The following is a 256,112-nucleotide window of genomic DNA, read 5'->3' as shown; positions in this document are numbered from 1 at the left end:
GATGTGTGACTGCAGGTGTGCACCTGTGCCTTGCTGGGAGTCTGCAGACCCTCACCCACTCCGGTCCCTCTCCCAGCAGCCCCTTTGTGTCACAAGTGGCCTCTCCACACCGTCGCCCTACCCCGAGAGAGGCCGCAAAGGGTCCCCGGCTCGTCTCGTGTAAAGCCGAGAGGTTAAAGTGCCGGCTCCGGATAATAAAGGGCCGCACACGTGGGACCCCACATTCGGCGTCCGTGTCAGCACACCCCCTCTTCTGTCTGGGGGGAGCCGGCTCATAAACAGAGCGGGAACACGGGGTGAGAATATGGAAAGAAACAAGGGGAGGGGGAGGGAGGGAGGTCCGGGGAGAGGGGCGCGCGCTTTAGGGCCAGTGCTCCGTGGAGTGTGAAATTGCAGCCCGTGGTGCTCCATATTGTACCAGAAGCTCTTCCAAAAACCTCATCCGCCGGCGTGAGCAGAGGGGCTCCCAGCTCCCCCTGCCCGAGGCCGGGCTGTCTGGGGATCAGTGTTTATAAATTATTTTACGTCCTCGAGCACTCTGTCTGCGAGGGGACGCACACAAAGCACGGTACAGGCCAGGCCGCCTGCCACGACTTTATCAAATATACTTTGTTGCGAAATGTGGTTAAAGCGCCGACATGGACAGAAAGCGCTATACAGAGATAAGCGCTGTATATCTGCGTTTTCTCCTGTCAGTCCCAGCTCCCCAACTGCCCCCACTCTCCACCCGATCTTTTTAAAGCAGGTCCAACCACACGTGCCAAAAGTACCACTAACCACGCGTGGCGGGAAGTCTCCAAGTTAGGTCCGACCTGAAAAGCTTCCTTAGCGAAGTCAAAAAGTGTCCTCTTCTCTCTCTCAATCAACTGCGATCATAAAATCACATCCCCGAGGCAGGCCCCTTTTTCTATATATATAAAAAATGACAGCTCCCATACAAAACACGAGTCAATGTCATCGCAATGCAGGAAACCTCAACAGGACAATATAGATAAGACACCATAAGGCGAATGGGAAAACATATGAGGGGCAAACAAAATAAAAACACACAGTAAGATCGAGTGCGAAACCTTCATGAGGCAATGTTAAAGAAGGTGAAAAGAAAGAAATAATCTAAAGTGATTCGTCAGCTAAAACACCTCTAATAACAACAAACGCAGTTAGAACAATAATAACAAATATCGTAATAATATAATAATCATAATAACAATACTAATATTCATAATAACAATAATAATAAGCATAATAACAATACTATTAAGCATAATGGTGATCGAAATAATAATTTCTCCAGCAAATACAACTTGCTATAAAGGCCTTCGACACAGTGGCAGACATCAAAGTTGTCCTGACAATTGTGCATCTGCCTCTCTGTCACAGACACTGCCCTGTGGGATAAAGTGAGACCCCCCCCCCCAACACACACACACACACACACACACACACACACACACACACACACACACACACACACACACCCTCCAGCCCACCTGGACCCGAAACCCACCTCGCTAAAGACCAGACGAGTCCCTTTCTATCACATATTTCATTTTGCAAAGGAAAGGCCCTGATAATGCTTCCTTTAGTCAAAACTTGCTGAAGAGACCCTGTGCAAAAGCACTATTTCTCTCTCAAGGGGGAATAGAAGGCGCTATAAAAACCAACGCAACCCGGAAGTCTCCAATAAAGGCACAGCCTCTGAATATTGCATTTGATTGGCTGAAGATCCCCCATCCCGGTAACAAAGCAACGGTGAGTGGTGGTGAGCCCGATGATCACGCATCAAGAGTAAGCAGCCCCTCGCTCACGCATCAAGAGTGAGCAGCAGACAGGCAGGGGGGATCCTGCCGGCTCAGCGCCTCACCACAAGGTATTGAGAGGCCGGGCACCAAGCGCTTGCATTCCCACATTGTGTCGAGCTGCACAGGCCCACCCGGGGACATGAGTTCTTTGTGCGTGAATAGGTTGTAGTTTTTAACCAATGTGCTGTTAAAAAAGACCCCCAAAGTGGGCCGCGTTGTCGATTGGTTCACGGGTCACCGGGAGACAAACTGACAAAGCAATCAGCCCAGAGGCCCGAGGCGGAGGCGTTCCGAGCAGACACAAACAGAGCACGTGCGTCTCCGCGGACGAAACTGACAGCGCAGGATCAAATGCAGGACAACAACATGCAATGATGTATACAAAAAAAGAGAGGGAAAAAAAGAGAAAGAAAACGAGTGTGGATAAAAGGGTGTGGCGAAAAAAGAATAATAAAGAGTAATTGCAATCTCAAAAAATACTTGCATTAAAGTACAAATTAAAAACATAGAAATAGTTGACCTGGTTTGCAAGAGGGCAGACCTATGTAGTCTTGTGCCTGGTGTGCACATCTCGTCTGTGATGGGCCAGGGTGCCCCTGGCATAACCCCTTTCGCACCTCCTGGGCAGCCGGCACTAATGGGGGCCAAAGGAGGGCGAATACATAAAGTCAATTTAGGTGAGGGGCGCGCACGGAAATGTAGGGAAACCCAGGCCGAGATCCGTATCTGAGGCGTCCAGGGAAAGGGAAAAATAGTTTAACTCCCCCCCCTCACAACTCACACATTTCCGCGGTGGGGGTCAGCCCTTTTTGAAGTGCAAATTTTAGAAGGAGGGGCCGCAGCGTCTCCTGTGAAGGGAGGAAAGGTTAATTTAAGAGTCGGCCGTTGGCCCGGGAAGGGGTGCAGTGGTCCCTGACGGGAAAGAATCAGAAAAAAAAAGTCTCACGGGTACCGGTAAGGTAAAGAGAAGAGACTCCCTTAAAGGCCCAGCATTTCATTTCTGACGCACTCACTGTGACTTCCAAAACAACAAAACAAAGCCAGCTCACAACGGGTATATCATGTGCCTCTTGAATATATATATATATATATATATATATATATATATATATATATATATATATATATATATATATATATATACACACACACACACATACTCACACACTTATATACACACTCACGTATATGTGCATTAATATACATTATAGATATATGTATATATAAGAATTATGCTTTAAATTCATATATGTGATTATGTATGGGCCTACGCGCAAATATATATAAACACACATGTTTCTATATACAGACATGGATACTACTTCAGCAGGAACACGTGCACAATGTGTCACTCCTCTTTGTAAATACACACACACACACACACATACAAATGAGTCATGCATCTTTGTGTGTGGCTGTGTACATTCGAAAATATGCACTTACATACGCAAGTATGCGCGCGCGCACACTCACTCACATGTATCTAAAGAAATGCTTTTTATTGCTAATCACACAGACACAGTAAGTCAGAGATTAAAAAGTGTGAAAGGCGAAAGAGGGCAGGGAGATGTGTACGTTTAAACGGAGGCACCCAGACACACAACACAATTGCACATATTGAACGTATCAGTTACTGTATAATATAAAATATAAGGACTGACTTCTGAACATATATATTTCTGATCTGGGGATCCTGACGGGGTGGTCCCCAGTGTCTCCCTTACAGGTTTTAGGATTCAGGCAGCCCGTTACTTTCGAGGAAACCGAGGCAGTTTTTGCCACGGTTGTGGGGAGGCGCGTCATTTCAGTAAAAAAAAATTTTGGTATGGGCGAGCTTCTTTCAAAAACTTCCAAGTTGGAGGCATGGGGTTGGATTCGGGGACCTCTCGCGCCTGACACAACCGAGGCTTTGTTTCAGACAACATGATAAACTGACATGTTTGTCAAGCGGAAATCACCCCCCTCCCCCAACCCACCCGATCTTTCTGCCAACAAGGCGCTTTATCAGCGCAAATTAAAAGCGGTTTCTTTTTAACATATAATCACGAGTTGAAAGGCCCGAAGGCTACCCTTGTCGCAGATAAGAGGCGTCAAAGGGTTAATGGCCCCGTGCGGAGCCCACTCTCTCACTTACAGGGCAGCCTTTCAAGAAGTAATTTGAAATAAACTCGGCACCCACTGTGCTAAAACTGCCGAATAGACGCGCAAAGCCCCTGCCCCCGATGAAAAGGTGGGTATGATTTTGAAATATTCTTTACTTTGCCTTCTCATAACTTATCATCGCGACGACCCCCGGGAACCCAATCTAGGCGCCCCCGGGACTTACACAGAAATGTTCTAAAACGGGCACATAAAGTGTTAAACCCACATCAGGGGGGCGCCGACTCCTTTCACTGGAAATACCCCCTCCCCAGGTGGTTGGATAAACGTAGCTTTCCTGATTAATCGCTTCTTTTTTTTTTTTTAGTAAACAATGCTTTAACGCAAACCGCTATCCAAACTTCTTTCATTCGCTACATTTATTATCGCGGGACGTTTTTGGGTGAGGTGAGTGGGTTAAAAATTGAGGCAGGCACAACTCGAAATGTTGGGGGGTATTTAAATAACCTATTTGCGAGCAAAGCGATGTGTCCACTACAAACGAGTGGCTATTTATATCTGAAGCTGCCTTTATCTGGTGTGACCCGTAACTTGAGAGCTATTTTGTGACCAACTAATTTGAGAGTCGACACTTTGTCATTTCGCGTTTTCTGACTAGGTTTTTTTCCGGGATATTCCGACTGGGTACCCCACAGCTTCTCTTCTGTGTGGTTTGACCTTTTCACGTCGATTGGAGGGGTCCACGTCTAAAAAAAAAAACATTTTTATTTTTATTTTATTTTTGGGGAGATGTTAACTGTAAATTGTTTTGCGTTCCCTGAACATTTACAAATGAGGTAGGATTTTAAAGCATTCTTCCTATTTTCCGACAACTGCACACCTTTTCACCAACTTGATCCTAAAACCGCCCCATTATTATTATTATAGAAGTTCTGAATAAATTAAGAACTTATTAAAACACCTGCATAGTATATGTAACTCCCTGGCAGTGGCCATAGAACTGCCTAGAACTTAACTTTCCAGATCTCCAACCTACGCTGTTGTGAAAGTGAGGGTATAAAAAAAAACCTTACGAAAATAGTGTCCCATTTTTATTCCTGCTTTTCCGCTTAATAGTTCAATATGCGTGTTTGGGGGCAGCCAAACAGAAACCAAGTGCAGAGCGGATGTTTCGCCACATGAAGAATTTCAATTTCCATTTACAAAGGGGCGGGTCAGACTCCCCTGCCTTTCACAGGGAGAGAACCGAGAGCCGGTATCTTAAAAATTAATGGCAGAGAACCGAGATGGCGGAGCGCTCACATTTTAAATGCTTTATGAACAAAATGCTCCATTTTAAACCAGTGCGGCGCTATTATACAGTCGGGTCCGTTTTATGGTGTTTGCACCTTACGGTTTTGTGTGTCTCTGTTAAGGAGGCAGCTTTTGTAACTGGGCTCGGCGGACTGGCGGTGCAGAAATGGAACTGGGGTAGCACGTGAGTTTTAGGGGTACATGCTGGGCCCACGGACCGATCGCCTTGTTAATACCAAAGCGATGATCGATGCTCCTATCAATATATAACTTCACTTAATGAGGGCTGCCGGGTGTAACCATTAACCGCTGTCTCCCTTAATTTAATCCTCCCCTTCTCTGAGCGCAGTTTCTTGCAGAGTTGGTATACTCTGCCAACCCTCTTCGTATACTCTCTCAGCAGCTCCTGCATTTGCCAGGATTGCTCATTATTAGATGCAAAAGTCCGGTGATTGCAGAAACTTTCACCCCCCTAGCGAGGCAGTGCATCCGGTGTAGATCTAAACCAAATGAAACCAGACACCGCCATCTAGCGGGCGTTGATGCGAAATGCAGGCTGATTGAAAACTTGCACCTGATCTCCCAGTGTTTTCCTGCAGGAAACGCTTGCGGCCTCCTGCTCACGTGTCACCGACCGGGGCGAGAGGGGGCACCGCACAGTGGGACCTCAGACGCCGCTAAGCATCTTACACTCGTCAACAGATGTCAGAAGAGAACTTGGGGAAGGAAGTACATCAGTCACGGCATCTTTGTGGCATACACCTGAGCGCCAGGATTGGGAGCGGATAGATAGGATGGAGCGGCCTAGCGCCCACCTCTCCACTCCACGCCTTAACCTGAAAGTATAAGTGCATTAGCCCTTAATCCTATGGAGTGGGAGGACTCTAAAGAAATATAGACAAGGCGCTGCGCCACATGGGGTGAGCAAGACTGAAAGAGGATGTGAGGACTAGGTGCCTCGTGTCGCACATTTGACCTTATGGGGGGAAGGGTTTGGGGACTGGGGACTCAGAGCCATCTGAAACACCCCTGTACCTAAGGAGGGAAGAGGCCTGGGAGGGGGGGGGGGGTATAGTGTGTCCCATGTCAAGCACGTGAACCCGAGGAGTGAGCTGGAGTCAAAACAGGTGGGGGTGGGGGGGCGGCACAACCCCCCGCTGTGTGCCTGAACTGAAAGAGGGTTCAAAATAGGATAGCACGGGACCTGCCTCACTCACCTGAATTGGAGTGTTGTGAGGGCTCAAAAAGAGTGGCCTACCCGTCATCTTCCTGCACATGAGTGGGGTCCTGTCGGCGGGTCTCACAGCCCACTGTGACACATGCGATCCTGAAGGGGTCTCGGTCCCTGTCAGATGTCCACCTTATTATATATGGGAAAGTATTTGAAAGGGAGTGAGTAGTGCCCTGTGTAGCACATCCGAACACGAGGTAATAAGTGCTAGGGCATTGGCGCGTGCTGGCGCATACAGGGCTTATTTAACAACCCCTTGCGCCGCAGGTGCGTCACTTTTAATAAGAGAAATAGTGACGCACCTGCGGCGCAAGGGGCTTGTAAATAACCCTCCCACAGTCTGCTGTTACGCCTCTGACACGCATGGCGTGAATCTATATATAGGGCGTTTCCACGTCAGACCCCACGTCAATTACCCGAGGCATAGGGGTAGAATACAAAGAGGTGACAAAGGACCTGGCCTGTTTATACCACTAAACAAACAGTGTGAAGGGGTATTGCGCCTCTTCTACACGCACAGACCCCGCCTAGGACAGTATGCCACCATTCAGGGCCAGTGCATTAGACCCACGCTATTACCAGGGCCAGACATAGCCAACGTAGGCGAATCCGCCATCCCTAAGGCAGATTTACAAGCCCCTTGCGCCATTTTTGCGTCACTTTTTCCGTGGTAAAAATACCGCAAAAGTGGGGCAAGGGGCTTGTAAATCTGCCCCGTCGTGAATGTATAGGGAGTTCCAAAATACACCCCATATAAGAGAAACTCCAGGAACTGAGCCCGGCGCCTGTAGTGCATACCTTCAAGTGGGGCGGGAGGTGGAAGTGACAGGGCGTCTATTGAGTGGTCTCCACCCCGCCGGGGCCTGGGGAGCAGCCTCCGCCCCCTGCTTACTCAAAGGTGAGAGTGCCTTTCCATTTTACAACCTGGCGCGATTGTCTGCCCGGTGCTTGTAAAGAGAGGACCAGTCTCGGGGAAGGTGTGAAATTCCGGCCTGCAATTAAGGTGCGCCCCTCCCAGGGCAGGTACCTTTTATGACCGGGGTCCCTGGTTCCAGCCAGTCTGACATACTATGGAGCAGGAAGGGACCCCGCGAACACAGTTTTTTTTGCTCAAAATGGAGATGGTGCGGACAGAAACCAGGTGTGCGCCTCTGTTTGGGTCAATGGTATCCTCATCCTTTTAAATGTTGGGGGCAGATTTACAAGCTCCTTGCGCCACTTTTGCGTCACTTTCCCATGTTAAAAGTGACGTAAAAGTGGCGCAAGGGGCTTGTAAATCTGCCCCTGGAAGTGCACCTGCCATATGCAGTTTATTACTCTCGTCGAGTGTGGCCGGGCAATAACCCACGAGAGCGGATGCAGCAGCGGTTCAAACAGAGGCGATAAATAGCTTATTATATATGGAGCAGCAGTGCTCATGCCGTGCACTCCTCTATTGTATGGACGTTATAAACAAACGTATATAACCAGGACCGGAGCTCAATGTGAAGTAAGGTGCAATCTCATAAACATACTAGGAAGTATAGAAACTATGGGGCAGATTTACAAGCCCCTTGCGCCAATTTTGAGTCACTTTTACCATGTTAAAAGTGCGCAAATGTGGCGCAAGGGGCTTGTAAATCTGCCCCTATGCACGCATGGGTTTAGTTATCAATTATATTCTGTGGTAACATGCTGTAGCAATAAATAATCGAATGTGCGTTTGGCAATGTTCTTAAAATACTTTTATCCAGTCACAGAATAATAAGTGTTATTGTGTCCTTCACTTGCATAATTATATAAGGATGTGTGTGGCCCAATAAGACATGTTATTTAGAGTAACTGTTCTAATAAACACACATTTATTACTACAGTGCAAAGGTCAACATCTATGTTATTGCTAATGTGTAGGAATCTTGACATGGCTGTTTCCTGCCTCACTTACCACATGTTATAGTGACTTTAATAAGGGTAAAGACATTTGCTAATAATGATGACACCTCCTGTGTGATTTTTTCCCCTCAGAGCACAACTTTAACCCCTTGCATTCTAGCTTAATTGTAAATGCCACATTCCACAACTAATAAAAATGAAAAATGCTCTGGCATCATCCATATATGAAGATGTGCGCTGTGTCATATAGTATCCGTCGCCAATGGTGAGGGCGGGGCTTTAGGACACACTCAGGGCTCCGCCTCTTGTGAATCATGGCCCTGTCTTGCGCAGAACAAGGGTAATAAATACCATATTGCATAGTGCCCACCATGATATGATATGATATATGATACAAGTGTGTATGTGTGTATATATATATATATATATGTGTGTGTGTGTGTGTGTGTGTGTGTGTATATATATATATATATATATATATATATATATGCACTATTGTATCATACCATAAAATGATATATGATACAAGTGTGTATGTGTATAGATTGTGTGTATATATATATATATATATATATATATATATATATATATATATATATATATATATATATATATATATATATATTGCGTTGATCGTCATCAATTCAACAGAAATTCTCTGCAGGATCCAACAATGACGAGGAGTCGACCCAAAAAGTGCTGGTGCAACAGAGTTTATTTAGTTAAAGCCAGCGCTGCCGCCATGACGCGTTTCGCCTTAGAGAAGGCTTGATCTATATACACATACACACACACACACATGCACATACACACTTGTATCATATATCATTTTATGGTATGATATAATAATGTATATATATATATATATATATATATATATATATATATATATATATATATATATATATATATATATATATATATATATATATATATATATATATATATATATATATATACACACACATATTGATACAAGTGTGTATGTGCATGTGTGTGTATATATATATATATATATATATATACTAGCAGCCCGTCCCGACCTTGTCCAGGAGCAATCAGGCTTCAGGGCCCCCACCTGCCCCGGCCCCCGCCCGACCGACATTGTTCCTGGGTCCCCCTGAGTAGCAGCCCGTCCCAACCTTGGCTTCAGGGGCCCCGCCTGCCCCGACATTGTCCGTGGGTCCCCCGGAGCCTTACTTCATCCGCCGCACCTCCCCACGCTCCTGAGTTCCCTGGTCCGCAGCTCCTCTCCGCTCCTCCCAGCCTGTCCGCCGCTCCTCTCCGCCTGTCAGCCGCTCCTCCCCGCACTCATGTCCGCCGCTCCTCCTCGCGCTCCTGGATGCCGCTCCTCACCGCGCTCCTGATGTCAGAACGCACGTCGCGGCCGGCACTACTTCCATGGGACTACATTTTTTTTCTCGCAAATTTTTTATTTAACTTATATTTTTTTAATTTATATAGCCTATGTCCATCTGCGCACCCTGACAATGTATCGGGTGTGTGGATTGGCGCTGTGGGTCCCGAGTTTACCCGCCTCAAAGGTTCAAAGTTCTTCCTTTTTAATAGTAGTATAGATATACACACACACACATGCACATACACACTTGTATATATATATGTATATATATTTATATATATTCATATATATATACACACACATATTGTATCATATCAAATGTATATAGTGTGTGTGTGTGTGTATACAAACAGACACACTAAACACGCAGGAAGTGTGTGGCCTCGGGCCCTCTTTCTAAATACACCTAATAGAGCCATGGTGAAATTGGACAGAAATGCCCATTTTAGCAGCACTCCAAGAAACACAACAACAGCAAAATAAAGCATCAATTGAAGTGCCAGAGTGATTTATGGGATGTGGGAAATATTTCATAAAGCTCGGTGGTGTGTTCCGTTCACCCAACTTACGGCGGGGGGGGGGGGGATGTCTCTCTTCAGCGGGTGACACAAACCCTGTGGGATTCATAGTGTGGGATTCATAGGCCGAGGAACGCGCGCACGGCGGATAGACACCGCCATTAATAGACAATCAATGGAAATGTGACCAGATGGGATTGGAGCTGCTTTAAAAGGCCGCACGTGTGTGCGTTTGGTAGGCGTGTTGTTTGTGTGTTTGGGCGGTGGGCTCTGTGGCTTTGCTTTGTATGCCTGCTTAAGGAGTGTTTTGGTTTTATATGTGTTGTGCTTATGTGAGGTTAGTGGCTGGTTTTATGTGTGGGTAAGGGAGAGGTAGATATCTTGAGGTCCAGGTCAGCTCACATTTGGAAACACCACAGCAATCCCCCGCAACAACACACTGCCAGAGAACCCCACCACAACCCCTTGGGTGAAGGGGGGGTGGGGGGGGGGGTACAAGGAGCAATCCTAGAGGTGTGTGTGCCCTGTGGCGAGCTGACCTCACCCCAGGCCCCCACATACAATCCCCCGCACCATCACACTGCCAGAGAACCCCACCACAACACCTTTGGTGAAGGGGGGGGGGGGTACAAGGAGCACTCCTAGAGGTGCGTGTGCCCTGTGGCGAGCTGACCTCACCCCAGGCCCCCACATACAATCCCCCGCACCAACACACTGCCAGAGAGCCCCACCACAACACCTTGGGTGAAGGGGGGTGGGGGGGGGGGGGGTACAAGGAGCAATCCTAGAGGTGTGTGTGCCCTGTGGCGAGCTGACCTCACCCCAGGCCCCCACATACAATCCCCCGCACCAACACACTGCCAGAGAGCCCCACCACAACACCTTGGGTGAAGGGGGGGGGGGTACAAGGAGCAATCCTAGAGGTGTGTGTGCCCTGTGGCCAGCTGACCTCACCCCAGGCCCCCACTTACAAGCCCTCACAAGATGGCGACAATTATGCCATGTTTGCAGACATCCCAGCATTCTAGCGGACTCAACTGTGAGAGTGTGTGTGTGTGTGTGTGTGGGGGGGGGGGGGGGGGGTATGGTCCTGATAGTGCATTCTTTTTATATTCACCATCTGAAGGAGAGATGTTTGATGAGGAGAAGTATAGCCTGAGATAGTCTGAGAAATATTAACATATTTCTGTTCTAACGGGGAAGAGTGCTTAGGCGCCGACCTAGCATAGTATCGAGATAATGCACGTCCTATAGAATTTAAAGGGGGTATCTAAAGCGTGTACGTGCGTGTTCGGGCATTGGGGAGTAATGTGTATTTTTCACAAACGCTACACGTAAATAGTATATGTGCCCTCGCCCAGTGTTATAGGAAATGAGGGACTGGGTGTAAGGTTGCGCGAGGACACACATGTATTCCCCCGCTAGGCCTTCCAGGTTCAAACATAAGGGAACATACTTTTATATCACTTGCATTTCTATTATAAGTGCACGAAAATGGCGAACACAACTATACTCGATAGAAGCTGAAATGACAGAGGAGCGTTATTTTCAGCACGAATTATAATCATACGCTTTTTAGTTTACACCTCCACGGGCGCTCCTTAAAACACGGAATAAAACAGCAACAGCAGTTCTCTGCTGACGTCTGGCGCGAGCAGGGCCAACTCAGCTTTTCATTTTTCTGAGGTCGATAAGCGGGATGGCTTTAATGCGTAATTAAGAGTCATTTCTAGCGCTCAAGCTACAGGAACTGAAGCGCTAGGTACACACAAAAAATGATATTGACTGTTTCATAATCATATAAACAAGAATATATATATATATATATATATATATATATATATATATATATATATATATATATATATATATATATATATATATATATATATATATATATATATATATATATATATATAAGAATAAAATACATTGGTAGGGGACATAGAAGTTCTTAGGACGTCATACTTTCCGAAGCATTCGGGGGCACCAATCGCTACACTGCTAAAGCAGCAGGGTCGAAGGGGTGTCCGAGAGGGCCCCGCGCACCGGACACCCCCGGGCCACACGTGAAAGTGCATCATTGGCGGATGAAGTGCGAAGCTGCCCGGAGCTGAACGCTCGCTGCTCGCATCCTCCGGCGCTTATCTTATCTGCTAGTTTCCTTTCCTCAGTAGTTTTAATCCCGAAAGCCCCCCCCCCCCCCCCCGCGCTGGAGTGACAGGGCAGGCAGGCACCTCCTGCAAGGCCCCCTCCCTGGACGAATCACGGAGTGTTCGCTTCTATTGCCTTTGTCTGACAAGTCATCCATCTCCCGGGCCGCGGAGGGGAGGGGGGCTGCTGGTGGAGGGGGGGTCGGCCGCTTTTAGAGAGACACACGCGGGCAGAGGAGGCTCCACTCTCTTGCCAAGCCTCCTGGCAGACACATCCCACCGGCTGCAGCGGCGCCTCCCAGTGACACAGGCTGCTGCCGCCGCCGCTGCCTGCATCCCTGCATCCGTACGCCTGCTCTGCGCACTCTGGGAGGGAGTCCAGCCACACTCACCGCCTCCACCCCCGGCTCTCCCTCACCCCACCGCCCGGAAGCAGCTGCTGCGCTGACAGGGGCACCGAGCAGAAGTGGACGGCGGCCTCTGCGCACCTGACTCTGGTGCCAGCCATGAAGGGGCCCCAGGTCTGACCAGTGACCACCGCGAGGTGCAGCCATGCCCAGAGGGGCCACCTGCTGCCCACCCAGAAGCCCCCCACCCTGCTGAGCGGACAGAGAGGACCCGGCGCATCTCCGAGGACCCCTGGCTCCCACCCAGGACCGCAGGACCCGTTGCTCCCGGCGCAGGACCCGCACACCCCTCCAGGATCCCGGCTCACGTCTCAGCGCGCCCTGCGCACCCACCAGGACCCCGGGCTCCAGCCCTTCTCCCGGGACCCTGAGTCTGTCTCCAGGACCCCTGCACTCCGCACAGGACCCCGCGACTCTCAGCACAGGACTCCAGCGGGACCCCCGACAGCCAGCTCTCCGCGCAACTCGCGCCTCTTTTGGGAAAGTTCATCCTCCGGCTCCCGGGACCGGGCAGAGGGAGGCGCCGCTGCCCGCGGGAGCCCCCCGTTTCCGGACTCTTGAAGTTCTCTCCCGGAGCCGAAACGGCGACTACAGCCGAGTACGTCCCCTTCCTCTGCTTCCCCATGGACATGCACTGCAAGGCGGACCCCTTCTCGGCCATGCACCGTGAGTACCGCCGGAGCCCGGCTTCAGTGCGCGCTCCCTGCGCCCCCCCCCCCCCCCCACACCAACTTTGCGTCTTTCCACCCCTGTCCTACATTCTCTTTTTTCTTTCCCCTTGCCTTTTTAATCTCACAAGCCCTTCTACTTGCTTGCGTTTTTTTTGTCTCGCTATCTCTTGGCCTCATGATCCCTATGCGCGCGCCCCATCATGCACCTTAGACTTTTATTAGCATCTCGCCATATTTGTCCATCTGCACCCCCTTCACTTTTGTTTCCTCGTCTTTCTTTGTTTTGTCTGTGTTCTCGTATTTTTTATTTTGAACCGTGTATAGAGTGTCTTTTTCTCGTCTTCTCTGCATGTCTTCAATTTTCTTTCGCCCGGTATTATTGTCTCTTGTTTTTCCCTCACCCGCTCTTCCCTGATCAAATACGCTACGTTTATATTCCTTCATCGTTTGATTTTGTTTACGCCCACGTTTTCAGTTTCTTTATTTTTCCGCTACCACTTTCGTTGCCTTTCAATTCTGTCGACCCATTACTATTATTTTCCCATACTTTTATTTTCCCCTCACCTTTGCTTGCCTCCTTTGCATTTTATTCTTTCGTCATCACTTTAGTAGCCTGTCATCTCATTTTTGATTACCTCCACACAATTTTACTCCCTCAATCTTATTGTTTTATCACCTTCTCTTGACTCCTTCACGTATTTATTATTCACAATTTTACTCCCGAGCTTTTACTGCGTCTTTTCCTTGTCTGTTATCACTCGATTTGTTTGACCTTTCCATGCCACTTTACTCGCTCTATTTTTTTATTATTTCCTTAATATTGCCTTTCATCTTACTGTTTATTATTCACGCTTTCATTGCTTTACTCTCTTCCATTATTTGTCCTCCTTGTCTTCTGACCGTATCTTCGCCATTAAGCTTGCCTAGCCCTTTGTCTTCCTCTCCGCACATTTTCACCTTCTTCTCTTCGGTGCTTTGTTTTCACCATTCTTTACTCCCATCCTCCCCCTTTTAAACTCCTCTATTTTTCTTCCTCGTTCCAAATTTCCTCACTGTGTCGTCGATGTTTCTTCTTTCATACTTCTCATGCATTCCTTCGGGCCACGGGACAAGCACCCTTTACACTAAGTGTGGCCCCCAACTAACCCCAGTCACTGCATACAGGAGTGTCACACACACATTTATCTGTGGTCCGAGATGTCCCTCTCTTGACCAAGCACCTCCTGGGCATAAACGGGGACTCCCCCCTCACAGGCACCTTCTGCAAACAATAATAGGATAAAACACAACTGCACACTCTGAGGAGACTCAACACCAGACACCTTCAAACAGCACTATTCACTGGCCTTAAACACACACTTACAAACATATACATTTATATACACGTGTATATACGCCTATGTCAGGCTAGATCAATGGATTTATATATAGATATATATATATATATATATATATATATATATATATATATATATATAGATAGAGAGAGAGAGAGAGAGAGAGAGAGAGAGAGAGAGAGAGAGAGATAGATAGATAGATAGTCTCCCTTCCAGACCCATTATTTGTTTTATCGAAATTAATCGCAGAATAAAGAAACAGTCAGGAACATGTTGGGCTCTGTAGTCAAAGAGAAATAATGCAACATTCTCTCTCTCTCTCTCTCTCTCTCTCTCTATATATATATATATATATATATATAATATATATATTTATATATATATATATGTGTGTGTGTGTATATATATATATATGCATGTATGTATAAATATATATATTCGCTGGCATTGAGAAGCTCATAATATATATATGTATATATGTATTTGATATATATATATATAGCTATACATAGAGATATGTATAGATTCTCTCTTAGAGTTTATTGTTTGGGAGCAAAATACAAATCTCTGATATTATTCAGCCTGTGAATACAAGGGTAGTGAAAAACGCGTAAACCTCAAGTCATTCACACCGGCGCATTAATAATGTATTGTACCGTGTAAACTTCGCTGGCGACGGGGTGAACGCTGCACGTACACCTGCTGAAACCGGACACAGCCGCTATAAAAGCACACCTTGCAGCAACGCAGCGGCGTGGTTTCACTGATAATGTTTACTCATATATATATATATATATATATCTTTTAAACAAAGCTTATATCCGATTCTAAAGTGAGAAGCGCGCGGACACGTGTGCACCCACGCCACCTATTATTTAAAGCCGTGCTCTTGCCCAATGGCGGGCCGTCCGCAGCACCTACAGGGTCTATTTTAATACCGGATAAAAAGAAAAGAAAGGAGACCGATCTGAGCCAGGACAGAGTCCAAATGGACAATATTTTCATTTCAAACTGCCACCACCCTGTGGGACGTTAGTGAGCGCCTCCTCAGTGCTGTGCAGGGGTGTAGTACCTGCAATATTGTCCCAGTAGAACGCCCCCCCCCCCCCCCCCACACACACACAACCCCCAAGTAGTAATATCCGGCTAAATTTTGGAAACGAGTGAAACCATTTGCGCAAAAGCTCCTCGAGTGGGAACGGTGCCTTGGCTTTGGCGCCGACTCTTCGGTCGCTTGAGCCCGAGGACGGGCCTGTGGTTCAGGCAGAGGAAGCCCCCTCACGCACAGCACGCACCAGACACGCACAGCTCACACACAGAGACTCACCAGGCCAACACACACACAGACGCGCACACTGCACGCACACAGACGCCACAACACACACACACACAGACGCGCACCAGGCGCGCACAGCGCGGTGAAAGTTGCGCAAAGGGACAGTTGCCCGTGCGCACACAAGGGCAGAAGGGGGGGACATGCACGGGGACGAGGCGGGCACAAAACATGAAAGAGAAGCCACCGGGCCACACACTTTTAATTATTAATTTTTTAATCTTTGCCGCATCTGTTGCCTTTTAATAATATGTAATGTGAGTTATCAAAGGCGCCCCTGCATTATTTAGCACGCGGGCGCTGGGAAAATTGCTGGCCGGTAACTTTATATCTGACATGTGCAGGGGCTGCTTGTACACACGCGCAGGCGAAACACACTCTGACCCCCCCCCCCCCCCCCCCCTACGCGGGGCGGCTCAAAATATCACCTGAACACTGCGAAGGGTAGACCCACTCCACCTGACTCACCGTGCCCCCCTCACCAGAAAGTTCATACTGTCTGCCGGTGGGTACGGGGATCATACCCCCCCCCTCCCTTATTAATAGGCTCTCCCCACTCTTAGCACCACGGGGTGATGGGGGGCGCACCGTCTCCACCCTACTTCTTTTTAATGACCTTACACCGTGGTATTGCAGGGGATTAGAACCTGCAAACGGAATGCACGTGAATGGACCCCCCCCCCCCCCAAAAAGAGCTGAAACCTGCCCCGTTCCGCACCCACAGTGACGTGGAAGCGGGGAGACCCCGACGCCAGCCATGCAGGGGGGCCTCGTGTGTGTGTTGGGGGGAGGGGGGTACACACTGCCTGCTGTTGCAGCCTAAAAGGGGAGATGCCCTAACAGCATTGTCTAAGCTCATGTGTTCCCCCCCTGCAGTGCACCCACGCACCCAATCACAGCCCCCCCCCCCCCCCCCCCCCCCCCAGTCCTGGGAGGGCAGAGTTCGGCCGCCCCGCCAGAGGCCCGAGGGTGCACGTGGGTTCGATGTTTTGGGCTCTGCCAGGGAGGGGGGGGTGCGTCTGCGAGCAAAGATCTCGGATCGATGCGAGGGCGATGCGAGTTTCCTCGAGTCCAGAGCCAATAAGTCAGTGTCAGGGGAGAGGGGGGAGCACAGAGGTGCGGGCAGGTCCACTCTCAGCACACAGGGCAAGATCTCTATCCAGCAGGCCTGCAGGAGGGGACCGCAGCGGCACACACATAGGCAGGCAGGGTAGATAGATAGATAGATAGATAGATAGATAGATAGATAGATAGATAGATAGATAGATAGATAGATAGATAGATAGATAGATAGATAGATAGATAGATAGACAGACCCTTTTTTCCTGCATATTTTATTTTAAATAGGCAAAGTGACTCACAATCCCTGAGGACCCAGCTTCACATACAGTGGATTTATGTGAGCATACATGCTTGTACGGGGATATATATATGTGTTAAGGTGACTGCATACATTAATTTATATGCAATTCTAATTGTATAGTATCTGCTAAAGATTATTTATGGAAACCCTCACCACAGTTCAGTGTGAGGTATATTGTATACTCTTACCCACTCACATATGCACGCACACACACATAATGTATATAGATATAATCCATATTTCTTTATTCAATCGTATGTTTGTCTGAAATGGTCAGCTCTTTGTAGGGAGACATATACATTATAAAGAACTCCCTAATATAGACTGTAATAACGAACTAACGATCTCTTCAGACTTGTATTTATATGCATTTTACTGCAGAGACAGCCAGCCTTTTTTTTTGGGAGGGGGGGGGGTTGAGCGCGACATCAGTGCGCCTATGTACATCATATAGCGACAATGCAAACAGAGTCCTCTTCATCTCCCTACCTAAAACACACACACAGGCACACACATTATGGGTTCAGAGAGACCGCTATACGTTTATGGTATGGGTGTGTACATTCACAGCGTGCAGGCCCGTGTTCCCACTGGCACAGGAGTCACATTGATAATGTGCGCTCAAGAGACTGCAGATAAAACCAACGAAAGTGAAAAATACAATATTTTTTCTTGGAACCCCCAAAAAGCGGTGAGGCCGGGCAGGTGCTCCTGTAAATAAGCCATGCTAGTGGGTTAGAAGAGTGCGCAGTAATCGAAGCGCTACGTTTCTCGGTCCCTGCCACAGTCGCAAACACTCAGAGAGAGGGGGATACACAGCCATTCTCTCTCAGGGCGCACTGCCTTCTGGTGTTCTCTCATTTCACACACTGTATTTATAATCTATATATCAATGTATGTCTTTTCTTTCTTTCTTTCTTTCTTCCTTCCTTTCTTTCTTTCTTCCTTTCTTTCTTTCTTTCTTTCTTTCTTTCGTTCTTTCTTTCGTTCTTTCTTTCTTTCTTTCTTTCGTTCTTTCTTTCGTTCTTTCTTTCTTTCTTTCTTTCTTTCTTTCTTTCTTTCGTTCTTTCTTTCTTTCTTTCTTTCTTTTCTTTCTTTCTTTCTTTCTTTCTTTCTTTCTTTCTTTCTTTCTTTCTTTCTTTCTTTCTTTCCTCTCCTTTGTCCGCGGTGCGCATCCCTCGCGCTAGCGTCCTCCCCACATTTGCTAAAGCGCCTGGCGCTCTCCGTCTTCGACTAAACACCCCTTCCCCCGGTGTCTCCGCCGCCCCCTCCCCTTCCCTCTCCCCAGCAGGCCACGGGGGAGTGAACCAGCTCGGAGGGGTGTTCGTGAACGGGCGGCCCCTCCCGGACGTGGTGCGGCAGAGGATAGTGGAGCTGGCGCACCAGGGGGTGCGGCCCTGTGACATCTCCCGGCAGCTGAGGGTCAGCCATGGTTGTGTCAGCAAGATCCTGGGCAGGTAAGGACCGGCGGGGGCGGGGCGCGGGGAGGGACCCTCCGGTGGCATCCATCCCATACTATAAGATACTGGCATTCCCATGCAATGACCTTTCACCCGTCCGCCGGGCCGATCCACCAGCAGGGGGTGAAGGCTGCGTTTGGAATATTCCACGATTTAAAATAATAATAATAGTAATAGTAATATGTATTGCTATGGAGGGCACATTTGGGGATGCTTTCTGTTTACAGAGTGTCCTTTGCAGCTAAGAAATGCACCACACAGAAAAAAAAATACAATGTATGTGTATATCTGATATTTTGGGAGGAGGGCAGCTAAGTGCCTTGCATTTTAGTACAGGTGTGATTTGAATTGCCAAGTTCTTTCACGACAATTGGACATTATTGCAATCCGAGAAGCCAAACACCCCACACCCTTCAAGTGCAAACACTTGTTCTGCCTCCAGGAATTTCCAGACTGCTGAATAACCATTTCATATTTTAGTTAATGGAGGGGGCAGTGGGAAGTGTTTTCATATATATTGTCCGAAATCACATTTTCACCCCCCCCCCCCCCCCCCCATTCCCAGCTAAATAAAAAAAAGTAACAAAGTAACGATCCCATGTATTTTCCTGTTCTTGAAATATTAAAAACAACCTGGCCATATTAAAATGTTGCACTAAAAGCGTCGAAAAGCATTGTTGTGAGACCCTTTGTGCCTCGAAGCCTCGAAAAGTTGTATGATAGCGCTTGGGTTCCTCTGTAGGATGGAAGAGAGAATGTGTGTCTAGGGTCCTCATTTTAATTTAACATTTAACCCCTGATGTGCTTTTGAGAAGCTTTACCGCGTGTTATGTCATAGGGCACGTGTATAGCGCCTACGCCGCCTCAATGCGCTGCTGTACAAAAAACACTTCAAAGAGAGGGGCAGGCATGCTTCCCAATGAGGCTGCCAGCTTACCCTGGATGCTATAAACAAAGAGGGCGTTCGATTAAACCACTGCTCCAGCACGATTAATCTACATTTTTTCAGCGCCATTAAATCTGATTTTCCAGCACTAATCGTGAAACCCCTGATACAGTGGAGGCGGTTTTAATAAAAAACAAGTAAAAAAAAAAACAGGAAACCACACTAGAGGATTAAGAAGTTCCTCACAAAATATATATTTAAATGTATGTGGCTGGAGAAAAATGTAAATAATTAAAGGGGTATGATCTTTTGAGTCAAATTATGCAAGTACAAATGCTACAGGACAGTTTCCTCTGCTCCTGGCTCCCTTTCTAGTGTCGCCTTTAATCGCTCAAACTCATTTGGCGCTGCATAGGCATTTGAATCTGGTGAAACCCGCATTTATCAAAAATAATATGCATTTGCTTTTTAAATGCATACGATAAGTAAGGATCGCGTGTAATCGCCTATCCTTGAATTATTAATAATGACCTGGCGATAATAAAGTGTCACAATAAAAGTGGTGAAAAGCATTACTGTGAGACCCTTTGTGCCTCGAAACGTTATTCGATAGGCGCTTGACTGCCTATGCTTACTTGGCAAAACAAAAACAAAACAAAGATGGAAAAGGGGCTTATATTTAAAAACACGTTATCAATTGTGTTCTGATATAATACAGGGAGCGATTTGATAAAGCACAGGGTGGCTTGGTGTGATAAATAGAATATCAATTATGGATGTCATTTCACAATTGGAACACACGCATATTATTGAAATGAGCCCAGTCGCAATGCACAGGTCTCATACGTCTATGTACTGAAATATTTTCCAAGTACTAATTCAAGAGCTTATTTTATTGCATGAGCTTAAAATAGTATAGAGTGCATTGCATGCGTGTTACTTCAATGAGACGGTCAAACAAAATGTGTACATGCTATATTGCCTCCTATAACACCCTTTACCTTCACCCCTTCCATTCAACTGTAAAAAGTCTCTTCCGCGTTTTCCACAGGAAATGACGCACCTCCCTATCTTCAAATGATCCCTACGAACAATTGTCACGCTCTCCCACTAAAGCACTCCCATTTGTATGCAAGTTAAATATTTATTAAATAAGAAATCTCATTTTCTATGGCTGTTAAAACGTAAAGCGCACTAACAACCATTTGGTGGGCGGAGAAGCACTAGATACAATAAATACATCATAATCATGAGGATTGTACCTTTTTGGGAATGTGGTGTTCCAAGGGTGCAGTGGCCACCAAATATGGATTGTTGACTTGCATTATTACTCTGCGAGGAGTATGTTTTGGTGCCTGGAGAGTTTTCTTTAGATGAGCTATAAAATTGTTTCTAAGGAGGGTTAGGTTTTTTTTTTTGTCCAGTTGAAGAATCTCCCTACTCTTTGTTCTAACGACGTAATCGACGTAAAAAATAAGATTTCCAAATGCCAGGGGCTCCACAAATCATGAATCCGCGCCAGAGCTCTTCATTAATCATTCATTCATTTCTCCTATTTGGCCTGACAGGTACTACGAGACGGGCAGCATCAAGCCCGGGGTGATCGGGGGCTCCAAGCCCAAAGTGGCCACCCCCAAAGTGGTGGACAAGATCGCCGAGTACAAGAGGCAGAACCCCACCATGTTCGCCTGGGAGATCCGGGACCGGCTGCTGGCAGAGGGCATCTGCGACAACGACACGGTGCCCAGCGTGTCCTCCATAAACAGGTAACGCCGTGCCAGCCTCGCCCACCCACCTCTACTGGCATAGCGTGGCGCCCTGGCATCCCGTGTGGTGGCCGACCCTGCTGTTTGTAGCTGAAATACCCATTGATCCGCAAGGCATACTGTTTATTTCATCAGCCCACACAGGATTGTGCCCTCCATTAATCATAGATAGATAGATAGATAGATAGATAGATAGATAGATAGATAGATAGATAGATAGATAGATAGATAGATAGATAGATAGATAGATAGATAGATAGATAGATAGATAGATAGATAGAATGAATGCTGTTTCATTACATCTATTGCGGCAGTGTAGCTGGGAAATATGAAAGTATTTGAGAGATTTTAAATTATAACTCATAGCCGAGATACATATTGTTCGTCTATTTGTACACATTGGGTATTTTGGATATGTGTTATGTAGTTCTTTCTACCTATAGGATATATAGAGTGGCAGAGGGAAACCCTGATTGGTTTAAAAGGTGCCTTTGTGTGACTTGTGCATTGTGCAGGGACGTGGACCATTGGTAAAGGTTTCTTGCATGAATATTGGCATGGAAATAAGACGTTTAATTGCTGAGTTATTGCGCATTACGCTCGTTAGTGCCTGGTGCGTATATCACGCCGTGCGCAGCGCCCTCTGGCACGTGATGTTTGTTGTTCCAATATCTTCCAGTGGTGCCTTTTACATACATGCTCAAATTGACCCAAAGGCAGGTCAGATCAGGTCGAAAAGCGTCACTTTTGTACTTTAGGATTCATTTAGAGAGGTAGAAATCAGTGTCCGAATTCATTTTATTTTAAAAGGAAAATGCTGTATATTCACAGGCAAGTCGTTCTTTTATGTATTTATTTAAAATGTACGTTAACAGGTATAAACGCAAAAGGGTTACACATAAAACATATAAGACTTCGAAATTATCCTTGATTTTTAGAACGGAAAAGTTCGACTTTCGACTTTCCTTTGTTCCACGCATAAGACAAGTGCACCTCTGTCCCTCAGCTGAATAACAAACAGCGTGTCCCAAAATTGAGGCACTTGGAACAAACTGCTCCTAAATGGTTTTTCCTCCACAAAGAAGTTTCAGTTCCTGCCGGTTAGTCATAAGTATTTTTTTTTTTTTTTTTTTTTTTGTAAACCTGTACAGTGACTAGTTAAATATTTACAGCTTGTGTAGCAAAGTGAGATGCAGCAGCCTAGAGTTCGGCCCAGCGCCCAGACGCATTGCATCTATGCGCACACAAACAATGGCAGGCACACAGCATGTGACCAAAAGAGGAACAGGCATACCAACAACATGAATAACACGAGACACACAGAGACACTCACTGATGAAAAGGCCAATTCTAGCCCCCGCACCACACACACACACAATATGAAGGGAAAGACCATCCATCCATCCATCCATCCATCCATCCATCCATCCATCCATCCATCCATCCATCCATCCATCCATCCCATACTATTGTAAACTCTTAAGGTGTCCCTATAAATGAAACCCTCTTCCTCACCGAGCAGCGTGTGTGCCACTTAAAGCGTCCTTATACATGAAATCCCTTCCCCGCCTGGCTGCGGGCGTGCCACGAAGACGCGCGTGGCTGGTCGAGGCGCTGGCTGTGCACGCGCACGCTCTCCATGTCTGAGCGGCCATGGCCTGCTCCCAAGCCATGCTGGAAGCAGCAGGTGCAATTATCTGCCCGAATGTACCTTGGCCGCCTCACGTCCCCCAGACGGGGCGCGCTGTGAAATACTGCAGCCACCGCCGGAAATCACCCCGGTGTGTGTCGTCGCCGCGAAACAGCTTATTAAGTTATGAGTAGGGCAACATAACACTGATGGGCTCATTATACACCTGCCCCAGAGCCAGCGCAGGTGCCTCGGCGAGGCGCTCGTATATTCAGGAAGCGGGCCTCTAGGCGCTTTGTGAGAGGAAGGCGCTGCAGAAGAGAGCGCGCTGGGGAGATGGGCCTTGGTAGGCAGCGCGGGAGTGCTAAGGACAGTCGACCGCTTGAGGGCGCACTCTAAAAAGATAATAATAGCCCCTGAGGGCCCGCCCCGACCCCCACACCCCGGAACTAGTACTCGGCTGAGAGGCTGCACCAGCAAACCCGTGGCCCTCTATGAAGATAGAGGTCATTCGAAGAGACAGGCAATCCAGCTAAAGACAGGCAAGCACTTTGCCTGCAGGAGCCACACCGCCTCTTGGGAAGTGACACGTGCCCCCCTGAGCAAGCAACACCAATTGAGGTGATGTGAGGTGTCCCTCTGAAGGGGCAGGGCTTCCTGGGGAGACGGGCACGCCCATCTCCCGTGGGTTAGCGAGGGGGCGAGGAGGGGGGGGGGGGGGGGTTACTATGCCAGTCTGTGGAGACAAGGCCCCATGGCTGGTGCAGGAGCACCAGGGCCCGACTTCCGGAGGTATGAAGACAGCCCCTGAGGTGACAGGGCCGCCCTCGGAGACTCTACCTCCCCTCCCCCCAGGCAGCAGACAATTCGCAGGCGAGTGGACACATAGAGAAAATATGTACCCCCACCGTGGAGGTAAACCCTCCCCTCCCGCTCAGAGGGGAATAAGCAGTACAGAGGTAAGGAAACGGCGTCTCCTGGCAGGGGGCGGGCATACATGCAAATGGGCCGTATTCAGGCAGGAAACTCCTGATTTTAAGGCAAAAATTGCTTTATTTTGGCTGTATCCCACCTAAAATTGCCTCTCCTTCAATAAAAGTCAATGGAAGAAACACATATTCCAGCTTATGTTTTTTAAAATCTCCCACTTTTCCCTTCTAAAATGTTGGCATGTATGGGGGACCCTCTGAGGAAAAATGTCTGTCATCCACAGGCTATGGGGGGAGGGGTGGGGGGGGGGGGGGGGGGGGGGGGGTTGGAAGAGGGTTTTCCACGGGGTAGAACCCAATGCAGAGGCAGCCATCTCTGGGAGCGGGGAATCATACATGGTCACACACTCACTTTTTCCAAAAACAACCTAAAACCTTGTCACATAGCTCTTTTATATGAAAGAGTAACCATGTTTGCAAACATGACAAATAAAACTGAACCTCTAGCGGAAAATGAAACACTTAAAAAACTTTTTAGATATTTGTGGCAAACAGATGTTAGAACAGTTCAATGCAAGTCAGTTAAAAAAACAAACGCTGCTGTAGCTCGGAATGTGTCCAAAAATGCAGAAAGATTCTAGATTTTCTCTATCTGAGAGAGTGTAACAAAATAAACATATTTTCTCTGCTTGCCATTGTAAGCTATTAAAATAGAGCAGAAGAAAGGAAAGCAATGTTTTGTTTTTGTTGCTTTAAACAGCTGCTACAATTATGCTTCATGACCTGACTGTCAGTCACCTTCGCTGCTGGCTGTGGCAGCAAGCATTGTGACATCAGAATTTGACTGTGATAACTAATAATAGTCAAGTTCAGACATCTTTTCTCTGTAATCTGCAAATGGGTGTGCCACAAGTTGCTGACTATAAAAAAAATCAAAGCCTGACGTTTAGACAGGAATTACAGAAGTCCATGTATTATGTATACTATCTCTGCAACAGGCACCAAATCTAGGGCTACTTATCTACAGCACAAACAATTCTCAGCACACAAACTCAACCCACTAGAGTTTGATCATCATTTGTGTGCAGAATTTTGCTGTGGCGCCTAAAACACACAGGGATTTACTTTGAAGCACTTCATCGTGGATCCAAACCGCTAAGAAAGCTGCAGCCAACGTTCTAAATTAACTGGCAACAGAAGTGATGAAATTTAGCACTAAGGCATTACGCATCTTTTTAAAATGGACCTGCAGTAATTAGTATCATTTATCAGCAGGTGTGCCCCAGCCAAGCTCTTCACAGGGTGCCATAAGGGGAGCTGAGTATAGGAGTTCATTGATATTCAATTAAGGGCATTATTCTACTTTGATTAACCCGCAGCATCCATTAGAATGTGCAGTTTTGTTGTTATTTAGACTTTTTAGTGGTAGGTGTGCTTTTTGCAAGGTTGAAACTTTAATAGTGGATTATGATTCTAAAATAAGCTTGCATTATCTATCTATCTATCTATCTATCTATCTATCTATCTATCTATCTATCTATCTATCTATCTATCTATCTATTAGTATTTTTATATTGGACAGTGGTCAGGGCATATAGAAGGGAAGACTAAACTGTGATAAGTTGTGAGTAGATAAGTAAAGGAAGGCACCATGACCCAGGACAGGGAGAGAGGGCATGGAGCTGGCTGTGCAAGTTCTCACCTTTGAACACTGAAAATAAAGGCCACTATTTGAGGAATAAGGTATGAATGTCCAATAAAAATTTTTAATGGGTGAGATGTATTAATTGCAGAATGTTTCTCAAATGTTTTTTTAAATCTTTCTGTGATTTCCTGTCCCCGTATGTCTCTGTTATTTTGGAGAAAAATCACGTTTTATATTGCCTTTCGCTTTTAGTCCTTATTCTACTGATTCCATAGTTTTGTCAAACTCTTTTGGCCAAAAGAATTGGCCGTATCGTATATTTTTAGAAAACATTTCTTTAAAAATTCATTAAAGTTCATTTACTCACAGTGTACGCACCACCTTGCGCTACACAAAGTCAGGGCGCTGAAAACAGTCACATTGTATTACAGATGAACATTAACCAATTAAATAGGAAAATTAATTAGCCACACCCCCAAGAGAGTAACATTTAGGTACAATGCAGATCACTCAAGGGAAAGTGGTATATGCCACCCTGGTATTGAAGGCCGTAAGTTATTAACGCACACACTGCTTTTCTAAAGAATGATACTGGTTGGATTTTCTGGTTAATTTTCTTGAAAGTAAATTTACTTTGAATCAATTGGGCGAAAAATAAGCAAAACCAACAAATACTTTTTATTTAATAAATAAAAAATATGTGAACATCTACATATATTCTACAATCTTATATGTACCTTATGTGTAATTAAATAAATAATTGAATGCTTATATTTTCATGATGAGTATAGACTTGGGAAGTGGATGGTATCAGTGAAGCAATCCACAAAATTAAATTAAACATAAGTGATATTCTGTGAGGTGATCTGATTACGTTCATTATGTGTATAGAGAATTCCATATTGATGCACAAATATTGTCGATTGTTAATAGCCAGTCTTGCTTTTACCTAGAGAGACGAAAAAGTGAAAGTTGCCCCACAATGTGTAATATGATTGGATTTTTAGACGTGCAATGATCCGGTTGACTTTTTGATGCCAAGATAATGCCAACTTTTTTTAAGTGATTGATCATTCAAAATTCCTAGTTTATCAAATCCCCACACTAAGCAATTCAAACTTTTGCAGCATGGCCGCCTTCCCTTCCATAGAAGCACGTTCCCCGGACACTTTCTTTAAGTGTCAGGTGAATTGCATAGCTTCAAAGTCAACTGGCTTCTTTTAGCGATTTAAGCCTATGTTGCGTCATAGTGGAATCGCCGCTCCTGTTGATGTAGACTGGTGGCAACTGTGAACATCTGGGTTGACCTTTAATATCCAATTATTGGGGTTTGGAACCCCAGATTGGCAGTCAAACCCGGTGTATAATGTAGTATGTGGTGCAAAAGCATAAATGAATCATTGAAATGAGGTCTAGGCTTTGAACCTTGACAAAAATCTGACATTGTTACAAGAACAATCAGTAACAGATTACCAGCTCTAAAACTGAATCTGATGCATCACATAAATTCATAATGCCTGGTCACCACTGCAATATTGGTGTATTTGTCATGTTATTTATGGTATTCTAGTACAGCATTTAGAGAAAGATATAAGACTTCCTTAGATTAAGGTAGATGAGAAATAGGACTTCAGTGAGAGCGCAGTTTACAGAAACAGCTTTTCAGGATTTTTTTTCTAAATTTCAATGTGTATGATATTCTTAATTCCGTGGAGGAATTAGGTGGCATATTATCAAGAACGGTGTTTAAAATGATCGCCGCTTTAGCGACGGGAAACTGCAGCTAAAGCGGCGATAATGGGCTTGATAATATGCCCTTGGAAATTCCCATAGAAGCTCATGTTCACACCAAAACATGGGCTTCTATGGGAATTCACAAGGCTATATTAACAAGCCCATTATCGCCTCTTTAGCGGCAGTTTCCCTCCGCTAAAGCTGCGATAATTTTAACAACATTATTGATAATATGCCCCTAGATTTCCACAGTGAATTTTCGCAGACTTAACTTAATATCAGATTAAAGCGAAAATCCTGCCGTATCACTATCACAGAGGCTTACAACCACTTGATCATTTGTTTTAACAAATGTAAGAATGTATTTTTAAAGTCACATTTAGCCTTTCTGCTATGTTTATGCATTGACGCACTCCTCAAGGATCAACCTGTCCTTACATTTTTGGGTGCCAATGAATATACATGGCTCTGTTCCCTTTTTACTAAAATGATAATTGACTCTGTCAGTGGGAGCTTCCGCAGTTGGCTTCCCTTCAGTTGCACACTTGCAGAAACCCCAGAATTCTAAGAGTTAATGTTTGCTCTGTTTGGTGCCAGGGATTTAGTGGGCAAGTTTTACCAGCATAGATGGGGCTGGCACATCTTGGCCTAGGCCTTGGACCCAGTTCAATGATATGTGGCAAATGTGTAAAGAGATCATAAGATAACTCCATGTCACTGTTTGGTGCCAATGGTGTAGGGATACGTTTTACCAGCGTAGATGTCGGTGGCACATCTTGGTGTAGGCTAGGGACCCTGTTTTATGATATGGGAGAAATGTAAAGAGATCATGAGATAACTTTATGTCACACACTCACTGTGCTTACTGGTTGGTTCAGTGTTCAAGAGTCTTGCTCCCAGGTGAAGGGAATGCGGCAGCGGCGTCCGCATTGGACATTTGGAATGTTAAGATGAAACCCATGTTAATGTTGCACAGATGTCGCAAAAAGGTAGGGAGCGTGCATCTTAGTTCAACTCTCGGTGCAGGTGTTCTCTGTAGAAATCACACTATCGCAATACCAGAAAGTAGCCCTGCATTGGTGATTGGACAGTTTCATGAATGTGAAGAAGGACCAGAATCTGAACTAAACTTTCTTCAAGAAATGGTGATACCCCCCTCTTGTTAACCTGAAGCAGAGGGGAGAAACAGCAGTGGATCGCGGTGTCCATTGCTGAGCAGCTTCCTTCACATGCTTGAGAGATGCATACGAAAGCTCATGTTACAGTATGTGTATAATATCGATGATAGAAATTAAAGAGTTTTACTAAAATAGAAAAGGTGGGATGTTGTCTACATAGCAAGATGAGTTTTTACCAGTAGTGCTAGATGAACATCTTTCAACCGAGAACGTACAGTTGGTACTGCAAGAGCCGGGAAAACCGGAAGTGTGGAGAACGTGATCAATCAATCAGTCTGGATTTGGAAAGCACAGCTAATCACCCGTGAGGGTATCCAGGCACTAAGTGGGCTGCTGCAGAGGCTTCGTCGAACATCCAGGTCTTGAGTTTTTTTCTGAATTTCTGTAGAGAGGATGAGGTTGGTAGGTGAAGAGGGAGGCCGTTCTAGGCTTTCACCTTGAGGTAGTAAAAGTAGCATCCTCCACTGTTGCCGCGGTGGATGCAGAGGGTGTGGGTAAGGCAGAGGGAAGTGAAGCGCAGGTGTCTGGAGGGATGGTGGAAGTTCAGCTGTTGGTTGATGTGTGCTGGTACCTGGTTGTAGAGAGTTTTGATGGGTGGAACAGTATCTTGAACTGGCCTCTCTTTTGAATGGGAAGCCAGTGGACCTTCCTGAGGTGGGGGGTGATGTGGGACCACTTGGGGAGGTCTGGGACGAGTCTGGCTGTTGCGTTCTGTAACGTCTGCAGTCCCTTGAGGAAGTGTGAGGTCATTCCTGCATAGAGTGCATTGCCGTAGTCCAGTTGGCTGGTGCGCACGGACTGTGTGATGGTGTGTCTGGTGTCGATGGAAGCCATCTGAAAATCTTGCAGAGCATGCAGAGGGTGAGCAAACAGGCAGATGAGAATATGTTGATTTGTTTTTTCACGGTGAGCTTGCTATCCAGAATGATGCTGAGGTTGCAGACATGGTCAGTCGCTGTTGGTGTGGGTCCTAGTTTGGAGGGCCACCAGGCGTCATTCCACGGAGAGGTGTTTCCAAAGATCAGCCCTTGGGTCTTGCATGTGTTGAGCTTTAGGTGGCTAGTCCTGATCTGTTCGGTGATGTTCATTATTCATCTGCAGAAGTTTGTCAGCGCTTGAGCTGTACATCGCAGTGAAAGCACAACATTCCCTAGTTTTGGAAGGGAAGGGAACAACTCCTTATCCATCCTAAACATACTGCAGGCTAAGGTGGCCCCTGCTAATGAAATAGAGGTTTAGCCAATGAGAGGAAGTTAATGGTGCCCAAATTACAGTGGGTATGGATATTTCCAAGGTAAGGAACAGTGGGCCCTTACAAGCATAAATGTAACATCAGCAGAATATAATGATGCAGGCGGTCTAGAATCTACTTGCTCAGAATATAGGTGGCTTTGTGACTTGTGCTGCCACGAGTAATGCATGAATGCCTCTGCTTCTGTTTAAGAATGAGCTCTATCACCTAGAACCTAAATAATGTATTCAAATAACCTACCGTCCCCCCTGCTCTTTGCTAGCGAATACTTCTTGGATTTTTTGAAAGAGAGAGCTAACTCAAGAGTGTAGTTGGGGTGAGCAAAGGACTGCCAGCCATGATTGAACAAGATATATATTGATTCCAGGTTTTGGCAAGGTACATGTGAGCCTGAAGGTTGAGCGGGTGTGTGTCAGCAGGACTCAACAAGATGATGGACTCTTGATGATTCAAGAGGGTCCACACTCACTCTGCTATTTCATTTATGTTTCCATTTCGCTCTTGCTTCTTTGGCGGTAATTTCCACCACAAGCCTGGGTTCTGACCATCTTGGAAGTCTTCTGCTTTGGGCCTGCACCCTGCAGTAACCACAGTTGACCCGGCATGAGAGCTTTTAGACAGTAGGTGGTGATGGCACTAACCCAGAAATATCAAGGCAATGAGGCAGTCAGTTGAAACTGAAAAAATAAAGGCAGTGACAGTCGCTAATGACCACACAACTCACTCAAGTTGCTGTGACATCACCCACCTTAAGGTCTGCAGATCCTACCTGCTCTCCAGTCTGCCATCCCTTTACTTACTAAAAGGTTACGTTAGTGTCCATTCAAATCTCCCATAGGCCTTATTGCCTCGTTATGATCAGGTGACCAGAGATCTGAACTGAAAGTAAGACGACAAGAGAGCAAGATTTGAGCTTTTAGCCCGAGGCAGGAGTCTGCAAATTATGATCTCCCTGGTTCCACTTAAACTACAAATAATTTGGTACTTCTTCAAAATGCGAAGTGCTTATGAGGATTCACTAACACGGCAAATTTGAGCAGGTCATTTTGGACAGTGTTTATGAGACTGTACCCTATGCACCTCCCATCAGCAATGTCTTTGTTCATTTTTTTCTGTCTTTAAAACGTAGTTGAGGTGTAGGAAAACTGACCATTTTAATCAAGGGTTATCATTGACTTTGATCGAGAGAAATTGAAGAGGTGTAGGAAAACTGACCATTTTAATCAAGGCTTATCAATTACTTTGATCGAGAGAAATTGACCACTTTTCTTGTATTCTATTACGTCATCATTCACAGACTCCTTCATTACTTCATTTGATCCCAATGACATTATCGAAATCTGTAGTTATAGAGCAGGCCTGTGAAAGGGCGCCCACTGTCACAAGTGGCACTTTGGCGTCCAATGCTATATAAGTTTGTGATTTCACTCCTGTACCTTGCTTGAAGGCAAACATTTGGCCAGAAGTGGCTACCACACGTGCCACTATCTACCCTCTTCACTTCATTTGATAGAAGAAGGCCTTTCTATCAGCCAGGATCATACCTGCACCCTCACAATTACCTCAAGTCAAATGATGCATCTAAAGTGAGGTAAAGATGTATTATTGGGGCACCATTTCAGAAGCATTATGTACGAACAGATAACATTGATTCATAGTAGCACTGCACAATTTGGCTAGTCATCGGACCAGAGAATGTTTTGGAATTCGTAATGTAATTTATTTCCAACATTTTATGCTACTTGGACATGGAACACATTTCCTGAGCCATTTTATGATGCAGCATCGAACTGCTTTGGAAATTGCCTCTTTAGTCTGAAGAGCACTAGTTGCATTACATATGTGTTGTGCAACACTACGCTTCCCTTCCACTAGCCCAACAGGCTGCTGACAAACCCTATCATTAATATTTCTGGGTCCAGTCAGGTCTGCATCGCATCAGGCATACCCTTCCGACAGATACCTGGATGCTCCCAGTTGGATGTTCGGTCAGTGTGCAATGACACAGCAGTGCAACTTCGAGCGGCCAGATATTACTGCACAAGGATATTTTTGTGCCCAGGTAGGCAGACACTGGTCGATACACTCGACCATCATCAGGTGATTACAGAGCCTCACATAAGAGGTAATGGGTTGGTTCTGCAAGACAATTCCTCAATACATTGGAATCTGGATTTCTGACTATAAAACGAAAGGCAACATTGCAAGGTTAATGCCCTTTCCCTCGTACCACGACTTTGTCCACCTGCATAAAGCCGGCTTATAAGAATCACAAGTTTTGGTCTTGCAAACTTTGTTGACAATATTTACTGGTCGAACATATTGATCAAGTAGTAAAGTAGAATGAAACTGCCTTTATAATTACAGTAATGTCTATTCATTGGTTACTGCAAGTGTGATGGTTGTAAAATCCAGTAAGAATTAAAAAAAATAAGATGAAAAGTCATTTTCCTAGATCCTTAAGTAATTTCCCCCATCAACTTTCAGTCATTTTTATGCCCTAAGAAAAGTACGACGGAAAAATATATTACTGCACTATTTGAAAATTATATGGACAATATCAGAAAGTATTATATGTATGTGTTCTGCTTGTATTGCATAAGGGCAAATTGCTACGTGGTAATAAAAAGTTTAAATAACAATCCTGAGATATGTGGTGGCTTAGCAGTTCAGCAGTAGGGAGCGCGCAATTGCCTGGGTAATTTAAAAACGTGCATGCATAGTCAGAAAATTGCAACACGTCTGCTGGAATAAAAAAGCAGCAGAGTCTGCTGTGGGAAACAGCATGCATGAAGCGAGGCCCACTTTCACACAAAGGTTAGCAATGCACCATTGTGCGATGCAGCAGAAATGCATAGTGTGAGCGTGCAGCAAGGCCCAGAGTTTCCTCTAGGAAATTGCTCTATATATGGTATTTCAGAAACCCGTTGGTCTCCCTGAAAACTGCTTTGCCGTAGGGTACTGTTGAGGCGAAACGTCGTGCTATCCACAAACAGAGGTAGCCAAATGTGAGTAATATGACAAAAAACTTTCTTCACGCTTTCTTTTAGGTTTCTCCTTTTTGTCACGCGGAAACTGGAAAAGATTTTTAAGTAACCAAACTGAAAAAGTCTCCCATGCACACCCTAGTGCTGTCAGTCACTGTCTATGCCATGCATATATTAACTTAAAGGCTCCCTGTTTTCCATTTGTATAGATTTTCACAAATAATTAATTTTTAAAAACAGACAGATACAGAAAATTGGGCCTATTTTTAGTGACTTTCCATGCTGTAATACACGAATTCCAGTCCAGTAGCTGGGCAAATTGACAGAATAAGTTAAAGAACAGGATACGATTTCCTTATATATCTGCATATCTTAACATATGTCTGTGCTATACTGGCGAGTGTCATGTGAGTAACACTCACATGTTATCATGTGAGCGTGTTGTTTAATATATTTGGCTGGTTAATGTGCTAAAAGCCAGCAGGTATCTAAGTATGATTGCACATTTATCCGTTACGTAATTGTGGACATATACAAGATACAATTTTATTTATTCACAAAACACAAAAATTGGGATAAAACCAAAAAGATGATAAAAAAATTAATTTGGATAAATTCCGACAGAAATGTTAAAAATAAAATGCCAAAAATCAGGAGCCCTAATTTAATTTAAAGGGCTTCTAAATTAATAAACCACAGAAAAATCTGTCGAAAGGTTCACTGAAGTCCATAATGCCCAGGTTAAATCTGATCTCCATTAATAGTAAATATATATTTTTAATGCAGTAACTATACCCTCCTACAAACTTCCACAGACTTAGCCAGTGAGCATCTGAAAAAGCAATCTGATAAAACTTCCTTTCCCTTGCAGCGGCGAGTGATCATGTTTTCACAAAGCACCTTTCCTCATGAGGTGATCATGACTAATAAGGCCAGGGTGAAGGTGTCCTCTCTAATTCAATGTAGTTTGACATTCCTGTGGTTTACAATCCCGGAAGAGGTTCATATGAGTCATATCATGGAGAAAGTAGTAGTGAGCGACTGCGGCATCAGCTTGAAAGTTTCCACGTTCTAAAGTTTCTCGCTGCCCAGATTAACTTCTCCTATGACACAGCCATGCAGAACAACCATGTTTTTGATACTTGTTAGAAGAGAAAAAGTGTCTGTGCTTGATCCCATTTCTGGTGGGAGATCTATAAAGCTGGATCACGTATGGATTACAGTAATTTGTAAGGCAGTCCATTCCTTTTCTTGTTTTTTTATTAAATATAAACTTATTATGCAGAGACTGACATGAGCAAAGCAACACGTTTTTTTGTTTTGTTTTATCTGATGGATTGTTTCCATAGCAAGGGTCATTAGTAGATTAGAATAATGTATTTACCAAATTACATGCTGAGTTCTTATCTCCTTACAAAAGAGCACATCTCAACTGACAGGCAACCCACCACCACAGTGTCCCCCGTCTAGCCTCCCCCAACAGCACCTCAGTAGGCAAGTGGCACGCATCGCCATCACCCAGGGCCGGCTTTAGCGCTGATGGCCCCCAGTGCGGCAATCACTTTTGGCACGCCCTTTGTCCCATGACCGCCTCCTCGGATTCTCTCCGTACCACCTGCAAGAGTGACCCTCATCTCTCCTCCCATGAGATATTGCTAAAAACAGCGCCGTATCTTGTATATGCCCCCCACAACAGGTCAGCGCCCAGTGCGGCCGCACCAGTTGCACTGCCCTAAAGCCGGCCCTGCCATCACCATCCCTACACCCACATCACTCTTCCTATGTTAAGTTCTCACCTTTCATTTAAACTTTGAGGCCTACTTGAATTGCCATCGAAATGATTTGGACAGAAGGGATAATCTTTTGGGGGTTTAGCTGGTAAATTATTTTTATTTATTTGTTTTAATATTTAATTAAAAATGAATGAATAATGCTTGTTGGAGGCAGCATTTTCCACTCATTTTTCATCATAAAGAGACAGTTTTCCATCTGTGACCAGCCACATTTTCGCTTAAAACGATGGTTGGGCCCAAGTATTTTATACACATTTTTATTCAAAAGGGGCCTTTCTGCCCTGCCTCCTGTTTCAATCACCAACATGATTGCAACATTCCCATCGGTACTATATTTGTTTTAGGATGGAGAAGTGTGATGGAACACACTGAATAGACAGGGGGCTGTCGCATACTGACATAAATGTGGTAATCCTTGGCACATTTTATATGTTTTGTAAGGGATTACCTCATTTGCAATACCCGCAAGTTCAAGTCACTTGCAACCGGCATCTGTGATTTGTTGCACTGTATGAAAATCCAAAATCAATAAATAGTTCAAGGGCGAAAAACCAATGACTCAATAAATTTGTTTTTCCATTCATTTGCAAGACAATATAACCCCTTTTCCACCTACCCAGTGACGTAGTAGGATGTGAAATACAAACATGAAGGAGACAACATGAGTGACTCAGCCTTTCCTGATTATTGTTTTCTTTTACTTTTCGTTCTCGGAGGGTCAGTTACTGCCCCCCACCGGCCCCCCCAAAAAAAACGCTAAATATGAAAGCCAAGTAAATCCAATGATGAAGGAGCCTTCGGGTCCTTTTAGCTAATTTGATTGAGACAGAAATTAACTGCCAGACGAACACATAAATACAGATATAAAGATACAACAACTCTCTACCATAACCAAAACTATACGGAATAATCACATTCACTTTGACGAGACATACATCCATATGGTGCACAGGTAACCTCCTGACTGCTCCTTTGATCACCCCCCCTGACTCCATTTATGAACATCCCCTCCGTGAAAGATGGAGTAGCCAGGGTGGTCTCTCCCTCCGGAATCCTATCCACAGTGCAGCAACAATAAGTCCCCATACAGAGGTAGATTCAGATCTGAGAGCCAACACAGGCCCATCTGTGCGTATGAAAACCAATCAATAAGGCCGTAACCAGATCCACTGTCGCTGGGAAACTGACAGTAACATAGTTCAATGGGGAAAGCATTCACTTTGGGAGCAGTTTCTGGCGGGGGAGAGAGAGTATGTGTGTGTGTGTGTGTGTATGACTGTGTGTATATGTATGTGTGTGTGTGTGCACCTGTTCATTGGTAGTGTATTACTTTGTTGATTATTCTATCTTTAAAACGCAAACACTCCCACAAACTTGAGATATGGAGTTTGTACGCTCTATTCATTCCAGACAGTTGATCCCTTGGGGCGAGGAAGCAGTGTTATTTCCCAGTCCTCCCACAGGGGGCTCAGCTTCACTACAACTCATTGACCCCAAACTATTCTTGGCACACTCACGTCTCCACACCGGAGGCTTCCCTCTAAAAAAAGCATTATCGCACCTCAGATGAAAGGAGCAGCTACTAAGCCAGTAGTCTTGCCAGGTCGGCTGCCATTTATCTCCCCCATGACTCTAGCCGCCATCTTTAGGCATCTCCTTTGCACATTACTGGCACCTGAAAGGACCGAGAGAGTGAGGTGTGGAGACAGAAGTTGAATGTATTAGTAGCCAAACAGGAACATCCTCCATCATTTTGCTTCTGATCAAATGAGGCAATAACTTGAGCAAAACCTAATACAATGGCGTTGAGTGTGAATGACTTGCACATGTGCAAAGGCGAAGGAACTTCCGCAAACCACTTTCAATGTCAGGATCATAGGATATGGGGTAGTAGGCGCTATATAAATGCAATTACAATACAATACAATATATTGTTCAATGGCTTTTTTGATGAAGGCAAGATGGCTCTCACAATTGAGCACCCATCAGATTATCTCTAAGTGGGAGGAGAACAGTCGAATGACCTACGATTACACTGCCTGGCATTACATGGAAAGGCTGTTTGATTGGCTAGGAGTCAGAAAATGGGTGGAGACTAGTTGTTGGTTGATATGTGGTGATAAATTCTGTACGCGACTTTACATTTAAGCATGGTATAAATATAATAATGCTGAAATTTCACAACATTTTTGCATTAGGCAATTTTGTGTAAATTGATGGTCACAAGAGACAGGCTTGCGCAGAAAACGTCTTGCCGAGAAAATAATTCTGCTCCAATCAGTCTTCTGGTATCATGTAAGATATGTTGATCACTGAAGGTGCACACTTACAACAAGAAAAATACGCTTGAGATATTGACAAATCACATTTCCCTGGGAAGGTGGCAATTCGCAATTTCATGATTAGAGTCACATTTCACAAAAAAGTTATGCAACTGTGTACATCCTACTTTTTACTGCCTTCCCCAGAGCTATGAAACAAACCAGTTCAGCAGAGGGGCCTAGCAGGGTCAAATCCAATCGAGCCCCACTTGGAGTGTGGTGGCTGGAGTATTAATGAACTTTGCACAGTAACCAGGGGCTGTTCTTGCGTTGAGCTGCCATCAGCATTACGTTTTAATGAGCTGTTTGCAAAGCACCGAGCGACTGCCTCGCAAGAGGCAAGCCGTACACACACAAAAAAACTAAATAAAAAAAAAAACTTCATTTCATGCACCGTGGTCACTTAAAAAAGGGCAATTTGTTCAGGTTACAGCATATGTATGTGATAAATGTTAACTGTGCATTAATCGCATTAAAGAGGCGCCTATAAACTTTTCATTTCTAATTAAATTCAGGCCGGTGGTTCTCAGAAACCCCGGCGCACTATGGGCCTTTGTTTATGTGGAAAATTAAAATGCAAATACAATGGAATTTATTTCCATTACTGGGGAGATGTGCTGGGGTTCTCGTTTTAACAGCCTGCAATTATTTTAAATCAAGGCCTGTTTTTTGACACCAGAATCCCAGGGGTGGAGCTACTACTCCCAGTTTGAGGTCAAGCGCCTGATTTTAAATTTACCTTCCTATGACCCCCTGCTTACCGCTGCGCACACCCGGAAGCAAATGTCCAGAGGCACCGGAATGGTTAACTTATGATGTAACGTTCTATTGTTGACCCGTGAGGAATGAGGTCGTGATTACGCACTACGTTAACGGGCAGCGGCACGCGCAGCTAAAGCGGAAGAGCACGAATACCCATTACCAGTCTGTAGCTACCTTCAAGAAACGCCTGACGAAAACATTTAAAAAGATAGCAGCCGGCTAACACGCTGCGACAATAATAATAAGAGAAAAATGGGTAATTATAATAATGATGTGTGCGTTTTTTATGTCGCCTCTCGTGAGCGCTGGGGAAAGAACATATCTACTGTTTGTCTCAAGCAGTTTCCAGACATCAAGCGTCAACGTAATGACTTTGCAGAGATTTTCCTGTCAATATGATACCAATTTGACACTGTGCAATGGCCCGTGGTGCAGGGACGAAAGTGCATGTACATTGAGGGGCTCCCAGGTACAAGCTGGCGCGCGGATTCAGTCACCAGATTATCTGCTGCGACGTGCCCACAGGCCCCTTGTTTAGGGTCCGGAGGGAAAGTGGCACGAGAACCTTGGTCAATCATTGATTAATTGGGTGTGAGGAGGAACAACATCCACACATCCTTTGAGAAGGCCTACCACTGTCATATCGCATGCAGATGCTGCTATATTTCGTTTGTAATATCTCATGACGACACATTGCATCCTCTACATCGACTTAATCACTTAATTGCAGGGTTAGTCTAAGTAGGCAGACGTGGAGGTAGGAATAGTAATTATACCCTCATCTTTCTGTGGTAGATGCGCTATTATTATCGTTCTATATTATCCACCTCACTTTGGTGCCATACAACCCATTTTGCACATCTGGATACAGTCTGAGATGCAAGTCACTAGGTGTCACTGTTGCGGCAGAATTCATCGATGCTTAGATCTTTTTCAGGGTACTCCACATTGTCAAACCCATATAAGAAAATCCTAATTAATCTAAAATCGTTGTTTTGCTTTTTTGGGACTAACTATAAAATAATAAAACGTGACATATATGGTAAACCACATGAGCCCCCAATTAAAGTTTCAACCATAATGGCAGAATTTTGACAAGCCGTAACTTTAGCCCCCTCTGGACCTATCTGCAATATTCTGTCCACAATATTTGTTTGGACCACACTGATTCGATGCAAACGCTGGCCAAGAGTAGATCGGTGTTATGGGGAGAGCCTGTGAGTGCGAGTTCCCCTTCAAACCACCACACCACAAATACATTTTTGGCACTAGCTAGTCCAAAGCTGTTCAGTAAAATGTCCCCACATTTTAAAGACATTATGTGCCTGTCTTTATCTGAGATCATTTGCTTAGATGGCCAACTCCCGTTCAGTTTTTTCAAAATATTTAGCAAAAATGAACTACATAGATCAACTATTCGAAAAACAAGCTGTAAGCACTATTCGCTTAAATCAAAAGATGGCATCAAGTGTCTATAACAGAAAATGAAGGAAAAAGTATTGTATTGTAATTGCATTTTTATAGCGCTTGCTACCCCAGCCGAGGTGTCGAATCGCTTTTTCGGCGAGCAGCACGCTACTCCGGAACCCATAAAGGATTAGTATGAAAGTAATTTGAGTGGTGGCTAAGTTAGTCAGTTATTTGGATTCAGAAGGATAGGGAAGGGATAGAAGAGGGAAAAAGGGGTGCAATTATATAGCACTTGATACCCCTGATGGGGTATTGAATCACTTTTTTCGGCGATTAGTTGGCTACTCTGGAACCCTTAAAGGATTAGTGGTGAATTAGTAGAGTGAAATATGAAAGTAATTTGAGTGGTGGATATTAGTCAGTTATTTGGATTGAGAAGAATAGCGGAGGGATAGATTGAAGCAAACTGATGAAAGCGTGTACTGGCGGAGGTAAAGATTATGGAGCAGTCAAGTTCCACAGTTCCCTGTTAGGGAATACTACCAGCAGATCACAAGAAGTAATCCGTTAACTCGGAAACCGGAAGACAGAGTACTAACTCATGAGTGACGGACAGCCCATGAATGAGGCGAAAGCCAATGATACTTGGCTGTAGGAGCTCACCTGTCTTCTAAAATATTAGAACACAGGTCACTCCTATTCGCTTCTATTCCCTCTAGGAAATGGAGCTATAAATGTCTTTTTTTCTCTTTGGTTCCTAACCACACACCCACACATGCTCCAGATTACACTCTTATCTGCGCGTGATCACCCACCTATTAACTTGCACGTCATGTCCTACAGCTGATCATGAGTCATGCAACATCATCTTCACTGAAGCATACATCTGGGAGTCTGCCATCCTGCTCACAGTGACGCACAGAACGAATTAGTCTATTTTATACTCTATTGTGCACAGGCATACTCAGAAAGAGGCCAATCAAGAGTGATACCACACAGCACAGCATATGAAACAGATTCCTGGGCAATAACACAAATATAGCTCCTAGATGCACACTGACAGATGGAGGTGTTGTCCAGTCATGTCTCGATACATCTATACACACACATCAGAAGCAGTCCCTAATCACCCACATTTATAGAAATTGATAATAGATAACAACCGGGATTGGCTCATCCCCTTCCATCCCCAACAGAGATCTGGTGGATGCAGAAAGGGTGACGGGCTTTCCGGCAAAGGTAAGTATAAGGCAACAAGCTGGAAACCTTCCAGCATGTTAGGAAGACTAGATACACGGACACTGACGACCTGTCCCCACCATTTACAACTTTTGGTGGTGGAAATTCTATCATCTGTCTTCATTGGTGGAATTGGTCACCAGATCCACATTCGAGATTCCTTTACACATGATGGATTGATTGACAGTGTTCTATAAGTCTTTTGGTTTCAGATTTTCCTCTGCTGCCTTGGTGCAGTGGTGTGGAGAACTGCCGCCCTTTATCTCCAGAGTTGTACCGGCTCTCTGTAATTGCTTAATTTGCACTGGTGGTTGCAGCGAAGTGGCGGGTACCTGCACTATATTTTGGAGACTGAAATTTATTTTTCTTTCATCAGACTTTGACCCATGGCAATAGCCAGAAAGGCAGAACATTGAGAAAGAAGGAACAAAGAGAAAGGCAGGAAAACAGCGGCAAAAGGAGAAAGTGGAGATGAAAAATAACTAGTAGGGTGTGGAAGAAAGTGCAGTGAGTTGGAATAAAGACAAGGCACCCTTGGTACTCAGTACCCCCAGCATTTAGCCGCGCAGGTGGGGCGTTTATAGGAGAAACTTTGAGATCCATGCATTTCTTTCTTTATTACAAATTAAATACTGTTGGCAGCCATCTATGTAAATTGTATGGCATGTTTTTATTATTTGTATGCATGGCAAGCTTGACTGACACACAAGTGCTCTAGGAAGACTATTGTACCTTTCTGCGCTCTTCTGGACCTTCTCATTGTGTGGATTCTTGCTGGTCGGGTGTCTTTTTATCTGGTGTAGAACAGCTGGTCTAGTTATGTTCCATGCTTGGGTTTTTTCGGAAATTCTTGTTTTAATGGCCCACAGGCACTGGCTTTGAGACATAGCAATCCACAAAACATTATCACATGCTTTGGTCAGAGGCCTCCAAAGTCATCTGTGGCGTCCCCCAAGGATCATCCCTGAGCCCCACCCTCTTCAACGTCTACATGAGCCCCCTCGCGGCCATCGTACGCAAACACCACCTCAGCATCATCTCCTACGCCGACGACACCCAGCTGATCCTCTCCCTGACCAACGACCCCGCCGCCGCCAGAGCCAACCTGCACGAAGGGATGAAAGAGGTAGCCGAGTGGATGACGACCAGCCGCCTGAAACTGAACTCGGACAAGACGGAGGTCCTCATCCTGGGCTCTTCACCCTCCGCCTGGGACGACTCCTGGTGGCCTCCCGCCCTGGGCACCGCACCCAAACCGACAGACCATGCACGAAACCTGGGCTTCATCCTGGACTCCTCCCTCTCCATGACCAGGCAAGTCAACAGCGTCTCCTCGGCGTGCTTCAACATCCTACGCATGCTACGGAAGATCTTCTGGTGGATCCCCACAGAGACCAGGAAGACCGTCACCCAGGCCCTCGTCACCAGCCGACTGGACTACGGCAACGCCCTCTACGCCGGGACCACCGCCAAGCTCCAGAAGAGACTCCAGCGGATCCAAAACGCCTCAGCCAGACTCATCCTCGACATCCCACGATCCAGCCACATCTCCGGACATCTGAGAGACCTTCACTGGCTCCCCATCAACAAGAGAATCACCTTCCGCCTCCTCACCCACGCACACAAAGCCCTACACGACCAAGGCCCGAGCTACCTCAACAGCCGAGTCAACTTCTACGCTCCCAAACGACACCTCCGATCAGCCAACCACGCCCTCGCCGCCGTCCCCCGCATCCGAAGAGCGACTACAGGAGGAAGGTCCTTCTCCTACCTGGCCGCCAAGACCTGGAACTCCCTCCCGTCCGACCTGCGCCTGACCCAAGACCACATCTCCTTCAGGAAGAAGCTGAAGACCTGGCTGTTCGAGCAGTAGCGGCACCCCCCCTCCCCAGCGCCTTGAGACCCTACGGGTATGTAGCGCGCTTTATAAGTGTCACTGATTGATTGATTGATTGATTGATTGCTTCCCCAAACAGCTCATCCAGGTGCGGCTGGGGAATGCTTTCAGCATTTGGACCTTTTGTCCCTTGTTGATTTCTTTCTGGACCCTGAGAGTAGGGGAAACTTACTGCTACTCTTTTCATGCATGTGCTTTAGTCCTTGATAGCCTTAATTGTTTGTTTTCGGGCCTGTTCTCAGTCACTGTTAATTGGCATGCAGCGTCGTTGCTTTGTTGTAAAGATTATTAAAGAAAGGAGGTAGATTAGGGTGTCCTAGTGTCAAAAGTCTTGTGAAGTCACTGGAATCAGGCAGAGTGCAAAACGATTTCCACCACAAATGTTAGATTGGTGAAAGGAGACCTCTTTTCTTCCATCCCTACAGCATTAGCAAGCATACATTTAAGCACAAAATAACGCAGATGCTCAAATCACAAATACAGCGCGCTAACAATCCACAGAGCATATGTTGACATGAACTACTAATGCAATCGCTAACATCCCGAAATACAAAACAATCACTGAGGAAAAAAAACTCACAGCCAAACGATAAATCACACACAACAATGCTGGCGCATAAAGACGAGTCATGAGACTCTCAATGCAGCGCACAGTGCACTGAAAGAAAATATAAATATATAGGAAGTACAAAACTATGAAACATAAAGACCATGCTGATTGTACTGAAACGTTTCTAATATGACTTGACCTGAGAATGCTTCCAGCATAAAATGGCGGATGAAAATAACAGGACGGTGCATTTTTATGTAGGGCTTCATACTATCGTTTAGCATGCTTATAAGTCTTCTGAATTGCCATAGTTCATAGAGTGAAGCAGGATTTAGACACTAGGAATAGACATAGGACTTGTAGTTCCAAAGACGACAACTTAACCACAGAGAAGCAGTTCTTCCATGTACTGCTCCATCATGTCTGCCATGTTTGTACCCTGCATGGAGTTGTTGAAGTTCCGTGCTGAGGGCTGACCAGGGAACCCACTCTTGCACTATGGGCCTTTGTTTGTAGGCACAGAAGAAATGCCAAGGCCACTCTTGCTGGGTGCTGAGTGAGTATCGATCTCTCCTGCGTGCGATTTTAATATTTCTTCAGGGACTCGCCGGCTACACCACAAGTCATTAATTCACCCGCTCCAATTGCTTATTCAATAGCACAAACATGGCTCCTGAATTAGGCCCTAGAATTTATGTGACTCGTGTGAGGCAAGAGGTCAAACTATTGTTATGGAGCAAAGTGAAAAGTAAAAATAAATTATTGATACTTTTTTGGAAAGCGTGGGGGGAGGGGCAGCGAGAAGGAAGAGGGTTAGAGGTTTTTTTTTGTCGCCATGCCCCAAGGATAGGGAATGAAAAGACTTGAAGACAAGCTGAAATTTGTGAAATCAATGTGTTTTACAGTGTGTTTTAACATTGAATAAATCGTCTTTTCCTGCCTGTTTATCACAAGCATGCGCACTCAAAGCCTTGCAACTTCTTATTTTTGTGGGAGAACTCCTTCCTGGGGCGTAGAAGCAGCTTCCTTGAAGTAAACTTAGTGAGCAAACCACTCTTGTCCCCAGTATTTGTAAAAGCTCACCTCTTGGTCGTCATAGTTTGGAAGAGAAGAGTAACTTAGCAAACTGAGGAAGATATTAATGTATATTCACCAGTGCTATATATACTACAGAGCGTGTAGGGGGTGATATATGGGAGACCTTAAACAAATCAGCAGCATAAATGCCACAGAGGAATGGGACAAGAGATGTGAGAGCAAAGCTTTAAGTGTGCCGGGTCCTGCTGGTGATGAACATCAGCAGTTCTAAAGAGCAGGTTCTGAGACGGGTCTCTATCGGGTTCTCCATTTTTGCCCTCACTCTTAGTGTAAAAAATTAATAAAGCTAACCTCTGCAGCAGTGCCACCCTTCACTGCCTTTGATGTAACTTCAAAGAGACTTATTGAAGTTCTTTCACAGTCTCATCATTTCAGAACTGAAGCATTTTAAATATTATATACAACAAAACCATAGTTGTTGCTTATTTATCTTATCCAGCTAACAATCATTGCCAAAGCCAATAGTCCTGGTGCCTTGTAGGTGTAATGTTACTTGTACTATATATCTAGATGCAATAACAGAAGCAGCAAAATACCAGTCATGCGGCACACTATTCTAAGGACAGATTTTTAGCTTATGTGTTTTTAAGCCACACACTTAATTACATCGAGCACGCCCCTTTGAGATACCCACCCAGTTTTTTCATCCCACTTAAAGCCCTGTGTGCAAGAGAGCGTTAAAACGCATCATGGATGTAAAGAGAGCATATGACAGAGAAGGGTGGTAAGGAATCAACATTAAATATCAAATGACTATTAATGCCACAGAGGGCGGATGGAGAGGAGAGAGAATTTGAAATACCCCAGGTCTGTAAATATCACAGAGAATGGGGAGGTTAATATGAGCGAGACATTAACATATATCACGAGTATAAATATCAGAGGATGGAGATGAAAGATATGAAAGAAACATTAAAATACCTGAGAACTACAAATGATGCAGAGTAGAAATAGCGGAGATGTGAGAAATACACGAAGAGACATCTGGGCTATAGCTGACATGGAGGAAGGAACGGGGGGGGGGGTGTACAAAAAGACAATCAAAATCCTCAGGATTATAACCACCACAGAGGAAAAAGGGCGAGAGCAAATATGAGTGAGACACATTAAGATACATCAGGGCTATAAATACTGCACAGGAGGAGGGCATGAGACACATTGATATGCAAAAGGGAATAAATACAGCAGAAGGAGAGAAAAGGGATATGAGATAGACATGTAAATACATCAGAACTATAGAATCTGCAGAGGAGAAAGAGTAGATATGAGAGAGATATTAAATACTTTGGGTTATACCTATCGCAGAAGACAAAGAGGGGGATAAATGCCGATGAGGATGGAGGTGAATAATGTGAAAAATTTGCCTAAGAAGAGTGCCTGTCAGGTTTAGCAAAGGTCAGCCTGGCTGACACTCTTATTGCTCAGGTCAGGCATCTAGGAGCCAGACATGGGCTAAATGCGCAGGCTCCTGGATGCATGAGCTGAAGTTTGCCGAGCTGAGCATTTCTCCTCCCTATGGGTGTGGCCCCTTCAACCCGGCAAAGGTGCCTCAAGGCCCTCCCCCTCGTGAGAAGGGGAAGCGTTACTGATTGCATCAGGCTTGGGCACTTCAGATTTAAGCCCTGAAGTGCCCATGGCAGTGTGTCAATCAATGGTACCTCATCACAGAATGGGGTGGGGATCAGCAAGTCTCACAGACCCTATCCCACTTGGTGACAAGTGAGGGACTGTTGCCTCCCCTCATTAACTGACCGAGGGGCAACCGATGAGAGAAGGCAGCAGTCTCAACCCTTTAGGGACCTCCAAAGCTTTCCTCCACGGGGGCTGCAGGGCAGGTAAGTAAGTTTAATGTTTTCAAATGTTTGGTGCATGGATGTATGCAAGGCCTGACTGGCCGTAGCGGGCACCAGGCATTTCCCCGGTGGGCCATCAGGGTTGGGGGTTGGTTTTGGGCCCATGGGGGCCGATTTTGTTACAGGACCGTTTTTGCAGCATAGCTCCAATATCGACCGCTGTAATGAAATCGTCCAAAACCGTCCGTGGCAAACAGCTTGGCTGCACCCCCAAGCCACCAGTGGGGCTGGCCGAGCACTTTGCCAGGCCGGTTTGGGTTCCCAGTCCGGCCCTGGATGCATGTATGTATAAATGTATGATTTTGTTGTGAGTGAGTGTTGTGAATGGGTGTCTGTGTATGCGCCTGTAAATGCATAAGTGCATCCCCACCATAATCCCTGCCAATTTTACCAGCTGCCTCTGAATAGGGTTGGGAAAGAAGTGACACGAGCAAGACATTTATATACTTCAGTGAGAACGGTATTATGAGATAGAGGTTATAAAGTAGACAATGGAGAACAGAGAGAGTAGAGAAATGAGCAGGGTGACCACATCCCTCTAGGTCATTACAGACACTGCTGCCAGTCCAGGACTTTGTGTCAAAACCTAATGCATGCTAGACGTTCTAGTCTTGTTTCACTCCCTGCAAAGGGATGAGACCCATACATCTGAAATCAATGAAAACTTAAGACTGGAAACAGTGTTTATCATGAACTGGAGTCAGACGGTCATCCGAGACATAAGAGAGACACTAAAAGACATCAGCAATGTAGTAAAGAGGGAGATCCTGATTATTCTGAAAGGCAATTAAAATTAATTCGTTTTTATATAACATCGCCAAGAGTATAACACACACTGTGTGCAGGAAAAAAGCAATGTAAGAAACGTTCAAACAACAAAGAGCACACGGTGGATTTGCTATGTTTGATCCGCACATCTATAAACACATATTCCCCTTAGTATATAAGTATAGTATATTAGACACACTCTATTGGAGTGCTACTCTAGTATCGTGCGTATCCACCTGGAAGCAACAGTCCAAGATCTCCTACTCACTCAGGGCGAGACGGAATATCGTTCACAAATTATGAAAAGTACCAGCGCACATCCCTTCTAGTTACTATTCTCCAAATAGCATTTAGCCATTACACCTCAGAAGACAGATAATTTCCCAAACTCCTCATAGTCCTCAAAAAGACATGTACAATGTTCATTATTATTCCAAGTCCATTTATTTATAATTCCTTTCTTTTGCCACACCGTCACAGCCGACGCGCGTTTCGCCCTCCGCAGGCTTTTTCAAGGCAAAAAGATTATATGGTGAGCAGAAAAATTTTTCAATCAACAAGATATCGTATAGCCTGAATGGGAATTGATCCTTTAAGACTTTTGTATTGTACATCGGGAGTAAGGCTTGTGAAGTATGAAGTCAAATCTTCCGTTCTTTGGTAAGTAACAAGTTAATGCATATTTGATGGAGCCATGATAAGTCCCATCGCCATAGCGTGTTCTCATGTTGTTCGTATGGAGTCCCGTTTCGTTAGGTTTGGCCAAACCTAACGGATCAATTCCCATTCAGGCTATACGATATCTTGTTGATTGAAAAATTTTTCTGCTCACCATATAATCTTTTTGCCTTGAAAAAGCCCGCGGAGGGCGAAACGCACGTCGGCTGTGACGGTGTGGCAAAAGAAAGGAATTATAAATAAATGGACTTGGAATAATAATGAACATTGTACATGTCTTTTTGAGGACTATGAGGAGTTTGGGAAATTATCTGTCTTCTGAGGTGTAATGGCTAAATGCTATTTGGAGAATAGTAACTAGAAGGGATGTGCGCTGGTACTTTTCATAAAATGTAAGAAACGTGTACATAATTCAGGCACAGGGGCAAAACTAGAGACAGTCCAGCAATAAAATAGAACAGGAGAGAGCAGAAGGAAAACGAAATGGGCATTAGTGCTAAAAAAGGAAAGTGGACACTTTGAGAGAGACATTTGAATACTCCGGCGGTATGAAATTCCATAGGGAAGAGAGAGTGGTATTTACAGTGCGATTTACAATGCAGAGGAGAAAGCAAAATGATGGGAAGTTTAAAATGGCAACAGAGAGCGGAAGTTGCACCATTGTTGGCGATCATTTCATCAACCAATGAAGGAAGAAAAGTTGGCCACCTACCACGATTAGAACCAACGAGCTGATGTGCAGGGAACTTTGCAACCGGGGAGTTAACTCCCAAGTAATATATAGGGGCCATGGGTTTTGATTACAAGTCGGACAGAATGGTATCCTTGGTTGGGATACCACAAAGGCTAATTATAACCGACTTGGGGTTCCCACACCTGTATTTCCTGGGTGCGGGATCATTGCCAGATGGAAAATCCATGTGGAAAAGCGCTTTTGGCTTGGACTTCAGAAGAAGTCAATCTGGAAACCTGGCGCCTACCCTTCCCCCTCATACATCACAACGGACCATGTGATGCTCCCCATGCCAGGCAACATCCTGCCCTACCACTTATCCTTCTGACCACAAATTGCCAGGCACTGCTCCTTCCCTGCCCCCATATACCAAGTGGCAAATATAAGAATTATTTTGTGAGAACAAGGGGATACTGTCTAGAATTTCACCTGGTAAAACAGGATCAAGATGGTTCTTCGCAGCTCTCATAACAAACTGGTTCAGGCGTGGAAGCACCAGACAGAATCGTTAATTTTGGCCTGCAGTATCTCCACATCCATATCCACCTAACTCCTGATCTGGGGCATAGTAGAGCAGGATTGGGCATATGCAGCAGTATTTATACGCAGTGCAGTCTGTGGTACAATTAAAGCCATTGCTCCACTAGATTAGGATAATGCCAGCATCTGGCAGCCCAACATCTGGGATATTAATGTTCAGAGCCTCTGCTGGTGGGGTCCAATGATCACTGAACAGCTGCCATTCACGAGATTGCTCATCTGTAGGATGACTTCCAGTCACAGTACTGAGGCAGGGGCTGGAAGAGATACTGTGTACAGGCTGGCAGTACAAGCACTTCTTAGCTTAGGTGGCATATGTCACATACCCCTGGCACTTCTGGGAAGAGCTGCTGTAAATATCTGGAGGTACACTGTCCCTTCTTTCAAGGCATTTCAGGGTTCTGCACCTTCACATCTCAGCAGGGCACCTGTCTCGAGGATCAGTACTGGTATTTCTCAGCAGGGGTCTTTTATTTTAAAGGGACAGTACTGGTCCCAGGGCATCTGTATTTTAATGGACAATCCGTGCACATCTCTGAACAGAGCTCTAGTATTTTAAATGGACAGGGCCAGTACTTCGCTGCAGGATTCCATGGGAGTGACGCAGGCCCCTTACAGCACCTTTGGCGCAGAGGAGGGGGGCTCAACTCTCCAGGGGCCCCCAATCTTTCACGGGGGCCCTATAAAGTTCATGGTCAATGTATATCTGTGAGATATGTGAGACTGGGGGCCCCTCATGAAATTCTGTGGGGGTGGCATCATTTTACGTTACTCCACTGCAGGAGTAATGTATTTTAATGGGACAGTTTCTCAGCGGATTGATGAACATTGAGACTTTCTCTTGTTTTTGTATTGGTCTTTAGCAATGCGGATCCTATTATTATATTATCTATAATTTTTTGAGTATTCTGGAGCTTTATCTATTTATCATGAATAATTGAAATGTTCTTATACTGTACTATTTTTTAATGCTTTGATGATGGAATAATATTTTCGATCCATCAAATAAACTTTGAACTTTAGGACAGTATGGGGAGTTCTCAACAGGACATTTGTGCTTTTAATGGGCAGTACTGACATTTCTCAACTGGGTTTTCTGCTTTATAATGACATTGTACTGTCACGTCTCACCTAGAATCCTGTATTAATGGCCCGAAACTGTACTTCTCCGGAGGGTTGCTGTATTTTCATGGATTTTCTTGAATTTTCCACCTATAAATCTTTTTATTTTGATAAAAAACCCTCACCCACTCTTATAGTGGCATGCTTCATCATCGGGTTCATCTTGGCGCCTAAAAGTCAGGATGGGTTCAACCATATTTCAGAGAGCACTTTTGGTATTGTAGTGACCGGGGTAAGCTATATATAATAAAAATGTCTCATCCACACCAAGGTATCCCTTTACTTATGGTGCGGATGGGCACAAAATCAAATCAATATTGAGGGAAATGAAGGGTATAATGGTCCTACGACCCTCGCTCTTTCAACTTGCTCCTACCCCAAATATGTGGCCAAAAAGGTCCAGGGCTTTCATCAGGGCGGGTTCTATAAGCTGTCACTGCCCCAGTGATGACCTGTAAATCTCTTTTCACTGCAGCATGCAATCCTGATTAGCATGAGAGGAGAGTGATTTACTGGTCTGATCGATGTGTGGTACCAGATCGAGTGGTGTATGGTACCCTTGTGGGTATATTGTCATACCCCCCACGGGTGGAGGGAGGTTTGTCCCTCTAGTCACATAGTCATCAAGGGTCCCAAAACTGCCTATATACCTGTTCAGTAGCGCACTCGCCCAGCTTTCTGAACAGATTTCTTTTTCCTAAAGCAGATGGATGTCTGTGGGATGCACGTTAGTCTTGTTTAGGCAGAGAGATACCCTTATTTGCTGCTGGCTCACGTTTTAGAAAAGGGTCCCCCTCCCATCTGGTCGGCGGATGTATGTCGTTACTACGCATGCTTTTACAACGCATGTCTTTACCACGCAACTTTTACAACGCAAGTCGTTACAATGACTTGCGTTGCGGGGCGCTGGATAGTGAATAGTTTAATTTACTATTCCAACTCCAGTCCCCGTGGATAGTAGGGAAGGTTTTGAATAGTAAATTAAACCATTCCCTATCCTACAGCGCCCCCCAGCGCAAGTCGTTGTAACGACTTGCGCTGTAAAAGTTGCGTGGTAAAGGTATAGTGCGTGGTAAAAGTTGCGTTGTAAACGCTGTTCCCCCTGGTTGGCAGGTCCTCTCCTCAGGGTCTCCAATACTGTTGATTAAATAAATATTTAGACCTCAACTTGAAAGTTCCACAATGCAGAGTCCTGTTGGATACATAGCCAATACTGGATAAATGTAGCCTTCAAGACGTGGGCCAGTTGACAGCTGTGTTTAAGCATAGCATGAAAAACAAGTCATATTTAACATTGCTGCTACACCATATCAGTTAGAAGCAAAGTTCTGAAGCTTATGTTGTTGCCCTGACGCATTCTCAATATATTCGTTCCCAATCTATTTGCAACATTGCCAACATCTTCCTCCTCAAAATCCGGATTATAAGTGTGAAAATAATAGTGAACGTGATGCCTTCCCTTCGCCCTACCATTTGACTGCTTTGCTTGGTGAAAACACCATTGACCCACCATCAAGTCATTTTACTGGCATGTACAACTACCAAAATACGACCCTTAAGCACAACAAGGTCACCCCAGCACCAAACATTGTCCATAGCAAAGCGCTTCGACTCACCACCATCTTAAGAACCTCAAAGAAACCCACCCACATCTTTTTAGATCCCCCCAGTTTAGTTGTATGAAATAAATCGAATGAAAGCCACCATTGCCCTCCAACACATCCCTACTTTTCCGGCTTTTTGTAGTTTTAGCTCCCGAAGACCCCCACCCCCATTCGTTTGGTCATTTCTTAGTACCAGTCCTCTCCTTTGGATCACGAGAATATGCATTGAACAGAGGCGAATCAGAGCACAGACTCTTGCGCCTTCTAGGTTCTTGACTGTACTACTATCTGGATAAGTGGGAATTCCATGTGTGACCTGCACATCACATGCTGAACTCAGGAACTGTCAACGCATACTTTCATGCTTCGGTGATAAGCAAGCCTATATCGTTGAGTTGAGTATAACGAACACCTAGGGGCATATTTATGAGTGAGGTTGTGTCACGCTTGCACTACGCAATGTGATGCATGCATGATGAAAGCCCAAAATCTGACTTATTGAAGTTATCCAAAGCCACGGTACGTGGCCGTGAGTGGCTTGATAAATCCAGCGATTTACCAGGGTGGCGTTTCATTGGTGTTGCATGAGTGTTCTCATGTAACATTCTTGGATTTTGACGCATTCCTAGATTTACCAAAAGTGGCAGACCAGGGAATATGCAAAATGCTAAACCTTCCCAGGTGAGGCGTAACAAGGAGTATTTCTCCTCGTTACTTCCTCTTTCTGTGCGTTGCGTTCTGCAGCACACATAGAAAGAGGAAAATGCCTCAGCGTGGACAAGAGAGGAAGAGAAGAAAGATAGGAAATCAGCGACAAAGGAGAAAACAAGAATGAAAAATAACCTGTAACAGTGTTAGAAAGAGATATGATATGTTATGCGGTGAAAGAAAGAGGTGTGAGGTGGCAGGCTGGAGGTGCAGCTACCCCGCCATTTGGCAGCATCAGCAGCGGACTCCTAACAGAAACTCTATTCCCCTCAATTTATATGTTTACAGTTAAGCTCTGGGTGCATTGTGGCCCATCTGGGGTGCATAATCCTGAAGGCCTCTTGTGTTCGACTCCACAGAGCAAAACTATTAATCATACAGATAAAGAGCTGCGAAATACTCATGTCTTTTTCCATAGCTCTATTAAATTTATCACAAGAAGAGTCATTCTTTCTGAAGTTCTGGAATTCCCCGACTGTATGAGAGCTCTGATCTTTGAATTTCGATCAGAGAGATGAAAGTCGTTGGCCGGGTAGTGAGATAGCAGCTCAGTGCAGCCTGTCCCGCTTCCGGTCAGGCCCAGCCCCGGGGTGTACGGTTCCATCCGACGCTTAACCTCTCGCACGGTGTCACTGGGCTAAGCGGAGTCTAGTAGTGACGCGGCACTTGCGCTCAGAACCCTGGCACTATAGCTTTTCTGTCACAAATTATTTATTGCTTTCTCTTAACATCTCTTTGTCTGCACCACCTGCAGACCTTGCGGTCACGTGCGGCTGGGTGGAATCGATAATCTAACACAGGCCACGTGACACTTCGGGGCTAGGTCTAAGGAGACTGCAAATTAGAATGGACAGGAGGAGGGAAAAAAGGAGATGATGAAAGTGTGACACTGACGCGAGAGACGGAGAGATACAGCAAACTAGGGAAGGGAAGCAAATCTGCCAAAAACAGACAAAATAATCGAAAAAAATCAGGCCTGGCAAAGAAACGTATGTGCCTGTAAAATTTGTGAAATCGAAGGAGTTTATACAATGTGAATTTCATAACTTTTTGAGACGTTAATGGGGCAAACATTTTCACCATTTTTGGCCCGCAAAGAGCGGGTTGCTCATAAAATATTTAGCACAAGATATTTCGTTTTTTAACTGGTATTGTATGTGATTTGAATCCCGAAGTATGTTCTCGTGTACAGATTTCACGTGAGATGTGTGCAAGTAAATGTGCTGAAATGCAATTTCTTTGGGAAACCTTCATCAAAGATGGCAAACAGGTTTTGAAGAGGCTTTGACTTCGTTTGGTGGGGTCAGGGGCGGAGATATCAATAGTGCAAAAGTGCAGTGGCAGTGCACCAAGGGCCAGGGGTGTCAGGCAGTGGTGGCTCCTCGAGGGGGGGCTGCGGGGCGGTGGGGTGGGGCGGGGTGGGGAAGGGGCAGGGTGTGGGGTAGTAAACTCCAGCATACGGCCGAACAAAGTTCAGAAAATAAATAAAACGAATTACATTGTGCACTCTGCAACACCAAATGGCGATGCAGCTTTATTAATTTATTTACTGAACTCCGTTTGGCCATATGTCAGCGTTTACTACACCCCACCCTGCCTCACCACCCTGCAGCACTCCCTCGAGGAGCCGCCACTGGTGTCAGGTGCCCTCTGGGCCCTAGTTATGACTGTAATGTATGCATAAATGTACCACTTGTTCTAGCTAGTCAGAGGATAGAAAGGAGTACAACCCTTGTACTATCAATCATTCCTCCTGTGTAGGCACCAACAACAGCTACATCTGCAGGCAGGGATGAACAGGCCATAACGGGCATCAGACGTTTTCCCAGGAGGTTGGAAGGGTGGGGGCCAGTTTTGCAGTGGTAGGGCAGGTTTTGCAGCGGTGCTGCAATATCGGCCCCAGTAACAAAACCAGCAGTGCTTCACACTTGCGCCATCCTCCCGCCCACCCAGGGCTGGTCCGACAAAATATCCAGGGCTGCTTTGAGTTCCTAGTCCGGGCCTGTCTGCAGGCTAAGAACAGAGGCAAGATGGCTCTCTTTCTGAAGGGTCTGACACTGATTCCCGCATAACAGGCATAACCCTTCTGCTGGCCAATTGAGCTCTTTTTCTAGATAAATATTGCACCCATCAAATTCCAGGTAATTCACAGACTGCAAGAAACAGCCATAGGCCTTTTGCTCCCTGGCTAGAATGCTTCATGCTAAAAAATGCTTTTGAGCTGCTAGTAGCTCTCCAGCTTCTTAGAAGTAGCTCTCCTGTGTGCAGCCTACCCTACTAAAGTAGAAACATTTGCTTGGCTGAATTAATGAACATATCCCAAAATAGAAAATTTCAAGATAAAATGGGTGTATTTTCAGAACTCTTAGGATGATGTTTGGAAATAAATGGGTGAATATCCAAACTATACATGAAGCTTATATTTGAGTGATAAATCATGCTGAGCCGGGGAGAAGTATTACTAACATTATTAACTGGATGCCAGGAGCAGTGCATCTATGGCTGTTATTTATTACCCACGAAGAGGCAATCCATATTGACAAAACATTTTTACACCACTGCTGGCAACCCTGCTTGATGAACTGAATTATCTGACTATATTCTTAAGTATTGTTGAATAAAACTGCTCGTCCGACTGGACTGTGGATTCATATAGTAACCTATTGTGGCCTATATTGTATTTCCGTTTTTCATTCTTCAGTCTGCTAAGGACCATTGTTCCTCTTATTATGATGAACTGAGGGGATCACTGCTCATAATCTTGCAAAGGGTGGACGCTAAGGTAATACTGTCTGGCTACATGACTGATAATAGTAGCTCAGGGTTTTTTTCATTGAATAAGTAGATCTTTCTACAGAAAAAAGGTTGAAGACCCCTGTGCTAAACATATTATATCCTGTTTGACCATTTAGGTTTAGCTAAGGATTCCTATGGCTATGCCGCTGCTTTTCAAACCTGTAATTATATACGGTCTTAAGTGCTGATTTTTTTAAACCATATATATAGCTTTAGCTTTTTCTTCTTCCATCAGGCATTTTCGTGTGTTTTTATTTTTATCACTTACACATGGCACAGCATCTTCGTTTAATTTTTGTGACATGTCCTCACTGGCTGAGAAGCAGCCATTTTGTCAGAATCTTATTAGTTTGCAAGAATTATGTACAGTGTTGCTATCACTAGTGGAAATTAGGTTATGGTAGAGAATAGTGATTTGTGCTGGAGATATCCTGCCATCAGAGGGAACTAGAACTGTGAAAGCATGATCGTTGGATTGGATGGCTAGATTAGGTCTCCGACCATTAAGCTTTGCTGATGGCTCCATGTCACCACCAACATCCTGTTCCAGTTCAGTTTTTCTTTTATGAACTATTATGATCTAGAACTTTAGCACAATTAAACTGCTTTAGGTGACCCCGAACTACAAGAAAAACTAGAGTTGTTAAATTTAATCCCAGGAATGGCTCATAATGTGTCTAATGACAAGGGGTCATCTGGTAAATGAATCCTCTGTTGCTGAATAGAGAAGACAGGTGTATGTGGCAGCAGCTTTAGCACCGCAGGCCAGGGTCGAGGCTCCCAGAGCAGCTACATGAGTACTAGGTATTGGTAAAATAGTAATTACATTAGCAGAATTCTTGAATTTCATGTTAAATGTAATTCACAACATTTATGAAAAATGTGTATTACACTATTTAATGTAACTATTTTTATTACGTGTGGATCTTGTATAAAGAATCTGCAACAAACCAGTGAAAAACTGAATCGCACAGAAAACGTCACACCAAGAGACAGTCTCCTGCTGGTGTCTCGTATGATTTTTTAATGCTAGTTTCCATCACTTATAAAAAAAAGTCATAAGAGATACCGGCAAATCACATTCCCGCCTTTCAGAGCAATTTTGAATAATTTTATGACATTTTCATGGAATTTTACAACATTTTGATAAACAAATTCGGCAGTTGCACTCACACCTACAACATTAGCCAGCTCAAACTCTACCCTCTCCACCCATGCTTAAATAAGCTTTTTGCTTTTATCTGCGAGGTGTAGGATGAATACATTAAACTACTTGTGAAAAACAACTCTTACAACTGAATGGTCCCAAGATATGATCTTGAAGGAAGGTGCAGGAGTACGAAGAACTCAGAAAAAATCTATTTGTAGTGAACCTGACAAGCACAGAAAACAAGGCAGCCAGGCAGCAAGGCTATCTTCAACTAAAAGGGAAGTGGAGACAATGATTCACATCCTGTTGTACTGCTGAATTGGTATCAATGTCTACAAAAGGTTGTCTCATAGACCTTTATGAAAACTCACCTCCATATGGTTGAACACCTTTAAACCACCATCTTGGCAGCCCTGCACATACACGCTTGTTAAAGTGGACACCACGGCACTGGCCGAGCCCCGTTGGAGCTACTCAGGCAATGTGTGTATTGGCAGTCTCAGTTTTCTGTCTTTTACTTCACATGTTTGTGGGAGAAACATTATACTTTCTGGCAATGGCTTCATCCAAAGATGTGGAGCGAGACATTGGAGTAGGGGGGGAGAAAACAGGGAAATTTGGAAGGATATTCCTGGGTAAGCAGCAAAAAATGTTTTTGTGCTTTAAACTTGAAGCCTCTAAGTGTCTGCCAAGGGTCAGCAGTTTGACAAAACACAAAGCCAAGCCATTGTTAGGGAAGCCTAGGTTGTCATGGTGATATTATAACTTGACGGTGAATCATTGACGTGGTGAATGTACAATTGCGCTGAGAGAATTCCATAAGTTCACTGTGCCCTTCAAAAAATGCCAGTAAGAGGCGCGGTAGTTTTAAGGAGATCATGCTTTTTCTGGAAGGTAGCGGTGAAGGTGCTAGAATTACCAGACATGAATTCATGCTGCCCGTGCAGTCAGACTTGTAGTAGAGAACGGGTTCTGTTAAAGATTAGAAAGGTGCTATTAGAAGATGCTTAGTGTTAGAAGGTGGGTGCCTCACATTTTCGATCTACTAATGTATGAATGTGGTCCTAATCTCAAACTTCTCATATATAAATCAGGTGCCTCTTCTGGATCTACACATATAAATTAGATTTTTCTTCTGGATCTACTCTTATGTATAGATCTACTCTGAAGTATAAATGAGGTTCTTCTCAAATCATGGCCAAGTTTCTACCTTTAATTCTGATCCAGAACAATCAGCTTTCCCTGTGATGTTTGTATATCGGTGTTAAGCTACTAAATTCCCCTAAACTTTCCCTTTTGCTTCAGGTTGTTTTCTTCTTGTTTTCATCATTCCTTCCAATTTGCTTGTCTATACCACGCAATTTGAATAGTAGACGTATGGTGTTTGGATCTTTGGCTCTAGTGAGAACTTTAGTACGTATCACACAGTGAACTTCAACATAACCACACAAAAAAAGACAAAAGTTGCAATATAAGAAAAATGCTAAATTGGTTCATGGATTCTCCGGAAGGCAACCAAGTTCACATTTTCTTAAGCTTACTTACATGAGCAGACAAGCTTAATATTGTCTGCATAATAAAGTGACCACAGAAAAAGCATGCCTACTTGAGCACACCGTTAGCTCCTTCCTCTGTAGCTGTGTTTACGACGTTTTGGGCTTTTAGGTCCAAGAGTTCAAAATAAATGCAGATAAAGATGCAAACTCAGGTTTCTCCCCAGTCTCTTGTGTGTTTGCACAGGCATAGAGGACATTAATGCTCTTTATAGTTCATTGACCAAATCTAGGAAGAAGTGAAACTCACAGTTGCTTGATAGATTAGGGCTCAAAAGACAAGAAAACCCAAGACAATCAAAATCACTCCAAACTCTCGATTTGAAGTGTTTTTGATTCATTTGATTGATAAATTCCCATACCTGCCCAACTTGCAAGTCTCATTGAACCTGGCTTCTAGGACGTGTGCGTCAACTAGAAAATTCTACATTGACTGGCAACAGTGTAGACCAGCAGGACAGGTGAACAGTTTCCAAAAGCTTCTCCAAAATGGAAACTTCAGGTCTCTTCTGTAATGAGGGTAATGATCTTCCTAGAAAATATTAGGAGGGGACATCATTCAGATGAGATGTTTTTCCTGTACATTTACTCTTAACCTTCAGAGGCCTGATGCACTTGAAGAAAGGAGGGTTGTGATCAGGAATGGATATGAAGCTTTTCCATCAAATAAGGTCATATGAAAGATATGATAGACTGACGGATGGATAATTGTAGAAATATACATTTAGAAAGACAGACAGATGGGTGGATATTTATAGAAATATACATTTAGAAGACAGATGGATAGATAGATAGATAGATAGATAGATAGATAGATAGATAGATAGATAGATAGATAGATAGATAGATAGATAGATAGATAGATAGATAGATAGATAGATAGATAGATAGATAGATAGATAGCTTGTTGGGTACAGTCTTTAGATTCCATACCCACCACAATGGCTTATTGTCTTGAATTTACCAAACTCTTCCAGGAAATCATACAGCAGAACTCTAATGCTAATCTCAAAACATTAACACCTTCAGCGCGGCGCGAATTTTCGCGCTGTGCTGAAGGTTCCAAAAAACGGGCGTGGTCGCGACGGATCGGTTCCGTCATAAGCACAGCCCAACCGGCGCTCATGACGGAACCGCTCCGTCATGAGCATCGAAGGGGTTAATAATAGGAGATTCCTCTACTGGCAAACATACCTTGTGTCCAAACCAGGGAACCTGTAAAATGCATTTGTGAGGTGTGAGTACAAACTATTTGAAGTTTTAACCTGTTCTTCTCATTCCTTTTGTAGGATCATCAGAACGAAAGTTCAGCAGCCCTTCCACCCAACGCCCGATGGGAGCGGCACCCCAGTCAGCGCGCCTGGCCACACCATTGGTAAGGAGCACACAAAAAGTAAGATTTGGCAGAGTTCGGCATGAAAGGCGGCTTGTTTGCACTTTTAAATGTGCTAGCCATGCAGCAGAACAGTGAGCCCTGCAGCAGAACAGCGGTCGCCATATTTGTCCATGTGACACTTTTGACATGGGGAATGTAGCTATATAGCTAATAGTTTACATCTCAGAATAAACTATAGGGTACGGAATTTCATGCACGAGGCAACTGTGTAAGTGTGCTCTACACTTTACACATGTTAACCTATTAACTGGCTAAAGAAAGCGCTTCTATGGCTGCTGTGCTTGTCTGTGACTTGCGAGGTCATGGCTCTTAACCTGCATATGACCTGTGCACAGAGGAGGCCGTTGGGCATAGGGGACACTGCTCTCACAGGTACAGTGAGCCCTGCTACTGCACCCTGGCGCCAAAGAGTGTTCCTGATCCTTTTAGTCTAACCACAAGGTAATAAGAAGGGGTTTCTTGGGGTGGTCATGTGACAGGAAGTTGAAACAGGCTACATTCAACCAAAAAGGAAGTACACCGATGTAGTGCCCCTCCCACTCTGTGTGTGCTTAGCCGACTACAAAAGACACACAAAACAGTAGTTCTGTCTACAGTTTGTGCTTTTTTTTTAATAATAAATTTGTATTAGGGCTTACAATGGGTGCAACAAAACACAAGTATGCAACATGTTTCAAACTCACAAACATCAAATAGACTCTACGAGCACAAAGCAGATGAAACAAACAGTACAGCGGTTATGGTAGCTGAACATGTGTGCATTCTGCCCAAAGCACATGGTACAAATAGGGCAGTGTTTACAGTCTCTGCAACAGCATGTCTGTCCAGCCAGATGAAACAACCGTTGGAAAAGCCAATATGGCTGGACTTGGCAAACAAGTAAATGTTTTAGTTTTTTTCAAACATGCCATATATATATATATATGAGTTCCGGCCATCTAAGCTCTGGCACTGGTGTCCATTCCTTTTATGGAAGATGAGCACACGAGATCATGAAAAATGCTGTCACTCATACTGGAAGACAGCCAATAGCTGAAGTGGGCTGAACCATTGCCCAGTGCTGAATGTTGCGGGTGGCTGAACCAAGATGTGAATGACTGTTGAACAGAACAGTGAACGTAGATGGATGACAGATGGCTTCTGTATGTATGTATGTATTTTCACAACAAAGCAAATGGTACAATTGCTGGCTTTACGGCCGATTATGTGTCTGGCAGACTAAGAACAGTATTTACAGTCTGTGCTCTTCCTACTGTATGCTCGAGTCCAAAGGTGCCCCTGAAAAAACAAAAACAAAGATAGGCTTACTGTTTTTGACGGTTCTTATTATAATAAGGTTAGGGTAGAGAAAGCACCATATTTGGTAAAGCAAATGAGGAGTAAGTTGTCTTTCTAACTGTGGAATGGACTATAGGAGATGGGATGTATCGCTGGAAGAGCTGCGTAGGGAGGAGGTAATGTAATATTCCATTGTATATTAATATTGTACAGTGCTTTATTCTACTGTAGTGGCCGCAAAGCTCTGTTCTCAATAGTCACGAGAGCCAGACTCCCCCCTCAAAAATGTCTGTGGATACTTTATAAAATAGGTCTGACCATACTAGGAAAACCCAGTAATTGGCTTCGTGCTGTGATCTTTTACGCAGTAGATCAGCGGCTATGTTTTGCAGTAGTAGGGCTTCTTAAACAAAGCGCCCTGGGCATCAAACTCAGTGTAACATGCACAGCACTGTTTATTGCACTCAGGCAACAAGTCCCTTTTAATTTGGTCTAGCAAATTTACACTGCTAATCTCGGGTGGGGGGGGGAGGCACAATGTAGGAGACTTAATTGAAAAAAGTAATTGTTGCTGTAGTGATTTAAAAAAACGATGCAGATGCCACTGGGCCCTTCCAGCATTGGGTCTTTCTTCCCCAGGCTAGGAGGGTGCATGTGAGTTTTTACACCCTATAATATCATGTTGCACCCCCAGGGAACAGCCATTGTCTTCATCAAACAAGCTACATTCTTTTTTTGTAGGAAGTATCTCCTCTTGAACTTTTTTTTATTTTCTCACTGTTGCGCGGTTATGTTTTCCTTAGTGGTTGGTGGTGGTTTATCGGTCTAGTCAATTTGTCAATGTCTTGATCTCGCATTAAATTGTTGTGATGGGTAGGAGAGTGTAGTTTGACAGATCTGTTGCTCTTTTTCTCTCACTCTCTGCATGACCTTCTCCTTCACTCTCTTTTTCTCATTGTGTCACCCTCACTCTTTGTTGCATTCTCACTCTCTGCTCCTCATTCATTCAGCCTTTGCTGTCTGTCTCTATGCTTCTCAAACCTCCTTATGTATCTCTCTCCCACTCCCGATCTCTTTCAATATCTCTTCCTCTCTTTCTCTTGATCTTGTTCCTCTTACACCCTTCTGTCTTTCTCTCACTGTCTCTTTCGAGGAGGCAGAGAGTTTCATGACTTTGTACCCCTAAAACTATTGGCATTCATGATGGAGATGAGCACGTGCCACTTATATTTGTAGCTAGATGCAGGTTTCATTCAACAAACAGTACAGATGACTAGTTACTAGAACATTCGGAGTGTGTTTAGGAAGTCTTTGAAATTTCAGCCCACCACAAAAGATGCCTGGACCTCCAGCAGGGGAGGTATGGGAATTATGGAAGTGGTGGGGCGCCTAGAAGTGCAAAAACACTATACAGCCCTCTGCCTCGGGCCTTGTCAACCCCAGGGCCAGGCATTCAGATCCCACCCTCCCACACACACACCTAAACAAGCACTCAGGAATACAAGCAGACATACATAAACACATAGTTGCAGGCATGCACACAAAGACAGTCACACAGGTATACACATGCACTCCCTGGCACACAGTCAGGCTTTTAAACACGACAACATATCTGTGGCAGGCACATGATTTTCGACTCCCTAGTCCTTCTGCAGCACACCAGAGGCCACAAGCTTCCACCCGATCAGAAGCTGGAATAGTGCTGAAAGTACTGAGGTAGGCCTTTTTTGTCTATTCCAACCTCTTATAGGGCAAAAGGTCATGTGATTGACAAGCCCTGAAGCTTCATTATCTGACAGGCTCCACTGCGTGGCACTAGTGCAGTATGTCGAATATGTACTGTGTCTGTGTGATGCCGTGCTGTAGCAGCCCCCACCTGACACATAAGCAACACAGACATTTCAGCCCTCTTCTGCAGGCAAGATAGTATTACAGCGTTTATATGCAAACACACGATCAGAGAGATGGGTTGCTTTCGAGTAAAAGCTGTAGGATGCCAAGCAGAAGTGGCAGAGTGGGCAGGGCGTTGACGCCCTGGCACCCCTCGGGGCAGCCGCTACTGACCGCCAGCATAAAAAAGCAAGTCATCAATAGTAGATAGATGTCTCTGATTGACTGTGGTAAAAGGCTATTGTTTGTTTTCACTTAAAGTTGATAGAAGCATTACCTGAATGGAATGGAATGATTCATGTTCAGCAATTGTTATAAAGGTTGCAGACGTATTACCCGGACTGGCTGCTATGGTTCATGTTCAGCAATAGTTATAAATGTTACAGAAGTATTACTGGAATTACATACTATGTCTAACATTGAGCAACTTCAGCAACACATAAAAAGGGCACAGAAAGCATTACTTGAATAGGATGCTATGTTTTTGGTTTCAACAACAGTTATAAAGGTACTAAAGTATTACCTGACTAGGACACTATGTTTCTCATGCATCAATGGTAATAAAATTCAAATAAGTATTACCTGAATAGGATGTAATCTTTCACATTCAGCAATGGTTTTCAAATGATTAATCCAACGTGCTCAGTACCCTGATACCTTTGAAGCAAGATAGGTGCCTCATAAGTACTGATTGAAGACATTGGGGAATCTGATGAATTATCCATTTTCAATCACTGTGAGCATTTAAAAAACATTGTTTCATATAAAGTAATGGAATTAGGATATACTTTTTATTTATTTAACACCTTTATGTAGCGAATCAGCCTCAAAAGGAGAATTAAAGCACCTTCCAAGAAACTTAATGGAGTAGATCACAAACATCACCTTTCTTAAGGATATTGCAATGCTTTTGATAGCAGTTCCTGAAATTTGTTAAGAAACAGGAAATTGATAGAGATTAGGAGGACACAAAATGTGTAGTTTATTCTAAAATGGAGGAGAGCAAATTCATTCAGATAGTGGAGAAGGAGGTGCATTCTGGGTCTTTTTGTGATGTCAGAAGGGTGAATTTATTTTTAGTTCAAGAGGGAAAGAGATCCAAGCAAAGGTCGCAGCTCCAGAGAAGACTCTCTGTGCAAGAGAGGTTTTGAGTTTAGTTACTGTGAGCTGCAGGTATTTTTGAATTCTGAGTCCTGTTTTGTCACTTCAAATAGGGAAGAGATTGGCTAAGTTATGTCGGTTTGTTCAATTGTGACAGTGCAAAATGGTAGCTTGCTCGTTGCTGGTGAGGGTAGTATTGAAGATCTCTCAGAACTGGCATGATCTGACAGAATTTTCTTGACAGTACAGCCAAACGAGGATTGTGTCATTTTATTGTAATGTGATTTAGTAATGCCACTAAAGTTTACAAACCTCTGATTCTTCATCCTTCATATGTGTGGCTTACTGCTCGTCACCAGCCCCTTTGTTATGTTTTGGCCAAGAGAAGAATATATCTCTAGATTAATTTCGAAAATGCAATATCAGGAGGTCTTTAGCAATATCTACAAACTAAAGAAATGGTGAAGTTGCAGCTTTAACTAATCAGCCCACGTGGACAATTGGGCGGAGCCACAGACATCACGTGATCTCAGGAACTACTTCATTGCATCATACATGATCTCATGCTTGGTGTTGCAAGTTGCATCATTCATGACATCATTGATGACGTCACCACGGATATATTTTATCATAGAGCCACCAATATTGCCACAGTCCTCCAAACATAAACTATGGCATCAAGGATCTGCAAACCGCATTGGTCGGTCTATGATATATTTGATAGATTAACTGCCAGATAGATTAACCTCATCCGTGTGGTGCAGAATTACCGCCAGTGCTGAGCCCTAATGAAAATGGGTGCGGTCATGACGGAACGGTTCCGTCATGAGCACAGCTCGACCAATGCTCATGACGGAACCGTTCCGTCATGAGCATCGAAGGGGTTAACTAATGTAAAAGATTCATATTGCAGATCCGTCCACTTGCAGCCACATTGTGGGTAGGTTTGTCCAGTCTGGTAAACACGGACTGAACTGCTTTCTTTGTCTGTGTCGTAACTGGTGACACAACATTCTTAAAAAAAAAAAGAACCCCCCCATGCTTAATGCACAGTCCACAATAATGACCATACATATAAAGTGATTGGATAGTTATAGGTGATTTCATGAATGTCACTTTTAAAGTCACAGTTGAAGATCAGTGTGGTAAATGGGGCACAATGTAACGATGGTGCACTTTTCATAACATGATCTCTTGCAAGTTAACATCCTGTGCAGACTACGGTACAGACTTCTTGTTAACTCACTCATAGATCTACAGGAGTGTAGTGCACGCGGGAAGGCCGCTGGGCCTGAGTAGATGCACTGTCAGTATCCTCATGTACGGTACGGGGTGGAACCATCCTACGGTGGGATAACCTGAGTAATGCAATGTTCAGGGAGGCGTACTGCCGCTAGTGGTATGCTGCTCACCTCATGGCCATCTTTTTTTTTCCCTTTTTCATTTTGTCCAGTTCCCAACACAGCGTCCCCTCCCGTATCCAGCGCCGCCAACGATCCAGTGGGCTCCTACTCCATTAACGGTATCCTGGGCATCCCGCGATCCAACGGCGAGAAGAGGAAACGCGATGAAGGTAGGGCAGAAGAGCGAACCTCACCCTTCCTTTTTTTTTATCCTTTGTCACCTGTGAACAGGCTCTGATTTCAGGCTCCGGCATTCCAGCTGCTCTGAGGCCAGATCATTTTTAGCAGCAAGGGCTGGTTCCACGCACCATACTGCTGCCTGGGAGGTTCTTCTTCCCGAGTCTTTAATGACAGTGTCCTGTTTCCAGACACCTGATCAGGGGGCAGGGCCGGGGCACCCACCGGTGGAGCTAACTTAACACTGTTCTCTGCTGGAACGAACTGTAACCAAACTCAGAGGCAGCCTGTGCCCTAGAACTGAACTGTGGGCAAGCTAGGTTATCCCTACAAGTGCGTGAGAGCTCTGGCGATATTCTGTTTTATTTGCATAAAAGTGATGTCTCAACAGAGACTGTGTTGAGCGTAAGCAGAAAATGGCCCTAAAGCAGGCATATTCTCATCGAACCCCTTTCCTGCTAGTATTTCACATTGCTTTGGGTTTTCCTTCACATTCTGTTTCACACAAGATAGCAGAAGGTCAATGTCATAATATTTTGTGTGCTTTTGTGAATATGTGCATAGTTTTGTAAAAAGCTCACTATCTTCCATTAGCTCCCAGGAGGTGTGAAACATAGATATATGAACCTGAGGCCGTGCTAGACTTTCAGTATAGCATGGTGTCTATGTAAATGACAGCCTTTCAGATGCATTGCATTTAAAGTTTTCTAATCTGAATATCCTAAATATAAAGCATGGATCCTATCCTACATGACTTACATGTGCCCTTATCAGGCTAAATGTCCCTTGTTTAGCAGTTAATGTTTTCAGTTTAGGATTAATTCACTACAAAACGATTCAAAGACGTGAGAGGCATAGGGTTAGCATAGGATTAACGATAAACCGAGCCGTGCTATACATAAATGCCAAATCCAGCTGGTGAAATAGAAAACGGACACATGATTCTGCCAGTGCCACCCAGACGCCCATGAGGCCCAGCTTTTGGAGAGCTTTGTTTCTATGATAAATTGTTTCGATACAAAGCTTCAGCGGGATGGGGTGGGGTTGAGCGGGAGGCAGGGTGCTCCCAGGCAATTTATATTTTATACTGTACATTTAAAAGGGTGGTTATAGACTATTGGCTTAGTCACTATAACATGAAATTGTTTGGATTCAAAAGTAGCCAACCAGTTGATGGCTTAGAGAAAAAGACACAACAATTCTATTTTGTGTGCTTTCCGTCATTGTTCTCTGTACTTAAATATATCTGTGCTTTGCTCTTTGGGGCATTTTCACAGCATTATGTCTTTCCACACTTTTTTTTCATTTGACTCTCTTTTTGGATATTTGCCTTGCTCTTCTTTCTCAAGTACTCTGCTTCTGAGGGTTTTTCCATTCTTTTCGTAGGTTGGTCTTTGACATGAACTGGCTTTTTTTTCTAGCTTTCGGTAGGACAGTTTATTTTGCTTTTTTTCTTGAATTTGCCACATTTTCCTTGTGCCGCACTTGACATTTTCATTGGATTGTCTTTCACTACTGTGCTTTCACTGTCCTTTTTTCAGTTTTATTTTAGGACTGTAATTTTTAGAGTTTTCATTGACTTGCCATTTTGTTCTACAATATTGCAGGGGTTTATTTTTCTTTGACTATATCTTGTTTGGGTCTTTTCTCAGGAATGTCAGTCTTTTTTAGGGCAATGTCGTTTTCAATGCTACTCTTCATTCCTTATTAAGTATTTTAATTGACCTGTGTGTTTTTCTATCTTTTGATTGGATTATTTTATGTTGGTCTTTTCCCTAAGCCATCAAATGTTCTCTCCTTTCCCTGAACTATCTAATTTTTTGTCCTTTGATAGAATTATATCTTTTTTGTCTTTTACACAAATTATTTTCACCCTTTGCACCATGGTATTTTGATTAGACATTTTGTTTACTATGTAATTCTTGGAATCTCTTTAACATCTTTTTCTCAGACTTTGTTTTGTATTGTCCTTTAAGTTTTTTCATATTATTGTCTTTCTGCATTCTCAGTGGGCAGTTTTTTTCTGTCTTTCGCCTTGACTGCCATTTTTCAAGGTTTTTGATCGCTACTTTTTACTTGAACTGGCTTTTCTGCTCTTTTCTTGAAATGCAATTTTCTGCTATTTTCCTTGTACTGCCTCTATATAGGTCTGTTTCCTTCATTGTCATTTATGGCCGTCGTATTGGTCTACTGGGCCAGTTTTTTTATGATCTTTAACATGGGCTCTCTGTTTTGTAGTTTAACCCTAGGATTATTAAGCTTTTTCTTGAACTTTCACTTCTCAGACTTTTTTATTGCTTTTTGTTTTTTCATCACCCTGTTGTTTCAGTGTTTTTATTTATCTTTCCTGTCTATGTGTTCCTTAGACTACCTTCTGTTCTGCTTGAACTCTTGCGTTGTATCTTATTCCCGGCCATACTTTAATAAAGAATCACCTTTTCTGTTTTTTTTATTTTCCTCTTTTTTTATTTTTCTCTTTTTCACTTACCCCTTTTGTCTTTTATTTTTGAGGTGTAGTATATCTCGCATTCATTTTCTGTATTTTCCGCGCACTGCAAATTCTGTAATGTTCAACGATTTCCTTTTTTTCCGTTATATTTTTTTATTATCTTTTTTGGTCTTTTACTTGAACTTTCTGTCTTGACGGCTTTTCCTCGTGCTGTCTTTTTTACTGCCTCACACTGCCCTTTCCCTGCTGAACATTCAATTCCCCTTCACTAGCTCTCTATACACCCTCTGCGATTTCTCTTTCAGTGTCATCTTTGCTGCTGCTGCTGTTGCTTGCATTAGACAGTAGGAGCAGCAGGGATGATTAAGAAGAGGGGAGATAATTATGTGTCAAGATGATGTAGCCAAACTCCCTGGTCGGTGAAGGCAGCCAGAGTGATGCACAGTACGGCTACGGCAGTGGACAATGGGGTCTTATCCTGCAGGGCTACACAGGGTGCAAAAGCAGAATTCTCTCCCTGTGAGCCTTTGTTTCTCCTGTGATGCGGAAGGCTCAGCATGCTATTTTTAATGATTGCCTGCATCTTGACATGGCCTACCAAGCCCCTGGCATATATACATTTTACATTTATTTCAAGGGAGAGGGACCAGGAGCACAGGGTGGAGAGTAAATCGAAAAGGTTATACTGCAAAGGTGTACCTTGACTTTTTGGTCAATTGCCTGCCTTTTTGTGATATAAAGGGAACAATTCACAGTGCATTGAAACGTTACCATATAAAGCTGGGCGGAGAGTACAAGATGGCTGCCATAATCACGGGAACAGAAGATTAGGCAATACAACACATTGTATGGCTTTGCTTAGCCACCACGAGAAGACACATGCCTAGGCTTTTTCTTCCTGCATGTAAAACAATGCACTCTCTAACTCCATTTTGTTTAAGGAATTGATTATAACCAGAATGACACTTCCTGATTGTACACAGAGATGAAAATACCCCCTCCCCTCTCTACTCCTGGAAATCACCATCTTTGTCATTTTGATGATGCCAGGAAGAGGAGAATCCCCACTGCAGCCATTTCAGTGCATATAAAAATATCAGGCTGCTGCTGATGCTGACATTTCCTGTGCACTGCATATGATGTGGATAAAGCGCTCACTGGTGCATTCCCGTTCTGGTGAAACCTTTACCTCAAACTCATGCCCTCGTATTTTTCTTAATGATTGATGGTTACCAAGTTGATAAATCCACCCTGATGGGAGTCTTTTATGGTGAATTTTTTACCACGCTTTTTGTTTTCTTTTGTCGTTTTGATCACATAGTTCTTTGGGTGCTTTTCTCAACTTTCTTGACAATTACTTTCTCTCCCATCCGGTATCCCTTCACCTCTTCTCATTTATGTCACAGTGTATGAGTGCTTATTAACAATACTGATACCAAGATGACCCCCCGCTTCTCCTAGTGCTATCTTTTTAGGTTTCACCTGCACAGCCCTTGCACTGTGCCTGAGAAATCTATTGTTTTTAATATTAATTAAATCCCACCTCCTCTCTTTCCTGATTTCTCAATGGTTCCTGTGCGTGCCACTTACCTTTCCTCCATTTCTGATGGCTGTAGCAGATTTTACTGCATTTACCAATGCTTGTTCCTCATGTGCTTCTCTTATCAGTTTCCCACCACTGAAATATTGTTAACATCCGTTGTGGTGGAACTATATTTTCATAACGTTTTTACTCTTGCAGCATATTTATATAACAATTTATCACCTGGAGAGATTAAGTGATTTGCAAAGAATCACAGGATGTTGCGTGCCGCCCCGAGACTTGAACCGGGATCTCAAGCTCTCGAGTCAACAGCTCTGGCCTCTGCACCACATCCTCTCCTTTCTCGTGTTATCTGTCAGGGAGCTTGATCCTTCTCTCAGATAATAATTGATGAAAACAGCTCTTTAATCATTTCCATAGGCGAAACCGATGCATTACCAATGCTTGTTTTCAGGTGTCGCCATAAAGACCCAATTTTCTCTCTGTCTTCTGGACCCTCTGCCAATCCCTTTCTCCCATTCTCTCCCAATCACAGCAAACAGAGTCTTGCAGCACATGTCCATAAGAGGAGCTCCTATAAACTCAATAGTAGCTATTTCATACACACAGTGAGCATGAAAGTATGAGAAAGCCCTGAAAACCCTGCAAGAATCTGCGTTTTCCAACTGCAGATTGTATACAAAATGCCTGGAACAGACACATTAAGTCACAGTCGATAGCGCTGCTTCCTCGTATTGTTGAACACAAAAATAACCTTCATAATATGATTAGGATAACCTTATGATCCATACTTCATGTCAAGTCAATAATAAATCCACAGGGGAGATGCTACAAAGCACTCAAACAGTTAAATAACAGAAGTTTCCACTATCTCCCTTTGGAGAACTACCCACGTCCTGTTCGGATTCCTCCAGCATGCAGAACAAAAGGTACGTTCCACCTCACAGCAACAGTGTGTGGAGTGGAGCCCTAGGTTAACTGCAGGCAAGACCATTTTCAGCCAGGATGTCTTTCTTTTGCTAGCAGCAGATTCTAGTGCGTTTGTAGTACACAGAGGATGTAATGCTATTTCAGCAGTGTTTACCTTTGGTAAAGACTATATGAGCAGAAATATTCTTCTTGATGTTCCCAGAACACATCTTCTGTTAATCTCTCAGCTACTGCTCTGCTTCTGTGAGCCATGTGCCCAGCCTGTCATGTTTGACAATCACCCCCTGGGTTTGATCTCAACAATGAGTTCTCTAAGAAGGTGTAGCCGGGTCAGCATAATTGTTGTTACACTCCCTGAAATGTGCTCAAGAGTCCTTGCCGATCTCAAACTGTTTAGCTATCTGTCAGTGAAGCGAGGAAGAGTCCTCTGCCCTCTGCCAATCTCAATCCGCCTCACAGTGTGAGCCGAGTGACATGAGGGAGGAAAGAGACGGTGGAGGTATAGAGAAGACCGAAATGGAAACAGGAAAGTGGTTGGACAGAATGAGAGTACCCATCGGGGAAGAGAGGGAATATGGTTTAACATTAGCCAAAGATGAATATATCAGACAATATGATTTATGATGTCTTTTTGGAAGTCAATACCGAGGTATTAGAACATTGGAACGTTGGGAGCTCCTTTGAAAGGAGTGGTCCGGGCTTCTAATGGTTGGTAGAAGCCAGAATCTCCAACATTCCATTGTTTCACATTGTTCACAGCAACAGCTGCCTCTTGGAGTCCGAGGGGATGTTAACCCCCTTGGACTACGAGAGGCGTTTGTTTTTACTAATTAGAACATTCTGCCCTCTATGGGTGGAATGCTCTAATAGCCTTAGAGCCCTCCATAGCAGGCTCTACAAGCCATTAAAGGCCCACTCCCTTGTTAAAGGCCAAAGCCTTTGGCTCTGGCTTTTATCACTGGAGCGGGTCTTTGGCCGGTAGAGCCCACCAAGTCGCGCTCTAAGGGTATATTACACCATTTGAAACAAGTATAGGGTTTTCATATCTAAATTATGGTCACCTAAAATGTTGCTCACTCTGGCATTGATCTGATGATTGATACCGCAGTACCCATCTGAATGAAGGCTTGCCCATATCCCACACTGGAAGCAGTGTGTTGGTGTGAATTTTCTTCCGGTCGGCATTGGTGCTTTCATTATTTGACATTATTGCCTCTTAGAGTGTCTACTAGTTCCCAATTCATGATTTGTGGGATAAAGGTAATCGGCATTAGAGCTAAAATGGTGATTGAGTTGTTAAACCTAGCCTGTGCCAAATATAGGATGTTGCCCTTATAGCAGGGTGGATCCTATTTGTGCCTTAACCATGTCTATCCCTGCAGGGCTTGTATTCTAAAACTATTATCTGGCAGTTGCCAAATGTATCTAGAAATGTTCTTATCTATCACCAATGTCTGTCTGTCTGTCTCTCGCTCTCTCTCTCTCTATTGCGCTCTCTCTCGCTGACACTCTCTCACTCTTAGGGATGCTTCATAAAGAATATACATTTGACATGCCTCTCTGAAATGTATCAAGCCTAGTGGCAGTGTAGATAACTATGGCATATGGAGACCTTGTTCCCCACTTAAGAGCAGCGTGCCGTCTTGGATTAACTCATTCTGTTTTTCTATGCATCTGTTTCCTTATTGAGAGAACTTAAAGGCACGCTGTTTGCCAGCATTAAAGTCAGTAGAAACCATCATTGGCAAAGCCAGTAGGTCTTTTGTTGGCTTCCAGTCTTTTGGCTGTGTCACCGCTTGTTTTGTTTTATCATGGAGTTTGCCCAAAATGTATTACTGGAGAAGCTGCTGGTCCCTCACGAATCTAAAACAAACATTGGCTAAAAGAAAAAATATCTTTTGGTTTAAAAAAAGCACACATATTGCCATAGTACACCATGGCACTGAAGAAAACTACTTTGTGTGTGGATGTGTTCCTTGTGAAACAGCAGAATGCTGTCTCTAACAGGGAAGATAGCCAATGGGGGAAGTGGCCTGACACATCGCCCCATGCTGTATGCTGTAGTGGGTAGAAGAACAATGTGAATTATACACAGATCAATGGATGAAGAGGACCGGCTAGAAAGAGGTGTAACTAAGACTATTGAGCATATAATTTTAGTAAAATCAAAAGGTCTTTACAAACAGCAGACCTAAAAATTGCCATTTTCATGTACATGTAAGGATAGATGTTTAATTAAAAGGTAAACGCATACCCACAATGTTATTGCTGAGGTTTGATTCTGCCTTCTACCATGTCGTCAGTAGAATTTTTGAACTCAAAATGAGAAATACATTCTCTAGAGAAAGCAATGAACACAGTTTGTGTACTTATCATAATTATTGCCATAGCTAGTCTCACACACATAACACAGACTGGGAGGTACCCCCTTCATAAAACTGACATGCTCTGTTACTTGGAAAATGGAACATTTTCTAAAGAACACATCCCCTGTGAGTGGCATCATCTAGAAGGTCTCGAAAGAACGGAGAATTGGGCTAGAAAGACTTTTTGGCAGGCTGCTGTTCTCTTAGAATTTTCACCATTACCTAGGACGTAGTGCATGGACTGACTCCCTGGTACTAAATGGAGCCACTTTCTCTTCCAATAATGACACTCACGAAGAACAAGAGAAAGAAAGGCAGAACATTGAGAAATACAGTGAGAAAAGAATGATTCCAAATCTGCAAGAGATAGATAAACAGATTGGAAGTGAAGGATGTTGAAGAAAGAGGCTTGAGTTGGAATCAACACTAGGCAGCCTTGGTATTCAGAACCCACGTTCTGCAGCACCTCGTCCCACTACTTGGCCCGGCTTTTTATGATTTTTCACAAATTAAGCACTGGGATCAGTGCTATAAATGGGCAGCTACCTTCTGGTACTGAATACCTGCACTTCTTTAATTTGAAAGGGAGAGTGCCTGCACTTCTCAACACTAATACAGTGCATTCAGTGGTAGAGTACTGGTACTATTCAGGAGCAAATACACACTTTTCTAGTCGGTGAGTGTACCAGTAGTCTATATTTCCATTTAATGCACCAATTAGGATGAACTGGGCCCTCCTAAACTTATCTCTTTTGACAAGTGATACCTCTCTTATGAGACATGATGCCTCCTTTAGGGGCAAGCTGCACCGCTGTAAGTAAATAGGGTAAAAAAGCAAGAAATACCAGGTCTATATGTCTCCCTGCCTGTTCCTCGTGCCTGCAGCGTCTGCCTCTACAAAAGAATGAGGGCACATCAGTTTTGTAGTTCTCAGATCTGTGGCACTGAGACTGTCCTCGGCTGTGCCGTTAATGTTTATCTCTGCTAGTGTCATAGCCATCGCTTGGACTACCCCAGGCACTTTTGGTCTAGGTTTCTAAGAGAGTGGTGTCACAGTAGTCGTTGCTTCTCTCCCCGAAATGCCAGGCCTCAAGTCTCATGTGATTTCTTTGCTTGCTGCGTGTTCCCCTTGCGATGTTTTGTGTCAGCATGTGCCTGGTGCTCTCGTTCCCTGTGACATAGTGGCTGTCCCTTCATGTTACTGCTTGGGAAAACTCAGACTGTTTCTCACTATTTTTGCATCACACGTTTTAATATTGAACGTGCTGGACATAAATGTCTTTTGATTATCAAAGCAGGCAGAAATGGCTTAAGTTTTTTGGGTGTTCCGGGCAAAATAGCAGTTCCCCATTGGAGCGCTCCCTATCACCTGAACATACAGGTGTTTTCATGCCTTCTCTTGTAATTTCTTGCCACCTAGTGTTGGTGCACTAGGGATATTGCCTTACCAAGCAGGCTTCTGTGGCAGGTACTGCTTGTACACAGCGTAGGAGTCTTCATTGCTTTAGTCTTGTACTGAAACACAGGTGTGCCCGTGCTCACACATAGATATCCACTAACACACTTCTGAGACCTACATACACATACATATCTTTAAAATAGCCCTGGAGGCAAAAGGCATTCAGGGAATATACTACGTCTACATGTCACAGTGCGACACATGTTGCATGGTTTATGAGGATTGTTGCAGTTAAGATTGGGGAACTGGGTAGGATGTGAAAAGTTAGTGGGTTAACTCTGTGGCTGGTCTGCCTTTGAAATCTGTGAGTAACCTGCGAGTTGACGGTTTGGTTCATCGACGGACAAAATTCATGTGTTGGACCTCTTGTTTACTCAGTTTCTTGCACAAGTGGTTCTGTCCAGCGTAGGGAATCGTTCTTTTCAGTGCTTTTCAAAACGTATACTGTGAGTAAACTAGTCCCACCCACCTCCTACTGTTCGCCCTGAAGTCCATCTCACATGGTCCCTTTTATATTTTATAAGAGCTATCAAACTGGCCCTTTTCAATCTAGAGTAAGCTGAACCTAGAGACGGTGCAAGCAAGCAGTGCTGCCAGCATGTGTCGAACCGGATAAAATGCCTGTCTCCGGGCCAAGGCGCTCATCTCTGGTGCACTGGGCCCCGAGTCCACTGAATGAATGCGTTTTTGTTTACGCCCAATTGAACAGCTACCATTGAGTGTCTGAACGTATCACTCTCAGGAGTCTGTCTCTGTGGTACGAACAGCATCCCTCCCCCTGGCACTTGCAGGGACAATCTGTCTCTCACATGTTTCGAAGCGTCCTTCTCTCCTGTCCCGCTCTTGTCTTCTGACATTACTGAGCCGGCGCCTGCTCAGTTACTGCTCAACAATCTACCTTGTCTCCGTTTTTTATGTTCATGGAAGGCGCTTCTCAAAACAGGCAGATGCCCTCAGCAGAAGCCTCGGTCTCTAATGAACCCCCAAACAGAGGCAGTTTCATCTACAGGACTTATTGTATGGCAAGCTCTGAGTTCTGAAAGGAGATTTGAAATGAGAGTTGGTCTGGGGAAGAGTCAGTCACATGACACTCTGCCCAATGCCACTGCTCAGCCTCCCATTCAGAGGCCTTAAACTGTTGCCGAACCATCCTGTCCCTCTACTACAGGGTGATTTGCATCAAAGAGGGCAAAGAACAAATGTAAATGCCGAGAAGTGAACCAATGTTCTCATCAAAACTCAAAAAATAAAAATAAGAAAATGCTGAGCAACGACACCTGTCGTAATCCTTAATCACTGGGTGTGGTACACCCTTTGCGTTTTATAGTCTCTTTGTATTTGTTTGTAAACATGAAAATCTATTTTGAAAGTCATTTTCTGGAAAGAATTAAAAGGGAAGTGGGAGGGCCGGATAAGGCAGAAATGGAGAAAATAAGGGTTTTCGTCTGTATGTGCTGTAGGCCAGGCGCAGCCCAGGGGAAGCTCGTGGCAAGGTGAAAGAAAATTGCATATTCAATCTCCATTCGGGAACTTCACGGCAGCGGACCCGCCTCCTGCCTGCCTGAAAACAATGAGGGCCTCTTTCCCTTCTGGTACTGCTGTCCCGAGTATCAGGGCTAACTTTAACTTCAGGGTCATTAATTCGGATGATTACTGAAGCCAAGATGGATGCCATCCGCCCGCTTCCGGCCTCGTTACCCCGCCCCTCCCTCGACCCTTCCCCTCCCGCCCACCAAGGCACTTATCTTCGCCGGGAAGTACACGGTGTAGGTGTAGGGACGGAGGCGCTGATGGGATGGGAGATTTTATGAGATCATGTGTCACCTGATTCGGAACCAAATTGTTTTCGAAACGGTGGAGGGTGGAGAGGAGCGTGCCTGGGAGGGGGCCGGAGGGGTGCCGGTGGCGGCCATTATTACCTTCCCACAGGATGTTGTATGTGTTTTTAAAATGGAAAGTAACGTCCTAGACTTGGCAGGCCGCATTATGCAGGAGACGGGGTATGGGAGGTGATGCGTGCATATATGTATACAGTGGTAGTGTGGGCGGGGGCGGCAGAGGGGGTGAGGGAGATGGTGTGTGTGTGTGGAGGGGGGGTATCTTATCACTGCTTCTTCAGCAGACTAGCCGGAGTGTCGTCCTGTTAGGTGACATTTGAATTTACAATTCCGCTGAGAAAAGCTATTAATTCACAAATTAACATTTCTCTCTCTCCCTCTCGCTCTCTCTCCTCTCTCTCTCTGTGTATCTCACATGGATGTTCAAGCAATTGAAAAGACAAAGGAAATAGCCCCAAGGAACAGACTTTACTGCTAGTCTGTCTGTGCAGAGATTGCTACCACTGCTTCCAGATATATAAACCAATTACCTGAGCGGCTCTGTGCATGGCAGCCAGCTATTACCTCTCTTTGTATGCTCGACTCCATTGCTGGATTACACTGTGTGTCTTGTTAATATAAACTAGCCTCATGCTGTCCTCCAATGGACGCAGAGCTTTCCCGTCTCTCGGCCAAGACGTTGCTGCTGGAAGATGGGGCAGGGTCTTCTGCGATAAAGAATTGCCTGCGGCAATAGGGTTTTAGTAAGAGCGATGTGCTCTCGGTCCTTGGCTATTGGCTAGTGCCTCTTGTAGAGTACATCAAGGAGTAATGGTACCTCGGAATGTAAAAATAGTGTTTCAGTAGGAGCTACAGAGATGCAACCCCAAGGCGGACGCGTCTGAGTTGCTGCTCTACCGCAGTTATTTGATGGTACGGTACCTCAATACCGAGGCCTAAATACTGTTTTGGAAAATATAACACCTTCAGAGAAAATAATATTTGAAAATTTACGCTCGGGGAAGTGATGTTTCTGCAAAAGTATTTAGGTCACAATATTTATGGCAGACAATATTTTTGTTATTGCTAGTCTGACATACAATCCATTTGAAGTGACCTACAGGACAAATCAATGGTATATCGTTTTCTCAGTATACTTAATGTATATATCAAGGGTTGTCCAATTCAAAACACATTAACCGTCCAATCTTTGCTCCATTCACTTTCAAAGGATTCTCAACCAAGAAGTTAGTTTGCTATTTGTGTATTTCTTGCATTCCAAAGCAACCGGCCAATAAAGATACTCGTTGACCCAAATGAGGGCTATTGTCGAGATACACTAGTGGAGTGGTGGGACAGAAACCGAGACTCAAAATAAGGGGGCAGCGATGTAACGGTGTAAAGAGGAAAGCTTCTCTAGAAGGAGAGGTTCTGGATGAGGCAGCACTAGAAGCTGATCCAGAGGGGACTCAATATGGAGCTGGTGCATAGGGTGACCTAACATACAGCCTGATTTCTTTAAAGCAAAACTCTTATTTACAGATGTTATTGCTAAGCTTGTGGGGAGTTTCCACCCCACCACCCATGACGTGAAGATGACTTAACCCCACCCATTTGTGGGGTTTAAATCTCTTCCTCACACCTAAATCATATCTAGGCCTGGCAGTAGTTTTCACAACCTACGGAGCTTTCATAGATTAAGAGGATGTACCATTGTATTTATTGATGCACATTATTAAGTAGGGTTACCTCACTTATGCCCACCTGCAAGGATATCAGCATTCTGATTGCAGTGAGCATTTGTAGCTGAAATAAGACGAACTTTGCTTTGAGAAGCAGGTGTTTCCAGTCATTAGCCAGCTCAATTGTGATCATTTGGTTGACTTTGGAAACAGGAAAGGCTGAGTTGTCCTACCAACCAAAGAGCCAGGGGCCTTCCGGTTCTCACAGACAGCTGCAGTAGTTGCTCGAGGCACCAAGCTATCTTACTGTAAAAACATCTCTCAGAATCCAGCGTTCCCTTCATCTCTTCCTCTTTAGGGCAATATCAAACATGGGAATGAGGCTGCCATTGCTGCTTGTTTTAATCAAGAGCAATCCTCACCTACGTTGCCTGAGTGCAGCTTCCCTCCCTATACTCCCTCACCACTCTTCCTTGCTTGCTGTTCATCTAAAGGCTCGCTGAACCTCAAGCACAGGTGAGTGATCTTCGCGCCGCCCGCGCACTTGAAAAAGACTGAACGTATCAGCGGAGGAGCCAGCAGCCCTGCCAGTAACTCAAGCCGCTCTGACCGCTCGGTGAACCCCTACCTGGGGACCTTGGCAGTGGAAATCCCAACCTTTTCCAAGAGGCAGATTGACAGCAGCTCATTTTCAATCTATTGGAGACCATTGCAAAAGCCAGACAGAGCGTCACACTCTGTCACAGCCTTTTCTCCATCCTGTTCTGTCCAACTTTGTCGGCAGAATGGCTAGGAGTGTTCGAAATTTGCGTAATTAGATTCTACACAATTTCGTGGAATTCTGCAAAAATGACATCAAGTCCAAAGGCAGCATTTAGCACTCTTATTTTAGCGCAAAATGTGTCCTCGCTTTCATTTTGGATGTAAAACGTGTTTCATGCTAAAAAATAGTCCAAAAACCTGCAAATGCCATGAACAGCAGCCACTTGCGCGCTAGTCCTTGACATTGTTCCTGTGCTCTTTCGCAAAATCTTGCCACAAACAAGGAGTAATTTCAACACTTGGCGTAATGGTATAAATTTGAATAACAAGTTTATGGCAAATTACACAAGTATCCGAAATAAAGGCCTGTGGCGAGTAATCTGTGGGTCATTTTCAACAGTCCAGTAGGACTCATTTAGCTTGTCATCCTCCTTGGACTCTCGTTCAGCTTGTCATCCTCCTGAGGTCAACTCAGAGCAAGGAGTACTATTGAGGTGGGCATTAAAAATACCTGCTTTCTTTTTAACCATCAAGAGATAATGTAATTTTTTTTTGCTATGGAATATATATGATTGTGACAGAACTCTGCACTATGAGTTAATGCCAAGGCTCATCTCTATCCAGGTTTACTACTTCGTGCTACTGTAGTAAGTCATGAACAAAATGATACGGCACATTGAAAAATAGATGATGCTATTTCATGTGTGACACTCAAGAATGAACATACTTGAGAGCACACTTCATTATAAAGATACAGTATTGTAAGTGCAAGTTCCCGTAGCATTTCAGAATTTGCATAGCAGCAGCTTCTGCACGTGCCTTCATTCTGAGGTGAAACCATTTAATAAGTAGCAGTAGTTGGTTTTTGCATGGATATAGCTTCATAAGACTAAGTACCTTTCTTACTGAAAGTTTTAAATAAAAAGATGGATTCCTTTGTTGCTCTTTGTCAGTTATATTGAAAATTCCCCAGTATTTTTCTGGTTAAAAAAAGTATCTGGCCGACCTCTCTCATTGACTATCCCATCACAAGGCTAGTGACAGAGAACAAGCAAGTCACAAAGAGAGCCCTCTTTGATGAACGCAGTCCCGGGATCTTGCATTAAAGTAAATGCGCTTGATGAAGTTTCTGTCCTCCCACGAGTAGGCTGGACAGGTGCCACCAGCCTTCATGCGCCTGCCAAGCGACCTCCAGGAAACAAAGCCAGCAAAAGATACGCGCGGGCATGTACTGGCCTGACCAGATATATTCGTGTCAGGCGGGAGGTACCGTGTGACTTTCGGGTTGGTCACGTGTTGAGCGAGGCGTGCGGTTTCCGTAGTGAGACTTTGGCCCTGCCAGGGTCTAGTTTCGGTGGCGTGCACATTGCATGGAGAGGAGCAGTAGTTGTTTCTGATGCTTATCTAGGCAAGACTGGTGACGTCTATAGAAAGAAAGGATTGGTAGAGGATTGAGATGTGTTAGAAGGTAGGCGAAGGCTTTCTTTTGAGGCATAAACGATATATTCAGCAAAACGAGGGCATGTTGAGAGCTTGTCACTCATGTTGCATCCACGGTGTCACCTCTGGTGTCTGCGCGGCTTATCTTATTTGGGGACAGGCTGTTGTAAACGTCAATTTTCGATTGGTTAGTGGTGCTCCGTGGACTAACACAAAGATTATAGAAACTTTCATTGCTAATCGGTTGGCTTGAAACCAGCCATAGTAGTGGTTGTACAAGCTTATTTTTATGGTAATGTTGTGCTCTGTGTAAGATTTGTATTTTATGTTAGTCAAATCCTGACTGGGTAGCAGTCAGTTTTTTTATGGATCACATTGAGCCCCTGGTTTGTCACTATTTCTGGCAGTCTCAGCAGAGAGGTGCAGGACTCACTCTATTCGTGGAGAGCATCCAACTTCCCTCATTGCCCTCTTAAAGTAACACTTAACACCAAAATGGAGTCACCAGGTCTGGCTGCAATGCTGGTATGTCTGTGTTTGTTGAAACCCTATGCATTCTACGAATAAAAATGGAATGATTAATTTGCAAGTACACAATACACCTGACCCGTAGTCATGAATGTGGTATTCACAACATCTGACCCATCTGCCGAGGGTCTCATTGAGTGAGCTCATGTTTCCTCTGTGGCGGTATTCTTTTGCGGGGTCTTCGCTGGTTGCCAGGGAATGCACCAGATCGTGAAGCTGAGCCACTAATTCATGCACAGCACTTCTCCTTAATATCTGACCTGCCGGATTTCAGGCTACCGTCCCTATCCTTGCTCTCCTCCACTGTCTTCGCTTGTGGAAATTGGGGGTTCTACCTGGTGGCACCTCAATTTTTGAACCAGCTTATTGTTGATCAATGGGAAATTTGCCCACTGTCCTCAGAAAAAAACAATGTTGGCTATTTGCTAATTTCTACTTGCTCATTGCACTGATGTGAGTTTTTTTTGTCGCAAGCCCACATATTGTTTAGTCTGTGGAGTGCTGGCTGTAAGTGATAAATACAATGGTACAGTTGTCAACTTCACTGCGATATGTGTTAAGTAACTGTAGTTCACAGAGGTATGGTACCCTACAAGATATGAAGGAAACACTGAGTCTTGAAACTTACAAACCTGGACCATGATCGCAGATAATGGTTGAAAGGCATGACATACGGTACACCTGTCCTTTGCAGACTCTGGTCAGACAGATACTGATGGCCTCAAGTTATACCTTGAGCTCCCCAATGGTATTGTTCACCTGTGTCTTTGCCATGCTGTTTGACTTCCTATTTTTTATTTGTCTGTGAATTAGGGGGTTTATTCACTTAAAATGCAGAGTACCTTAGAATAGCAATGCTGTATAAATTTGGGCGTGAGTTGTATAGTGTTACATATTGTTGGCAATTCTGAAAAGTTGCATGCATACATTCCTTTCACGATTTTATTGTCAAATTATTGCCATTACAAGACCTACTTCTGTTCATTGTCCTCCAAGGGCATAATCTGGGATCTTAGGTTTAGCGAAAACCTGCAAATGTATATTTCCCCATTTTTCTACAATAAAGTGAGGTATATCTCCTATGAAAAAGAACATTTTTTCTTCTTTGCTAGAGACGTTTTTTGATGCAGTTTTGCAAACGCTACTTTGTCATGCTTTCCCTCCTTGCTCGCATGAAACGCCAGTGCACTATACCGTACACTCACTGTGTTTATCAGAGGTGAACACGTGTTGATTGTTCCTCAACAATATTGAATATTAAATAGTGTTCTGCATTTATATTGAGTGTAGGATGTCAAGTACTTTTATAAAGTATAAAGAAGAAAGTATAGATTTATGATTCTGAGTTCCACATTTATGTACCTTGACAATATTTATGCATTCAAGATAGGTTGATGTAGAAATAAGAATAATAAAACTACACTTGGATACTTCCCTTGACAATATAGTGGTAGTCAATATCCGGCACTCAATACGGTTGCATGATGATATTTTTTCCCTCAATATTATGCCATACATTCTGTTGTCGGGCTCATTTTCATTCCTACACTTACTCAGGGTGTACTATTTCTATGTAACCGTACCCATTTTTCTCCAAGACTGGAGGTATACACTGATAGTAAGAAATCATGGGAACAAGTCTGATGATGTGTTTAGTGAGTGCAAGGTATCACCACCTAGAACCGAATGACACATGTTGTCTTGATCGTCCTTTCATAGAGATTTGTATGATACATCTGACGGTCATCACTCCATATCCACGAGGGAGTGCAGACTCCGCCTTTTTATTCGTAAAGAATTTGGTAATGCAAGCAGGCTTGCTGTTTCTCTGACTCCAGACATTACACTTCTGGGTTATATTCTTACTAAAATAGCTTTTTGTGTGAGCAATCAATCCTTATTTTGACCATAAACCCAAAGATTTACACTTCGTGTATTAGTCTTGACCATGGGTGTCCTTCATAGTTACAAAAGGCCATATCCATTCCAGATTTTCATATCCACGCATGATACATTAACATATAATGAACCTTCATAGCAATAATGCTTGAACAGTTTTGATTGTGAGGGTGCAGGGGAGTGACCTCAGTTCGATAATTGGCACCCCATTCACAAAAGCATTTATAGGTTTTAGAAATAGTACTACAGGAAAAGATTTTACATATTCTTTCTTGCCTTTATGAATGTGCCCTGAAACGCCTAATTCCCTAATTACTAATGTGCAAAGACAGCACACTGCTTTATATGTGTACTAATTGTATATGAATATGACCTGAATATTACCATTATATTTACAGTTTAGGTGTTTTGTAGTCAAAATCACAAAGGTATTTAGGGTTATGTAAAAGAGTATTATAGTAGTGCCCCTTTTCATATTCTTACATACCTTTGTTAACTAGTCTCACTGGGTTGTGAAAAATTGAAATTATACTTCAATAGCAAATATATTTTATGATGGATTTCTCTTTAGTGAAAGGAGGGGAGTATTGCAAGGTCCAATAGTATACTTTTCAGAACATGATAACAAACATAGAGCTACAATGTGGAGTGTAGGGTATTGTCCTGAAATTTGCACTTGAATTAATAATCAAACCTGTGTGAAACTACTGCACTTTTTCTCTGTACATAGTTTGTCTATATTTATAGGTGGAAGTGCGGCCATATTCTGTGCTTTTCAGCTAAGATTTGTGTTAATATAGAGTTATTCCTCATTCCAAGATGTAGAATTTAAAATAAGTAGGTAATACCACACCTGGCAAATAGCTCTCAATAGTTTTATTTAATGGGTGCGATCTTACCTCCTTAAACATTGTTATGTTGCTGTTACTTTTACAAATATTTAAAAAGATGAGTTCGTAAACAAAGCAAATGTTTTTATTTATATGAGTGCTATGAGACATTGCCATCCCACAACCTTCTTTCATTCTTCCCCGTTTCCAAGCGAGTGTGCCTCTACCAAAATGACTACACTTTCGAATAAGAGAAGTGGACAATATGTTAAAGGCATTATTAGCAGCTAGTCAGAAGGTCAGTTGTTAAAAAGAAGCCATCTTACATTTGCCATTCTATTTTTGAAAAAGCAATACATGCTACAGACACAAACACCTAAAGACCTCTTTATTGTTAATTCTGAAAGTGTAATCAGGCAGGCATAAAAAAGGTGTCCGCAGCACCTCCGCACCCCTAGTTCCAGCACCACTGATAAATGGAGCTTATTAGCAGCCATGTTGGTTTTGTTACCCCCCTCTGTTGGCTTTGTGAAGTTGCTCAGATATTAACTCTCTTTGTATGATTCACCCCCCTTCCCTTCCCCCCAACCGACTACAAAACCAGGACCCAATGTCTGTTATATGTGGAGAGGGAGTTTCTTACCTCTGTTTAATCAAAGAGCTAGAGACAGAGTGCGGAAAGATAAATTGGACTAAGTGTCAGAATGCCGAGGAGAGAGATATCATGAAACAAAAATTGTGTGTCCTAAATATCGAGAACCAAAATAATGTAGAAGAAGGTAAATATAGTTAAGTATACATTTACTACTCTTATCTTCACATCCATGTACCTTGAAGATCATATAATGCCATGGTACTATGTGGGATTTGCTATAGGAATGATATACTTATAAATTATTTCCTTCAGGGTATTTATGTACTAAGCATTTTTGGCACATTATTTTTGTATGATGATATTTCGTCCCCAATATTTTGCCTGTGTACCAGTGAGAGGTAAAGAGGGAGGTAGAGAATGAGGGGAAGGTATAGATAAAAAGTGGGGAGAGAGGGAGGGAACAAGAGAGACAGTGAGAAGAGGCGAAAAAGAAAGGGATGGAGAATACCAGAGGAAGAGGGAAAATAGAGGTAGAAAGAGACAGGGTTAGAAATAGAGACGCGGACAGAGACAGACAGGTCACAACATAGGAATTATGTCAGGGAGATTTAACTCAGAATGGCGTTGCAGAGGAGGGGCCCTGGACCCGTAACGAGGCGCGTGACTCGCCTCCTGAAGATGCTAGCACGTTGCTGCAGGCGCCTGTGGTCTCACAGGCTCTCCAGACAAGGATGCGTGGCATGTCAGGCTCTCAGAATGAAGTGCTGATATAAAAAAAAAAGTCTGGCGGTGTCAGCTCTCGCCGTTGTTCGACAGTGTAAAATTAAATTAATAAAGCCCCCAACACTGAAAAACATAACAGGAAATTAATGGCCTTTACTGTCGCTCCTGATGCAGTCATTTGCAACCCTGCTTTCCGCACCAGGGACTTCATAAATGCAAGCAGTTTCTCTAAACAAGCATAGTTAGAGGCGCATGCTATGTAATTTTTCGCCTTGCTGGTGTCCTTTGGGCTAACAAAGCCGACGTTTGGTATTGGCGCGCGCAGTGTGAGGCGGGGAGAGGAGACTTTCATGGAGCTGCAGAAAACTGCATCACAACACCACAGCAGCCCCTCTGGGTTGTCTGTATGCCCTCAAAGCTCAAAAGTGGTGTAATTTCCCCCTTCCACCAGTCAGATCCCTCATCCCCCATATGTGTATGAAGGAAGTGTCTTCCAGATAAGACTTCAACACACTTGAATTCAAGGAGTGTGAGATAAACTCTGCTGTTCTGATATGCTGTGATATTTAAATGTGATCCTTATGCCTCCTGCCAACCACCCATCCCATGTCAATTGTAAACCATAGGATACGGCAGGAGTTTTCCTGTCTATACTGGAAAAGGAGCTAAAGTGTAGCAGCGTGCATGTGTGTGTATACATATCTGAGCGTGCATATATGTGTGTTTCTGTGTGTGCATAGGTGTCTTGATTCAAATGCTGTGCATTATTTCACAGTCTAGTGGTTGGGTCCGGATTTGTTCTTTGTAGTTTCTCGTCTCTTTTTTTTTCCGCATCGGCCACAATTTGGGGCTAAAGATTTGGAGTCTTCTGGCAACCACAACTCACGACATGGACCACTTGTTCTTTGTAATTTGTGGCAACCTGCATTGATCAGGCGTATCACACCCAGTCTCAACCATCACCTAAGGAATCCACAGCTCATCCCATTACTTCTGGCCTTCTAATGGTGCAAGGCCTACCGCCCAAAAATTCTTGTCTGACACAGTTGCATAGTCACTGAGTAGCTTGAGAAATGTTCCAGTACATCCAAGTATGTAGTAAATCTGATAACCACATTCTACTTTATTCCCTGTGGATCAATGCAAAAACGTAAAATGCTTAACCACTCTTGTTTTGTTGACCTTTCCATATTTCGGTGGTTGTACCCTTCCTTTCGTACCGCATTGTTTTGCTTCGACTTAACTCCATGCCACCTCTTTGTAAGGTGGCATTGTTTCCAGGCGAATGTGTCACTTGCTTATCCTGAAATACATCACTTCATTTGTCCTACTTTAGAGAATTTTAGTTTACATTTGTGTTCGGCATTGTTACCTCACTAAAACAAACACCATTACATTTATGTTTGCTGTTTTTCCTTATACTAATTTAACACCTTAGCTGCGTGTAAACATTTCTCCCCAGTGCTGCACTGTCCATTAGAACTAGTGCTGAATGGACGTTCAATGGTCGTGCGCAGCACTGGGGAGGTAGCGCTGCTGACGACCATTGGCCGTCAGCAGCGCTTAAGGGGTTAAGAAAATTGACTCTGACAGGGTTCTCTTTAAACTTTTTGCTAGATCCCTTTGCCTGTCTCATGAAGACACCATATGATTTCCCACCTTGGACCTTCCATGTATGTCAACATTAATGACTCCTCTTGAAGGACCCATCTTTTTCTGATGCACCCTGTAGCATAATGTGGTCTGCCCTGAAAGTAACAAAACTACTGCTTAAGAAAAACCCATAAACAAATAAGAATGCACAAATGTATTGCCAACTTTGCCTAATCATCAATTAGTGAATGATTAACCATAGGGCTAGTTGTTAGAAACCTTTGTGATTCCCACTGCAATCAGCATGGTAAATTGTGTCCCTTTACATTGGACTGTAAGGTCAGTGACACACCAAATCTGCAAAGCCCAAGCAAAAAAGATATTAGTTAATTGAGAATACCCTCAGCAACAGGCCCAGAGATTGCCAAGTGCCATTACCACTTAGCCACAACATAGTCCCTACTTTCAAACACATTCTTTAACATATAGAGCGTTACAAGTGGAGTTTAGTACACCTATAACAGCAATGATACTTTATACTCATACATGCAGTATACCTGGGCGGTTATCACCTACTTATACTGCATGCCAAAAATATTGCATCCAGTTAATTGACCTACCCACTAGGCCACAAGGTAAGTGCAACGAATGAGATGTGCTGTTAATAATATTAATGATAAACTTGCCTTGATGATGTAGTGGTAGGCAATGTAGCAGATGAAGTATTATTGTAGGTCGATATTATCAACCTTGATATAGTGTCAGACAGCCAATTGTATATGCTAAATTAAAGGCAATCACTCAATAGATTGTATTAAACATGCACGCTAAGGCTTCAGTAACTGTGCATTAGCTTTCCTCATAAATGTTCAGTGTGCAGTAATGGACAGTCAGTAAATATGTAGGGACTGTATGTAAGGCGAGTGATTGCCCTCAAGCACGTGGAAGTCAGCCTGCCTGATCTTCTGATCCTCGATTGGCGTTGAAACCATTTTTGTGTTTTTTTTGTAATTGACATTTTCATCATAAGTATACATTTCTAAGTTGTGATCCATTTATATCATCTCAAAAATGTATAAACTAGTATATTAGCACTTGAAGATCAGGCATATCTAATAGCATAGTCTTCTACTTGTTTATTTCAGGTCTTTTATATAGCGTCAGACATGTCGCCTTGCGGACGCTTCAGCATTGGGTTGGTGAGTTCATTTTGGTGTGTTAGACAGGGTTCTGGGTAGTGATTGTATCATGATGTGGTAGGGTAGACGGTACACCCACTTGTGCCCACAGTAGAGGTTGTATTATCATGTTTCTCCACATTCTGATCCCAGGGTAATGGAGGTGTCAGTAAGTAAGGGAGGGATTGCGGCCTGGGCAGTGTACATTAAGGACTGATAAAGTCCAGCCAAGTTGCGGGGTGGCCCACAAGTCATTGTTACTTGGTTACTGTTGCACAACTGTGCCCCCAAATATTGAAGGGTTATTGGGAGGGTCGTTTTTCAACTGTTTTATGAGGAGCAGCAGATTTGGCCTTCCTCTCAAGAATGGGTTTATGCCTTTTGAGATCCTTGAATTCAAAAGTCTGAGGGACATTCAGTATGTGCTCTTATCACTTTAACTTTCGTCGTTGAAGTGTCTGTGTGATGGTCAACCATAGGTAAGGCCACTGGAATTATATGGCAGCGGAGGAGCAAATTATGCACCAGGGTTGACTAAATCATGCAACAAAAAAAGTCATAATATGCGACCTAGTGCAGCACATTGTGTGATAGTATTGCTTCATAATTTTGCTAGGGTTTTTTTAATGCATTACCGCTGGGGATAGGTTTCAACTCATTAGTACCAGTTTAACCTCCAAATACAGTAATATGTAACTGAAAGATGTCCAGTCAACCTTTGTATAGAGCCTTTCACTGCACGCCACATGGGTCATATCGATTTTAGTAACTTTTGATCTATTTGAGTCTGTAGATTATGCAGCAGATTATAGATTATATGGCAAATGCGGCAAATCCATAATTATGCAGAAAACTCAGCTGCAGTAGAATCATGTAATTCCAGTGGCCCTGACCATAGGTTCGCTGTTGGTACATTGCAAAGATATGGCATAAGCTGACACTGGGCACACTTTTATTGAACTGAAAATGTCTATTTTGATTTTAGTTTGACCCAGGAATCCGTTTGGAGCCATGGACATGTTTTAAAATTGGGTTTTGGGTGCTCATGTTTCATCACATTCAAATCTAGTTGGGTTGTTTTGTACCTGGTGCAGTTTGTTAGTTACTTTTTGGCAATAACCATTTAGGCAGCGTAGTAATAGACCCAGCATTTTGGTAGCTCCACTTTGGTTGATTTGTAGGGGTTTTCGGATTGGTTGGTTTATAGATGTCCTAGAACATTTCCACGAATTGGAAGTTGTGGCAGAGGTCAGGTCTTTGTTAAAGGTTACTGCAAGTTTTTACATTCCTACTGATGTAGTCTTGTGGGTTGTTGGGTACACATTAGGTGTTACTCTGTCCTCCATGCCTCCCAATGCCATAGACTCTGGTGTATATAATGGTCTGCCACAGCATAAATGTTACATTATAAAATCATTTACACTATATTTACCTGACAAATAATAGTTCAACTTTATAATCAATGTATTGCATATTATAATACGTTATAACAGCTGTCGATTTAATTTGCTATCATTCACCCATTATTACTTTTGAGGTTAGTTAAATAAAACATCCTTAATTCGAATTCCCCAGACTGTTATTTTGCTTATTTGCACACGTGTGAATTACCCACCATCAAAATGGCTAGTCTGATTGATCGAATAAACAAATTTCCCCCCAGTCCCAGGCTTTAGTGATAAAAGGTTGATTGAAGCATTTCCATACATCTGGTAACAGACGAATGCAGAAAAATATTTCAGCCCAGTGAGCAGTGTTTAAATTGAGCTGGTGGTTGCCGCTGCTGGGACCAGCACTTAATTGTCAACGCTGGCACTTATGACAGTCAACCACATGGTGGTGGTGTTTGTCTAATATAGAGCTCATCATAACAATAATTTTTTATTCATTAAATATACATTTAAAATTAATACTACCTGCAGCCCAAGCCATTTTATAGCTTTGGGGACCTGGAATGGTCTAAAACGTCACACTTGTAGGGGTATATTTTTACCTATTGTGCTGGTACTGTCACTAGCAGTGATGGTAGGGACAATAGGTGGTGCAAGCTGCAGTGGTCTCTTGACGAGGGCCCTGGTGCTTATTTATGTGCAAATTAAGCACTGCCAGTGAACATTGAATAACAGCACCATTCGCGGTGACTAGCATACCAAGGGTAGTGGAGGTGACATCACACACATGTCAACCCTCCAATGACGTCATAGATTATTTCACCTGTCCCACCATCAGCCCTCCAACAAGTGCATGTATACTTTTGATGGGCTTGCAAAGGGGAAATTAATAGAAAGCAGAGATATTAGACAGGAATCACAACGCCTTGTTTACTTTTGATCCCTGCCTCAGACCTGAGACAAGGAGTAGCCAGAGTAGTGCCAGGGATGCCATATTCAAGGAAGCGTAGAACTGCAGCCCCCTCTAACCTTAGTAAACATTCATGGACAGCCCCACCCATTGCTGCTATGACAAGATGCCCGTTCTGTACAGAAGGGGTCTAGCAGATAGTGAGTGAGTGTTGAAAAGTTTGTAAGAATATTAACCCGTTAAACGCAGCGCAAAATGCGCCGCGGTGCGGCCGTTACATTGCGTGGGCGGGGCCGTGTCTGCCAACGGACGTGTGCAGCACTACGGAGGTAGTGCTCTCGATGGCCGTTGGCCGACAGAGGCACATAACGGGTTAAAAAATGCCCGATAGTAAAGACAGTCTTAAAAAAATCGATCACTTTTAACTGCAGAAAATGAGACTGAGCTCTCACACTTTTTACTCCCCATTGTGAATGGATTACAGGTCATAGTAGGTGTTGCAACAGGAGTGTCCAATGTAGGCCCGAGAGTACCAGATCCATAACACATTTTAAGGAAAATCACAACTATGTAAATTAGATCTATTTGAATGAATTGTCTGTATATTTATGTCATAGGCATATCCCAAAAATCTGGCATAGAGCTGCCCCTCTTAGATCTATGTTGGACATCCCAACCTTAAAAAGTTTTGGGACACTCAGATCCTGTGTGTTGAAGACACATAAGGAAATGTTTACTCTGATGCTGGACATCACATGTCGATTAAATGTGACACGTAGATTGGCGCTTCCAGCCTAAACCGAAGAGCATTTGATTCAGAGTAGCATTGAAGGGAAAAAAATGAAAGGGTGCTTTAAGCCAGTATTTTTTTAAAAACATTTATTTATATCACATTATTGCCACTCACAAGGCTACCTGCCCCATCTCATCCAGGCTAATGTTAGTCTTACAGGCATATAACATAACATGTGTATTTGTAAAGCGCACGTTCACCCAGAAGGGTATCTTGGCACTGAATAAAAGATGTTTATCGACCTCAGACGGATGAAAGGCAGACTGGACCCACCATGATTTGAACCTGGGGCCATGAAGATAAACACAGGCCACTAGAATGGATGCATTAGTCCACTAAGCCACCAGACCCAGCTAAATGTGTTTCCACCCCAAGATATTCTCCCTGATTGAACCAGAGCCTGATTCATACCCATGGCCAACCAAGTCCGCCTCGCTAGTAATACTTTTGTTTCATGGCTCTATATCTGCACAGATCTGCCTCAGGACCTGACTTCACATGCTCTTTCCTAACCTTCTCTCATGAATTGTCCTTCTCAAACTAACTCACCCACTATCTCCTAGTGCCACCCAGGGACACACCTCCATTTAGTTTTATTTGACTTGTCAATACCTTCTAATAACCTATGTGTCAAGAGCAGGAATGCAGTGCTTAACCTATCTCCACAGGTAATTCATGCATGAGGCTTTACATGCATTCAAGTCATTAACTACATAATACTGCTGATTTACAACTTGTTTGTAAACATCAGTAGCAAGTCATGGTGTACCCTTTGAACTGAACATGTTATTTCCAGGTATATTAAAGTCTCTCAAAACCAAAATTCATTAAACATCTAATTAGACTTTTGATACCTTTTTTTAAATAGTTTATTCTTTTTGTTTTTCTTCCCAAACACAACTAGTCTTTTGCAATTCATTTTGATAGCGCTCGCCAGGCAACTTAAGAGCTATGTCTGTTTCTAGAGGTGTTCCAATTAGAGCTCCTATCCCCTCCTTTCTCCCCCGACTCGAGCTCAGGGCTGGAGTCGGGGTACCACACGGGTGGACGGCGTCCCCCACTGTTTTTACCAGGTGGACGCCGTCCCCCCTACCAAACTGCTCGACTTCACTCTTTGCCCTCTCTGGGACGAGATCGGAGCTCACAGGACGCTGCACAGGCGCTGGCTTCGTAGATGCAATAGCATCTAAAGGGGTGAGCGAGGGGAGGCAGTGAGCCCGATGGTGCAAGCCACCTTTCGTGACGTCACCTCCTGTCGTGACGTCACTTCCAGTGACAGCATCCCCGCACTTCTTTTTTTAGGACTTGTGCCCTGCGTAAGCTACAGTAGCATTAAACCGGAACACTAAGCAAACCATCTGTTGTTGGCTACATAGGCGCAAACTTCCGAAATGCCCCGAACGCTGAAATAAAAAATGTAACCATAATGTGGGCTAATCATGAGTTGGTGTTAAGAATATTTCAGGGATCAGGATTAATAGCGTCCGTAGTACCTCAAGCATAGGGGGTTTGACCTAAAAATGTTGCCTGCTTTCAGAAGACAAATGCCCGAGTGACGTTCTAGCTGCAAGTGGGAATATCATGCAGAAATTGAATGGAAGCATCGATTCCTAAATGTTATTCCCCATTCCTAATGCAAAATGCAGGAAGGCCTGCTGCAGGCGTAGGAGCATCATTGGCTAATGGTAATATCAATCAGTAGCACCCTGCTTCCTGTACTGGTCCTCTCTTGATCGGCTACTATGCGTCACTGTAAATATGTAAGCCCGCTTTTGAAGTTCACTTACTCATGTTGGCTGTAGACTTATTCCTCATTGACATTTGGTGTACACATACCTAAGTTAGAGCGGGTCTCTGAGGAAGAAGCCCTAGCAAGTGTGCAATTGCCCCAGTGTAAGCAAGCATAATGGCTCCCTAGCGCTAACTTGGCTGGTATATGAGCTGTGGCTTCTCACATATATGAACCCTGGTGCTACTGCACCTGCTGCACTAATGTTAACTACACCCCAGTGCAGCTGGTCTTTCGTTTGGTGCGGCCATCCTAGCGATTCAGAATTTGGACCGGTCTTCCAACTAGCTGCCGTGCCAGACAGTATATGACCGCGTCTCACACAAGCTCACGGCCAAAGCTCGCTGAGGTGGAGTTCTTCTGAAGAAAGGCTGGCTCCATCTTCTGCAGTCTCCCCTGCTCCTCTGGTCTTGGAAGGGTGCTACATTGAATTAGTTCCTATGCTTGACCAGTTTCCATTGAGTTCATTGTGCATCTTGCATGAGGTTAGTGAGGGGAGTGAACATTCAGCAAAACTGTTATTCTCACAAACGAAGTACGATCCCGCAAGAGTGGTCAGATCCTCGAGATCGCAGAAGCTCCCAGCTTGGGTGAATCCTCAATCTTGAAAATAGAATGCATAGAAAGTAAATAAATAGAGAAAAATACATTCAATTAAAGAAAACATGCTGCTTAATCAGAACATAAAGCAATTAAATGGTTTATTCAGTGTAAATGTATTTATCTACTCTAACAAGTATCCGATTAAGTAGAGACAAAGACACCCCAAACACAACAAAGCACACATGCACATAAGCTCAAGGGCATACTTCTTTTCCCTTTCCTCAAAGTTGTATGTAGCGCGAACTTGACCCGAAATCAGGTATCAGAGCGCTTTGCATGAGCACCAGTTGCGTTACATGCGGGCACATTAATTTTTGTTAGGCACGGGGAGATTAAGGGACTTGCCCAGAATCACAGGATGTTGAGCGTCGGTGCCGAGACTCAAACCCGGTTCTCCAGATTTGAAGTTGATTGCCCTAACTGTTAGGCCATATCTTCTTCCCAATACTTAGTGTTAATCACTTGCCCGAGCACATACCCCATAGCAGGACACAAGCAAACGCACAGCCTTAGGTTTTAAGACTTACTGGGATTGGTGAGGATGATATCTGCATTGTGGGAAGGGGAGGAGCTTCCCACTGAGCTGCTCTTTGTTTCTTTTGTGCACAAAAGGTACACACATAACTACGTTTAAACAAAACCCGCTAAGTGCCACCACAATCCATTTGCCCCCATGTTTTGTGTATAACCTCGGTATATGTATTCACTCCTAATTTTGGCAGTTTATCATCAGAACTTTTCAGGGCAACTTTAATTCTGGTACACGGTTAGGGTGGGCGTGGCCTATGACAGATACAATGCCACAAATCCGATCTACCTCATTTGAGTAACTTTAGTGAGTGGACCACTACCGATATACAGAACCCGACAGCTGAGACTTGCACCATCGTGTGATGTATTGTATATATCTTCCCTATGATGAACCCAGCCCTGGCGTGGATGGGGAAGAGGGAAAGGGTATCCCTGCCACAAGTGCTCCATTTTTAATTAGAGTCCGAAGGCCCACATTTTTTCTTCCTAGTTCTGCTAAATTCCAAGGTTGCTTAATACTGAAGTTACCTAGTCTTGAATCCAAATCAATCTTTTTTCGTTCACGAGCCCTAAGCTTCCTCTTTCTTTAGCTCACTCTTGCAGGGTCTTTCATCCCTTCTTTCTCGCTATCCCACTGTTTCCCTATCTTTCTCTACTTTCTTCCTTCTCCCTTTTCAGCCTTAAAATCTCTCGCTCTGGGCCAGAGGATGAGGAGGAACGATGATGAAAAATAAGTCAAGTTTCTTAGAACTTCATGCAGTACCCACCACCTGCAACCACCAGCACAAATTATGCGCTGCAGATTGTATGTGCCTGTGATCCCCATTGTTCAACATATCTCCCAAGACCTGTGACTCTCAGCAACTCCAGGATCCAACTTACAGCAACAGAATATTACAGTGCTGTAAAGGAAAATATGTATTTTACCACGGCCAAAAGGAGAACATACAACACGTCATCATTTCACTTCCTAAATGAGGCTTTGTCTGTTCTTAGAGAGGCTCCAAAGAGTCTAGAGGTGTTGAAGGGAGTCAATAGCCAAAGAAGTCTGCTTTTTACAATTTATGATTCATATGCCATAGGATCAGGCGGAGGTGGGAGTGAAAGTCGCAGACTAGTCTTCCCCCGGGATCTTTCGCGCTGGGAGGGCCAGGCTGGGGGTTAAGGGGTGTGGTTTGGGGGTGGGTATAAGAATGCATGGGAGGAAGGCAACTTCCTCTTCCTGCATTCTGGCATCGTCGGGTGGGAGAGTTTAAAAAGGCCACCCACCCTCCCTACAGTTATTAGGGTTCTGGGGTAGGGTTGGCAGAGCGTGCCAGTTTAGGGCGGGCTGCAGAGTTAACGGTACTTGAGAGGGGTGGGGGAGTCACTAGCGGGCACACCCATCCCTCGTGGGGGGGGGGGGGGGGAGAGTGAATGACGAAGGGGGACTGGAGGCATGAGTGTAATGCCAGGTGCTACCGGGGAGGATGCTAAGCGAGATCTGAAGAAATGGATGAAGAATGGAATGGGTCATGGAAAGGAAGGTGAGTCTGGAGTGTATGGAGGTGGAGATGATGTTGGCGGGGGGTTGTTGTTGTTAATGTTATTTGGTTGTTGATTATGTTGTGCAGCCTGGTCCTAACAAATGGCCTTTTACGCTTAAAGTCATGAGTGTGGCCTGTTTATTGTGCGATAGATTCATATACGTTGCAGCTGCCTTTTTGTTGCAGTGCAAGAGGAAATTAGATAAACCCTGCCTTTTGAAAGAGACGCGTGGCTGCTGTGTTGATCAAAATGCCATGTTACTGTATTGATAATGGGTATTATGATTATTCCTGGTGTCTGTGTTGTGTGTGGGTATTCGTCTGGCTGCTCGCCTGCTCGCTCGCTTGCTGCTGTGAATGACAAACGCTGGGCTATTGATCGCTTTCTGAACTCGGCCCAGCTGATAGAAGGTAATTAATGACTCCATTTGCCTCAGTACCGAGGAGAACAATTGAGTTTGAAACTGCAACAACTGGCAGTGCTATGAAAGGCCCCCGAGGGGCTGTCCAGGAAAAATGCCTGACAGGACAAAGCTGCCTTGAGACATACAAACATCTGATAGGGAAACAAGAAAAACGGTTAAAAAATAAATTATGTCTTCAACTGAAAATATTTTGTATGGAAAAGAAATGTGGCATGGGATCAGAGGCTGTGTAATCTGTGCAGGTGACGTAGTTGCTCAATACCTAATGGGAAATAACAAAGAGCAAAATACAAGTTTCTTTTCATACACATATAAAGCACATTCATAAAATACAATCACATTCTTTATTTAAACGTAAGATACTGACAGATTTATAGAGTTTCATGACCACATGCCCCAGTTTCTTGCAAACGTTTGGAAATTATTTTAAAAACAGACCCAACTCCTCCACATCTGATAGCTGATGTTATGGGTTTTATATTTTAGTCAAGTGTAGGTTTGACAATGTATTCCCTCTTTATTGAAGGGCAAGCATTTCTAATGAGTTGGCCGGTTTCAGTCTTAACTATTGCAAGCCTTAAAGTTTAATGCCATCAAATAAGAATGTGAGAGACAGTTGTCACCAGTGACAAACCGTTTTTTGGCCTGAATGCAGATAACTAGTGATGGAAATCTGTACCTCGGGCATATTCCTCTATTTAGCGCCCTCGTTACCCCTTGTGCTTCTTTAGTCAGACACTCCATCGTCACCATATAACTGAATCCCCGACAAACTTTGAGGATTAGTTTGATAGTAACTTAAAAAAAAACAATCCTAACTAGACATGGACATTGCAAATAATAGATGTGGCAGAGGAGCATTGGAATTGCCAGACATGACAATGATTTATTACAGGCTACATTGGAAAGTCTTAACTTCCCTGTTAAAGAATCATACACAGTTCTTTTTTATCATTTGTATTCGTTTTTTTGAGGAAAACCATAAAAGTACATCACATAAATATAATAATCATAAAATCCTTAAGATCAATACCATAACTTGAAACATACATTTTTACTTCGAGTTTCACTCTCGACCGTCATTTTTGTCACTAAAGTGCATGTGCACTAGTATTTAAACAAAAGTCCAGATTGTAGGTAGACCAGATGGAACAGTGTGTGCCTCTAGGTACCCTCTAGGTGAAACATAAAAGGCATACATCTTTTTGGTTTAACTCATGTTTCCCTCTGATGCAAATTAGAAAATCAGCTAAGACTGCCTATTTCATATGACTCTAGACACCCACGGTGGGATGTAAAAGGTATACAAATTTTACATATACACATTTTACATTTACATTACATTTTAAAATTCAGTTAGAAGGAACAAGTACAGTGCAATTCACTGAAGTAAAATAGTCTGATTCATGGCCTAGCGACTTGTTCCCCAGTTTTGCTTCTCACCCACCAAGTATACAACAGATACACATACAAGGCAAACACTATCCAGTCCATGCTATCGCACTTAAGGATTCTAATAGTATCCTTTAGGTGTTTTATCGATAAAATACATCAGACCAGTATTAGCCATGTTTTACTATTAGCAATGTACTTGATGCAGAAAAATATTAAAAAAATAAGTTTTTTAGAAATAACCAAACATGTAGAGTAGATTGGAGAAATATTACATTTTGTCCATTTACTACGACTCATTTAGCGGTACACAGTTCTTTTATAGACCCAAACTGTTTATAAGATGTCATGTTTATTCACTCCTTTTGCAATGAAATGCACACTTACCAGGTTATTTCTGCTCCCAAGTAATTCCTCTGTCACAAAGTTGGGACAAATTGGTTCTCTCTCCCTCTTACCTGCAGAGCATTTTAGAGTGCAACAATAATGGAAGTAAAAACATTCAATCTGCACCTGGCTTTTAGCTTCCATTTCATTGTATTATCTCAAATGGTGCTTACAGCTTGCTTTGTATGAAGTTACAAAGGTTTTAGTTGAACCTTTCAAAAAGTCTACAGAAAATGTAGTGCAAGTTGCAAAGTGTTTCGCTTTTTCACGTCTGTGGAAACCATGTCTGCTGGACATATCATCTTTTGACACCTACAAAATAGTTCTACATAAGATATATTTTGCAGTAAACAGTTCTACTAGGAGCAAATTTGATAATTTATCTGGATGTTTCTACGGTTGATGCTTTCTATCAAGCCACTGGCGTTTCCAAATGTTTTGTGCCCTCTATTTCATGTTTACAAATGCATATTAATGGAAATATGACAATTTAGAATATGCAAATGAAAAGGCCTGGTTCTCATGGTATCATTGTAAACAGGGAACTAAGGCACACATATGGCTTAGTGGTTAACCGCATGCGCGCTAGCGGGTTTTCCCGCTGCGCGCTGAAATGTAAAAATCGCGGGTAACGTGACAAAGCCAGCTCGTCATGCGCGCTGCGCAGGTAACGCCCATGATGAGCTGGCTTTGTCATCCGCATCGAAGCGGCAAACATAAGTGTTTGACTAAAAATATTACTAACTCAAGTAATCATTTGAACAGCATTATTTCAGAAATATTTTTGTTGACGTGTATGCCCTTAAAAAAGATTATTCCCTTACCAAGCAAGAAGGGTGCCACAGAGTTCCACCTTCATATCTGACTCTACATTTAAAATATATGAAGATATTTATGCTATGCCAGTGAAAATTAATGTCGAAAAATAACATATTATTTGGAGCAAGTGTACCAATAAACACTTTCTTGCTCATTTGTTATAGTGCAAAGGGCAACGTCTGTGTTATTACCACAGAACAGTTTAATTGAGTTGAATGAAACACCTGAGGTCGTACATACTTAGTCATTGTCATTCTATCTCACTTATACAGAGCTGATCTAAGTATAACTTGCACCCCTCTGAAGCTCTGCTTATGACCTCACCTATAACTCTACTGATGACATGTGAAATCTATGGCGGTACATTATACTTAGGTCATTTATGTATAACTGGTGAATTCATTGTATTTTTGGTTTTAAAATATTTTTTTTTTATTATTAGAAGACCTCTGTATAACTCCACTTTAACCTTTGTTTTTCCAGTGAATTTCTAAGGATTTAAGTTAACATCTTACTAACTTACTTATAACTCACTTTAACCTTTGTATTTTTCTGAGACTATACTGTAAATGCCATGCCAGTGAAAATAAATGTGCCCCAATAAAAACATGTTATTTGGGAGAAGTGCACTACACTGCAAAATCCATTTTACAATTGCTTTGCAGAGGAAAGGAGGTGAACTCATAATCTCAAGGCCAAGTTAACGAAATTCTTTTCTCACTGTATCAATTTAACCCCCTTATGCTCTTACTAAATACCTCTTTTTGTAAGATGTTCATATTCAATAACAACATGGCCTAATCCACAAATGCAGATCTGCTGAGTGTAATGCTGTATATTGTTGTTTATTGTCGCTTTCACATACGTATTCGTAATAAACAGAATAGTATACTCCACATCTGCATACATCTATATTTGTGTGCACCTCCATATTTGTCTGTGTGTGTCTGTATAGGTATATTTTTGTATGTTAAAAACACTGACCTACAGGCCTGTGCATGGGTATTTATATATGTGTTTAGATATATATTTAAAACACAGACGTGTATGTGTGTTTGCCTGTGTGTCTATGTTAATATTGGCCAGTAAGAATGCAAACAAATGTATATATGTCTCTGATGCCATATATTACGTTCTCTGTATTTGAACAAACCTTTTATCCTTTGGTACAACCTTCTATGCATTATCCCCTTATTCCGGCTGATTCCTTTAACACATATCCTCCCACCCCTCCCCCACCGCTCCCCGCTTCCTCCCACCTGCCTCACTCGCCCCTACCTCGCTGGTCTCTCTCTATCTCATTCCCTGTGACTCTTTAAGCCTGGGCTCATCACCAGGTCCTGAGCTGACACAAAAAAATAAATAAATAAAAAGGTCATCGTGCAGAGCATAGCAGCAATAACCCCTAAAATAGTACTATCAGTGAAACATGATTGATCAATTGAATTCCATGGTGGCTGAAAAATGTGGGATTAAGTAGTGTATTATACGCACAATGAGTTGAGGCATGATGTTCATTCCAAGTTCATTTCGCCGGCCCTCTGCCACCAGATCAGGCAATCAATAGGGGCAGCACATATCATATATCACCGCTCCCTGGGCCGGGGAGAGCGCGCCATAATCTCCCGCAAATTTAGACTGACAGATTTGTCGAGATCTGAAGGGCCCCGGAATAAATGAAGGGACAGAGGCACGCGGTGACTTAAGAAGCCTACACTTTAAGCTGACATACAGCTGCGGTGCGCCTGCTCCCAGGTGCACACCCAGGCGTGCGCGTGGGCGCCAACAAAGGCACTTGCACATCTACACACACGTGTGTAACCATCATGACACACAGTCTTTCACACCCACACACAGACAAATACAAGAGCTCTTATAAAGGCACACTCACATCTACAAACACGCGTGCACTTATCATGACACACAGTCATTCACACCGGAATGCACATGCACACAGATATACTTATGGGCACCAATAAAAGCAAACCCACACACAACAGCACACACACACACATACTATCATCATGTCTCAGTCATTCACACCCACATTCAAACGCACGCCTACATATTAAAAAAAAAAAGGGCGGCAGCAAGCGACCCTATGACACAGTCATTCACACATGCATAGGATCACGTACACATACATATACACAATCACAGACATATGCTTATATGCAGGTGTAGGCATGCACCTTCATGAAATACTCATTCATACAGACACACATATACACATATACTCAGATGGTCACAGGAATACAGACCCAGACATATTATCATTTTATATGCACCTACAGTCAAGCACAAATTGACACAACTACATCTAAACGCATACAAATAACCAGTAAATACATATAGAAACACATAAACATGCTTGTACTGACAAAAAGATGTTCAAAAACAAGTCTGACACATAAGTACATAGAGCTACTTAGGCCAACACATGTACAAACTCATATAGATGCAGTTGAAAACACAAGTGCACACGAACAGACATGTAGAACTCTTCCAGAAATACACACATAGATATCTAGGCATAAGAACCTACAGATACACAAATACGTATATTCGAGATAAGAGCAAACATACTTACACACATATGCATTCATTTACACAAAATGCTTTCCTACCGTCGCCTAAACGTACTGAATGCACATTAGTAAATATTACACATATATGTGTGTACCTTGCATATAAAAAACATAACCATACATGCACAATGATGGCAACAACTCTGCAAAAGTATCAATATTCCGTCAGGCACCTCATAGAACAACTAACCCAACATCTGAAAAAGTGTACTGAAAATGCATCTCCAGTGAATCGCATACTGCAGGAAAACACAACAAAGCCCGCAACCGCGCAATGTCCTCAAACACATATGGCTAGAGCCCACAAAGCAAAAAACACTTACATGTCCTACGTAGCCACAAAAACCAAACACGCAGAACTATGTCTTCGAGAACACTACAAGGTCTATATACAAACACATCACATGCAAACTCCATAAAAATGGCCATGTGAGTTTATATGCAAAAATAATCGCTGAGCTAGTGCTCCCTCCACAAACAAAGGGAAGTCATATTTTTCTGTCCGTGTTATTACTTAAAGGGATGCACAAATGTTGTAGCTGCCCATGACATCTAGTCAATCCTACTTTTTTTTAAACTAAGTACACTAAGCCTTCTGATGCTTACAATGTCCTTCTTCCCTCTGTAAGGGTTTGTATGTGTCCAGAATGTAAAAAGATGTTTCCTAAAGTCCTTGAACTGGTTCAAGGTGTCACGTATGAAATGACAACCCCTCTGCCAGTTATGATATGGGTGATTCTAAGTCCAACGCAAAATGGCAACCTCCTTTAGAGTATAGAATGTATAGAATTTCTTTTTTTTTAAACTTTCCAGATAATCACCACGTTGCTGTGTCTTGTGACGCAATGTGCTAGCCAACTTGAAAGTACAGAAACAATATTTCCTATACTTTTAGCAAGGCTAGGAACCACTACTGCCTTTGACATTAGTGGTGCCGTATAAAAGCATCTAGCATTGGAAAAAGCAATTCCAGCGGATAAAATGCATTGGCAAAACGCGACCTATTGGTAATGGCAATGTTTGCTTGTTGTTTGGAAGCACTAGAATTTCATCTCTAACCAGAATCTTCCCTCCACATCTCCGTCTGCAAGACCTCCATCTTACCCAAATCCTAGTTGGGTTGTCACACAGTGGTGATGTTTTGCTTTTTAGTTTATTTTTACAATGAAATAAGAAGGGCAGATTTCCCAATATAAACACAGGTAACATAAATCACAAATCCCTATGATCGTGTATTTGCAAATTACAAATAAAAAACTTAAATAAGGTACTTGTTTTATTAAATGCAGATACAGATATTTGGTGAAGGGTGAATAGCTTTCTTTGAATTGATCACAGTGGGTAAGGTACTCCATACCACGCCTAGCACCTTCAGCCAGCCCGACTGTGTTTTACCTTCAGCTCTTTGCATAATGGGGAGTGTAGGGTCTTATTGTCATCAGCTTTCTTTGTCTGTCTCTGACAAGGCTAAGCAAGCCTCCTAAGAAAGAATTCTGCATGGATATTGCAAACTTCAGACCACCCCAGAATCCAACAAAGTTATTCCTTATCATTTCATCCCACTTTCACCTTCATTCTCCCGGTACAAACCACTTGTGCTTTTTTGGAGGGGGTTAGCAGGAGCAGAGGGAAAACAACAATAGCACCAAGTTGTCAAGGGCAACGCTTTTACCACCTTTTTCGATGTAGTTTAACAGTGCAGCTGTCTGCAAGTTGCAATGTTGCCAATTCTGTAACATATACATACAGTGGACTTTTGCTGCTTTCGTGAGAGTTATTGCCCTTTCACCTCATGTTATTGGTTGTTTGGTGTATCATTGCATTGCAACGCGAGAAGAACTATTTTATTTCTCAAAAGCACACGGATTCATCATACATTAAGCTATTTATCTCATAGATATATTATATATAGAAAGCATTCTTTATTACAAAAGCCTTTTTTTTAACCGCATCGCTGCGGCGGCTTTTCCCGCTGTGTGCAGCGTTTTAAAAAAACCTGCGTTACATGACGAGCTCAGCACGTCATCAGCATACGAGCGCCGTAGCTGATGACGAGCTGAGCTCGTCATCAGCATCGAAGGGGTTAAACAAAAATAGACATGATTCAAACTGCTAGCCAGGCCTATGCCTTTACAATTGCTTGCTGTAGAGAGGAGCTGGGAAATCGGTCGTCTCTTTTTTGCTGTCAGATTCTGTATTTTTATGTGATGCTCTGGGCTGGAAATATAAAAAAGAATAAAAAAAGATACAAATGTTGCGCACTCCCTCAGGAAAGTGAAAGAGAGGAATGTTTTTTGTGCTGTGGGAAGGGAAAGTATTGGGTGGCTTATGAAATAAATCAATAGAAGATATTTTGTATTATCTTATGAATGATACGGCACCTTGCTATAATGCAGTATTGATTATGTCATATAGCACAGTCACCTTCGGAATGATTTATGAGCTGAGGTGTACTCTCTAAGCAGCTCATTCAATGCAGAGAGGCAGGGGCTTTGTTGGCAAATGGTTTCAGTGGATTTAGTGGGCTGTAGCCTACAGGAGGTGGTTTCCACAATTAGGGAATGCAGAGAAGTATCAAGCGGTGAGGATGACAGCCTACGTGAAAAACAGGTCAAAGGTTATAAATTCTAATCCTTTCAAGCCTATATGATTACATTTGAGATAGAGTCGGAGGGAACGCCCCATTAAATCATTTCCAGTCTTTTTGATTGTAGATGCAAAACTACTGTTTATCTTCAAGGGCTTAATACTGGCCTGCATATTATCTATTGGGGAAATTAGTTTGTTTTGGTCCACACTGTTTATTTCTAACTGTGAAAAACAGGAATTGGGTCTTTTAGGTCTGACAACAAATTCACACTGAAGGTGTGTGTGGCAATTGCGGTGCTATCCTCATTGGCACAGCATGGTTACCACCAGAATTTGTTTTTAGGGTTATTGTCAGTGTACTATTACAATGCACCCACCAGTACTGTCGGTATCAAAAAAAGATTTGAAAAGTTGAGTCCCCACCCTGTCTATAGCTTGTTTCGTGGTCCTGTGGATTACTGCATACATTACGGGGAAGGGATCTGTGCTTAATTCTATTGGCCATAGGTTCAAGCCCTAGCATGTCCTCTTAACTATTTCATCCTTCTGAGTTCAATAAAACTAGAAAGAGTACCAGTTAGTTGAGAAACAACCAACATCTGTGATCCTCTCCAAGTGGCGAGGTGAGCATGCCTGCCACAAATAAACCTTTTGCTTTTTTCCCCAGTCTTCAATTTATCATACCACGATGCATAAAGGGGGCAACAGCAGCACATTGAAGATGATCAAGTGGTGGGGGAGATTATTTGGACTTCAGAAAGGAATCCCAGCCCATACGTGTTCCTTTGCGGTGGACATGGTGGTTGCTGGATTCTCATTGATTGCATATTGGCTTTTCTGGTGAAACAGTTTTACCTATTGGTGCGCACTACAAGTGAAATGCCAAGACCAAAGTGCTGTAAGTGCCTGACACTTAAATAGAGTCATCAGAAAGCCACAACAGAACATACGTGCCAATTTACACAGTGCCGCTCTGTGATGCACGGTTTTGGCACTCATCACACAACCAGATCACATATCACCACAGAACCACTATCACATGGTGAACTGTGAAATGAGCAGGAAACCATTGCAAATTTCAGGCTTCCAGCTCTTATATGGTGCCACTGCAGTGCAAAAATCCATTCAGGCTTTTAAAAGTTCACCGAGACATTGTAGGCAACTCAATAAGACTTCTTTTTTGCTGTGGTGATGGTGCTGATACACAGTACGAGCAGCATGAAAGCCTACCATCCCTCCACACAAAAATGTTGATTATTTACTAGGCGAGAATTAGTCATTTTGTATCTGTGCGCAAATATTATTTTGTATCTATTTCATTTATATTGCACAACAATTTTGAGGAACAAGCAAGGCTTCTCGGTGCCCAATAACAGAATAATAAATATATGAGAAGCTGCCTATCGTATTAGACAGAGAGGTACATATAGAAATAACGAAGGCAAACAACTGACTGGTGCATTTAAGAAGTGCTTTCTTCATTGGCTCATGAAACTTTTGCGATGATACATATTGTGCTGATTCCAAACAGGTTCTCCTGCTGCATCTAGATGATTCCCTCTAACTTTGTTTTGTAGCCACTTAGTAATGGCCAGTTTGGGTTCTACAGAAGAGTGATTTGTAAGGTAGTTAGGCACATGACCATAGATGGGCTTCCAGTTAATGTTGGGCGTTATACGTCCCCTGAAACTTTAAACCTGTGGGTGATCACGTTCCTTCAAACCTCCTGACTGCCCTTTCTCTATCTCTTACATGATGAATACCTGAATGGCAAGTTCAGATGGAGTCCACGGGCAGTAAGCTTCTGGCTTCTTTTTGCAGACATGCTGGTGGACATCTTCTGCTATGATATACTTAGTTGAAGACAATAGTACCTAAAACACTTGCACAACCATCTGTCTAGATGGTTCAGTTTCATATGCAAGGGAGTATTGAGTATTTTTATAGAATGGGTGAGGGTTATATGAAGTACATACTTCACATAGTTTAATGTGAGACTGAAGGTCCAGGTTTGTGACAGCGGGTTTTCATTTAACTAACTATTCAATAGTAGATGACCTGGGTGAAACAACTTATTGACTAGTTCTAGACTTTTGGTGCTCAAATACAATATTTGTATCCATCCTAAAATCATCCCTGACCTGAGTCTTATGAATAAGCTGAAAACATTCAAACAGCCAGTGTGGTTTGTGTATCCAGATGTGCATGAAATAGCTGCCTCTGTGACATCCTTAGGTCACTCCTAGCTTCCAGACAAACAAGTGCTCAAAGTCTAGTTGATGGAGTAGCTTTGACGAGAGAGCTTCATCCTACCTTAATGGCCCTTTGTCTTGGGACTGACACCTGACGTCTTACGGTAGCTGCTGAACAGACTTTTATCATCAAAGAAGACCTCAGCTGGCTGGGGTTGAGATGAAGAACAAGACATTCCTTTCTTGGACTACCTGTACCAATGTCTAACCATAACAGATGTCCAAGTAAATAAATAGGGTGTTGCATTTTTAAACTCTGGTAAATCTAAGTCTCCTTCTCACTCGATCACTCCTACATCACTTGTGCACTTTCTAGCAATTACAAACAGACTCATTCTGCTCACTCATAAAATCATGCTTCACATTACTTTTACATTACATCACCCCGAAAACAAGGTCTAGGAGTCCCAGGAGTGTGCCAATCCCACAAAATATTGACACTCTGATGTTCAGCAAATCCATACTCCTGACCTTAATTTCCATTACACAATTTGTATACCACCTGTTTTCTTCATCCTTCACAAACAATATTTTCTTGCTTTACACACTCAAAACAATGGAGTTTAAAATCACCATAGAGTCTTCTTCAATTTATTTTTCACAAGACCTCATAATGCCACACTCATCTGTCCTACCTAGTTTCAACTAATCTTTTCCAACAGATGTTCATTATTAAGGCAGATTTTCGGTCTAAAGCTATATTGCTTGGACTCTAACCACATGCTGGATCTCAGCACCGGCTTTGGGACCAATCCGCATGGTTGCTTCAGTGGATATTTGATATCACTCTAAAACATGGGTTTTATTTGGTATTTTTTCACAGGCATCATAACACAGTGTGGTTCCTTGTTCATCCAGACCCTTCATTTGAATTTACAACCAGAACACGTTCATGAGTTCAACAGAACTGGGTAACACAAAAATCGTGACCCTGTTTTGTTTCTGTATGTATTTGTAGATGGATCCGACGGGACAGGCCCAAATGGAGACTCCCCGAGCAGTGTGGAGAGTTTACGGAAGCACCTCCGTGCCGACACCTTCACCCAGCAACAACTGGACGCTTTAGACCGAGTTTTTGAGCGCCCGTCTTATCCTGACGTCTTCCAAACCTCAGAGCACATCAAATCTGAACAGGTAAGATCTGTTGAAAAATTAAACTGAATGAAGGCTGAAGTTCATCAGAGACTAGAGGAATTGTGGGAAAATGCTCAAGGCAAATGCTAGCCATAGTCACTGATGTTAGCTCACTGTCAGCCTTGTGCTCCTTCCCAATCTTCTCAGTGAGTTAAATAAATGAAAAATGTATGGTTTTAAGAGGCATCTCAGAGTGCATCTCCACATGCATGAGGAATACAAACTCAGCACAGTTTCCATAGCTCAGATTAGCTGAAGATCACTGAGCGAGCATGGGGGTTCCTGTTGGCTAGTGGGAATGGAAGATGTGCATGAAACTGCATCTCTTACTCACTTGGGCCAATAGTGCTAGCTGAGTTCAAACTCTCAGGTTATGGAAGGACTAAGAATAAAGCCCAGCTCACCCATTCAGTCAGCAGAGTGTCCCTCTCTGGCTTTCACATAACCTCTGGCCCATCTCCCATTTCACCTCCATTAAGGGTCCCTATACATGTGTGGATCAGGTTTTTGTGCCTGATGTGATGAATGTGTCCACCACCTTTGCTGGGTGGTGGTGGTGTGCCTCGATAATGTACTCTCTGAGCAAATATTTCACTGGTCGACTTCCGGGCCTACAACTTATGCTTGTCTTATTTTGGCCTGCCTTCCAAGACGTTTTTCTACTGGAAAAAAAGCTGCTTCTTTGTATGCCATCTGTGCTTTATGTATTTAATTAGCTCTACAAGAGAGAATGGATGCTTCCCATTTGCCCTCGAGTGGCCCTCTTCCAGTTGACACCATCTTAGTTGATGCTAGTCAATAATTGGATGTGAATCCGTAAATTCTAGCGATCTCCGAGCACAGGCATCATTTTTAGCTGCCCCCATGCACCACAGCCCATGACCCCCATTGAAGCTAAACACAGTTCCCACTTTATCACCTCCTGCCACAGCCTGTCTCCTTTTAAGGGCTACACAACGAAGTGACGCACCACCAGGTCCTACAAATTCCCGTCGATTCCAGGCGGGCTCTCCGATTGTCCACTTCAGACTGATAGTAGTAACAGTGAATGAATTTCCAATCCGGTCAGTCAAACACAGAAAAACATAATTTATACAATCCTCAATGTTGTGACTTATTCCTCACAGATGCTCCAATGTTCTTCACTCTGCTTGTCTGGCGTTGCCCAGGTTCAGCCCCAAACCCAATCTCAAAAGATGTCTTGGGTTGCCCAGCCTTGGCTTTTCCAGAATCTACAAAATCCAGTCCTCCTATGCAACTTCCTGTCTTTGAAGGCTGTTTGTCTCAATAAAAGGCAAAATAAAAACCACTCGAATCTCCCCCAAAGCATAAAACACCAGAGCTAGCCTCTGAGTAGTGTTCCTTCTCTCCCTGAGTCCCAGGGTTTATTACAATGGATAACCTTTATTTACTTTCATTAGACTATTAAACGCCAGCACACTCATTTTTCCCCCTGAAACTCCGAGCAGGGCCCATAAAGCAAACCCGCAGTCTAATTGAGTTCATTTTAATTTCTCTCCGATCACAGCAAATTACTCCGGTGATAAATCAGGGGGCAGCCTCACCCCCAGAAGAAGGCCTAATTTGCAGCTAATTACAAAACTGATTTCTACAGCAAGATCAATACGAAAAGGAATTGGAAATGACTAGGCAATCGGGCCCAGCTGAGGAGGTGGGGGTTAGAAGGGGGGCGTGGGCTGAAAAAAACGGACCCAGAAAGAGCAGAAAATCAGTTTTAATTTAATGTAATATTAATCAGACCCACTTTTCCTTTTTTCTTGGTCTTCGCCGGTTTATTACGCCCTTTGAAAAAGCAGCTGTGAAGGGCCCACGGTCTGGGTCTGAAAAACGCCATAATAAAAAGGCAATTTGCGGCATGGTTTCGGGGACGGGACCCCCTTTCAGATGCAATGACTCTCCCCTCCCACCCGTCTGCTGGCCAGGCGGCCTGGCCCCCTCCCCAATTTCATACCCCAATGCACACAGAAGTAGCAGAAGAAAGACTGATGTTTGGAGTGGGGAGGAGGGGGGTGGATTGAAGTGTGTGTGTGTGGGGGGGGGTCCGTGCTTTGTTATGACTGGAAGGATATTTCGCCATACCACTCTGAGATTTGGGAAGAGCTGTCCAATGCTTTCCTAACCACGCAGCCCTCAAATAAGAACGCACTCCAGTCTGTTTAATTTACCAAATTATGCTCATAACCTTTTTCACACCAGAGAAACACCTTGACGGTGGAGGTTGCGAACCAGAAAGAAGGCTGGCCACCCATTCACTTCTGTGTTTTTTTCAATCCTCGAGCTGTCAGTTTCTAACTCAGCCCTTTAACCCGGAAAACATCACAAGGGCGATTTCCTAGGCAGTGATTCAGGCCCTGTGAAGCAAGCCCTGCCACTTCCTGGAGCGACCATGAAGGCGAAGGGCTGCGTCACAGGGTCAGCGCATGGATTTTATGCAACCCACAGCAAAGACATGGAGAGATTTCCCAACAGACCCATGCTTCTCGCTGCCTTTGGTTTGGCTGACACTGCCCCAACTCTAGCAGCTTCTCGTAAACATAGCCCTGATGCAAAATCACCTGACCTAGCTTGCAATGCAGAGCTATTGTTCCAACACTGATTTCTCAAAGGGGCATCCATATCCCTCTGAGGAATAGCGTTTGACCCACAATGCTCTTTACATATGTCCCCTCTGCAACGCACCACTGATAAGTGTCTCTGTTTCCTTTTCTCCAGGCTAACGAGTACTCTCTGCCCGCACTTACCCCCGGTCTGGATGAAGTGAAGTCAAGCCTCTCAGCGTCCGCCAACCAAGACCTGGGAAGCAACGTGTCAGGACCCCAGACATATCCTGTGGTGACCGGTAAGCGGAGTTCCAAGGCAACACTAGCCTCTGGGTTTTATTTTCTCTTGAGAGTCATTGTATCTGGTCTGGAGAGATGGGATATTGCTTTCGCCTATAGGTACTCAAAGGCAAGCAGAAGGTGGGTGTTGATCGTCCACCGAAACTAGCAAATGCCTCTCCCGCCAGGCAAGGAAACATTCTGTCCCACTGAAATAATTTACATTCTGCCCAAGTTAGAGCTACAGCAGAAGAGTCTGTTCAGGATTATTAGGCACACTTCTAGGGAAACTTCACACCAGGCTTCCCACATGCTGGCACCTCCTAGACATTTCTTTTTCTGAAAGAGAGTAGGGTATTTTTACTTGCTCACTGGTTATGTGTGAAGTATGCTGTCATCGCTAGATGTGCTTTATTTATGTGGTGTGAAAAGTCCCTTGTCTTGTACTCTCAATGATTTAGGTATAAAGCATCTACAGCTGTAGGTATAGGCTGTAAGAATACTTGGAAATCGTTATGATCGTAATGACGCCCCGTTTACCCCGTGTCAGTAGACCACGCTTGAAGTCACACAGAGCTGCACCAATCAGTTATAGCCACCATGACCTGCGAGAGCTATTTCTGTTATTACATTTGAGGTGCTTTAGTGGCATTCTTTCTGTTTGCTACCTTTTAACCTATGCTTGTCCTTCCACATGTCATTTTCCTGTGGATAGTAAGGATTTCGTTTTCTCAACCCTCGTTTAGCACTGGGATCTATGTGTGTTGAACTGGAAGGGCTCAGGTGGGTGTTTCCAAAGCTCCTTCCGTCCATTTGGCGTTTCCTCAAATGACCCCAAGCTATTTCAAGATTTGGAAAGGGATCTCCATATAACACTCCCATTGCCTCTTAAATGATCCTTGAGGTCGGCAGCCATGGCCAGGCATTTTATAACTTGGTAAACTAGAGGCCCATAATAGTGCAGTGACAGAGCTGACCTTCATCGTCAACCTAAGCATCCATTTTGAGCGACACAGGAACAAACTGTACATAAGAGAGTAATTGAGAGGGCTGAAAAGAAACAGGGGAAGAAGAAATCTTTAGAAGGGTGCATGGAGGAAGAGGAGCTTTGTGTGAAACAAAGATGGTTAACCCCTTCGATGCGCCTTTCGGCCAACAGCCGTCGCAAGCACTACCTCCGTAGTGCTGCGCGCATCCGTTGGCCGACGCGGCCTGCCCACTCAATTAAACCACCGCACCGCTGTGGAATTGCCACCACGGTTAAGCTTGTGTGTAGGTGTGTTTATGTCATTTGTCCGTGTGTGTTTTGTGCGGTGTCTGTTAGTTTCTTTCTGTCGACTTGTGTCTGTATGTATGAGAGAGTGGTAGACAGAGATAGAGATAAGTTGTGTGGGTAAACATGTTGAGCAGTGTAAAAGAAAAAGTGGTGAAGAGTTGGTTTTCTAACAGGATATCACATCCAAAATACTGTGGTATCATAATATTGTGGGGAAAACATCAATGAGTGTGTATGTGTGTGTGTGGTTAAGAATAGCAACTATATGCTTGCCTAATTGCCCTCACCTTCTTTAAGTATTAACCCTTGTATTGGTCCACAATATTAAGGTAGCAAGATTTTCTAGGGACAGTTATCTGATATACAAAGGGTCAGAGTGTAAAAAGACAGAGCACCCTGATGGTGTTTGCTTGTGGAATGTGCACAATTGCGACCAAATATGTGTATTTGGTGTGAAAAGGAAAAAAAGAAAATAATATGTAGGAGCGAGGGAGGAATAATGAACAATGTAAAAGGATGAGGTGTGAATAACCAACAATCAATCGGGATTTATAAAGTGCAGCTATTCACCCAATAGGGTATCCAGGTCCTTGCAGGTCCCGGAAGGCTCATTCGAAAATCCAGGTCTTAAGGGTCCTTCAGAATTCTGGAAAAGAGGTGATGGTCTGGAGCTGCATGGGGAGGCTGTTCCGGGTTTATGCTGCGATGTTGTAGAAGGAGCGTCCTCCACTCCTGCTTCTGTAGAGGTGGGGAGGGTGGGCAAGGAATAGGGAGGCAGAGAGTAATCTTCTGTACAGTTGCTGGAAGTTCATGTGGTGGTTAATATAGGGAAGTCCTTGGTTGTGAAAAGCCTTGCGTGGCTGGGTCAGCAGCTTGAATTGGTATCTCTTCTGTACAGCGAGCCAGTGGAGTTGCCTGAGGTGGGGTGTGATGTGGGTTCGTCGGGGGAGTTTGAGGATGAATAACAGTGAACAAAAAGAGAGACCGGGGATGTGCAGAATGGAGCTCTTAAGGCGAGCCAGGGAGGCAGCTTAAAAAATCATCCTCATGTCCAGTTGGCCACTGGCAGGATTTCGCAGACTGGTTATGAATGGGGCAGATGGTGAGGAACTCTCACCTCCAGGAAATCAGTGCTGACCCTTAACTTCACGAAACCAGTGAGTTGGACCCACATCTCAAAGAAATCAGTGAGAAACCCTACAACATACATCATTAACCTCCCAATGATAGCAGCGGTCCAGGGATGTAAACACTGTAGCATAACTGATCGTGAAAGTGCTGTCATCATTTGCAAGTCACAGCTTTGACAATGTAAAGGAAACAGATGCTAGACTGTAGTCACCCTCCACTGCAACCTATGCTCTGATGCCTAATCATATAGTGCTGGAGTGCCCATTATATATATATCCTCCTCGAGGGCTTGATCGTTGCCATATTTTCCTAGATAAAGGTATAAGATATATTTGCAAAGAATCTAAATTGATCTCAATGGTATAGAAAATGGTGATCCTAAAAAAACGGCATGTATCCCCCCTTCTTGGACCTACGTTAAACTATCCTGACAGTCTTACTGCAGGCGTGTAGTTTTCCTTCCAGGCATTCGTAATTTCATCAGATAGGGTAGTGCGTCCAAAGAGATATTTGTTCATATAAGCTGGGGAAGCATGGAACAGAACCCAAGCCTTCTGGTTCCACAGTCAATACTTTAAACACAAGGCCACATTCCATTCCATGGATAGGGAAGACAGGGCATCTTCAAGGGCATGGGGCTGAGGAGGTCTGACCGTGGGGAGCTAAGGAAACAAAATCAAGCCTGCTTGTGAAAGAGTTGTTAAATCACGGTTTTGCAGGCTTCCATGTTGCCGCAGACTCGCGCCTCGGGAGCTCTCCACCTGATCCGCCAGGATCCGAGTGTAAAAAAGTTCATTGCCAGCCCAGCTTGACAATCCCTAGTGGCACCTTACCGCTAACATCTTCATCTGTATGCAGTGTTTTAATCAGGGGGAGCAGGCAAAGAGCAGAGGCAGGGCTATTAACGCTCATCGCTCCTCACCAGCACTAATGAAGGCAAACATCTGAAAGTAGAGATTAAAGAACAACAACAAGAAGAGGAGGAAAGGGGGGAATTATTTAAGGCACTTAGGACGGGATCCAATTTTTGGATGAGTGCCCCTATCACCAAAAGAAGGGCTGCAGATTATGTTCACTCTAAAAATCTGTTGCCCCCCTTTCCGCCAGCAATTAAACGCCTGCGGTTATCGATCTTTGTTGCTTGTATGCCCCCTGATTTGCATAATCTATTAAAGATGAAAGATTCATGAAGTCATTATTATGTGGAAAGTGCCATCAAGGTGAGCAGCCGCATTCAGCTCGCTTTCCCCTGCTGGGTGGCAAGACAGCGAATCTGCTCCACTATATGAAGACAGCAGAAGAAAGGCCGCCAAGAAATTAATCTCTAAAGCAAGGATGTCCACAGAGAGGAGACAAGGTGAGCTTTTAAGCCCGTAGGAGTGTCGACATGAAAGCTTGTCTGCACAAGGGCATCTGAACACGGCTTCCACACCCATTAGGTGTCAGAGTGATAGCTTTGCTTATGAGATGGCCATTGGACAGGGATCCTATTCAGACATCTTTCAACATCTTTAACATCTCCTCTAAAGTTAAACTGGCGGACCCCACGTATGAAAAACACAGGGGCGTGGCCTGGAGTATATGTCTGAGGATTTAGTCATTAACTAACCTCCTATGTGATCTGGTTAAAGAAGAGTTTTGGACTTCTAAGGAATTATTTGTCATTCGATTTAGGGGGTCAAGATCCAAATCTCAGTTATCTGCTTGGTGCATTGAGAGAACTTGGGTTCATAAATATAAACTGGCAACTTTCACCAGACCAGGTGTGAAGGGTTGCTAGGTTTTGCTCATACTCCATCCTTCACTGTTAAGCCACTTCAGCCACAGGACTGTAGCACACAGAGATGTATAGAAACATGAAAACCGGAATTGATCTTCCATGGATGGCCTCATAAATTATTGAGCAGGACTGCTTTGAGTTCGACCTATAGAGAGATTTGAGGAGGCGGGGTAAAGGAGAGACATTTATATATGTCAGGGGTAGAAATATGAAAAAGCATTGGCTCTTGAACAAGGGAATACAAAGTAATAACTGGGCGGGATCCAGGGTAGCATAAAGCAATTCTTGGCAGAAATAGTGATTATGCACAAATATGTCTTCATGCAGGAGTAGGTGTGTCTTCAGATTATAAGTGAAAAGACAGGTTGCGAAAGTAGTTGCTGTGCGGTTTAAAAACAGACTGATAAATAAGCAGGATTGGTTCTCTATCTTTGAATCCATGGGTACACCTTTATGTGTACTCACCCATCTCACATTGTATCTTCACGAATCGTGGCACCACATTTTGAATCATGGAGGTATTTGGGCAACGACCAGTAAATTGGCAAACGTTTTGTGAATTATTTTTGTCACTTGATGTGACCACTAGGTCATTACATTCCTTTCAGGCATCTCACTTGTGTTGCTTGGTGGAGTGATATATTTGCTTACTTGATGGCTGCCTGCACTTGCAAGGCATTCAGTGCCTCCACTGTCATGCAATCCATAAGCGTCTTGGTCCAGAATGTATCTGTGCTAGATTATAAAACCACCAATCACAGGAAAAGTCAGAACCTGATCACATTCAAGATTTGCGATTGATTTTAATTGAACTCATACTACACAATTTGATAAATGTATATTTGCGTAGCATAAGACCCCAAACTGGAGTGAACTGTTTTGCTGCCCATATCATTCAACCATTTCTAGCAATGGAGCCAAAATATGATGTCATTGATATGCGAACGTATACTTCTTCTGGGTCAGTGGTAAGCTGGTATCATCGTTTTCAAATCGAGATATTAATTTAGCACACCTACAGGAAGAAAGACTATAGACCCAATGTGTATTTCATATAAATACATTTAGGCTCTCATTTAAGGGGATTTGGAATAGGGCAGCGCAGCACGTCACCTTGCTTCACTGCCCTATGTCAAAGGGAAAGCAAAGGAAGGCACCGTATTAATCCAATATGGTGCATTCCTGTCCTTTGCCCATGTGCTGGTGCCATTTCGTCAGCCTAGCACCAGCGCAGGCACCCTTGCACCATGGTGCAAGGGTGCCTGGGCTGTCAGGCGGATTGTTTTTATGCAGGAAGGAGTACCTTCCTGCCCAAACAACAATCCTGGGCTGCTCTTTCCTCTTTCCATGTGTGCTGCAGAATGCAGCACACATCGAAAGAGGAGAAAACGAGGAGAAATAAAGTTATTTCTCCTTGTTACTCCTCACATCGGGAGGCGTAAGGTTTTTGCACATCCCCAGGTGTACATGGTTTTATAAATCTGGGGAAGCATCAAAATCCATAGATGTTGCGTGGGAACCCCCTCTGCAAAGCCCATGGAACTCCTCTTGAGCGCAAAGTACTGCAACGCAATGATTTGTGCTGCCTTGTCTATGAGAACATTCAAAGCCACACAAAGTGGCTTTATGGGACCTCATTAGATATGATTTCAAGATTTGACTCTCTGGTGGTTCATAAAGATGCCCCTTAGTTTTGTGTGTAAAAGTCCTCCAGTGTGGGAGGTACCATCAGTGTCATGTCGTAGTACCGATAAAATCACCTTCTCAATATAAAAGTGTATTGAGAGGCAATGGCCAATGCTGCTAGACAATTGGAGGTTTCTTGATTGTGGGGTTAATTTGATTTCTTAATTTCAGTCACAAAATAGTGAAAATCCAACGGAGATTTATGCAAAAGAAAATGTGTTCTTCCATGCTTTGCGTAGGTTTGAAAATTTCTCTTTTTGACTGCAATATATATTATAGAATTGCAGCTCCCAAAGCATGAAGCTCAGAGCCAAAGAAGGCTGTGACACTTTGATGACATCACTGCTTGGCTTCTTGCATTGGCTCTGTTTTGATGTCACAGAATGTTTTCACCGACAGTGATTTTGGTTTGGGAAGATGGATTTTGGTTGGGTATTCTTTCTGTTAGAGCATAATGTAATTCCTGCGTGGACAGAGTAGACTTGTACATCTTCCCGGAATGGGAAGCATTTAAAAGATATCGCCATCCCCGCCTGGGGAAAAAAAAATTAGGAAGGTGCAAAAGATACTACATTAAGTAGCAGATACAGCATGACAATAGCCTCAGTTAATCCGAGTTGGTGGGTGTCATTGTGTCTGCACAGATCTTCACTTCGGCAGTCGTTTTAATGGAAAGAGAAAAGAGGATGTGTTTGGGGAGTGTATTTTTATGTACATATTGTGAAAGTGTGCAATCAGGAGTTCTTGAAATGAACCTCCTTGTTTAGGGGTTTTCCAGAGTCCCCCAAAACGCTTATGATCCCCTCTCTTTCAGCATCTCCTGCCTTTCGTAACGACCACAGCTTCATCGCCTGTTACCGGGAACCCTTTGGAAGCTCAAGGAGGACTGGAGAGGGTCAGAGGTTTTTCCGCTTATTTTTAGGGTAGCAAAACCACTTAATTTCTGATTGAATTACAAAGAAATTTCCATGCCAACAAGACACTGACAGATCACGTCTGAATTCCCGTAATGCGATTATGGAGCGGCATTGCATGTGAAGAAGCCCCACCTGTGCTTAATGTTACTGTTCCTACATTTTACCACTTTGTGAATGGCAGGCATGTTTGGGAGACATTTGTAGGACCCTATTTAGCTTCTAACACCACAGGCGAATGGCTGGCTACTAAAAATGTTGATTGTGTACTAATACAAGTATGCCTATGTAAACTCAACTTTATAGATCCCTTTTGCACACCTTGATAGTCTGGAGTTCTTTTAACACTGGTGGTTTGGCATTGCCTTTGAAGACCACTGCAGATGCTCTTGTAGGGCATCCTTCTCTGTAGTCACTAACTAGTTCAAGTCATGTATTTCAAGTTACTTGCAGGGCTAGTGTGAGGGATAAGGCGAGGTTTATGCTGGAGGTTTGGCTTAGAGTTAAAGTTGTGGGTATAGAATTAAGTTTATGGTAAAGGTGATAGTTAAAGTTAAGGAGAAAGCTCAGATTAAGGTTAGGATTAATTTAGACAGGAGCAGCCAGTGCAGGTAACTACGGTGGGCGGGGTGGGGTGGGAATCGACAGACGACAACGAGGGAAAATGACATTTAAAAAAAATAAAAACACTTACCTTGCGCTTGCGAGTGCAAGGTAAGTGACTTTCTTTTTTCAGTGTTATTTTCTCATTATGTCTGTCGACTCCTCCCCCTCTCCTCCTCAACATGCTTACCTGCACCAGCCGCTCCAGAGTTTTGAGTTATAGGATGGTTTTGGTTTACAAATCTAGTTAGCAGTAAGGGAAATTTAAGAAAACAAATTGAAACTAAATTTCGATGTAAACAAAATGATTTGAACTACTGTCAGTTTCAACATAAATGGGCAATTTTTAACCATTTGCAAATGAACCTTTTAATTAGAAATAAATGTTTTCCTTACTAATGTATTCGAACGTTTCACATAAAATTCACTGGTTCCTCCATCAAATGAGGATGTGGCTGAAATCTTTGGAAATAGGAAATATCGCTTGCAATAGTACACATGCCTCCAATGCAGCTGCTAATCAGACAAGACTACAATGTATTCCATTCAGAAATAAAACAAAAAGCAATTTAGGGGAGCAAGTGTGTAATTACATAATGGCTACAACATGGAAACGTAAACATCATGTAAACTTGTTGCAACAAAATGTAAACAACATGCATACATATGTATTACATTCACATGGGCGTCTCTGGGTGATGGTTTTCACTCACACTGGCGGAATTTCCAAAGTAAGTTAATTCATAACCAGTAGATCTGGCTGTGCTTCTTTTCTATTGGGGCAAAGTACCACTTTTTTAACCTAGCAGGAATTTCACGTCGACCAACGTTTGTAAAGAGATGTAGATTTTTTTTTGTTTAGTTTTCCGAAAAAAGAGGTAGGGTTCTAACTATTGAGAAAATGGACAATTGTGTGTGTAGAAAAGCTTATAACTTGTTTACCACTTTGTACGTGATCATGTAAAAGTCCTGGGTCAGGACACGATAAAGGACCCGATCTTTGTTTCTCAGAACTAAGTAACTTCCACCTATAACCCACGAAAATACATGTGAGTGGCAAAAAATAATGAATGACTTGGGTGTCAGAGTCCATACAACTCACATTTAGAGAAAGTTATTCAAATTTCTAAGAACATTGGTGGGTCCCCCTTTGCGCCAAGTGTCATGTTGATTTCTGTGTAAGGCGCTGCCATGTCTACGGGGAGATATCGCTTCGTTGTGATGATCAGTAGACTTTTAAAGTATTACCGGCCTAAAACTAGGATGCCAAAGCGGGCACGTCCTAACCATAGGCTCTACAAGGCCAGGCCCTTCTATTGTTCCAATAGCCCGAGCTTTCCTGCATGTCTCAGCCAGAAATCCCAGCTCCACAGAATGGGCCCAGAGGAAATCCACGGGCCACCGGGGGTTATCCCAATGTTGAAGGGGCTTAAGGAGACAGTTCGGTTTCACCCGGGATTAGAGCTTCACTCACGCCGCGCACCTGAGAAATGTTGCGGTTTTAAAAGGATTAGCCCTAAAAAATCACTCTGTGAGACAAAGGAAGAAACTGGACTTGCAGGAAAAGAAATGACGCTGCTGCTGGTGCACGCGATCCCGGTCTCCTCGCTGCCCAGCCATTCAAACACTCCCCTTGCTCGACAGCCCTTCCTCCCCGCCCTCTACCCTCTGTGTGTCTAACATGCCCCCTTCTCAGCCATCTTTTATAATATGGCGCCAGACCGCGAGCGTGTGCCACGCGTCTCCCCGGTTCTCCTCTGTAACAAAATTGTCCTTTATCACTTAAAAAGGGTGGAAGGTCGCCGTGGAGCGTCTTTTCCTTTTAACTCCTAATCAGCGCTCGCAGCAGAGAGAAGGAATTAACAGCCAATCTCACACCCACTGTCCTTGAGGCTTTTTTTTTTTGTTTCAGCGCTTCCGTCTGTCTTTGCAAAATACTGCCAGGCCAAAAGATTTCTTACGTCCTGGTGAATTTACCTCTTTGTGGTAGGACAGGGGTGGTCATTCAAACATTTCTTTTTTGGTCAGGGGATTTTCAACTTGCTTCTCCTGCCCTGGCAATGAATTTTAATCAGCCTGTATCGCACAGATGTGATTTTACTTATAACTGCAATAACCTCTGGGAAAAAAAGCATCAAAACCTCGAGAATTGTGTACTGAATAAACGTAATAGACCAATCACAATATCTGTTCCTGTTCTCTTTTGCGCAAACTGTTGATGCGCAAGGTTGAGTTGTTGGCAATTACTGGTTCTTGTCGGGCAAGAGAAAAAAATGAATTGGCAAAAAGTCATCTGCACAGGATCACAACATTTGGAGAGGTGGAGAAGACAGGACCAGACATCAGGATTGATGAGATAGTATTGCACAGACTGCACAAATGCCACTGTAATTGTGCACCAATATTACTGGATTCACTGATTGTCCAGTTACTGGTGTAGATGTTCACTACATAAATAGTGGTAACACAAAAATGTATGTGAAAACATTATTTTGCTTTAATCAGTCAGACCAAACATTTGTGCAAATGGCACTATTGCAGTTTACACAACCCAGAAATGTTGCTGCATAACAGCATTGGTGAAATATGAAATTTGGTTTTGCAGTTGGCAGTTTAGACGTTGGTCCACGTCTTCCACCACACCTATTTTTGAAGTAGCATATAAGGCTGTCGCACAATGCAATGCCATTTGGATCCAATTTTCTAGCGATTTTAGGGAACGGATGTGAACGGGGGGTGAAAGGAGGTAGTAAGTAGATTGGATTGTGATGCAGGCGATAGTCAGTAACTGAGACAGAGGAACCTGCTGCAGTGTGTCACAAGTCACTTTCACCATGTCTTCTTAGGTAGCAGAGCGGAGCAAGCAGGATACTGGTTACAAATCTGTCACGCAGTTTAAGGTGTCACTGTCAGTTTCAAAGACGCCTACACTTTAACAGCTTTGAGGCCAGCCGGGCTTGAGCGATGGCGGTAATTAATGATGCTAGTGCGGCCACAATTTTAAGGAAGAGCACCCACCCGTAGTTGTCTGCTAACTGCTGGGTACCTTGACTCCATGGAGTTGATCTTCTTAGGTATCTTGTGGTAGCTCTTACTTCAACAGATGCATTAGAGTTTTGTAGTGCCCATGAAAAGTTACTCACCTGTAACCCAAGGCCAGCAGTGCAAGGTGGATGTGCTATCAAATCTACCACACACCCAGGGCTGCCAGAAGCTTTGGTGGGACTCAGTCACAAACATGATTCAGGACTGTTCTTTTCTTCTATGGCGACACCCAATGGCAGTTCATGTTACCTGCCTTGTAGTGAGTTTATCAAAAAAAAGCATGCTAAGTCTGCTTTTGCCACCCCCCGCCCCCGGCTTTGCCCACAAGTAGAGGCAGGGCAGTTCCAGAAAGTAGCAACCCTGTCACACCTTGTAATGAACAGGAGAAGGCAAAACACAGTTGATATTTAATCGGTTTAGTATTATTTAAACTTGTCAACCCACATACAGAGTTTTGTTAATTAAAAATTTACCACATTTGTGAGATAATGCAATTTTGCAGACAGTGTTTTTTTCATGTCTGAAGAGGTCTCATCAGAGTACCGTATCATTTGTGAGCACGTCCTCCAGTCCTGGGTTTTTCATTTGAATTATGGTAATTCTAAATTTGCTATTTAGATAATAAAAAAACAAGATCATAGAGAAATGACAAATCCAGAACTGGATGATACTCACACTAGCTGTGGGGTGTCTTTAGAGCCTTTAGTGGGAATCCCAAATTTAAAATACTGAATCATGTGTAACTGTCATAGTTCGAAGACTCGCCAGAGGAAGGACAGGCTGAAGTCAGAGGTAAGCACTATGTAGAAAAAATATGTATTTTTATGCACAAAACAGTAGTGCCTGTCACACTTGTGGTGCCTAACAGCAGCACATTAGCTTTTGGCATCTTGCATTAATCATCTGTTGCTTTGCCACTTGCACTAATTCCCCCTTTTATATTAACTGAAACCAAAGTGCTGGGTTGTTGTTGCCTAACTGGAAGTAGTTCTCATTGTTCTACTTGGAATAGTTAATCTCTCAATGGGTTATTCTACATTTATGCTCAAGCCTGTCTCCTCTTTTGTGGTGGTCCATTACCTCACAAAGCCATCATGGTAGTGCTGGATTGAATGTGGAACCTCAGCTTGTTCTCACGTTATGTAGCGTTCGCTTTTCCTGCTCTAACCATCAAACAGCCATGCCAACCCACAAAACCAACATAACTTTAACACCAGGAGGTAGAGCAGAAGGGCTTGAAGAATGGGCATGGTTTTCAGCCTAAAGACTTCGGGGGGGCGCAGGAAGGCTTTTCTTAATACCACAAAAACAAAGGCTTTTGAACCTGCCCCCAAGTTCTGGGGAGGATACCAAACTCTTAATGAAGTTTGTAAAGGTTTCCAGCTTACCCTCTTCTCTCCGTGGGATAGCAGCTCTTAGGCAGGTAACCACGGGAAGTGACCCTGTAGTGTGTGAGATACAGTCGCACTTTGTGAGTTGGCAGGTCTGGTTAATGTTTGACTTGGTTGACTTGTTACTTGAGGTCTAAAGTAATCTATCCAAGCCCAACTCAGATGATGACACTTGAAAATGTTGCCTCACAAGAGGTTCCTGGTGGTTACCATAAAACATCAAAGGGTTCAGAGATTTACCCCAAGTGACAAAGGGAAGTCAGTTGGCATTCAGATATTAACACATTTTCAATCTGACAATATGGCAGCCTCCTTACTTGGGCCTTCCAGGATTTAAAGTCTGTTTGGGCAGTGTTCCATTCTTAAGTGAAAGACCTTGCCTGAGGCTCCCTTAGAAGTTTTAAATGACCCCCTCAAAAGCTATGTCATTTTTTACAAAAGATCCTATGTTGTGAATGTAGCACCTCTACCCAGGCCCTTTCAAGCGCCACCAACATTATGAAAAGGAGCGCTGCTACAACGGATTTATTTTCTTGATGACTATGACAGGGCTCAAATTCGCACATTTCACTAGGCAGAATCTTTGAACCATTCTACAAAGTTTAGTATTTCATTCGTTTTTTTCCAATCACACCATTTACATTCAACTTTTTTTTCTTTCCACCCCACCCCATTTCTTCTCCTTGTGTCTCTGTGTGTCTGTCCGTGCAGCCATCTACCCTTCCATCCCCAATCTCCCCACAGACGCGTTCTCCTCTCATCTCTGTGTTAAACAAGAGCCTCACGAAGCCTCTTGCACACCCTTCACCCCCTCGTCAGTGGCCAACAGCGGGCTGGCCGAATTTCAGTCTCTCCAGATGGCTCTCTCCATTGATGCGTCCACGCCTACCTACAGCGCCTTCACACACCACGCTCCCTCGTATGGGCAGTGCGGCAGCCAGCCACTGATCGCAGGTACCAAACTAACCATCGTTGCTAACCAATATAGGAATCTTAGGCAGGGACATGCTACCAGCTTCAAGCACTGCCCATGCTCCTCAAAGCTGAAGTATGGCTTGGTTGCTATGTACCGAGCATCTCCTCTGTTGCAAACCTGGACCATTTTTAAGCATCTTTGTGATGTTGTGTGGGAGTAAATATACCAAGATTTCCTCAAACAAATTCCTAGCTTCTCCATATTTGGTCCAGATCTAGGCTTTGCGATTGTGGTGTGATAGGCAGTGTAATTCGTAGCTTCTCATTGGCATCTAGAAATCTGTTCCAGAGGATAGATGGATAGCTAAATAAAGCTGGTCCCTAAATGTCTTAGCAGGCAAAGAATAGGCACCTTAGACACTCTCAGAAATCATGAGGTCTTATGGTCTGACAAGTTCCTTCTTCTGCAGCCACCCAAAAGGCCACCACCCATAACGACAAATGGCCTTTTCACTTTTACGAAAATGAATACGATGAAATTAACTTGTTTGCTGATGACAAATCTAAGTGTAGTGCGAAATTTAATTAAATGGGTGATAATCAAATATGTAATAAGTAATACGATTCTGTGCCGCATACCCTTAACTGCTATACAGAAGGGTCACATGCAGGAATTAAACTGCCATGCCCCATGTAATATCACACTTATTCCACATCGCTGTAATGGGGATATCATTTCACCCTTTTATCAATTTCCTTAATTGTTAAAGCCTAAAAATGGAATAAGTTGAGTGCATGCTGATGTCATTGTAGAGTGGACATGCTGCTTTCCCGGCAGAGTGCGCCTGGTACATCAGCACTACCATGAACAAATTTGTAGCATTAAGACTGGACCGATGCTTGATCAGTGATATTGCTGAGGATCCATATGCAATGAGGCAAAACAAATGTACAAATACCAAATAACCATACCACCAGCAAACACAGGTGTAATGTAAAGACCCGCCCACTGAACAGCCCCGCTCAAAGTTCTTCTCTCCAGTAATTGTTAAGGGCCAGTTTGATGCAGACTACACATTACACCCTATGAGTTGCCTTTTTGTGAGGGCTGCCTGTAGGATAATTGAATGGAATGGATGTGGAAACCCACTGTCTTCCAAGATAAATTAGCCATCATGTCTCAGGTGCCTGTCCAAACATGGCTGCTCAAAGGCGATGTCATAGAAACGACTGAAAGGCCCTCTTGGTTTTTATTGTAAACCATGTGAAGAGGATTGGCTTTGACTCGCCGTTGCGAATGGTTCAAAGTCACAACTCTTCATTAAGGTTCACGAGTCACTTGGTTAATAGGAAGGGTGTGCTATCAGCGTTTAACATTGTCTTGTCACAGAGGGATACCTCTTCTGTCAATAAATATAAGGTTATTAAAAACATCCAATGTGCTCATTTTGTTGACAGACTTTTCCATTTAAAAAAGCTCATATGTGTTGTGTCAGTGTCAGCGCCTGGCCCCACCTCCAATGTACAGGGATTCGAAGATGAGAAGGCACACAAGAGGGCTGGGAGGTATATAATGTCTCATTTGGGAGAATGCAACATGTCATGGCAGACCTTGCAACATAATATTTCTTATGACTCTTTGTTAAAGCATATTCCAAGAGATATGCACGCTTCACTGTGACGCGTCTCTCTGCACGCATACTTTTAGAAATGAGTCAGTATGGGCACCATGGAGCAAGAGTGCTTATCATAGAAAACATTTGCCACTGCCATCTTTATCCTGAGATCTGCATTCTTTAGGCAAGTACAGTGCTTTGTAAAGGGCAGGTACCAGTATAGATGCCTTCTACTATGAAAGATCCACAGCCTAAAGCAACAGCTAAAACAGTTGCATTAACCTGCAGTAAAGGGAAACATCAGAAGCAAGCTGAAATAGAAAACATGGTGAAAATAGGCTGAAATAAATGTTTTTTTTTCAAGTGAGAGTTTCAAGTATTCTAGTCTATGCCACTTGGCTCCTGTGACCATGGTTTTTACTGACCGTGCAAGTCATATATTTCCGTGTGTGTGTGTGTAAATCTCGAAATATGTAGATAGATAGATAGTTAGATATGTAGATAGATAGATACATAGATAGATAGATAGATAGATAGATAGATAGATAGATAGATAGATAGATAGATAGATAGATAGATAGATAGATAGATAGATAGATAGATAGATAGATAGATAGATAGATAGATAGATAGATAGTGCCTTGCATGGCTCATGATGCCCATCCCCTCACATCCTTCCATAATGATAATAAATCGCATATTACAATCTGCACACCTGTATGTATGATTATGCCACGATGTTTTTTCGTGGGAAGTAGGGGAAAAGTAGGTGAACAGGTATATACCTATATCTGAATAGGAGGATACAATCGAAATAAGTATTTTTTGTGAGCACAGCACAGTTTTTTCTCTCCACTGATTCTAGAATGGAATGCATGATTAAACAAATGAGTACTTCTGCAGCGCACAGCTACTCAGAAAGAGTGCCCCAGCGCTGTTTAGGTGATCAAAGCAGAAGGGAACACGGACCTCTGTTCTCTTGTTATCCTAGACTGAGTGGAAGAGATTTCAACTCCTTTTTATTATATTTGACTTCATCTGGAATAGCCCTCATATTTTCAGGCAGTTGATTCCACATACTGGCTGCTTTAACAGTGAAGGAGGAACCTCCCCTCCGTTGCCTTTTGTAGCGGGGAACCACAATTACACAGGCATTGCTAGAGCACAGGGGTCTCCCAGGGCTGTAATTCTTAATTCTTTAGTTCAGGTACGCAGGTTTTTTATTGTAGAGGACTTTGTGCTTCAGGGTTAGTGCTTTGTACATTATACTTTTCCGAAGTGGTAGCCAGTGGAGTATCTCCTGAAATACTGACGAATCTTTCAGTATTTTATACAGTAGATGGACCGCCATATTGTGCACAACTTGTAACCTCTGAATCAGATATTCAGGAAGGCCCAGATATAATGCATTAGCATAATCCAGCCTTGACAGGATTAGTGACCTGACCACTGTGACTTGAGCATTTTGCGGAAGCAGGTAAAGAAACTTATTCAGCATGCAATGCAAAAAATCCAGACGCACGTTTTCACTACTGCTGATACCTGTGCATCAAATGAAAGTTGTCTGTCAAATATGACACCCAAAATCCTGACCGCGGTTGGGGGGGGGGGGGGGGATTGTGTCGGGCCAAGCTCCAACCCATCCTTGTAGGGGATTCCATCCACACAGCAGGTTTTCCATTTTGTCTGGGTTGCATTGTAATTTGTTGACCCTCAGCCAGGCAAGCAAGCCTACCATACAGCGAGCAAATGCATCCTTCACAATTATAGAATCCCCATCATATGTGAGCAGGAGTTGTGTATCATCTGCATATGAGATGACCTTGATGTTAAATGATTCAACTATATATGCCAGTGGGGCATATAAATGTTGAAGAGGATGGGACTTAGGAAGGAGCCTTTCAGCTCCCCCACATCAACTTCTTTTTTCCTGAGGTGTACAGTTTCATCCAGATCACCTGCTCACGTCTCTCAAGGAAAGACCCTAGCCAAATTAAGGCAGAACCTGTCACACCCAGATGTTGCAATATATACAGCAAGATGTTATGATCTGCCGTATCAAACGCAGCTGACAGGTCCAACAGCCCCAGAGCCATATTAAGGCTTGAGACCAATCTGGCTTTGATGGACTCAAAGGCATCTTTTAATTTGGTCCCTGTGCTGTGGCGGGCTCTGAACCTTGATTTGGAGGGATGGAGAGATGGAGCAAGTTGTCCTCAGTCAGAGAGGTGGTACGTTGTTTATTCACCCACCTTTCTAGGACCTTTGAGGCTGCTCGGAGCGGAGAGACAGGTCTAATATTCACCAGAGATTCGGGGTCGGCATTGGCCTTTTCAACAGGAGAACCAAATTAGCTCTTTTCCAATCCTCTGTAATGGCCCCTGAGTGGAGGGAGATGGCAAATAGCTGCTGACATTTGGGGCAATACTATTTAGGATGGACCTTAGAATATGAGGGGGTATTGGATCCGTTGGAGACCCATACTTACAGTTCCTGAAGGAGGATAACACTTCCTCCACGGACGGATCAATGAGATCATAAGCATTTCTTTATCAAGTCAGTTAAGCTGTACTGTGGTAATAACATGGAATGTGACCTTTGCAATGTAGTGATGAATGAGTGGAAGTAAATAACATATTGGTTGGCCACATTAATCTTTGCCGACATGCTCTGTGTGTGTGTATGCATGTGTGTATGTAAGTGTGTGTGTGTGCGCGTGTACGCTTGAATTAGAACAAATACATTTATTAAAATTAAATTTATGCACAGATACCAAAATACAAAGTAAGCTACCTTGCCTTCTTAAGACTGAATGACTATTTTCAATTAACTCTAGGTAACCATCCTTAATGTGGGGATTAATGGCAATTCACATAACAGTTTTACTTCACTTTTCATCGACAAATACTAGAGCATCTCTAAAAGTTGTGGGCACTAGAAATTAAAGTAAACTTAAGGTTAAAATAACAGTCGCAAAATATTTTGATTCTGTTTTTGTTTTCAGGTCGTGATATGGCAAGTACAACGCTTCCCGGTTATCCCCCTCACGTTCCACCCACTGGACAAGGCAGCTATCCAACCTCAACTCTTGCAGGAATGGTACCTGGTAAGTCCGAAACACACTCCTAATTATCTCTAACCTGTGGAATAATCATAATCAAATGTACTCTCCTGGCCCTTAATGGTACTTATTTTATGCAGATCTAAAAGAAGAAGCGCTGAGCTTGCCCTGCTGGAATTCAATCAATTACTTCAGGCCTTTCAAGGCCTGGTATAACTTGCATTTCATTTTCTCCCTTGTGGTGCATTTGGCACACTCACCACAAGAGAAACCCAGATCTTTGTGCATATTGCACAAACAAGGAGTGGTGATAGGCTTATTCGATTGCCTCTGTGGCTACCACAATGCTGCTAGTGGTGCATTATTGTAGTACCTGACCCGTAGGCAGCTATGCAGTGAACACTCTTAAGTGAGGCTGCTCTCTTCTGTGCCCTGTTGACCTTGACAAAGCAACTGTCTCACCCAATTCTGTTTTTGGGGGCCCCTCCGGCCCCTGAAAGAGTATGCCTGTCTAAACACAGCTGGGTACTCCATAATTAAGGTAAGAGTCCACGTTTCAAGAAATAGTTCATATGGAGTGACATTATAACTTCATTCAAATTTGAGTCCATAGTTAAGGAAATGTTGTTATTGAATTATTACTTCTACTACTTTTTGTTATTTAATTTACAGCATACTTTCCCATAAAATAGTTTCTGGAACACAGATCTTTTTTTTTGTCAATTTGGCAAAGATCCTTAAGGTTGAACAATATTATACATGATCGCTCACTGTAAACCACTAAAAAGCTTTATATTCATTTAAGTTATATTTTATTTTAATGTCTTTACAAGTAAAGTATACTACAAAGTGCCACAAACACCTCTCAATAGACATAATCAAAAAAAATCTTAGGCTACAGAATAATTCATGACATGGGGACCAAATGAAGCTGATTTTAATTGAATGAGAAGACCCTAAAACGACAATAACATGGTTACATTTTTATCCATTTGATGGATAATTTCTTTACATTTCTAATGCCTCACTTCTATCTCTGCCACTGTTTGGTGCACAATTCCTCATAATCATGGATGAACGCCAAAAAAGAGTCCCAGTTGTTGATTCATTAACAACAGGTTTTGCCTTCATGACAGTAAGAAATAGGTGACAAAATAAAAGTTTGGGGTGGGGCGCGGGGGTAGTTCATTTTACTGCACCCGTTCTGATCAGCGAGGAGATAATCAACATATCTACAGAAGGAAATTCCCTTGAACGTATGTTGATCATGAGCTTGCTCTGGATCATCGTTGTTGGTCTGCCCCATTTTTACATGTGAGGCGTCAACACTGAACATGATAGCTGATCCCAAAGACAATATACAGCGTTCAAAACATGCCCGGATTGAGATTTCTAGCTTTGCCCTCACCCACTATGACTTTTACGCCGAGATATTGTTCTGCTGAAATCCTTAAACTATTGGCCTCTTCTCCCCCCATAGTGTTTTATGGTCATATCCTTGGGGTGATCATCCGGGAAAAGAGGGTCAGCGTGAGGCAACCACAAATCTGCAGAGAGTAAGCTCCTGCGAGGAGCCGACGTGATCGTGATAGGAGTAGTTAAACAAAATTCAATGCTGATGAGGAAATTACACTTGTTTCATTAGTGATTGGGAAAGGAGATAGCTCAGTTCCTTTTGGTCACAGTTGAGCTCAAAAGCTCATTATCCTGCTGCATGCATGCTTTCACTCCTCGTCAATAAACACTTTTCAGTGGTCGCTGTCTTATCCGGCTGAACCCACCTCTCCACCGCCATCCCCCGCCCCCCACCCTCCACCTTCGCTTCCCGCAGCTGCTCTCAGTGTGTCTTTTTCTCCTCTACTTAACCTGTGGCTTAGGTTCACTGTAAACAGTTTTGGATCACAGGACAGAGATCCTGCTGCAAGAGAAATTTCCTCTCTCTTCTAAACAGATGACCAGGAGGAACTAATGCTCTTTCTGTGTTCTCCTTCATCATACACACAATCTGAGCTCTTGTTTTCATTTTACATTCTCTACGTTTTTTCATTGGTTAGTCCTTTCAGGAGTATTTCAGTTCTTAAATGTACTGCGTAGTGAATTTTTAACATGCATGAGTGCACACAAATGTAATATTTGTTTTAGAACATGTAAGAGCACAATCTCATGAATGTATCTAAAAATTGGCTGAGTTATAGGAGATGGTTACTATGCGCATCAGCATTCAGGAGGGGTGGGGCTTTAACTGTGAATGTGTTTGTTGTTTGAAATGTTTTAATACATGCTCCTTAGGAGCCAGATGGTAATGCTTTCTGAATTATGGATTCAGCTGTGATAATATTAGGTGTGATAATAGGAGGCATGAGTAAAATTCAATTTATGCTGGTATAATTCACATAATTTTGGGGATTTTGTTCTATGTTTTTTTATGCAAAATGTCCAAAATGACACCACTTCAACTAATTATGTGCCAATCGTGGTAAAACATTTACCAAAAATCCTCAGGAACAATTGAACGTGAGCAGCTGTTGTTCACTGTACTTCGTTTGAAGGCATCCTTATGCCAAAAATTGGAATGAAGTTGCATTTCACACAACAGAATATCGCAAATAAATGGATTTACATGTAGTTGTGCATAATTTTTCAGAAAATACGTGTAATTAGCCGAAAGCAAATTACGAGACTTTTTTGCACACACCAAGATGTTAACCTTTTCCATAGGGATGAGAGGTTTACTGAGAAGGTTCTACCATTTGAAGAGATTTACTGATGCCAAACCTAACACAACTTAGTGAGGTAGTACCATAGACATTCGGAAAATGACAATGGAAAAAAGGCAGTTTTTGCTTTTCATTGCACTAAGTGGCAGGCACCACGCAGTGCTTGCCAAAAGGTGCAGGGAAATGTATGGGGGCTCAAAACAAACTGCTCCTGCACAAGGGGGCCCGCAACAGGCTCCCAAGTGCCATCCCCGCCAGCCTTTCCATGGCGGGGAACCGCCATGGAAAGATTGGTGGGGAGCCAGCATCGTGATCTGACCCGCATTGAATGCTAGGCACCGCCTTTGCAGCATCGACGGGCTCAAGGAGCCCGTCGGATATATGGCTGTCGGCACGGTACAGCTCCCCATCATAATATGGCGGGCAGAAAATTGCCCCACGATGGCGGTGAACCCACCACCGATAGCCTGTCAGTGGCGGGTTCACCACCATCGTAACGACCCCCTAAGTCTGTACAAAATCATGTAATTTGCTTTCGCGTAATTATTTGAAATTTTGACAAAATTCCACGTAATTATGTGAAATGCAAAGACATTATTTTGGTCTATATTTAAAAGCGAAGTACGCCTTTGCGTCAGTGTTTTACGTGAGGACACATTTGACAATAACAAATTAGTGCAAAAAAACAAAAGCTCCGTGGGCAAGAGATACTGGCATTTTTATTCCCATGCATTTGCAGTAACTTTTTTCTGTGAACTTCATGTGCAAGGTAAAATTTTACCATGAATGGCATTTAATTGTTCAAAATCACATAAAGGCGTACTTTTGGAAAAATATGTGTAACACATATAACACAAAATTCCCCAATCTAATGTTCGCCCAGGCCTCTTTAAAAAGATTGCAAATTCTGGGTTTTTCTTCCTGTCTCCATTTTCTCAGACAAAAGTGCTAAAATTATTCAGACTTTAATGTTCTCTGGCCAACACAGTAACCCAGCGAATTAAGGTAAATGTATCTGGCTGTATTAGTAAATAGATTCTTCGAGACTTCCTGGCTAATACAGGGCATTGAATTCCTGAAATCTACATTGTTTTTGTAGGCTTGGGTTGTTGGTCTCCCTCTAAGGAAACTTTCCAAAAGTTGTTTAAACTTTGTAAACTTCTTATATGAAGTTTGTGAATTATAAACATACACACCGGAGTTTTTTTAAAGAAAAAAATAACTTTTTATAGAAGAATTGCTTTGGTGCATTCCTTTACTAGCGATGGGAGATATGCAGCAAACACTACACCAATCTTAAATAATAGTGTCTAAGATGCAGACATTGTTCACCAATCTATATAGCATAAACAGAAAGGTGTGTTGTGGTGTCAGAATATTGTCTGACATGAATATTGTTTCTTAAATATCACTTACAAAAATAATTCACCATTCAAGTTAATATTAGAAAATCTATACTCCATGGGATTATATTTTTGAGAACAATATTTAGGACACAATGTTTATGTCAGATAATATTTCTGACTATCATCTTCTGAAGAGCAAACCCCCCCCAAAAAAGGGTATCACGAAAATCTTGTAGCACTGCAGTAATTAAAGGTCAGAGAGCACTCGGGTATTCTCTTAACCAGGGCCAGACTGAGAACCAAAACTGGCCCTGGGTGGGGGTGGGGTGTGGGGGGGGGGGGGGAGTGGTGGTAATGGGGGGATGGGGTTGGGGGAGCGGCCGAGCTGTTTGCCAGGGCCGGTTTGGGCCGATTTTGTTACAGGGGCCGATATGATGCAAAAACAGCCCTGTTTATCTGCTGCATATCATTGATCAGCTACTAAGGATTTGCCTCTCAAAAGCATACACATGACGATTAATGTGACATGAGAGTGAACCTTTGCTTTGCCAATCCTGCAAATGAAGTGTTGTAAGTTTTTCAACGGGCCTGTTCATTGGTTGTTTCCTTCACAAAATTCTCACTCGTCTTTTCGATCGCTATCGCTGTTTTTATTGATGAACAGTATAGGGACATGGGAACAGATGTTAATATGTATTTATGTTGTCCGTAACCATGTACACATGCAGAGGTGTATCTTACACTGGATTAATACAGCTCTCCAACCCTTCAGTATGAGTTGGGCGCCATCATGTAATAAGAGAGAATAAGCAAAAACATATCACGGTAAAGGCACTTGTTGCTCCAACAGTACCAGACCAGTAAAGAACAACATCCCTGCTGTGGTATTAGTCCTTTTGGCCAAAGGTGCAATACTTGCTGCATGAGTCTAAAGTCATAACATAGATATACCTACTCTGGATACCTGAAAGCTTAAAGGACACACAGACCCGCAATTATTTGTGGGACAGACCCTCGTCCGAGCAGCTCATGAATTTTCATCTTTGCAAAAACTTAGACTTCACACTGGATAATTAACAGAAAAAAGCATCCCGATCAAAGATATTTTGAGAGCAAATTTTGAGAGAGTATTTTATAACTTTTTATTGGAGGAGAGCAGACAATGCAGGTCTACAAGTACTCTAAGGGGCTACAAACCAAAACAACAAACTAACATTGTATGCAAAACTATACAATAAAATGATACATAAAAATGTAGGTCACTAGAAGTATTTAAAGACTCACCTTATCTCCAGGCGCATATGTACTGAGGATTTATAACTAGTTTTTCGAGTGATATGTTTAAGAGGGAAGCCACATCACCAGCGGGGTAGCTTCATGGGAGTGTTAGGGATGTTAAACCCCCTGAATTAATGTATTCTGATGAATAGTTGGATACCAGTGCTTTCAGTCGGGTATGGTGAGGTGTCTGTTGGATTTCACTTCGGATTTCTTCATGCACACACTGACCAAAGCACACACTCCCTCATCTCTCTTTTGAAAGTCCTTATAAATGTTGATTATGTTACAAGATATTATGATTCTCTCACTTAGTACTCCAACCAACCTGCATTTCTCGCCCTTTCCACTGTCGCGTAAGCTCCTCTCCTGTGCCCTTCTTGTTGTATAATGTATTTTAACATTATATGCCAGCATGCTTGTCGGGAAATCGGAAGCTCACCCATCGACCCAATCTTAATGACCAAGCTACGCCCCTGCACATTGCCTGGGATGGTTGCCAATTATGTGTCTGCAAAAACATCTTTTAGTTGTGATCAAAGACCCTGACACCAGATACTCAATTTCTTGCCTCAGTTGATGGTCTCAGTGTGATGATCAGAGTTTGGTCCACTTCGATCGATCCATACTTTTATCTCTGTACCATCTGTTTTGTGCATTTATACCAGTCTTGTTATGGTCCCTGAGAAGTTTATCATCTTGTAAGTTTAATCTGTGGATCTGGGGTGTCAATTGTATATCGGGTGTGTGATCCTTGCCAGATTTTTGAGATAGCCACATAAGATAAATTTACAAATCATGTAACTAAACATATGTACATCGTTAGAGGTTATCCTAAACTCCTGAGTGGACATGGCCCTCCTGGATCTAAATTAAACATTCCCGACTTCGATCCACAAGCAGTGAGCAAATCATCTCCGTACGTTGGTGAGGGACTCATGCTTTTTCAGTTCCTTGCCTGTTGTCCCCAAAGAGGGGTCTACGAAAATAGGGGGTTCGAAGAAGTAGCTACAATCTTCAAGCTTTGCAATATAACAAGAAAGGAGAATTGATTTCACAGCAGGAAAAAATACAAGCAGAACTTAGCTTTATTAATATACTGATATTTAACAAATATATTGGGGTTCTAAAAGAATACAATCATTACCTGAGAACATAGATTTTATGGAAAATGAGAGGAAGTGATTGATGACCTCTGCAACCTCATTGTCTTTCTAGGAAGTGAATTTTCAGGAAACCCCTACAGTCACCCACAGTACACAACTTACAATGAAGCTTGGCGATTCAGCAATCCTGCATTACTAAGTGAGTATCTCCGTTGTTATTCTTCACCTCGCCAGGATTACTACATGTGAAGAGTGTGTGCTAAGAAACAGAAAGTTCATTGTTGGTTGTGTTGTTCCTTTAAGACAATGTTTTTGGATCAGTGTTTCCATACTCAAACCTAACAAACTACACATGCTCCCTTCCCAGATAGTCTCCAGATATAGGATGTTTTAGTTGTTGCTCAGTTCAGAAGCATGAACAAGAAATCACCAAGCTTTCTTACATACCATTCGGGAGACGCGTTCAGTTGAAGCCAAGAGTACCTCTGTTCCTGTCATTGTCATTAGACATAAATTGGACAGATTAAGCTTAGCTCATTTTCATTGTGAGCCATTCTCAAGTCCTCAGAGAAATTTCAGAAGTCTCAAGTCAAATCTCAAGCTCCAAGTCAATGTTGTTTTTGCTTTGAGCACAAATTAAGCTTTGCCAGCAGTAGCGGCTCCTCGAGGGAGTGTTGCGTGCCGGGGGATTAGGGGCAGGGTGGGAGGTAGTAAACTCCAGCATATGGCCGAAGGGAGTTAAGCAAATAACTAAATAAAATGAATTATATTACGCATGCTGCATCGCCATTTGGCATTGCAGCTCGCGCAATGTAATTTGTTTTATTTATTTATTTATTTACTTAACTCCATTCGGCCGTATGCCGGAGTTTACTACCCCTCACCCTGCACCTCCCTCACTCTGCCCCACCGCCCACAGCACTCCCTCGAGGAGTCGCTACTCTTTTTTATTGATATTTCAACAAGTGCAATCTTGTAAATACAGCACGTCAGCAATTGAAAAAGCTAGCTCATATAAATGTATACATGTTGTCTATTTTCCTACCCACCAACATTATTCTTCTTCCCACACATGGCCTCCCATGGTCACTCCTCAGTAGCAGGAGGGCAAGGAATTATGGAACAAGTCGTTTGCTAGTCTCAACAGAGGTCTTCCCAGTGCAGTTCAGTGGGTGCCTGATGCCCCCCACCATTCATCCTGCTCTGTATAATGCTGTCATGGCAGTCCGGCCTCAAAATCAATCTCAAACGTTTGTATCCCCTGTGTCCAGTGGATGTAGCATCATATACAATTTTAGAGGTTCGCAAATATCTCTCAGACTGGAGTATGGTGGCATCAATTCAGAATATATAGACAGCTGTTCCTGGTAAAATATCAGATCATTGATCCAGTCTTTAAACTGAGGAGCCCCCATCTGAATGCCACCGTTAGTTTGGCCATGAGTGAACCAATTGAAACATACCATGTAGCTGTCAAATCCACCTTTCCAGTGTATCCCAAAAGTGCCTCAAGGGAAGTAAGCTGTAGTTGTGTGTTTGTCATCTGAGATGGTGCATCTTCTAGTTGCATCCAATATCTATTAACCTTGAGGCATGTCTTTGCTAAATATAAGAAGTCTGCTCCCTCCGCTCTGCACCTGTCGCACCTATCGTTGGGGCACAATCAGTAGTGACAGAGCCGGGCCAGGGTATATTATGCACGATGTATGAATTTATAATTTATTATACGAAGCCAGCTACTAGCTGTTATCTTCCCAGTCTGCTGGCAGCAATAGGACCACTGCTGATCACTAAGGTTGGTTCCCAACTTAGCCTCCCATCCCGATCTCGCCCCGACCTCTATTGCGTCTTGTTCTGATTGAGTGCATTGGTATAGCATTGTAACTACATGGGTGGACTGTTGGGTTTTGCAGTAGTGTGTGCAAGTGTCCGAGGCTCTCTGGGGAATTCAGGGGTGGAGGCCTTAATGTTGTGTCTCAGCCGTATGTATAAAAATATCTCCATTGGGGATGACTCCCTGCCCTCAAAGAAGAACTCCCTTCTCCGGAAGTTCCCCACAATATACAGATCTCTCCATGTGTGACTCCGGCTTTAAGGAGCATCTGTCGGCAGCTCGCTCCATGTGTCACTAGGAGTTGGGGGTGATGAGATAGTTCAGTTGCAGGAGTGAGGAATATAGCATAGGAGTATTCAGCCTCTTGGCCAGGCCCTACCAGGCAACAGTAGTACAGGCAACAGTAGTGGCGTTGGTTCCTGTCTCCTGCAAATTAATTCCCAAGAAGGCAGCCATCGGAATAGGAGCCATATATGCCTGCTCTATTGCGAGGTGTGGCATGTAGGGTGGTTGGGCGAACCAGTACGCCGTGTAATTGGCTTCTGCACAGAGGAAGTACAATTCAAAGTCTGGGGCTTCAAAACCTACCTGTGAAAAAGGCCGCACCAGTACATCCCATTGGAACCTGGGTTGTTACCCTTCCCAGGTCAAGCAAATAAGTTGTGTTTTAAGTAGCTTAAAAAATTGTCGCCCGGGAGTTGGGAATGTTGATGAAAAGATAGAGCAGTTTGGGTAATATAACCATTTTAATGAAAGCTAAGCGGCCTGCTAGTGACAGTGGCATGGAGATCCATTGTGTATTAGATTCCGTCAGGGTGTCTAGCGCAGTTCCATAGTTTGCTCGGATTAGGGCCTCCCTACCTCTGGAGATGATTATTTCCAGGTAATTGATCTCCGAATCGCACCAACTCAGAGGAAAATCTGGAATGTATCTCGGGTACTGGGGGTGAGGGGGAAAATCAGAGACTTTTTCCAATTATTCGTTATGCCGGAGCGCCCTCAATAGATGATAAATTCTGGGAGTTTTGGGGTGGTGGCTCACTTGGGGATCGTGCACATATATGGTGATATCGTCAGCGTAAATGGACAACAATAGGTGTCTGGTCGGGTGTTGTGTGGCATATCCCCGTTGATGTTGCCTGAGCTTGGCAGCTAATTGCTCCTCTGCCAGGGAAAAAGGAGTGGGGCCAGCGGACACCCCTGCCTAGTGCCTTGGGATATAGGATAGTGCAGGATCATTTACTGTTAATTTATGCTCTCGCCTTCGGTTGACTTTATAGGAGCTCTATTCAAGAGCGGAATAGCGAGGGGAATCCCATGCGCCTCAATATTGCCAATAGATAATTCCATTCCAGGGAGTCAAAGCTTTGGTGGCTCCCGAAAAAGGGAAACCGTAGAATCACTGCGGCTTCAGTTCCACGTGTTCCGACTACGCAAGCGATACCATTCTTGCCTTAACCGCGCATATCCCTTAACCACGCATATGCTTGTTTAAGGCAGTGCGCAGTCTAGCTGCTGGTTGCTACAGGGACGGAAGCAGGATGCAGCCAAGCAGCAGGAAGGATAGGAAGAGGATGTGATGCAGTAAGGTAAGTGGGCCGGGGGCCGGGCTTTGGAAGGGTAGTTTGTATGGGGGGTCTCAAGGTAGTTTTCAGGGTGGGGGCTTTGGGGTAGTTTTCAGGGGTGCGGGTTTTGGGGTAGTTTTCAGGGGGTGGGGTGTTCGGGATAGTTTTCAGGGCTAGGGGTTTAGGGTAGTTTTCAGGGCTGGGTGTTCGGGGTAGTTTCCAGAGCTGTGGGGGTTGGGGTAGTTTTCAGGGGGATTTGGGTTAGTTTTCAGGGGGTGGGGTGTTCAGGATAGTTTTCAGGGCTGGGGGTTCGGGGTAGTTGTCAGGACTGGGGGTTCGGGTATTATTCAGGGCTGGGGCGTTTTGGGGTGTTTTCATGGCTGGAAGACTGGGGTTAGTTTTCAGGGCTGGTGTGGTACGGGGTATTGTTCAGGCTGGGGGGGTCGTGGTCGTTTTCAGGGCTGGTTCGGGTAGTTTTCAGGGCTGGGGGTGTTTTTAGGAGGGAGAGGGTAGTTTTAGATGTCAGGTAGGGGACTTGGACGGCCGTTTTAAGGCTCTGGGAGGGGAAGGGATTGTAACACTTTTTAGGGATTCGGGTGCAGGGTAGTTTTTAGGGCTCAGGGGTGGTCAGGGTAGTGTTTAGGACTGGAGGCAGGGAAGTTTCTATGGCTCTGGCGGAGGGGGTTGGTTTTCAGTAAGGAGGAGGGTAGTTTTAGGACTCAAGGCAGGAGCAGGGGTCAGGGGGTTAAGACTTACCTGTCCAGTCTTAACCGTGGATATGTGTTTAACATACTTGGCCCAATAATGCATAATTTATTGTAAAGGCATGTGTGGCAAAAGCATATTCATGGTTTAGACTTGCGTTGTAAAGACCTCATGGAACCAGCATGCGTGGCAAACACAACCATGGTTCCATCACACAACTGTCTAAAAAGACGGCCACCGCTGCCAGGTCTGCGTCAATATCTTATAATAGTGAAAAGAGGGTACGCAGATTGTGTGATGTTGCCCTACCCGGTATAAAGCCGGAATGATCAGGCAGCACAAAAGAGCTTATAAGGAGGCCAAGTCTGTTAGCCAGAGCCTTGGCTAAAATTTTCACATCGCAATTTGTCAATGATAATGGTCTATATGATTCACAAGTGTCCACCGCCTTTCCCGGTTTTAGGAGGGATATGTTAAAAGCCTCCTACATGGTGGGTGAGAGAGTACCCGACTTTCGAGTTTCTTCATATAGAGCCATCGAGATGGGAATTAGGCTCAGGGCACAACATTTTTAGGGGGGCAAAAATGTAAATGAAAAGTGGAAGGGTACTTGCCTGCCCCGGGCACTGGCAACCCACGCTACACTTGCAATAAACAATGTCTGGTAGCAAGCATGCACAATGTGTTACTAAAGCGAGCAACAGCGAAAGATCATTTATTTTGACATTACCAAAAAGTAGATTGGTTTAAACCATAAAAGGTATAACCCATTCCACAGGGGCTACAAACAGCAACACAGGGAAAGCCCTCCATAAGAGAGACTATGAGCAGAAGTAACTGTGTTGCTCGCCTTTTATACCACGTTGTGAAACTTGCCCTGTGGACATATAGCTTGAATCAAAATACACTTCCCCTCTGTTCCCCGCGCATTGGGTACACAGCTGTCTCTCGTCTGATCTCAGTATTACAGGGCATTTCTCTTCCCACCAACAATGGCATACATGTGCATAAAGAATATACATAGCATATAGTACTGTACCACAATGTCACCGAAGGGTTCTATTCATTCGAAAAAAAACAGAACACATGCAGAGCTCTGTAAACGGTCACAGAAACCATGAAATGGCATTATAGATACTTTATCCACAGTCACGTTATGTTTTTTTATTGCTTGATATAACAATGGAATACCTTTTGCGGTACTGTAATAGCGTGTAATAATATTTCAGAGTATTTAGTTCAGTATAGTTTCTTAACCATACTTTGTAATGTTTTAAGAGTAGTGTGACCCAGGCTTAACCGTTTCAAAATAATTTACTTAGTAACATGAGATTTAGAACATTATTGCATGTTTTTGAGGATTTACATCACATTCGCCAATTGTATAAAGATCTGCAACTCATGGCAGTGATGTGCCCCATACTGAAACATAGTTTGCCTACAGTCCTAAATGATATGTTTACTACTCAGTGCTTTCCCTGTCTAATTGTTTTATTCATACCCTTAATTAAACGGTGCACGCCCTGTATGATAAATTAACTTATTTAAATGTAGTCAGTTGATTCCAGAAAAGTACTTTACTTGTGTTTTTCGTTTGTTTTGCTGTTTGTCTTTTCATCCAGTCCATTTTTCTCCTGTGTTAACTTTCAGGTTCCCCTTATTATTATAGTGCCACATCCAGGGGCTCAGCACCTCCCACTGCTGCCACTGCCTATGACCGCCACTAGTTACCATGGAAATCACATGAAGCTGCAAGGCGACAGCTTAGGCCTCCATATTGTACCTGTCTGACCAACCTCTTCCATACCTGTGGGATGAAGATTGCTCCACACTTCACCAGCCTGCAGCCCTCCCCGCCAACACTGGAAGTACCCAAATACACCACAGGCGGAGCTTAAAACCCATCCAAATCTGCCACATCTCCATAGGATTCATACGTGGTGTGAAGAGCGGACATCAGGCCAGTTTGACCTGCTAATGCTAGCACTCCCAACGCAGCACCAAGAGAAAACCCAGTTTCAGCACCTTCTTCCAAATGAATAAAGGCATCCTACAAACTCCAAAGACAATAACAGCTAAGCAAAGCAGAACAGATAATCAACTTGCACATTTTATGGAAAGGACCATTTATTTATAGGGAGGAGGAAGAAGATGCACACGGAGTCATTGCTTTTTTTATTTTCATAAATGGCAATTCAGGCGCAGAGAATCCCGTAAAATAACAAATTATGTTTCAGTAACTGGAAGAGGATCACATGGGATAAGAATCTCAGATTTCTTTAAAGTTCCAGTCAGTTTCCAGAAGTCTTTCTGTACATCCCTTCTGAGCCATGACTATTTTTGGTCAAGTCTCCCAAACCGAATCTTCATCCTTTAACTTGAAGAGCGCATCACAGCACACCACCGTCACCCAGGGTGAAGGGGGTGATGTCTCTTACAACACAATCAGCTACAAGAACAAGACAGGGAGACATGTCAATGTCAATCAACAGAGAAACTGAGAATGAAAATAAGAATATATAAATATATAAATATATATAAATATACCCAATTTATATGCTTTATCATGAAGGTCTGTGAAAATAATACAACAAAACAATTTTCAAAAAAAAGAAAAGAAACCAACAAATTGAAGACAATTATTGTATTGTTTGCCTCCTACACTTTCTTCTTGTCCCCCCCCCCCCCCAATTTTGCACTATTGTTTGATTGTTGAGGACAAGGCAGCACTCATAGCTGATCCGGCAGTGTGGAATTAAAACTAATGGTAAACGCCAACCACAAAATAGCATCAAAAAATTAAAGCTAGGTTGTATGTCATGTTGTATAATTGGTTTTTTTAATTGCATTTTAAAAACACAAATACAACACTTAGAAAACTGGCACTTAATGATCCTGAGGGTTTATAAGACACCTTTCTAATTGTGTTAGTGGCGGAGATGGAGAGGAAATTTTTTGAAGTCTTTTTGCATCTTCATCAAATTGAGTGTTTTCTTCACTATTTCTTTATTAGCTGCTTTGATTATTAATACTGGTTTCTCCACAGACCATGTAGACTTCAGCTAGTGGTGCTGTGTGGTTAGTTGCGCCATGGTCACATAAAGTAGAGGTGGAAAATGCAACCAAGGTGGATCCTGGAGAACTACACTCTTTGCGCATTGGAGCAAAGCATTTTTTCTAGACTTGTTGGGAGAATGGAATACCACATAAAGAATACATAGTTGAGAAGCAGCTGAGTCAGTATCCCGCGCTTCACCGTCTAAGTCAGTGGATGATAAGCAAAACCAGGGCAGCATTAATTGAGTTAAATGCATACCACTGACATATGTGTTGACCTACATGTTTTTGACTTGAATCCAGGGAAATCTAATCCAGCTTTTTCATCCTCTGTAGGAAGATAAATTGATTATCATTAAATTGGCTAATAGATCCACCTGTTATTTACAGTGCCAAGGGGTGGAGCTTGTTATTGTTAGAAGCTGGCTCGTCTACAGATCTAGACCAAGAAAAAAACACTGACAACCACATATTGTCATGTAATCATTGCATCATGTCTACAGTGGACCATCCATCCAGGCACTGATCATGATGTGAGCCAACCCCATTTTCACTGGTTACTATTAATAATATAGACAAGAAAATCGGGCATTCTTCACATCTGCACACAACAACGCAAGTGTGTAAGATGGCAGTGCAGAAGGAGTTGGTGCATGTGTAAAAAGAGAAGGATCTACATAGTAAGAGATGGGCATATAAGGGGCATAGCCAGTACTGACTTTGTAACTGTATATATATAGGATTGCTACTGACTTTTCAGACACTTCATTAAATAGCAAAACTGAATTCTAGTTGACTGCCTATTGGAAACTTGGGAGTAAGTCATGCTTACTCAAGGAACAATGTTTTTAAATCAGACCATGTGTTCTTAGTAGCAGATATAATAATAATTTGTTGGATAAACCTTGAAACAAAATGACAGAATTAATTAGGTGCAAACCCTTTGAAGTGTGCCACAGGAAACAATTCACTAGTTCTAGAATGTATGTGAAAAAGATGAGTGTAGTTAATTCTTTGCCTCAAACAAAGCAGTTTACAGTTTTTATTTTTAAGCTAGCACAAAAATCAGCTGCCACCTTCCCAAAACACCAAAAAAGGCAACAAACAATACATCAGTACATCCGACCTCCTCCAGCAACTCCTCATCCATGCTTTACCTAGCCAGCCTGTTCTGTGAATGCATTTACTGCATTTGCCAAAGTATTCCCTCTTCATGTGGTTTGAAGTTACTCTACATGACACAGTATTATTGCTAAATAAACTACCTGGTATTGGAAGTCCTCAAACAGCACATCTACTCCAAGACCCATCTATTGACATACACATTCCATTTGACTGGTCGGCGCAGGAAATCCAAATATGATAAATTATTTAATGTAACATTATTTGCAAAAAAAATCCCAACAGTCATTGCTGCATTATATGAACAAATATTTCTAATGTGAAGGAAAAATCTCTTGTAAATAAATCCATCTCCATGTTTGTCAAGCTGTCCTCGTTTTATAGGTAAAGGAAACTCACTCAATGTTGCAAATTTCCATGTGTTCTTTGAAAAAACGTATTTACATTATTTAAAATAAAATACAGCACGATTACAAAAAACCCACTGAATTGCCAAAGTCAATAGGGTTTGCACACTGCATCTTTTCTTTGCCTGTTTTTAACAATAGATGGTTTAAGGGGAAAATTGCTATGCAAAACATTCATACAAGATGGTGACTGTCTTTTATTGGCGTTATTGTTTTTCCTTTCCTTTCTGTTCTTCTCTCAATCTTTTTACATCACTGTGCTCTTTTTTATATTGGATCAAGCAAAAAAATCACACTTTCTTTTGTATGAAAAAATGTACGAAATACAACACAAAAAAAGCTTAAAAACAAAAGCTATGTAATATTTGCTTGCTAGAATGAATGACATTCACAGTGTTTTATAACCTTTGACCTGAACCCGGGGGTTTGGTCCCTAAGTCTATCATAATTGTGTTCTCCATTTTGCATTCGTTTGTGAGGTAAACGCCACTTTGGGGTTGGTATGGAGGTACTTCATAAGAGACGGGGCGAGGACCACACCAAGGACACCTCCAATAAAGTGATTGGTTTTGTGACCTTTAAATGTTTTTAGTGGCAAAGAACCAACTGGTTCTATTGTGGACAAGTCTGCATGCTTTATCACACTTGATTACCCAATGGATAGTGACCAAATATGAAAAATAAAAGGCTTCAGAAATAAACATAAGCTGGATGAAATAATACCTGAAAACATAGAAAAGAAAGAAAATGAACTCCTGCATCAGAAAAAAAGTTCACTTTTTTAACTGAAGAATTTCATTTTGATGAAACCACATGAAAAACAATCAGATGCCCTTTTGACCTTCGGAAAGGTAGACTGAAGGAACGGAATAAGAGGCGCTGGTATTGTAGCTCGACACTGGACCACCTTGCTGGGACAGAGAAGACTTTGTACAGTAACTGTACAGAATGAACCCGGAAACGGAAATGGTTTTCTTGAACAACTTTTGGCGTTTCCATGACTGAAGTGCCGATTCTGAACGAATCAAAGAGAGACAGTGACTTAACACAGGAATCGGGACACATGCAAATGTATTTATATAAATATCTTTATCTATACAGACAAATATAGGTACAGATATGCACAAATGAAGCAACCACAGACTACGACACAAACAGAAGGGGCCATCTCTGGCTTAGGATGACATGTTTCTCCTCTAACATGCAATCTGATGGTCCTTGGCTGAAGCCGCCCAGCTTTGATCATTGCTTCAGTTCTGTTTGATTCTTTTTCTTTGTGCACCTGAGAAATAAACAATTTTTGTATGTCACTCTGAAGGCTCATGGTATTGTTACTATCTCTGTTCAGTTATCTGGTTAATTTAGTTATGGAAGTTTGAACAAATTATACGGCTGGTTCGAAGTTCCTGGCTTACAGTGTATATCTTTCATGCAGTGGAGCATTGTGTGAAAAATTGTTGCTGGAAGGATACAAATTGTGGAGTGCCAAATAAAAAAAAAGGGCCATGTCAATGAAGCTATCCCATTCGCTCGTACTAAAAGGCCTGTCCAATACTCATCCTTGTGCTCTGGTGCAACTGCGAGCCAGCGGTGTCTAATATTGGATTTTTACTCAAGATACACACTCCAGTACAAATTTCAACATGTGTACACAAAAGTATCATGTAAAATGTATTATTTTGTGGAAATGCTTACATAGGTATATCACAACATATAAAATGTACCCTCTTTTTATTTGCCTTGTTTCACTTGGCATAAAGCTTTCACTCAAAGATGGTCAGCATATGTTTTGTTGGCTATGCTTTATGGAAGATATAATGCTGTTTGCACTGATCCTCCACTCATATATATCCCTTTTTTGCATGAATTAACAGGGGTTGATATTTCAGGAGCACACCAAATTGACGCTGAATAAGGGTCAATTTTCAGCACTAACAACATTCAGTATAGGGAAATTGTATGTCACAGTCATCTGCACCCCGTAGATTCGGCCCTCAGTCTCTTTTCAATCAATGCACATGTTAGTGGTGCAGATCTAAATGAGAGGAATTAATGGCTTTTGCAACTATGTATAAACCATTTTTGTGGTGGGTGAGGGTTTTCACAGCTATTGTGCACCCTAAATTCTACATCCTCTCTTCCTTGTGAGGCATGTTTCATTGAACCTATTCAAAATATTAACTGTAGCTTTGATTGAGGTTGAAAATAGATAATGTAATAATGTTCAAGAAATGTCACCCAAAAGTACAGAATCGTACTTACATTACAATTTCCATACTTACAGCAGGGTTTCCAAGAGAAAATGGACAAAATGGTGAGCCGCAAGGGTGAGATGGCATTTAGTGGAAAGGAAAGTGCTAGGGTGACTGATCAATAATGCTTCAAACATTGACACCCACAAAATACATGTTTGTACTATTTCAAGCACACTTAATTCGGTTTTGTCACACCTTTAAAGTATATTCACATGCCAGATTTTTTTTTGTGGCTCAGTTTAATAATATGCATGGCTTTCTGCCACTTCTTAAATGTTGATATTATGTTTTGCCTTATAGTTGGTTATCATCATGCTCACAACAGTACTTCCGCCCTTCCACTCCACAAAATAACACCCGTAGAAGCATTTTGAACAAAAGTACTCGCATACATCTAACGCATGCCATATATTTATTTCGCACTATCCAACAGTACCTACCTCTTCCATCCTTCAATGCTAACTTCACAACACATTTCCAACCACACTTCCAATGGGACACACACTCCAGACACTCGTGCACAACTTTCACCAAGGACATATAGTTGGCAACAATCTATCAACTCAACAACAGTCGTCCTGCATCACATCACAACTTATCTTATAACCATTCTCATACACTTGATTTAAACATACAACTTACCTGGCTAGTAAGGTAGCATGGAAAACAATATGCATAGGTTAATGGACAACTAACCAACTAACTCAACGAACAATGACAACTCCCATACAAGTAGCACTTTGCAAAGATCTCTAGCAGGATCAAAATACTTTCACTTTCATATTGACAAACCCAAGTCATTACTAAACTAGACTCTTAATACATCTGTACTAACCAAACACAAACAATACATAACTGATTAATGAAAATCACAGAACTGTACAAAAAGAGCAAGCAGATTGAAAACTTGAATGCTGTCATAGTGATGATAGAAAGCCCTATATGTTCTATAAACTGATGCATTTCTATGCTCTTAGGAGGACAAGAATTTCAAGTACATTTGAAGTGTCTTGCATTTCAGGGGGTTATGAATTTGCCAAGTGATATTCAGCCTTATTTTACGGTGGAACTTTTGGTCTACATCTGTTCATCAGGAACACTCTTTCAGCAGGATTTATATACCAGTTTACAACTCATCTTTATAACAGTGTTTGTTTTTGAGTCTGGAGTTAGCCAACACCTTTTGATTTTACTAAACTAACATGTATGTTATTGTCACTTATAGGGGCCTTCGGCGACCCTCTTTCACCCATTGGTCTGGTGCTCTGTCATACCAGTTTTCTTGCACCCACCACAGCATACATACTGCATGAGGCCGCAGGTTAGCCTATTTCATCCATTAGCCAACTTCATGGTGGGTTATAGCATTCTGCCCTTTCACAAGGAGCACATCCACAAACAAAGTGATTCCCTTCAGTGCTAGGCAAAACTATGGAAATTAGTGCCTTTTGAGACCAAAAAATAATTTTGCTTTTGGCTAATGGTTTTTAGATTAACCAGGCTCTATAGCATCCTAACAAGTTTAGCAATAACCATGACAAAAAAAACAAGCACTGACAAAGTCAGAAGACTACTAGCCAACACCAGAGCTACTTTCTTTGCCTCTGCGTGTTTAGATAACAAATCGTGGTTTATGAACCACATTCACTACTCTCTTTTGCTTTCAGTTGATCAAAAAATTGGTTTTCATTCCGATCTCATTGCGAGTATAGTGTCTGCCTGAATACGTCTTTCTAGTTAATTAATTGTTTTGACCAATTATTGCGTCATCAGCCATAGCCTTGTCAAAACCACTACCTTATCATAGCATTTTTTTGACGTGCAATAATTGTGGATTGACTCTAGCATTCATATTGTTTAGAGTGGAGTTAGAATACTAAATTTGTCCATTTGAGGCCAAGGTAGTTAAGGGAATGGCCATGCCTTGGTAGTGGTAGTGCTAGTGAGGTGGTGCAATAGAATCTAGACTGCATTTTTGGACCTTTCAATTTTGTCTTTTTTTGGGCTTTTATCCTGTATCTATTTAATACATCTAGATGTGGGCATTCGGGAACCTATGCCTCCATAAAGCCCACTGTTTGCTATCTCTCGGCTCCCGCAGGTAGTCCCATTCTGCTGATGGCATTTTTACTCAAGCTATTTTGAAATCTCATAGAATGGAAATTAAGAAGTATATTGTATATTATCCTTCGGGATTTCACTTTTCTCTTGGTCTCAGTAATTATAGAATCCAACCCATTTTACTATAATGGCACATATTAGAATCATGATGTGTTAGTGAATTTAGAATTACTTTTGTAGATGCAATTTGATGGGAAAAAGAACCCCATTTTAGTACTTTTCAACACATTCTTGTTTGAAAGTATTTAATTCACAATGTGTCCAATCCACCTCAACAATATTCGTGTACTCGATGAATTGCTACGTCAGTCTTTGTCCTGGAATATTTTGAGCAAGGAATTTGTCACCTCAGAATGACCCCCTTCACTATGTAACAATAAATATTACATTGTGTTTATGACTACTTACTGGTTTCAGTATACTGATACTAAATGTACTTTCATTATATATCCAGACATAAAGTGTTTGGAACAAGTTGCCTGTCACAGATCCTTGGTATGGTTCCCATCTCATATTGTTATTTTTTAATTACGTTCAACCTTCCATCGTTAACATAGTGATTGTTTTAATGTTTCGAAGTGTTTATGTAGTTTGACTAAAAGTCTTTAACTGAAAAGAGTTACAAAAAATGTTTTTTAAAGGTATGTTCTCCATAAGCTTGCTTTTCCACTAATTGTTTTTGACCTTACAACGAATACAATATATTCAATGGAGAGAGATCCTAATCTAGTTTGACATTTTTGGAATCTAGTGTAATGCGGGCTCACCTATCCCTTTAACATTTAGTCAACAAATTCAAACACTGGAGGTTGAACAATATCATACTTAGACACATCTCTCACATCTGACAGTATTAACCCATTCGATGCTTGTGACGGAACCATTCCGTCATCAGTCACGGTTGGGCTTTGCTGATGACGGAATGGTTCCGTCACAGCCACACCCATTTACATAGGGGCCCAGCACAGCAGGATAATCTCTCTAGCAGCCAAGGTGTTAAGATTCACCCCTCATTTCCCAAACATGCACACATTTCTAAGACCCCTTTTATTACGCCTTCATTGATTTCTATAATTTAAAGACAGAAATGTAAAGATCCTCCAGGCCAAATATTTTTTATCACAGAAAACAGATTTCCTAGGGGTCATTACACCAAACAAGTGTATATAAGTTAGCACTACATCCAAGACGGCTGATGTGTTTTCTCAAACTTCCATCTGTCCCAAACTAGAGCGCAGTGCTAAAATGTATGTTATCAGGCTGTGTATGAAAGACAAGTAGACATAATTCTACTTGAAAGGCATTGCTTTAGGGAATTAGGTCAGAAGTATGTGATCCCCTTCAGAAGCCAGTCTGCTTCCTGCTCAGTCACTGGGGCTTCTATAACAGATACCGTGCATTGCCCCAGTCTGTGCTGAAGTGCACATTTATTTGGGTGCACCAAGTACAGACCAGATGAGTGCGCGCTATCCCAATGAATCTGCTGCACTCAGTACAACTGCAATGCTGGTCTGCCTTTCACTGCAGGAGGCAACAGGTCCGCACTATAAAGGGGCAGTATTCCCCCTGCAGGTAGTTTATTCAGTGACTGCACCAACCTGAAGAGGGATGCCTGAGTGTATCTAATAAATGCCCTTCTACAAGAGTACCCTCAGGGGGGCGTACTAACAAGGCACCACCTTTTGGTGACACACAGTCAGTGCGCCCCGTGACAGCTCCTTTGCCGCTGCACCCAAGTCTATAATAAGGCACGGGTGCTGAGGTCAAGTGTTTCCTCACTTGTGTGGCGCCACTCCTCCATACAAATGAAGGAATGCCCCTTGAGATCACACAGGAACTACATGTTAGCCTGCACAATCTGTTTATTACTGGTAGGGCCACAGAAATGTCTGTGGTTCTTTCTAAAATACCAAAGTGCCCCAGGGCTGCAAAAAGCAAGGGTACATGGCTATTTCGACCTGGTGGAACTTCAGATAGTACGGCCCCTGGTCTTCACCCTAACCAAAAAACATTATCGAAGAAGGATAAAGGGAATATTTACTTACTGATGTAACACACACCATGACATTCACTCCTCATTGAGATAGTATGATACCAGAATCTCATTGTTAGAATGTTGCCTAGCATATTGTGTCCTAAATATAGTTTACAAAAATATCATCCCATTTGAGTTAATAACAAAAATTCCTCTCCTGCTGGGACATTTTTGTAAACTATATTTAGGACAGAATATTTATGTCTGACCACAATGCTGTAGATATATCCTAACACACAATCTCCACCCCCACATTCATTCACATCATAGGCAAATTGGCCCAAAGTATATAAGACAACATATCTCGGGCCTATTTTACAAGCCCCCTGCGCCACGGGTGTGTCACTTAGATTGTTTTTGTGGAGGAAGGTGTCCCTTCCTCCACAAAAACAATCCTGCCAACTATGCAGACACCCTGCAAGGGTGCGTGCATTCTCGCTAGGCACCAAAGTGTTCACAGGCGCATGCAGAAAGGACAGGAATACATCATATCTTGTAAATACGGTGCATTCCTGCCCTTTCAAATTGTCATAGGCCAGCGCAGCAAAAAGCCTCGCGGCACTACCCTACGTCAATTCATTGTAAATAAGCCCCACGTCTCTACTCATTCTAACACCAGATCTCTGGCCACAACACTTCTTTTACAAAGAAACTCCACCCCAGGGACCACAATTCTAACATCCCCCCATAATTGAAACACCGATTTAGACCTAGCAAGAGTGCCTACGAAAAGGATGTCCCTCTACGCAATATCACCAATATCCAAAACGACCTTTCAAGGCCAATCAGAGACTTTGGCCACGTTAAGAGACTAAGGTGGCTTCAACCTGCTTCATCTCAATGACCACAATCAGCCATGCTGCCTCTTAGGATTAAGCTAAGCACTGCTAAATATTATGTAGAACATCACAAGCTTTAAAGTGCAGACAGTTCTAATTATAAATACTAGGCCTGCGTGAAATTTGCATAATCTCCTTTGCGAAAATTACATGAAATGCCCAAGAAATGATGTGAAACTACATGAATTGCATGCAATAGAATTTTTACCTGAGCAATATTTGAATTAAGTGACACGAACTAATGGCGTAGTCTGTGGCATTTCACATAACAAGCATAATGTGAATAGACAGAACATATACAATGTTCCGCCGTTGTAATTAAGCTTTCACCCGAGCCTAATAAACACCCTTCATTGCACCAGAGGACATAGGTAACAACCCAGTATGCCCAAACTCAACCCACTTGGCTGAGCAAACATCATACACTACTGTGGGCACCCAGGCACCCATGTACAGCACAGCACACTCATACTGATGTTCTTATACATACACATGATTTAGCGTTCTTTCAACAACATATCATGGCACAAACCCCAAAAAGTTCACTGGCACATTTGAGCTGCACATAAACACGTTCAGTTGTTGATGTAATATTACCGGTCCACTGGGGAAAGCTCAAAGTTACTCACACAGCACACAGCCGTGTGAACCTATGAACAAATACAGTAAATGTTTACAAAATGTATTGTGTTCATTTTCCAGAAATGTGGATGCCTCCATAACTTGCAGATTGTAAAAATGTACATTCACTGTGTGGAATCCAGATCAGGTGATCCCATGGAATGTACATATTGACTGTGTGAAATCCACATCAGGTGATCCCTTGGAATGTACATATGCACTGTGTGGAATCCCGATCAGGTGGTCCCATGGCAATCAGATGTTTCTGGTCCCCAGTTGTATCGTTAAGGGTCGGTCACCTCTCGTGCCCTGGGGCCCCTGTACAATCGACTTTGACAATGGGGACCAAATATTCCTTTCTGTACTTTTTTCGTTGGGGTAATAAGCCCGAGCAGTCCAAGGATGGCCCTCTGGTATAGAAACTCAGAACTCAGCAACAGACATAATTGCACTCAGTATGTCCTTGTCCAGCCAGATCCATAGGTCCGATTCACAGAACTAACTTAAGACAAAATCCTAAACTTACTACCATTTTGGTATTCACAGAAGGCACTCACTCATTTCGGTATTCACAGAAGTTAAGAGTCCTAACTATAGGACTCCTAAATGCCTTCTGTGAATACCGAAAGACTTAAAGTTAGGATTTTTCTCAGTTTAGGAGTAGTAAAGTTAGGACTCCTAAACTGAGAAAAATCCTAACTTTAAGACTTTCGGTAGTCACAGAAGGCATTTAGGAGTCCTAAAGTTAGGAGTCCTAACTTTACTACTCCTAAACTGAGAAAAATCCTAACTTTAAGACTTTCGGTATTCACAGAAGGCATTTAGGAGTCCTAAAGTTAGGACTCCTAACTTCTGTGAATACCAAAATGAGTAAGTGCCTTCTGTGAATATTTAAATGGTAGTAAGTTTAGGATTTTGTCTTAAGTTAGTTCTGTGAATCGGGCCCTTTGTCATTAACAAGAAAAAGTACTTTAATGCACACAGCTAAAAACTGTTCACAACATTACAAATCTTTAGAAGTTTTCAGGTATAATTACTAATCGAAAGCCCTCCCAAAGAAACTTAGCATAATAATCAGGGTGAAAATCATGTACCCCAAAGAAATGTCACACGATGAAACTATCCCCATAAATCTAGGTACAATGTTACAATGTACAGAACGGCAGGCCCTAATCATAAAACCCACAACACAGCCATATAGGTCTATTGCAAAAACATATATGGCTTACTTCTAATCAAAAGTCATGCCTACTGGCTTTATTCAGGGTATTCAGAATTAACATAACAGTCCTATGACAAAAAAGATTTAAATTAGCAAGTTCTACCACAACTTTAAAAACATTCATCTTATACAACGTAAATGGAATCCCATAGAGAGATCTAAAACACCATGGGTTGCCTAGCGGTCGGTCTCAGAACCCCCAACACAAAGGTACAAAAATTCTTTATTGCGTGATTAATTCAAATCTTTGCAATCGGAAACTCATTCAAGTTAGTCTATATTAAAATGAATCATGAATACAATTAAACAGGGTATAAAATCGATAAAAAAATACATATGACATTCTATTTCTGAGCAAAGTTAAAAATAAAGTGAATGAGCCAGACATTCCAGATTAGCTGCTGTCGAAATCCGCTCACCCTACCTTAAAGCATAAAGATGGTTTGCTCTATCAATACAATAATCTGCATACAAGTCTTAAGTCATAGTTTCAGAATTCTCGATTGTGCAGCTTAATCAAATTTCAAATAAAAGTCTAACTGATCGGATCGTCACTTTGTAGTTAAATTTAACAACACAAGGAGACAGCTACCCCAGAACCTTCCAACATGAGATCCCAGTCCCCCTCTTGCTGTAAATGCCCTACCTTTCGTGAAGACTTAGTGTGACTAACTTTCTGCCTCTACTTGTGGCTGTATGGGACACGCAGATGCCTTTCGGTCACCACACAACTGTTTTCCATTGTCTCCAGCTATGTGATCCAGTCCCTATGGAGAACCTTCTTCTAAATATGCAGATTGTTTCCATGCTTGTGGGTTAATGGGGTGTGCTACTGTTTTTTTTTACATTTTAAGCCCCTTAAGTGTTGTTTTTTAGATGCAGGTGTTTTTGTTATACCTATGCAGGTGTTTCGCTCTTCCACGATGGTGTTCCTGCTCACTGATGCTCCCCACCTGGCTTCCCTACCATCTGACACTCAGTCCAGTGCCAGGCATGGAAGCCGTCCACTGCTGGTCTCATGTCTCTTTACACAGGCACGTGGAGCATACAGCCCTCCTAGTGCCACTGGGAGGGGACATTGACTGCTCCTGCTCTCCCACCTGTCCTCTTGCCTTCCTCCTTGGTGCAGGGAGCAGACAAGAAGCCCAGTGCCCCAATGAGACCTTTCACTTAAGGGCACATACACTAGGCCCGTGTTCTCCCTGAAGCAAGGGGGCAGCGTTCTTTTTTCCCAGGTGGCCTCCACCTCGAATCCAAATATTAGGAAACATGCAAGGACAACCTCAGGCCGTCTGATAGAAAAAGGCAAATCCAAAGAACCTGCTGAACGTGGTTGGGATTTTATTTTCTGCAGAAAGGTGCTACAGCCTCCATGGCACATGCAGAAGGTATTTCACTCCGCACACAAGCAGCAACTTGGACTTCAGACATATAAGACCCTGCTGCTCCTTTCTACATGCAATTTGAAGTGTTTTGCTCTTGGTGACAACTCCAGCCACCTGGACTCCCCAATGGGCCTCCAGGTCCCCAGACTTTGGGGAGAATTTCCTGCAGTCTCCCGACAGACCCTAATACTACGGCTTTATTGTCCTTATCAGCAGTTTAGCTATAGGACCTGCCCTTGCCCAACCACAGTGGTTTGGTCTCTTGACCTGAAGTGTTCCTCAGCTGAACCCCAAGGATCTTCATGCCACACTGTTCTCCCTGCATGCAATGCCCATCTACCAAGGCTTGCACCACATTCAGGGTGCTTGTGTTCAACAAGTAAAGTCTGCAGGGCTTCTCCTGTGGCCTCTCATGACACGGAAAACAAAGAGGAGGCTAGGCTGTTCCTAGAGGAAGAAAAAGAGAAAGACGGTCACTAAAGTGCAGAGGGTTGTACTCAGTCGAGAATTAACCCTGAGTATCCATTGTGTTGGATATAATGGCCTCACACACCCTTGCGAGTGTCATGCTTCATCATAGGCAATGCTCCTCGTTGGGTAGGCGGTGCAATACCCAACGGGCACACCTCAAAGAGGGGCTCCTTGTCAGAGATCTTTTATCCAACTGCCTATGGGTGAAGTGTGGGTGAGGGCCCAGAACAGAGTAGATGGTGTGGGTGAGGATTAAAATGTGGCACAAGGTACCGGAAAACAATTTTATTCTGGTGGTCCTCTGCCGCAAGTAAAATCCGGAATAGTCTGTACTCGCTGGAACTTAAGTTTCTAAAGGCGATACAGTACTAAGAAGTGAAGGGTGTGGTCAACATGTTTCTCGCTTAAAGTTCATTAACTGCGATTCTTCAGGACCTAATATATCAAAACTACTATCTACAGAAACATGACCTACAAGAGTGTCAGTTTACAAAAAGCATACAAGTTGTACTACCTGTTTAACACCTGCTCTTGCCTAATAGTTAAAGTAGATAGGTGTCAACAGTACCCAGCAGGTCTGACATCAGGGGAGAACCCATTGTAAATAAGGTTCGTACTGCCTGATTCAGAGCCGGTAACGCCTACCCATCACTGCCGGGCCCGGGTAGTCTGAACGAGGACCATTGCCTATGATGAAGCATGACACTCGCAAGGGTGTGTGAGGCCATTATATCCAACACAATGGATACCCAGGGTTAATTCTCGACTGAGTACAGCCCTCTTCACTTTAGTGACCGTCTTTCTCTTTTTCTTCCTCAAGGAACAGCCCAGCCTCCTCTTTGTTTTCCACGTTTTCCAGGGCCACGACTGCGGCTGGATATTCCATTCGCCTTTTTTGAGTGGTAATCTTAGCCCTACCGGATCACAATTGATCCTCCTTCTCCCCTCCTTGTTGTTATACCTCTCATGACACAACACAACAGAACCAGTCATAGTAGAGATGTCCAGGAGATCCCCTCTTTTAGAGTCCACAGCAAAGTAAATATCTATTGGATTTGTCCGCGAGTCAGAGAGTTGCTGTGATCAGACCTGAAGAGAGTCCACAAAAGCCACAGTCCTCTTTTGACTCATTCCTCTGCTCTTCCCCTACTAAGTAAAGATAACCTCAATCAGGACTCAAGCGAATATGGATACCACATTGACACTACTCTCGACCTGCCCTTAACAGATTTCATTGTGTGCTTTCTTTTCCCTTCTCCTGCAGAGTGACACACAGTGCTTGATGCCACTGCCATCAGGATGGAAGGAACCCTCTCGCTTCCTCCTCTTGGCCTGTCTGGAAGAAGCCTGGGAGGCCAGGAAGGTCATTTGGCAATAGCTAGAAGAGTATCCCTCCTCTGTTTAGTACGTGCCTCAGCTGATCTCTTCTCTTACACTTTAGCATTCCATTACCTTGAAGGGCTCTAAATGTACCTAGCCAACTTCCCTAGTACGTGTTAACCAATTTTGGCACATGTATTTCACATGACAGGTTTTCCATCGAGTCACAGGAAAGATGAAAGCTTCATTTTACAGGTTCCTAGTTCAGCAGTAAGTGACCTTTTCTGTGTCAATTGCAGTGCCTCGGCTACTTGCAGCAGCCTGGCTTGAACCTCTCCTTGCCTTGAGACCTTGAGTCTCAGAAGGAACGTCCTGCTGTCTGTCTGACTGACTGACTGACTGACTGTCTGTCTGTCTTTTTGTTTGTTTATTATAGCACCATTGCATTGCTATGGTGGGTAAAGCAGATTGCAACTGTAAACATGCCAATCAGTGTAAATGTGGGAAAAATACTTTTTACCTGTGGTAGGTGGCAGGGAATAACAGCAAAAACTGGGAGTAAGAGGAGAAGACATTATCCAGCTGTGGGCATGCTTTTTGGTCTACTATACATCTATGTGCATCAAAATAGTTTTCCTGTTTGCTTCTCCTGTTGTAGAAGATTATTTTGTATGTTTAGTTTTGAATCCCTGTGGTGACGACGAGGCCCGAGTTACAGTTGGTAGCGTGTGGAATTGAGGAGGTAGAAGGCTCAATAGCTGGAAGAGACACAGGGTGCTGTAGGTGTTGACATGGCTTAGTTAGAGCCGATAGTTGCAGGTAGGGCCCACCAGCACTCATTTTTGAAAACCTACTCATATTTTTCCTCAATATACTCTAATCCAGAGCAACAGAGAGAAAAGCACAAAACAGGGAAAGAAGGAGGACGATAAATTTGGAAAAACAGAGAAAGACAGAAAGCAGGACTGAAAAAGCCCCTACACAAGTAAGAAAAAGAAGCAGAGAATGTTTCGTGGTGGGAGAAAGAAGCATGAGGTGGAATCAAGACTACGCAATCTTCTTCATGCCACCATTCAGTAGTGCTGGCCACGGGCTTTTGAGCAAACGTTTTTGCCCCAGCACCAATTCTTTCACAAATTATGTAGACAAGGGGTGTAGACAACAAGTTGTGATTGGCAGATCGGAGATTGTAGGGTGGCGAGCAATGTTTTGGGGTGCAGGTGAAAAACTAGGTGTCAAATTGTGTAGCAACTTTCCCATTAAAAAATGGTCACTTCTATAAATGCTGAAAGGGCATGACCATAGTAGCCCCTATCTGGCAGTACCCATAGATGAATTCACAGTGGCAACGATAAAACTGATAATCTATTCGGTGAGTAGACAGACAATCACATATCTTCTTCCATCATGCATGTCAAGTTATTTGTGGACTGTGTGCATCAGCATTTCTCTAGTCTTCTTCCGTGTCTGTATGCTCATCAACTCGCATTCCACCTAATACTGCAAGGTTGTTAGGTGTGCAACATACCAACATCAGGTCACATACCATCTTGGGAGTTCTGTACTAAAACATATACAAGCATCTGGAAGTGAATTTCAGTATTGCCAGACATCTGTAGCATTTTACATAGTACATCATTATATGTTTGTTTAAGTAGGGCATTAGGAATGCTCACTGTATTGTATTATCTGCAGTGGTCTTAAGGCACACATGTATTCCTAAAGCCTCACTTGATTCACTATTTGTAACTTGATATTGCCTTATAGCCCACCGTAGCGGGCTATACTGGCCATTAAAGGCCCGCTCCAGTGTTAAAGTCCCAAGCCAAAGGGTCTTTATCAAGGGAGTGGTACTTTAATACCAGTTTAACCCAGCTACGGAGCGCTATAAGGCTATTAGAACATTTCACCACTAGAGTGCAGAATGTTCTAACAAATAAAGCAAAGACCTGACGGAGCCCAAGGGGATTGAAATTCCCTCAGGTTCTGTGAGGTATTTGTTCACAGCAACATTTGTGAACAACAACATTTGAATCTTGAGCTACGTAATTCTACTGGCCAGTAGAAGCCTGGAGCACTCCATTGTTTTCAATGGAGCGCCCAACATTCCAATGTTCTGATATAGCCGTATAGCCCACCGTAGCGGGCTAGACAGGCCATGAAAGGTCTACTCCAGTGTTGCTAGGGCCTTCGACAAGGGAGCAGGCCTTTAATGGCTGGTATAACCCAGCTACAGCGGGCTAAATGGCTATTAGAACACTGCACCACTAAAGGGCAGAATTTTCTAACAAATGAAACAAAGGGCAAGGGGAGGCCGAGGGGTTTCAAAATTCCTCGGGCTCCATGAGACCTTTGTTCACAGCAACACTGGTGTGTTGGAGCTCCGGGCTTTTACTAGCCATTAGAAGCCTGGAGCACTCCATTGTCTTCAATAGAGCTCCCAACGTTCTAAGTTCTGATAATGTTTGCAACATACAGTGCATACTGACCATTGCACAGGGAATATTAGCGCATGTAAAGTCTCACAAATGCGCAGTTTTAAAACATGTGCACAAGCATACTTGTGACAAGTGGATTTGTTGAGCCTACGTTTTGACTTGTACACATCAAACATAAAACTGACACACCATCTTACTTGGATATCTACTTTGTAGAAAGTTCTGAAGAAAGAACACTGAAGTGGGTGCTGAGACTAGAACTTATGAGCGGTATGATAGAGGCACTCGTGGCTAAACCCTGCGTGCCACTACCACGCAGCCCTGAATACATCTTAACCACGCATTCCTTTACCACGCATGCCTTTACCCACATTTTAGTAGTAAAGGCATGAATGGTAAAGGGGTATGCGTGGCTAAGGTCGTGACCCCCCTCCCTAAGTTACAAACCCCTACCTGCCCTCCCACCCAGAGGTCCAAATATCCGACCCCCTCCCACCCCCACACTGTCCCTAGCCCATAATGTACACTCCCCCAACCCCCTCCCACCCCCACGCAGTCCCTAAAACTACCCCAAACCCTTCCACCACCCTTAGGCCTAAAACCCTAACCCCTATTTCAAAAATCTACCCAGCCCTCACCCCCTAATCCCTAAAAAAACTCACTGCACTCCCCTAAGCCCTAAAAACAATACAACTACCATTCACCTCCCCTACCCTGAGGCTTAAAACCCTGCCCCTTAACATAAACTACGCCAACCACCTCCATCCCCCGCGCTGTCCCTAAAACTACCCCAACCCCTTTAAGTGCCCTTAGGCCTAATACCCTAACCCTAATTTAAAACACTATCCTGACCCTCTCCCAACCCTGAAAATTACCCTGACCTCCCCAGCCCTGAAAACGACCCCGACCACCCATCCCTGTAAATGACCCCTGACTCTCCCAGCCCTGATAACGACCCCGACCCACTAACCCTGAAAACGACCCCAGCCCTGAAAACGACCCTGACCTTGCCCTGAAAATGAACCCGACACATACAAACTAACCCCCAAACCTGGCTCCAGCCCCACTTACCTCATTGCGTCCTCTCTTCCTGGCGTCTTCCTGCTTCCGCTGAGCTGCAGCTGGTAGCCAGACCACCCACTGCCTTAACCACGCATATCCGTGGTTAAGGCAAACATGGTAGCGCTTGCGTAGTTGGAACAACTCGTGGCTCTGCCCGCGTTGTTCTAACTGTTTCTCCTTATGAGCTGTTGAGTCATAGCGTCTTACACTGGACAGCACAATGAACTGCTCCATAAACACGGGTAAAGCACCAGGCTCAGCTGGTCTGTAGTCCAAGGGGTTAGAGCCTGAAGAGATGTGGCTGACTCAAGGTTAAAAGTTTCAAATGCAAGCAGAGTGGTCCAGACCTCGTGTGGCTTTTATGCTGAGTCACACTCCAGGGCGTAAACCCCACCCAAGTGCTACATACTCAGGAAGAAGGATAAGTTGACTTGTACAGCATTTTGGATGATGGAGAGTGATCAGAAGCCTTTGTTTGTATAGCCCACGTTCCAATCAATGAGATATTTTAATGTGCCCTCCTGCGTAGGGGTCGTTCATCCACAATGAAAACGTAGGTACCGCAATTGTGTAGCCTGGCTCATAGCCTGTACATTTATGGAGCGTGTGTATGCTCTGTATGTGTGCATGTGGTACAAATGTGAGGTGTACAGCCTAGGGCGCTTATGACGTAGAAAAGCGGTCATGGAGAAGTATGCAGGTTTCGCCATTTGCAAATATTCTGATTGTATCCAACACATGAGAGGGATGCAGGAAATGCTGTTTTGCGACACCTGGTGTTGCTGCACTGGCGCTCTAGGAGACACTGAAATACTGCAAATGCAGCAGCACGCTTAGCCACCACTTTCATTGTATGTATATATGCAAGTACCATAAATAAACATTTTTTTTTAAAAAAGTAACTTCAGCTGATGCGGCACGCACCCTACCTGTTGTTGGCTCAAGGGTGGGTGGTGTTATTTTAGGAAACGGCACATGATAACACTTCTTAACCAATACATTTGCTTCATCGTGTTCTCTGGTGTTTTAAACATTGCTACCTCTGCTGTCTGCGCTCTCTGTATGTTCACTCTTCACAGCAATCTCCAGTGTAGTTATGGTTCATCGGAGCCAATTACTGCAGATATTTAAATGATCAGCATCCTCTCCTCCAGGGTGGTGTTCTGTCTTTTTGATTTTTTGGGATAGTTCCTCAGATAGATCTTCTAAACACAATATAGTAATATGGTGCATTGATTTCATATTGTTTACATCCATGTTGCATTTTGCAATTTAAATAGAGCTCTTGCTAGGTGGAATACGTGTGCTTTTGCCTGGTTGCCACCCATCACACACATTATACCATTTGTTGTGTTCATATTAAACAGTACTGAGATTTTAACCCTGATGCTCGAATGCTATTTTTTATATCCTAGGCTCTTGCTAGAGTATTCATGGACCACTTAGGTAAGGCATTAGTGGGCCTGCTCTATGATAGCTCTGTGTCTGCAAACACTAACATTGTGAAACACAAGAAATCAAAGTGAACTAGATTCACAGTAAAATCACTACCTGCACTTAGCCCTATCCGAAGTCAGTGTACCCAGCCAAAATACACAAGGCCAAGGAAGAAATAAAAAAAAAATCCATCTTAGAGGGCAACCATGTCTGAACGTCAACTAGAAAGATTTCACTGACCCTCTTAGTGGAATGAGTGCCATCAAGGAAAAAGACGTCGTTACACTACTGACCAATGGAATGTGCATCTTGCAATGTACTTTGATTGCACTGTGGCTCGCAAATCACAAAGTGGTGTCTGAAATTTAGACTAAAATGACCATCTCACAACCAGTTTGCAAGTTGTAAAAATTAAAAATAATTTGATCCTGTTGATTATCATTAGATCACATGTAAGAAGCAGGGAATCTCTGATTGGAAACAAGGATGACTAAATAACGTGGCAGACAATTAGAGAGCTGTTCTTCTCGAGAAGCTCTGGCTCAGATCCAACGATGTCGGTTAGCATCGCAACGACACCTCCAGCTGGTGGCCAAACATGAAACATGGGGTGGTGAGTGTCATCTAATTCCTGGAGAGCAGGTGTCTCCATGGCTAATACTTCCATCAGAACTGGCACTAATTGGCATAATTGTTGGCATTCTCTACCTTGAGGATGATGCTTCAATTTGCATGGAAAGCACAACTCGCGATCCCCAGAGGAAGCCCGTCCGGGGAAGTATCTGAACACTTAGACGTGGCCTTTTGGGGGGTGTTTGCCCTTCTCGGCTTGTGGTGTACCAGATTGGAGTCTAAATGAGGGATGACATTTTGCAGTCCTGTGTCAATCTGACAATTTGTGTAGACATCATAGCTTTGAAGAAGAACACACTCCCACGTCGCTGTTCTCTTTGCACTCCATTAGCGTTTATGCGAGTCAACGCTTTAGACATGATCTAGCCGAGCTGTATTGTTTAAAATGCATCTGGCAAATCTTTGATAGGGATGCCCCTAGAGTTTAGAGAAGTGGTCGCCTTGTGCTCATAATCTGACTTCATTGTAAAGTTGAATCAGGTAACCTTGCTGAATTGTGGTTATGCTTCTTCCAGACATTCAAACATCTTCCTTTATGATCTGGCATTTTAAGAACTATTGTTAAGAATAAACATAATATGCTGGAAAGGGGGTGTACATGAATGGTGGATGTATGAAAAAAACACGAGTTCCAGAAGAACTACTTCTGAGGATAGTAAGGAACCATCTATTTCATGGTCTACAATGTTGAAGGTGAACTCCTCTCTAGAATTCACCCCAATGTCTACACATAACACACTTGATTCATCACTGCACTTCTAGGCTAGGATGTGCTTATTGGTCTTAAAATGCTTCCACACCAAGGCACAGATCCACCCAACCTCCATTTAGACTGTAAGATGGAGGGGTTTCTGGAAACTTACTTTGGAGCAGCCCAAAGTTATTATTTGCTGCTGGTGTTGCCAAGTGCTGGTTTTGCTGGATAACCATGCTCCCTGGTATTGATTCTATCCCAGGGCTCTTTCTTTCACCACCCTACACTTCCTGACTCTTTATCTCTTGCGCGTTCTTTTTCATGCTTGCTTTCCATCTCTCAATTTGCCACTGGTTTCCTTTCTTTCGGTTTCTTTTTTCTCTTTTTTCTGCCTTTCACTTTCTCACTCGGGGTCATAGTCAGGTGAGGAAAATAAGTCCTGGTCCCCAAAAAACAGACACACATCAAGCATTGGGAATGCCTCAAAATAAATTAAAATGAATCAACCTGGTCACTGCATAAGCTTCACCTTCACTACCCCTATGGTTTTAATGAAATTACTTTTTTCTTGAATGGCACCTGAGACGTGACTTGAAAAAAGTCTCAACTCACCGCCCTTCTAATAACGCAGGATGCGCTTTCTGTGAGTAATACTTTTGCTTTTTGAATTTTTGCCTCTTGTGCCACAAAGTTATTTTAAGTGACTAAAAAGTTGCGGTGAGTAAATATTTTCATTCATATTAAAATTGTGGTCAATCTGAGAACTCGCTATTGGTGAAGCCAGACATCAATTCCCATTGCCCCCACTACATGTGGTCTGAATAACAAGGCTGCTTCCCAGCCACAGAAGGTACCATACATGAAGGGCAGGCCATTCGGCGTCCTGGAACCAACATGGCCTCCACAGCGATATGGCGGGGACATTGCAGTGAATGTGGCAGAAGGCAAGTCGGGAGCTGGGTTTTGGTCAGGAACGGTTTGACTGTGCCGAAAGCACAGAAGCGCTCGTAGTAGGGTGCCCCATATGGACCCTTAAAAGGAGAGAGAGTTAAACAGTGTGAAGCGATACACTGTTAGGGGAAACGCGATACTAAGTGTGGGCGACTGTGCTGGATGTCTAGCCCTCAAGGACCTTAGGGCAATGTTACAAAGGACGTGGTGAGGGGCATCTTCTGGGGCACGGAATGTGTCTGGGGAATAGGCATTCTAGCAGGGTACTGCCACCAAGTGGTAGCAGTCCTCTTGTACCCCTCAAAGCAGAGGGAATTGCATCCTGCTACCAAGAAGGGCTACTGAAGCTGCCTCTCTTTTTATTTGAACTTTTCAAGTATCACAATTGGCAAAGCTCACACAGTTTTGGAAACAAATCAAGAGGTTGCAAGTGGTCATGCTAGACAACGTCACTCAGACCTACTAGAAGGCAGCATCTTAGCACCCTCCTGATAGCCCTCCGAAAAATGTGACGTGTTTTATTAAAATTCAAGCAGTCTTCCCTCTGGTGTCAAGCACCAAATGGCTTGACCTCACTATTCTGGCTCACTGAAGGCAAGTGTGTCTTCAGAACTAACTGCATCTAGCCATTTGATTCTGTATGCCCAGCCACTCCCTAACTTACCCTATTTCTTCTCTTCCTTATGTTTTACTATCGTTTGCCAAAGTTTCCACATAAGATGTTTACAGCGTTATCTCATATGTAGGAACATGAAAATTAAGATATGAATGTGATACTAGTATTATTTTGCATCAAATGTATTTTTACATATGTGTAATGAAATGCAATTAAAACCACGTATTGACTGCCATATAAAGTCATTAATGCCTTATCTCTAAAGAATCCTGTGGGCAAGTTTTCTTTCTTTGGAATACATGATTTGATGTAGGCCTAAACTCTGCTGGTCTGTATTCCTTGTTAAGTGGCTGAATATTGTGGACCAGTCTCGCGACAGAGCTTTGTCCAGCAGTGTGAGAGTTTTTATCCCTAAAGAAATTCAAACATTCACTTTCAAGAGGTACCTTTCTAGCAGAACTTAATATAGCCAAAAAGAATGATTATGGCTCCCTATCCTGGTACTCTTCATGACCGAAGGATCCCACACGTTTACGGGCCAGTTTCCAGGATTTTGGATCTAGGTTGGCCATGAAGAAGCATGGGTGGGCCATAAAGATGAATGGGGTCGTCCAGAGACGCCCGGGGTGTCTGAGAGCTGGGTCTAGGCATGCTGCATGGTCTTGCACGGGTGTGAGCTGCATACGGTACCCTACTGCTGGGTTCTGTCTCCCACTTTAGACTGTATTTCTAGAGGTTTCAAATAATCAATCATTCAGGGGTTAGTAAAGTGCCACTACTCACCCGTGAGTGACTGAAGGCACAAGGGGTCTCAAGGTTTAAGCCTATGTGCTTCATCGTTTCTGCTCTCACCATCTCACCTTCCTTTCTCTCTCATCCTAAGCCTGCTTTCTGTCCACTTCACAGTGCTGCCCCTCTCGCCTCACACTCTACTTACTTCCACCTCCCTCTCTACCGCCTTCCACCTCACTATATTCAAATCATCCTACTCCCTCTCCACTTTATCTGCCTGTTTCTGCGCTGTGCCCTTCTCTTTCTTCTCTTCACCCTCCCATTTCTCTCCCCTCACCCTTCTCTCATTCCACCATATCCTACTTTTTCTCTGCCGACCTCGCCATCCTCTCACTGTGCGTCAACTTACTCTCGCTCCACTTCACCCTTCTATTTCCAACGCATCTTTCTCTCTCCACCTCACCGTCTCTCTCTTCCTCGCTCTTCCCTCTCTTCTTCCCCGTCTCTGTTCCTCACTCTCCTCTGTCTTTCCAACTGGCCCTCCATCTCTCTATCCTCCTTTTTGTGACTGTCCTCCCTCCTGCCTCAGCCTCCTTCCTACTACCCCTTCATCCCTCTGCTTCACCTTCCCCTCTCTCCACCTCACACTTTTCTCTCTTATCAGTTTAGAACCTGAGGGGTAACAGCAGGGCTATAATCAGGGCCACTGGAACTATGCAACACGGAATGATTAAGTTAAGCAGCAGGGTTGACTACATTTTGCAGCGTAATGCAAGGAAGTATTTTGTGATTTTTACAGGTCAACTCTCTCAGTCTGTGCATCCTATGGAGGCCAATATTCAGCTGATGGTGTGGCCCATGTCCCCCAAGAGCACATCAAAGTTTCTCTTTCCTCGACTCCTACCATCTGTCTCCTTTACATTTGCTCTACTGCCCACACTCACTCCCTCACTCCCACCCCAACCCTTTTCTGTCTTTTCTATGTCTTTTCTATGTCACCGGATGTCTGTTACCTCTCTCTCTGCAATTCTCCCCATTCTCTCGTACCTTACCCCTTACATAATTTCCTCTCTCTCTCTCCCTTCTACCCATGTCCTTTCCAATCATTCTCCTCTCCTCCATCCCGCTATTTGTCATTGTTTTTTAACCTCTGATTCCCGTTCTATAATTTTATGCTTATCGTTTCTCAATCTCCCTTCTTCCTTTTACGACCACCTACCCCATCCTTTCTTTTATCCCACCTCTCTCTCTTTTTTGATTTCCTCCCTCTTCGCTCATGTCCTCACACTAAGTTTTCCACCTCTCCCCTTCCTTTCATCTCACCTTTTCTCTCAACCTCCTCCCTTCTCCCTGCCTTATCTATCTCTAACCTTTCCTTATGCTCCCTAGTCCCTTCTTGCTCACTCCTAATATAATCCCTTGCCCGGTCATGTTGTCATTCCTACTCCTCTTTTTTCCAACCCACTTAATCCATTACAATGTTTTCATTTTTTCCCTTCGCTTTGTTCTGCTTCCAGGTCTCTTCTCCTTCCCTCTTACTTTCGAGTCCTTTCTCTTGTCCCTTTCAGAAGGCCTCTTACAACAGGGGTGTAGCAAGGATGCCATGGGCCATAATGAAGCAAGTTAATGGGCTCCCTCCTTTTCTCCTCTGATTGGGTATTACTTTCCTGTAATATTTTGGAAGCTTTAAATATTCAGTCCACTGATTCTGGCACCCCTTCCCCCCTCTCCTTGGGAGGCAGTGTGTGAGTGCCCACCAACAGATTGAAAATCCAAACAAAAGGGCATATTTACAAGGGGATTGCACCACCGGAGCATCACTTTTAACAATGTCCCCGTGGCGTAATGCACAGCTCCCCATCTTTTACATAATCTTTATATTTACTCTCTTTCTTGGCTCTGCACAACTTCTCTCCCAGTACGAGGCGGTTGCAGTACTGGAGGGAGGGAGGGGTAAAAGATAGAGATAGAGAGAAAGACATATTGAGAGAGACAGAGAGAGAAAGAGAGAGAGAATGTTTCTGAAATTGTGGCCTGAAAGACCTCCAGAATGTATTTGCGTTTGCTGCCACACTGTGTGTTCCAGGATTTCTCGGTTGGGTATGTCCTGGAATATGTTGAAAAGCTCCTTTGTGCGATTCGTGGCCTCATTAATGTGTTGGCGAGGTAGACCCTTTTTGCTGCCACAACGGATTCGTGATATCCTTTCGAGTGCCTCTCTTAGGCATTGCATCTTCTGTTTTGCACTGTCAAAAGCTCCAGGTTCTGCTCATTTGTGGGTCTTTTGGACAGCATTTAATTGTACTACTTGTTTGCTGATTTTCTTCATTCCTTTCCCTGTTGCCCACTCCTGGGGAATGTGAAATGTGTGTAATACCTCTCAGTGAAGAAGAGATAACTGGCTTCCAGGTCCATCGTATTCTGTGGCTGTAGATCTGCTGCTGACAGGATCTCTACGAGGACACTACAGAAAAAATAGCATTTTACCTACTGGAAGATTCACCCCATTTCAACAAAGGACATTTGTAGGCCTTGTATTGATTTATTTGCTGTTTCCCACCAGGGGCCCCCCTTTGGAGGGGGCAAGGGATGCAGTAGGCCCCAGGCGGCATGAGTCTTGGGGGCGGCGCCCCTCGTTCTTACCTGCGGCCATCTTGAAGGGGCAATCGCATGAATTGCCCATACACCCGCTCCTACATGCGGCCGCCGTGGAAGGCAAACGCAGTGACCGCCAAGGGTGGCACAAGGCCTAGCTATGCCAGCGGAACCAGGGACAGGGTAGTGCGAGAAGAGGGATAAACAGAGACACTTGGGGGCACATTTATCATAGTGCTGCATTGCCTGTGCACCACGCAAGGGGGGTGCATAAGGGGGACACAACACTAAAGTCAGATTTATCAAGCCACTGAAGGTCACCTTGCATGGACTTGCATGACTCGATAAAGATGGAGTAACACAAGGCAGTGCAAATCGCTATGTTGCGTTAATCTGCCCCAGGGAGGCGTTCCATGGGTGGAAGTGGGTGTTCCCATTCATCCACCGATGTATTTTGGCACACCCCTAGATTAACCATTACTGGTAGACCTGGAAATGCTTCAAAATGCTATGCCTCCCCCATGGGAGGTTTAGCAAGGAGAAATATCTTTATTTCTCCTAGTTTTTCTTCTTTCTACATGAGCTGCATTCTGCCCCAATCATAGAAATATGAAAGTGCCTCTGAGGATTATTTTTGTGCAGGAAGGTGTCCCTTCCTGCACAAAAACAAGGTGCAAGTGGTCCAGTGCATGGAAGGGACGGGAATGCAATGTATAATATTAAATATGGCGCATTCCTGCCCTTTCCATTTCACGCAGCACAGCACAGTGGTTGGCTGCGTTGAGCTGCTTGAACGTTTGATAAATATGACCCAGGATATCTGTTCCTACTGCAGGGCTAAACAAGGACTGTAGAAGCACTGTTAACTAAAAGAATAAATAACTTTTTCAGTATTTCACTATTTAAATTCCAATTCAATCACCCTAATATCTCTAATTTGATATATTTTGTGACAATTTTCGTGTTTCTAACTTTATAGGCGGCTGAAACTCTGGAACTATCTAACGATGAAACACAAAGTGAACGTATATCTATATTAGATTCAAGCAAATACCTGAAAAATATGTTCATGTCTATATGATTACTATCTTCTATGATTTTTTTATTTATTTGTGCTTTGAATGATTTTCATTTTAGTTTTAAACACATTTTTATTGTGTTTTCAAACAATCCGAACACTGCCCTAACCGGTTCATTAGTACGGTAAAGTGCCATTAAATGTGCATAAGACAGCAATACATCTACTAGTGCATTAGATACCATCAATGTTTAACAAGGCAATACACACCACGTGAGTATTAGTAGAACTTGTCCGGGTACAAACAATTTCCTGTGTTGCATGAAAGGTTAGTAAATCTAGCCCAAAGTCTGTGTAATTTGAGGATTCTTTTTATTCTTCTTATGAAAGAATAACTGCAAGGTAGAGTTCATAATCCTTAGAAAGATCACTCTAGTAATAGCATATAAAACATAAAGTGTAAATCTTAGATCATTAAGCTTTTCTCGCATACTTTGAATGCAATAAGTGTCTGATCTCTCCACATCATGGTTCTTTGAGTTCCAATAGCTGTCAAAAAGGGTTCAGCTGCAGCAACTATGGGCATCATTTAGAGTTCTGGTGTGTGGTTTGCCACCCACCAGGGGGTGGATGCCATACCTCTGCCACCCTGGAAGATGACCATCCACAATATTTAAAGATTTGCCTGCCTTGCAGAGATCTCTATGCCTCCAGAGGAGCCGCCACCACATCTGCTCCTCTGAAGGCACTAAAAGTTTTCTAAGCTCCGAAAGAGGGAGTTTGTTTTTGAAAAACAAAGTACTAATGACCTCGCCCTGGGGGTCATTTTGTTATGTTCATATCTTCCAGGCTTTTTCTGATTGTCCCGCAATAAAAAATTATATGACAACTCAGCCCAAAAAATGGACAGATGGTTGAAGTGATTAAACTGACTGCCCCAACTACTTTTGGCATTCAGTGTAAGATATTCACCGGCGAAGCCAGGGAAGTCTCCACCAGCAAAAGCTTGATGTTCTAACCGACATTCTGTGTTTGACTTGAAAATCTTTTTATGCATCACCTCCTATTCTCTAGCAGTCATTTCACTCCTAGGATCTGTCTCCAAATCCCTCTGAGAGAAGAATGCCAAATATGCTGGATTAACAGGGTAATTTATGTAATACAGAAGTCACCTCTTTAGTAACTTCCAGACGCAAGATTCCTTTAACCCCTTGCATGCTGGTGACGGCTCCCGTCCGTCATGGCACACAGTGCTCGTGTGCTGATGACGGCCGGGAGCTGTAACGACCACTCCCGCGATCGGAATGTGCCCCACAGGAGTGGAATTCCGACCGCAGGCAAGGGGTTAAAACGTTGTTAGGTCCATCATTGCTCACCTCTTGGTTGCTTGTAATGGACGCTGGCAATATTATAGCCAATCTGCCTCTCTTGGGGCCATATGTATCAAGGCCAAATGGGTTCGCAAACGCCGAAATTCGCTGAATTTCAGAGTTTGCAAACTAATTTTCGCAAAATGGTATGTATGAAAGAATTTGGGTGCAAAATAAGGATTGCAAAATTTGTGATTCCTTATTTTGCGATTGCATTTAAGGAATCGCAAATTTTGCGATACCTTAAATGCAATGTATTAAGCAAAAAAAATTCCAAAATGCCCTTAAGGAATCGCAAATTACCACCAACTTCTAGTTGGTGGTAAGTTGCGATTTCCTTGAAAAATGCACATTTCAGCATTTTTCAAAGTGCCAAAGTGCCATGTGACGCACATACATGCCCTTAGGGCATGTATTTGCACCACATGTGCACCCATACTTATTTCAGGGGTGCAACAGGGTGTCCTTTGGACACCCCTGCACCCTTGAAATTATTCTCAATTTGCGATTAGCAAATTGCGAATCGCAAATTGAGAATAAATTCCCATTCCTTCCTATGGGCCAGGAGGCCCACAGAAATGAATAGGAAAGTATTCCTTAATTGCGAATTTGCAATTTGCGAATTTGCAATTAAGAAATATCAAGAGAGGGAGGAGCTTCGCGGGCAACCAAGATGGCCGCGTGAGCTCGGAGCTCCGAAGACCCTCCGATCCTCCGTACTAATCCTGTCACACATCCTCTCAGAGTTTCATGAGATATTGAAGATGAACCGACGCTGACACGGATCCCGTTGTCCGATTCCAAATCCGACATTCCTAGGTGAAGTTACACCGTGTGGAAATTTGTGGACTGCAGCGGACCGTAACATGAGCCAGGGCCTGTGATTGCGATAGTGCCAGACGGAGGTGACGAGGCACGGATCTGGCTGCTCCGGCTCCCAACGGAGCTAGCGTAGTGGCGGAGTGAGCGCATACTGGATGGAGTGCGGGTTTCATCGTTCCAAACGCAGGTGAACTGGTGAGGCCCGTTGTGTTGACTGGCGAGGTGGCCCGGAGATCAACCATGGCTGGCAAGGGTGGCGCTGACAAAGCACAGCCTCGGGTCAGTAGGAAGACTACGTATTCGCAGTCGAACAACATGGAGCACTACGCTCAGCCGAGGGGCTCACCTGGTGCCTCAACGAGACCCAAGGACCTGCATCGGGAGGTGTCGTCCGAGGTTCAAGAACCCACGCTCCGCGACATAATGGGCGCCATTGAAGGCATGAAGGCTGAGATGCACCAGCAGCACGAAGTGATGGCGCACAAGGTGGACACTCTGGCGATTGACATCAACCTGATCAGAGCGGACCTGGGCAAAACGAACGAGCGAGTTAAGTCGCTCGACATTAAGACCTCTAGCCTAACCACGGTCATCTCGGACTTACAAACTGAGGTCCGCAACTTGAAGTCGACCAACAACATTTTTGCGAGGAGGCTCGAGGACTATGAGGGTCGGGCTAGGCGGCAGAACGTCCGCATTATTGGTGTGCTGGAAGGGGCCGAAGACTCAGCAGTGGACCTCTTTGTTGAAAACCTGGTCCAGAACCATCTAGCCCCTAAGGGACTTAGTAAGTTCTTTTCCGTGGAGCGGGCGCACAGAATGCCTGGGGGTCGGCCGAAGGAAGGTGCCCCCCCAAGGCCTATCATGGCCCGTGTGTTTCACTTTAGGGACCGTGACTCCATTTTACAGGCCTCGAGGAGTGGTGGGCCTCTGCAGTTCCAGAACGCTGCCATCAACTTCTTTCCGGACTTCACCCAGTTCGTGCAGAAACAGAGACAAAGCTTCATGGGAGTGAAACGAAGGCTGCGGGACATGGGCATGAAGTACGCTATGTTGTTTCCTGCTAAACTACGTATCGAACATGGTGGCAAGGCTTTGTTCTTTGACTTGCCGGAGGTGGTCTCGGACTGGCTTGATACCTTGCCCCAGCGACGTGAAGACACCGAGGAACGCTCGGAAGAAGCCACTGGCGGTCAAGACCGGCAGGAATGAGGATTTGCTATAGGATTCTTTTTGGACAACGGGTTTACCATCAGCTGTCTGGTTCGGTAATCCTGTTCGCATAAGGGGGCTTCCCCTGTACTTTTCTATTTGGAGGATGGGGGGGATAGGATTACCTCCTTTCTCCTCGGGGGCTTTTCGTAGATTAGTTTTCTAGGGGCGACAGGCACACTGCAAGTTGGGTGGGCTATTTAGTCTGATGCAGGGGTGCACGGTGGGGGGTGGACGGGTTCTTTGTTTTTGTTCATGGGTTGACTTTTCTTATTCTCTATTTCCCTTTTAGCAAGGCAATTGGCTGTATGTTTCCGCTCGCATAATGGCAGTGCCCGTCGGGGGCGGGATGGGTGGGGATTTCGATGATGGGGGGTAGGAAATTGAATGTTCTAAGCTGGAATGTCAAAGGGCTGGGGAACCGTATTAAAAGGGGTATTGTACTGCAAATGTTCAAGAGGTGTGTGCCGGATATTATACTGTTGCAAGAAACGCATTTGGTGGGGAACACATGCTACGCACTTAATAGAAAGGGTTTCAAGATGGTGGCACACTCGGGGTTCTCCTCGGGCTCCCGGGGGTGGGGATAATGGTGTGCTCGACCCTCCCCCTGGAGATTGACTCGAAGGTGGCCGATGAGCGAGAACGTTACGTCGCAGTCACGGGGAGGTTGGAGGGGCGTAACTTGGCTCTGGTTTCGATTCATGTCCCCCCTGGGTTACAGACGGACACCTTCAGAGATCTTGGAGGCGCCATTTTAGGTCTTCCCGAGGGGTTGCTTCTTTTGGGGGGCGACTTCAATGCAGTGGGTTCGGGGACGTTAGATCGGCACCCATCCAGAGACCTTCGAGGTGCGCAGACCTGGCTTCCTGACTTCCTTGACACCCTAGGACTTGTTGACTGCTGAAGACTGCGGCATGCCACCCAGCGCCAATACTCGTTCCATTCAGGGGCTCACGGTAGCCTCTCCAGGATTGACTATGTTCTTACATTAGCTGCCCACGCATCGGCGGTCTCGGAGGCCAGATTGATGGCGCGGGGTATCTCGGACCACTCTCCGGTCTGGGTGTCCTTTGATTTTGATGTTGGGTCGGCCGAAAGGGTGGCTCCGATAAACCTGTGATACTTTCGTGATCCCAAGACTCGTGGACTCCTGGCCAAAGCCATGGAGCTCTACTTCTCCGAAAACACGGGCTCGGTCGCCTCCACTGTCTCCTTATGGGAGGCATTCAAGACTGTCCTGAGGGGGGAGGCGTTCTCCCTTATCGCTCAAGTGCGGAGACGCAGGGACGTGGATGTGGTGACTATCGAGTCCGACATAGCGGCAATTGATACTCAGTTGGAGGCCGGCCCGACGCCGGATCTCCTTCACGCGCTCTCGCTTAAACAGTCAGAGTATCGTGCCACTGTTACGGAGGCGGCGAAGGCCATGGGTAAGGAGCAGCAGGGGCGGATCTATGAGGTCGGGGACAAAGCCTGTAAACTTATTGCCTGGCTAGACAAGAAGGAGAGGGCTAGCCGCGTGGTCCCGGAGTTGGGGGAAGGTGGCGTGGCTGTCACCGACCCCAGCGCCATTGCCCTTGCCTTCGCGGACTACTTCTCGTCCATTTATACCTCAACCTCCGAGATGTCGAAAGGGGAAAAGGGGACTCTGATGCCTTACTGCGAGACGTAGAGGTCCCGTGCCTATCGGATACTGAGAAGGAAGATATGGATAGAGACATCGCGGTGGACGAGATCGCTCAAGCGATACGCTCCCTGCGATCCGGCAAGGCTCCAGGCCCCAACGGTATCCCAGTGGAGCTGTACAAGATTAAGCCGGACCTCGTCGCTTCGTCATTGCGGGCTATGCTCCTTGAGGCGCGGGAGTCTGGTGCCCTTCCCCCCGACCAGAGGCTGGCCACCATTATGGTCATTCACAAGGAAGGAAAGCCCAGAGATTTGTGTCGGTCGTACCGTCCTATCTCGCTATGAATGCTGAGCCCAAGATCTTGGCTAAAGTGCTAGCCAACCGACTGGTTGTAGCAATAGCCGATTTGGTGCACCCGGACCAGTCGGGTTTTATTCCACACCGTAACACCGCCCTCAATTTGAGAAGACTTCACGGAGCCCTCGCGAGGGTCCGCACCCTCCAGGAGCCGGCAATCTTGGCGTCCCTTGGCATCCAGTTCCTGGGATGGTGCTTGGCTGCCAAATGTGGGAAATGTAAGCTGTTGCAATATCAAGTCCACCAACTCGCTCATCAGTGGTGGTTTTGGTACAATCAGCTGGATTTGTCCCTTCTTTTCCATTCCTGTCCACAATAAATGTATAACTATCACCAATGTTGACTCTTGCACCTCTATTGTCATTTGCATCAGTCTGCCACCCCTTGTTGTGATCAAAGGTGGTCTAGATGCGATGGTAGTCATGTAGCTAAATATAGTCTATTTCCACAGTTCAATGTTCCTCTGGTGCTTCACTATTCCGTGTTGTGCTCACAGTTCTTAATGTCTAACTAGCAGGGTCTTGTATCCATATATTTGATACAGACACCAGCACCATTTGAAATCAAACACGTTGGCGCCTTTGCTGGGTCTGTCAGAGGTTACCAGTACATAACAGACGATAGGCACTTGAAGGAGACATGTGTCTCTATGATGTCATCTGGAGGATGTGTCTGCCGGGCACAGCAGATAGTTGCATTGGTCGGTCTGTTGGAGGGATGGCCCGCAGCCAGCAGGAGATCTCTTCTTCCTTCCTTGTTATTAACTCACCTGGCTCATTTGATCACCTCAAGTCTAGGTGGGTGGGTTGAGTATGTCCCTTGGAGGATGAAGACTGGCGTGATGCCCTGTTGGCCCACTGCATGCTCACAAATTCCTCCAGACTAAGACTGGTGAAGACATACTACCTGTATTCCGCATACCCCCCATCCACCTTCCTTGAGCTCGCCTCTGTCCCCACTCTACTTTCCCGCACTGCGCGGTTGGCCCAGCCGATTTCTATCATATGGTATGGACATGCACGAAGATACCGCAATTCTGGTATGCAGTGACTAGAGACCTCTATGAGGTTTTGGGATGGGTGGTCCATATCTCCTCTCTATAAACTCTTCTCGGGGTAATGAAGGGCACTGGAGGTACACAAGCGGAGAAGGCATTTCTGGGAACAGCCCTCTTGATAGCTAAGCGTGACATAGCCACAAAGTGGTTAAGTCCTAGCCCCCCAACCCTCGCACACAGGAGGAGAGGTTTGGTGCGCTCAACAGGAGCACATGGTCTTTGAGTCACGGGTTTGCCCCCCAAAAACATGGGTGAGTGTGGGGGAAATGGCTGGGTTACTTCTGTAATTAGACTGTTGTTTGACGTCATTGAGTATTGTGTGCAGTGTCTGCAATTTAATAGAAGAACGCTGTCTCTGCAATTGGTCATGATGTGCTGGTTCATAATGTACTACTCAACTGCCGCATTTGAATGCTTTTCACATGGCCAAGTTCTTTAGCCAAAAATTCAATTGAGTTTGTTTATCAAAAAGAAAAACGTGATCATCATTTGATACAGCCAAAAAACACAATAATGGCAACTGATGAACTTGGATAGAGACTTTTGAGAACTTTATAAACACAATTGATGAAACAGATGACAAAATGATTATAAGGTATCAGTAGAGCATGGCTGGTGAAGGTGTAAAAGATACCACAGGATGGTGAAGTGATATACAATCACATCAAAACAGTCCTGAATGTAAAGTTCAATCCAGTGCCAAATGTAGATACGCCAGGTAGTAGGTAAAATCGTTGAAGAATTTGTTGAGAAACTTTATGTAAGTTAAATGAATTCAATGATAAGGAAGCTACACACCTCAGAGTTATATATGGGTGTTTGCCAGATTCCTTTCAGTGACGAATCCTGAAGGAAACTCTGAGCTTTGAGTAAGTCCTTGCGGATGCTCTATCTGAAGAGCGTGCTAATTGACATTTAGCTGACATGGATGCTGGAGGTGTCCAGAGTGTGTCAGTCATGAAGATGAAAAGTAAGTCAAAGCATACACCTGAGTGAGGGAAAGCGATGTCTCCACAGAAAAAGAAAATGTGCTTCAGATGTGGATTGTCATTTACACACAACAGTAGATGTCCCATCTATGAACAGATTTGCAACAACTTTGGCAAAGGGAACCATTTTGTGATGGTTTACAAGGTGAAGAGAAAGGCAGGTGTGTCACAGCGTAAAAACAAAATGGCAAACCGAGCATTGCATCAATGACGTTGGATGCGCTCCCATAAGACCAATCGGTCACACCAACTGAGTCGAATCAACACCAAACTAAGTCAATCATCATCCAAATCTTCAGTGTCTTTTTCAAGTGAAAGTGACAATGATAACTTTGCAATGTTGATGCTGACTTCAGAGAGACATGCACATGTGGGACTAGTTGAAAGTGAGGAAAAACATAACTGAAAGAAAGCTCGATATGAAAAAGCACCAGACCTACAAACATTGACCGAAGATTACCCTGAAGATAAATGTGTGTTTGATACCTTTTATTATTGATAGCTGTGTATTGCTGCACATTATGCCTCTGGAGAAGTATTGTGAATTATCTCCCTTACCATAACTTACGCATTTGAAATCAAACTATATACATGGAAAGCGTCAACACTTTTAAAAAGTGTAGGTTAATTTGTGGACATGATGGCACACAATAAAACAGTGATACAGGGGCCTATTTGTGTACTTCAAAGTACAGCTTCAGGTGCCTGTCTGATCAGATTCAACACCGCTGCTGATATGAGGCTGATATCAGTGAACCACAATATGATGCTCATCATGAAAAAGTTAGTCAATTTCCTTGATTATTTTGTGGGTTAGGAAGCTCAAGACTATAAAAGTACAGTTACAAATGTACAATAATGTTAGTCCTATTGCTCAAAGACACAGACGAATTACATTTTGCTTACAGGAAGCTGTTGAAAAAGAACTTAATGAGTTGCTGGAACACAATACCATTGAGCGCTCGACTGGTCTAACGACATGGGTTTCTCCCATAGTAGAAGTCCCTAAAAAAGACAGAGAAGGAGCTGTAAGCATATGCGTTGACATGCGTCAGGCCAACAAGGCAATAAAAAAAGAATGACATTCAAGACCAGACATTGCTAATATGATAACTCAATTGAATGGTGCAAAGGATTTCTCTCAACCCTACTTAGACAAAGGATATCAACAGTTGAAACTTGAAGATAATTGCAGATACATTACAACCTTTTCTACACACATTGGTCGGTTTCGTATATAAGCGGCTGAGTGCCTGCTACAGAACTTTTCCAAGATGTCATCCGACATATCATGCATCTTGTTGTAAATGCCTTCAATTATAGTGATGCCATATTAGAGTTTGAAGCTATTTAGATATAGCTTGACAAAGCTCTCTTGCAGTATCTCTTTTGCTACATGATGCTGGTGTGAGTTTGAATGCTGCCAAATGTGAATTGCATAAGACAACATTGAAATTCTTTGGCCATATCGTTTCTGATGTAGGTATGACATCTGATCCAGCTAAATTTCAAGTGCTATCTACTGCTTATCCCCCACTGGACTTTTCTATGTTATGTTCATTCCTTGGAATGGCCAGTTACTGTTCTAGATACATTAAAGACTTTGCCATAGCCAGTGCACTGTTATGAGAATTGATGGAAAAGACTGTGATGTTTCAATAGTCATGTGAGTAAGAGGAAAGTTTCAAGAGAATAAAGCAAGTAATTGAAAATGCCACTTAAATGGCCTTCTTTTATCCCAAGCTTCATACAGAGGTTGTGGTTGATGCTAGCCCTGTCGGGTTAGGCACAATTCTTGCACTGCACAATAGACAACCAGAAGCCCAAAGGCATATTATGGCTTATTCACATTCGTAGACAGGGGTGTGCAGTTCCTATAGGAAATCGAAATGGGGGGGGGACTAATCTTGTTCCAGATTAAAGGAGTAGGCTTCATTAGGAAGCAGAGCTGGGGTAGGTCTCAAGGCAGACGCTGCACCACGCTTGAGACGCTAATAGGTGTTTCGTTCTGCCCAATCCTCCTGGGGTCTGATTCTGCCCTATTGAGGATTGTTTTCCAGGTCAAGGTATAATTGCACTTTGTGTGGCAGTGTGGCAGGGTATGCTCAGACGTGAGTCCCTTGCTCACTTTGCCACTGGATTCAAGCAAGCCGGGCTGAAGACGGCTGGAATGCTAGAAACCGGTCCTCGGAAGCTTGTTTCCGGTCCAGGGAAGACATGGCTTGGCAGTTCGGGCTGGACTGTTCCCATGAGGCACAGGGTCAGACTGATTTGCATATAGCCATATCTGAACTGGGGTGGCAGAGTGGGCTAAAGAACCGTGATGGATTAAACCCAGATCTTTTGACTGGGTGTGAGTGTTTGATTGATTCAGATGCTCTGTCCATCACCACCCCCTTTTGTACCGCTTTTGGCCGCCATAAGTGTGGCAGGGTATGCTCAGACGTGAGTCCCTTGCTCACTTTGCCACTGGATTCAAGCAAGCTGGGCTGACGACGGCTGGAATGCCAGAAACCGGTCCTAGGAAGCTTGTTTCCGGTCCAGGGAAGACATGGCTTGGCAGTTCGGGCTGGACTGTTCCCATGAGGCACAGGGTCAGACTGATTTGCATATAGTCATGTCTGAACTGGGGTGGCAGAGTGGGCTAAAGAACGGTGATGGATTAAACCAGATCTTTTGACTGGGTGTGAGTGTTTGATTGATTCAGATGCTCTGTCCTTCACCACCCCCTTTTGTACCGCTAATTGATTACTTTAGCACTTAACACAAACCACTCAATCGAGTCACTAAGTAGTGCAGGTTATTCATATTAGGTCCTGAAGAATTGCCAATTGATCGATTTTGGACAAGCATAGGCAAGAAACATGTTGATCTCATTATAAACTAATCACTCATCTTGCTCATTAGGACCAGTATACCCTAAATTGAGCACCCCATATTTTAATTTGGGTAGTGAGCTTTATATTAAAATACTCTGATACTGAACATCACTATACCTATTGTAATCCACTTTGTGATCACCACACTACACACACAACATAACCCACACACCCACATCTCATCATATGGCTAGAAAAAGATCTCCGGCAAAGAGCCCCCTAGCGGGTGCCCATGGGACATTGCAGCGCCGTTCCAATGAAGATCTTGCCCAAATGATGAAGCATGACATCTTTCGGGTTTGTGAGGGCACTTGTTTCTATTTGTACCTACTCCTTTAATCTGGAACCCAATTAGTCCCCCCCTCCCATTTTCCAAGAGGAACTGCACACCCCTGTTTACGAATAGATTATTGATAGAAGGAGCGAGTGATGCACTTTACCAATCTCCTGGTTCCTCTTTTTCAAGAGCATGCTGAGAAAGAAAGCTTGGCAGTGGTGTGGGCTAGTGAATATTTCCATATGTTTTTTTATGGAAAGCCTTTCACATCAGTGACCGATCATCAAGCACTATTGAAAATATTTGGCAATCCTAAAGTCAAGATGCCTCCTCGTATTGAACATTAGGGTCTGAGATTACAAGAATACAGCTACACAATTGTTCACCATCCATGGAAAGATACAAATCATACTGATTCTTTTACAAGAGTGCCATTACAATGCCCTGGTACCCATTTCAGACAGCTAAAGCCTACATAAATCTCATTGTAAAATCAAGCACAAAGGCTGCCATGTTATTAGAGAAAATTATCACTGCTATGAGCCAAGATAGTGACCTGCTGAAATTGAAAGACATTATTGCTTACCAATCTTGAAATCAGCACTCTCAACCACTCACCAGTGACAGTGAGTACTTAAAATTCAGAAATGTCAGAGTTAAACTGTCTGTTAATCGAAAAGGCCTCATCTTGCAAGGTACACAACTTGTCATTCCGGTCAGTCTAAAACAACAAGTAATTGAAGTAGCCCCTGAGAGACACTGAGGACTAGTTGCCACAAAGAGAGCTCTTCGAGACAGAGTTTGGTCTCCTCATCTCGACAAAAGAGTTTAAATTAAGTGAAAGGGCTGTAACTTATGTAACTGTCTCTCATCACACATTACTCAGCGCCCTTTGAACTCTCAGAATTGCCTAACCATGCCTGGGAGAACATGCTTGAGAGAGGACTGCTGTTGATTTCTTTAATCTTCTTGAGGATGCACGTCATCTAATGGCAATTTCTGATGAACACTCCCATTTTTCCATAAGTAGAAGATCTTTTACCTATCACTCAAGAAAAGGTTATTGAAAGATTAGATTGCATCTTTGCAACATGGGGTGTCCCTGTGATCTTGAAATCTGACACAGTCGCGTCCTTCAATAGTCAAGAGTTCAGAGTATTTCTCAGTCATCTCAATGTAAGGCATCAGGGAAGCACTCCTCTTTGGACCCAGGCCAATGGACTTGTGGAATGATTCATGGGTACTCTAAAGAGAGCTGTGCAGCGTCCTGCATTAAAGAGCTCAACCTCAAGGTTGTCTTGAATACCACTCTTTGAGCTTACCGATTGACCCCTCACTCGACTACTGGGGAAAGCCCTGCAACCTTAATGTTTGGGAGAGCCAGGATGACCAAGTTACGCCAATGGACCAACTCAGATTAAAGACTGAGAAAGACATTTGCACATAAGATTCTTGTTGCAAACAAAAAATAAAAATCTATGCTGACAAGTGCTCTCATGTGAAAGATATCACTTTCAGGACAGGAGATTTACTACTAGTTTGACCATCCAGAGAACACAAATCTGATGCACCCTTCGAGTCTGAGCCCTTTACTTTCACAGCCACCAAAGGACACATGGTGATTGCCCAATATCCTGTGATGTCCCTTACTAGAGATTCTTCTTATTCAGACATGTGGCTGATCTCTCATCAAACATCGATGACACCATAGAGACTGGGTCCAAAAAGAGTTAATGATCCTGTGACTGCTGTTGTTTCCACTTCAACTATGCAGATCACTGACTATTTGACTGCCAACTCCCAGTATCCAATGACCCAATCAAGATGTGTGATCCAAGCACCACAAAGGCTCATTAAAGAGTTATAAGTACATGTGTATGAATAATTATTTATGTATTTCCTTTTTTTTACAGTAAAAAGTTGTAACTTTTTATTTAACAAAGGTGTTGTGTAAATAAAGAATGACTGAACTCTTTTGGTTCCTGATGGACTGTGGAGACCTATAAAGTAAGTAATGGAGGGTAATGAAGTGAACGCAGGATTAGAACGCTGAGTTCTTGCTTACACACTAAAGTATAAAGACGTGTATAACTACTCTCCATGTGTGGCATAGTCATGGTCAAGTATCCGGCCTGGGTAAGATGCTACACTGATTAGGAGGCAGCATATTCCATATTTTGGCTGTCATGTAAGTGAAAGCTCAGTCTCCAAGTCTGCTCCAAAGCAAAGGGGGAATTGATCAGGGATGAGCAGTTGTTGTTTCAAGGTGTCAGAAGCAATATATCATCTAAAACATGGGTCTGTCAATATGCATTGCCTCGTCACATTTACCAAAGATTTTGAAGATGACATACTTATGACTAGAAGGCCTGTGAGAGCAGGATGTCTAGAAATGTCGAGGCATATTTATTAACATTTTTCACTGGGTTTGCATTGCAAAAGTGATGCATACTGATGCACACTAGATAGTAAATTTACTTTCCAGTGCAAAACTTGTTTGTGCTGGATTTAGCCCTATCGTCAAGGGGAGTTTCGTGGGTGGTAAATTGGCATTCCCATGCACAACCAATGGAGTTTGATGCAAAGTTTGATGCAAAGCCCTAGATACTAAAAATGTTCGAGTCAGGTGTTGTAAAGGAGAAATGCTTTCATTTCTACTAACCTCTCTAACGTTGCATATTTTCTGTACTGGACAGTCTACATCCAATGTGTAAAAGTTTTAATCTCTGTCTACCCTTTCAGTACAAAACCTATGCTAGACATCACCACACCCTCTTGCACTATAGTGTGCTTACTGCTGATGAATATGTGAATAATCATGAAATGTTGCCTGTCATGCGCTCTGGACAAAACTATATTTTGACTCGTTAGTAATACATTTGAAGACTGCTAAATATCTGGCAAAAATGCACAATACCATGTCTGGCACACGCACTTCCGGAAGCAAAAGAGCGTTCACATACAAACTCCAAATGTCATAAACACCCCCCCCCCCCCAAACATGTTTTCAAAAGTTTGCCCATAACTCTCGATCTCTCTGCCACTCGCTACAAGAAAAGCTACAACCAGTACTTTAAATGGGATGGTACTCGCTGGTACTGAGTACCGGCCCTTCTCCAGTTTCTCCTCCTGACGACCGGAAATTCTCCTTGGCCAAGGAGAGTACCGGTACTTATGGTGTAGGCCGAGCAGGCTCCGATATATTAGTATGTATAGTGCAAATGCAGTGGACATTGAGGCTGTGGGAGAGCTGTGTGCCATTCTGTACTTTATCCATGTGCTGAGCACGACTGGACTGGGAACCGAAACTAGCCCGGGCAAACAGCTCGGTCAGCCTCCCGTAGGGGAGGAGTGTGCTAGTGGAAAGCACCACTCCTGTCTCACTGCTGCCACTTTTTTTTACAGGGGTCCAAAACCAGCCCCTGCCCTGGTGGGCTACGGGGAAATGCCCGGTGCCTGCTACGGCCAGTCCAGCCCTGGTGCTGAGACGCTGCGGAAAACTTCTGATGTGCATTATCTCATGGGGGAGGGAGTGGAAAGTGCCAGGAATGCACTCTTAATCTACTGCGCAGGTCCCAATTAGAACCTGCGCAGTTATTCAAGCAACTTTTGAAACAGGGTTTTTTTTACCCGCCATGTCTCACAATTCACAGTGAATCCAAATTATTATTCTGTAGCTGCAAAAGGCATTATTGCTGGCTCGAAATCTTATAGGGTTCGGTCACCTGCTGCAGAAATGTTCATTGAACCACTTAGGTAAAATTCTGAGAGGGTAGCTCTCATTTGTCAGAATTTGTTCAAATCCTTACTGAGATTATCTATAGTAAACTATAATGCCCATTAACAGCACTGTAGAGTTCAAAGACATTTGTAAAAAGCGCTATATAATATACAAAAGGTTGCTGTTTAGATCCACTGGGGTGTTCAGATTTTCTATATGATATGGTTTGCTGTAACTGAAGAAAAGGTTTGTACAAAATGCTCTAAAGCATGTACTCTTCTTGTGCAGAACTTCCTCAGAAGCCTACTGGTGTAGAGCACCACAGTCAAGGTTTCAGGTTTGGTTATGGAGCATTCATTGCCCCTTTGCAAAACTATGGGGCATATTACCAAGGTGGCGCTATAAAATTATCGACGCTTTTGCAGCCGTTTTCGGCTGAAAAGCAGCGATAATTTTATCGCCTTATCAGCAAAGACATGCTATCGCGTGTTTTGCTGATTTAGCGCCCCTTAAAACAACGCCCAGCTTTGCAACTCTATTGAGATGGAAAGTGGGCGTTCCGTGCCAAAATAACTGGAGAAATGTCGCTAACCGACATTTCTCCAATTATCAAGCTGCATGCAAACAAGCAGAGCGTTAAGAAAAGTAGCGCTAACCACAGTTACCGCTACTTTCCTAACGCCTGCCTGTAATCTGACTTAGCCATGTAATCCAATGGGAGGTGGATTACATGGCTAATGTCACCCTGCCCTATCAGCAAGGTTTCGCTGGTTGCAGTGTGATTATCGCTGGATTTCCAGCGATAATGACACTGTTTTCCAGCTAACGCATGGATTCCTATAGCTTGGGAGGTAAGCGTTGCTGATAGCATGCTATCTCCGCGCTAGAATCCAGCGTTAGCCTGCGTTAATTATCCTTGTGCTAACAGCGCTGAGCGATAATTATCGCAGGACCTGGCTAATATGCCCCGATGGGTCTTCAGCTCCCAGAGCTAATAGTCAAAATGACTCAGTCAGTTAATTTATCTGCACCATCATGAAGACCTATTGTGCAGACTTGCAGCCCCCCTGCCACACTGCAGTGTGTTGCTCCGCCCCAATTGCCATCAGGAGAAATATATGTGGTTTTAGTATGTTTGCTAGAGAACATGATTATTATATATTTAAACAATGATGTGATCTAGGTCTTCAAAACTGTTAATGGGAGCATGGGCATTTACTGCATAGGACACTGGACCACCTCTAACTCTCTCAGTTTCGAACTAGAAGGGGATGTAGAAATATATCTTAGTATCAAAGCAAACAATACGATCATGCAGCGTTAGCAAATACAAAAAGGAAAAAGTGCGAAATCCAAGATACATTTTAACCCCTTCGATGCTGATGACGGCGCTCAGTTGTCATGCACTCCGGTGGGTGCGTGCTGATGACGGCTGGGGGCCGTCATAAACCCGCCCCCTCGCGATTCTGCCGCACAGGCGCAGAATCGGGGCCGCGCCCAAGGGGTTAATACATAAGTGAGCAGGTTCTGTTCATAGAGCAGTGGCACTGGCACAAATAGGCTGACGTTCCATAGACCAGGTGACTCTTAGTGGTTCATTCAGTCTACTTCCTTGAACATCAGCTGAGGCAGCAGAGGGAACTGGCATTCTGAGAGATAACATGATTTGACTATGAGCACACACATTGGGACTGTCAGACAATCGGGATTAGAATGTGGGTCCCTTGGTTAAACAGATTACAATTTATCCTCAAAAATACATCCCCGCTGCAATGCTGCATCTTTAACATTTTGTTATGCTATAAGTGTTTATACAGTGCCCAATGAGAACGCATGGTTTCTTTGTAAATTTATGTGAAAATTATGTTGGTAACTGCACTATTTAGTTAAAAAATCACCAGCTTCGGATGCACACAAAGAACATTCTGATGCAAATAAATGCCTGCTTTGTAGCCACGCCCCTAGGCGCCTCCTACTCAATTTAGTGAGTAGCAACACTTCTTTTTTCCCATTTAAAGCACTGGCTACAACCATCATGCTTTCAAAATGGAACTCAAAGCATTCCTCAGAGAGATGGTACCTAGTATGAAGATATATAGCTTGATTAACTGGAATACATGAATGTCTTAGGGTGAACCCTTCTGCGCATGACTAATATGCCAATGTATTTTATATTTTTAAGTACAGTTTCATTTTCTATTTCTTTTCCCAGTCTTTTGCGGACTCTCTATAGTGTACATTTCTTCAACGACCCATAGGCCTGGTCATTGCACTATTAAAACCTGTAAATAAAAAATATCTCTTAGCCCAAAAGTCATGTATGCTTATTTGTTTCCATCACCTCACGTGCTGATAGGTCTGATTGCATTTTTCATGTGAGTGTCTTCATCTTCTACAGATTTTTTGTGATCTATCTTTTGACTCCCAGTGTGTAAAGACTTACATTTAAGTGAAATTTAAACTTTATTGTTTAGTTAATTAAAACCATAACAATTTGATGAATGTCACACACACATATAAAATTTATAAATTTGTTGCTAAAAAATGTTACAATGTAAAAAAATTCAAAGCATTAATTGTTCATATTGTTTTTATACGTTTCTCAAATGCCTGCAAGAACTTCACCAGCTTGCAGTGTATTCTTGGAGCAGTAGTATCCAGGCTTACAATAATGGCTGATGTACATGTTCGTAGTTTCATGGACCGATAACTTTCCTTTAGGTGTGACTGTTTCTTGGATAGCATCTTACAGTGACAAATTATGTGTATTAGGTCCTCTTTAGGGCTACCACACAGTCGTCAAGAAACGTTGTCAAGCAATTTCCAGGCAGGTTCATTTGCTCGTGTGGGAAAGTCACCAAGTCTCAACGCCATCAGCTTTTTCTTAATAAAAATAGAGTAAGTTGTTTCCAGGTATTGTGCAGCTGTCAATGTCTTATTGCAATTTATCACAGCCCATGAGTGCGAACGATGGGAGAACATTTCTTTGTCCAAGATTAACGAATGAAGTTTGGCCACTTTATTTAGGGTCTCTTTTAGAACAACAAATGACAGATTATTATCCCATAGGGTTTTTGAGCAGGTTGTCTCCAAAGCTTGCATGAGAAATTGATTTGCTTTGGAATTCTTTTGGGATTTAAACTCTTGCCATAGGTAGGTATTGAGATTGTTATTACTTGCTTTTTGCTTGATCTAATACCAGACCTTAATATAAGAATATTGTCTCCCCGGTATTTCGGTTTTTAGTCCGAATTCAAGTCGCAATTGTGCTGGTGATGTCGTGCGTGGGAGACGTAATACTTTTTTGTATATTTTAGTTATCAGGATGTTTAGTAGGTCGGCGTCCTTTCCGTGCATTGCCACACTTGCATAGGTCAGGTTTGGGAAGATTTTATTTGCCATTACGGTTAGAAGGGGTTTGAGTGATGGCCCTTCAAATTTTTTTGCCAAGGTACTTAGTCCAAATATCAGAGCACCCGCTCTTTGTGTCAGATAGTTCTTCTGTTCTTTTAGGTTAAGTATGTCATCTATATAAAATCCCAAATATTTGTAAACCGAGACTTTCTCTAGAGGTTTTCCTTTTAACCTTATATCATGATGCAATCCACGGCGGTTAGTGATCAACATGGTTTTAGTTTTTGAAATGTTTAATGACAACTTGTTTGCCATCAAGAAGTCCGACAGTTCCGTTACAAATCTGGTTAGCCCCACCTTTGTTAGGCTCAGGAGGACAATGTCGTCTGCATAAGCCAAATGCGTGAGCTGTAAATCGCCAAGTTTTGGTGGGTGGGCATTGCAGTGGTTCAATTTCGCAGAGAGATCTGAGATAAAAAGGTTAAATAAGTGTGGCGCAAGAACACACCCCTGTTTGAGGCCGATGGTTGTTGGAACTTTTCTCGACAGTCGTGATCCATCACCAATTTTTACTTGCGACCAAGTATCAGAATAAAATAGCAGCAAACCCTTTAGGATACACTCAGGAATTGCCCATGATCTCAATTTCGCCGACACCAGATTACGATCCACACTGTCGAAGGCCGCCTGAAGATCTATAAAACACATGGTCAGATCCTGTTTTCTACTCATGCACTTCTCCACGATCATAGTTATGTTTAGGATATTTGCTGTTGTTCCGATCCCTTTCCTGAACCCTGTTTGATTTAGGGGAATCAGTTCTTTCTCACTAGACCATGCGACCAAATCATCCAAGAGTAGAGAAGCAAAATATTTTCCTCGATGTCCTGCAACGCTATCAAACGATAGTTGTTTGCTAAGGATCTGTCCCCACCTTTATAAATCGGCGTAAATATTGATCCTTTCCAACTCTCTGGTACTTGGTTCATGTTCTGTACGTCTGAGAACAGTTCCACCAGGCAAGGTCCCCAGAATTCCAGAGCATATTTATACGCCGCTTGTGAGATGCCATTCGGGCCTGGCGCCCCACTTGTTTTTCCTTTTTTGATTCTTTTAATTATTTCTTTACGTATATGGATTATTCTTAGGGGCCGAGCTTATTAATTCACTATGGTCTCTAAACAACGATTTACCCTCTTTTTCTTCTACATGACACCGTTTATTTTAGTGCATGGGTCACTACTTTGTGTTTTTTCCGGAGTGTCCGAAAATTTAGATGCCAGAAATGCTGCCCACTCCGATTCCTGCACATTAGAACTCAGGACGTTACAAGGTCTTGTTAGTTGGTTTATTGTTTGCCAGAATATATTAGAATTCTGTAGTTTTGAGCTGTAGATTAGTTTTAACCAAAAGCTGTCATTTGTTGATCTTTTATATTCCCAGATCATGTTTTTATATTCTTTTCTTTGAGCCCTAAAACTGTCCCATTGGCTTGGACCATGATTTGCCGATTGTAGCTTCCTTTGAGTTTTTCTAAGATGTCTTCGCAGGTCTCGTAGTTCTTTCGGGTGTTTTTTCCCTGGTCCATCAGGATCAGGTTTCATAATAGGCGGCTTCATCTTTGATTTTAATTTTAGCAGAAAAAGAGACCATCCTTGGATAGCGTTCATTGGGGAACTCCTTATCTCAATCAGTGTGTCCTTCATTGTAGTGAACCACTCATGATCATTTGTGTTGGACCAGTTTATCCGTTTCAAATTAACAGTACTTAACTGGCCTTCTGGTAAGTGGGACGGTTGTAGTCTTTCCTTATTCAGGTTAAAAAAGCTATGTTGCAATGCATGGTCGCTCAACAGGGTAAACTCTATTTTAAAATTGATCACCAGGGGGATTAATGACAGACTAACCATTGTAAAGTCCAACGTATTTTGAGAATGAGGGCCATAGTATGTTTTCCTGGGGGTTTATCCTCGGAATATCTCCCGTTCAATACTCGCAATCCCAGAAACTCCAATTCAGTCACTAATTGGATTGCTAGACTGTCTTTACGTGGACCAGCACCTCCTTGCCACTGTTGGGGGACTCCCCAGTAGATATTATCGGATAATAGTTTATCATCGTCTTTAGGTGTTACAATCACGTTGGAATTAAAGTCACCCGTTAGTATGAGGTTGGCGAGTGGATCAGTAGACCGTAGATCCGTTATGACTTTGCACAATGTCTCATTCTTTAGCTTTTTCGCCTTGATTTTTGGTTGTGTGTAATAATTAACCAGTATTGTTGGTTTGTTACAGTTATTACTTTGATCTGTTAATTTGATTAGCTGAATACTGGGATCCGGTGATTGTAGTTGTACTGAATTAATTTTTAGAGATGAGGATACATATACAGAAAGGCCACCAATTGCACGGCCATAGATTTGACATTTTTCTCCTGCTACGTTTAAGTGCTCTTGGTTGGACACTGAGGGCCTAATCACAAATGCATTTTTGAGAATGGAAAACAGTACTCCACTAGAACTACTTCCCATATTTACGGCCGGAGATCTCTGCCTGGTGAAGGGTCAAGGGGAAATGCGAAATATTTATGGCTAAATTAGTGGGGGTGGCGGTTGTTGGGTGTGTGCGTGTGATGTCTGCCTATCTGTGAAGCGAAGGGAATGGGACTGGGTTACATGAGTGGTTTTACAAGAATTAGTTGCAAGAGCCGGGTCTTTAGTTCAGTTACCCAGGTAGACCAAAGAGCAGGTCAAGGTGCATGGTGATGAGGGTACGCTCCTTCAAAGGGAGGCGACGTAGGCAGGATGTTGGCCAGCCTCAGGCCGAGCATTTTCCGCCTGTATCCAAGAGAAGTTCTCCACCGCCTACTCACCTCCTCCAACCTTTTCTTGATTCCCATCACTGTGTGTACTTCCACCACCAAAGCATTAACATAGTCTGACAACTCCTGTCTGGTGGACATTTTCTCCACTTCACTGATGAGCTGCGGAAGCAGACCATGTAGGTTCTCGTAATGAACAACTACAACGGTAACTGTAATGCATTTTTTCCCTTCAGTGGTGTTCCTCTTAATTGGGGCTGTGAGCATCTTGGAATCTGTAAGTGTTGTGTTTTGTGCTCCTAATTAGGCAGTCCAATGGGAAAAGGACAGAGACTAATTTGTGTGCTTTATTTATGTGTCTGAGAACTTTGTGTATGTGAGGTGTTCAGGTTTTGGGTCAAGTATGAGGCGTTTCACTATTCCCTTCCCTTTGGAGTTCTCAACTCCAGAGGTGGGGTTAACCAGCCAGTGGCGGAGATTTCTGCCACTTCGGTGAGATCTCCTCCTCCAGGACAAAGAACTCCCCAAACAGACATGTAATAGAAATCACACCTCAAATTTACTACATAGTCATAATGTCAATGTCAGGAGGCTCCACCTCCTGATATATCGGGGAGACTCATAAATCCTAGTAATAGGTAGAGATTTCCACATTGAATTGGTGAGGACCATCTGGGCAGAGAGCTCCACTTAGGAGTAGCTGAAAACCTGTGCGAGCGAAGATCTCCACAGGACGCATTTAAAGCGTTTTACACAGCAGCACTCCTGACCAAGAGGCACACCTTGATCATCTGATCGCAGCAGCAAATGTAGTGTAACTAGATTACTAGTAACTAGTAGTGTAACTAAATTGAAAACAAATAAGTCCCTGGGCCCTGATGGGTACTTAGACCAATTCTACAAAACATTCTGCAGCTTCGGCTCTTAACAAAGCGTAGACTAATGCATCCATCCTTATGTAGAATTCTAGGTTATAACTGGTGATATTTGTGCAGGGGAAAACGTGTGGTATTTTCACACTTCTGGTAATCCCACAAACTTCCATTTGCACCTCCATCTAGTTTCCCAGCTCTATTTGCATGAGAATCTTATTCTTGTCAACAACTTTATGATGTAATTTTGAACACATTGTACCAAACTATTTTTAGGATGTGCAGACTTTTCAAAGGCTCTCAAAAAATTGGATTAGAGACAAAGTAAGAAGGATGAACAGAGTAAAGACATAGATCCTGAGTTATTGAGGTATTTCTTATCAGTGTGGCTCTAGGCTGTTCAGAGAACCTAGGAGGTAGGTAGGTAGGTAAAAAGCTTTATTCGATTTTAGAACTGGATAAAATCATAAAAGCAATCAACATGTTATACAGTTTCATCATACTTAACATAAAAACAAGCTAAAATTGATATTAAACAGTTTAGTTATGATTACCGAATAGAGTCTATTATAACTACAGATGAAGAAATAAAAAGATTGGGTACCGCCGGTTAATGGTATATTTTCAGCACCAGAAGCAATTAGACAGTTCAAGACTCCAGGGAAAAATATTATAATACAACATTGAGACTATGGTTGGTCGTAAGAACATCGTATTTTAAAACAATTTTTAAGAAACATAGCAATACTTTTGGCATTTGATGCAGTTTCTAGATGTTGTAAAACCAGAAACGCGGGTCGGCATCTCCTTAAACCTTGAGTCAACAATATTGGCAGTTACCAGCGTTTGCGTGGTAAATCATAGAACTTACAGAACAGTACTACATGAATGTTAGATTGTTCCGAGGTACCATCGCATGGATACCTAGTAATTGAGGAAGACCAATCTTGTCTCCTTGGAAATGTAAGCAGGCGAAAGAAAGTATTAAATCTAAACCGTGTCAACATATATTTTTCATAGTTGGTCAAACTATACGTTAGATACGATTGAATACCCTGGTTACGTTGAATGCTTAACAAGTGTTGATTTGAAGAGAACCTAGTATATCCTATTCAGGTCGCAAAGTGATCATGGTTGCAGCAGAGACCTCCTCAATTTACTTTACTTCGTTTTAAACATGTAGGATTACCCAATTTGAGCCTGACGCCTGGGCGACTTTTTCACTCCAGTGTCAGATTTTTAGGTTTACAATACGGGGCATATTTGCAAGCCCTCAGAGCCACCGGAATGCCACTTTTTTGGCGCTCCGGTGGCGCAGCGCCATTTCCCATATTTACAAGGTGGCTCTAAGCCACTTTGCATAGTTTAACACCGCCTCGTAAATATGCCCCTTTCCGCCGCAGTCCTCTGCAGTAAAGGGGCATGTAATGGGGGTTGCTGTGGGCATTCTACCACAACACCCATTGCTTTTTGAATCACCTGCCCCAGATTTACAAGTTTGGGGCATCGCCAAAAATGAATGTCATGGAATACCAGGCACTCGAATAGCGCAACGAGGATAAATGATTAATTTCACCTTGTTTTTTGCTCTCTGCAGCACACATAGAAAGTGCAAATCGCCATTATTGATTGTTTAAGTGAAGGAAGGGGTCCCTTCCTGCACATAAACAATTATCCCTGTACTATAGACACCCTTGCTACATAGCAGCAGGGTGCTGTGCTGGCGCTAGGCAACTTTTTTGCGGCAGCGCTAGGGTAAACACAGGAGTGCACTGTATTCTTGTGAATACGACGAGTTCCTGCGTTTTGAGGATGCCAGAGTGTGGCGCTTCCAAATTTAGCACAGCTCCATGCTCCAACATTTTCTTGTGAATATGCCCCCATGTCTCGTGAAATGCTCTAGAGTATGACAAATAGTTTAACCCAATAAATGTCAAATAGTCAGCGTACCTTACAACATCTCAAAATCAAACCCATTGAATACATTCTACCAAGCCCATTATGGCAAAGTGGCAAATCGTTGGCTTGAAGAAAGTTCCATACAGAATTTTATATTTATATTCGTTTGAAAATAAATGTTTGAACCAGCTAGGCCTATTGGACGGCCCTTTGGGGGGTGAGATACATCAGGAACATCTCACACCTGGAATAAAACAGCAGCACTTTCTGCGACTTCACGCCCTGTGTATGAGCATCTCTCCAGCGCCTTGATAGCACTCACATGAATTTAATTCAATTTCTCTGCCTATTGTTTATTTCACAGCTCCCCTGTGAAGTGTCAAACGCTGATGTGCCATCAGCCTCCGAACTGTCGCTTATATTTGTCATTCAGACCTTGTTAAAAATAAAACAGGATCCCGCCTGCATCCGCGCTCCTCGACTGAGAATTCCCTGTAGTAAAATTAGCCCATTTAGATGGAAACTTTTGTGTCACTCCCCTGTCTAAATTGGCAGATCTGGCTCTTTTGCAAAAACCAATAAAGTGTGAACTTTGATGCATCTGTCTATCAAACTCATCTTTTGTGAGCAAGAAGCAGATGACAACAATAGCAGGGAGCGGGCTGATCATTGGCTCCCCTCATTTAGGCATGTCAGGGTGCACCTGTCACTCTTCGCCGCGCAGCCTCCGCGCGCAGCGGCACCCTGGGCGCCAGCACTCATGAACAAGGAGAAACTTTGCTCACAATTTCAAATTACATTTGTATCTTATTCTGTTCACTTGGGTGTTGAAAGAAGAAAGAAGGAGTCCCATTTCCCCAGAAACATTTTGCCATGCATCACCTATTTCTTTTATTTTTATTATTTTAGTGTTTTACATGTATTGCTGACAAGCCACATTTTGGCAAATTCAGCGGATTTGAAACACTCTATACATACCCAGCTTTCTTTCCCTACTATTTATTATTATTATTATTATTATTATTATTATTATTATTATTATTATTATTATCATCATCATTAGCATTATCATTATTAGCATTATTAGCATTATTATTGTTATCAGTATTACCATTATTATCATTGTTATTGTTATTATTATTACTATTAGTATTAGTATTATTATTATTACTATTAGTATTATTATTAATATCAATATTGCCATTATATTTTTCATTTAATTATGGTTATTATGATTATTATGATTATTATTATTATGATTTTTATTATTATTATTATTATTATTATTATTATTATTATTGTTATTATTATTATTATTATTATTATTATTATTATTATTATTATTATTATTATCGTTGTTATTGTTATTCCCACAGGATGCCTTTCACCTCTTTCTTTCTGTAGCTGAACTTCTTAATGGCTGTAGTTGTTTATGGAGTACATTTTTATTGCATTTTAAAAGGGTAAACAATATCACCTTCACCCACCAACGTGGAGAAAAAAGGAATGGGGAATGAGATGAGAAACAAAACCTAACCATGAGAGTAAAAACAATAAACATTTTAGTAATCCCCACCTCCCAACCACAAATCCATTAGCGTCCAGAGACCTTCAAGGAAATGCTCGCGTTTCCTCCACCAGGAGGAACCTTTTGTTGGTTTTTCCCTGTAGTCATCTTGAATTATAATTAGGTATAATCTGTGATGAATGTTAGGTGTGTTTTCACGGTTTGAATGATTCTATTTGAGTATGAGAATGTATGAATGATCTGTGTGAAAGGTAGTCCAAGGGACTCACCACATTTTAGGCCATAGTAATTGTTGTAGAGATTTTATTGCGTAAAGACATGATCTTTTCACTTAATTGTCTGCCTTGAATAACAGTAAAACAAAAATAAAATGTTGTTTAAATAATTCGATCTATGTTTGTGTTTTGAGCGCATGGCTTAGCCAGAGTGGCATATCTATTAAATGACTTATTTGCGTTCTTTGAAACAGATAGGAAGAGCAGATTGGTAGTTTCTTGTTTCTCTGTACGCATGGAGCTGCAGGTACCCCCTTAAGAGGTGTAAACAAAGTTCTCCTTCACTGCAACCCTTCCCACTTCAATCTGACCAGGGGCAGCTCCATCGCCCCACTGCCTTACAGCAGTTAAAAAAGGAAAAAATAAAACGATAATAAAGTAATGTTATCATAATTTTATTTTGCCCTCCTGCTGCATTACAGCGTTGTGATTGGTCAGGGGAGCCTGCCTGTTCTCCTGTAGTCCGAGACAGAGGGGAGCGGGGACGTGGGATAAGTCGGCAAAGCAAGTGTATTTTTTTATTTAGAAATGTGCCCCACGGTCCCCCTGCTGTCTCCACCCTTGCCCGCAAGACACCCGTAAGGTATGTCATACGCCACTGAATCTGACCACTGTGGCAGCCTAGCTTTATATTGCATCAATATAGTATTTGTTTTTAGCAAGGCTTTCCTTGCTGCTGAACCATTGGGTGTCAAGTATGATCTTGGGTCAAAACCTGAAAAGCATTAATGATAGTTCTATGAAAACTGTGGCAGTGGCAAGGGACAACGGGCAGGGTGTACTAAGAATCGATTCACAAGAAGCAATTGCAAAAAGTGCATAGACGTTTTGCGCAATCAATGCAGATTTTGCAAACCGACCCATGTACTAATAGGTCAGTTTGCAAAATGATGAGTCGGAGTATGTAGCAGACCGTGCTGCCTCATTAATGTTCATTAGGCAGGTCAGCTTTCATGAATCTCTAGGATCGGTCACAATCACAAGGATGGCGGCCTGCAAGGGTCAGCTGACCACAATGCTTGTGACTGCTGTTATACACAGAAAACCTTTTTTTCCCAAATCTGTCTAATTTCCTCAAAGGAATCGTTTTTTAAAAAAAAAGTTTTTTTTAAAAAAATGTTTCTTTGAGAAGTGGCAGTAGTTTCCTTGACCAATGACTACTTTCCCAGAAACATTCCCACATTTACAAAAGGGAAGAAGTCCAAAGGGGTCCCCTTACCTTTTGCAAATGTATTTACAACCCCAATTTAGGATCAGAAAACTTTTCAATGGTTGTAAATGCTTATATATATGTTACCAAATCACAATTTGAAAGGGACAGCCACAACATACCCGTTCCAAATTGTGATTGTAAAAAGTTACTGGCTCCTTAAATAGGATTCGAACATTATGATGCTTTATTTTTCAAGTCGGAGTGCTTATGATCGAAATAGGATAATATTTCTTTATCTTTCAATCTAATTTGAAATTCCGTTAGCACTGTAAGGATTTTCAGCTAATTGGATAAAATACTGTTTATGCTTGCTGTAGATAAAAAAAACTAGATAAGAACATGGGAGGAAAGTTTAAACATTTGATAGACTGGAAAAGAGAAGGGAAGAAAAAGGAAGGGAATTTGGACGAGGGAATCGGATTGCAATAGTATAAAGGCTCATAAATATTGTCAGCATAACATAAATCTGTGTAAAAAGAGGTTGTATGATAGAACCATGAGCGAATAAACCACACGTGCCCCTAACACTCAACCTAAACAACAAATGCGTCTTAACCACGAAATTCCTTTACCATGCATGCCTTTACCATGTAATTTTGTGGTAAAGGAATGAATGGTAAACGGGTATGTGTGGATAAGGTCACGACCTCCCCTCCACCACCCTAAGCTACAAACTCCCCCTGCCCCTCCCGAGGTCCTAATGCCCCTACCCCCTCAAAACTACACCGAACCAGCCCTAAAAACCACCCCGACACCCTAAGCCCCGAAAACTATCCCAAACTCCCCCACCCTAAAAACTACCCCAACCCCCCAGCCCTGAAAACTACCCCTGAAGCCCCCAGCTGTAAAAACTACCCCAGACCTGAAAACTAGCTTCGAACACACCCCAGAAAACTACCTCCAAACCCCCAGACCTGACAACTTCCCCCGAAACCCCAGTACCGAAAACTACCCTGACCCCCCAGCCCTGAACACCAGTCCCGAACCCCTCCATAGTCCTGAAAACGACATCCAACACCACCAGCCCAGATAATTTCCCTGACCCACCACCAGCCCACAAAACAACCCCAACCCACCCTCCAGCCCAGAAAACCACCCCAACCAGCTCACAAGCTCAGGAAACAACCCCCAACCCACCCCCAGCCCAGAACCACACCCAGCCCCACTAACCTCACCGCTTCCTGCAAGGTCTGCCTGCTTCCATCTGCAGCAGCCCACAACTAGACAGTGCATTGCCTTAACCACGCATATGCGTGGTTAAGGCATATGTGTGGTTAAAGCATGCGTGGTAGGGCTTGCAGAGTTGAAACACTCATTGTTTAGACCACAGTGTTCCGACTGGTTCTCGTAACAAGAATAAAGCACTTAATTTACTGTCTGGCATATTGATCTTCAAGTTCAACGAAGTGGTTGCATTCTGTTCCACATAACTGAATCGAGTCCTGAGAACAATCCTGAAGAACAAGTTACTTACCTTCTGTAACACCGTTTGAGGTAGAGACTATATCTAACTACAGATTCCTTTCTGTAGAATATTACCAGGTGTCAGGCTGGAGCTGGAAAATCTTAAGAAATACCTCTGTGTGCTGGTAGATGGTGCCAGGCTTGGGTAAGAGGTGCTCTGGCTTCATCCGAAACCATCAGAAGCACATGCACCACGGAATCCCACAAAGTATGGGAATAGTGGCCCAGAGGACAAGTGGCATTAACCGACTGCAGGGCCCAGCTGGTTGAGGTAAGAGCTTCTTCCTGAATGTGTCCTGCCTCTTGGACTCCCTGCTCAAAGGAGCAGAGGAGGAATCTTGCAACTACAGACTCTCTGGAGTGGGATGCTGGGACAGGAATATGGGAACTGGGCGATGGCAGCGGACAACTGGACGATTTGCTTGAACCCCTGAACAGGGCTTGGACCAGCTCCCCAGGAGGATGTCCGTAAGGGCCTCATTAAATGGGAGCGTGGCTTTTGAGCCTGTCTTCCCCGGTAGAAGTACCTGTCTCAATAAGTTAGTTTTCACCTCCACTATCAAAAGCTTAAAGTCAAGGTTGTCAACCACCCATCTGATCACTATTTCAAAAGATGCCCTTTCCTTGGTGGTGGGACCAGGTGGGGTGACTGATCTCCTTATACCAGTTCCCTTTGAGGAAGAACCCGGCAATATCATCAGGGGGGTCAAATACACTGTACTCTGCCTTCTCTTCAAATACGTTACAACAAATGGGTGAACCCAAGAGAGTCACTGGGACCTGGGTAACTAGTAGTACAAAGGGAAAGTGGTCCCAGGATAAAATGCACAGTAAAAACAGTTCAGTGAAATCTGCAAAGGAGGTGACTATACTTTGCATGGCCAATGGAGTTCTGCGTCGTCGGCATACAACAGTGCTGGGACTGATCTTTTCCACACCATCGGCATATCCTTACACTCCCTTAACAATGTAATCTCAACATCATTAATACAGAGCGTAAAGAGAAACTGAGCCAAGACACAGCCTTGTCATACTCCCCTAGCGATACCAAATGATTCTGTGTACGAAGTTACTTGAGTGTATCCTAGTCATAGCGGACAGGCGTTAAGGCTTCCCTTCCCCCATTTTTAAGGTAACACTGAGTCCTTTATTTTGCAGATCTAATACAGACTGCATTTCACAAAATTATAAACAAACCCCCTACCCCAGTGGGAGACTTCGAGACCCACGGTAATTGTAATATCAATTCACTTTCCACCGCTCTCCTCACCATTACACCATGTATGAAACACAAAACGTCGGTTTGCCCAATTCAATCCTCACATCTACTTACTAACGCTCAGAAAAAACATCAAAATTAGTCCTTTCACAATGTAATCCAATTTCCCACAGTTTCCAGTTGGGGGAAGTAATCCAGTCACACTCTTCAATCAGATCTGTGTGTTTTTTATTTTCCAATTAAATAATTGGTGATACAGCAGCAGCCGACGCGCGTTTCGCCCACAGGGCTTTTCCAAGGCTTAAGGTGATGAGCTGAATCAAGAGAGTTTCAAGGTTTCACGGAAAATATTTAATCCCTGAGTAATCTCTGCCCGAAGATGAATGCAGATAAACTTTAGTAGTTTGGGTGTGTTCGCTCTCTATGTTTCCCAAATAAGTGCATAAGTCCCCTTTATAATCCAAATGGATAGATGCCGTAATTCATTTGAAATGCAAGCCACTGTTCAAGTAATTTTAGAATCAGCTCTATGTGTCTTTCTTGTTTTGTCCCCGTGCCGGATCCTGATACATCCAACAAGCTTAGGACGGCATCTCTGAGTAAGTTGATTTGCGTCACGGTGTATATCCGTCTAATTCCTTCGCATGCCTGCAAAGTTTTCCTTTGTTCAGATTAATTCTGACCTACAAACATGGTGGAGAATTAACTTCTGTCATATACAGAGGAATATATAAACCAACCTTTACTCGACCCAGCCAACAATTTCTTATCTCCAAATACCCCAGCTATGGACTTTACACTCAATGATAAGGTAGCCCGTTTGGAACCTCTGGAGAAAAAGCTAATCGGTACTAAACTGCATGGCCACATGCTCACCAAATATCTTCACTTTAACATAATTCCCATGGGACTCCAAATCAAAATTGAACCAGCAATCTTTGTCGATGTCCCGAAATTTAGAGGAGGCTTCAGCTTTGTCGCAAATAACTGCTCCTGACACTGGATGGTGCTGGGAGTAGAAACGGCTGCAGAGCAAGTCCAGATTCTCACCAGCGAGATTGCGGCCCTCAAATCCGAGATTGCAGGATACTCTACCCTGGTCAACTCAAAGGAAGCATTGGCATGTTTAGATGCCACCCTGAAGGATTTTGAAATTAACACACAGACAAAAAAACTTGAGAAAATGGCCCGCGGCGTCCGGTTCTATGACAAGAAGAAATCCTATCCCTACCTGCAGGAAGATTATTATCGACAAGACAATCAGGGGTGCTTTACCAATCGTGGACGTGGAGGTTTCCAAAGGAAAGAAGGAATTACACTACCTTTTCTGACTCTTCGTACAGTTCTGAGAGTGACGCCAAACAGGCCAGCCCTTGCTCCGCCTATACATACCAGGACTACAGTTATCCCCCACAGGCCCCCCCTTTTTAGGACAAGGCCAATGGAGACCCCCCCCAGGGGACGAGGCAACAACTGGCCCAGGGGACCACCAAGGGGCCAGCAACTGAACAACATGGACGGGGATGGAGGCAGGGGCAGAGCTCAGAAACAGGTGCGCTTCACACCGGAAGAACATGGCGAGAGATCAACCCGCTGGAAGGTGTACAGGGGGTGAGAACCACACCGAACCCAGTGGTAAATATCTCCTGCTACAATTTGAAAGATGATGAGATCAAGATTCTCAGCAAGGGTTTATCTTATGTTCCTACTTCACCACCTGAACAACATGGACGGGGATGGAGGCAGGGGCAGAGCTCAGAAACAGGTGCGCTTCACACCGGAAGAACATGGCGAGAGATCAACCCGCCGGAAGGTGTACAGGGGCTGAGAACCACACCGAACCCAGTGGTAAATATCTCCTGCTACAATTTAAAAGATGATGAGATCAAGATTCTCAGCAAGGGTTTATCTTATGTTCCTACTTCACCACCTAATCAATTCGCTATCAAATCTGAGCTCTACAGATTCTTCAGGAAGATTAGGCTTTGCTCGCTGCTACTTCAGGAACTCTACCAAATCCAGAATTCATATACTGGAATACGCATTCCATCCACTTTCGTAACACCTTCTTACGCAATGACTAGCAAGATTCTGGCCTATGAAAATGTGGTTATGCGAGATGCCAATTAAATTTTAGGTCAACACAAATACACCAAGTTCAATATCAGCAAAACTGAAAGAACAGCGCTGATGGCCTTGAAGGACAACAGAGAAGTGATTATCAAGCTCGACGACAAAGATGGAGCTATTGTTGTACAGGACGTCACCAAATACAAAGAGGAGATCTTCAAGCAACTGATCAATGGGGTGAGCTACAAGAAACTACCCGGGGATCCCTCTAAAGAATTAGCTATTGAGATCCTTATATTTACCCAAGAAGGTCGCGACCAGGGTTCCCCTCAGAGCAAGAATTCCAGTACCTCAATCAAAAAAATCCCAGATTACCAAAATTTACACTCTGCCTAAAATACACAAGGACATGATCAACCCACCCGGACGTCCTATTGTGTCTGGGTGCGGCTCAATATTGGAGCCACTTGGCAGATATATTGACTTTTTCTTGAAACCCATTGCGGAGAAGACACAAACTTACCTTCGGGACATTACCCAGACCATTAACATTGTGCATGGTCGCCCTTTTGATCCAGCTCACCAACTATTGGTAACCTGCGACATTGTATCGCTATATACTAGCATCCTACAGGAAACCACTCTGGATGTCATGTCAACAGCACTAAACCTTCGGGAGGCACCAGTCACCGTGCCCACAGATTTTATCATTTCACTACTGAGGGTTGCCATGATGAGGAACTTTTTCATCTGTCAGAACTGGCTCTACCTACAAACCAAAGGAGTAGCGATGGGGGCGACCTTCGCCATGGATCTGGCTATTATCTTTATGGCTGCGTTAGAAAGCAATTTCATTTTCAACAGCTCTAACCCTTTCCTATTGCATGTGGGATTATGGATGCACTATATTGATGATATCCTTCTAATTTGGACAGGTGACAAACTCTAGGTAACCTCTTTCCACATCTGGCTCAACCAGAGGTCTTATGATATTCAATTCACACTCCATTCTGATGCCAATAAGATTGATTTCCTTGATTTGACTATCTACGCTGATGGTGACACTCTGAGGACGACATTGTACCGCAAGCGGGCAGAACACAATTCACTCCTTCAGTACAATAGCCATCACCCCAGAGGCCTTAGGGACAATCTACCCTATGGGCAGTTCCTCCGTATCCGGAGGAATTGCTCTCTCAAACAAGACTACATGAGTGAATCGGAAGATCTGGCAGATCGCCTCATTGAACGTTGGTACCCGAAAAGATTGGTGAAGATGGCAAGAAAACAGGCTTGGTTCAATCCAGGTAAACACTTACTCCAACCTCAAGGAAGAGAGATTGATTTGTGTTACCATATTCTCCACCAAAAGCAACGCCATAAAAAGAATTATCAATAGGCACTGGAACTTTGTCTCTGATGACATCACACAGGAAGCACCGTCCATGCACTCATTCAAAAATGCCAAGAGCATCAGGGACCATGTCGTCCGTTCATTCTTGGACCCACCCACATCACCTACGGTACTGTCCCTTTGGAATTTACCCCCTGTCATCGGGCACCACAGATGCAGGCATTCCAAGGCCTGTGCTAATACGATCCAAGCAAAGGAATTTAACTACAAACAACACAAGATCACCTTGAAGATGCACAGCAACTGCAATACAAACAATGTAATTTATGGAATTGCTTGCCCCTGTGATCTAATCTACATAGGTCAGACCCAACAAAACATCAAGGCGAGGATACTACAACATTGCAGCCGGATATGCTGCGAGGTGGCTGGCGTGCCATTGGTAGAACATTTTAAACAAACTGACCATACACTGGAAAGCTTCAAATGGATTGTTTTTGAAAAGGCGACAGTGGGACCAAGGGAAGGCAATATTGGTCAGATTCTCAACATCTGAGAATCCAAGTGGATGGCCCTTCTTGATTCCATAGACAATGGACTCAATGAGCGGGATAGTAGCTAAGCCTAATTAGCAAACATATGCCCATAGTTATTCGCTACTAAAACACCCTGCCAGCCCCAATATGCCCCTTTGGGATCCTTTACTCCTCCACCAGTTGATTGCCAGTTGATTAGCTGTCTTACTGCCACTGACACGCAGATCACTAATTCTCAAATGTGCTTGACCCTAATGTATCTTTACTACCCTGCAAGACAAGTGCATTGAAAAAGGGCCATATTTCTTCTCATATATAATCTGTAGAATGTGATTTATTGTATTGGATTCTATAACGATACCCCTGTGTTGTTCGACTTCAGCGCCTATGCCGTCATGTATGACAGGCACGCCCTGAGTACACAGGATCAGATGGTTGACTAGCTAATTGACAATACTATAAAGTGAGTGAGGCGTCGCTACACCCCAAATCCAGGCGCACAGCGGTGTTCAATGAAAATTAAACATATTCATTCGTTTTTTCAGATTCTTTCGCTAATAAATCTATTTACTCCGTATTTCCAGTTGTATTGATTCTTTAATATCCACACATGGTTAGCCAATGTTATAGGACTCTTCTCATACCACGGATATGCCACAGGCCTTTTTCCGGGCACGCGTCGAACATTTAACATCCTTAATATACAATGATGATGTCACCCAATGCATTTCAAACTTTTTAAAGTCCTTCCTCAGGGGTTCACTGTGAAATAAATAAACATTGCTATAAACATTTTGCATGAGTGGCGATCTTTAGATACAATTCATAACCCAATAACATGGTTTTACAGCTTTTAAAATCACCCCGTAATTGTAAACGTAATTGGCGCTGCCCTCGGAAAAACGGAGCGAAAACGCTACTGTAGTTGAATAAAACAGAATCTTCTGGACTACCTCTCTTATGACGATGTTTAGCCCTCCTTAGCCTCGTAAACGGGGGCCCAATGTGCCACCCCGGTGATCTTCGTTTTACCTCCCCTCATTAGTCACCCTGAGTTAACTACATCTCCATACCTGTAACGTTAAGTCTCGCTTGTACACACGATGGCGGCGAATAACCGCACGCCGTCTTCTTTCACGTATTTAACTACTATGATGTTGCCCCGCCTATTCAATCTCATGTGTCACAGCCTATAGTTCGCCTCAGCGCTATCCTCCTACAACCCCCATAATACCTCTGTGACTTGAAACCCGGTAAAATGTACCCGTACGTGACTGTCCCAACTGATTCTTCGCTATCCCCCGCCCACCCTGTGGTTCTTATCATATGCGCCGAAAAAACGTTTGACTAAATCATACTCTTCAACAATTAAACCAATTCTAGGGATGGATGATCAAACCACGTTTGAAACAGTAGTTCATAATGCTCATAATCATATTTTATACACACAATAGCATAAATGTTCCCAAGCAAGTTCCTTCAGCATTAAAGATGTGCTTTTCACGTGCGTATTTCATAACGGAATCTTTAGATCAGTCATTTATGTTGCTCTTTCTCTTAGTGGGTGCTACGTGCGAGTGGGCAGTAGTTTTGAAAATCATTACGCAAGTTGCCGTGCACACCATATCTTTGGCTGTTGACCCATTCTTTCTTTAGTATCACAGTTTTAGACCTCTTGGCGTGCTCTCTGGATGACGTGGTCCGCCCTTTGCCACGTGGAAATTGACAATACTATAAAGTGAGCGAGGCGTCGCTACACCCCAAATCCAGGCGCACAGCGCATTTTATCCTGGGACCCCTTTCCCTTTGTACTCCTCTTCAAATACAGCACCTATAAACAGAGGCGTTGTATAAGAGTCTTTGTTTAAAAAGAAGTGCACAGACCTCCCACTTGACTTGTCGAACGTAGATATTGCTGAGTACTAAGGCTGCCTACTTTAGATCCATCTCCTACTGCTTTCTTCAGCAAACTACACTTCTGTCTCTTTATCTCATTCTTTCAAGAACGTTTTCATCCCAGCTTTCTTCCTTTGCAGCTGTTTTCCAATCTTTGACACCCTCATTTGTTCTATCTGTTATGCCTTTCTTGCTTTTGGTCAGGATCAAAGTCTGATGATGAAAAATAAGCTCTGGTCCACAACACTGAGTGCTGCTGCCCAGCACCTGCCAGCACCAGCACAAATTAGGCAAATTTAACATGAATATGCCAGAGGAATTTTATTGGGACATCACTTTTGATTGGTGAATGCACTCTCTGGTCACATCTCTGGATCGAATCTTAGTGCCTATAAATCAAAAGAACATCGCTGTACTTCCAAAAGTGAGAACTCTAAAATGAACGATAGTAATAATTTAGTAAGCATTTTAATGATAAAATATTTTTTTATGGCTCAACATTCTACACTGAGCTACTAGGACTAACCTGTAGTTACATTTGTATACTGCTTCAGACCCCTGATGAGAGTCTGAATTGATTACCTTCTCAACCGTGCCTCATCCCGATCCTTAAATCAATAAGTGGGTCCTGATTTGGACTCAGAAGGTGTTGTGCTTTGACTTATATATGCTGTGGTCTATCCCTTCATGGACCCTAGGTTTTTGAGCTGGTGGATTAGGTTCACCTGGTCCCTGCTTAGACCTGTGTGTTCTGCTGTCTTTGTTGGGTTTTTGGCTTGCAAGCCATTCTCCAGTGGAGTGTCCAGCTTCACCCTTTCCGTAGGTCCCTGGGCCTGAATGTATTTCTGGGTCCTTATTGCCTGGGCTCACTCTTTGTTAAGATTACTGTAAAAGACAATAAGTCAAGCAAGGTACAACATGAAGAGTTATTTGAGACGGGTCATCGCCATGCACCTTCTCAAGTCAGCATAGCAGAATGTTACAGCACAATCAAACAGATGGAGGAGGGAATACCAGGTTGGAGCATGGAAAATCAGAAAAGGAAAGAGGAGGGAAGAAGACCTCACAAAATTAAATTCACTGCAGACAATTCGATTAATGAAATATACAAGTCAAATTCACTACAGAGAACAAAACACGCCTCCTCTGTTTAGTAGATCCACAGTAGGATAATACTCAGTTACATAGTACCTTCATCGCCCATGCAGGCTTCCTTTTCTCATGATTTTTCTGAAGCTAGAATCAGCCAGAGGTGGCTAAGAATGTGCTGAGGCATCTTCCATACATTGGAGAAAGGGAACTTCTGCCAGTCTATCCATGCTCTATGTTTTCCAATTTTCTAGTTTCTCTACATTGTCTCACCCTGAGAAATTTTAGAGGTTCAGAAATCAAAGACATTTTGATTGGTTTCAGCTCAGGTGTGTAACTTGAACAAGATAGCCTACACTCAACATTGAATTCTTGATCCTTTCTATCTTGTCATACCCTCATTTGTAACCCTGCTGACGATGTTTGAGCAGTGCTTAATCATACCTCACCCTTTCATAGAAGGTTTGCTACCATTAGGCCACATTGGTGGCATCTTCATGCCTTTTTCACCTAACCTTAATGGACACAAATGGAGTCATTAATGTTACTGTTGGGAGTGGTACAGGACAACTACAACATATCCTTAATTGCTCTTTGTACAGATGAACCAGATACACATGCTCAGTGAATACGTTTGTAAATAATGCAATTCACACGCTCTAAAGACCGTTTTCCCCAGGATAGTTTAATGCTGTTTTACAAATGAACAATTAACCATATATGGTGGAATCCATGCACACATTGTGATTGTAACTGTATGCTGTTGTCGATGTCAATCATTGTCCATGGCAAGTCTTTCTGGTGCACCCCCACCCTTTATGAAAACATAATGAAAAGCCGTCAGGTAAGCATTCGCAGGAGTGGCGCCTTGTTGGACTTGGCCCTCTTTGGCAGGTTTACCCCTAAACATTTTGCTTTTAAATGTGACCTGGTGTTAATTGTTTGTGGCTTCTGCACACTTTAACACTGTGTCCCAGTGTAAAGTACGTGCGCACTCTGAGTGCATGTTGTGAGATTGGCCTGCCCTCCCATAGGAATATATGGGGAATGTGTGTGTCCATGGTAGTTCCTGATGTGCGGGGAGTGCAGGGGCGAGTTTGGTATGTGCGAACTCGTGAGATTCAATGCTGCGTGATGGTGTGCACAGATTTAATGTGTCTTGTGGAGAAGTGCCGCTTCTAGAAGTTGGCATGCCTGTGCAGTGAATGTGAATTGACTGTCTGGCTTGTGATTGGCTGGAGCTGGCTGGTGTGCGTGGCTCCAGGAGTCAGGATGGGCCTGCCCGGTGGTGAATGGGGAGATCTGCATGTTGATGGCGGGAAGGAGTTGCACCTGGGACCTGAATAGGGATGTGCCTTCCCTCCACAAAGCTGGCTCCGCCCCCTGTGGTGCGTCTGATGTCCCTAGCCTGCCCTGTGAATAGGGAGTGGGGCTGAGAACAACAAAGTGCTCCAAAACCAGTTGCATCTGGTTTTCCCTTAACCCTGTGCTAGGAGACAAAGGAGAATGTGTATAAAAAGGGGCTGTGACCCCATGAAAAATGCTCACTCTTGTTCCTGACTTGAGGGAGGCCTGCTGCTGCTGGGCGCCAGGAGGAACCGCCACTGGGGACTGCCTCCCTGCTGGAAGGCCCTGAGAGCTGGCTCCTGGACCCAGCCTTTGCCCCCCTGCATTCCAGAAGACTTTCCCTGAACTTTAACTCACTTCGAAAGAGCGCTTTGCTCGTGCCTGATGGCTAGAGCGCTCCACTCTTTCCCCCTGGAATCTAGCACCTGGGAGCGCTTTTGTGCAGCCTGTGACTGTGAGGAGCAGCGCGTCTCTTTTTTTTGTTAAATCCCAGAGCTGCGAGCATTTTATAGTGGGATTCCTTCACCTTTGTGCCTCCTCGAGCGGGTGCCCACCCCGCGTTATAGGTTTAAGAAGGAGGGAGCCTACCCCTCATTGCCGCAATATTGCCTGTAACAAAGTCACCGCCGCGCCCGGGGAAACCGGAAGTCAGGCGGCGCATTGCCTATTGTGGGGCGGAACTTCCACTGTCCCGAGGGAAGCCCCGCGCCCACGAAATCCCCCAAGAGCAAAAGCTGGAAGCAGACGGGAGCCCACCCCGCGCTCCGGTGAGTGAGAGAGAAGTGAGGGGAAGCGCCTCTAAGTGCGGAGGAGGACGGGAGCCCACCCCACCTCCACAAGAGACCGCCAGGGGCCTCACCGGCTCAGTTGAAATCCCGGTCCCAGAAGAGGGACCGGGCGAAGAGGAGAGCCCCGCGCTACAGCACAACAGCCGCCACCGCGAGACCTGGTGGATGAAGAGATCCCGAACGCAGAAAGCCGGTGAGTAAAAGCCGGCTGGGGGGTGGAGTGAGGTCGCGCACCCCTCTGGTGCCTCTACCACGAGCAACCTCACGTTACAGAGGGCTGCTCCGACGTTTGGCCCTGTTGGTGTCTCGAGCGGCCCCACTTGGCAGCGGGCCGCTCGAACAAGGAGTACACTGTTGGGAAGGGGTCCCGAGGGGCCCATGCCCATTTCCCTCGTTCTGGGCATATTATCTATTTCAGAGCCCTTGTGTGGCTCCACCAGGGGCACATCGTAGTAACAGTCCCACAGGGGCTTCAGGGCACAGTGGTGACTGAGTTTGAATTGTTCTGGGAGGCATACTTGTTTCAGAGTCTCTAGGCTGGGGGGATTTGTGTTAAGAGTCGCCAGCCAGTGGTGCCCGCACCAATTTTCCAAGTTGCCCCGCATGACAGTGGGCAACTGCAACATTCCTTTTGGGGCCTTTGAAGTTAGAATCCCAGAGGAGGGCCCAAAGGCACGCTGGTGTCCATGCGCAGTTCCACAGCTGCCCAGCAATTAGTGGGCAGCTGCAACGTTTAGGCTGTGCACATCTTGGTGATCTTACTGCTGCCCAGCAAGTAGTGGGCAGCTGCATCGTTTAGGCCTGTTCTGTTGCGCACTCTTCTTTTGGCTGCGTGCGCGGCCAGCCCTGACTTTTGGGACAAAGGGCGTTTGAGCCCCACGGAAGGCCAGTTGGCCTGGGGTCAGTATCTAATGTGATTTTTGTGCAAGGTGATTGCCTACTGTGTTTGTGATGATAATTGCCTAATGTGATTTATGCGTAATGTGCAATGCCTTTTTGCCTGCAAAACCTCTAACTGTGTTTTTATGATTAGGAGGTTGTTTTGCCTAGTATAGTTTATGCTAGTCAGTTTATGTTTTACTGCGTGACCTATGCCTATGGTGATTAGTCTTGCGTAGTGTGTTCCTTCCTTTTACCAGTAGTTACTGGTTGTGTTCTAAAAGTGTTATTTTGTGCTACAATTATTCTATGTTCTAGAAGTGCTATTTCTACGAAATGCTATTTCTACTAAGTGCTATTTCTGACAGTGGCCCGCATGGCCCTGTCTGGTGTAAATAATCCCCTGTAAATACTGCCCAGTGCCAGTTGGCACAGTGTAATTGTGTGATTATGATCTAATGTGTTTATGAGAATACAAAGGCTATTTTTATATATAACCTTGTGTGGAGTTCCTTTTTGTGGTGTCCATAGTGTGTTGCTGCTGTGTGTGTGTGTTGCGCAAACGCTTTACACATTGCCTCCGGGATAAGCCTTACTGCTCTTGCCAAGCTGCCAAGGGGGAAAGCAGGGGTTATCTTGGCATGTATCTCCCTTGCTCTGACTAGAGTGGTCGTTTCTGCCTGGCTTTGGCGCAAGCCTCAGCCAACCAGAAATCCCATTTCTAACTTGCCTCCATTATGAAACTCTCTCCTGGTTAATCCAAGATGTGCATAATCACTACTAGAGTTGCATAGGAAACTAATATGAACATGCTCTTGCTCAAACTAAATCTGGAGTAATCTAATGTTAGCTGTTATGGCTAGTTCTCTCTAAATGACATGTGTTCCTCTTTACCCTTCTATATCCCCTTCAAACCCTTTTCCATACTCACACTTTTATGTTGATCCCAAAGTTGGTTCCACGTGGTTATCATCACGTTGTATAGATTAATTCTTCTTCATAAAACACTGTGGGGCGTATTCTCAAGAACGCGTGATAACCATCGCAAAAGTTACTTAATGCAACTTCCAACATTGCAGTATATCACGGGAAAATTACGCTGTGTTAACCAAGCATTCTCAACACAGCGGTACCATGCGAAAGTACCATGCAACTGACCGCATTAAAACTAACGCCATGCCACAAACATGCGTAACGCAAGCACAAAAAAAGCTGCGATGAGGCCAATCGCAACAACATAGTCAGTGAAAACCAGCGACAGACCTGCAACCCACACGCGTCAGCCAGGAAAAATCACAATAAAAGTAGAAAAAAAACTGACAAACAAATGCCAAACAACAGCGAAGCACAATGGATGTTGCTGGAGCAACTACGGAGGAAAACTAGATCCCCACAAGCCCCCCGGAGGACCTGCCTGTGACCTCGGGTCAGGGGAAGCCAAGGATAAGAAGAGTAGAAAGAAGCACTTCAGTCCGTAGGAAAACAGAATCCTGATAACGGAGGTAGCCGAACACCATCAAGAACTGTTCGTCACTTCCACTGTGTCATTGGCAACTAAAAATGGACTATGGCAGTCCATCGTGGATAAGGTGAATGCAGTGGGAGAGCTGAAGAGAACAATGGAAGAGGTCAGGAGGCGCTGGAATGACGTCAAGCGCAAAACCAAGCTGAAACTCGCAAACAACCAGAAGGCAGCAATGCAGACTGGAGGTGGGAGTTCTGTATCACAGGAGGAGCTGGACGACATGCAGGGAATGGTGTCCACAGTCATCAGTGGGGAGATGGTGACTGGAGTCGGGGAACTGGACACTGCTCAACAAGACCAGACACAACAGCAACAGGGTGAGTAACAACCAAGGACTGGGGGAGGGGGGGAGATGGCCACAATGGCACACATGCACAATTGAGCTGAGCACATCTGCGGACAAACCATACCCCAGACCCTAACTCCCACCAAGAGACCAATGTACCCAAGTATGCAACATCTCAGCACTATACAAGCACAGAAGGCAAAGGCACACTGCAGAAAAGGGATAAGGGTCAGCAAAACAGAGCAGCAGGGGCCACCCCCGAAATTCAGCACACACACATAACATGCAGAGCACATCAACACTGACAACAATGTGGCACAAACCGCAACACGTCCACATAGGACACAACTGGTGCCCACAGGGTGTAGACACTGGCCAATCACAAGTGGCATTGCAGGGACATGTGAGATGACAATGTACAAGTACAAACACACACGTCTGTTGTCGAAATGTCCTCTGTCCCCCATCAAATAGGCAGCTCCTCCCGAACAGCCACGATGTACACAGTCATGCAGTCTGTATGTAAACATGAACAATGCGGCAACCCACATGTGAACACATTGTTAAACTGCATTTCCCCTTCACATTGCAGAGGGATAATCAACACCTGCAGAGCAGCCTGAACCTCTCTTCTCTGATGATGAAGAGGCCCACCACAACTTTGACTCCGATGCCCTCCAACGGCTCGTAGAGAGCCTCCGCAGTCCACTCCCTGGAGCATGGCAGCCCAGCTGCTACAAGAAGACCCCACCCCCTGCACAGACCATACAGAAGGCAGCACCCACCACCACGGCTGCCTCCCAGGACCCCCACGAAGAAAACATTGCTTTCCAATGTTGTGTGTTGGGATGCCAGGAGCAGCTGGCTGAACAGGTGAGGGTGGGCTTCGAGCGCATGGCAGACAAAGTAGATGCCATACGTGGGTGTCTACGTCACATCAGGGACCACTCACAGTCCCTAACGGACACCCACAGTCCCCTCCATGCTCTCCAATGAACCATGGCTGATATCGCCAGAGTCTTGACTCAGAGACAAGAATGACTGACTAGTCAGAGTGGCTCCATCGAGATGCCCGGGAGGTGGGAAACATGCGGAGGCTCATGCAGACCATGGAGCGGGCCAATGCGGAGAGAGCGACTGACACGGCTGCAAACCAGCGAGTGGTAGCTTGGTTCCTCAAGGACCTTAAAACCATGCTCATGGTATTACTGCCACAAGGCCTGGCACTGATGCATGCTGCTGCTATCACTACATCCACCTCTCCCCCCCATGAAGTGTCAGTGCCACGCAGTGTGGCAGACATTCACCTCCAGCTCCTGAGGTGTCACTGCCACATAGTGCCGGAGAAAGGCCAGTACTACCCACACGTGAGGCACATGGAACAGCAGAGGACTGAAAGGCTGATGAAAGCGCCATCATTATAAGAAGGACGCAGTAGCATTCATCTCTGCCATATGGCCGGTTTCAGCTTGGTACTGCCCTCTGCATCATCACCTTCCACTATCCCCCGATACACTCTGCAACACTCACCTTGGACCTCGCAATGGACTACCATATTCTGGTGATCGCCAATGACACAGCAATCAGACTGTGGACTGAACTCTTCCTCTTCCTTTGGACTTGTCATTCCCTGAAGGACTCTGGCTGGCCCTCCAAGGGCCAACATTGTAAAGTGGGGTTTGCATGGCCCTGTACTGCTCCAGATGCAACACTCCACTCAATGTGCACTAAACATTTCGAATCACAAAGATGTGTTGTGTCTATGGTCTTTCATGTGTGGTTGTATTTATAAATGTAGGGCCATTGAATTCCCCCTATGTGCATGTGGCTCATGTCGTTGGACTTGGGTCACAAGGTGACCCATTGCAGAATGTTGTCCGGGTGGTGCCGACGCAACAACGACACACGCATTTGTGTCTTACTTGTCCAGCCCCATACGGAACCACGCCCAGAGCCCCAGGGTCATTGTTCAAACCCTTACACTGGACTGGCATACGCCAGGCCAGCCCACTAAGCTTATGCTCCAGGGGGGACAACAATGCCAGATTTGACATGACTCCCCTGTAGTGATCTGCTGCTCACAGGTCTAGTTGTCAGCATGCCACGGCCACTCCCTCACGGCTGGTGTACACCCACACCGCACCTATCCAGCACAGGCGTCACAGCACATGTGACCCTACCATTAAAAAGGGCCGGGCTAATGTGCACAACACCATTTCCAACCTCTCTTGGGGTATATCCGTGAGGTGTGCATGTAGGCATGGGGGCCAAGGGGCCTGTAATATCACATTCACAGGCCCAGAGGTGACATGATGGCGTCCGCACCACAATACCCAATCATAGAGGGTCCATGACTAGCGGGGCACAGACTTGGTGGCACCAGATACACTGCGGCAGGCACAGGCACACCGCCACGGGACAGTGACTTTCGGTGCACTGAGGTAGGGGCACCTTAAGTGGTGAGCAGGTGTGCAGCTTGCGATGATGCCCCGTCCCGGCGGTCCGGACGGCTCAGGTTTTGTGTGCCCTGCTGGACTGCAGTGTAGGTCTGAGCCAGCGGGCAGCGCGGGCCTATCGCCACACGGCGTTGCCTACTGGATCACAGAGTTAGTGGCACCTATGAGGCTGAACGTGTGTGCAGCATGCCATGATGCCAGGTGCACTGGTATGTCCTCTTCCATGAAGAAATCAAGACCCAGCACCAAATATGAGACCATGGGCCTGAGGAGCAGAGCTGCATGATGGGGCGCATGACATGTCCTCTTGCACCTGCACGTGGTGGGCCCTCATTTCTACATGCCGGTGGCAGAAGGTGAGCAGTGAGGCCTGGGTATGCAGGGGCGGGCATGCACCGCTGGGTGGTGGGAGGGGCTGAGGTGCAGCTGCCTGGGTGTGCTGGGGCGGACAGGCGATGATGTTGCGTGCAATTGTATGTACTTTGCCATTCAGGTATTTGGACTCTGTTTCAGATGACTGGTCTGTCTTAGATGTGGGGCCTGGTGTACTGCACTACATACCAGCACGGGGTGCAGGCTGTGGTCTGACTTTACACCTGGACAGAGCAGGTGTTTGTTTCCTGCCACTAACGCGCCTTATCGCATGTTTTGTGATCCTATCGCCGATCTGGCTGTTCGTCGAAAATGGTGGGGAGTGGTGTTGTCGCAGCTTTTTGCTCGGGAACGCCTACTCTGCATCTCATTAGCGATAGTTGCGGGGGTCATCTGTGGCGATGCTTTTTACGGCTGCTATCGTAGGTGAACTGGTGCTATGGGCTGTTAGCATCAGCCTGTGAATGAGGCGATACATTTATCGTGACTTTGGCTGCGATAATGTGCTGTTAACTCAGCGATAGCTCCTTGAGAATATGCTCCTGTGCATTATGTTGTTTGAGTACCTAGTGGTGTTAATATTGTTTGGTCTTGTGTGCTTTCTAAGAATGCAAAATTAAAGAAAAAATCTCTGAGTAATCTAATAAGTGTTGAAGCAGGGTCTAAGTTTACCATATAGTGCTCCAGGACCATTCTGGCGACATCCTAAGAATGAGTCTCAAATGTCCCAGCCACCCCATAAGACAGGGTCATGCTAAATTGTCTACACTGCCTTGAGCGTCTTCAAAGGCAGCAGGCCTCATGCCCCTCTGTCCTTAGATGTATATCTCCTGTGAAAGCCACTAACCTCAGGTCACTGTCTTTCTGATAAACAAGTCCCTGATCCCCTGTCCTCTGAGTGCACAGCTTACTGTACTCTGAAGAGATCAACAGAAAAAATCTGTCATCCAAAGAACAAGATGGGCTAAGAGTAGAGGTGGGGGCTAACTGCAACATTCTCACCTGATGTTTTGCTAGTTTTTGGTAGTGATGTTCTGTGCTGCCTCTGTCCCTTCCCACATGAATCAATTTTCAATGACGTGAACATCCGGTTAAGCAGGCAAGCGGTGATACGTTGGTTAGAGGGTACGTCATACATCCTGGCATGTAGAGGAGTCAAATACATGAACGCAGTTAGTAGACGTCTACGGCAAGACGACGGAGACCTCAAATAAATTTCTGCAAAATGACATTAATACCCTTCTCAAGGGAGTCACTCTGTTAACTCTGTTGTTCAAAGTTTGAAAGCCGCCAACCGCAAAATCTTTTATATCCAAATTTTACTGTTATGAATTTTTTAACAAAAAATGATATGTATTTTTATATATGATAAATTGTGTATGTAATTCTTTTATTTGCACTAGGGTGGTATTGTAATGATTTTAATTAATCAAACAAACAATAAATTTGAATTTGGAATGATAGTTGATTAAGACTAAGAGATACTTTCCACGGAATCTAGCTTGGTTTGTCAGGAACCTTCACCTGGGAAAGGGGAACAGTTCTTACTAGTTCGCTTTTTTACTTGAAGTTCAACAAACGCCGTTTTTAAATTTCTGCTCCAGGAATGAATCAACGCCAGGCCACCAATAATCTTAGATCATACTTTTTGTCAAACTTAAGTTTAAAGGGCTCTTCATTGGCAAGGCTGAGTGGAAACACCTATTACCCCTGAAGATCTTACTATCAACAACACAATCTCATGCTTTATTTCCCAAAAGCTTTTACATCTTCAGGTAAGTCACTACACTTTCTTGGACTCCCTCAGTGTATTCCCTCCTGAACCACTTTTAAAAATCATCCTCTTTCCTTCCTGTTCATTTTTATGGGGACCAGTCACTTCCACAGGCTACCAACTCATCCAACTAATCCTTTTTTCATCACATTTTCTAGAGGCATCCTAAAAACCAGCAGGTACTCCACTTTGAAATGATATCTTCTAGACCCAATAACTAACGAGAAAGTCTCTGACTGACTTGTTCCACACCTTTTTAAGTAAATGCAAATGTCGTGGGTTTATGGTCTGTCTTGAATATAAAAAGAATGCCCCAAAGGAACATCTATAGTCATGTGTTATAATATTGAGTAATTACACTTAGAGCCTCCCAAGACATGCAAAGCAATTGCCACAATAAATTTACCTTATGGCATTTGTGTCAAAGTTGCACCTAAGTCCTTGGAACTAGCATCATTGTTCGATACAGTGCACTTGCCAAAATTTACAAAGAATGGCACGTTAAAAATGACATCCTTCACAATTCAAAATCACTTCAAAACTCTGGACTCCATTCCCTCTACACTCCTTTGTCCAATGATGCACACAGGGGATCTACAATGTCAGCAGCAAACCAATCAAATTTGAAATAATATGCTGCTAGACCCAGAAATGATTCAGTATTGTTAACAAGTGTTGAGGCTTACATCTCTGCTTCAATTAAATAATATTTGTTCCATCCTTGGATACTGTATATCCTACGAAATTGACCATCCCCATCCCAATCTGATACTTATCTCTCTTGATGGCAAGGTCTGTCTCAAGTCTTTCTAACGGCATTATCGGCATAGAATTATGACTCTCCACAGTGTTGCTATGTACAAGCTGATCATCTAGAAAGCACAATACATTCGGGTGTTCTTCTGGAATGCACTGCATCATGTGTAGGAATGCAACTACAGTCGACGCAAACCCAAATGTCATTCTCCAAAACCAAAATGACTAGACTTGGGATGCAATTGTACCTAGTACTAGGGCTGAAGACTTATCTAGGACTGTCAAACAGCTAAGCTCAGCTATAATGGTCAGTTTTTGATTTTCATTTTCAGTTATTGGCAAATGAAAGAACACTCTTCCTGTGGAAACTAGGTCTTAACTATAAGTACCTACTGTCGATCACCAGTAGGTAATTAACTTTGACGTCGTTTTACAAATCCCTGCAAAATTTTCAAAACTACTTTGATGCTCACTTTAGTTGCTGTCTTAAAAATTTCTGGGTGATCCAGCAAGTGGGGGGCTGAGAAAAAGGGGGAGCCCAAAAACTTGTTTTCCCCATGTTAATTTCCATATGAAATTTACACATGGCTACAGCCCGAACTGCTGAACGGAATTAAACCAAATTTGTCAGGAAAGTAGATGTTGTTTCAGGGATGGGTCTTTTTCTGATTCAGTGTAAATCTGTTCAGTATTTGTGGAGAAATGTATAGAAACTTCCAGTTGTATTTCTAGGGACGGGGAAAATCCACAGCCCCTTCCGGTCTCGTGCTGAGATCTGATTGGCTGCCAACTCTTCAAAACAAGAAGTTTTGGCAGCCATTTTGGGACTCAACTTGAGCCGAGTCCCAGAAAAAACAAAAAAAAGGAATAGGGGCAGGGTGGAAATATCCTGACCCACTGGACCTCTTCAGGAGGTCCCTCAGGGCCAAAAAAGCATTTTAAAAAAAATTATTTTGGCGGGAGCCATGCTGGATCCACGGATCCCGCTGACAATTTTACAAAAAATGAAGCACAGGCTCCAGCGCTTCGTTAGTTATTGGCCCCCAAATGGGCCAGTTCCCAGGGCATTTTAAAACTAAAGAAGGGGCCGCACAGTCCCCCGCCTAGGGCTTATTATGCCCTGAGGACCACCACCTTCCTGGGGCTTGTTAAATGATAATTGGGGGGCATCTTGGACCTCTTGTGGGCCCCAGGGGCGACCCCTGCCCGGGGCCATACATCAACATCAATTTGGGGGGCCAGAAGTCCCACGTACCCCGGGGACCACCACCTCCCCAGGGCTTATGCATTCTATGGGGGGGTGCCTCAAGCCGCCCTAGGTGACACCACCATCCAGGTGCCAAGTTCATTGTTTTTTAATGGGAGGGGGCCGCACAGCCACCCTCCTGGGCCGTTCTCAGCACTGGGGATCACCACCTCCCAGGGGTAGGCCCCACAATAATAAAGGAGGGGTCCACATGGCCCCCTTCCTGGAGCTATAGGTCGTCTTGGGGACCTCAACCATCCCTCAGGGCCGGCTCCTGGTATGTCCTGTGGTGCCCCCCTGGGACATAGCTGTTTGCTGTAGCTTGGCATGTGCTTTACCACTCTTGCTATGCCACAGCAAACTGTGCTCGCTTTCAGCAAGCAAGAGCAGTGAAAATGCTCTTGCTTGCTGAAAACAGAGCACAATTGTTTTGACAGAGAGGGAGCTGCATGTTAGCAGCTCCTTCTCTGTAAAAGCAATCTCGGCTTCTGCAGGAGGTGGGGAGTCTTCACGGACTGCTGGGGCCTTGAGGCTCCCTGCGGTCCCCAACAGAGAAGGTGCCCTAGGTGGGACCAGGGCACTCGCAATTGAGGTCAGCACCAGGGGATAGGGTACCGGAGGCCCCGTCCCATTATTTATTATTATCTTTTTTTTAATTAAAAAAGGGTCCAGGCTGCAGGGGATAGGGTCCCGGGCCTAAATTGCCATGGGAGGGGGGCGATTTTGCCCCCTCCCTTGAAGTTTATATATATATTTTTAAAAGGCCGGGTCCCAGGTGTTGGGGTGCCTTGGGCCAAAATCAGCCCAGGGATGGGGGCAGTGTGGCCCCCATCCCCCATTCAAAATAGGCCTGATCCCAGGGGATGGGGTCCCCAGGGCCAAAATTGGCCCAGGGAATAAATAAATAAAATATAAAAGACAGTCGAGAGGCCGGAGGCCCCGCCCCTTTCACCATCAGTATGCAAATGCAAATCCTGACACAACTGGTTGGGAGATGTAGTCCCCTTGGCTGCAAAGGGTCCTTATGGGTCAATAATCCCTCGTGTTACCTCCAGTAAGTCCCACACAGCGGGATTGCTGATATTTCATTGGAGACCACAGCCCCTTTCTCCAACACTCAGAAAACGTGCTTCTGGCCACAACTGGTTGGGGTATGAAGTCCCCTTTGCTGCTGAGGGTCCTTGAGGGCCAACAAGCCCTCCTGCTACTTCCGGTAAGTCCCACACAGCTGGATTGCTGAGAGGTCTTCAGAGGCCACACCCTCTTTCTCTGCCACTGCAAACCCACCTCCTGGCGCACTGCTGGTTGGGGGATGAAGTCCCCTTGGAAACGTAGGCTCCTTGAGGCCAACAAGCCCTCCTGTCACCTCCAGTAAGTCTCTCAGAGTGCGATTGCTGAGATGACTTCGGAGACCACACCCCTTTTCTCCACCACTCTGAAAAGGCACCCCAAGGTGCACTGCTGGTTGGAGGGATGAGGTCTCCTTGGCTTTAGAGTGTCCTTGGGGCCCTCCAAGCCCTCCTGTTACCTGCAGTAAGTTCCACACAGTGGAATTGCTGAGAGGTCTTCGGAGGCCACGCCACCTTTCTCTACCACTCTGCAAAGGCACCTCCTGGTGAACTGCTGGTTTGGGGATGAAATCCTCTTGGATGCTGAGGTTTCTTGAGGGCCCAGAAACCCTCCTGTTACCTCCAGTAATTCAGACACATCAGGGTTCCTGAGAGCTACTCGGAGGCCCCTGCCCTTCCCTCCACCACTCAGCAAACATGACTACTAGCTAAAAAACTAGAAATTCCGTTAAAAAAAACAAAGGTTGCAGGGATGTTATAGTTAGGAAAAAAAAATTAAAAACCTTAGAAATTCCCTTGAAAAACAAAAGGTTACAGGGTCATTATAGTTAGGACATAAAATTAAAAAAAAACTTTAGAAATCCACTGTAAAAACCAAAGGTTACAAGGATGTTATAGTTAGGCTCAGATTTCAGTCATACAAAACCAGTAAAATTCAGCAGTTATAGTTACCTGAGATAACAATAACTTACGCTCCTTCAATGCACTACGTATAACCTCACATATTGTGTCACTCATGACATGGTCAGTGAAATCACTGATGACATCACTGATTACATCTCAAATGATATCACTGATAACATCACTGAGGACATCATCCACAGAACCACTCACACATCCACTCACATCCCCATACAAACTCTTGTACACCCACTCACACACCCGCACAACCACTCACACACCCATTCACAGACCCATACCAGTAGTCACACACCCACTCACTCCTGCAGAGAGGCACTAACACACCCACTCACTCGTACAGCCACTCACACAACCATTAACTCAACCATACAGCCACTCATAAGAGTAGATGTTCTTTGAATACACTGTAGTATGCACACGTAAGGAAGGAGTATTACTGGAAATGGTGTTCATCAGAGGCTACTATTTATGACTATCGGCTTATTAATTGTTGTGAGTAGAGTACAGTCTCTTCCCACACCCTACTATACACACCTATTATTAGAAAGAAGGGTGTTAGCAGGGGGGACAGTACCTCACCACTCACTACTGCACACACCCGTCATCTGAGAGAGAGGTGTTAGTGGAGACGCTGGTCTCTGTCAACACACCTTACTATTCACACCTGTACTCTGAGAGAGAGGTATGACAGGTGAGGCAAGTCCTTCCCACACACTACTATGCACATGTGTCATCTGAGACAGAGCTCTTAAAGGAAAGGCCAGTACATCCACACACCCTACTATGCACACCCATCATCTGAGAGAGAGGTGTTAAAGGAGAGGCCAGACTCTCCCCACATACTACTACATACCTCCTGTCATCTGAAAGAGAAGTCTGAATGGAAAGAATAGTCTCTCGCTACACACTATACACACTAATACACAAACCTGTCATCTCTGAGAGAGCTCTGAGAGTAAAGGGCAGTCCTTCTCTATTCACTACTATGCAAATCCGTCATCTGAGAGAGATGTGTTAGCAGAGAGGCCAGTCTGTCTTCCCACACCCTACTACACTGGCCCGTCATCTGAGAGAGAAGTCTGTAAGGAGAGGCTAGTCCATGCAAGCATTCTATTGGGCACACCCGTCATCTGAGAAAGCTGTCAGATAGAAGAAGCCAGTCCATGTACACAACCTAATAAGCCCACTCATTTTGTCAGAGAAAGGTCTGAGAGGAAAGGGTAGCCTCTCTCCACTCAGCGCTATGCACCCCTCTCACCTCTGAGAGAGGTCTGAAAGGAAAGGGCAGCCCTCTCCACTCACTATTATGCACAACCATCATCTTAAAGAGATGTCTCAGCAGAGAGGCCAGTTCTGTTCCCATGTCCTACTATGCACACCCACCATCTGAGACAGGGGTATTAGTGGTGAGATTAGTGCATCTCCAAACACCCTGCTGTGCACACCTGTCATCTGAGAGAGAGGTATAGCAGGAGAGACCAGTCTATGTATATACCCAAATACGCAAACCTGCCATCTCTGAGAGAACTCTGAGAGGAAAGGGCAGTCTCTCTCCATTCGCTACTATGCACATCTGTCATCTGAGAGATGTATTGGAAGAGCGGCACGTCTGCCTCCCACATCCTACTATGCACACCCATCATCTGAGAGAGAGGTCTGATAGTAGAGGTAATTCTATTTATATTGCCTAATATGCACACCTGTCATGTCAGATAGAAGTCTGAGAGGAAAAGGCAGTCCCTCTCCACTCACTACCATGGACACCCAACATCTGAGAGAGAGGTCTTAGTGGAGAGACCAGTCTCTCTCCCCACATCCAAGTACATACACCCATCATCTCAGAGACAGAGGTCTGAAAGGAGAGGCCAGACCATGCATACACTCTAATGCGCACACCTGTCATTTGAGAGAGAGGTCCTAAAGGAGAGGCCAGTACATGCAATACACCTTAATATGTACATCATCTGAGTGAAGGGTCTGAAAGGAGAGGCAAGTCCATGCACATACCCTACTACTCACACCTATGATCTGACAGAGAGGTGTCAAAGGAGAGGCCAATCTTTTTCCCAAGAACCTACTACGCACACCCATCATCTGAGAGAGAGAGGTCTCAAAGGATAGGCCAGTCCCGCTCCACTGACTATTACTCACACCTTTCATCTGAGATAGAGGTCCCAAAGGAGAGTCCGGTCCCTGCACATGCCCTATTATGCACAGTTATCATGTGAGAGAGAGGTTTGAAGGCAGAGGGTAGTTCCTTCTCATACTACAGTTTGTGTATTCATTATCCAACTCAGGGCTCTCAGGAGAGAGGCTAGTGTTTCCCATATACTTTTTTCCCTACAGACATGCTGAGATCCCACAAGAGTCTCGTGAGAGTAGAATGCAAGCTTCAGGGAGAGAGGATTGCCACATCAGGCTCATGCAATCCGTGAGACACTCCCGAGACCCAGATGAAAAATTGCTGAGCCTGCCACAAGGGTCTTTATAATCCTGCGAGCCTCTCGCAAGACCTCATGAAAAATTACTGGGCCTGCCAAGAGGTGTTTTTCTTTCCTGCAAGAGTATGACAAGATCGTATGGGGGAAGTAAGAAAAAAGAACCAAGGCTCAACCAAGAGTTACCATTGGTAACCATTGGCTGCGGAACCAGAGATAGCTCCGTTTGTCCTTGGTGCTTTGGAGGAGAAGGAAGTCTCTGAGTTGTGCTCAGCAGATGTGACTTAATTTGAAGCTGAAGGAGACTGGTGTCTTCAACTTCATTTAAGAAATAATTCCAAGGTTAGGCATTTAATAAACTGTTTTATAAACTTTGCCTTAAAGTGTCAGTAATTGTATTAATGTTGATAAACATATTCTACACCATGTGTACAAAATGAAAAGGTGGATTTGTTAATATAGTTTTTGAGAGGTACAAATTACAATATAGAGAGATGTGAGCAAGGTTTGACGATTGTGTTGAAAAAGTAAGCGTTTCAACTGTATATACTTGTAAGTAAAGGAATCAGTGTTTCTTAAATTATCAAACAAAGAATGTACAAGCTCTACTGGTCTTATGAACCTCAAACATATATTTTAACCCCAGGATATATGTGAGTGGGTATATTGCTATTTCTAGAGTGAAACACTGTGATGACTGTTAGCATAGGTGTGCCACGATGATTGTGTTCATTTAGAAACTGTTATGGAATCAGAGTTCATGGCATGTAATAATTTAATTGCAAAATATGAAAATTGACTGAGGGCATGGCATTTTTTCAGGAGAAATGAATAACAAGTTACTGGTGCACTATATATAAATATGTGTGTTGCAGGTGAAAAATGTAGTATAGGTTAAACAATATAGTGATGTATCACTGTTATGAATTTTTGATCGGTATGTATTTTTTATCTTTTTTGTTATTTAGTCTTTTTATTTCTATGGCAGGGTAAAGTAGCTAAAAGACTAGAATTTTTGTGTTATGTGAATCAAAATCTAGTAGGCAAATGAAGCAAAAAGGGGGGAAACCTTGGCACCTTCTGATGAGTGTACAAAAAGGCATAGTTATAAGTTATATAGTTGTTTGTTTTGTTTATTTAATAGTTGTTCATATAGGGCCAGATGTAGGAGACCAAATACCGGTCGGTAACGGACGATTTCGGCCGTTACCGACCGGTATTTGGGTTTTGTAATGTAGGGGGCCTTTGATTTACAGAATCGGTAAATTTACCGATTTGGTAAATTTACAGAATCTGTAAATTTACCGATTCTGTAAATCAATATGTAGGTGGCACAGTAAACAGTGCCACAGGCCCTTAAAAATTCGTTATTTACCACCCAATACTATTGGGTGGTAAATAACGAATTCCTGTGTACATGCACATCTGTGCATGTACACCTGTGCCATGTGGCACACATACCTGCCCTAAGGGCAGGTATGTGTGTCACATGGCACACAAGCCAGAAACAGGGGTGCAACAGGGTGTCAAAGTGACACCCTGTCCCCCTTGTAAATTCGGTATTTTTACCGATTAGGTATTTTTCCGATTCGGTAATTGACATTTTTTCCTATGGGCCTCAAGGCCCATAGGAATCAATGGCAATTACCGAATCTGTAAATACCGATTCTGTAATTACTGAATGTTATAGAATCGGTAAAAAAATCGGTAAAAATACCTACATAGCATTTTCCGATTTGTAAATACCGAATCGGTAAAATTCTTTATTTACAAATCGGTAAATGCCATTTACCTACATCGGGCCCCAAGTTTGTTAATACAGATGTTGTAGGTTTGTATTGTTGTGAAATTGTTTAAAGTTACTTTTGATCTATTTGCTCAACACGTATTATAAATTTAAATTTTATTTCAGTATTGCAATATTCACCAAAACTGCCAGTTCCACCTCCAGGTACTATAAATATGCTGCTGCATGTATTGGAGAACACACTTATTTTGTTATGCAGGTATGGCGACTTGTCATGCAACAGTTAGGTGTCAGTAGAGAGATCAGTCCTTGTCCAAGCTGTAGTGTATGGACCCCTGATAGAAGAGAGAGGCATTGGCACAGACAGCAGTGCATCTTCATACTGTAATATGCACTCCTATCAGCTGCTATACACACAGTATTATGTTTAACCTTCACCATTGGGAGGTGTCTGAAAGAGAGGTGAGTATGTCCCCACCATCAAATATGGATACTAGTTGTGCAAGACACAGTTTTCAACAGAGAGGATACTCCATTTTATACTCGACTAAGAGCCTTCATCATTATAGAGGTATGGACAGAGTGGATAGTCTCTACCCACAGTCTATTTTGCACATATGTTACTCCGGAAAGATGTCTCAGCTGACAGGGCAGTGCGTTTCCATACCATAGTCTCTATAGTTGTTTTGTAAGACAGACTTTTACCTTAGAGGTAATTTCATCCCTACACCTCACTTGTATAACTGTCATATTGGGGAGAGCTGTGACCAGAGAGGTAAGACCCTTTTCACATCCTAATTTTCACACCCATCATGCATGGCACTAGTCACAGGAGAGAGGCCAGTCTCTTTCCACAATGTACTATGCAGACTTATCATGCAAGGAGATATTTCAGTGAACAGGGCAGTTACTCTCTACAGCCTATTATGCATACCTGACAGCATGGGAAGAGGTATGAGCAGCAAAATTACATTTCCTGAAACCATACAACAGACACCTCTCACCCTGGTAAGATGTATTAACAGACAGGTCACTTCATTTCCAGACACCACTGCATATCCCTGTTGGACCAGGGAGAGGTGTCATCAGAGGTGCCACTCCTTGCCAACACTGTACTGCACATTGATGTTGTCTTGGAGGTTGTCTTAGAGGTGAGTGTTAGTTTAGAGGAGAATGTTTACCTGCACACTACCGTATATGTCTGTCATCCTTGGGAGAGCTGCGACTAGACAGTGATATCCATTCCCATACCCTGCTATATATGGGCATTTTCTGGGGAGAAGGCTTAGTGAAGAGGCCAGTGCGTGTTATACTTACTATGGAATAGTAATGTCTTACATGTGAGGTATGTACCTTCCCCAACCTACTATGCATACTGCTGAGCCTGAGGAAAGGTGTGAGTGGAGAGGCAGTTTCTCTTTACACCCTAGTATACACACTGGTTATCTTCATTCAAAGTCTCGCCGGAGAGAGGCCAGCCTCTCCCCATAGTCTTTTAAACACAATTGCTAGTCTGTGGAGAGGTGTCAGTGAAATCACAGTGTCTCCTACACCCTACTGTGCACTGTTGTTATACTGTGAAAAGGTCCCATTTGAGAGCCTACTTTCTCCCAACACATAACTAATGGGGACTATAAGGCATAAGCACTCTAATAAATGTAAGTGTAAATTCTTCCTCTAAACAAAGTTTACAATCTTGCCAAACTCTCGCAGGACCATAAAAGAAGTAGGGCTTGATCTTTTTCTAGTAATAATAAATGTACTTAAAGCGCATGAATGAGTATCAATGTACGCTATGTACCAATGTTCGCCTCATGCATATAAAACAGGTTTTTTTTCAAAAATCACGCAACTTCTGCCATTAGGTATCTATGACTTATAAACATGCTAATATGATGGCTTCAAAAATAAGTATTTAACTGTGATGGCCAGCCCCTCTTCATTACCTGTTTTGCATCCTCCAGTGGGAGCTAGGTTTAATGAAATTTACAAGGAACTGCAATGTGTGTATTTTATCGTTATGAGCACTGATAAAGGCAAAGTCTCCAAAATGCACCTGCTCATCTTAAACCAATAAATTCCTGTATTGACCCCGAGAGTTCCCATCCTTCTTTTTTGTAGGTGTTGTGGTATGTGTATGGAGCACCTGCCTTAGGAAGTTCAGCAGTATTGGTGAAGCTGAGGAAACGTCAATCCAAAGAAACACCAGAGGACACAGCGGTGTACTTACGTGGATGACTGCCATAATGCATTTCGTAAAAGAGCCTTCTTCAGATGCATTTCTCCACCAGGTGTCTCTCACTCCCTCCCTTATAGTTCATGCAGCATTCCCATTGGCTGGAACAACCCAGGCTCCGCCTAGCTGCTGTAGTCCGATACTGAGGGACTTCGAATCCCTGCATGCAATAGTCAGGTAGTGTCCTTAGCGGAGCCGAGCTTCAGATGTGCCAAACAAGGGAGGGGAGGGGCAAATGTGTGGTGAGAGAGCGCAAATCAAGTAAAATGTAGAGGTGCACCATATTTACAAGCACGTTGCACCAGTTTAGTTAAAGGAACATATAAGAGTGTCGAATTTATAGAGTGCATACATATAAGAGTGTTGAATTTATAGAGTGCATACATATAAGAGTGTTTAATCAATACAGAGTGCATATATCAGTATGAAAAGCTAATGTAGAAGTGTTTAGAGATGTTAGAATGATATTAAATTCCATGTTATGTGGCCGTTGCAGAGGAGAATGTAATGTTGCTAAACGTAGAAATGTGTAGGCCTCATGGCAGTTCACTGAGAAAGAATACGTGCCTTTACAATTTCACATGATACGGATTACTGTTGTTATAATTTAAAGTATTATTGATCATAGAATCGAAAATATATGTTTTATAGAAGTGTTCCTTATAACCAGTATGTAATAAGTTAGAATACTGTTTAGGCTGAGAAATAAAGGTTCATAGAGTGCACAGGCCTGTTTCATGTAATTCTAGTAGGCCTGAAGAGATAAGGTCGTTTCTTTTGATCTGCATGTGCTAGTTAGAATCAGGCCGTGTTAAGCATAAATTGTGGACCATGCTCGAAGGTTTACGACTCAAGAGATAAGCTGGAGGCCGGAATTTGGGGCCCACTTCATGGGTGTCTGTTTGCAGGTGCGAGGGGGTTCCAATCAAGAGAGTGATGAATAGAGCTCTGTTCTGGGAGACAGGCACAGGCCTGGAGGATGGTTCAGGAATTTCCTGGGGGGTACCGTCTTGCCGGAGAAGAGCCTGAGAAGCAAGGTCAACGCTAACAAGGAGCCCAGAGGAGTATCAGCATGGAAAAAGCCAGAACCGACACCACGTGAGGGGTGTACGTGAGGGGCGTCTCTGAGGGGCGTTTCAACTGTAATTGTGATTTTGTATTAGGGACAGCACCCCTGGGTGGAGTTAGTGCAGTGTCCTGAGGAACCTAAGAGAGCGGATGGGTAGGCAGATAGGGCAGAACTGCGATGCACAGACTTACAACAAAGACTAAGAGAAAGTGAGTGATCTTCTTTGGAAGTCACCACAGCTGACACCTTTTTTTTTAGGTTAAGATCTTGCTAAGTAGGGATGTCACTTAGTCTAGTGTAGGGACAGTCTAATCTGGATTTTTCTTCCTTTTGTAAATGTCGCACAAGTTACAACTTGTGTCTATTCTTGCAAACTTGTTGATCTTCGAATTGGTTTTGGTGATATTCTTCTGTCGCCTAAGAGCATTTAGAGAATTCATGTTTGTATTGATGCCAGTGTATCTTTTGAACCTTATACTGAGATGTTTGTATCTCCAGTTATCTTTGGCTTTATAATAAAACTTTTAAAACGTATTCGTAGTAAGTGGTTCATTAGAGTTGTGTAAAGTCTTAAACTGATTAACCTAGTAGTGGATTGCTTTTTACTCTATGACAGGTAGCAGAGGTTCAGTCGACCTGAGTTGGGATCTAGATCTATAGTGATCTGATAAGAGATCATAAATCCCACCGTAGCAGTTGGTAGCAGAGTAGGATGGTTACCTTCTAGAGGAAGGTGATCTAGACTAGGTTAAGATTACCCCGAGGCCCCTAGAGATCGAGAGATGAGCAGCAGAAGAATCACCTGCCGAATAAGGTGCTGACGGTGTGAGAGAAAAGCAGCAGAGTCGGTCAAGAGTGAGTATAATAAGGGTCATGCGTTGTCAGATTGCGGTGTTTTGTGTTGTATCTGTATTGTAATGTCATGCGGAGTTGAATGCCTGTAGTGTGATTGAGGGAGGGCTGTGAGCGCGCGCAACCTGGTGAAAATCTTAAGTTCAGAGAAGAGCTTAAGTGGTTCGGGTGTATCGGACATCCAGAGTAATTGTCGACCATTGTAAAGGGGGTCATGAGGTACCATTGATCGCCCGCAGGACCGTGATAGGGGGAACGCAAGAGTGAGTGTATGGGTAACGGACGCAGGTCGGAAGTTACTGTGTGTAAGTAACCTATCAGTTAAGGCGATTGTCTGGACGTTCACGGAAAGACATTTTGTCAGTTAAGGTGACAATTAGTTAGACTGTGGGCGTACAGTCAAGGAAAGTGATCGCTTGGTCGGAAGTAATCATTTTTCAGGGTATGAATGGGACGCATGCATGACCGGGAGACGAGCTGAGAAAGGAGGGGAACTGCTGCGAAGGGGAGACAAGTGACGTCAGAGAGAGCCGCGCTGTGATAGGCCGGTTGGTGTGAAGCCGCGCTGTGATAGGCCGGTTGACGCGAACCGCGCTGTGATAGGCCGGTTGGTGTGAAACCGCGCTGGGATAGGCCGGTTAGCGAGAACCGCGCTGGGATTGGTGGATTGTCACCAGGAAGTAAACGAACGCAGGGAAATAGAAAATTGTAGATTTGATCATGAAGTGTTTTAAATGCTTGAGAGCGATCTTTAAGAGAAAAAGGAGAGAATCTTATTACGGGGAAGAGGCCCCGCCAGAGGGTACACCAGCTCATTATATGGCTACGAATGTTGGGTTGCATACTATACTGTGGCTTAGCACTTGGAGTAAGATTACAGAAGGGAACGAGGAACTGACTTTTCTGAAATACGGAACGTTTGGATTAGAAGTGTTGCACCAGCTAAAAGCAGTTATGTCTTCATTGAGACCTTTGCCCAGACCAACACAGTTTGAAGCCCTTAATGCGTGGATTAGGGCGGCGCATGACAGGAATCAGAACAGACGTCAAGAAAGAGTGAGACGATCGGTAAGAGCAGTACAAGATGCCAAATGGGATGCGGAAACCAAGAAATGGAGGGTACAGACTATTGAAGTGGATAAGTTGTACCCAGTGATAGAGGTTACAGGAGATAAGAGAACCCCAGAGGAGGATGATGAGAGCGAGTCAGAGGATAGCCAAATAAATAGGTTGTTGATAGATAGACTGCCTCCGTACAATAGGGAGATGGAAGGTATCGAGCTCCCAAGGGAAGATAGGGTTGGCATAGAGGAGAATAGACCACTCCCTATAACAGATTGGGTATCTACCAAAGGTGAGGAAACACCTCAACCTAGTCCTGTACAGAGGGTAGTTGGAAGGTTTGTGGTGCAGAAGGTGCCAGCAACGGAGTGTGTTGAGTCTTATGGATTGCCAGATGCTCTTCAAGAAGACGTTACCATAGGTCCTATAGTGTCGGTTTATAACCCAGAGAAAGTGCGAGAGGAAGAACAGGTACGGCTAGACAGAGAAAGGGCTGAAATGGAAAGAAGGAACAACATGACAAATGCCTGGAGGCAATTGCCAAGACCGATAAAGTGGAGCACCCCATTGGATTCAGCAGTGGATCCCATAACAGAACAGGGGGGTCAGAGAGGACCAATGGATCTGAGAGGACCACGGCCGAAATTCTTTAAGGAGTTGAGGGCTGACTTGAGGGAATGGGATGCTGCCACAGAAACACAGAGTAACAGGTCAAGAGCGGAAGCTGAATGGGGAAGTCAAGGCAATGAGACATTGTCTCACTGCGGGGCTAGCGAAAGCGGTCAGGAGTGGGACGGTAAGAGTCAGGAGAGTAGAGGAGATATCCGTCATATCCACGGTGGAAGTAGGCAAGAGCAAGAAGGTAGAAGTACAGAGTGTGGAGGGGCGTCTCGTCTCATTCACAGTGAGGGAGACCGAAGGACGCAACAGTACAGGGATAGCTTTAAGTGCACCCACCATGCACCTGGCGACAACATACAGCATTGGAATCGCTGGAACATGGGGAGCCACGAGGTGTCTCACCATGCGTCAAGCGATCAGGGTCAGGAACGGGATCGCGGGAACATGGGGAGCCGCGAGGGGTCTTGACATGCGTCTAGCGATCATGGACAGCAGGGGAATTGCGAAAGCATGAGGAATAATGGAATGTCTCACCATGCACCTAGAGATACCAGGCAGAATGGGAAATGTGGGACTATGGGGAATAGAGCAGTGTTTCACCATACACCAAGAGAGGATGGAACTGCATGGGACCTGGAGAGATGGGAACATGGGAGGACTCCCCACAATACGCCTGAGCCCAGACGTAGGACTCAGAGCTGTGATGGGAGAGACGTAAATGGGCTCTCTAGAGACAGCGCACTGAAAGCTATGATAAAGGCAAAAAGGCTCGATGTGACTAGTTTAAAATCTGACCTGGACGAGATAATAGATGGTGCGTTGCCTTTAGAAAGGATTGACATGTACGAGCAAGATGAGCTGCTGTTTATAGCAAAGGATACTACTCGAAAGGCAAGAGCAACTCACGAGAAATTGTCTGAACTGGCTGACAAGTATATGGTAGACTTGTCGAGAACAAAGGCATTACAGGGTAACCATAGGTTGCAATATTCAGAGCAGGACCTAGATGAGAGGAGGACAACCGGATTAAAAACACACATAAGGGAACTGATCACAGGAATAAGAGTATGGAGAGATCTGGATAAATGGGAAGAAAGGTGGTCCAAGAAAGGGACAGTCAGGCGAAGCGCGAATGTGATGTCCCTGGAGGGAGGGCCATGCCGGATGGAGGCATTCCCTTTGCGAGAAATAGCGAATGGGAGTTATGTACATGTGCCCTGGAGTAGGGGAGATTTGGCTGTGTTTACCAATTCATTTCCGAAGTTAAGAGAGAATCCTGTAGAATGGTACAAACAGGTAGAGAGGTTTGTGAAGATCTCGAAAGTACTGTGGATTGATTTGAACACTTTATTCAACATTGTGGTCCCAGGAGACTTGTGGACAGCATGCAAAGTTAGTGTCGAATGGCCCACAACAGAACCAAAAAGAGATGCTCATACCAATGGTCCGTCAGAAAGAGTAATGATAAAATATGAAAAGGTGATAACATGGCTGAAAGATAAGGTGCCACCGCAAGATATAGATTGGGTGAAAATAGACCGAACTAGACAGGAACCCAAAGAGACAGTCCATGAATTTTATGAGCGATTGCTGAAAACGTTCAAACAATACAGTGGGTTAGATGTAATGGATCCCAAAGACATAGGACAGTTTGTATCGAAGTTCGTTTTGGGGTTGAGACCAGATATTTGTTTGATGATTCAACAACATTTAATTTGCTGGCAAAACAAACCATTGGATGAAATTTTGAGATACGCAAGGTATTGCAGTGATGAAATAGATTCCAAAGCAAAGAAACTTAAGGAGAAGTTGATGATGGTTCAGATGCAGTCGGCTGGAAAGGGTGGACAGCAGCAACAGGGAACAGGGACAATGGGAAGGAGATCAAATAGTCAGAATAGGGACAACGAGGAAAATCCGAGACCTAGAATAGACTTTGCTACACTGAAAAAGACGACAAAGTGTCACCAGTGTCACCAGGTGGGACATTGGAAACGCGAGTGTCCCTATAACCCTGAAAACTGAGAACTGGAAGTAGAGGAGGAGGAAGTTCAGACCGTTCCAGTCCAAGGGGTGACAGTACCAAAGGGTAAGGTGGGAAAAGGGGGAACTTCGGCTCCTCGAGCTCAGTTCCCGCAACCACCAAGGATTGCGACAGGGGGCAAGACCTATAGACAAATGCCTCTTTTAGTAGGAGGAGAAGAGTGTTACTACGTTGATCCACTGACTGGACGGCGTGTGAGTAGAGAGGAGGACTGTACCCTCGGGGCAGTCCTAGAGGTGGACCAAAGAGGACCGTTTGTTGAGGCTAAGGTGGCAGGGTGCCTTACGACATTCTTAGTAGATACCGGAGCTACTCGATCAACTTTGAGATCAGCCGTGGTTCTAGATCTTCCAATGTCGGGGGAAACAATTAAAGTGGTAGGAGTCGCAAATAGGAGAATGACTAACCCTTTGACGGAACCAGTGCTAGTGAGAATAGGAAACTACAGCGATGAACATCAGTTTGTAGTATGTGATTCTAGCCCTGTGTGTCTGTCAGGAAGAGTCTTATTGTGCAAACTAAATTGCACAATATACTGCACGCCTCAGGGAGTAGAGGTACAGACTAACGACGATGATGCCGCCTTTAAAGTTGCAAATTCAAAAGTATGCGTAGAACTGTATCCTACCCTGACGGTGGAAGAGCTCCCTTGGGACTTTAGGGATACTGTGTCATCTGAAGTATGGGATTTCACTGGAGAAGAGATAGGATTGATTAAAGGAGTAGAACCAGTGAAAATCCTGATAAAACCAAATTTTGAATATCCAAGAACGCCTCAATACAAATTGACCCCGGAGACGATTGCAGGAATAAAACCCGTGATCGACTCCATGATTAAGCAGGGAATACTGAAGGAAATCGTGGCTAGTCCATGCAACTCCCCGATTATGGGTTTGCAGAAACCTAGCGGGAAATTTAGAATAGTACAAGATCTCCGAAAGGTTAATAACATAGTTGTTTCATGTTGTCCAGTGGTACCGAATCCATCAGTGATATTGTTTCAGATACCATTCCAAGCTGAGTGGTTCACAGAGATAGATCTTTGCCAGGCTTTCTTTTCAATTCCATTAGATGAGGAGAGCCAGTTTCTTTTTGCATTTAAGCTGGAAAATCGCGTCTTAACATGGTGTCGTATCCCACAGGGGTATACAGAAAGCCCATCGATTTTCAACCAGCTACTGAAGAAGAATCTTGAAAGTCTAGTACTGCCACAGAACTCGGTTCTAGTTCAGTACATAGACGACCTACTTGTTGCGTCAGAAACAGAAGAAGCTGGTAAGGTAGACACTATCGCCTTGCTGAACCATTTAGCTGAAAATGGGCATAAGGTGTCTCCGAGCAAATTGCAGTACTGTCTGACAGAAGTACAGTACTGGGGTCACCGAATTGAAAAGGGAAAGCGGAAGGTGTCACCAGACAGGATAGAGGCGATCATGAAGATGAATTCGCCTACGACACAAAGAGAGGTCAGGATGTTCCTAGGAATGGTTGGTTCTTGCCGACAGTGGATAGCTAACTTTTCCCTGAAAGCAAAACCCTTACAAAAACTGACGCACAAGGAGGTGAGTGATCCGGTACCATGGGACAAGGATTGTTTGATGTCGTTCCTACAGCTGAGAGAGGACTTGTGCCGTGGTCCAGCTTTGGGAATACCTGATTACGAAAAACCATTTTTACTTTACTGTTGCGAAAGAGAAGGTTGTACTTTGTCAGTCCTAGCACAAATTCATGGAAATGCCCGTAGACCAGTTGCATATTTTTCGGCTACTTTAGACCCAGTAGCCGCAGCGTTGCCCGGATGTCTCAAATCCGTTGCTGCAACGGGTGTCAGCATTGAAAGGAGTGAAAGTATTGTGATGGGACATCAATTAGTGGTGTATGTACCTCATTCTGTAGAACTGTTAATGACCAGGACCAAGACACAGCACTTGACCAATAATAGGCTCACGCGCTACGAGCAAGTTATTCTTGCTGCGGAGAACGTGACCCTTAAGAGGTGCTCTGTTTTGAATCCTGCCACTTTGATGCCACTCCCTAATGATATAGAATACGAGGAATGTGATGATCACGATTGCCTTGATGTGACTGAACTATGCACCAAGCCAAGACCAGATATTGTGGATGAGCCGTTGACTGACCCTGATGAAATTTTCTTTGTTGATGGCTCATGTGTAAGAGACAATACTAGTCAGTTGAGAGCAGCTTATGCTGTTTGCACCATTACTGGAGTTGTGGAAGCCGCTTGCCTGGAAGGAGTACACTCCGCTCAGGTAGCTGAAATCATTGCATTGACACGTGCCTGTTTAGCAGGTAGTAAAATTCGAGTCACCATTTACACAGATAGCCAATATGGTTTCGTGTAGTTCATGACTTTGGGCAATTGTGGTCTCAGAGAGGTTACATGACCTCCTCAGGTTCGCCAATTTGAAATGGGGAGTTTGTGCGACTATTGTTAGAAGCATTACAAGGTCCGGCAGCAATTGCCATTGTTAAATGTGTAGCACGCACCAAAGGTACAGATTTTGTGTCCCAAGGAAATCGTTATGCAGACGAGGTTGCTCGCTACTGTGCGGAGCAAGGATACTCTTTCACGGAAGTGGAAGTGGCTGGGACACAGGAAAAGACAGAGTTGAACATGATGTTAGAAACAGTTGACACTTGGGATGACTTAAAAGGCATGCAAGAGAACGCATCAGATTTTGAGAAAAAGGCATGGGAAACCGCAGGTTGTGTAAAAAGTGAAATGGATTTGTGGATTTCAGCAGATGGAAGGGCAGTATTACCAAATGAATTAGTGAGTCCAATGGCACGACAAATACATGGTCCAGTACATTTAGGAAGAGATGCCATGCTGCGGGTATTTAGGCAGACTTGGTACAATCCCAAGTTTAGAGTAGCCGCAAAAGCAGTGTGTCAGAGGTGTGTAACATGTCAGCAATTGAACGTAGGGAAAAGGACACCAGTTACATTGAGTCACATTGGGAGGTCTGGTGGGCCTTTCAATCGAATGCAATTAGACTTTATTGAGATGCCAAAATGCAACCGCCTCAGGTATGTTCTGGTGGTTGTATGCATATTTTCCAGATGGGTCGAGGCATACCCTACACGCAGGTGCGACACACTCACAGTAGAAAAGTTGTTGCTTAGAGAGTTAATACCACGCTTCGAGGTGCCGACCTCTTTGGAATCAGATAGAGGGACGCATTTCAACAGTGAAGTTGTGAAGATGCTTTGCTCTGCATTAAATATTGATCAGAAGTTGCACTGTAGCTGTCGACCTGAGGCTTCGAGAATTGTGGAGCAGATAAATGGGACTATAAAATCCAGAATGGCCAAAGTGTGTTCATCGACATCCTTAAGCTGGCCTGATGCCCTGCCATTGGTACTCATGAGTATACGTAGCACACCAGACAGGAGAACAGGTATCTCCCCACACGATGTTCTAATGGGGAGGGCAATGAGACTTCCATCTGTTCCAACTGCAGCTTTGTTGAATATCACAGATGATCTGATCCTGGATTATTGCAAGGGACTTGCTGATGTCATTCATTCTGTGTCTCTTCAGGTGCAGGCTGCTGAAATTCCATCTTCCAGAGACCTATGTCACGACCTGTGCCCTGGTGACTGGGTGCTGGTGAAGAAACACGTCCGGAAGAACTGCCTAGACGTGCGCTGGAAGGGGCCATACCAGATAATTCTGACAACAAATACTGCTGTAAAGTGTGGAGGGCTGCCAAATTGGATACACGCCTCCCATACTCGAAGAGTTCCAGCACCCCTGGAAGAAACAGCTCCTCTCACAGATGAAAATCCAGCTGTGGACGGCGAACCACTAGAGGGGACCAGTCAAGCTGTGGGGGTGTCGGAGGAAGCTGGGAGTGCTTCAGAAGAAATTTCGGAAGAAAGACAAGACAACAGTGAAACTGAAGCTGCCACAGAAGGAGAAAGTTGCTGTGAATATGGCTCAGACACTGATCAAGTCACAAGTGATCAAGAACCGAGTGTGAGGACAAGAAATAGGAGAACAAGGCGTGGAGAAGCTAGTTGGCCTGAGAGGAAGAAGAGGCTGAGCTCGAAGCCAACTCCAGGGAGAACCCTTGCTCCTATATCTGAAGACTCAGATCTGGACGAAGGTGCACAGAATCAAGAACAGGAGGGTCCAAGAAGATCAAGGAGGGTGCGAGTGCCCTGCAGAAGATACGCCACTCCTGAGTGGACCTACCTAGCAGCAGATGTCTGGTGCACGGAGATCCGGGAGGGTGAGGGAAGTGACAGTGACCAGTACTGACCCAATCATAACGTTGGAAGTGGTGTTGTTGGTACCTGGACTTGAGATCGAAGGGTTGCTGACACTCACTGTCCCCAATCCTCCATATCTGAGTAGAATAAGAGAACTGGTTTTAAACAGAGTAGAATTTCCGACTTTTGGTCCAACGATACCAGCTCTCGAGGAGATCATTCTTCGCTTAGAAATTTTAGAATACATGATTAGAGCCGCTGGAACACGCATGATTACAGACTGCTAAAGACTTTGTAAATAAACAAGATTGAGAGATAACCTAGCGCCAAGTGGAAGAAGAAGAAATTTAGGGACTTTTCATTTAGTGGATGGAGAAGGGCTAGGGTTGTCTGTTGCTATAATTCAAAAGACTGATCTTGCAAAAGGGATTATCTGCTTCCAGGTGTGGTTCGAAAAGACCGAATAAGCAAGGAAAACACTGTCGAAGGAACAAAGAAAAGAGACTTCGTGTTGCGAGAGAAAATAGAACTACACTGTCTTGAGATCATGGAGGCCGGTAACCCGAACCGCAAGGCAAAATGCATAGTAGGCACACTTATAGTGGGAGTAATTTTTCTTATAGTTTTAGTAGTTACTGTATTATATATAGTGGGACATGAAAATGAAGAGAAGGCAACAAAAGCAGCAAAAGTTGCAGCGACACCGAAACCTACTACTGCTGGTCAAAGGGGGGACAATACAGAGAAAGATAAAGCTTTGCTAGCAGCAGAAGCTCGTAGGTTGCAGGTAGATGAATCACAAGGACATTTCAAATCAAATGCATATGCTAAATTGCTGTATGAATACATTGATGCTATGGATGCAAAGGACTGTTACGTCTGCATGCAATTGCCAGCCTCTGTAGACGAAGGTATTGGGTACCATCATCTTCCATTGACTTATGGAATCACATGTAGTTTGTTGCTTAGTATATTTTATGAACGCGATAGCTTTGAGTATTATTTTTCAAACTTTGACGCTGTTTTACCAGAGGTCCCGGCCTACAAGCATATGAATAAGTGGGACTACTATAAGAGTGAAGATAGATTGAGGAAATTTTTCATTCCTTGGAGAACACTGGATACTTCATATGCCCGAAGAAATAATTTGACTTGTAAAGTGTCAGAAATTAAGAAGAAGTTTATAGGGCAGGTGGATGATCGATATAGGAGGCAGAAGATCCTAAAGGCTTCGGGCCAATGGAAAACAGATTGGACCGAGGAGGAAAAGTCACACAAGAGGAAGGGTAGTAATGGTCCAATAGCTTTAGATCGAGTACAAAGAGGGAAACTATGTATATACAGGGGTAAAACCTACTATGAGAATGTGTTTGTGGGAGAAGTAAGTTGTGAACATGCTTTCCAAATAGAATACTATACAAAGGATTTTTTGAAAGGAATGCAGGTGATCCCGAATGTATATTTTGTCTGTGGAAGAAATGCATACGTGAAACTACCGGATAATTGGTACGGATCATGTTATTTAGCAATTGTCTTCCCCAAAATATACCATGCTAAGGATCTAGAAATCATAGAGGGAAGAAAACAAGCCAGAGGGAGAAGGGATGTAAGCAATGATGAGGTAATTGGAGACGTATTCGGTGCTATGTTCCCTCTTCTAGGGCTAATACTGAATGATGTCAAGATTAGGAGATTGGCAACAGTTGTAGATAGGTTATCCGCCAGCACTGCAAGATCACTAATGCTGGTGGAGGGAGAGATGCAATCAATAAGGGCAATGGTTCTCCAGAACCGACTTGCTCTAGACGTCCTGTTAGCCAAAGAGGGCGGAGTCTGTAAGGCTTTGAAGGTCCAGGAATGTTGCACTTACATTCCAGACAATTCAAAACCTCTTAAAAAATATATACAGAACATCACTGAAATTCATCATGAGATTGAGGATCTAACAAAGGTGAATGTGTGGGAAAAAGTGGGTCATGGAATGGGTAAAGTTGGAGGTTGGTTTGCCAACCTAGGAAAGGGTATCATTTGGTACATACTGAAACCTATCATCATAATAGTGGTTTGTGTGATCACATTGTGGGGGTTGGTGCGGCTGTATCAATGGTATAGATCAAATAGGTTGCAAAGATCCATGAGAGAGCAGGAGCAGAGGTTAGCTGCGATGCAGGATAACCAGTACAGGAGTCTGAGGGCTCTAGAGATGATGAAGCAAGGGAGCACTCCAATGAGTTCTGTTTGATTCAATTCATACCCTCAGGGATGGTGTTGTGATGGTGATGACCTCTAAAGGTCATCAAAGGGGGGAACTGAGAGAGCGCAAATCAAGTAAAATGTAGAGGTGCACCATATTTACAAGCACGTTGCACCAGTTTAGTTAAAGGAACATATAAGAGTGTTGAATTTATAGAGTGCATACATATAAGAGTATCGAATTTATAGAGTGCATACATATAAGAGTGTTTAATCAATACAGAGTGCATATATCAGTATGAAAAGCTAATGTAGAAGTGTTTAGAGATGTTAGAATGATATTAAATTCCATGTTATGTGGCCGTTGCAGAGGAGAATGTAATGTTGCTAAACTTAGAAATGTGTAGGCCTCATGGCAGTTCACTGAGAAAGAATACGTGCCTTTACAATTTCACATGATATGGATTACTGTTGTTATAATTCAAAGTAATATTGATCATAGAATCGAAAATATATGTTTTATAGAAGTGTTCCTTATTATCAGTGTGTAATAAGTTAGAATACTGTTTAGGCTGAGAAATAAAGGTTCATAGAGTGCACAGGCCTGTTTCATGTAATTCTAGTAGGCCTGAAGAGATAAGGTCGTTTCTTTTGATGTGCTAGTTAGAATCAGGTTGTGTTAAGCATAAATTGTGGACCATGCTCGAAGGTTTACGACTCAAGAGATAAGCTGGAGGCTGGAATTTGGGGCCCACTTCATGGGTGTCTGTTTGCAGGTGCGAGGGGGTTCCAATCAAGAGAGTGATGAATAGAGCTCTGTTCTGGGAGACAGGCACAGGCCTGGAGGAGGGTTCAGGAATTTCCTGGGGGGTACCGTCTTGCCGGAGAAGAGCCTGAGAAGCAAGGTCAACGCTAACAAGGAGCTCAGAGGAGTATCAGCATGGAAAAAGCCAGAACCGACACCACGTGAGGGGTGTACGTGAGGGGCGTCTCTGAGGGGCGTTTCAACTGTAATTGTGATTTTGTATTAGGGACAGCACCCCTGGGTGGAGTTAGTGCAGATGGCCTGAGGAACCTAAGAGAGCGGATGGGTAGGCAGATAGGGCAGAACTGCGATGCACAGACTTACAACAAAGACTAAGAGAAAGTGAGTGATCTTCTTTGGAAGTCACCACAGCTGACACCTTTTTTTTTAGGTTAAGATCTTGCTAAGTAGGGATGTCACTTAGTCTAGTGTAGGGACAGTCTAATCTGGATTTTTCTTCCTTTTGTAAATGTCGCACAAGTTACAACTTGTGTCTATTCTTGCAAACTTGTTGATCTTCGAATTGGTTTTGGTGATATTCTTCTGTCGCCTAAGAGCATTTAGAGAATTCATGTTTGTATTGATGCCAGTGTATCTTTTGAACCTTATACTGAGATGTTTGTATCTCCAGTTATCTTTGGCTTTATAATAAAACTATTAAAACTTATTCGTAGTAAGTGGTTCTTCAGAGTTGTGTAAAGTCTTAAACTGATTAACCTAGTAGTGGATTGCTTTTTACTCTATGACAGGTAACAAAGGTTCAGTCAACCTGAGTTGGGATCTAGATCTATAGTGATCTGATAAGAGATAAAAAATCCCACCGTAGCAGTGGCGAGTAGATACCTTGATTAATGTGCTGAAGGCCGCCGTGGGTCCCCAACGCCACAACCACCAGAACGGGAACCAAACCGGGCCGTGACGTACAGGTAAATGATCTTGCGTCCCCGTGCAGTGACGGACTGCAATTTGCAGCGGCCACTTGCTCTGCCGAATCCTGGGGTGGGCACGTGATAAACCAATCCCTTGGAACACTTGTAGACTTTGCCAATAGCATCACGGGCCACTTGTATGGCGAGTTCTCGGTAAACGTGCTACTGGCCAGCGCGTGTAGAAATGAGGGAACGTTGATCCAAAGAAAGACCAGAGGACACAGCGGGGTACTCTATGGCAGACCTTTATTTACTGTGGCTGACAGTGTATATATATATGTGATCAAGCTGTGAAAGGCGAAACGCGTTATGGCGGTGGCAGGCTTGCTGAAATAAAACACCACGATTAAAGCACCTAAAACTGGGTCCGTTCTTTCGTCAGTGTTGGAATTTTGGGCTGAGGCGGCTGCCTTGGCTCGTGACGAATTTTCGTGCATATATATATATATATATATATATATATTTTCCTTATTTCTTGATTTACCCTGCATCGGTTCACCACTTGCCTTTCTTTTCACAGCGTGCCAATAGGTAAAAGTGTCCTTCGCCTTTGCCACTTCGCCACTTCTTCATCAATCTGCCGTAGGTGAAAGTAGAATTACTTCTCACATTAAACTTGTATAGTTTACAGCATGCAGCCGACGGTGCTATGTCTTCATGGTGGTTCTGGCAGCCAATTATGTAACTTTGAGAAACGTTCCACAAAGCTGCCAAACTCTTAAAGCGGGCACATCCGCCGTGGGAGGTGAGTTACCAAGTATAATATGGCAAAACAGAAATCAAAGCACTCAACGGAATTCCAAATAATTAAAGAACCCACTCACAGACACGTTTCAGAGCAGTTCCTTTATCAATGCTTGTGGGTTTCAGATGATAAGAATAGTTCTCACAATTTAAGCCCATGTAAATATGTATATATATGTGTAAATATATATATATATATATATATATATATATATATATATATATATATATATATGTATGTATGTATGTATGTATGTATGTATGTATGTATGTATGTATGTATATATATATATATATATATATATATATATATATATATATATATATATATATATATATATAGGTAGCGCCCAGCAGTGGAGATCGGTGCCATACGAGCAGAACTTACAAGACTTATCATGGTCTACGGGACTCCTAACTACATGAACATAAAGAACTGATCTCCACAAAGTGACTTACGCGACTCTCTTGACAATCTAACTGGAACATATACCTGTATCATCTTAACTGTCAGCATCTGAACTAATAGGATTCTTAATATAGCCACACCGTACCTGCTTCGCCCTATTTACAAGAACCTTTCGAAAATAAGACCTGTTCATCCACATCTAGATTGCCTTGAAAAAGCCCCCAGAGGGCGAAACACGTGTCGGCCGAGCCAAGCTGGAAAAAACTTTTTAATGTGTTTGAAATAAAGATCTTGAAAGAACTACATACGGTTTTGGATCCATGCTTTGAAGCTTCCCTATTACTTATGAACTGACTGTTGAAACTGGTGAAAAATAACTATAACATCTATTTTTGTATTTGGAAACAAAAAAATAATGTTTGTTCCTTGACTTTGGACTTCAAAGAGGGTGCTTAGTGTAACCTGGTTTTCCTTTGAATATATATATGTATATACATATCACCATGAAAGCTTCCCCTCTCGAGGGGGCCCAAGAAGACCCTTTCAGGGCAGTGTCAGTGTTGGGGGCACAGAGTTTCCCGTTTGCTCACAAACAAACATAAGTACACTGTACATCAAGATCCATGAAGCACCAGGCGCTTTATTTGGTTACAGAAGTGTGATGGGGCTCGCTCTTTCCTTCCCAACACATTTCGGCTTCTTGCCTTGATCACAGGTGAGCTGTCAATTATGAGGCTTTAAAATCCAATGTTAATAAATCCAATGTGCTAAGGTAGTGCCAGAGAAAACCAGTTCTGGATTTTGCCAGGCTGCAGCGTATTGTTAAATCACAGTCCATACTTCATGCACTTTGTGGATCCAGGCAGGTCAGGCACCCAACTGGCAAACACCATGAAGGCTTCCCCCCATGAGGTGACCCAAGACTCTGTCAGGGCACTATCAGCATTGCGGGCATGGGGCATCCCGTTTACTCACAAAGTAACAGATATACGCTGTACACCCAGATCCTTGAAGCACCAGGTGCTTTATTTGGTTACAGAAGTGTGGAATGGCTCGTTCTTTCCTTCCCGATGTCTTTCTGCTTTTTGTCTTGATCACAGGTGAGCAGTCAATTATGAGGTTTTAGACTCACATGTTAATAAAGCCATTGTGGGCGTGTCTTAATCTCTGTTAATGTTGCACCACAGAAAGCCAGGGCTTGATTTTGCCAGACTGCAGTGTGTCGTTAAATCACAGTCCATACTTCAAGAACTGCAGTCCTATATTTTAACCTTAAATGTTCCTATTGTTCACAATGTTTACATCCACTTACTTGGTGGCTTACCACACATGTGTCATTTTCACAAGGTATCATCATCACGAATCGGCAGATGCTAGTGTCCCCTCTTGTTCTCTTGACGACTTCCGCGTAGTATTAGGATAATCCTTTTCTTCACTTTATGAATGCAGCCGGGTCCGGCCCCCAAATGGAAAACACCATGGCACAAGGGTGTCTGTGTTGGGACTAGGGAGCTTTTTTAGTGCAAGGGAAAATACAGGGGTGCTCTGTATTCTTGTGAATACAGCGCACTCCTGTGTTTTATAAATTACGCGACGTGGCGCTGCTTAATTGCTTGCAGCGCCGTCCTGCGTCAGATCCTTGTAAATTAAGCTCTAATTACAGCATTGAACAATTGACTATGTCACTGCTCTGAGTATATATACCAATGCCCTCTCCGGTCGGGAGATACCCATAGATTTTCATCACTATTAGCAGTATTAAAAAAAGGAAAGAAGTACAATAGATGCTATCAAGCACACCATATTGGCATAAGAAGAGCACAGTCTGATGTCTGCACCCACCTTTGACTGCGTAAATACTGGCAATTAGCATTTGCCAGCCCCCCATGGGCAATCAAACACTAGTGCATAAAAGACATTTATGTCCTCAAAGTTAAAGCAATTGCAACAGAGCTCAAACCCAACTGGTTGGATGAACCCACATAGTCTAAGGTTGAAATTTCATAAGCAAGAATTATGATTTGTCACATCTTCTCTGTGGTGGGCATGCACCTAGATCCCAAGAGCATTACAAAATGTACCACCATATGGGAATGTATGAGATGTCTTGCTGTTTCCAGGCATGGAAGATTGCTTTGCCCATCTTTAAAGGATTTTGCTGCTCTCAGCACCCCATGTATGAACTAACCCACCAATGGAGGTGGGTTAGTGATGTAGTAATTGTTGAGCAATTGATGGAGGGATAAAGTTGGATGCTGTGTAGGTTAAGAACTGATTTTAAAAACTAGCCCAGTGTAACATGGAGCTATACTAGCTGAGTGCACGGACCAAAATGGTCAAAAATGCAGCACCCCATCTTAAGAAATGAGAGAAGCCCACGAAGACCCCCTGATTGGGTTAAAGGTTTTGCAAGCAATGAAATCCATGGTCTGAAAATAGTGTCTGACAACCACACATCTGAAGTAAGTCTCCAACCCCAGCGCCAACTCCAACGGCATCCCGTCACAAGACCTGTGCGACTCACTGGCCACCTTCTTCCATCGAAAGATCGCAGACATCCACCACAGCTTCACCGGCGTCTCCACCCCGGCAACTGCTGAAACCCCCGCCCCCCTGACCCCCACCCGCACCAACTGCCTGCTCGCCTGGAGCAACATCACTGACGATGACACCATCAAGATTATGAACACCATCCACTCCGGATCCCCGGAAGACCCCTGCCCACACCACATCTTCAACAAAGCAAGCAGCACCAACGCAACCCATCTCCAGAAAATCCTCAACATCTCCTTCAAGACAGCGACCTTCCGGGAGAGCTGGAAGCATGCAGAGATCACCGCCCTACTCAAGAAACCCAAGCCGGACCCCAAGGACCTCAAGAACTTCCGACCCATCTCCCTGCTCCCGTTCCCGGCGAAGGTCATCAAAAAAGCCACCAACAAACAACTTACCAGCTTCCTCGAGGAGAACAGCATCCTGAACCCGGACTGGAGAACAGCATCCTGAACCCGTCCCAGTCCGGGTTCTGCAGCAACCACAGCACCGAAACTGCCCTCATCGCCACCACCGATGATATCAGGACCCTGCTCGACAACAGAGAAACCGTGGCCCTCATCCTCCTGAAACTGTCAGCCGCCTTTGACACGGTCTGCCACCACACACTACGAACACGCCTCTGCGACGCCGGAATCCAAGAGAAGGCCCTGGACAGGACCACCTCCTTCCTCTCCGACAGAACACAAAGCGTCCGCCTCCCCCTTCCGCTCCGAAGCCACTGAGATCATATGAGGTGTACCCCAAGGCTCATTCCTCAGTCCAACGCTGTTTAACGTCTACTTGGCACCACTAGCCCATGTCGCACAACACCACGACCTCAACATCATCTCCTACGCCGACGATGCCCATCTGATCCTCTCCCTCACCAAAGACCCCTGCACCGCCAAAACCAACCTCCATGAAGGAATGAAGGCCGTCGCCGACTGGATGAGAAACAGCCGACTGAAGCTGAACTTGGACAAGACGGAGGTCCTCATCCTGGGATCCACCCCCTCGGCCTGAGACGACTCCTGGTGCCCGACTGCACTAGGAGCACCCCCCACACCCACCGACCATGCACGCAACCTAGTGGTCATCCTCGATTCCACCCTCTCCATGAAGAAGCAGGTCAACGCCGTCTCCTCCTCCTGCTGCAACACCCTCTGCATGCTTCACAGGATCTTCAAGTGGATCCCCACTGAAACAAGAAGGACGGTCATGCAAGCCCTCGTCAGCAGCAGACTGGACTACGGAAATGCACTCTAAGCAGGAGCCCCAGCCAAACTCCTGAAACAACTCCAATGCATCCAGAACGCATCCGCACGCCTGATCCTTGACATCCCCAGCCGCAGCCACATCACACCCCACCTGAGAGGGTAGACAGTCAAAATATCGAGTTGTTAATGTCGATGTACCATAATATCGAGTCCAAAATATCGATGGTCCGAAATGTCGAAAACAAAAATATCGTCGTAGAAAATATCGATTCATGTGTGTGTCAAAAATATCGAAGACATGAATTTCGAAATCAGTAATATCGATGCAGAAAATATCGATTATCAAAAATATCGATATGTAAAATTGATGTTTTAAAGTATGTTAAGTAATGATTTATTTAAATGTTGTTTATATATAAGATAATTTTTATATTTAATTTTATTATTTTTAGTTAGAAGTCTAGGAGCGGGATGTAGAGTTTATAGGGGATAAGGGTGGGTAGTGTATTAAAAAAGTATAGTGTAAATATGGAATAATAAATTTCGCATTTGAAGTAAATTTATAAATTAGCGAAATTTTAATCAAAATATTTATAAATGCGTAATTTTTTTTTAAATTATTGAGTATTGTTAAATTATTTGTTCTTTGATTTTGGATATATACTATTAAATTATGTAAATATATCTAAATATTTATTTTTTTACTAAATAATTGTATATTAATGTTAGGAGCGGGATGTAGAGTTTATAGGGGATAAGGGTGGGTAGTGTATTAAAAAAGTATAGTGTAAATATGGAATAATAAATTTCGCATTTGAAGTAAATTTATAAATTTGCGAAATTGTAATCAAAATATTTATAATTGCGAAATTTTGTATAAAATTATTGAGTATTGTTAAATTATTTGTTCTTTGATTTTGGATATATATTATTAGATTGTGTAAATATATCTAAATATTTATTTTTTTACGAAATAATTGTATATTAATGTTAGGAGCGGGATGTAGAGTTTATAGGGGATAAGGGTGGGTAGTGTTTTAAAAAAGTATAGTGAAATTGTAAAATTTTAAATTTCGCATTTCATTTTGATTTCAAATTTTCCATATTTATAAAAAATTGTTTGGGAGAAGTCAAAATTTGATCGCAATTTAGGGAGTACATTAAACATTATGAATAATTTTTGTGTATGTATAAAAAATAATTATAAATATGAAAATATTACATTAAATTTTTAAATATTTGTACTATAAATTTAGGAGCGGGATGTTGAGTTTATAGGGGATAAGGGTGGGTAGTGTTTTAAAAATATATAGGGTGATTATATAAATTAAAATTTCGCTATTTCATATAAATTTGCGAAATTTCCAAAATTGCAATAAATATTTCGATATTTGCGAAATGATATCGATTTTATTCGAATATAGTACTTATTTTTTAAGTTTGCTGTTGTCTATGTACTAAAATATATTAGTAATTATAATAATTTTATATATTTTCTATATATTTGTCTAATGATGTTATGAGTGGGATGTATATTTTCAAGGGGATAAGGGTGGGTAGTGTATAAACAAAGTATACTCTAATCATAGAAGTAAACATTTTGCCTTGTATTTCATTTTAATTTAGAATCGAAATTTTATATAAATATTATTTAAATACGAAATTATGAACACTATTAGGTTGTTGTTCTAAATTGAGGTATTTTGTGTATGTAGTAAAAAGAATCAAAAATATATAAGGTAGTAGATATTAAATAAATAAATGTATCATATTTTTAGGAGTGGGGTGTAGAGTTTATAGTAGATCAGGGTGGGTAGTTTTATCAAAGCTACATTTTGTGCGTTTAGGGTCTGTTTTTTGTGTATGTGCGAAGGGGTATTTTAAGTGTTCAGGGTCAGTTTTTGGTTTGTGGGTAAAGGGGTATTTTTATGTTTTTGGGTCAGTTTTTTGTTTGTGGGTAAAGGGGTATTTTTAGGTTTCAGGGTCAGTTTTTGGTTTGTGGGTAAAGGGGTATTTTTAGGTTTCTGGGTCAGTTTTTAGTTTGTGGGTAAAGGAGTTTTGTGAGGTTTCAGAGTCAGTTTTCAGTTTGTGGGTAAAGGGGTATTTTTAGGTTTCAGGGTCAGTTTTTAGTTTGTTGGTGAAGGGGTTTTGTCTGGTTTCAGGGTCAGTTTTTAGTTTGTGGGTAAAGGGGTATTTTTAGGTTTCAGGGTCAGTTTTTAGTTTGTTGGTGAAGGGGTTTTGTCAGGTTTCAGGGTCAGTTTTTAGTTTGTGGGTAAAGGGGTATTTTTAGGTTTCAGGGTCAGTTTTTAGTTTGTGGGTAAAGGTGTTTTGTAAGTTTTCAGGGTCAGTTTTTAGTTTGTGGGTAAAGGAGTTTTGTGAGGTTTCAGAGTCAGTTTTCAGTTTGTGGGTAAAGGGGTATTTTTAGGTTTCAGGGTCAGTTTTTAGTTTGTTGGTGAAGGGGTTTTGTCAGGTTTCAGGGTCAGTTTTTAGTTTGTGGGTAAAGGGGTATTTTTAGGTTTCAGGGTCAGTTTTTAGTTTGTTGTGAAGGGGTTTTGTCAGGTTTCAGGGTCAGTTTTTAGTTTGTGGGTAAAGGGGTATTTTTAGGTTTCAGGGTCAGTTTTTAGTTTGTGGGTAAAGGTGTTTTGTAAGTTTTCAGGGTCAGTTTTTAGTTTGTGGGTAAAGGAGTTTTGTGAGGTTTCTGAGTCAGTTTTCAGTTTGTGGGTAAAGGGGTATTTTTAGGTTTCTGGTCAGTTTTTAGTTTGTTGGTGAAGGGGTTTTGTCAGGTTTCAGGGTCAGTTTTTAGTTTGTGCGTGAAGGGGTATTTTTAGGTTTCAGGGTCAGATTTTATTATAGGGGTACAGGGAAAACATAAATTAAGATTCTATTTAAATTAAAATTATTATATTCAAATTAATTTAATGATATTACATTATTAATTTTTTAACATTTGAATTTTTATAGTTATTAATTATTATTTAAGGTCCAGTAGTTACTTACATTAATTGTTAATTGGAGTTGGAAGAGTAAATTTAATATGTTCTGTGTCCTGCACTTACTATAATTAAATGGTGATTGCATTTCGAATTGTAAATTAATTACGGTTTTTGAGAAGCAATTACCTAAAGTAAATGGTTATTGGAGTCGGAATATTTAAAAATTTAATTATGTGTCTTTCAAATATTGATATTATATGTATATGGGTGTATGATTAATATTTTTTATAACTTCAGTGTATAGTATGTTATTTATTTACATGTGGTATATAGAAATAGATAGAACATTACAGTTATAATACATTTGCAAAAATACATAAAAATGATTTTGTCATAGGTAATACAAAATAATGACACCAGTTTTCTTTCATGTAAATTTTTTTATTCAACACTTGAAATATACGAACATATATACATTTTATTAAGCTATCTTTGGTATACATATAAACAAAAATGGAGGACAATGTGCTTTTAATAATCACATTTTACAGTAATTTTCTTGACAAGTACTTTTAATTTGTAGAGAAAAAATGGTTAGTTCACATAATGCAATGTATGATATTATACATACATAATACTATTATTGTTTCTTAATAAAATATCAACATGTGTAATGAAAAACATAAGTCACAAATTTTTTATACATATAGTGAGATACTGATGATGATATTAACATATGAATACTTTTAAAATTATAATATAATATAAATATTCTAATTAGAACATGTACATCATCATCAATGATTCTTTTAACATTACAATATTCTTATGTATGATTATTATTAATAAATACGTTTTAATAATAACAATTTTCACATATTAGTCATATTGTAAACAATTAAATCTGATAAACAAAAACAATATTACACACTTAGTTATATAATAATTTTAATAAATATTACATTAAATATTTTTATATTTTTATACTTAATGTAATAAATATTAAAAGTATGTAATATATAATTAATATACAGGCAAAAACATTTTCTATTCACAATATACTATACAATTTTTTTTACATTACACATAATTTCGAGCCATATATATAACAATAATCGACATTTATAGTAGTACTTTTCACAGTTACATATAATTTGGATCGTTTATTTTGTAACCACTCTTTGTCTTTTTGCGTTATTTTGGTCAAGGGAAAGTCGCGGTTGGAAGCAGGTTCACTTTTGAGTAGGTACGAATCTACTTTTATATTGTTAAAGTATTGTAAATTATAATTAAAGGTTATATTTTGTTATTTTGGGGTGGAGAATTAAAGTATGACTATTTACATATAATGGAGTGGAATCAATACGTATTTTCGGTCACGAATTTTTGAGCCATTTAAAATAGTTGGAGTTAATGAGTATGTGGTATAATTTAATTAAATTATAAATAAATAGGAATGTTATGTTTATATATTCTGGGATACTCGTTAGTGTTATGTCGGTGGGATTGTTTAGCTGGTTTTTTTTTCTCGTATTTTGAAACAGCTATTTCCGTTTCCGATTAAATTTTTTTAAGGGAAAGGAAGTGTGTTTCAGTTGTTAGAATGGAGATGATTTACGTTCTTCCTTTATATTTTGAGTTCTGTGAAATATTTATCACACTTTAAGATAACAGTCGTTATTTTAAATGGCATTTAAATAGTCGTTTAATTTGGATGATGTATAGTTTTTGCTGAGTTAAAGAAAACATAATTAATGATTGGTTGGATTAAGTCTTTGATATTTACACATTGTATTCTCGGTAAAGGATTATCTTTATGATGTTCTATTTAAAGGTAAGTTAGAAATTTATGGTATTTTATTTAGATGGAAGCCGTTTTTTAAAACAAATATTGTGATATAATAATATATGTATTTAGTCTTTTTAGAATAGTGTTAAAAAATAAATTAGACTAAATAAATATTTTTTTATTATATTAAAATATGTGTTTTTTTAAATTAAGGATATTGTTTGATCTCTATGAATTAATTTAGTTATAGCAATTAGTTTAATGTTTTGGCTATCATTTTTAAATATTCCAGTCCTCTTGTTGTAGGATATAGTTGGACTTGCTGTTGAAGATATAAATACATTTGAGCAGTTTGTCTAGAGAGTTTTGGTTTCAGTTGTATGACTGATTGCTGCATACGTAGTTCCTGAAAGCTTTGCTCTTTTTGTATAGCTGAGACTAGCTTGTGTAATGTGGGTGTTGTACGTCCAGTAGAAGAGAGGAAGGCATTGTGCCAACCTTCAACAGCATTGTTCGTTTTTGCTTCTTGGTTGAGTGTTGGTAGATAGACATTCCACCAGGGAATTGCAATTTTTGGCTGGCGTCTGTGGCCTGACCTATGTAGTCTTCCTACCCAGTTGTCCTCAAAGTAATCTAAAAGTGGGGCGAGTCTTTGCTCATTTTGGGTGTAGAAAGGACTTTCAATTAACAAATTGTAATGTTCCGCCACATCAGTTACTGGTACATATGCCAGAGCAATGAGATGTTTGATCTGGTATGCAAAATTTATATTTGTTGAATACTCAACACTAAGGGCAGATTTTTGTAAATGTCTCCAGAGACATTGATTGAAATGAAAATAACATCCTTGAATGGATGTGTGTGGGTAAGTTTTCAAAATAGAATTAATCATAGCTTGCTCGAAGTCTATGATGATTTTCATTGGGAAGTAGTCAGAACTTTGTTCCTTAATTTTTTGTAAGATTTCTGAGTAAGTAGTGGCTTGTTTGTTTGGTAATAAACAATATATGAAGGGGATACAGGTATTATGATATTGCCCATGAATTGTGTATAACTGGTAGAAAGGTTTTGGACATATAGAAAAAGTACCATCCATCATCCAAGTAGTACTTTCAGTTAATTTTTTTATATTGTTATTAGTTGCAAACATGATTATTCTTTTGTCCTTGCTATGATTATCATAAAATATAAATGGCTCGTCATTATGAGTAATTACAAGCTCTGGCGGAATTATGACTTCTTCAAAAGTTTTAGGAGTTGGTATATTGGGTCTACTTGCTTTTTTTGTTCTTGCTATTGTTCTTTTAATGGTAGCAATAGATGGTAGCTGACCTCTTGCTTCTTTGGGAACTTTAGGTAGTAATTCTTTAAGAATTACGTTGGTAGGTAGTTCAGATCTGGTACTTAATTCCTTGATATTTTCAAGAGTGGATCTCACTTCTATTTCCGAGATGTTTGGTGGGTGATTATGTTCAGTGGTATTTATAACACTAGTTTCCCTTGTTGTAGCACGGCCATAGCATTTATTGGAGTAATATTTTGTACACTTCCAATTCACTTTAAGGTCTTTTTGTTTCTCTTGAGTATAAATGTAGCCCATATAGCATAACATAAATTTCCCTTTCTGAGATGTAATAAATCTTGCATCATCAGTCATTCTTTACTTCTGGTATCTAGAAAAGTTAATATACAAATATTAATACAATCTGAATTGTATAAAAGATTTTAAATTAAGCTAGTATTCTTCTAGTAATGTACTTACCACCAGTAATGTTCTTTTTATCGAAAGTAGATGCTTGTTCAGTTAGATGTTGTTCTTCTATTGCCACGGTCTGTTGAGAAATAATTAAGTATGTTATAGGAAAAGTTACAATTTTTTTCTTGGTAAGTTTTGTTTTACGTTATAACGTCTCTAAAAATAGTTTTGTTTATTTGAATTTAAAAAGAGAAATTTCCAAGATTATACTAACAGATGCATAAAAAGAGTCATTTTTATTTCTAGTACATTCTATAGAGTTTATAAAGTCTAGTTATGTTTTATTTATGAACTTACCAAGAGAATTATAGTAGTAGTAGAATGTTTGATCTTTGATGTGAATTATCTTTTTTCTGTACCTTTGAGTTCTGTTTAGAGAGAAAGTTGATGAAAATTACAAATGCGTTTATATGTAATATAAATAATACACATTTGTTATAAAGCATTGTTACTTAATTGCTAAAAAGAACCGGGGATGATACATGTATTATAAGTAAAAGCACAAAAAAACATATTTAAGAACAGGAAGATTATAGTAACAGATGCATAACAAGAGGCATTTTATTTCTAGTACATTCCATAGAGTTTATAAAGACTAGTTATGTTTTATTTATGATCTTACCAAGAGAATTATAGTAGTAGCAGAATGTTTGTTCTTTGATTTGAATTATCTCTTTTCTGTACCTTTGTGTTCTGTTTAGAGAGAAAGTTGATGAAAATTACTAATGCGTTTATATGTTATATAAATAATACACATTTGTTATAAATCATTGTTACTTATTTGCTAAAAAGAACCGAGGATGACACATGTATTATGAGTAAAAGCACATTAAAACATATTTAAGAACAGGAAGAAAATATTTTTTACACAGCATTGTAACTTTTTTTCCTAAAAAAATTCTGGCTGCACACTATGTATTAAGATTTTCAGGCTAAGAAACAAAGTATATAGTTTTAAATTAGGCCAATAATTGGCAAAGAACGTTAAGTAAATGTTAAACATATGTAGATACCTTTTTTAAATTTAAAGTGTCCTGTATCTTGAAGTTGAAGTGTAACTTGATTTGTTTGTAGAGTCTGTTTAAAGGTAAAGTACATAAAGAAATAACAAATTAGGTAACAAATCTTTGTCTATAATTAATAGACAAAAAAATTAGAATTTATTCACAGAGCTATATGATTACTTACTTGTAGTTTCAGGACGATTTTTCTTGAAGAGAAGAATATAGATGGTGCTCCCAAAATTGGCAGTATGTGGTCACGAAGAATATTTCCTGCAACTTGTATGGCTGTTTGTGATTGGTTTATATAGTCTATGTGTAATTAAGTTTGCCATCTGATTGGTCAGATATGTAAAGACGAGTTACTATTGGTTAGTTTGAATTTTTTTTAAGTAAAACATTTAAGATATATATTCTTATATAGTTTATGTAGAGGATTTGAAATGATATATTTATGTAAAATAAAAGTCTTGTAATAATTAAAGATTATGTAAAATGAGTACTAAGTATTAAATAAGTATGTTTACAAAGAGTTTATATACAAATTTCGTCAGTTTGCGCAAACACAATATTGTATACTAAATGTTACTTAATAATTTGAAAATACATTAGTGAAGTCATTAGAAATGTGTGTATTACTTAGAGAATAGATTTATTGGTGTAATATATAAAAAATTGAGTCTAATTTAGCTATCGATATTTTGGTATTGACGAAAATAGTGCTATCGAAATTTTTGTATTCGATATTATTGTAGTGTGGTATATGTAGTATTGAGTGTCGATATTATGGTATTCGAAAATAATGCTAACGATATTTCTGTAGACGATAATTTTGTGCATTGATATAGTTTGCTCGATATTATTGTAGTTTTCATGTTAAGTATAGGGTGTCGATATTATTGCTATCGATATTAGAGACTCGATGTTATAGTAGGTCGATTTTTTAGAAATCGATAATCTGTCAGTGATTCACCTGAGAGACCTGCACTGGCTCCCCATCAACAAGAGGATAACCTTCAAACTACTCAACCACGCACACAAGGTTCTCCACAACACCGGACCAGCGTACCTCAACAGCCGACTCAGCCTTTACACCCCCACCCGCCAGCTCCGCTCTGCAAACCCCACCCTAGCCACCATTCCCGCATCCGAAGAATAACCACCGGAGGCAGATCATTCGACCCACCTCGCGGCCAAGACATGTAACACTCTCCCCATCCCCCTGCGGCAGACCGAAGACCTTCTAACCTTCAGGAGACTCCTCAAGACCTGGTTCTTCAAACAGTAGCAGCTTCCCCCACCCCAGCACCTTGAGACCCTCACAGGTATGTAGTGAGCTTTATAAATGCTATATATCTAAAAAAAATCAGGATTTATGTACATCACCAGTAGCAATAGACAAACGGAAGGTGAAGGGTGGTAAAATATGAATTTGGAACATATCTCTATTTAACTCTCTGATGGTGCCAGCTCCCTCTCTTTCATAATCCACACCAACTTCTCATTGGTGATCCATGTGATTAAGAAGACAAAAAAGTGTGGTACCAACTTTCTCCCTTAGAGAGAATACAACCTTACCGGCTTGAAGCAGACTTTCATTCCAAATTCTTTAAATGGGAAAAAATAAGTACAGGTACTCACTAAATTGAGCTGTGAACTAGGGGTGGAGCTAGAGGTGGAGTTAGGTGCATAGCTAGTGGCACCCATTTAATGTGATTGAGATTTTCTAAAAGTGCAGGTTTGTGTTATGATACAGAGATAATTCTGCTACCTGTACAGTATTCCTTTTGTCCTTGCATTTGAATATTTAGTAGCACTTTGCCTGTTGTGCCAACGAGAGAGCTGGTGCTTTCACAAAGGTAATCAAATTCACTTTGTAAAATATTACTATTATTCTTGTGGTGACACTGGGTACTTTGATGATAATCAGGTAACACACTTCACATGGTAACCATGAAGCATAAAACATAGTGGATGCTTGACCAGTCTGCATGCATAATAAACATTACTTGCTCTAAGCAGTCGGTGCACAAACTAAGCAAGTAGCAGGTCACCTCAATTATACTAAATTCATTTTGCTACTAGTTATTGGTATTGGGATAACTCTATAGGGAAATATACTGACTGTAAAAATATCTGGGAGTTTACTCATTGGTGGATAAACCCAACAGGCCATGTGTACCGAGGTCTCTGCACTATATATCAATTGCTGCTATAATGTAAAATACTATGCTAATGTATTAGTAAACATTTATAATGTTTTGTAGTTATTACAATGCATGCTCAAGGAGGCACATAAAAGCCACTTAGAAACATGATGCATTGGTTTACTTCAGATACTAATCAATTTGATTGATTTAGATCTCTTACGAGATCAACAATTATACATAATTCCATCTCTTCATATAAAATTATTTTACACACATTTAAAAAACTCAGTTTAAACCATTAATAAAATAGATGTCACAAATGTGTACAGCTTATAACAAACAAATGATGTGATACATTGCTGTCTGATTATTATGAAATGAAATGAAAACCAATTTTATTAAGCGCTAACAGCTGCCCTGAGGCGTCCAGGCGCTAAGACTACAACCAATGCCTTCAGAGAAAAAAGAGCAGGGAAAGCCCTACTGATTGAAAAGGAAAGTTTTTTGCTGTTTGCGGAAGCTCAACAGGTTGGAGTCAGCTCTAAGATGGAAGGGTAGAGCGTTCCAGAGTTTAGGGGCTTTATAAGCAAAGGATCGACCTCGAGCCCTCGCTCAATAAATCCTCAGAACTTTGGCTAAGAAAGCATGTGAGGAGCGGAGGGCTTTGGTGGGTTGGTATGGTGATACCAAGGAGTGGCTGATTTCTGGGCCAGATTTCCAATAAGCTTGATGTGGGATGCACATAGACTTAAACTTGACTTGCTCTCTAACGAGGAGCCAGTGCAACGCTCTTAAGCCAGATTTTATTGAGGTTCTACGGGGAATGCCAAGCAATGTGCGAGCTGCACAGTTTTGGGTGCGCTGCAGTTTTTGTAAAGTGTACTCCGGCGCCCCCAGGTACAGAGCATTGTTGAAATCAAGGCGAGATTGAATTAAGCCCTGTATAACTATCTGCCTGGCCTCAAAAGGAAGAAGCGGAAGGATTCTTTTAACCATCCTCAGGATGCCAAAACAGGTCGCTGAGACTTTAGTTGCCTGCATGTTGAAGGTCAATGATTTGACCTTTAACATGATTCCTTCTTTTGGATTTGTGGAGATATTCTCTCCTCCAGAGACCTTCTGATCTTAGAGAGAAGAAGTATATAAAGAGACCTCCTTTTGTAGCTCATTGGTAGTGGAAATAAGAGTTTACTCAAATTGCTTGATTGGGTTAAGGGTACTATCTGGCAGCCAGAACTGGTGAGATGATATCACTTCATTAATTTTATCTATGCTTGCCGGTTTCCAGATTATTCAACCCTGCTTAGAGTCTAGGAACGTTTTACCATTCATCCTAGAGAGTGTCCATGGTGAAACCGATGAAAGTTTTATATTGAGATTCAGATGGAATATAGCATGATCGCTATACCTTGTGAAATGTGTGTTAAGGTGATTACATTTTTGGAATTACACTGGGTTACATATTATATAGTCAAATATAGAGCTGCCATAGACTCCTTTTCTTGTGTAGCTTGCAGGTATATCCCCATCTAGCCTTCCGTTTATGATCACTCCACTAATTCCAGTTGCTAATTTATGTAGGATTTTCCCGTTTATCTGCCTTAATGTCATCTGGGAAAATAGGGGTTGGTATAGACCAGGCATCTTCTTCATCTATATGTCTACAAGATTTTATCGCATGGTTAGAGATTTTTGCATTGAAGTCACCTGTAATGAGCCCTTGATGTCTACCACACAATTCTAATATTGAGATTATCTGATAAAGTATTTTTATCGGCATGGAATTAAATTCAGGACCTGGTGGGATGTAGATATTAAAAAGAAATATGGGATTGGCGTCTCGCGAGTTTTTGTTGCCAGTATTTATCCTTATACATTGGACGTTATTACTGCCCAAATACAATTCTTTCGAAATACCATGTTATGCCTTCCTTCAGTAGGATCATCAGACCCCCCTTTGAATGACCTCGTTTTGCCCTTGTTGCTGGGATTTCAAATGAGAAGTAATCCTTTTGACTAAAATTTCCAAGAGACCAGGTTTTCTGGAGGCAAACCATTGCTGGCGAACTTTTATGAAGAGGGTGCAGTTTTTGCGACTCGAGGCCCGCAATGTTCCATGATAAAAGAATGATTGTTTCAGTTAGAGGAGCGTCTTTGCTAAAAAGGGAGTTTTACGCCTTGTCCCTGCCTATTTGCATTTAAGTTATCCCTGAGCGAAGACTAGGGATTATCCTTAATTAATTTTGTGGTTTCAAGGTGGTTATGGTTCCATATCGATCTTTCTTCATCTGTTACACAGATTGTTAACTTATCGACTTGGAGATACAATGGACTTTGTGAAGGCTTATTTTGGTAAAATGTCGAGGAGATATGAAAAGGATCCCTTTCTGGTAGTAATGGTATCTTCAACAGAGCCTGAGAAGTCTTTTTTCTGACTCCCATCACATCAAATAAGTACTTATGAAGGGTTTCTCTTTTGTTTAGAATAATTGCAGGAATTATACCAGGCCAAAAATCAACTTGCACTATAAAGATGTTGGACTTGTCTGGGAAGGAAAGTAGTTTTAGTTCAGAAGATGAGAGCGTTTGAAGTTGAGGGAGTGTATGAATTAGGTTAAGTACCCTTTTCTGAATTAATGGGTCATTCCCTACAGGAAAAAGATCGGATAGCTCTAAAGTTAGGTATGCGTCATTGGTTTGGCTTTTCCCTACTGACATAGCTGTTGACTCGAAAGCAAGGGCAGCCTGCTCGGGAAAGCTTATGGTTTGTTGAACACCTTTACTTGTGAAGTTGATAGCTAGAGGATTTAGATGGCTTGATGATACTGCCTGTAAAGTTAGAGGAGATAGTCCCTTGACGTTGTTATTATCAATGATACTTAACATGTCCACCACTAAATGTATACCTTCTGTCTGTGTGTATGAGCCTAACCAGCCTCTTTGGGAAAAGTTTATTTTGCAAGGTTTTGCTTTTGCAAATCTGCGGTTAGTCCTTTTCCAAGTAAAAGTTGGGTAATTTGAAAGTTACAGTTAATAAGCTACTTTCCTTCAGTTCCTCAAAAAACTTTTTGGGAGAATAAATTATGTCCACTTGATCTGAGTTTTTATTTTGGGTTTGGTTATTTTTACTATGTGTTTGCGTTGCTCTCGTTTTTACGGATGGTGATAAGTCACCGTTCTCCTCTGTTAGAGATTTACTATCCATGCATTGGTATGATTTCTTACTGTAATTTTCATTTGCATTTGAAGAAATTTGGGAATTTTTCTCGTCCAACAGAAATTGGAGGACTACCGATTAGGTTTCTAAAATATGATCAGAGATTGCTGTTGATTTTCCTAATAATGCCAGTATTGCTTCCATAACACTTTGCAGAGAACACAGTGATTCCGCAATGGATTAACTATTTTTTGGAGATCCGGAGACAAAAGGAGTGGAATATTGGTAGAGAGAGATTAATGATCAACTATGTCCAAAGAATGGTAGGCGTACTACTGAACAATTGTAGCGTCTCTGTAATTACATGGCTCATATTTATATCTGGGAGGGTGAAATCCATTACAGGTGCGCATATTGTCACAGTTGTTTCTGAGGAGCCATAGCCTTTGGACGTGATTTTGACAGACCTTCAATGCCGACAGTCTTGGAGTTTGCAGACAAGTCTGAAGTATTCTTCATGATATCTGTGAGGCCCCTATGTTCTTCTTGATGAGATATTTCTTGAGCCTTTTTGAAAGATGAAAAGCATAAAGGGAAAAACTCTGGCATTGTGAGTGATCCCAGCAGTGCTCCTATGTGTGCTGATCACGTTTTACTTCTTCTCTGTGATTGGACTGTGCCCAGTCTTTTCATATACACTGTTATACTTCATAATTTCCTGAATGCCACAACTTCACCAAAATCTTATAGAATGGGATCCAACTTCACTCTGATAATGGATTTTATGATTATTTGTCTCTGGACACCTGATGAAAGATTGACAACTCCTTTTTCTATGTCGTGTGGATAAGATCCCAAGGTGTTTTTCTGCATGGGTCCCCTCACCTTCGCGGCAAGCTGCGCCGTCCTAATGCCGACAGTTCTATATACAGGTGGAGGGTCCCACTGCGCTAGCCTCTCTTGTCTTCTTTTACATGCTGCTTAAGTTTGTGGACAAAATCCTGAAGCAGCTGCGGTACCTTCACGCCTGTTCACCCCTCTGGTTTTGCCAGTGCCTACAGCTTGAGGGGAGTATTGGCGTACACCAGTATGAGAGAGAAAGTATGGCTTGAATTGAATTAGAACGGACGTTCCTGCTTGATTTTACGTTTAGACCCCGGCAGCAGTTGCAGCCCCTTTGTGCATGTTCACGCCTCTGGTGTGGCCAGTACCTACTGCTAGAGGGGTCTACCGGTGTGCACCAATAGGAGGAGAGAGGTATGGCGTGGATCAAGTTCGAAGAGGCCGACAACCTCAAACCGAATGGCTGAGCCTTAGTCAGGAAGTTCGAGAAGATCGTCGGTCGAAAGATCCATACACTTGATGATATCAAGTGTTGAGCTGTCAGTGTCTGTTGGATTGCGGTTCCTGAATCCTAGTCCTACTTGCTGCAGTAGGCTATGGTATAGATACTTATCCTGGAGGCCTACCCGCCGTGTCCCAGGAGTGCTGCATCTTTCTCTACGATGTCCTGTGTGGCACGCTGTGGCGTCTCCCACCTTTGCTGTCTCTCCTAATCTGTTGTGTGCTTAGGGGTGCTAAACACACTGAAAACGCTGAGAACTGGGCAGGTAAGGCATTGCACTGGATTGGTAGACTGCTCTGACGGCCAACAAGGGCTGCTTGTGCGAGTGCGTCCCGCTGAGCAACCTGCAAGACGCACCTGGCACAAGCCAGTCCATTTCCGCAGGAACCTCCTTTGCACTTGCTCTATTCTGGCCCACTGTGTGGGGAGTTCAGAGAGTCACTGCAGATTATCTCAAAACACCAGACACTCAAGGCCATTCTCTTGCGCTCTGGTGTCCATGCTGATTTCTCCGACGTTGCCAACCAGTTCCGAACAGCTCCCAGATACTCTAAACTTGTTGCCTTTTTCTAATGGAACGTAGAAAGTGGAAATAAATATGAGTTTGTATCTTTATTAATAGCTCTTCATATAACAGTTTGATCCCTTTAACCCTTTGGGCACGGCTGGAATTCCCCCGCGGTAAGGGTGAATTCCAGGCGTGCTCAAATCGGAGGACCCTGGCCGTCCGACGCACATGCCCACCGTGACGACTCATGCAAGGGGTTAATTATATATATATATACTCAAATGTCATTCTACCAACATGGGCAGGATGAAAAGCCAAATCTGCCTAACCAGGATTCACAGATGTCATCTGCAGAAAGTTGAATGTTTGAGCATGGTTCTTTCAACTAGCTATAACATTCAAATAATCTCCTCAGCTGCTGACAATTAGAATAGCTGTAAACCAGATGACTGCCTGTTCATACAGCCTATTAACGATTTACTATTGTTATGGTATCAAATAACACCAGTCACTGGGATGTAGTTACCAAAACAGAACTGAAAACATATGCCTGGTCTGAGTCCCGATTGGTAGGACATTATCATTCTCCCACGGGTCATTTTTCCTTTTGGACAAATGATCATTGAACAATATGGGTATTTTTAAAAGGATGCTTGTTGCATGCTATAATCAAAAATACTACAGACTAAAATGCCCCCATTGGTTTTAATACAACCCTTCACCACAGCTGCACATGACTAATCTTCTGAGCTAACCTGTTTCCTCCAGGTTTCTGCCTTAAGCCGAACCTTGGTACCTGTCCTTGAAGTTAACCTTTTGTCAGCATTTTGTTATCTAGGGGAGGAGGGTCGATCTCATTGTATATATATAATTGTTGAGCATAAAACAGAGGGGGGAAATCATCTGCCACAGTTTAAAAAAGCCAAGTAGAACTGTAGGGCCGTGCCTCCCAAAGCTCCCTAGAAGCGACATGGAAATTCCCTATATTCACGTCCCTTTTGGCCGTACAGCACTCTGGAAAATGTACAGAGTATAAAACTTTAAGCCTATACGGTGCCTACAATGTGTTTTCTTTGACAGTTTTAAGTACATGAAGCACTCGTTTGGGCCGTCGCTGGGAAGGCCCTGCACCTCCCACCTATAGAATGATTAATCGTACAGGAGCAATACATCAATGAACAGATACAGGCCTATTCAAATCCCCCTGAATTGGTGTAAATGAACCCGCTGATAGATGACTCAGCATCAGCAGAGCTGTTTGTCTTTGTCTTTTAAGTGCTGCATATATCCACTTCACCGACCCTTTACTCAGACACAACACACTTGTTGACAGCAACAGAAGAGTACCTGTGCTGCTGCACATACCTAAGCCTGCCTTGCCGCCCTATTAAGTACTGGTACTCTCTTCGTCCAAGGGAACGTTCTGATACGCAAGAGGAGAATATTTAGAAGTGCCGGTACTAAGTATCTGTGAGTACCAGCCCATTTAAAGTACTATTATTACCACAGTTCGAGCCTTT

At 43.3% G+C, this 256,112-nt stretch overlaps 1 protein-coding gene across 10 annotated transcripts; it reads left to right on the top strand.

The window, feature by feature from the left end:
* Positions 1-12,596: 12,596 nt before the first annotated feature.
* PAX2 (paired box 2) lies at positions 12,597-142,352 on the top strand. 10 transcript variants are annotated; one of them, XM_086922242.1, is made up of 13 exons: positions 12,597-13,402; positions 18,729-18,897; positions 21,355-21,552; positions 58,772-58,857; positions 64,601-64,720; positions 86,489-86,542; positions 105,475-105,650; positions 108,384-108,510; positions 115,178-115,258; positions 121,028-121,270; positions 125,852-125,953; positions 132,468-132,554; positions 138,129-142,352. In XM_086922242.1, the coding sequence occupies exons 1-13, from the start codon at positions 13,360-13,362 to the stop codon at positions 138,248-138,250; spliced, it is 1,608 nt and encodes a 535-aa protein (XP_086778368.1). In that variant the 5' UTR covers positions 12,597-13,359; the 3' UTR covers positions 138,251-142,352. The 10 variants fall into 10 exon arrangements, with proteins under 10 accessions (XP_086778368.1, XP_086778369.1, XP_086778359.1 ...); XM_086922243.1 differs by lacking the exon at positions 86,489-86,542; XM_086922233.1 differs by lacking the exon at positions 121,028-121,270.
* Positions 142,353-256,112: the final 113,760 nt, after the last annotated feature.

This window comes from Lissotriton vulgaris, chromosome 5, assembly GCF_964263255.1.
Source record: "Lissotriton vulgaris chromosome 5, aLisVul1.2, whole genome shotgun sequence".
NCBI lineage: Eukaryota > Metazoa > Chordata > Amphibia > Caudata > Salamandridae > Lissotriton > Lissotriton vulgaris.
Note: the sequence above shows the minus strand (reverse complement) of the source record. Positions and strands in the feature narration are given on the sequence as shown.

Excerpts from the sequence above, each read along its gene's own strand:
- PAX2 (XM_086922242.1), top strand. The coding sequence starts at position 13,360 with ATGGACATGCACTGCAAGGCGGACCCCTTCTCGGCCATGCACC. Across the intron at positions 18,898-21,354 it reads GTCAGCAAGATCCTGGGCAG|GTACTACGAGACGGGCAGCA; the intron begins GTAAGGACCGGC and ends TTGGCCTGACAG. Across the intron at positions 21,553-58,771 it reads AGCGTGTCCTCCATAAACAG|GATCATCAGAACGAAAGTTC; the intron begins GTAACGCCGTGC and ends TTCCTTTTGTAG.